The 288,358-nt window shown below is 35.0% G+C and overlaps 14 protein-coding genes and 6 long non-coding RNA genes across 34 annotated transcripts in view; 12 read left to right on the forward strand and 8 right to left on the reverse strand.

Annotated features, from left to right (window-relative positions):
• Positions 1-12,590: 12,590 nt before the first annotated feature.
• LOC139983777 (tyrosine-protein kinase CSK-like) lies at positions 12,591-19,389 on the reverse strand. Its single transcript, XM_071997554.1, has 7 exons — positions 19,287-19,389; positions 18,776-18,888; positions 18,212-18,331; positions 17,267-17,366; positions 16,400-16,496; positions 15,796-15,877; positions 12,591-15,604 (listed from the first exon to the last, which is right to left on the reverse strand). Exons 1-7 carry the CDS (start codon positions 19,387-19,389, stop codon positions 15,434-15,436), a joined length of 786 nt encoding a protein of 261 aa, XP_071853655.1. The 3' UTR covers positions 12,591-15,433.
• Positions 19,390-20,512: 1,123 nt separating this feature from the next.
• LOC139982690 (uncharacterized) lies at positions 20,513-21,302 on the reverse strand. Its single transcript, XR_011798243.1, has 3 exons — positions 20,992-21,302; positions 20,684-20,714; positions 20,513-20,565 (listed from the first exon to the last, which is right to left on the reverse strand). It is a non-coding gene; the product is annotated as an uncharacterized lncRNA (long non-coding RNA).
• Positions 21,303-30,676: 9,374 nt separating this feature from the next.
• On the forward strand, positions 30,677-35,318 carry LOC139983428 (uncharacterized). The gene is made up of 3 exons (XR_011798667.1): positions 30,677-31,274; positions 32,970-33,190; positions 33,901-35,318. It is a non-coding gene; the product is annotated as an uncharacterized lncRNA (long non-coding RNA).
• A 7,654-nt stretch (positions 35,319-42,972) lies between these two features.
• On the reverse strand, positions 42,973-48,648 carry LOC139983401 (uncharacterized). 2 transcript variants are annotated; one of them, XR_011798657.1, is made up of 4 exons: positions 47,983-48,648; positions 44,585-44,831; positions 43,820-44,009; positions 42,973-43,087 (listed from the first exon to the last, which is right to left on the reverse strand). It is a non-coding gene; the product is annotated as an uncharacterized lncRNA (long non-coding RNA). The 2 variants fall into 2 exon arrangements; XR_011798656.1 differs by having other exon boundaries at positions 44,585-44,836.
• Positions 48,649-55,293: 6,645 nt separating this feature from the next.
• On the forward strand, positions 55,294-72,898 carry LOC139982545 (uncharacterized). Its single transcript, XM_071995437.1, has 8 exons — positions 55,294-55,775; positions 56,960-58,476; positions 62,422-62,627; positions 62,913-62,989; positions 65,716-65,771; positions 66,207-66,326; positions 72,335-72,540; positions 72,859-72,898. Exons 1-8 carry the CDS (start codon positions 55,574-55,576, stop codon positions 72,896-72,898), a joined length of 2,424 nt encoding a protein of 807 aa, XP_071851538.1. The 5' UTR covers positions 55,294-55,573.
• A 12,372-nt stretch (positions 72,899-85,270) lies between these two features.
• On the forward strand, positions 85,271-100,541 carry LOC139982684 (uncharacterized). Its single transcript, XM_071995727.1, has 10 exons — positions 85,271-85,422; positions 88,803-89,012; positions 89,738-91,254; positions 93,573-93,778; positions 94,073-94,149; positions 96,432-96,487; positions 96,921-97,040; positions 97,985-98,190; positions 100,029-100,105; positions 100,443-100,541. The coding sequence occupies exons 2-10, from the start codon at positions 88,826-88,828 to the stop codon at positions 100,520-100,522; spliced, it is 2,526 nt and encodes an 841-aa protein (XP_071851828.1). The 5' UTR covers positions 85,271-85,422; positions 88,803-88,825; the 3' UTR covers positions 100,523-100,541.
• A 232-nt stretch (positions 100,542-100,773) lies between these two features.
• LOC139982689 (uncharacterized) lies at positions 100,774-107,924 on the forward strand. The gene is made up of 3 exons (XR_011798242.1): positions 100,774-102,551; positions 103,676-103,702; positions 104,338-107,924. It is a non-coding gene; the product is annotated as an uncharacterized lncRNA (long non-coding RNA).
• A 5-nt stretch (positions 107,925-107,929) lies between these two features.
• On the reverse strand, positions 107,930-123,285 carry LOC139982687 (uncharacterized). Of its 2 annotated transcripts, none has more exons than XM_071995733.1 (18): positions 123,120-123,285; positions 119,352-119,672; positions 118,376-118,702; positions 117,703-117,828; positions 117,396-117,420; positions 116,702-116,769; positions 115,886-115,910; positions 115,557-115,594; positions 115,006-115,036; positions 114,840-114,892; positions 114,481-114,648; positions 113,469-113,579; positions 112,934-113,103; positions 111,168-111,287; positions 110,474-110,573; positions 109,641-109,737; positions 109,037-109,118; positions 107,930-108,849 (listed from the first exon to the last, which is right to left on the reverse strand). In XM_071995733.1, the coding sequence occupies exons 2-18, from the start codon at positions 119,653-119,655 to the stop codon at positions 108,679-108,681; spliced, it is 2,016 nt and encodes a 671-aa protein (XP_071851834.1). In that variant the 5' UTR covers positions 119,656-119,672; positions 123,120-123,285; the 3' UTR covers positions 107,930-108,678. The 2 variants fall into 2 exon arrangements, with proteins under 2 accessions (XP_071851834.1, XP_071851833.1); XM_071995732.1 differs by having other exon boundaries at positions 115,886-115,913.
• Positions 120,213-132,117, forward strand: LOC139982546 (uncharacterized). The gene is made up of 8 exons (XM_071995438.1): positions 120,213-120,365; positions 125,149-125,354; positions 125,649-125,725; positions 128,008-128,063; positions 128,497-128,616; positions 129,561-129,766; positions 131,605-131,681; positions 132,019-132,117. Exons 1-8 carry the CDS (start codon positions 120,213-120,215, stop codon positions 132,096-132,098), a joined length of 975 nt encoding a protein of 324 aa, XP_071851539.1. The 3' UTR covers positions 132,099-132,117.
• Positions 132,118-132,349: 232 nt separating this feature from the next.
• On the forward strand, positions 132,350-139,500 carry LOC139982437 (uncharacterized). Its single transcript, XR_011798179.1, has 3 exons — positions 132,350-134,127; positions 135,252-135,278; positions 135,914-139,500. It is a non-coding gene; the product is annotated as an uncharacterized lncRNA (long non-coding RNA).
• A 5-nt stretch (positions 139,501-139,505) lies between these two features.
• On the reverse strand, positions 139,506-155,234 carry LOC139982435 (uncharacterized). Of its 2 annotated transcripts, none has more exons than XM_071995299.1 (18): positions 154,694-155,234; positions 150,926-151,246; positions 149,950-150,276; positions 149,277-149,402; positions 148,970-148,994; positions 148,276-148,343; positions 147,460-147,484; positions 147,131-147,168; positions 146,580-146,610; positions 146,414-146,466; positions 146,055-146,222; positions 145,045-145,155; positions 144,510-144,679; positions 142,744-142,863; positions 142,050-142,149; positions 141,217-141,313; positions 140,613-140,694; positions 139,506-140,425 (listed from the first exon to the last, which is right to left on the reverse strand). In XM_071995299.1, exons 1-18 carry the CDS (start codon positions 155,013-155,015, stop codon positions 140,255-140,257), a joined length of 2,355 nt encoding a protein of 784 aa, XP_071851400.1. In that variant the 5' UTR covers positions 155,016-155,234; the 3' UTR covers positions 139,506-140,254. The 2 variants fall into 2 exon arrangements, with proteins under 2 accessions (XP_071851400.1, XP_071851399.1); XM_071995298.1 differs by having other exon boundaries at positions 147,460-147,487.
• Positions 155,235-157,170: 1,936 nt separating this feature from the next.
• LOC139983603 (uncharacterized) lies at positions 157,171-160,563 on the forward strand. The gene is made up of 2 exons (XM_071997260.1): positions 157,171-157,431; positions 158,515-160,563. The coding sequence occupies exons 1-2, from the start codon at positions 157,230-157,232 to the stop codon at positions 160,134-160,136; spliced, it is 1,824 nt and encodes a 607-aa protein (XP_071853361.1). The 5' UTR covers positions 157,171-157,229; the 3' UTR covers positions 160,137-160,563.
• Positions 160,564-173,417: 12,854 nt separating this feature from the next.
• LOC139983524 (uncharacterized) lies at positions 173,418-181,263 on the forward strand. The gene is made up of 2 exons (XM_071997138.1): positions 173,418-173,862; positions 174,777-181,263. The coding sequence occupies exons 1-2, from the start codon at positions 173,667-173,669 to the stop codon at positions 176,393-176,395; spliced, it is 1,815 nt and encodes a 604-aa protein (XP_071853239.1). The 5' UTR covers positions 173,418-173,666; the 3' UTR covers positions 176,396-181,263.
• Positions 181,264-182,238: 975 nt separating this feature from the next.
• LOC139983086 (uncharacterized) lies at positions 182,239-194,351 on the forward strand. 2 transcript variants are annotated; one of them, XM_071996428.1, is made up of 13 exons: positions 182,239-182,486; positions 183,260-183,580; positions 184,057-184,704; positions 185,250-185,594; positions 185,909-186,049; positions 186,192-186,250; positions 186,452-186,476; positions 187,482-189,004; positions 189,571-189,779; positions 190,661-190,737; positions 191,182-191,240; positions 191,802-191,849; positions 192,362-194,351. In XM_071996428.1, the coding sequence occupies exons 1-13, from the start codon at positions 182,429-182,431 to the stop codon at positions 192,389-192,391; spliced, it is 3,543 nt and encodes a 1,180-aa protein (XP_071852529.1). In that variant the 5' UTR covers positions 182,239-182,428; the 3' UTR covers positions 192,392-194,351. The 2 variants fall into 2 exon arrangements, with proteins under 2 accessions (XP_071852529.1, XP_071852530.1); XM_071996429.1 differs by having other exon boundaries at positions 183,263-183,580.
• Positions 194,352-198,606: 4,255 nt separating this feature from the next.
• LOC139982433 (uncharacterized) lies at positions 198,607-231,509 on the reverse strand. Of its 10 annotated transcripts, XM_071995289.1 has the most exons (5): positions 230,945-231,509; positions 224,799-224,936; positions 207,454-208,694; positions 205,409-205,501; positions 198,607-202,270 (listed from the first exon to the last, which is right to left on the reverse strand). In XM_071995289.1, the coding sequence occupies exons 3-5, from the start codon at positions 208,676-208,678 to the stop codon at positions 200,820-200,822; spliced, it is 2,769 nt and encodes a 922-aa protein (XP_071851390.1). In that variant the 5' UTR covers positions 208,679-208,694; positions 224,799-224,936; positions 230,945-231,509; the 3' UTR covers positions 198,607-200,819. The 10 variants fall into 10 exon arrangements, with proteins under 10 accessions (XP_071851390.1, XP_071851394.1, XP_071851389.1 ...); XM_071995293.1 differs by lacking the exon at positions 224,799-224,936 and having other exon boundaries at positions 207,454-208,691; XM_071995288.1 differs by lacking the exon at positions 224,799-224,936.
• LOC139982547 (uncharacterized) lies at positions 217,138-222,738 on the forward strand. The gene is made up of 3 exons (XM_071995440.1): positions 217,138-218,711; positions 220,715-222,219; positions 222,526-222,738. Exons 1-3 carry the CDS (start codon positions 218,693-218,695, stop codon positions 222,736-222,738), a joined length of 1,737 nt encoding a protein of 578 aa, XP_071851541.1. The 5' UTR covers positions 217,138-218,692.
• On the forward strand, positions 223,833-227,187 carry LOC139982436 (uncharacterized). The gene is made up of 3 exons (XR_011798178.1): positions 223,833-223,928; positions 225,204-225,274; positions 226,492-227,187. It is a non-coding gene; the product is annotated as an uncharacterized lncRNA (long non-coding RNA).
• A 3,018-nt stretch (positions 231,510-234,527) lies between the features above and the next one.
• Positions 234,528-265,507, forward strand: LOC139982653 (uncharacterized). Its single transcript, XM_071995661.1, has 17 exons — positions 234,528-234,958; positions 251,754-251,811; positions 252,499-252,828; positions 253,219-253,872; positions 254,359-254,697; positions 254,969-255,436; positions 256,515-256,573; positions 257,156-257,207; positions 257,704-257,747; positions 258,282-258,330; positions 258,751-260,204; positions 260,715-260,929; positions 261,241-261,317; positions 261,978-262,039; positions 262,599-262,646; positions 263,378-263,427; positions 263,751-265,507. The coding sequence occupies exons 2-17, from the start codon at positions 251,760-251,762 to the stop codon at positions 263,767-263,769; spliced, it is 3,972 nt and encodes a 1,323-aa protein (XP_071851762.1). The 5' UTR covers positions 234,528-234,958; positions 251,754-251,759; the 3' UTR covers positions 263,770-265,507.
• On the reverse strand, positions 236,930-251,014 carry LOC139983625 (uncharacterized). The gene is made up of 16 exons (XM_071997295.1): positions 250,471-251,014; positions 246,888-247,226; positions 245,578-245,880; positions 244,867-245,022; positions 244,438-244,465; positions 243,618-243,643; positions 243,250-243,286; positions 242,879-242,961; positions 241,264-241,434; positions 240,667-240,777; positions 240,023-240,195; positions 239,704-239,823; positions 239,077-239,188; positions 238,568-238,658; positions 238,260-238,341; positions 236,930-237,232 (listed from the first exon to the last, which is right to left on the reverse strand). The coding sequence occupies exons 1-16, from the start codon at positions 250,802-250,804 to the stop codon at positions 237,113-237,115; spliced, it is 2,286 nt and encodes a 761-aa protein (XP_071853396.1). The 5' UTR covers positions 250,805-251,014; the 3' UTR covers positions 236,930-237,112.
• Positions 265,508-267,039: 1,532 nt separating the features above from the next.
• The window catches only part of LOC139982664 (uncharacterized), a 75,342-nt gene continuing 54,023 nt past the window's right edge, over positions 267,040-288,358 (reverse strand). For both annotated transcript variants that reach the window (XM_071995702.1, XM_071995701.1), the window contains exons 9-17: positions 287,647-287,766; positions 284,310-284,518; positions 283,575-283,651; positions 282,838-282,893; positions 281,932-282,051; positions 280,253-280,461; positions 273,606-273,682; positions 272,205-272,275; positions 267,040-269,536 (exon numbers count right to left, since the gene is read on the reverse strand). In XM_071995702.1, coding sequence (XP_071851803.1) covers positions 269,519-269,536; positions 272,205-272,275; positions 273,606-273,682; positions 280,253-280,461; positions 281,932-282,051; positions 282,838-282,893; positions 283,575-283,651; positions 284,310-284,518; positions 287,647-287,766 — 957 coding nt within the window. In that variant the 3' untranslated portion in view covers positions 267,040-269,518. The remainder of the gene's footprint in view (positions 269,537-272,204; positions 272,276-273,605; positions 273,683-280,252; positions 280,462-281,931; positions 282,052-282,837; positions 282,894-283,574; positions 283,652-284,309; positions 284,519-287,646; positions 287,767-288,358) is intronic.

The raw sequence follows: 288,358 nt of genomic DNA on the forward strand, positions 1-288,358 counted from the left end.
ATTATGTAAATAAGATGTGGATATAACACAAACATATATCCGTGTCCTTGTGCCTCTACCAAATAACCAGTCAATAAATATTACAGAGAAACAACTTTCATGTTATTGTGTGCGTTTTATGCTCTGTAAGTTATCTGTACAAGTAATATCATGAACCTCAGCTACCAATAATACTATAACATTATTGTTAGACAGTCATGGTATATGTATTGGTTGTTTACTTTAGGTGTCATTTACTGTCTTATAGATACCAGGAGCTATAATTAATCAATCATTAAACCGAAAACAGTTATTGATTATGCTTTCCTATTTATTATGATAATTTTGTTATATTATTTTTGTTATACCGAACATACAACACAACGTGACCTATAGGGGTTAACCAAATAACTAGAAAAGATATGATACTGATATAGTTTATGGTTGAGTTCTGAACGAGTGAAGTACGTTAAAAGTGTGCGAATTGTTTGTTAGGCAAAAGAAAAGCAATATTTTGTCGTCGCCGTATTTACGAAAAAGTCGGCTACAATATTACCCACATTCCCCCTAAATGAACAGCCTTAATTTTCATGAAAAAAGGCAATAATAGTACTATCATACAAAAGTGCCATAAAATGAAAAAAAAAAAAAAACTTATTAAATCTGAACTTTTATGATATATGTCAGTACTGCAGAATATATACATAATTAGTACAACATGTTACTTCTTCCCGTAGTGTATAAACTCAAAATCAATGACATTTAGCAGTTGAAACAGGGTTCAAGCAAAGTTAACAAACGGACAAACACAATCCCTTTTTTGATTTATCCCACACACATTGTAAACATAAAAGGATTGAAACTACGAAACCCATAGTCTAAGGTTTTATATATGCATAAGGACCTATACATGTCTGTAAAGGGATGCATTATATTGCATGATAATGTTCCACTTACTACACACTACATTCATAGGATACAGGAATTCATAATTGTTACTTTTACAGGCCTGAGGAATAGTTTGTTCGCCTCATTATTAAACCAAGTCACATGAGAATAACTTACGCAAGACCTTGGTTATTGGTACGAGTGAATTAATTAACACTGGAGGAGAAAGTATCCATATTTTGTAGCACTATCACACAAAATAGTTGAAATTTAGCAAAGTTGTACCAACACTTAAAACAAATAAAATAATAAATATGATTGAATTCGTTTACTTTCCCTGTTGTGTGATATGCATTGCTGTCATAGTTATCGCATTTGTTGATCATTTTTATTGAAGCTAGAATGTTCAGCTATATTCTGCATTTTAGAAGCAAGATCATTGGCGTCAGTGTCACTGGAGCTTTTATTTTTAGTAAACATTAATATATAATAATTATTAAACATTTTCTAACATGTATAGATCTAACTATCTCTCTTATACAGTCTTGTGGAAAAATTCTGACAGTTGCTTAGATCTCCATTCTGGGAAGTGGATTAAAGTAAGTGTACATGGCTATGATACACAGTGAAAGTACGAAAAAGTACCTAATGATGATGGTGATGTATCACTTGAGTTTCGTACTAGTTGTACATATTATTTACCAAACGTTACCTTTAAACTACTACATCTTCTCTGATACACTCTACCATTCATTTAATCAAACTCTGAGGTCATATTAGTGATACTAGTAAAACCATGAATATACAATGTGCTTTAGACATAATCAGTGTTCAATGTAGAAATTAACTTAAACAGATCTCAAGGTATTCAAGATTCATTCGTGGGAGTACGTGTACAAATTGTAACTTATTTATGGCTTGTTTTCATTTTAATTGTTAGGCTGATGACGTTGATACTATCTCTACGCTGTGTTCAAATTTCGTCACTATTGTTAAGAGCAGCAGTGTGTCACAACAGAGGTCAACCATAGAGCTCGTGGAGAAGGCATCGAGTCGTGACGTAAGTGTATGAAACAATTATATATACATGTACAAACAATTAAATAAACGTAAGTCAACTTTAACATAGAGCCACCACCATCTACGTGTATATAACTATGGTATTATTGAAAACTGATGACTGCAAACAGTTTCATATTTGCAACATATGAGCAATTGTAAACTTTATTTATTAATTTCAAGAAGACGACTTAACAGTGCCAAGTGAGTCATGGTACCTTATCTCAGGACTATCTCAACTCAACCAGTAGGCCTATTGCAAACGCAGTAAAACAGTTAAGGTCCTTCCCTTTGCTCAACAGGACAGATAACAGTTTCTTATCTGTCAAGAAACACAAACCCCGATCATAGTTGGTCAGCTTAATTTGCCTATTAACTATTACTATTACGAAGGCTATTTAGAAGTGAATTCCAAATAGCAGGGGTAGCAAATTTAAAAGAACGTTCACCGGCAGACTTCAAGGAACGAAAAACGCGTGATTGTAGGTAAGTGCACAAAAAAGACGACAGATATGTTGGAAGAGTTCCCGCAAAATAGCGCTAAACCAAAACAGACAGTTTATAGTGGATACTGAATTCGATAGGCAGCCAGTGAAGCTCAAAGAGGATGGGAGTTATATGCTCATGCTGGCTCTTCCTTGCAACAACCTTTTGGAGGTTACCAAATTGATCAGCAGTGACCACCAGTCAACGTGGAGTTGCAAAAAATCAAGACGCGAGAAAACAACAGCATTTATCACTTTTTCAGACGAGTAATTGCGAATAGAGCCAATACGCCTCAAAACTAAAATGGAGAAGCGACTTACATCACTGATGTGCTCAGACATATTTAATATCTGATCGATCCTCACACCAAAATACTTAACAGATCTATTGTGGTAGTCCAGAAATTAAAGTAATAATATTTCCCTACATCGGAAAAGAAGTAATTTTGCGTTACACCTCACAATTCAAGACGTCCATGGGTGATAATGATTCTGCCTTCGTGGTATGAACGCTAAGATTATTCAGTATGTAATTTGTGGCATAGTGTTAACGTCAATTTTAGCACCAAAATAAGCACCAAAATAAGCACCAAAATAAGCACCAAAATAACGCGAAAGATAGCACCAATGAATTATACATTGGAAATATCGTCGTAGCTTGTCATATTAGTGTTACTAAAACATGTTCATACGATAGAAAATGATCTCTTCAAGATTTTTTTTGTATGTGAATGATCATGAGATAACGAATTTGAATCATTTTTTTTACTTCAAATACTTTCGTCTTTACAACCAGTGCAGATCATATCCATGCAGTATGCATACTATATGCTCTGCACCAATGTCGCTACCTTAGAGTACGTTGTTGTTTGCAACGTTGGGGCAAGCTGAGACAATCTCTTCGCAGCGAAAACAAGTGCAACAAGTTATCTCTTTTTCCTTATAACTTGAGTCCTCCCTCCCTTAGAAAGTCCTGCAAAGCCTTAACAGTCCATAGCTTAATATCATCGATGGATATTTCATCCTACATTGCGAAAAAAAGTAGGAAATAATTCAGTACAAATACCGATCCATATTTGTAGTTGCAACGCTATAGTGTGCATACGTGTAAACAAGCTTTCGAGTGACGCTACTATTCACAGTCGAACCTTTGACCTGTTACGTTATCATAAGCTGCTGGTATCTCCAAACTGGCTTATTGACACGTACTGAATGCAGTTAATACAATCTTATGTAACCATCAACAAACTTAAAGTATTCTTGGTGAATAACTCCACATGGTGACATAAATTACTGATGCACTGTTTTGGCATTAGAAGCAACGATATATACTTTAAATGGTAGTGCAGTTAAGATAATATACTGTGTTTACAAAGCCGGATACAATGCAACTTCGCTGCTTTAGCCTTTAGACACTGCTTTTGTGTTAGATACTGTGTGAGATACTGCAATTATGTGCAATTTAAAAATCATAATTCATTTTAAACTTAGTACTAAATCTTTATACGTTTGTGATACCCATTTGTATGAATGTTTTACAGGTGGAGTAGTAATTGTCTTGTGTTAGAAATTCCCTAATATTGAAAACTGAACACAATTCAAGTTTTTATACTCCTTCCATCCGTTCTGATTAATTAAATAAATAAACAATATCGGCATCATTACAATTTTCTTTTCATCAGATTCCTATCAATAGCTTAACCCTGTCCGAATTATTTAGTCACGTCGATGAAGGTGCCGTCATCCTAAAAACAGGTCTACGACTATCAGGACTGTCATCAGTGCAAACAATGTGCATAGAAACAGAGGGCGGTAGAGAAATGACAAAACAAGAGATTGTTGATATATTGATGTATGTACAGCAGTCACACAGACTAGAAAGACTGACGTAAGTATATTAAAATATATCAACAACGTTGACTATTACAAGGAAATCCATTCATACTCGAACATTCTTTGTAACATATCATGACAGAACCGATTCATACAAAGTCAATAGTAGGGCATCCTCGAACACGTTGCTTCGATACAATCATTGGGCTCCGAATCAGATTCCAGTGTCAACACCATCTTGATCTAGATCGACTCACTCAGACAGCTTAAACCGATCACAGTTTAGACTTCAACACGTTGTTTCGAACCAAATTATGCTGCAAATGTAACACCACTTGAATAATCATAGGAACCCGTTTATTTACGTACAATATGTATATCAAAATCCGTGTTCCAGACATTTCTTCTAAATAAATAACAGCTGTCAATATTAAAAGTCCAAAACGGAAGTCTACGCAATTTTCGACTTTGTTTCCTTAGTGGTATTGCGGGAATCGAATCATTTAATGTCTTCAATAATATATAATAATTGCAGAATACGTTAAACATTTGGCCTACAATAATACATTTATTTGGACAACCATTCTCCAATACTTTACGTTATTTCAATTGTCAGTAAAGTGTAATTACCAAGTTAATTTATTGTGTAACCTAAATATATTTTAAGAGTGTGTTTGTATTCCTTTGAGTGGTGGATAATCTCTCTATAAAATCCAAGTTCAACTGTTTTATGTTTATGTGATATTAACTGAAAACAAAGACCTGCTACGGGGTTCGGCTTCCGACTTTAAACACTTCTGATTTTGTTTAAACTTAAAAAAAAACGCAACACCATATGTGTGTGAATGACTTATGAGTCTTTGGCGGAAATACTTGCCAAATGTGTGTGTGTGTGTTTTGTGTGCGGGGGTGGGGGGGGGGTGTTGAAGATAATGATGCTATATAGATACAATACTTTTTCATAGTCAGAGAATGGATTGTTCATTGTCTGAGTTTTCTTTAGTTCAATATCTTGAATTAAATCACATTTATTGCAATGGGCTAGTTTTAAACAAGGGTAGGGGTCAGAAAATGGGACAGGTTGACTAAGATAATACTATATGATAGTTAATGTCTTCAAAGAGACTACTTGAGATAAGTGAAGCAGCAGGCATCTACCAAACTGTTACCTTCATATGCAAAGAACGTGAATGGGATTCATATACCTGAAAGCGTTTATAAAGTAAAACAGAAACAACATTAAATCATCTTTGCTTTTTTTACATTTCCTATTAACCTCTTTTTCTAGTCTTAATATTTAGGTCATAAGTTAATCGATATACCAATCCATAATCTATTATTTTATTTAACGCCATAATTGTATCCTTCTGTTGTCTCGAAAACAAATTTATAATGCCATCTTCAAGATATTATAGTATTTCAACAAGGTTACTCAAAAATAGATGATGTCGCTAACACTTTATTTATAGAGTTTCGATATAAATTTAGTATATATATTTTTTTTAAATTGGTTCAATTGATCTATTTACATATCTTGTATATTGCTGTCTTTTCACATTATCCTGTAGTTTCTCCTACTGTCTACTACCTGTATCAATTCCAGTCGGATCCATTCCTTCGGCTTGGCTATCAAAGGATATCACAGGTATCACTCGTAAGACACATTTTATTTTTTGACCGATCGGTTTAAGTAATAATGTTATAGTTAAATCACAACAGTTCAACAGTTCAACAGATAATATGTTTAGTAAATGTTGCTGCAATTTATTTTCAGTAATGGCTTTATGCAATGAACATATTTAAATGATGGGAGTCGGCAACTTCTAAAACAATGTTTGTGATGAACGATTCTAAAGATGAATCTAAAACTGATACGTGGGTAATTATATAATTAAAATTCCTTAGTAGATGAATTGATGTTATAGGTAATTTGTTTTAGTTTGTCTCAGCTAGTTACATCTGTCATTGTACGGTGACTTAATTTTGCGGTATTAATGAGATACATTGATCCGTCGAGATGCTGAACGCGACAAATATATATATAAATATTTAGTTATTCATTCACTGGTGATATTCGTTTGAGCGTAGCATCATTCTTAGCATCAAGTATGTGATAACAGTGCATGGCTATTGTGGCAATGGTTTTTGGTTCACTTTCCAATGTAGTAATTGCGCTAGTGGAGCGTCGGGCTTCATCTTCGTTTGAAGAGTCAAGTATTAAAGTTTTAATTAAAGCGTTTTGCGATGTTTGGCCGAAACAAGGACTACTTTCTGGAAAACCACAATGTTTTTTAAGCGTTGGTAGGATTGCAGGTTTGTTGTATATTGAAAATGATATGAGGTTGATTTAATGTTTAAGTGACACAAATATGCTGGATTCCGAATCTAAGGTCGGGGCACAACAAATGGCTTACAAACGCTCTATGAAGGGATGTAAAGGAAAGGTTCACCTCTCCTGTGACTTAGAGGTACGGACTTACGTCTGTGAGAAGAAGGTCCGTGGTTCTATTCCAACATGTGCCCTATAAGTCCCAAAGGACCAAACCGGTCGTATTTTTTTCCTGGTGTGTTGATGTTTAATAGTTAGTATATCTATCAAACTACTTGCTGCAAATTCATTATATATAGTAATATGTTTATATTTATATTATCAGTTGATAACTTTTTCTTTCTCCTTGTTTGAAGTTGAGTGGTTTCCAAACGGACCAGCTAATCGCTGTTACAATCTTGATCTTAGAAACTATGTTTGGTTGGTGAGTATGTAAACAATCTCCTTCAATCGTTGGTTCATTCCTACTCGGAATAGCTGAATAAGACAACGCTGCAAATATAATGGCACTGCAACACTATTGATGAATTTAAACTATTAAACTTAAAATTCAACATTTAGTTCAATGAACATATTTAAGTGAGCATTAAGACTTCGTTGTCTTCTTAAATGGATTAGTTTTCAGGTCATTCGTCTAACTGAGTTCTATAACAGAGTAGGGTCAGGAAAAGATGGTAAAGTCGGCTTAAATCTAGAATACTGATGGATTAGAAAATCATGGAACATGGAAATTAAGCAATACATGTTCGGCATTCTAAAGTGATTCACTAACCCAATAGCTTATCTTTTGGGTGTTTTGAAACAGAAAACATATATTTTGCACCTTGTTTTTGTATGTCAGTAGTTGGGTAGTTTGAGATTTTGAAAGCAAGAGGTAGAAAACAACAAAACCTTTCTTGAAGAAGAGTGAGATACTGCATCCATATATTTAGACTAGTGGGATATATTTTAGATATTTGAGATTAATGGTTATCATTATGACTTATGATAAGGGGAAACTTTAATGAAATAACAATAAGCTTAGAGTCTCAGTGTGTGTTTACTGATGAATTTCAGAAAACAAACTTTAGAAGCAGATTCACTTTTTCTTGTTTTTCAATGCACACTGACCAGGTGGGTTTAGTAAAGAAAAGCTGACGCAATCTAAGGAAGAAAAGTATTTTCTGTGATGGCGCGAACGATTTACTGTAAACTTACGCCCATATAAGAATGTTAATCACATAACTGTAACTTACACATACTCGTATCGTCCACTTTTTTACCCACTTTCACGGAAGACGTGTGCAAACATCTATTCATTCCTGGCAATGGAAGAAAATGACACAAGTTTGCAAGCTACATCGGTCAGACTGAAAACGAGACACTGTTCATATATCGACGTACATGCTATCACACAGGCCAAACGGTCGTAAACAAAACAGAGAGATTCGATTGGCGCATGATCTGTTGGATGGGGCAACTTTTGATTGAAGTTTGTAGAATATACGGACTCGTTAACAAATCTGGCGAATCTTAGACAGCTCAAAATGTTTAACGACAGATAATTACAAAAATATAATGATTATTTATATGAAAATTGTATAGAACGTTGTTATTTTTACTGAGCTTTTATTGCAGTTAGCTGGAAAGGTCGAAATTAACATTTTGCAAACACACTTTGATTTTGATGCATTATCTCAGTGTTATTTAGGAACGAAGCATTGTTCATATAGGTATGTAGTATTTACATATATAAGTAAATTATTTTACGTGGAATTTGGGTTGCACCTAGATATTCACATATATTTAACCTATGAAGAGGCCTATGTTAGTTGCAAGTTAATATAATCATATTTATTCACTGTACCTCTTGTACACATGATTTTATTAGATATATACAATTACCTGATATGGGCTGTGTTAAGAATCATTAGTAATGGATATAAGTTGTTTAAAATGTTAGACAACATGTGCGTCGTTCAACACTCACAACCGGTTTATCTCTGATACGCTAAGTGTAATCCATCATTCACAAAACTGATTAAATATGTAAGTTTAACATATTGACTTTCCCCTTAGTTAATGATGAACTTATTAAGAACGATATGAAGGACGACGATGAGCATAGAATATCATAAGTTCATCCAATGCCATAACTGTATTGCTACAATTTCTCTTTAAACCAGGACAATGATGTAAGTTTGACCAATTCGGGGTACAAAGAAGAGGTAAGTATTACAACGTCACTCTAACGTCACTGTGAAGTGATACCAGTTTATATTAAGGTTAACGGTTTCACCACTCGAATCCAAACGAAAGACTGAAAGCACTTTACTGATTGAAGAACATTCAGAGCTCCCAGTTTCATGTTTCAAAAACGTATGTTCTACACGTTCAAACATATGTGGTTAGTATAATGAAACTCCAACTTGACGATATTATAACAGAACTGATGATTACAATTGTGGGTCAATCTCCCCCCCCCCCCCCCCAAAAAAAACAACACATTCTTTGAACTCTCAAATTATTGGGTTTGTTATAGGAACTTTGGCAATTTAATTGCTAGGCTTTTATTTTGTGAAAAGGATGTTTGCTTCCTAGTTCGAAATAACCAAACTTAACAGGTGAATGTATAAAGACATATAACCTAAGCTATCACAATATATATATATATATATATATATATATATATATATATATATATATATATATATATATATATATATATATATATATATATATATTTATACGTTATGCTCCATGAATATATAGGATCCTCGTCGGGGATTATAGAGTTGTTGGTGTATTGCTCTGCCGGTGTATTCTCTTTTGCGTCCGTTCTGTTGGTGGGTTTGTTAGACTTTCTTCGGTGTTCGGCTGTTGGTGTATTCTCTCTTTCGCCCGTTCTGTTGTTGGAGTTTTTTGCCTTCCTTCGGTGCTCGCTCCTTAGTTGTTCCCTTGGCGGTATTTGGTGGTTGGACTGGAGTTGTTTATGTAGAACTTGTTTTCATGGCGGCACTTCGATATGAGCTCTGGGCGTTTGTTCAGGAGGGTCCGTTTGTCTGCGTTGATAATGATGAGTTTTTCAGTGAGACAGAGGTTGCACCGCTTCGACTCGTTGTTGTAGGCTTTGGCTCTGCTGGCGATCGACCAATTGATAGTGAATGGCTGGTTGTTCTGTTTCAGCTGCCAGATGTGCTTCGAGAGTTCCATTGCGTTTTGGTGTTTTTCGTGGTTGAGCGACATCTATGTATACACATATATATATATATATATATATATATATATATATATATATATATATATATATTTATATATATATATTTATATATATATTCACATTATATATATATATATTTATATATACATATATACACATTATATATATATATATATATATATATATATATATATACACATAATATATATATACATATACACATAACATTCCGTTCGATCAAAAGTTTTCAAAAATTAATATTTATTTGCAAACGGAAACGATAAAAGGATGATGTTATAAAAGCGTGAACTACAAGTAAAAAGAACCGTAAACATGTACTGAAATATTAAGGAAAAAACACTGATAACCACAGTCCACGAAGACTAGTGGTTGTTTATCATAATATTAGATCGGGCAACATAATATAAACTTTCACCCCTACGGTGAATGTAAGGCAAACCCTGCAGTTATATACACTAGGCTAATTGGACAATTACATGTACTTCCGAGCACATTTCCATGTATATATCCATCTCACAACTATAACAAGTAATCTTACAACGGGAATTGCTTTTCATACGGTAATTTGTAATTTTTTATTTCAGGTGGAAAGATTCCAAAAATATTGGAGGTAGGCTTTCATTAAAGTAAAAACTGTAAATTCGTTAAATGTCAATCTCTGTAAACCAACATTGCATATAGCTTAAGACATGTCACTGTGGACTTTATTTCTATACTTAGCACTGCCTGACAATGCTTACATGCATTTGATCTCTCGTTATTCTAGTGTACTCCATCATAAACATTACGTCTTTTCGATACAAAAACTGATAAGTGTAGTTGTCGTAACCAACCCAATAGTTATTTGGACACACAAAGCTGCTTACTAGTGTTGCAAACTAACCTTTTGTGAATGTAAGCTTAATTCTCTTGGATTTCATATTTTTTCTAAAAAAAATGAAGATGATCAATGAGTAAGGTCTTATGAATTTGCTTTCATCTTTTACAGTGGTTCTGTGATTGGTTCATATACAACAAAACAATATTTCTGACGACGAATATTTGTTATTATCCGCAGGGAATCAGAATGGCAAAAGATCCGTACGGCATCGGAAAGGACGTGATGCACCGATACTATACCAAATATGCTAGCATCCTAGGATAGTGTCAAATGCCACTGCAAGGGGCCTTGCTCATTTCATGTATAATCCAGTCATATACATGCTGTTTAATACCAGCATTGAAAAATACTGAATTAAATATATTGTCTAAAATAAAATATAAATAAAAGTAAGAGCAAAATAAAAAATTATGTAAATTAAAATATTCCACGAAAATCAATTATTACAATAAATTACGCTCAATTGTTGTTTTATTGGATAAACAAAATCATCATGCAGCGCGAATTGTTTCAATTAACGTTACTTTTGCCTTCCTGTGTTACGCGACCCAGAAAGTCAGAAATTTATTGAATTTTGTTAATCTAACTCTTTCTTACTACTTTAATATCAATTGCCTTGCATAACTGTTTTGTTAATTTGAGACAGTTCCAAAACACTGGAAAGAGCCTGAATCCATGGTTTCTAAATACGAGAATCATGCTGTGTCCGACACTGTAGTTGAGTGTTTGTATATACTAATAACCTTTCACCTACAGTTCACCTACTCAGAGAAATAAGTTACACGATTTTTGCTCTTATGTTTCATGTTTTCGGTGATTGATTTTGATGACATCAAAGTCAATTCCATATTGTGTACACAATAAATGCTATATGAGTGCTCTTGCAATTTCATGAACGTTCTTATTTCTCACACCAAGATTAAAATTGATCAAGTTCAGAAATTCTCCTCTGTAATTTTGTTCAAATAACGTGAAGTTTTAATTACGAGTAATTGGTTGAATGAACTAGTTGAATAACTGGTGTCCGTTATGTTAATGAATTTGAAAATTCGAAACCTTTACTATTCCATATTATTATTGAAAGTCATACTTGGATAGCAAAAGCCAAAGCTAAGAACTGAATCTTCTTGGGATTTTCCTTATTTAATAGCATCAAAATGTTTCTCAGATTATCCTCAAACTAAATAAAACGTGATGCCAATCCCACATAATAGGTTTGACATTATTCTTTTGTTTTAGTCATGTTGTTGATAATTGGCTTCATGAGAACGTAATCTACCCTATTACTAAGCAGTTTCTAAGAATAACAAACTGTTGACTTCCAATCTGTGAACATTTTCTTCCCTCTGTTATTTCTGCTTTTATGTCCCCATGGTGGTGACAAACTTAGTTTGCTGTAACACATTTTGCACGAATTATTTAACAAAACAAGGAATTATATGTGTCAGATAGAACGTACTTGAAAATTCTTTTATGTTTCTGATTTTTCTTTAAAACTATTTGTCTTCATGTTTTACAAGCCTATAAACTCACAAAAGTACGTAATAATGCAGAAATCTGTACATTTGTAAAACATCGTAGCTTAAATGTTTTCCTTAGTTACCTGCAACTTTCATCTTGTAGATACGCAATGATACATTTATCAAAGTCAAGTCTTACTTGTTTTCTTTCATTGATATTGGTTTTGTTTGTAAGAAAACAACCAAAAAAGGTCTTGTCGTTAACTGAATGTTGCTGTATAGGTAAGTTTTGCCACGGATACGGTGTTTTTGATTTGCAGAAAATACTGCTAATTTCAGTTACATTACATATTCAAGCACTACATCTTTAGGGGCTTTAAAATTAATATAATATTATTGCCTTTGTGATAACCTTGTGGCCCTTTTCTAATTTTGATTTCAAAGAGTGCGCGTCGTCTTTTTTTTTTTTTTTTTGAAGCAAAATGTGATTGTTGTAAAACTTAAGAAGAAAGAGGAAACTGAGATATATTCAACTTAAGATGTATGTGATCTACTGTTACTGTTCTCTGCTGTTTGGTTCTAGAATATCTGATTTTAGGTATGTTATAGTGTACACAGTGGAATTATATGCACACAACGTACACATTTAGTCTGCATGGCTTAACCTTAACTTGTAATAGAGTGTTCAGACAGGAGCGATACTAACACAGGTTGGTCATCAATCTCCATGAACCAAGTCATAAAATGTTCTCCTTGTTTACAAAGATTGAGTTAATTTTACACTTCTGTCAAATTACAGGTTATAGACAGTTCAGCATATATCAAGAGTGTACTTTTCAAGATTCTTCTCTGATGAAACTTATGAATAAAATATGGAGATTTAAGTGTGTCCAAAATCAGATTTTCTAGGTTTTTAGTGCAAATAGTAACACGTTATAATCAAAGTCATTGAATTATTAGAAATAAAACAATAATAAAAAATGGAAATCACTGATTTCCCATAATTGATATCAGCAAAGGAATCGATTTCCTTTTAATGATAATACTTGATATTTAAGGAGACTTTCTAATAAGTTTGCTGTGTTAGTTATTACATTAATGCGTACGTATACATGTGTATTATATACTTATAATGCTTAATAAATTTTCCGAATCAGAATGCATTCAACATGTTTCTTTTATCATTGTAACCGATTTCATATTGTAACCGAACTTGCGAAGTTGTGTAACTTTTAATAGCTATTCGTTACCCTGTATTAACTATTTTAAGCTTGAAGTAATGTTGTAATTCTTTGCTTGGAGATCTCGGTTATCCTCCTTAGTTGTTTTCTATGACGTACGCAATCGTGCACCTGGCCTTTGTTCGAATAGTTGGGCTCCCGGTCTCCAGAAATGTGGTGACCGCAACTCAGTGGCGGTGTTCTTTGAAATAGTACATTCTCGGGCGCGCAAACTTAAGGTATTGTTCAGGAGTAGTACAAAAGGAGTTGAATATAACGTGCAACGTGGCGCTCTTCGTCAAAATATCATTCAAGACGTCCACGTCCACGTACGGTACGTTATCTTATTATTTTTATCAACCAAGTTGGTATGTTTGTAATACCACAGCATCGTGTCTAGCTGTTCGTATATATTGTAAGTGCCCAGAATATCATTTAATACATTTGTGAGTCGTATGAATTGTTAGCAAGCTGAGCTATTGTACTGAGGGAGATTACGTTCAGTTATTTAGGAGTAACTTTATTGGTCGATTGTTATCATTTACGTTATTTAGTAGCGCTCTGAACTGCGTTAAACTGTATGTACGTTCGTAAAGATCAGTGCTGTGCTGTGAATGGAAATATTTCAGTTTGTCCTTAGAAGCAACATTAGTGCAGTAGTCCTAGTTTAGCTAACAGAAAGGAAGCTACGTTAAATGATCCACATCACGCTCATTCTTCGTTTCTTTATGTAACTACATCGTTTAACGGCATTGTAGACACCTTTAAGTTAACTCTGTAGCCTTGAATCTGATTTTATAGTTGGTTGCTGCGTTTGGCGCTGCGTTGAGCACCGCGTTGTACGTTGCTTCATACGCTGCACGTGGGACCGTGTTGTACGCTGCGCTAAGACGGCGCTTGAGGAATTGCGTTAACAGTAACGTTCTGCGTAATATTTTATGACCCTTATATGATAAAGGAGGTTGAAATAAACGGTACCAATGTGCCACGGGCACTTGAATATCTTCTCCATTGCTATCTTTCTTGTCGAAACTCTCTTTGCCAACCCTACTTGAAATATTGCCCTACCAGACAGGGAAGTGATGTGACCATATTATTACAAAAATGCTTTATATGCCAACATGTAAGTAGGCACATCCCCTATAAGCACTTCTTTGGCACTTGCCCGATTGTTCATTCCCTGACACTCATTATTTAGTTATATGATTTATTTTTACAAGTCCTCGTGGTGTTATAAAATAAACAAGGTGGTAATCTTTGGACTTTGGTTCCTTTTAATTGACATTATCTTCCCTTTAATGTAATGTGATGTTTAAGAAATGCACATAGAATGTTCCACCACATTCACCCGATACTCATAGCTAATACAGTAACTAATGTACATGTTCCACAACAGTGCATGAGTAACTACTGCGCTGTGTTCGCGGTACAGTTGGCACAGTAATTACTGGAAAGCTGTTACACATTGATGTTACTTTAGCGATCCTTAGGCGTGGTTTCAGTCTGCTTGTTTAGCGTAGCCTGGGCATTCTTTTTAACGACAATTTTTAGAAACGAGAAGTTTATTTATTTTTCGTAACTTTGACCTTCAACTGCCTCGTTAGTATTTTAAACTGCGTTGGGCTTATAGAAAATTGCTTGAAGGAAATTGCTTTGGGCTTATAAGTCTCTAGCCCTTGCAACAACAGCCAAATGTTTCCACGGGGGTCTACCACACGGGAAATGACTTTGTTAGGAGAGTTGTTCCACTCTGACATCATCAATACAGAATTTCAAGTGTATTACGTAATCAATGGCGGCTAACCATGTATTATGGTGAGGCTTTAGGAGCAATTTTTAAAGCGAGCGGTTTCAGTCAATCAGAAAAGCGGTTAGCTTAAAAATCGTATATTAGAGAGTTTTGAGGTTACTGAATAATAAAAATTGTCTTTGATCCCTGCCTTTGTTATTCCTTTAATCTGCCTCTAATTAACTTAACGTAGACAACGGTTAATTGTTAATACCCTCGCCAAAGTCATTTAAGCTACACAAAAGACAATGCCCGGTAGTAACCAATATTTTTTAGAATGATATTATCGTATCAAGTGCTGTGCCTCTTCTCCACAATACTCAAAGTCCTTGCTACTCCACGTGTAGACTCATATGTGACCTCAGTATCTCTCTCTTGAGTATTCCCCTTCATCGGTACGTAAAGATCAAGTAGAGTGCTGTTTTGCATAGGAAATGTCTCTGGCATCTGTGAACCGGACACCTATGGATGGAATATAAGAGTTAAAAGTGAACTTCAAGACTGGTTTCTATACGCCAGGTTAAGACTGTCTTCATATACTTCCAACCTTCTATAACACCAACCCCCCCCCCCCCCCCTAACATAATACTTCATATCATATACGTCGTATGCTCAATGAGAAGAAACTAGTTAAAGCATCAGTTCCGTTTTACCTGTGTTAAGGAGGATTTTAAGGTGTGAATTGTTGGTCGCAAAGAAGGATTTGTTTCCCAACATGAAAGCAAGACATCATTCCTGATGATAGAAGTTTATATAAAAATATTGAAGATTCATCTGATATCAACTGTCTTTTACTATAAATACACGTTAAACAGGTTATTGACTTCATAGTCTATTGTCGCTAGCTTTTACGGGAAACCTTTTCTAATAAATTATTTTTTGATAGATTTCAAAGCTGAGACATATGTCAGGTTTCAGATTTTCAGCTACATATCAGAGGAAAACAAATATGCGGGCAGAAATTTCCCTTAAAAGAATAAAATACAAAATGGTCGCTGCGTACTGGAGACGGAAAGGTTTTTCATTTAAACAAATGTAGTCTGCTTCGCAATACACTGTGGACTGTAACAGAGATCGAAAAGCGTTAACATTAGGCGATGTAATCGCATGCCACCGGATACGGAAAATGATCCCATTCGGCTGTAGTGTGTCATATGATGTTAAGTCTCAACACCGTTGATTGATTGCTTCCAATGGAATTGCGTCGAGAAAAGTATCCGTACATTTACTTTCACTGGAATCATTTCAGTCACTCACCTCATGTGACAGTACTTTTGCGGCCATTCATTAGAAACCATATCTGTTTCTGTGACGTCATTAGTAGTATTATAATCAGAAGGAAAGGGGGATTTACCTGTGTGAAATAATCCACAAAGAATTTTTAAATGAATTTACGAGGTTGATACAGTACTACTATATATCTTACTCTGTTACGCAATATCAAAAACATATAAACTGAAGCAGTTATTATATTGTTATAGTAATATTTTTTTTTTATTCTTATACAGTAAAACTGTTCGCTCGATCCTTTATCCATGTCCGTTACTGCTGGGTTAACACTGGCATTTACCAACCGACCGGATATAGATACTACCTTCAAAGTTTTACGATATATGCCACAAAATATCTGGCACGACGTTCATACCGGTCGGGATAAAGAAATGCCTTCATGGATGAGGTTTTCAATTGGATAATCGACTTTCGTCGTTTTTTTTTTATTTAATGAAATATTACTGGGATCTACGCACTGATCTTGCCCTGTTGTCCTTACGTTGGTTAGGTATGAACATCTTTCAGAATTTTCTCCTTCAGTTGACAATAATAAATAACATTTAATTGAGGTATTTATTTACTTTTGAACGCCTACAAAACAAAGTACTCTATATTTCATGCCCATGCTAAAAATAATCAATTATGACCTTGTTTTAACTTTCAATCGTTCAAACAGCAAAGCGCCACTGTTTTTTTTTTCAATTAAGAGCAGGAACTTTAGAAGTATCTAGCGAGAACGAAAGACTGCCATCATCTTGATATATTCTAATTCTCAGTTAATCTATCATATTTCTCATTTTTATAGTCAATCTGCATTATTATGCTCCAGTTATAAGGAAGATTGTATCTCACCATCTGATAGAATTTCCCAAACTACAACAGCTACAGCCCAGATGTCACTAGCCCATGAATATTCATTACGATGTAACGTCTCTGGTGGTAGCGACTTGAGCTAAGACAATGTTTGGATACAAAGAAATAAATAATAAAGAAATATATGGAAAAGAAAATAAGTGATTGGAATATATTTACTGAGGTCATGAACTACTTCAAATTCCAACAAATTAAGAGGATTTTTGGAACATGAATTTATTAGCGGAGTGTATAGCCTAGTGGTTAACACCGGCGTCTCCCAGTCATGAGATCCCCGCTTCGATTCCCCGCCGACAGCAGTGTGTGTCGTCTGGCAAGGGTGTTGTTCAATAACAACTTCCCGACATGGACGTTAAATGGATGTGTGCCGAGAGATTGGCTTCGGTCAGCTTGCGAGTCTAAAAGCCTCCATGGCTTCTTTCGCGAGTTCCTGCTTGCGGGAAGATCATATATACATACATACATACATTAGTAACTAAGTACGTAGTTTGTAAACATTGTTCATGCTTAACTAAATCATAAATACATATATTCACATGTGAGTAACATGACTGTGCTTTAAAACCAAACTGGTGTTATAGAAATACTTTAAACGTCTCTCTCTATTTGTCTGCGCTTATTGGTGCAAACCTATCACATGATCTTTTATGGGATATTTATGTTTCCAGCAGGACAGGTAAATGTTGCTACAAAAGTAGTAGTGTCTACCACAAAACCCTAGCTTTTCGGTAAAAAAAAAAACGCTGTTTATTCTCATTCATCACGTAAGTAGAGTTTGAAAAAATGTATAACACTGCGCCGAATAGACTACACACTCAGTTCCCGCGCCTTAACCGCTTAGGGTCGTAGATATACGCGCGCTACATAAAGAAATTACAAGAAGAAGTAATATGACATAAGTCCACGGGTATATTAACGAAATACCTTTGATTTCTTCACATTGAGTCTTTTGGTAGCATCTTCTGTCAAACAGAAATCATAAAACTTGCTCACACCGTCTTTTGTTATAAGGATTTTTGATGCTGACAGTCCAGGGTGAAGAAACTTAATTTAGAAAAAAGAAAAGGAAAAAACGTCTAGGAAATTATATAACATTTACCTATCAATCAGAAGAGAGCGCATATACACATTCTTTCTTTTCCCTGTCACAATATTCGACTAAATATACACACACAAGACAATTGTTTGTAACCAAATTAGCCAATCTTAACTTGCTGATGATAAGAACAGTTGTTACATTTCAGTTTAAGGTCAGACTACAAGATGAAATAATTGACATGCTTATAAGTAGACAAATGTTTACAGACAAATGGTATTATAGTCTCTTAAAATCTCATAGCATTGCATTGCTGTGATTACAAACAATGGTATAATATATTAAAAGTATTACGGAGTCTGGGGATCTTTGTTTTATCAATTTCCTAGACTTACCACGTAAGAATGAATGAGTTCCATTCCCTCTAAAATATACATGATAAATCGTTTTACCTCAAATTCAGTAAAGGAATACTTGTCTTCGTTGTTTTCTGCATGATGTGGGCTACTTAATCGGGCACCCAATGTCTCACAGACGAAATGTTCTTGTACCAGATACAAATGTGCTATTAAGAAGATTCAAGCGAAACACGTACATAAACAATTATCAGTCATTCCAGGCTTCGTAAAGCTAAATTTACTTAAAAGTATTCAAAATGGGGTTCCAGTGTATAAGGAAGATTGCATCGTATTACTAATGAATGATAAGTTGATATTTCCTACATAGCTTGGTGACGGTTCTTTTTTTCTGACTTCTTTTTTTTTCTGTATACAACACATTGTGTACATCACCTTCAATATATGCTAGGAGAATGATTGGTTTCTTGCAATAACAAAGTTGGTGCAACTATAGCTTTCATGAAATCATTTGGTTATTCCAAGAAACGTACACATGCAATTACTAATTTACGAATATATAGTAAGGTCACTTGAACCTGGATACTGTGAAGCAGTAGCAACTTACCAGCATCAATACATATGCCCTCTGCAGCTGGAATATTTCTGCTATTAGGTAATTCAAGAACTCGTTTTACAAAGTCATCCCAGTAAACATCCTCCCTTTGCATTGCATTTTCTAGCAAAAATGATTGACATCATTCATAAGTGAGAATAATATGTAGTATAAACTGATTACATTTTTAACCAATAGTAAGTATTTGCAAACAACTCTCAGAATTACACGAGTTTTGCTTTCGCTGATGTAAGTAATGTTGTATATTAATGTACCATAAGCTCCATAAAACTTGTAGATTATATAGATGTCAGATAAGTAATAATTTCTTTTAAGTATGAAACAACAAGTTGGTATGGTGACTATTTCTTATAAACACTGTCTATGTGACTATGTAAAATGTCTAGCCGATGAATCGTTCGGGAAAAGCATATATTTATATATTTTATTCTACTCGTCAACTCTCATTTGCTTTTAAATCATTACAGAGCAGCTGCATATTAAATTATGTAATAAAATAGCTACGGAACTCAAGATGTTCTCCTGACTGATATTAGCACATTATACTCAAATATGACCAACATTTGAAATATAACCGCATTCCGATAATCAGCGTAGATGAATACATGCAATAAAATTAGCCTGTAATTTTTTCTTGTGGGTTGCGATATGAACGGTCGCTTCTTGCTCATGTAACGAAGCTAGGTAGTAATCTTTCTGTCGACATTAACATAACGCTCGTTGGAAAGAATTGGGAAGAAGAAGTAGAAGGGAAACAAATGCTGCACAAATTGACGCCAAATTGATAGTGTATATAGCTTCGCTGAGGGTTTAGTTAGAAATAGTCAAACCTTCCTTTTACATTAATGCGGTATTTTGCTCCTTTTCAAGAATATCCTTAGGATACATAACATTCACACCTCCAGTTCCGAACATGATCGGATCTTTGTTGTATCTGGCGGTTATAACTTTAGTGTAGTGCATACATCGGAGTACAAGATAGACGATGGTACAGAAATAAGAATGAAAAACATGTCACTGAAGGTGCATTTGATTGTACATTTAATTTAAAGAAGATTGAACGTGTCCATTAAAAATCAAGACCTATAAAACTGCTCTCCTCCTTATCTCCTTGCCACCTAGGACCGAGGTAGACGGTAAGAAAGGTTAGGACTGATTTCATTTGTTCAAATATAACAATGCAAATATTGAGAAGTAATATAGATGAAAACACTCACCGTTTTCATTTTCAATATCAGTTGTAGGTTCCGGAACTGCTGGTAGCTTTAGACTAAAAAACAAAGAGCACAAAATTAACAATTATTTTTTGTTGTTATGCTATCTATCATTAGTTATGTATCTTGTTGTTGAATAGTTTAGGTATGTATTTTGTTGTTGAATAGTATTACCTCGGTGGTTTGGGATATTTATCTTTAGGACCTAAAATGAAAGCAAGAAAATATGGTAATATTAACATGCTTGTGTTCTTGACTCTTTTCTTAAATTGCGGAAAATGAAAGAAAGAGAAATAAAACTAGACGATTGTTAGAGGAAGTTGTTACACGCCAGTGATGGATAAAATATGACGTTTGTCACAGATTCATACGTCTTTGCCGTCCTTCCACGACGATCTCAACGCATAGTGCACTTGGTAAACGACATATGTAAATCTTTTACTACCTTTACTTCCAAACAACTTCCCAAAACCATTACTTACCAAGTTCTTCATTTATTCGTGCATTATCCATGGTTGTTCTATGAAAGATTCGATATTAAACATAAATGAACATAACATATTAATCTCCAGTTTGAAATAATATAATTAGTTCTTTACTTGAAACACGATTCAGCTTTCCTGAGCAAGAAGTGAAACAATCTGGAATGACACATTATATATGTTTTAAGTACAGATTAAAAAAACAAAACAAACAAACATAATATTCATGTTGAAGGAATCATATTTGATATCCTAAATCTAAAGTAAAAGTGATGTTCTTGTCCTAAAATATTGTTTTATTAACGAAATTTAAAAATGCAGATACTCACGAAACCCTACCGCTCATTTCACATTCTTCTTCATATTGTAAAACAAGAACAAGAATAACAATTAAAATGTAAAATATTTATGATTGTTTTCATGATTCATATGGTACATATTTTCACAAATATCATATAGTGATGGATAAAATATGACGTTTGTCACAGATTCATACTGGTCTATATAGGATCTTGGTTATTAAGTGTTCAATCAAAACTAAAATCAGCTTATAATCCTCAACAACAATATATAATTCGCAATCGTCTCAATGTTCAGTTCTTTAAAACATGTATTAAGTAATCATGAGTAATATTTAGACGCAACTACAGGTAAGGCGAGGTAGGATGTTGTGTATCCTCCAACTTTTCAAAACAAATTCAACAATGCTTCTTCATGCACATTTTATTGGAGTGTCTTCGCCGTCTTTACACACCAATCTCAACGCATAGTGCACTTGGTAAACTACAGATGTGAATCTTTAACTAGCATTGCTTTCAAACAACTTCCCAAAACCATTACTTACCAAGTTCTTCATTTATTCGTGCATTATTCATTGATGTCCTATGAAAGATTTAATAATAAACATGATGAACATGAAATATTACTATCCAGTTTGAAATAAAAGATATTTAGTTCTTTACTTGTAAGAGGATACAGCTTTCGAGAGCAACAGGAGAGACAATTTGGAATTACATATTGTATAAGTTTCCAGTACAGATTAAAAAAACAAAAAAAACAAACATAAGATCCATGTTATAGGAATAATATTTGTTATCCTAAATCTAACGGAAAAGTGATGTTCTTGGCCTGAAATATTGTTTTATTTAACATATTAAAAAAAAAAACAGATACTCACGAAACCCTACCGCTCATTTCACATTCTTCTTCAAATTATAAAACAAAGAAAGAACAGCAATTAACATTTGAAACAATTAAAATTGTTTTCATGATTTATATGATATTTTAATTATTTATTTCCGTTGCACAAGCATTGTTTAACTTACACTTTGTCGTCCGGGCTGGATTTAATGATCTTCCTACATATTGTAAAATTGTCAAAATTTACTACATATTTCTGGGTGTTTGCCTCTCAACAAGGCATCACTGATCATTAAATTAAGCAATACGATGTCTCAGTTAAAAACTTAACACAAACTGTATTGTCAGTTACCGGTACTTAATACGATCGTGAAAGAGTTAACTTGCATAAGTGAGGCAATACTGATTAATTTCAATAACCCTCTGTGACCAAATATACGGATAAGTAAGTCTCAAAGTGAAATAAAGTGATGTATATTAGTGTAACCTGCTTGACGCACTCTTACATTAAATCCTCTGTTGGTTCTGAATATAAAAAAACATGATACATTTTGTGAGGTTTAGTCTGAATGGCATGCACCAAAACTTTGATGGCTTGTTTTATTATTATTTGTTTTACATGCCGAAAAGGGAACACGTAAGGGGACCAATTGAGCTGAATGGGTAGGTGTCTGGGGCCTCGGCCCCTTGTGGCCTCGATATGTGGTTGATTAAAAATATATTATATATTAATTATATTACTGATTTAAGGTGATCACCGTTACGTTATAATTTGGACCGGGTTTGTGTCAATTTTTTATCAAAAGGATTAATATTTAAAATTGTGTTTCTTCAGATGTGCATATTCTTTCTACACAAACGTTAAATTTGTAATTTGTTATCATCACATATGCACTTAACGGCTTCCGTACATTTTGTTAGAAAGCGAAAGTTGAGGGAATATATGAATTGAATCGATATTTGTCCGTTTGAAATTCAAAGCTACGCTTTCAGATAATTCTTAGCAAGAATTATTCCGTCAACCACAATGCCGAATATCTGATTTTACCATAGTATGTTTATTTCTCTACAGTGTTTTAATCGAAGAATCAACGCGTTTGAATATCTAAAAAAACATTAAGGTATCCTGAGTTCGTTGTACATCGTATTAAATATATTGATTTAAGTATGTAGCTTGTCATTACAATTCGCTGTCTTGTTGCCATAATGTACTGCATCCACTACAGTTTGGGTAATTACCTTATCGTGTCGGAAAGATCGGAACCCGTTTTATTAGAAAATTGTTGCGGTTCGAGGCAAACAAAAATCGGAAGTTTGAGAGCAAAGTTATGTTTTAATTTGATTCCAAGCATGAAAATTCCTATCAAAGGCACTGTTTCACTTGATTCTAGCAATTCACTACGTGATGATGACGTGTCTTTGATACATGAAGGAATTTATCATTGTATATGCGATAATCATAATGTGAAAAACTATTCATTGGAGATTAAAGGTTGGTGAAATTGTTCAGTATTCTTGCTAGGACATTTTTAATGTATATAATGCAATTCAGCTTTTAGTAGTAACTGGTCAATTACATCATAAATGACTGACTACAACATAACATGACCCAGTTGTCTTTTCACAACAGCAGTGTAACCCCCCCGCCCTTTCCAATGACACCAATTTATACGAGTAATCCTTTTATTATTTTACTTAATATGTTCGAATCAATTTGGCTATGAGGAGATCATTAACGGGAAACTGTTCATGCAATGTCACTTTACGTTCTAATGTTTCCAAACCATAAAAAGAAAAGCAAAAGTAAAAAATTACAGGGAACAACGATTTAAGACAAATTAACTTTTTAGACACAGTATTTTATGTTATTACCTGTCACCATGTTACCTGTTTGTAGAAGAGAAGTTTTTTTTTTATAGTTTTAGACGATGATATTACTAGGAGTTAGTGTCATCTTTAGAACACAAGGGTTGGCAGTCCGCGCATTGCCAACACGTTCACAATATTTACAGATCTAAGAAACAACAAATAGAGATTACAGTTGTATACTCTGTGTTGTCACAGGGCAAAGCTACGTACTTCAAAATAACTAAAAATTTACTAAATCGATTAAGGGAAATTATGTTGCGCAAAGCACAATTAATTTTGTCAAAATCAACATGAGTAAATGTGTATTTCACCAATATCACCAATCCTCCATCACTCCATACACGTCACATAATATTACATTGTAAAGAAACAATCATAGTGATTAACCTATATCAAAGTGCAACTTACTAATCGGTGTCGAAGAGTTTAGAAAGTAACTTTACTAGACATTTCTAAACCAAAGGAAGACGATAAGTTGAGATTATCAACCGTATAGTTCGATCTCATTCAACAATCGTCAGGATCTGAAAATAATTTTACCTCCATTTTGAACTTTTACCATTAACAAATTCTTGGATAGAATTGTATTAGTATTGGCGGTTATATTAAGATTTTCTGGCTTAAACCGATCGAAAAGAAATACACTTATAGTACGGATCGTCCTTTCTTATAGTGGTCGTTAACTCCATACAAACAAGAACGTATTTGGGGACTGCATGTGTGAACGGCAAATTCAAAACAATATATATCATTTTCAACATATCTTAGCTTAGTGTAGGTATACGAAAGTCTGGTTTTCATCGTAAGCCACGCCCACCGATTGACAGACAGTCAGAAATCAACAACCTATTCCTCCACTCCGCACATTCTCTCTCTCAAACTCACGTTTACGTTAAGAGATATATGTATGGCAGAGTGGTGATATGAACGCTCGTGGTGACTAAGAAGATATAAATTTATTGTATGCAAATGAAACGTGGAAAATAAATTGAATATGTCATCGGTTAAATGTCACTATACAAACAACTATATCAGTTATTTCAGATACGAGATATGTTGCAAAGTACTACATGCATGGATGGAGACATCCACATATTGTATGCAAATGAAGCGTGCAGTATAAACTTATCCTGTAACGGATTAATAGTCTAAGCAAACAACTAGTTAAGTCGTATCACGTACGAAGTACGTTGCAAAGTTCATCGTATATGAATTGTAGACAACACAAAGTCACAGGATCAACTGAGTTTACTTGTAACGTAAGGATACAATGCACTTGAGGGCAAAAATCAGTTTATGTGGTTAACAATATATATATATATATACATATATATATATATATATAAATATATATATATATATATATATATATATATATATATATATATATATAAACAAAAATCGTAATGAGTTGGAAAATCAAGAACAGTGAAAAAACTTTCAGCCTCCACCGGGATTCGAACCACGGGCCTTCCGCTCTGTACGCGGTCACCCTAACCACTAGGCTATGGACGCTGATTGTATGTCCAGAGTTTCGAAACCGGTAAGGAAGGTCGTAATTCTACTGTAGGCGTTTGTCACCTGTATCGAACAATACTAGTTCTGTTTTTGGTGACATATTTTGCCTTACTCTAAAGATCAAACATGATGCTAACCAACTCCAAATCATTTGTGATATATATATATATATATATATATATATATATATATATATATATATATATATATATATATATATATATATATATATCTCCTATGTCATTTATTAAAGGTAAACAGTTTTTTTTTTGTAATACGCCTTAAACAACAACAATGTCAAAGCGCGTTGAACAAGAAGATATAAACAAAGTAGGACAGAAGTTCTGTGAAAATAGAAAGTGAAAGTAATACCTGAAGCAGTTACAAAACGCAAAACAATATAGGAAACAAACGTAAGTATGGAATTGAAAACCTTTTAACTGCATAGCAGAGACATTAATTGCAATGAAAGTGGTTCTGTAATAAATGTTTCATAGCGAAAAAAAACTTCTAGTCTCAAGACAGAAACTCACTCCGACTGTGACCTACGCAACTGCGACGAAAAATCAGTCGGGTCGGTTCAGTTTGCTGAGAGTTTTGCTCCCGACCCGACCAAGATCCGACTGTCAGTCCAAATTGTAACTAAATTGGGCATATCATATATGTTTGATATTCGTCGGGGCGTCGAGGGCTGTCATATTGCAGTTGAGTAGGTTCGTGGCAGTTTGCGGCTATCAAAGACCCGACTCCGATTCTAATGGATATCCAATGAGGAAGAGAAATTAGTTCAGAAAGTAATCCATTCAATAATTATATTAAAGGTTGAGGTAAAGCTATTTCATTGAACATTCCAAAAAGCAAAAGTTCTTCATATTAAGCAAAGAAACCAAGAAACAATTTTTTTTTAAATTTTTTTTATTTCATGTTAATGAGCCAGCATTAATAATATTATATTCGAAATTTTAAGCTGGAGAATAAGAAAAAGATTTGCAGTTCATTTGTTAACTTACCCTTAAATAGTGTATTTTTAATCCACAAAAATCACATTCAATCAGTACTGATCTCTTCAATAATTCCATATTGTGAAGTCAAATATCGATAGTTTTGAATACTTCAGAGATAGTAAAGTAACATACTCTAAACAAGCGCTAAAAGTTTAGATTAAATTGCATGTAGGAAGGTCAATTTGCCTCTCACAGTTCAAAGCCATACATTTGATGATGTATATATCTGTAAAGATGAAATCCAAAAAAAATTGCCACCTATGTCTGGGGTAAGTGTAGTAATTTAGAATTAATTGAGGCCTTAGTATTAATTGGTAATGTTTGTAACTTTGAGGTTCGACAGCCAGAAATAGTCTCCATTTTTTCCACTATCATCAATCCCATATACAAGGCTGACAATTCTTAAGGAAGGAAGATTGGAAGGAACAGGTTATATTGATATTTCTGATCCATAACCCGGATCCTGCTCCCTCTTAACTGTGACGTACAATAGAACGATGTATCAATTGCCTTCAAAAAATAGGAATGTAAATCAAATGAAACTTGAAAGTGAAAAGTGAACAAGTTATGCTGATGTATCATGTGTGAGGGGAAGGGGAGTGTAAGGTAACAAAGGTGAGTAGTTTACTACTGCTAAACTAACATTATCTGGCACTATCTATCTGCAGAGCTTTACTAACCTCATAGATTATAGGTGACTTGTTATATAAAACTGATGCAGATGAAAATATTGACAATAATTTGTTCTAAGAGGAGACTAATTTACTTCATCATGTTTTTCGATAAATAAATGAGCATCATCGTGTCGTACAACGTTATTGAAGTCAGATATTAAAACATATTTGCATACACATTATTTAAGCTGAACACGATGTGTAACACAGATATAACACAATGACGTTAACAGTTTAAAATATTGTGTTTCTCAAATTTGGAACGCAATTCACGAAGGCGAACTAGCACCACAATCTATATAAGCAGAATTGATCATGCAGTGGCGGTTATGACAGTCTGTTGCTAATTGTAAGCTATTATATTGAAGCATATTTAATGAAAGATGACTTAATATTGATAACAGAGCTATGGAAAACTTTTGTTTTGATATTAAAACATCATGCGGGGCTTTTAGGGTGAATAACAGTCAGATAAGTGTCGGTAGCATGACGCCATCTCCATGCATCATACATTAACAACAAACAGAAAGTTCATTACGAGCCAATTAAGTCGGACCGATTAAACCACTTAGTATTATATTAAAGAACATTTAGCAAGGCCGTATGCCTCTTTTCCGTCATGCCAGACAAATCGGCAACCCCAGTCCTAAATCAGCCAGTTCCATGCCATACCTTTAATTTATGTTACGATTGTATTGAAAGCCCTACCCCTCCCCAAATAAAAATCTTGACCATGTGAAGTAATTGTGAAGTTAAGTGAGAGAGGCCTTAGTATCCATTGGTAATGCATGTGAATTTGAGGTTAATACGGCCAGTCTTAAATTTTCCCGCTATTGTCCATCCCTATATTGTAATATTGATGCCAGCCTGACAATACTTATACGGGGTGTGATAAAATGGGGATTTTGAGGAACCGCTTAGAGTAATATTTCTGATCCATAAACCGGGACAATTGAAATGGCCTGCTCAGGCGTTCCTGTGAATTACAATAGAATGATGTATCAATAGCTTAAAAAAATTATGAATGAAAATAAAATCAACCTTAAATGAACTTTTAGAAACCCACGTTATTTTGATGTATCATGTGTGAGGGGAAGGGGAGTTTGAGGGAAACTAATTATGAGTAGTTTACTACTGCGAAACTCTCATTATCTGGCATTATCTATCTGAAGAGTTTTAGTAACATACATATAGGCATATTGTCATACGAAACTGATGCAGATGAAAATATTGACAATAGTTTATTCAAAGAGGAAATTTAATTATATGTATTGTGATTCTTCGTGTCTTACAACGTTGTGGAGGTGAGCTATAATAACATTTTTGCGCACAGATTCTTTTAGTTGAACACGATCTGTAATACATAATTAACAAAATGCTGTTTATAGTTTAAAACATATTTCGCTTTTTCAAATTTGAACGCAATTGATGAAGGCGAACTAGCACCACATTCTATAAAGACAATGACGCAGTGGTGGTAGTGGCAGCTGATCATAATTGTTAACTAATATATTGAAAGCATATATAATGCAAACTGACTTTCCTTTTAAATAATGATTACATAGCTATGATAAACTTTTACTTTTATATATAAACATCATCATCCGTACAAGGTGAATAACATATATTTCAGCGCCAGAGGCATGACGCTATCCCCATGCACCCTAAACTAACATCTAACAGAAAGTTCATCACAAGTCAATTAATTCTGTCCAAATGACGATCATTTGGAGCAAAATTTTAATATATATAAGATAATGAAAAGTTCAGGTCTTATCAGTTTACCTAAGTATATTTACTTAATTGTTGAATACTCGGTCCTTGTGTTTCAAGTACAGGTCATGTGCAATTGTGAACGTCGCTGACGGTGGTTTGCAAGGATATTGCGTAGACTAGTGTACTAGTCACCATCTCTTTGATTTTTACATGAAACCACGTAGATTTTACACGATCCTACGTATGCGGACAGAACGGTTTAGGCGATCATTTTTACCTAGAAGTATTAAGACTTTGAATTGTATGATACATAGATAACTTGTTTAACCTATTTTTGAGACACTGTAGTTCATTTTATTATATTGTCATTTTATGATGAATATAATTTTACTTTACTTTACTTTTAGAGAACTTGGTAGCAAATGAGAGTGTTTGATTTAATCCAAAAAAGAGACGAGTTAAGAATGAACTTCGCGCCTTTCTTCTGTAAGATTCACATCTAATCATATAGTAAGAGTTAACTATTTGAATAGATATTCCAATGAACAATTGAAAATCACCTGGTAAATTATAAACAACGGGAAAGAGCAAAGCAATGTATGGCTAGAACGGTTAGCATCGAATCGATTTCTCTGCCCTTGTCCATTATTCGACAAGTTATTATAGGAGCAGACAGCACTGGAGACACACTTACATAATGCCCATGTAGCATTTGTGTGTAAAGATACATATCTAGCTTTTGAGAATGCTAACAGAACATTCCGGTTTACATGATTTATATAATCGAACTTAACTTAACTTACTGGTAATAAGAGCAATTGCCTTCGTATGTACTAACATTAATGATAAACAATGTTAAGGTAGACACAGGTGTATAGAAGAATGGAATAATACTCCTTGAAGTTACAATTTTAACGTACTGAATACTTGTCATGGCACACAATAATGCATAAATTTAAAAGTATCTCACAGAATGAGGTTCTTTTTGGATAACAATTTCCAAGACTTACAAGGTAAGAGTAAATCAGTTCCATTCCCTCTCATATATCCAACATGAATAATTTCAACGCAACCTCTGTGTAGAAATAATAATATTAGTTGGTTTCTCTAAGCTGGAAGTTATTTAATCTGGCATCCAATGTTTTGCAGACAACATTTTCTTGCACTCAATAGAAATGAACTGTTACGAAGATTGAAGTGTAAGACACACATACATATTTGATATATTTCCATACTTGTTGTAGCTAAGTTGACTTAAACGTATCCAAAACGTTTCAGATTGGAGTTTCCAGGGGATGAAGACGATTAAACCGCATTGCATATGAATCATAAAGTTTGAGAACAACCCACTTGTTGATAGTTCCTGATATTACACAGTATCTAAGATAATACCTTACATGAGGGAGTTTGATTATTCGCGAACAAATGTGCAAGTAGATATAACTACATACATATAATATATATATATATATATATATATATATATATATATATATATATATATATATATATATATATTTATATATATATATGTATACATATGTATATGTATATATGTATATATATGTATATGTGTTTATATATATGTTTATATATATATATATATATATATATATATATATATATATATATATATATGTATATATATATATATGTATATATATATATATATATATATATGTATATATATATATATATATATATATATATATATATATATATATATATATATATATATATATATATATATATATATATATATATATATATATATATATATATATATATATATATATAGCACTGGATTGGTATTTACGTTTACTTCTCCAAGTTGGTGCTTAGGTTTACCTGAGGTGAAATGATTGGATCAACTTGAAATTTTACATCAGTATACCTTATGGTACTAGGACTGCATATCAGTCGTTATAAGTTGCTACCTACTTTTTGGGTCGTTTGGCAAGGAAAAATCCAATTGGTCAAACCCTTACGGTAAACCTAAGTCTTGCTCTCAAAGTATATCCCCCAGTTGGTATATAAGTTGACCTGACGTACAGGCATCCGTAGTTTTCTTGACAGCGGCAGTAGCCTGTATTCAGTGTATACGCTCTACACTGTGTACACTGTATACGCCAGGGCTAACGCTAAAGCATACCCGTCGGCTGCATTGCATGCAACCCAATAACAGTTTCGGCTAATATAAGATGATGTGTAGTATCTGTTTCCTCTCGATGCAAGGGGACTGGGCTTGAGATCGGGTCAGTCGTTCGCCGGGTAGTTTGGTTTTCGTGCCCAGGTTCTTTCCTTGTTGACTTTTTCTTAAAAAAGTACCGTTAAAACGAAAACGTCTCACCAACAACTTCAGGTAAGGTCCATGAGATTAGTCAATAAAGTTTGGTGATATTAATAACGTTGATATTGTAACGTTGTTGCATACAGCTTCACGTTATTTGTTCATACCCATATTTCAATACTATAGTCTAGACTAGCTTCTAGCCTAAAACTTGTAAGGCCTAGCCTACGTTCGGCTGTAGCCTAGGGCCATAGTCCAAGTCCTAACACTACCTTAGCATTGGGTCAAGGGTAAACTGGTCTGTAGTTTGAGCTACAAATAAATACCAACTGCCAGAGAAATTAGATTTCAAGTAGGTCAGCTTAACTTCTTAGCCTACTGTGCATGTATGTATCATATATGGCCTTAGATTTTGCTGGACAATTATGCTACTGTACATTGCCCTAATCATGACCAGATACTGTAGCATGGTGGGCTTATAATTGACGCACTTAAGGATTTGATCAATGATATCTATCAAGGAAAAATCCAAATTACTCAACTGTATGTGTTTTTCATATGTGTAGTTCCTCAGAAATGTTCTGATCTCAAAATATTTAAGGTTCTGTGCTTATGCACCGTACAATTGAGCAGAATTTGACCACAAAATGTCTGCCGTGTCAAGTTCTTTCATACCCCTAAATTGACACATTCGTCGATAAGCTAACTGTAGTGTAGGCCTTAGTATACATCCATTGACTTTAGATGCTGTTTGCTATGCTCTGAGCCTCTAAGCTCTGACAGGTCATGTCCCAGAGAGTAGTGTTCTCATATTGAGGTAATGTTGGGTATTTTAAGGGTGTAAGATTTCCAAATGGCCAAAAAATGTGCAAAACTGGGGGGAGGGTGTTAAAAGCTTAAAAAATACCACAATTTGGTCAGCAAATACCTCAAATGGATTCAAACTCATGAAATATGTAATTCTGTTTGGCTGCAGAAAAGTTTAGGTGGCCTGCTGTATCGTTGCTAGTAATAATTTAAGGTGCGTCAATTACGGGGGTGCGTCAATTATGAAGCCTTTACTATACTGTACAGTAGCTATGCCTAGATTATTATAGACTGAAGTCACCATGCAAATGTAACTTACAAGTAGCCTGTATTGAATAAGAGATGCTATAACTGCTATAACTTTTCAAAAAGTTCTTGGAAGTCTTTACTCTCCAAAATATTCTCAGACATTCTAAACACCACTGTACTGTAAGATGTCTGAATATCCCAGTGAGGGTATCAATAAAAACAGTTAAAGGGTATAATACTAGAAAATCCAGCATTAAATTTGGGCCAATGCAGAATACCTTTAATCTAAGTCTCTCAAGTGATGCATTGTGTTTCAAGTGTCTTATTTATAACTAGCCAAAATTTGTACAAAATAACAATGCCATGCATCCAAAAGGTTATTGAGTCAGTACATTTCCATAATGTAACTATCACAAAAGCTGAGTGCACCTAATTAAAAGTTAACATCCTCCAAAAATATATATAACACAAAAATTTGATAAAGCCTTCTATCCCCTCCCTTGCATATACTGTAAGTCATTTTGTTAAGTCTATTTAGATCCATAAGTAATACCATGTTGACTAAATGTGCAATATTCAGTGTTAAAGATCTGAGCTCTGTATTGGCCCAAAATATATTGGAGAGAAGTGTACAATAAAAATTGAAATAATGCACATCTACACTCTGACCATTTGATATTTATTTGATTGGCACTGTTAATGTTTTCTCAGACAAATTTGATGATCAACATTCTCAATCTCAAGATGAATGACAACAGCACACTATCCAAGGGAATAACACTGTACGATGTAGCTGCCATGCAGTGAAAAAGTCAATGTTGGAACGGTTGCAATCATAGCTAGAGCACAGATGCCGTCTGGGACAGACTGATGTGGTGACCTACTGCATCATTGACAGCAAAATGGAAGATATTCTCTGAATTAACCAAAAAGTAAGTTAATATTCTGTAGGTTTGACATCGCATAAACTTGATACCATAGGACTCTATTATCTCAAATACGAGTAACATCTGAGGTAATTTATTCCAAAGTTATGGAATGAAGAAAGAAACAATCAGAAGGGATGGAAACTTTTGTATGATCTGGTTAATGTGGTGGTATCTTTTCCTCTATGTCCATAGTATTTAACTACACTAGAGCTATATCCACTCTCTGGTTTTTAATCTTAAAGGTCAATGCAAGACAACACCAAATTGTCAGGCTAGGTCCACATAAAATGTACATGCATATTTAAATTTTGAAATCTTTACAATTGGTAAAGCTTGAATGACTTGCAACTTTTAAAAGCACTTGCTATGGTAGGGAGCTGTTTCAGCTCCAATTGAATGCATGGCTGCATAAATAAAATGTGTAATGTTGTATACAAGGCAAGATGAATCAAGAATTAATGGGCCCAAAATGGGATGGATAAACGAATTGAAATTTACAGTGAAAATAGTATATATGAAAGGTTGTGAGATGATTAAAATATTGGCTGAATTACAGGAGATTTAGTTTTGTAAAGCAGTTCATTGTTTTCTTCATTTGTAGAGTGTGAGGTCTATTCGGTAATCGCAAAACATTCCAAGCTATATTGCGCGTGCTATATTTGGGACCAAATCAGCATATCTTTAAGAGAAAGCTTTTCTTTTTGTACCAACAGATGGATAGATCTACAGGCTAATACAGCAAAGGATATGCTCTAATTAGAAATGCCAGGCAAGATTATCACACAGTTTACAGTGGGGTGAATACAATCATCAACCAAGCTTTTCATCATGCTGTACACAGTGGTATACAGTAGCTCCTTGTTGGGCTTATCAATTAAAAGCTTGCACAGAAGCCGATGCCAAGCAAAGCAAAAGTATGTCCTGTAAATTGCGAAGTAGATTCACACATCTCATGTATATCCTCTGGGACACAGCACATCTTTCAATGGAGTTAGGAAGTTGCTGGGAATAGTTGTTGGATTGGCACAGTAATGTAGTAGCAGTAACAGAAAACTAACTAGTTCCAGGATATGTTACACTGTTACACCATATAAAAGATAGAGGAAATTAATATTATAAGCTTCAAGCAGACAGAACCAAGAGAATGCAGACCAGTCTTCATGGGAAGTCTTCTACATATTTAACTGTATAAATGGACTCATTCTTTTGCAATGTACTTCTTGAAATATTTTAGTTTGGTGACATTGTGGCACTACATGTTTTTGTAAGTATTAGGGAACATTTGCAGCTGCTTGTCAAGAACATGGAACTTGTTATACAACTGAAGTGGTCCTGATGCTTAAGTGTTGAGGTTACTGGATATTTTGCTGCCTTACCTTGCTTTAACTGTTCTTAAATGCATTTCTCATGTTTTAAGATGTTTTAATTTTGTATTCCAAGCAAGATCAGCAAGCCATAGTACAGTAATTTTCAACAACCACCACACAGATACTTGTGCAGGACTAAGGGTATTTGTTAAGCAGATTACTATTATAAAAATCTTTCAAACTTTTATCCCTCAAAATCTCCAAGGGTACACTGCATTGTTCCTGAACCTCAGTTTCACAATTCTACAAGTTGGGTTCAGGGGTTATGCTATGGGAAAAGTTTACAATGTTAGGCCTGACTTAATTACTGAAAGCTTGTGGTCTTTTATTACACCAAGAACCAGTTTATTCTTTAAACAAAATTAAATTATTTCCCCTCAAAATTGAGGGGAGTGAATACAGCAAAGGCACATGCAACTAGCACCAATGTCATGGAAACCTAGTGCAGCCCAATGAAACATACTGTAAAACCACAACATTTGTAACTATAGGTATGAAATTGTGCAATCCAGGGGTATTGTGTATAATTTTGTCCCTCCAAGCATGGAAACTCCATGATATTGTGGTAATTTGCATTGGTTACGGTATTGGATACATGTGCCTATACTGGTAAGTCTAGATAAATACTTGAGGTATAAGTTAGTTCCCAAAATGTTTCTCAAGTATGAGAGAGGTCAGTAAATTGAGGTAATGTAATAGTGCAAGTATCCTGGTTTATGTGAAATAAATCTTGTGGAAAATATAAACTGGGATTGAAAATACAATCAACTGCTTGAATATGATTGTACAATTTTTATTGTGTCTCGTCTTTTAATATCATGCTAATCTCCACTACTGTATGTGTTTGGTAATAAGCCAGATTTCTGGGTAGAAGTTTAAAAAAGCAAATCGTCAACAATTTTTGATGAATTTTAAGCAATCACATTCACTGCCTCTATCTCTGTTTATGTTTTGAGTCAGCAACACAGTATACTGTACAGTAGTGTACAGACAGGGACACTTTCTGTTGTATTCCTGATCAATTGAAAATTGTTTGTTGTTTGTAGCAGTATTCCTCTGAGGAGTGAAAAAAAATAAACATACAGTGAACAGTTGCAACTGCGCATGCATTTATACATTACTTAAATAATGTTCTGATGAAATTCATGTAATATTCACTGTCGATTTTAGTTCAAAACTGCCAGTATACCATTAGTTCCTGAGCCATATTTTTTTTGCTTTAAAAATCTGGCTTTGAGTGTATAGTATTTTGTCAAAAACATAAAAGTGGAGGGGCTGCTTATCTTCATTCCCTGAACAGGCTTACCCAATTTGTTAACTATAATGGTAACATATCAAAATGTCTGGGGACTTGCCACAGTGCTGACAATTTTCAAATATTTCCATGGTTCCACCAGGGATGTTAGAGATGGACAAACAACATTTGAGCTTTCTTTAACGTTTGTTTTGTGCCGACATTAATACTGTTTTTGGTCCAATACTAATACCTAAATAGGGTGACAGGACAAAATCCCCCAGACAAAGTCCCCCTAGGACAAAATCCCCCAGAGCCAAAATCCCCCTAGACAAAATCCCCCTAGGACAAAATCCACCCAAGCCAAAATCTCCCCAAGCTATAAATAATCCCATCAATTCTTTACAAAAATGCGTCATCCCGGTCGCCGGTATCGTCATCCAGTACCGTCATCCGGTACCCTCACCAGTATTTCCATTGGTACTCTCAGTGGTTCCCGGACCAGTACTCCGACCATACCCCGACCGGTACCTTAATAGTGAGCCTGACAGTTACCCCCACCGGTGCTCCTCCCTGACCAGTACCCTGGACTGTACCCCGGCCGGTACCTCGACCGGTATCCCAACTGGTATCCTGAAAGGCACCCTGACACATACTCTGACACGTACCCTTACTAGTACTGGTACAATAAACAGTAATTTGACCAGTACCTTGACCGGTCCCTTAAATGTCACAACATGGAGCTATATCCCATGGCCACACTAACAGGTAGCCTTGCAATTACCCTCAATGAACTCCGGACCAGTCCCCTGACCAGTACCCTAACCAGTACACTGAGTGGAACCCTGACTGGTAGAGTGACCAGTATGATGACCGGTACCCTGACCAGTCACATGACCAGTACCTTGACCGGTACCCTCACAGGTACCCTAACAGGAGCCCTCACAGTTACACTCGCCAGTACCCTCACTAGTACCCTGACCAATCCCCTGAACGATACCCTAACCATTGCAATGTCCCATGCCTTGACTGTCACACCTGGGCCATCGCTGGTTGTTGCAGGCAGGCTTTGTATGGGTCAGTGGGATATTGTCTGGGGGATTTTGTCCGGGGGATTTTGTCCTAGAACCCCTAAATATCACTCAAAACGGATAATGGTACCAGACGGTACCTGTACGTTGTCTGCTAGATTCATACGATGTCAAAAGGCTAGAACATGCACTATAATACTGTTATCAGTCGCCAGTAGGTATATACCACACTCATCTCATATCAGTATTTGTTTCTAATGTCATAACAGGCAGTGGCGGAGCGTCCATACAGTCAGGCGGGGGGGGGGCGGACTCAAATGGGAAGCTGGCGCCCTTTTCAGCTATTCAACACTTTTTACTTATTCGCGATGATTTACTTTTTTATTGCGCTCTCATCTACCTTTTGACATTTGTCACATTTTGTTGGCGATGACACCTATACCTAAAGGGTCATTTCCGGCGATATAGGGAGTATCTTTACTCAAAAGATTTCTGTACGCTCTGCGCCAACCTGTGGTGGCGCTCCGCTTAGATAAAGTCGAAAGCGCCCGTACAGACCTTTCGCCCCTCTGACCAATATCCCTAGCTCCGCCACTGGCTCCCAATCTTCTTCCCCGTCAATCCGTCTAGTACCCCCCCCCCCCATTTCCCAACCGAACCTCGTATGTTAAAGGAATATCTAATGATTAGAGACACTTATTCTAATGTTAAATCAGCAAAGAGCAAGCAATAATGGTTTTATCACTAAGATTTTTTTTAATTTCTCAGTTACACCGTCATTTAACTTCCCACTCAATCTTACACTCCCTGATACTCTTCCATCCCAATGTAGGAAACTTCATCGTTACACGCAGCACGCAACGATCCTTGTTCTACTTAATTGATCCTTATTGAGTCTTTCAACTTAAAAGCATATTTTTTTCCAAATAGATTAGTGAAAGTTACACAGTTTAATAAATTAGAAGCATCTCCTTGTTAAAGAATTGTATTATCGGCGTATAGTCTTGCGATAAGCGTAACTTAGGTTTGAAAGAAATCAATGGGAGCAGGCAGTAATGATATTAACTTACATATATATATATATATATATTTTCAAATCTCTTATTGAACGAATTATTAGCCCCCTGGTTACATCGTCATTTATCATCCCTCCCCCATCCTGCCCTACCCTTCTTCACCTCACACACTCCGCTCTATAGGGTTAAAAGAAATCAGCGAGAGCAGGCAGTAATGAAATTTACTTACATTAATGAATTTTTTAAATCTCATTTAGGACAAATTATTAGGTCCCCTGGTAACATCATTTACCCCCCCCCCCATTCTCCCCTTCCCTTCCTTACAATCACCGCTTCTCTTACACCTAATATATGAGATATCCTCGCAAAGCGTGATGAACTAGGTCCCTCATTTATCTAATGCGTGGAAGGAACTCGAAACTTTCTTTCTTATCCGCCTATTCCAAGCTTTCTCCAAGAAAGAGTTACAGTACCTATTACCCAGATTTTTAAAAATAGCCTCCCTCCTCATAAAACGTGATGATCTATGTCTCTCATTAATCTAAAGCATGGATGAACTACCAACTTTAAGCATATTACAAAGTTTTTCCACAAAAGAGCTACGGAACCTACTACACACAAATTATGTAAATATCACTAAACGGCATCCGTAGGGACATCGTTTTTTGGTCCACATTTGAGTTTCCATCATATCTTTGTTCTGCTTTTCATACATATCTTTTATTGTGATTGTTATGATAACCACATCTAAGGACTTTTGAGTCGTATTATTATATCCAGTGGAATTGTCTCGCTGAGATATAAAAGGATGAATTTTCCGTACGTTTTCACGGTAGGCCCCTCTGTTCAAGGTCAATGCACGACTATAACATTAGGTCCACTAAGTGCGGATATTGGTCTCCATTTGCCACTATTGCAGTAAACCCAAACGAGCAACGTGTCTACGGTGTCTCTTAAAAGACAATATTATTAACAAATTCGAAAAGAATTTTTAATCTCTTTGGTGTCATTTTAAAAGTATTTCTGATAACATTACATACAGAATTCTTTTATATGAGAAAGGTACATATGAGAAACATGACAATGACCGTGATAAAACCAATTTCAAGATTACTAGCGATCAATTCGCTCAATTTGTTTCAAAAAATGATTGAAAAGTGATATGAATTCCTCCTCATTCATTCTTTTTATTTGAGCATGTTGAACGCTTGTGATAACATGTCATTACGAATCATTGCAGACGCTCACCCAAACCGTTAAAAAATACCCTCCCTCTCCCCCCTTCTCTTCCTACACTGAGCTCCCAACAGTGGCGGAGCGTCAATACAGTCAGGGGGCGGATGCCCCCCCCCCCTCAACGGACTAATATGGACTGCTGGCGCCCTTTTCAGCTATTGATCACTTCTTTTACTTATTCGCGAGTATTGACTTTTTTATGGCGCTCTCATCTACCTATTGACATTTGTCACATTTTGTTGGCGATGACACCTATTTATTCTTCGTTTATCTGCAAATTAGCAAGGCCCGGAAAGGGTCATTTCCGGCCATATAGGGAGTATCTTTACTCAAAAGATTTCTGTACGCTCTGCGCCAACCTGTGGTGGCGCTCCGCTTAGATAAAGTCGAAAGCGCCCATACAGACCATTCTCACCCCCTCTTACCAATACCCCTAGCTCCGCCACGATAACAGGAGTGACTTTCCATATGTTATTGGTAGGAAATTGCAGGAATTATTGGAATCCTCAATGAAAACTATACGTAGGTAGTCTTGTTTGCGTGGGATTGAGTTGTGTAGGTGTTACACAAAAATGTAGATATGCTTTCTTTATTCTTGTGGAAAGCCGCTTTCACTTTGATATCAGATAAACCTGTGGTACATGCAGTGACGTAGCCAGGATTGTTCCAGTGGAGGGGGTGGGCGCTTGGGGGGGGGGCTTGAACAATTCCTGGGAGGGCGTCTTGTTACTACCTGAGTGGAGTGCCACCATATGGGTTGGCGCTCAGCATACGGGAAATTTTCAGCTATAAAGACCTCCTAGAACGTTGGAAATAACACTTCCCAGGCCTTGTAAGCTGCTCTAAAGTTTCACAGCATCCTTTATTTTGAGATCCCCATGTCTTGACATGGTTATCAAATAATTTAGAGAAATAGAAGAAAAAAGACAATCTGGTAAGTTGCTTTGAAATATCATGACATATCTCGGCCTATGCGCTATGTCACGTCAGGTTTTTCGGCAACTATAGCCTACTGCCGGTCCGCGGTCGAAGGGTCGTTCATGAGTGGTCATCATGGAGATTCGATACCATGCAGACCAATGAATGATATATTTTTCGCACAGTCTTGCAAGGTTTAAAGAAATGGCTCCTTACATAGTTGGCATGATTCAAACTCATCCAGTGCAAATTCATCCAGATGCAAATTCATCAATATAATTGGTCGAGAACTTGCTAGAACAGTAAGCTGTCTGAATTAGCATCTTCAGATCAAATATGGGTTTGCTGAGTTAGGGAGCAATATGTTCGAAGTACAAGGACCAACCAATGAACACATTTTTAACATAAGAGGCAGAGATAAGACACTTTAGCAGAAATCATTATGTCTTCTTTCTGTTTATTACTGATAAATGCAAATATTTTCATTAAAAATCAATATGAAATTTCATGTTACTTTCAGAAATATATAAACAAAGCAACTTCAACAACTTCAGCTCATTCACATTCATGCTATCAGCTAGAAAATTCACCATGAGGCACATTTTCTATGAGGCATTGATGTGAATACCACTGACATAACTTGTGCTATTCAAATGGATAAAGGGCTTGGTCAAGTCATGAATAAGGCTCTGCCCCATATATTGCACATGTACAAAAAGGGTTACTGCTGTACATGCAATACTTTTTTGATGGGGGGAGAGGGGGCGGGGAGATGTGGTAACATGTTGAAAAGACCACATCTTTTAATTTGTCATTTTTCTTTTGAACATATGCAAATGCTAGAAATGAAAGCACTTGGAAATTTCTTAAAGAGATAGGCAGCTGTTGCCCTTGCACTGCTTTGAAGTCTGCACCACTGTAAATATTGTTGAAGGAGTGGAGTTCTGCGAATCTTTTGATAGTCAAGTAATAAATTTTTCTTTCACTGTTTGTTAAACAGCTCCTAGCAGTAATATGCATTTGCACGACATTGTATCTGAGGTTCATTATGTAACCGGTGTTTTCTACATACAGTCCAATTAAAAACCAATGTTAAACTTGTTCACCTGCAATGGTCTAAATTCAGAAAGTACATCAATATCATAACTCTTTTGCATGTTGTATAACGGTACTGAATTTGAAGTGGATTATATTTATCAATGAATATAGCAATGTTTTGGGTAAAAGCAATTAAAGCATCCACTTGAACTTCATGTTTTCCTTGCATTGTTTGCTACTTCCTCCTATCTAGTTTCGAAAGGGACATATAGAAAAATGCTCAATACCTCAAACAACATTATTTAACCTTGTTTCCCACAAAAAATGTTCTGTCCCAGTTTCTGTAAACTACTCGGGATAAATGGAGGGGTGGGGGGGGGGGGAAGGTGTTGGACAGGTTGGGAAACTAAATATTTGACAGATGTTGTATTTGACAATAAAATTCACCTTCCAAGGAAGTAATACAGTTCTTTAAGTGGCATTTTATGAAGGACCTACAGTATGTAACGATAGCAGAATTGGTTATTGCCTCCTGCTGAAATGTCCAATAAAGACTTGCAGTATTGGAATGTTCATCAGATTCCTCATTTATAGAAACATCTGTGTTTATTGAAACTTTCCTAGGATGTTGCCAACAAGATGCAGTTGAAGTCTACTGTACCTTGTTGTCAAAGGTGGAGCTCACAAAAAGTCCTATCAACTAGTCTTATTCAAGCAGTGGCAACATATGGGAAAAAAAGAAAAGCAAAATATGGTACAATTTTGTTAATATTATTTTGAACTATTTATCCCAACACCCTATCCTCCTTTTAAGACTTTTGCAAGCTTGTAAACCAGTTACAGCACTCATGCAACATGATATGACAACGGTTCATTGCCAGAACATGAAACTAGCAATTTGGAGTAAATTTGTTAAAAGAATGATGAAGTTAATACACTGAAATATTGAATGGGGCTCAAAAGAGCTTAAGAAGTCTTTTGAGGTACATTACTTGTTCTGATAAATATATTAATTGCCCTAAGATTCAGCTATTAAAGCAGCTACTAGTCAGATACTAGATAGTATGGGATCATGAAGGTTTTCAGATTTTACCTATATTGGCCTCAAATAACCTTTGACTTGGCTAAGAGCTCAGCACATGATACACCTGCATACAAACTTCCATTCATCATTCCAATATTGAACTATCATGTTAACATGGCTTTCAGATTCAGATATCTAGTTATCTCACATGGGCTTCTGCTATACTGTTTATAGAATAGTACTCAATGTCAGAAACCTATATGCACTACATATGACTACCAACTTTTCCTTGTTGAGTTAGATGCTCTATGTTACTCTACTGACCTTGAGTAGCCTTGACCCTCAATGAAGCCAACACCTACTGAAAATTCCAGTATAAATATAAAATTAATGAAATGATTCAGAAAATACTTTAACAGAAAGGAAAACTATTATAAACACTTCTGTTCATACTGACCTCAGCGTAAACAATTTAGAGACCAAGAACATATGGTATAATAACTACTAGCTAACATTTCTTCCTTCTACTCTGCAATTTTGAGAGAACAATAAGCAAAATTGATACTGGCAAATGTAACATGGCAACAATCACAATAATTCACAAATGATGATGACATCAGAAAAAGTAGCAACCATGACAATGATGATGATTTGAAAATCTTAATGAGCAATCCTAAATGTAACTAGAAATTCACTTTTAGTAGAGCAGGGTTCTCTCAAGCACGTTCTAACCTGGCGGTGGTCGTGGTTTGAATATGATTTTACCTCTCCCTGCATGGTTTGAAAGTTGAGCACCCGGGCTGAACATTTATGAACCAGGAAAAGCTTGCTGCCACTTATCTGGTCCGAAAAAATTAAAGCATGAGGTAAATTTCCTCCTGGGTGCATAATTATCATAACAGTTCAAGAATTTTTACCACAGGTGATGATCTTTGGTATCTGGAGTCGGCTCGGACTTGAGGGGTCTTGTATTTGGCTCAGACAAGATGGACTCGGACTTGGATCGGGCTCTGGGTAATTGGACTCGACTACAGCTCTGCCATAAATATAAAGAGATAATGGATTGTTAATAATTTATGATATAGTGTTGTGAAGTTAGACACTTAGAGAGTACTCCTAAATGTAATGGATAGCATTAAACTCTTCGTTTCACTAACAAAAGGATTCTCAAATACAGTACTAGCAACATTACAACTAGAATAGTTGATTACCAATACGCTGCAGTGAAGTAAAGGAGTTTAATAAAGAGCATCCCTCAATGTAATGACTAGGATGAAACTCTTAGTTTCACTAACAAAAGTATACCACATGCAGTACCAACATGGGGGGAGGATGCCCATTACATTGAGGGTCCACTAGACTTAAGGTTTGCTAGACCCAACATCCCCATTGTGGGAAGCATTATTGAGCATCTAGTTAGCATTAATTGGGTAACTGAAGTATGAAAAGACCTTGGTGTCTCCCCTCCCAGCAGTATAACAACTGGAATAATGGATTGGTGAAACAATGTTTTATTTGATACAGTGAAGTAAGGGAGTTACATGAGTAATAGTTAATGCAATGAATATGATTAAAATCTTTGTTTTACTAACGAAAATTATTCTCAAATACAGCAACATAAGAATTTGTATAAATGGATTATTAATAATGAATTTTATGATGCTGTAAAGGAAGAAAATTCATTAACAAATTTTAATTTGTTTGCTGCATGTCATATACCTGTCCAGAAACTAAAAAGAAAAATTCAAACTCATAGAATGCACCGTACCTGGCTCCAAGCAATGACATATAAATCTAGTCCTCATTATATCTACAGAAGTTGTTTGTCCAATTTTAATCGAAAGCCTTTCCTTTCATTGAAAATTTTGATCTTCAGTAAAAATATTCTTCTGTCTGCAGATTTTATTGATGACAGTACTTCCTTCTCTTGTGGAGAAATTCCATCAGCTCTCGTTAACCTACAATGAACCAAAACAACATTTCAATCATATGTCAAAGTTTCACTGAAGTACATTCCATGTAAATATTTTTTTAAAGCCTCACATTTTGATATTGACATTGTTGCAAAAGGTACAAATAAACACATCACAATCAAGGTTAAAATGTGATGGTGTGTTAACACCTCAAGTCTTTGCTTCACAATCCTACCTACAATTCATTCCAGCCTGCCAGATGGCAGATTTACAGTACATTTGGTTTTCAAAGACTACACATAAAGTCATTTCAATTCGGATAACATTCTATGATGGTGGAAGTAGCAAAGTAAACCAAAAGGTTTGGCAGTGGACTTGGTGGGAAGTGGAAAGTCTTTCTTACATTACTTTGTTAGCCGTTGCCTTAGATCGTTTACAGTTTTTGAAAATAAACAGCAAATTTTCATCATCTTTGTTCGTGTTGAAACTTAGTACAGTAAATTTATATTATGTATAGTGTGTGTTGATCAGACTTAGATGATATTAAAGGGAAGACTTTAGAAAACTAACTTCAGGTCATAGGGATTTAAAATATATCTCACAGTCAATACAGTACTTACTGAATATTAAAGACAACTGGGATGTTTGCAATATATGCTTGTGGGAGCTCCTTATTTCCATATAAGCCATTTCTCTCTGCATCCCATGGTCAGCATGAACCAGCAGCTCAAAGTTACAGTATTTTGATATCCTGTGTCGACCTTGAAATTGCAGCCCTGTACTTCTTGCAATAAAGTGGAGCATATCTGCTGTGGTGTTCTCATTCTGCATTCATGCATTCATCAAATTGTGCCAAATTTGAGCCATCTTTTCTGACAAGAGAATGAACATAAATAAGTCCAGATAATTGTTTCATAAATTGCAAGTGGAAGTCTTGACAGTGCAGTTCTCTATTTGATGTCATTACTTAGTGTACATGTTGTCCAATATTCATGTCAGTTTAGTTAATTTAGCTATCACTTTTTTCATGGAAACCGCATATGCAACAATTGAGAAAAATGCCACACTACTAAGTTTGAATATTGATCTATTATTTGGTATGTAAGTTGTACCCAGGAATTTAGCATGCAATCACTTCAAGAGATTGACTGAGTATTCATGCATGGTTCAATGCCTCATCCCACATGCAGTTCATTTACTAAAAAAATGCATGCACCCTAGACTATGTATACCGGTACATTTAGTCCCTCAACGTATCATTTGGGGTTTAAGCTCAGGACTACTCGTGTACACAGACTTTGGCATTATGACTGAGTTAATTTTTAATGTTTGGTTTCAATGATGTTGAAACTTTCCACTCACGATGGCATATGTGTGCGTGTGCATTGGTAGGAGTACTGTGTTTGTGATCCTAGATTGTAAACACAGTTTCTCATGACAGTAAGCTTTATTGGACAGATCTCATAGTTGGTACAGTATGTATGTATAGATGCATCACAAGTACAAGAAGCCTATTGTTTTTGGTGAAGGTCAAAGGTAATTTAGGTAAAAATGGTCAAATTGTGAAAACTCAATTTGAAGCATGGATAGATCTATTTATTGGTATGTCTAGGCCAGTGATTTGGTCAACAGGGCAAACTTGTGAAAACCTTATTTAAACCATGCGTCTCAAAGCAGGGTACACTAGCTTGCAGAGATATATAATGTTTAGTATCATGTTATATCGCTACAGAAGGCTTTCAGTGGTCTTTTTAGATCCCCAACTGTCACTTTGAAAATGTTGTTTATCACAGTTCTCAATAGTTTTTTGCTGTATATTATTAAGATACAATAAGTTGTACATGCAGCCTACACATATACAGTAGCATACATGTCAGATTGACAAATTCATAAAATGAAACTTATTACATAATGGAAACCATGTGCAGTGCAGTTTGCATAATGGTGATCTATTTATACACCCAACCAGCTAGTATCGGATCATAGTAACATGTTACCACATGTATGCATAAAAAGTGTTTTGTCACACAGTACAGTTCTAACATCATACAAGGGAGTTTTATTTGTTCCATAACAACTCTGATCATAATAGCCTGTTCGTGCAGGGAGTTGTAATGGAACAACTCCCTGGTTTGTGCTATGGACATGAGAACTATCTAGTGCCTGTTGAACATTAGTCTTGTGCATTTTCATGTTACTTACTAACACCAAATTACTGCACACAAATGGTCATTTTTAAAAGTATGAAAACTGAATACAATCAAGAGCTTTTATTTGGACATGATACCCAATATGAAACTACTTTAGTTGCACATACTGTATGTATGCTGGTTTTTATCATGAATGATTTTTATAGGAGCCATGATTTATTTTTTATTTTTTATGAAGTAGGTCTGGATTCCCTTGGCATTATAACCTGATTGAAATTTAACCTCTGTGATTGCACTAATATGTGAGACCATTGATCAACCTAATTAATAGCTTTTAATGATGAAGACACTGATAACAATTTCATAACTCATTAGTGTGAACACAATGCAAGGTTCAATGAGGTACTGTTTATTTCCTTAAAATGCATAGCTGGTGGTTTTTCAACATACTCTAATCCTTTCAAATATGTTACATTGAATCTTTACACATTTCCATTGATATATCACAGACTGTGTTTTTTTGTTATGGGACTCCGTAAAACTGGATCAAACCTAGCAATTTTGGACAAGGACTTTGCTCTTTTTGCAAAAACTCCTAAGTGCTCAAGTGACTGTACAGTAGGTCACCCTGTGAAGGCATTGTGGGACTTTGAGGAAAAATTTTGATCAAGCTATTACTTCAGCACTATTAACACTACCCACATCATAACGTTAATATCAAAATGCCTAAATTACTTAGCCATGATTGCGTTGTTATTCTAAAATGAATACTCAATTGTTTACCTTCAGCCATGATTCATCCCATAGGTGCAGGGGGAAAAAACTCATGTTACAGTACAAAAAATTGTTGTACACTCAGTGCTACACTGAGGCCCTGTGTGACTTAGTTCTCTGAATCAGAACCAATGACACACCACTACTACTGTACGCACAGGGCTTAGTGATGCACACTAACACATATAGAGAATATTGTGGGGATGAATATTGTACTGAGACGGCAAACGTTTTCACATTTTTTACTTTTGTAACTCGTTTATGGAATCTGTCAGGCCCTTTCTTTTACTGTAGTGTTCCGTTTGCTTGTGTATCTGTTTTTGTGGAGTTGTGACTTTCTGACTGCCTTATTTTATGTCAGAGAGATTGAGACATACCCAAAGATTTATATTTCGTGAAATGGTTCAAAATTGCATCGCACGAATGCAAGTTCTTTCATACTCCTACATTGACACATCTGTCGATGAGCTTACTGTAGTGAAGGCCTAAGTAAACATCCATTATCTTTGGATGCTGTTTGCTATTGTCTGAGCCTCTAACTTCAGAAAGGTCAGGTCCCAAAGATTAGTGGTATTATATTGAGGTAATTTTGGTTATTTTTAGGGAGTAAGATTTCCAAATGCCCCAAAACATGCACAAAAACAATTTGATCAGCAAATACCTGAAATGGATTCAAACTCATGAAATATTTAACTCTGCTTGGCTGCAAAAAGTTATGGTTGCCTGCTGTATAGTTGCTAGTACTAGCTACAGTAGTAGTAGGCTAGTATATAGTAATAGTAGCCTAGGCCTAGTACTAGTAGGCCTAGTAATATTTGGAGGTGCGTCAATTATTAAGCCTTTACTTTAAAAGATCTGGAAGATCACCAGGCTGCAAAATGTGTAGGTTGACCAGTCTGTTACAAGTATATACTTTAATTTATGTATCACATTTATATTCCGAGTATCAGCAAAGGCAGTAGCAGGCAGCTGTGATTTACCATAGCCAGTAATACTGATAGGTCCAATTTAGGGCTAACGTTAGGCCTAGGCTAGTCTACTCTAACTCTAAATGTTATTAATATATCCGGAACACTTTTAAGGAATTTACTTACAATGCATATACTGCACCAAAGTCCAAAAGCCAACTTCAAATGGGCAACGTTTACGGTAACCTGCGGCACTTTCCTTTGTAGACTACATGGCTAGGCCACATAAAGTAACGTTGAATGTAGGCTATTGGGATAGCAACGATACGATCCGATCGACTGCCCTGCCACCGAACACAGAAAGAACTGCTTATGTGTGGGGGCGTTGTTTCGTTACGTGTAAATTTGCCAGTTAAAATAGAAACTCTTATTTTCTTAAATATCCCAAATTAATGGAAGAAAAAGTACAATTACGAAGATTTCAGTGTAATTAGAGGAACCTTTAAGTTTCGGAACTATATATAGCCGCATTTGGTCAAAATCGAGGTGTAAAGTTGGGATCAACATATATACCATGTTCGTAATTCTGTTATATACCCTTCGGAATTGCCTCCACTTTTGAGGGGAAATTTTACCCTTTAAATGAACGATTTTTTTTTGGTAACTTCGGAATTGAAAAGTTTATGAGGTTTTCTCTTAACTCGAAATAATCATTCCTCAAAGGAAGTGAAATTGATTGAACAAGAAGACCCTAGACTTAGGTTTACCTGGTGTCAGGTAAACCTATCCCCGAGGTAAACCTAAGTCCCAGCTATCATGCGTTGAAGTAAACAAATATACCAATGTATATATATATATATATATATATATATATATATATATATATATATATATATATATATATATATATATATATATATATATATATATATATAGGAATAACGGAAAAAAAAACTGTTAAACAACTATGCTGCATTTAGAGAAAGGCTGGATATCGAGTGAGATACAATAATTGAATTAGGTAAGTGATTGGAAGTAAAACAGCCAATGTTTGGTTTTTGCAGAGCTTTCGAGCAAAACTAGCTCTTCTTCAGTGCATGATCACCGAGAGTGACAAGGAGTAGCAGGAATTGAAACTATTTTATAGAGAAGATGTCGGCATGGTTGTAAAGGCAAAGCGACTTACTGATTTCTGCTGAATTGAGCAGAAGTTTTAGAAATTCGGATTATTTTAATCCGCGTCGGATTATTTTAATCCGATTCCGTCGTAATTGTAAAGGAATTGTTTTGGTTTATCTGGGACGGCCAATCGTTTCTGATGTTTAAACCAAATGGTGCCGTGGTCTTTAGGTTTAGTTCCCAGAAATTTTCTTTCGCTTTCCTAGATTTATCTGTCCAAGAATCGTTCTGGTCAATGGCAATAACACGCAAATTCTCAATTGAATGATTTTGGAGATTGAAGTGATTTGCAACAGGTTGGTAGATCTTTTTTGTTTTGATCGCCGATCTATGTTGTGTCATTCTCATTCTAAGAGTGTTTTTTGACTCTCCAATGTATTGTAAGTTACAAATATTGCAGTAGATGAGGTAAATGACATTTTTGGATAGGTAGTTAATTTTGTGCCGAATTTGGAACGTGCGTTTGGTTTGGTTGCTCTGAAAGGCCCCGGTCGAATCGACAAGTAAGCACGTTTTGCAATTTTGTGTACAAGGCGATGATCCTGTAGTTTCTGTTTTGCTTTCCCCTAATGGGGTGTCATCCCGAAAGGATGCCCGAACTAAGATATCCCGTAGGTTGCTGGGTCTTTTAAAAGCGATGACAGGTAATTCTGGGAAAACTGATTTCAGGCGTTCGGTGCCTTGAAGTAGGTGAAAATTCTTCTGAATGATATTAGCCAGTGGTGGGAGACCAGGGTGGTATTCAGTAACCAATGGTACCCTTTTGGAACTGGTTTGACGAGTTTTGTACGTCAATGTTTCGGTACGGGGTTTGCTTTAAGCCTTTTTGATGGCATTTTCAATAGGACCCCGAAAATACTGTCTGTTTAGGAGGTGTTGTGACAGTTCTTCAGTGCGTGAATCAAAATCGACTTCAGAGGAGCAAATGCGTCGAATCCGCAACGCTTGACTGTACGGAATATTTCTGGTACAGTGACGTGGATGGCAACTGCTTGGTAAGAGGTAGTTGTGCTTGTTCGTGGGTTTATTGAACAAGTCTGTTTTGAGTGAACCATTTTGTAGGGTCACAGTGGTGTCCAGGAAGTGAACGCCATGTCCAGAAAAATCAGCAGTGAATTTGATAGTGTGATGAAACGAGTTTATGTCATCAATGAAGAGTTTTAGATTTGCCTCACCATGGGTCCATATCATAAAGATATCGTCAATGTAACGTAACCACGTGTGTTGTTTCAAGTTTTGTCGAGATAGAAATTCTTTCTCGAGGTTTCCCATAAAGATGTTGGCAAAAGACGGTGCCATTTTGGTACCCATTGCGGTGCCATGAATTTGGAGGTAGTGTTTGTTGCCAAATACCAGATTATTGTTGGTCAAGATAAGTTGCATTAATTCGGCCAATTCTTTCTTCGTGGGGGTTTTGCCACGTTTCGGTTTGAATGCTTTTGTGCATATATATATATATATATATATATATATATATATATATATATATATATATATATATATATATATATATATATATATACATATATATATATATATATGTATGTATACACATATATAATATAAATAAATTCATTACAAACATATATATAATTACAAATATCATATGTAATTGCTTACAACGAATATTTATAAAAGCAATCAACTCCATGAGATGTTTCAGGTTTAGATTGTATTAGAAATATATGTTAACTGTTTACTGTACATATTGTTATCATGAACTTTAGCACAGACTGCAGTTTTACGAATTCGTAAGCACACACAGGTAATTTGCCCAAATATGAATACAGTACTAGACCGTAATTGATCGTCTAGGTAACCTAATGTAAACAACTCAATCTGAAATATCCATGATGGATTATATTTGCAAACAAAAATGAGCTGAATTGTTGACGAGTCACGTAGGCCATTTACCGTAGCACGTAAGCACTAAGTGTTACAATTTGTAAAGACGTCGCCATTTTGTCTGTAAATGCATCAAAACATGGTTAGAACTTCTTATATTGAAAAGAATGCCGACTTATGCCTACAGTAATGATTCCCTCATTGTAATGGTAATGAAAAACATTGCTGTACCATAATCTGACGAATGTTCTCACTGAGATTAGTTTAAGCTCATTAACTATGCCCATTGTCTTGGTCTGACATGCATGTATTGCTAGATACTTGCTTTGTAATGTAGCATTGCTTCCCAGTTTCCTAGGCTGACAAAACGATCTGATATAACGAATACATTAATCGCCTGTCCTCTTGATACTCGTGTGAGCCCATTGTATATGCCGAGTAGGGCGGTATAGAGTCAGACTGATATACATTGCTGTACCATATATATATATATATATATATATATATATATATATATATATATATATATATATATATATATATATATATATATATATATATATATATATATATATATATATATATATATATATATATATATATGTATATATGTATATATGTATATATGTATATATATATATATATATATATATATATATATATATATATATATATATATATATATATATATATATATATATATATATATATATATATATATATATATAGTATATTGACTATTGATTAACTCGATGGACATAGCCAAACTTGGTAAGAAATGGTCGTCTCGGTACACAAAATCGAACCAGACTCCAAAAGTTACCTTACCCCGCTACCTCATTGCTATAACTATGTATTACTAAATTACTAAATGTACATCAATTTGGTTTAATGGCATAAATACACAAGACGAGACGAAACTCTACTTTCCTGGACATTATTTATGACATGTATTTGATTACAGTTCATATCCATAGACTTTCAAACGAAATATTCAGTGTAAGATCATATATCTGAGCCGCCTTAATAACTGCCTGAAAAAAACTAAAAAGTTTAAATTATATGGTCATTATATGTTAATATTGTTAATCCTTGAACAATACGATTTTTTTCTGTAAATGATAGTGACGCTGATACAGTAATTCACAGCACTTTTTTCAAAGGAGGATAGTAATTTTATTCATCAAATTTATTTGTACAATTCCATTCTGAACAGCGATGTGTTGAAATGGTTCTATTGTTACATAAGTGAAGTGACAACAGTGCAACCTCATAGAAGTTAAGCACGATGTGTCATGTATAATTAACACCATGCTGTTTATGTTTCATAACACATTTTTAAGTTTGAAAATGTCAACGCAACTGAAAAGAAATTAACACTATGCAGAATTAAACACTCACACAGTGGTGATAATACAAGTTTCATCATAGACTGAACTTTGTATTTCATAGCATATTTACTTAACATTTAATTTAGTTTAAATACTTTCTATACTGATAGGATCATTACATTTTGCTCACATTATCGCACGGCCAAAAAAAGGGAGGCTTGCCTGCTGTCATAAACTTCAGAGTAATGTAAATGAACAAATTTACATTTATATATTGCTGAGATAAGAAAGTGGTTCAGTAATCCACTAGGCAGTAACTACTTCCCTTTATGTATATTTATGAGGAAATGTTTTCGACAACGTTGCAACCACATGACATGGCCAGTGAATTGACTTCATCTGACAGTGATTCAAAGGAGAGCATTCACAGAAAATATCAGCTCTGCATTGGGTTCAGTCAGTCCCCAACGAGCAAATTAATGTGCTCAGAGAGCAGTATCCTTGTAGCCCCGCCCTTAACCTTGGCAAAAAGTATGAAGATTTGCGAAACTGCTTGAGACCTATGCTTCTGGTTAAAGTGTTTTAATAATGCAAGAGAAGGCCTCGCTAGCCACCATGATGCAGTAAGTTTAATCCCACAACATTTATATTTTGTAATTAACAGTAACAATTTCTATTTTTGTAGTACTTTCTGATAAACACCATTGAATTTTGCGCCGTTTTTAATTGCTCCAAAAAGTGCCATTAGATTTGCCGTGATCTTGACTTCGTTAGAGGAGAAAAATGCACATTTGTTGGCAAAAATTAGACTATGCTTTTTCATTGATACCAAATTTGCGATTGATAATGTACTAGTCTGGTCAATAATCAACGCACTAACGTACGGCAAAACACAGCGTTATGTAATACAGTTGTTAGAACTTTGTATTGGCTCTGCGTGTACATGTAATGCTGTACATTGCTTTATTCCGTAATAAACGCCCATGTCAAACTATAGTATACAAAAATCATGCTTCATAGAAATTATATTTCTATAGACCTGAAATATAGGAGCAGAAAATGCTTATCTTTTTAACACATTATTCAAGCTCTAACTATGGCAAACTACCATCCTTTTTCCATGGTGGTAAGCTGTGGTATAATACCACAAGTTGACTGGGGTATTTTGGTCCTATGAATGCGATTTACCAACGTTTTTCCATTGTTTTATCACTTCCTATTTCATCTTCACCATTGTTTTATCTCAAATTTATCATATGAGGACTATTGCATTACCATGTTTTACTCCACTTGAACCTTGATTGTTTCTTAAATCTTAAATAGGGTAATATATTATTGTATTCATCAATGTACTTTTTCAGTGTTCGACCCAATTTTCCTGCCATTCCTGGACTTGCGGTCCTACTGCTTTACCTCAAGTCTTTTCATGGTGTTTAAAAGCCATGTTTTGTTGTCTTGCTACTATTTCCTAACATTTTTGCGTCTCAAAGTTTCATTTAATATGAACGAGATATAAATAGACCCAAAAAAAAAGGTGTTGTCATTGTTAAAAAAGACAGTTCTCTGACCAAAAGTCCCTTTTCAGTGGGTGAACTGCAGCTTTGTTTGGGCATTTATAAGCCAACATACCCTCTCATGAGTCATATTATATTGCTTGTTGTATATTCTGCATGTTTCCACAAAACTAGTTATGCTTGAAGATATACACAGTAAAAGGCAGCCTATTGATCCTTGGTGGTTTTGACCTCTCAACACCATCAAGGCTCCATAGGCTGATTACTAGGAACGCCATGCACACGTTCAGGTGGGTGAATTCGAAGGGGTACTGGCAGGGCTTGTACTATTTGCAGTGGCAGGGCTTGAACTCGGAAGAGCACTAGCATGGGTTCATCTTCATGAGAGTCTCGAAATAATATTATTGCTGGCGATGAATGAAAACCAGTGTTGAGTGTCTGCTTTCAGCGAGTAATACTAAATGTAGCGTTATTACGGTATGGCATTGCTTGCATGTATTGTTATGTGTGGATGTACCAAATCGATGTATTGGCAGTGAGTATTTTATGATCTCCATGTGTCCTTATGCTCCTATCCACACAGAATAGTCATTTCACGGCCGTAGATAGTTCCTCTTATCATACGATATAAGCATGGAGTTCCAAAATATAAGCAATTCTATTCTATTAGTTTTATCACGCTTAGTTATAGCTTTTCGCGCAAAACGTACCAACGTGGAACGGGACAGTCACCTCTTTACTCGTAACCTGTATTCGTAACCTGTATTCGTGTGCGTACTTGTTTGCCATGAATTGAATACTTTGTGAATTGTCAATTGGATACTATTGCTGAGAAATGGATATTTATTCGTGGTAAAGAAGTTTTGGCAGCCAATTTCCTTGTTTTAAAAATTGGAATTGATGATATTCATGCACAGTAAACGTTTTTCTAAACAGTTCGAAAGTGGTTAACTTACGTTTGGAAAATAAGGCCAAAATTCCCTGTCTACCCCTTGTTTGTGTCTTTTGCCATAACGATTGAATTAAACACCTTTCCTTCATCAACTTCAACAATTACCAGATATATAAATTAGTTAATGAATGAGAAATTGACCTTTAAAAATGATAATTTTACCTAATTAAATATTAATGAGGAGTGACGTTAAGAAACCCCGGGCATATTCTACAAGAAAAGAAAGCACTTTTCGCACCGCTGGGCACTCACTGGGTTGCAATTTTTGCTAATCTAGGTATTTTATATCAAAGGTCAATATTATGGTTCTCGGGTACACTGACTAGAAGAGCAGCAAAACGTTTTCATTCTAAGGTAATATTTCATAACCCCCAACTGTCGCCCCTCCTACATACACATAAGTAAAGAAATAATTATATTCACAGAGAATCAGAAAGTTCAACCACATCCTATTGTGTCAGTCCGAATGTCTACCTTTTTGTAAATAAAGATTGCTATAAATCAGATAAAAGTTTTAGTGGTCTGATAAAATATCTCTCTTTTATTGATGTTAGCTATAGTACAAACATTCTAAGTGGTCGCGTGTTAGCTACATGCGGAATGTTATAGGTTTTCTCCTGTTGTACATATAGTTCAACTTTATTTGAAATCTTTTAGTTTAACGTGGTGAGAGACATCTGGTTCCTAAGCAGCACTTGGTTGCATTAAACAAATTAAGCATTTTCCTATATATAGTTAGTTAACATCATCCAGATATCGTGTAAACGCCGAATAAAAAAGTTTTCGTTTTTTTCCGGATTACTTGCAGATTAGTTACCCCGTTTGCCAAACTGTATATGTAGCATATTTTTTGTTGCAGGGGGACAAAGGAAAAAGAACACTTGCATTAAAGCTTCTTACAGATCATCTATATGGTAACACATATGTATTCTTTCACAGTTCAGTGATGAAATTTCATGAGAATGGAAAACCTTAGGTCAAAGCTTGAAACATTAGAGGTGAATCCATCAGATCAACAAGCCAGTGGATATAAAGAACCGTCACTATTATCATCTGTTCAAGCCGCACAATCTTCTGCGACGTCATCGCATTCAACTGAAAGACCTAAGTTTGCTGTTATAATTGATTATGTGACGCCAACAGTAACCGATAATCAAGGTTTGTGTTATGTAATGCTGCGCTCAAATGACTATGTCGTGTCAAGGGAATACTTTCTATCCCTGTTACTATTACTTTCTCTTTCTTTTCACTCAAGTATATGTGAGAATTGTGGTGATTTCTTTAAATAAATTTTTGATATGTGATTGGTTTTCTAATTCAACCTTGTTTCCTAAATACTTCCTCAACATAGGAAAAGTCATTCATATGTAAAACGACGATTTATTTCCAAACCCTTTGATAGGCATTTTTCTTAATTAATTAAGTAGTTTGTGTTTATGGTTTGAAGAGTAAAGCTCAAAGAACTATGAACTTGTACTAGCTTGTTTTCATTATTATTATTTTTTAAATTTGCACTTAAAATATTAGTTTATTTAACTATTACGCTTTTCCTACGTTATTCATTTTCTTCTAATGTTATTCAACAATATATTGCACCATTGTATTTTCTTGCAACGGTTTTCTACGAAATCATTCACCATTGATGAACGACACTTATAGCGATATAATTGGAAATATTTTGCTCCTTCTTTTGGGAATCGAATCACATTTATTTGTAAAATGTTAGGTGGAGTTTGTGGGAAGTTTGAAAAATGTTTTCGGATTCCTAACACACACTTATTTATCGGTGTAGGCACTGCTATGTATATGTAGCGTCTTGATTTCACTTTTCTATTGATTATGTGTTGTGCGTTACAAGTTACAAAGTAACAAACAAAGATCTATAGTGTTACTACTTTACATCTCCCCCGGCATCCTCAAAAGAAGAAAACAAAAACTAAAACAGAATTGAAATACAGTATGAAATGGGATTTTAAAAGTTATTCAACCGAAATATAAGATTAGTTTAGTATATATGCAATAACCAGAATAGCTCCAAATATTTTGAATTTTGCTTATTCGTTAATCTCTAGGTTACTAACACATGCACTCTTCAATAATCAGAACAGTTGTACTAGGTTGCTTGCAAGAACTATAGTGGGCACAACAGTTTCATATCTGGTAGTGCTACTTAGAGAAATTTCTTCTCGATAAACTCGCCTAAGAATGTGGAATAAGCCTCATACATAGAACTTAAAAACAAATCTTATTCGATCTTGTTTCTGCGAGTATGTACATACATAACGTCATGATATGTAACTTTCCTCCGCCTCCGTTGAGTCGACTTTTGTATTTCTTCACAGATAAAAAGTTTATTTTACTAAATGCCTTGAAGAGGAGATATAGGATACAATACGACGCTATCCAACCAATACCGTACATAAAGGAGAGACTATACTGTGTAGATAAGGTATTTGTAGAAGGAGGTACAGAGTTCTATTCTGTTAGGGGAACGGCAGATACAGATGGATGGGTACGTGTGAATTCTTACAGAGATATCTTCACAGACACCCAAATTAAATCCACCCGTCGTATCATAGAAGCAGGGGCCGGCTATGGCAAGTCAACTGTAACCCTACAGCTTGCATACGATTGGTGCAACGGTGTAGAAGATTCACCTATGAAAGACGTAGAGATTCTTATTCTTCTCCGGTTAAGGCAGCTTGGAAATATCAAATCTATCTACAAAGCAATCAAACTTTTCTTGTTAGCAGACGAACCGAGAATCAAATCCAGTGATATTAAAAATATCATTGAAAGATGTTCTTCTGTTGAATTACTTCTGGACGCGTATGACGAGTATCCTGATAAGGACAGACGTACAGGAAGTTACGTAGACCGAATCATTACAAATGACCTTTTTGAGCATTTTGACGTATCCTTAACAACCAGATATCTTCCAAAGGACTATGATAGATATAATACTAAGCGAGTGAGATTAGTTGGATTTGACAAGAAAGCACGTGATCAGTACATTCGTAAGGCTATTGCTGGAGACAACGAAGACATTGTTGAGGAAATTAAGCGCGCTTTGAAAGATAACCCGATACTAGACGACTTATGTCAGGTTCCTCTCTTCTTTGTTATGTTTGCTCACATGACTCACGAAAGGGAATATTTTCAAACATTCAAATCGGTTACAGAATTCTTTCGCCACATGATCCAATGTTTCCATAATCACATGAGAAAGAAATCCCTGGATATGAATACAAAGAAACACATGAGTGAGTATGAAATTGAGCATACTGAACTGAGTAATGTAGCGTTTGAGGGCCTCAGTAACGAAAATCAACAACTATCATGGGGTAGGAAGGAACTCGGTAAACGACTGGGTCAAGGGTTTTATGACCACTATATTTCAGTTGGTATCTTGGTAGAGGAAAAAGTAGCTGACGTCACAAATGAAATGACTCCAGCCAAATACATACAGACGAAGACCAAAGCAAGGTTCTATCACAAGCTCTTCTGTGAATATTATGCATCTTTTGCATTGGTAATTAAGATTGCTGCTGCTAAAAATGCAACTAAAGTGAAGAAAATTCTTGATAAAATAGATCCATTCGATCTTCAATACCTCTTTCGATTCAGCTGTGGGATTGACGCTACAGTTGGGAGCAAGATAATAGAATACTTGAAAGGAAGGAAAGACGGTGATAAGTTTGCCATACTCTGCATCCTGGAACAAGCTGGAGAGATAGATGATGGCATCAAGAAAAGTATCAGTGATATCTGCTCGAAGGTTTTTTTTCTCTCCAATAGGGACAGCAAGCTGCTTCAAAGATCATCTATTCAGCTCTTGGATATTGCATCTAAATGTGATGTAAGTAAGACTTTCTTTATTTGTAAATTACATTAGCTGTTTATTACTGCTTCCTTCTAAGTGATAGCGATGCCAATGGGTGTGTATAGATTGTGTTCATAGATCAATTTCAAACGAACATTTTAATTTAATTTAAATATATTCCACTTTTTCTAGTTTATCAGTAGTATATTGTAGCGTAGCCACCAAACTGTTGAAACTTTAAACAGGAATGTTCAACCGTAATTTGTAGACATTTTAACGGAAATGTTTAATGTTCAGAAAATAACATAGTATCTGCAAAATAAGTCACGAAACACAGTTATTAAAGTTGGCTGCTATGTATTAATGCAAAACACTAACTTAAAAGGTTAAATAACAACAAGTTAACAAGAACTGACTTAACAATATCTAACACTGACAACTTATATGCAACCGACAAGCAACAACTGTATATACAGCTGGCTACTAACAACTGTACAAATGACAACTAACACTGTACAACTGGCAACCAACAAGTAACACGTGAACAACTGGCAACTGACATGAAACTAGCCTAGACCAGATCCCTTTTTAAACACAAACCATGTTCAGGTACTGACCACAAATCTTAAACTAATGCAGCTGTCTTAGCACCCATTACAAAGAACAGGATAAGTTAATGCATGCAATAAAACTTTCCCGTAACAAGGAATAAGATACGAACATGCAGTACAACTTTCCCAGAATTTTAAATCGAGATAAGCTACTAAGATGATACTTACGTATACGTATGGCTCATTAGGTTTTCAATTCATACTTATATTCTCAGGAGTATAATTACAAAGACTACATTTGGCTCTCTCATTACGGGCATCTAATAATACAATGTTTGTAAACAAATTTGTGTGAGAAAATCCACTTTCTCACCAACCAGAGATCACTACATTATGTTAAAACTGTGTTAATATAGTTATCTGTGATTAGCTGCATGCCATAAATCCGTCCCATCTACGATCCCATTTATTGCATAAATATCATTTATTGGCTGTTGTTTATGAACATTATGCTCTGTCGGATATTATGTAGTTAGTTAGCAAACAAGAACAATGGCAGTAATATATTTAACTAAATAAACCACAACAATTGGGATAGGTCTGGTACTCTTACATAGAAGTCTCTTCAGCGACAGCCTAATTTAATTGAAAATGAAGGAAACACTATATATCAATTCCCTCTCGTATTGAGATATGTATCTGTTTTAGTCATAACATGAAGGCTTCTTCATTCGATTTCGTTATAGTTAATAAATGTGAAACCATCACATTTTCTTTAAAGTTATCTATATTATTGAAGGCATAATTGAAGTGAAAATCTCAGGGACAGCTCCCTGTCGTTGCCTAAGAATAAAGCCACTATAAGTTGAGAAGGCTATTATGTTTAGAACTCTTCATGACAAAAACAAGGAAGTTAAAGTATGAAATGGAAATGCAAGGAGAAGATTCACCGTGACCCTGTCAAATATGAGCAGGATTCCAACCTCATCAGGGTTCCAGCACCATCCCTTACGACTGCCTCTGCATTTACTCATGCTTTTCAAGCATTACTTCTGTAGCATACTTCTCCGTGTCCTAACAAACCAATATAACCAAACCTAACAAACCAACATAATCAAAACCACAGTGATACATATTTGGTATGGCCTATAATTTAGGAATATTTTAGCCAGGTGATGTGTATTCGCACGTAGTTGTAATTCAATTGTTCTAGGCAGGGTTGCCAGTTTTTGCTTGACACAACCGATCAAATTAAAGATATTTTGCCAAATGGAGAATGGCACAATAGTGCTCCAGCCTACATATGGGCCTGGGTGCTTCCGTATAGTCGGAGATACTTCTTACGTGCATTAAACATGGCCATAATACCGTGAAGTTAGACAGACATAGGATAGACACAGATACCATTACGAATGAAGGTTAGGTTCATTGTAATTATGAGTGAAGACCGACATATGGGTGTGGATATGTTTTCAAAGTGGAGAGCCAGGAGGGTAAATGTGAGACGGTCGGTGGTTATTTACTGTGTGAAGTCAATGGTAACATCTTAAACAGTTGTTTCACCGGCTCTTTAAAATTTTAGCTGTAAAGGCAATTGAAAATAATCAAATGCTAAAATGTGTGTTTTACGGTCAAACTGGCAACCCTGTTTCTACGGTCAGTTATATACGAGATTTGCGACCAATTCCTTCCTCGGCTCAACCTGTTGTTTGAGAAGACTCAGTACATTACATATACGACGTATATGTTGGACAAATTATCTTCTCAATGCAATTGCGAAACAGTAGCGTAACAAGGGTATCTTTTGTTTTTCCCCCGTATAAAATGTCATAAATGTATGGAGACGATAACAAAAATTGCTTTAGCTCCTCGTATCGCTGTTTACATCTTACATATGCTATGGTATGATTAAACTTCCCTGCCCTCGTGTTGCTTTGTTGTGAACAGCTCAAAATATACCTAACCGCACCGCATTTAAATGTTTCTATATTTGTTCGGATAAATCAAATTGATGGATGCCATCTCCCCATTCCATCCTATCCTGCCCCTCCAACTCGGCCTCGACACACGCACACAAACTGTCAAACATACAAACTGTCAAACATTACTTATTATGATACAAGGGACAAGGTGCATAGTGCGTGAAGTAAATACCATACATTTACTGTATCTCAATCAGTGTTCTACACAAAGGCCTTATAGTTTAATCATTATTTGTTTACATTTACTATTCAATTTTCCTCACTGCGTCAGGTTGTACCAGAGAAAAAAGAAGTTTACTAAAATACATCTTCGTACTAACAAGATACGCTGAGTAGCAATTTTCATGATATGACGTAAATAAGTTTTAAAAAACCTGGTCGATTTGACATTGATGTAGATTAGTGTCAAGATAACAGAAGGCGCGATTCAATATCAATGATTGGCTGTCCAATATGGTTGAATACTGTACTAACAGGTAAAAGCTATTAATATCGAGAGGAAACAAATTTAATATCCATATAGCAAGGACGAGACAAAGCAAACATTTCAGGAACGAAAATCACTATTGGAGTGGCGGGGGCAAAGGCAAGGGGGGGGGGGGACAAGGGTGGATTCCCCATACCAACGACAGGAAGAAATGGTTCAACAGGGAAATTCAGCAGGGGACAATTCAACCATTGCTACCGGAGTAACCTCCCTCTTTTTGCAACTTGACACAAAATATGAATTACCCTGCCTTCAAAGGGTTACTGATATAGACCTGATTTATAGTCTAAATATGCCTCAAAATGCACCTTGGTCCTTTCAACATTAATCATTAATTTTCAGTTTACAATTTGCCCAAACACTATTTTTGTAATCATATGCAACGGTGCTGCACTATTTACACCATAATCAAACCTCCTCTGGAGTTTCATATTTCGCATCCCTTTCAAATATACATGATTTTACACTACCTTAACTACATTACTTGACACAACCTTAACTACATTATTTCACTCTACCTTAACTACTTACTCTGGTTAAAAATTATTATCAAGCTCTTAACTTTGAGTCTTGAAGAGTCCATCACTTTTCCTTAAAGTAGAGTACCTAGGCGTAAGTATTCACAGCCCTGGACAGAGGAAACAGTTTAAAACGGGATTATTGTGGAAATGTTTCTATTCAGTCAATATGTTACATGTTGGTGGTTACCGCAAAATAAATATTCAATAAACATATTAATGGTTTAAACTAAAAGAAAATGAGGAAATTATATATCGCGCGATCAATTCAACGATGTATCTTCAAATGTATCCATCAATCTTAAGTTCAATGTTGTTCATCAATTAATTTCTTTTCTTCAATTAACATTAACAATAACATCATAGTTAATATATCTTTATGCCATCTCGGTTTCATTAATTGCTTGTGTAATTGATTCATCTTTCCTTTGTTCTTCCCCCAGATCCCGATTGCTGATCTTTATCTGTTTAAATCTTTCAGCAAATCTGATCATGATAACATCGTCCTTCGTTCTGGTCTTTCTTTGGGCAATCTTTCTACAGTAGTCCAGATAAAAGTAACCACAGAGGAAGGAAGAGAACTGACAGAGGAAGATGTTATAGGATTATTACTCTATGCAGAACAATCAAAGGATTTACGTGAACTCTGGTAGGTATTACTAACACTGTTAGATACATAAAATGTCTATATTATTGTTATAAGAGATCTTTGACCTGGTACACGGATTGCACAATCGGCATTGCGATGCTATAATTAAACAGGCTGGATTATGAAAGCTATTCCGTGCCAACTCGGCTCCATTCCCATTCATTAAAACACTTAAAATGTCGTCGGAATACAGGTCTAGCTTTGCTGTAGGAGAATTATTGATATCATGAAAATTAAATTTCTATGAATGAAAAATGAACTAGAAATTCTTCTATTTCCTTTCAGGTTTCACAACTGTCCACTACCAGAATCAATCCATCCAAATTATATTCCAATCAGATTAAAGACATCGAATGTTAAGGGTAATTAAAAAACAATTGATATGTTTACTATGTTGCATATAACACAACTAGATTTCCGTGTCGGGCTTTCTCTAGCAATAAATCAGTCAATAAATATTAAAGAGAAACATTTTTCATTTTATTTGTATGCGTTTTATGCTCTGTCAGTTATCTGTACGACTACGAGTAATGTCATGAAAGCAATCTACCAGATACCAATAATACTATAACATTATTGTTAGACATTCATGATATAGGTATTGGTTTTATACTTTAGGTGTCATTTACTGTCTTATCGATACCAGGAGCTATAATTAATCAATCATTAAACCAACAATTGATAGATAATGCTTTCCTATATATTATGCTAAGGTTTATTTTATACCCGACGCACAACATAACATGTGCTATCTGGTTTAACAAAATAACTAGAAAGGGGAGAATGCTAACACAGTGTATGGTTGAGTTCTGAACGAATGAATAACACCAAGAAATGTGCAATTTGTTTGTAAGGCAAAAGAAAAAACTACATTTGGTCGTAGCCGTATTTACGTGAAAGCCGGCTTCTATATTACATGTTATTCTTAAATAAACAGCCCTACTTTTTACTAAAAATGCTATAATATGCTATCATGAAAATTAGTGCCATAAAATGAATTAACAACTAAGAAAATCTGAAATGTTATCATAGATGTCAGCCCGGCAGTATGTATACATAATTAATGCAACATGTTACTCCTGCCCTTAGTATATACGCTCAAAATCAATGGCATTCAGCAATAGAAACAGGGTTAAAGCAAGGTTAAAAGAAATACAAACACGATCCTTTTCTTGGTTTTCCCCACGTACTTTGTAACAATAGAACGATTAATACGACGAAATACTTAGTCTAAGTTTATTCTAGTTGCATAAGGAGCCATAAAATTGATGTAAAAAATGCAGTCTGTTGCAGAACAATGTTCCACTCACAAACCCTGTATTCATATGATACAGGAATTAAAATCGAGGCACAAATTCATGATTGTTATTTTTACAGGCTTAAGGTATCATTTGTAATTATTAAACCAAGTCATATGGGAATAACTTACACATGACTTATTTTACTGTGATTACTGACGCATGTGTATAACATTTTAAAATGGTGAAGTGAGTCGTAACGTCTAACATATTAGTTAGTTAACTTACTCTGACAATATTAAAATCCTAATTTGTAAGTCATAAAGATTCATAAAATCACACCTAACAGATATTCTTGCTACCAGGCCACCAAGCAATCAAGACTTTTTTCACAACATTTTCATATAGCATTTGGATGCTAATTTAATTGAGGTAGAAATTGAACTAATACTTACTACAATAATACCCATTCCAATAGTACCACATGTATACATTATATTTAGTTAACTGGTATTTAGAACAACGAAGGATAATTAGTGACTTAAACATCATGTCAATGGAGTTCGAAATAATGTGATTTTCACCTTGAAATACAAACACAGTGAAAATACACTTTGACTTTTTAATTTATTTTGGGCACAAGCCGATGGCTGTGTAACCATACGAGGAATCGTTTGTATTGAGGTAATAAAGCAGTGTCAAATAGAAGAGAGTTATGTGTTAAACCTCGAAGTCTGTAATTATTTGGAACATCATCTTGTCATGTCCTATAATGATACTTAAAAGTATCATTGTAATCAAATACAGTCAAACTCCTAACGTTAGGCTAATGAGTGCGTGCACCTATCCCCTTAGTTTGCACTACACAGTAGGTCTACTATATTATATGTATGTCTACGTATAGACAGGATACCGTTGGTTTATTCCTTTTGTATGGTCGATATGTTGCCATAAACATCAAACTTCTTTCACACAAGCCGAGGCATAGTACAGCCATATCCGTTAACGAGAGCTAACCAGGTCAATACAACTCCTTAGCCTATGCAGGGCAGACAAAACTTAGTTTAAGGCGTCTACTTTAAATTTGCTATTACATTTGTCTCTAAGATAGTTTTTCAAAGTCACATATGAAACTGTATACCGTTGCAACATTTCTGGCGAGTTATGAAGCGATTTGTGAAGTCAACTATTTCCGACCATGCAGTGGTTATTTTACCCGTAGGGACTTGTCGTGCAAAAAAAAAAAAAAGGCGGGGCAGTACAATTGGCATGATATAATTCTCCCCTCTGTGATTATTTAGCTAAACCACTATTATATAATAATATAATAGAGTAAAGTCATATTGTTTTTCTCTAATATTTATGACGTTAATTATTATGATCACGCTAGGTTCCTTTAGGCTCTGGTGGTATGTCACTTTAACAACAACTAATACTGTATCAAGAGTCATGTTGTGATAATATATTGTCACAGAATGATGAGATATGCAAATATGTTCGAACTTCATGACACAAGAGTTAAATAAAGTCAGATATCACTCTTTCCGTGTAACATCTGGAGAATTCTCATCTCCTTAGCAGGTCCGCTGATTGTTGTTTAGTTTAGCAAAGATTTTCCAACATTTAAAACAAATACAATTACAAAGATGACTTTTTTTGGATTACTTCTCTGTTTTGTGTGATGCATTGTTGTCATAGTTACCGCATTATTTTTACCATTTTGATCATAGCAAGATCATTAAAATTCTATCTTTGACCTTAGTGTCACTCCAGGTATTGTTTAGTATACATAAAGATATACATGAATATTAAATATACTCCAACATGTATAGATCTATTTTCCTATACAGTCGTCTCGCAAAATGATGGCAGTTGTTTGGATCTCCATTCTGGGCAGTGGATTAAGGTAAGTGAATATGGCTCTGATACACAGTGAAACCACGATAAAATACCTAATGATGAAGGTGATGTCTCACATGGGTTTTGTAATAGTTTTACATAATATTTAGCAAACTTTACTGCTAGACTACTACATCCTCTCTGACGCCCTCTACCAATTGTTTTATGTAAAATAAGCTACAGTCAAACTCTGAAGTCATAGAAGTGATAATAGTACAAACAGACAAATAATTCGTGATTCTTTAGTGAAGATAGTAACCATTAATATCCACGTGCTAATCATTAGCAGTGTTCAATGAAGAAATAAACTGAAACATTTCCCAATGTAGTATATTTATATTAACTTCATACAATCTTTTTCTAACGAGAATTTCAAGGTTAGTCGTGGGAGTACATGTATAATTTATATTTTATTTATTGTCTGTGTATCATTTATTGTTAGGCTGATGACGTCGATACTATCACTAAGCTGTGTTCAGAGCGCGTGAATATTGCTGAGAACGACAGTGAGTCACAACAGAGGTCAACCATAGAGCTCCTAAAGAAGGCATCAAATCGTGACGTAAGTCAGTTTACGATATAATTATATCTAACTGTACAATACGTATAGATACGTCAACTTAACCATAGAGCCAACGTCTACTTGTACCTAGCTAGGGTATTATTGAAATATAACAAAAAAATCGAATCTGAAAATAATTTGCTGGACATCAAACTGATGCATTAATATTTACTTTTAGATGCAATTATATTAAAGAAGGAAATTATAACTTTACCAAAGTTTTTTCTAATATTACTTTGTCGAATAGTTATATCTGCGTTTATCATGCATTCCGCTGCAAACATCGACTGACTACATAAATAACAAAAATGAGTGTAACATCAGAAATTTTCTTTTCACTGATCCCCGGTTTTAAAATAACATATATATATATATATATATATATATATATATATATATATATATATATATATATATATATATATATATATATATATATATATATATATATATATATATATATATATATATATATATATATATATATATATATATATATATATATATATATATATATATATTGCTAACTGTTAGACCGGCAGCCCAGTGCACTTTGATCAAACGAACGAGGTACCAATATCTGAGTATTGGAACATTTGTGGAAAAACCGAGTATATCCAAAAGTGGATGTCTGCCGTGGTCGCTCTGCTGCATGTGGCCCCTGGGGCCGGTTAAAGGGGGCCCAAAAATGCATCTGATCAAACGAACGAGGTACCACTTGAAACCAATGTCAACTTAATGCATGAATGCCACAAAGTACTGAATGGCCTATGCCAGACAAAATTTCTGCTGCTAAGGGTCCGCCAGACGCCCCCAAATATGGCCCAAATGCCCATTAGCGTAGCATTGACCCAGATTAAATATGCAAGGTACCACTCAAAACCGGTTTGGAATGTTCGGGTTGATCTTACAGACCATAGAAATCATCATGCCAGACAAATTTTCTGCTACAAAGGGCCCGCCAGACGCCCCAAAAGGGCCCATAAAAATGCATTTGATCAAACGAACGAGGTACCGCTTGAAACCAATGTCAACTTAATGCATGAATGCCACAAAGTACTGAATGGCCCATGCCAGACAAATTTTCTGCTGCTAAGGGCCCGCCAAACGCCCACAAATATGGCCCAAATGCCCGTTAGCGTAGCATTGACCCAGATTAAATATGCAAGGTACCACTCAAAATCGGTTTGGAATGTTCGGGTTGATCTTACAGACTATGGAAATCATCATACCAGACAAATTTTCTGCTACAAACGGGCTAACAGACACACTAAAAAAGGGCCCCCAAATGGGCCATGATCAATCATAGTTGGTACCACACAAAACCAATATTAAATGCAAAGGTACTTTCCACAGAGTAAAGAACTGCCAATGCAAGACAAATTTTCTTCTGCATAGGTCCCACCAGATAGAAAGTATAGGTGGCCCAATGCGGCCCTATATGGGCCTAATGAATTGTATATCGATGCAGACTATATGTGCCTTGTGACATGACATTTGTAGCATTCCACAGAGTAAAGAAATGCCAATACAAGACAAATTTTCTTCTGCAAAGTGCCCACCACATGTAAAAAAAATTATGCAGTTTAAATAGTTAAGATACCACAAAAAACCAATCTATAACAATCAAGAACATCCTGAATTATTCAAATTCCTTCCCGCTACATAGGCCAATGGAATAATAAGATTATATACTAGTAGGTGTATCAATTACTGAACATTTCATTGAGCAAAACAAAAATGACGCGAACTCAGTCTTTGAGGGAGATCCTGACAGTTATAATGCATTCTCAAATCCATTCTTTTTCCTTTTATCCATTCTTTTTCCTTTTATCCAGTCAGTACTTTGTATCGTGAGCAGTGTTTAACTTGGCAGTTACTTTGTTTCGCTGGAAACACTGGAGCAGATTAAAGTCAGTTTATGTATTGTAAACAAGAAACCCAAAATCATTTTGTATCTTAAAACAATGTGTTTACGTTAGCATTGTAAATCTACAAAGTTTAAATTCTTGAGAAAGAACGCTTAAGTGTCATCTTAAGACATACATGTAGTCGAACAAAAGAGATTGTTTTGTTTCAACAATTATCAAACAGTGGTGAAAATGCTTTATAACGTGTACTTAACGATAAAGGTTTGGGTTGAAACTGTCCAATATGGTTTTTAAAAGATACATAATTGAAGCATAGAAATGTATATGTACCTTTATGCTAGGTACACTCTTTAAAGGACTTAAAATGCTAAGATTGAACAAACAAATACTGATATCACCACGTATGACTCCATTCCTTGATACAAAATATAAAATGAGTAATCGGCCTATATTACTCCATCTTGGTCTTTTAGAACTTCCATCATTACACTAATTCAATTCGAATAGCTTGTAACAAGTCCGACAAATAGATGTGGCATCCATTTTTCAGAAATATGAATGCTAGATGAGGGTTTTTGTTTTCATCTATGAAGGAATCTTTTACCTTTCAAGAAAGTCATCTTGCTAGTTTAAAATGTACTAAAATCATAATTGGCAAAGATAGTAACAAAAGATCACTATGTGATTACTCTGAACATGACACATGTTAGGTTCGAAGTATAAGAACTGAGAATTCATGTCTCTTGACAGTGATTAAACACTGGAGTGTGTGCATTGTAAAAAGACACTGCATTTGCCATTCAGACAGATCTCAAAAGAATCATTAGTAAGTTTATGAAAATTAAGTATTCCCATGAACTTGATTCTAAAAAGACAATGGAAGCTCAAATCTATGTTTCATTGTCGGAGTCATCACTCCAAGATGGTTCAGTACTTGAATCATCGGCATCAAACTCGGAAGCCACGTCTGGTCGGCTACTTTGAAAATCTTCGCTCAGTTCCCCCTCTTGGAATAGATGATCTGGGAGAGCCGGTCCCTCAAACCAGTCAGGGCTGTAGCACCCATTCTTGCTCTTCCAACCGTAGTTCTGTGGATCCAAGCCAGGCAAGACTCTTCCTCAGAGTGTTAGAATTATAATGTGGGGAACTGTAAGTTTTGCCCAGGCCAGCAAATCCCAAAATATTTAGAGGCTTAGGTGAAAGTGTTATCTTTATTTTGCTTAGAGCAGCGAATAGCTAAATAACATAAAACACTGGTGTACAGTAACTCCAATTTATGCTGGAAACAATATAATCATGAGCTTGAAATGTCATGTTACAAGGCACATATATCCAATTCTTTAGACCCATATATAGGGCCACATTGGGCCACCTATTCTTTCTATCTGGTGGGAAGAAAATTTGTCTTGCATTGGCAGTTCTTTACTCTGTAGAAAGTACCTTTGCATTTAATATTGTTTTTGTGTGGTTCCAAACCGGTTTTGAGTGGTACCTTGCATATTTAATCTGGGTCAATGCTACGATAATGGGCATTTTGGGCCATATTTGGGGGCGTCTGCGGGCCCTTAGCAGTAGAAAATTTGTCTGGCATAGGCCATTCAGTACTTTGTGGCATTCATGCATTAAGTTGACATTGGTTTCAAGTGGTACCTCGTTCGTTTGATCAAATGCATTTTTATGGGCCCTTTTGGGGCGTCTGGCGGGCCCTTTGTAGCAGAAAATTTGTCTGGCATGATGATTTCCATAGTCTGTAAGATCAACCCGAACATTCCAAACCGATTGTGAGTGGTACCTTGCATATTTAATCTGGGTCAATGCTACGCAAACGGGCATTTGGGCCATATTTGGGGGCGTCTGGCGGGCCCTTAGCAGCAGAAAATTTGTCTGGCATGGGCCATTCAGTACTTTGTGGCATTCATGCATTAAGTTGACATTGGTTTCAAGCGGTACCTCGTTCGTTTGATCAAATGCATTTTTATGGGCCCTTTTGGGGCGTCTGGCGGGCCCTTTGTAGCAGAAAATTTGTCTGGCATGATGATTTCCATAGTCTGTAAGATCAACCCGAACATTCCAAACCGATTGTGAGTGGTACCTTGCATATTTAATCTGGGTCAATGCTACGCAAACGGGCATTTGGGCCATATTTGGGGGCGTCTGGCGGGCCCTTAGCAGCAGAAAATTTGTCTGGCATGGGCCATTCAGTACTTTGTGGCATTCATGCATTAAGTTGACATTGGTTTCAAGCGGTACCTCGTTCGTTTGATCAAATGCATTTTTATGGGCCCTTTTGGGGCGTCTGGCGGGCCCTTTGTAGCAGAAAATTTGTCTGGCATGATGATTTCCATAGTCTGTAAGATCAACCCGAACATTCCAAACCGGTTTTGAGTGGTACCTTGCATATTTAATCTGGGCCAATGCTACGCTAATGGGCATTTGGGCCATATTTGGGGGCGTCTGGCGGGCCCTTAGCAGCAGAAAATTTGTGTGGCATAGGCCATTCAGTACTTTGTGGCATTCATGCATTAAGTTGACATTGGTTTCAAGTGGTACCTCGTTCGTTTGATCAGATGCATTTTTTTAGGGGCCCTTCTTGGGCGTCTGGCGGGCCCTTTGCAGCAGAAAATTTGTCTGGCATGGGCCATTCAGTACTATGTGGCATTCATGCATTAAGTTGACATTGGTTTCAAGTGGTACCTCGTTCGTTTGATGAGATGCATTTTTGGGCTCCCTTTAACCGGCCCCAGGGGCCACATGCAGCAGAGCGACCACGGCAGACATCCACTTTTGGATATACTGGGTTTTTCCACAAATGTTCCAATACTCAGATATTGGTACCTCGTTCGTTTGATCAAAGTGCACTGGGCTGCCGGTCTATGTGTACAATAATATGACGACTGCTGAGAGTTCCATATTTGCAATATATGAGCAACTGTAAACTTTAATTATTAGTTTCTCGAAGACGTATTGCTCAAGGATTGCTCGAGTTTTTTCCGCGATTTTTGTATAACAGTGATAGATTAACAATGCTAAGCGAGTCGTGGTACCAAATCTTCATACGATCTCAACTAAACCAGTAGCCCTATTGCAAGCGCAATAACCAAATGAGGCCCTTCGCTTTGCTTAACAGGCCGAACAACAGTCTCTTGTATGTCAAGAAACACATACCCGATCAAAGTTGTTCAGCTTAATTTAATTATTAATTAACCAGTGATCATGATGTATTTTGTGTTTTTTCGTTAGTTTAATGTATATTATAATGGTATTCTGATTTCAAAAGTCATTTTCAGATGAGACGTTTTCAAACACTGACCTAGAAATGTACGAAAATATCGTTTTGTTAACTTATTTCAAGTATACTACTTAGCCAATGGAGAATGGTAATCGATGCTACAATAGTCAGACGTTGACCCCCCCCCACCCCCCCCTTGTATCTTATAACACGAAACGTCAGCTTAGCGCCAGTCACATTATTTATTAATTAACACAACAATAATAAAAAGAGAGCAGTTTAAAGTTAGTCTTTCGTTTCTGCAGATATGATACGTACTGCACCGTATAAAATATTTCAGTACATTTGTTGAGCTTAGTTAATACGATCCTATGTAACCATCAACCAAACTTAAAACATACCTGGTAACTAACTCCCGATTTATGACATAAATTACTTAGCAATGTCTTGGTATCCAGTATTGTAGCTATGACGTCATTGGAGTATGACATGGGGAACCATCGATATTAAGTTTAAATGGTTGGATAGTTAAGATGGTATACTGTACTCATTGTGTCGTGTCGGTTATATTGGTTATATTCATAGCTGGCAGTGTATTTCAAAAGCCAGATACAATAACGCTTAGCTGCTTAAGAAACGGCTATTATATTCACTTGTTACGTCATAAAATGTATTAAAAGTGAATTTAAAAAAAAAAATCATTTTGAACTTATTAAAAAATGTCTATATGTTTATGATACCCATTTGTATGAATGTTTCTTGTGTTGTGTTAGAAATTTAAAAATATTGATAACTGAACACAATTAATTGTTTATATTCTTTGTCTCACTCCATGTTATTCAATTGTAAAATTTCACACTAATTGTCAAATTTTATATTTTACTCATTAATGTCTTTCATTCCATCAGATTCCTATCTATGTCCTAGCCCTGTACGAGTCATTTAGCCACGTGGATAAATGTGACGTCATCCTAAGATCAGGTCTACGACTATCAGGACTGTCATCAGTACATAATGTGTACATATATACAGAGGACGGCAGAGAAGTGACACAACAAGAGATTGTTGATATATTGATGTATGTACAGCAGTCACACCGAATAAAAAGTATGAGGTAAGTATATTAAACATAGTTCACGTTTACAAGCGAACCCATTCAATACTTGAATATTCTTTTCATTTATTATTACGGAGAAACCGTAATATGTTGCTTCAAAGTCCTTAGTTAGGGCATCCTCGAACACGTTGCTGGATACAATCATCGGGCTCCGAATGAAATATTTATGTCAACACCATCATAGGTTAGCTTTACACGTGGTTTCGAACTAAAATATGATGCAAATATAACGCCACTGGAATAAGATTCAAAGTAACCCCTTTATTTACGTAAGATATGTATACAATATTCTTGTTTCATACGTTTCCTCTACAGTTCAAGTATCGAGGATGAAAGTCCAAAATGGAATTCTTGAAAATGTTCGACTTTATTTTCCTTATTGGAGTTGAGACCTAAAAAGAAGCTTTTAATGTGGTTTATTTATAATGCGAGTATAAAGTAGTAAATAACGGAAAATAACATCAACGCATAAGGCCTTTAAGAAATATATTAAGTATTGATCATCTCAGGTTTAAAGTACAGAGAAGGAATGTCAAGAAAATAATGAAGGTGAAGAGACGGTAAGGAAACACTGACATTAATCATGGTTGGTTCTTACTGATCAATACCCGTCGTTTAACTTATAAACTTTGATAATGATCAGAAATAAATTACAAAAGAATTGTTTAGGAAGTCTGGATATGAACTGTAATGTCAGAAGTACGGAACATTATGTCAGTTTGTATGTATTTATTCCAGAGGGAGATAAAGCACATCGACATATTCATACCCCCAACAAAAAAAAATGTTTTTTATATCACAGGCATATTATACTACTTAATATATCGTCTCTTTCAGTGTTACTTTCTTATTGTGTCATTTAATAACAATAATTTTTTCCAAATATCAATCGAAAGTTATTGATATGGATGCACCGGATTTGTATATACAACAGGGCATTCGTTCCTCTTTTGATATCTTCATCTCATAACCCCCCCCCCCAAAAAAAAAAAAAAAAAAAAAAAAAAACAGAAAACAGAAAACAAACAAAAACAAACAAATAAGGACAACAAGAAAAAAGTGTCAGTGCAAAGCGGATGCCACTGAATTAGTTTATTCATTAATATTTGCAGAATACATAAAACATTTGGCTTACCATTATACAATTATTTGGACAACCATTCTACAACAATACTTTATGATATCTCAATTGGTTGAAGTTCTCAGTAACTTGGAATTAACAAGCTCATTGTTTCAATAATGCATTGCATTCCTTTGAGCGGTAGATTACCTATCGATAAATCTACGTAGTACTGTACTATGTATATGGCATACTTCCTGAAAGACATATAACAATGACATGGGGTCCGGCTTCTAACTTTGAGCACAACTTATTTTTGTTACTTAAAAGAACGTAATACTATATGTGTGTACTTTTGTATGAGTCTTTGGCGGAAATAGCTTGCCAAATGCGTGTGCGTGGGTGCGTGTGTGTGTAGTGTGTAAGGCTGCGAGCTGCAGATAATGATGTTGCGCAGAAGAAGGTACGTTCATATTCAGACTATGTATGTTTCCATTGTCTGAGTTTACATTAGTTGAGTATCTTGAATTAAGTCTCGATGATTACGATGTCTACAGTAATCCATATTCAATGTGAATTTATTTAACGCCATGTTGAGGAATACATTTAAGTATAAATGTATTTTAAATTGTTTCAAAATATCAATTATCATAAATGATCTTACTGTCTTTCTCATTATCCTGTAGTTTCTTCTACTGTATTCTACCTGCATCAGTTCCAGTCGGATCCATTCCTTCGGATTGGCTGGCAGAGGATGTCACAGGTATCACTTATACAAAAAATTAAATTGATTGATCGATCGGTTTAAGTAAAACTGTCATAGAACAATCAAAACGATCCGGATTACAGGATAAAGTTCAACAGTTAATATATTTAGCACATTTGGTTGTTATTTATTTCTAGTATTAGCTTTAGGGGATGGACTTAATTAAATAACGAGGGTATTACAACAATGTTAATGATGAACAATGGTACAGATCAAACAGAAATGATTCTTAGATAATTAAAATAAAAAAATATAAAAAAATTGCAATATACATGAATCAATATTATAGTTCACTTGTTTTATCAGTCATTGGAAAGTAGATTGACTGACATCAGGGTATGAATTAGATTGATTGATCTATCGGGATAATGAAGGCGATATATATATATATATATATATATATATATATATATATATATATATTTATATTTATATATATATATATATTATTAATGAATTCAATGGAGATTTTCGCTTGAGCGTAGCATCAAACTTATCAACGGGACTTCAGCTTAGTGTTTTATAACAGTGGTAATTGTATCAGTGGATCATGGTTTATTTTATCCTGCACTAATTGTGCAAGTCATTTTTGGTAGGCGTGTCGGAAGCCTTCTTGGTTTTATCCCTATTTTAAGAGATATATATATCATGGCACCACATAGGCTCTACAATATATTACGAGTTTATATTTAAGGAAGGCGGTGTGGGTTGAGGGCGTTCGCTGCATGGCGCCCCAACTGACTGTAAACTGGTGCCATCATTATGCCACTTTGTGTATTCAACTTTATTTATCATTGATTATGCTACAAGTTGAAATAGTTACGTTCTTTATGGCATTCTGGTTTGTGGTTATTATATAAAAATTGACTCGTAAGAACTAGAATCAGAGAAAGTGTTATCAAACAATATTCACAGAACGGTTACGATTGTTATTACCTAATAGTGAAGTCAAAACTATTTTGATTTGCCATAACATAATAGTCGAACATGCACAATGATACACAACAAGATTATTTTATTCTGGTTATATCGTCAAGAGAAATCTTGCCAACGTTATACGAAAAAAAAAAAATTGATAACCAATATTTCGACGACTCTTTCAGTGAATCTTATATTTAAAAAGAAAATAACACATTTCGAGAATCTCCCTTCGTGACCAATGAATGGGGAATATAAAAAAGACTAGTTACAGAATCGTCTTTCTGATATGCATTGCCGATTATGAGATTATGGTAAAATGGCAAAACTAGGATCTTTCTAAATCCCTGCAAGATTTGTTTATACATTATTGTTTTGTATATTAGTACGCTGCCTTTTGAACGGTGGTTTAGTTGAGGTTTGTCAAAACGAGGATCTCGTTTTGGAAAAAAAAATGGATGTGACGAATAATGTTCTTTGTAATCGTTGGTAGGATTGCAGGTTACTTGTAAATTAATACAAAAGTTGCTTTAATGTTTAAATCACAGAGCATGCCCTTCGAACTAAACGGGCAGGGCACCATACGTGGCTGATATCCGCTCTCGTGAGGGGTTTAAGGTAGAGGATCAGCTCTACTTTGAATTTTTTGTTTTGTTTCGTATTACGTGCTAAGATGCAAATTGGTGATATAATTTTCACAATTTAAACTATATTTGAGAAATAATAAACCAGTTCGACTGAACGCGCGTGTGTTATACGTTGTTTTGTCACAAACCTTTTTTTTTTGGAAATTTATTATTGATTTGCAGTTTATTAATTGGAAATGGTTCTTAATGTTTAAGTCAGTAGAACAAGCATTCTAGGATCATCATGTTAAATTTCAAATTTGGTTTCTTAAGATGATGACTATGTTAACACTTTGAGTGTTATTTCTTTCGTTTGTGAGTGGACTGCATTTTTTAATTGGAAATTAATTGTAAAAATCTGTGTGAGATGGTGTAGGTTAGGGTTAGAAAATCCAACTAACAGCTACATTTAGCCGTTTTCTCAGCGTATATCACCAATTATATTTATGCTTATATGACATGAACTGTTTTGTTTATTGTTGGTTTATTCTAAGAATAATAGACGCATACACACCAGTACGGTCCCCGAGAGGAATCTCTGTGGTTCGATTCCTGCATGTGCCTGATGAGTTCCAAAAAGGACGAAACCGGAAGTAAAGTGGAAGTTTTCTGTTGTATTTATCTTTAATGATTTAGTATATCTGTCATACCACTTGCTGCACTCTCAATATAATATATATTTATATTTAAATCATCAGTTTAAACCCTTTCCTCCTCCTTGCTTGTAGTTGAGTGGTGTCCAAAAAGAATTGGTAATGACGGTTATAATCTTGATCTTCGAACAGGTGCTTGGTTGGTGAGTATCTTTAACAATCTCCTTCAAGCGTTGGTTCCTTCCCTTAAAATATGCATAATAATACAATCCGGTAGCTAACAACAAATATGGTGGCGCTGTAACATCATGCAAACAATGATGGTATTCGTTTCCATCAAATTCAGTAAACTATTGAGAGTTCCAAAATCCGTCAAAAATTAGCAAATCAAATGAATGCACCAATTGGTAAATATGTCATATTGAATGTTAGATGAACGACATGTTTATCTTACTAAAAATATTTTAACAAAAAGACGAAATGATACCCGAAACATATTTTCAGCTTCTTAGATTAACAGGTAAAGTATAAAATCACAATAGACCTTTTACTGGACTTGTCATCTTAAGTTTTTTACAATGAACAGTTTGTTATCATTTGTTCTGCTTCTGAAAGATAGAATGGCCAAATACATATTAGCACACTGTACTACAAGATATACATTGCGGAAATGATTTGGTTCGTTGTTTATTAAATATCAAATAACTTCATTACAATAAACTATTGATGAATTTAAAACTTGATACTTAATACTTGAATTCAGTGAAAATCTTTAACTGAATTATTAAGACTTTGTAAGCTATGCATTAAATGAAACGAATCAAGCCCTAGTTTAATACTTTCCGTTTGAAAGAAAGGTTGTCATATTAATGAAATTTTATTCAGGTCATTCGTCAGACTAAATTATATAACAGAGTAGAGTCAGGTAATAGGCGATTGAGAGTCGGTTTAAACCAGAGTACTGATGAATTTGCATCATTAACCATAAAAGTTAAACTATGCATGTTCTGCATTCTAAAATATTTGGCACTACCAATATCCTCATTTTTCGTGTTCAGTTTTTGCTTCTCAGTAGTTGGGTGGTTTGAGATGTTAGACAGAAAACAAGAAAACCGCTTTCGAAGAAGCGAGATGTTATAATACATACATAAATATTCAGTACGATTTATAGTTATCATTATGACAAGGAGGGATTAGGGGAAATTTAGGTGAAATAACAATAAGCTGAATACGTTTCCTAAAGAGGAAGATTTCGATACATTATCTCTGTGTTATTGAGGACAGCGAGGCGTGGTTCATATAGGTATTTAGTACTTACATACCGTACGTAAATCATGGTACGTGGAATGTTGGTTGCACTTGATATATACATATATTTAGACTACGAAGAGGCATATGTGGGAGGCATAGGTTGCATACATATAAATATATACAGTTTCCTGGTAGGTACGATGTAAGAATCATTTGTAGTGGGACATAAGTTGTATATACGCAAAAATTACAGCGACATGTGCGTCGTTCAACAATGCCCATGCTCATGCACAACCGGCTCATCTCTGATACGTTTAGTATAATGCATCATTTACAAAACTGTAAAGATTACACCTGTAAGTTAAACAAATTGACTATACCATTGGTTAATGATGAACTTTATAAAAAAAAAGCGAACTGAAGAACGACGTTGAGCATTAACATCATAGTAACCTAAAATATAATAAGTTCATCCAATGCCATAATATTAGAAGCGATCGATTGCTTCAATTTCTCTTTAAATCAGTACGATGGTTTCCGTTTGACCAAGTCAAGGCACAGAAAAGACGTAAGTATTGCAACGTCAGTGTGAAGTGATACCATTTCATTTTAAAGTTAGCGGATTCACTACTCGAATCCAAACGAAAGATTGGTAGCACTTTACTGATTGAAGAACATTCAGATCACCCAGTTTTATGTTTCAAAAGGTACCTTCTACACTTTAAAACCTCTACGGTTAGCATACTGAAACGCCAACTTTACGATATTGTAACAGAACTGATGCTTAAAATTGTGGTACAATCTGCCCCCCCCCCCCTACAAAAAAAAACTGAACATTCATTGAACTCTCAAATAATTGGGTTTGTTATAGGACCCCGGTCAATTTAATTGCTAGGCTTTCAGTTTGTAAATTATAGCTACTCGACTTGCAAATGGATGTTTGTTTCCTAGTTCGAAAATACCAAATTTAACAGGTGAATGTACAAAGACATAGAACCTAGGCTATCACAATACTTAGTATTTTGCGGATGACAGAGTTTACTTGTTTTTAAAACTAATCAAAATAAATACTACTAAAATTTAATGAATATTAACTATCACTTATTAATATTCTGCAGCAACACTTTGAGGATAATAAATGAGTATAGTTATTTCAATAAGTGGGTCTTATACATTACTCTCATCAAATAAATAATGATGTGATTGGTTCATAAGCAGCAACATGACGGATAGGAATCAATCGTAGCGTTCAGCTTACATTATCAGATATTCTTGTAATTCTCGCTTCACTAATTCAAATCACCTTCTTAACAATTCTTTTTTGTTCTTGCAAACAACGGATTGTATAATGAAACTCCGTGTATTAAAGTATTTGATCATGTTTGGAATACATTTGCTTTCGTTATGACCTTGCAGGATGTCCTTCCATAACATCCCGTTTGATAACAAGTTTTAAAAAATTAATATTTATTTGCAAAAGGAAACGAAAAAAAGGAGGATATTATAAGAGCGTGAACTACAATTAAAAAACACCTGAAACCTGTACTGAAATATTAAGGAAGAAACACTGATTACCACAGTCCACGAAGACTAGTGGTTGTTTAATGTAATTTCGATGTAATGACACTCAGAGGCGAGAACATTTGATGTGACAATCATCTTATTAGATCTTGCAATATAATGTAGCCTTTCACTCATACGGTGAATGTAAGGCAAACCCTGCAGTGATATACACTAGACTAATTGGACAATTGCATGTACTTCCGGGAACATTTCCATGTAAATATCAATCACACAACTATAATAAGTAATCTTACAATGCTGATGCTTTCCATACGGTAATTTGTAATTTCTTATTTCAGGTGGAAAGATTCCGAAAATATTGGAGGTAGGCTTTAATTAAAGTATATGATGTAACTTGGCGAAATGATTATTTCCGTAAACCAACTATCGAGTGGATTTTATTAAATATTTGGAGTTTTTTAATTCTGAACAGAATGAACGATATTCATACTTAATGTAAACCAACACCATTGCATATGCAAGATATCTTCGGACATGTCATTATGGAATTAAGTCCTATACTCAGCACCGCCTGACAATGCTTACATGCATTTGATCCCTCGTTATTTTTTTGTAGTACATCATAAACATTTCGTCTTCTCGGTAGTAAAACTGATAATTGTTGTTGTCGTAACCAACCCAGTGGTTATCTGGACACAAAAAGCTGCTTAATAGTGTTGCACACTAAACTTTTGTGAATGAAAGCTTAATTGTGTGTGACTTAATTTATCACTGAAAAATGTTAAGATGTTAACTGAGTAATGTTTCACCAATAAGCTTTTATTATGCATTCGCTTTCATCTTATGCAATGGTACTGTGATTGGCTCATATACTACAAAACGACTGATATAAATCAATCATGGCTCAAGCCTTAATAAAGTTAAGAAAAGTCTTATATTATTTGCTTCACTAGATCTATTCGCATTCTTAACCCGTCTCCCTTGTTCTTTATGTTATAAAGTTTTTTGATCATGTTTGCAATAAATTTGCGTTCGTTATGCCCTTACCGAATGTCATTGAAAATTAATATGTAATTAAATATAGGGGAAAAGGGGACATGATTAGAGTTTGAATTCCCTAATAATAAGAACCACTGACATACACTGAATATTTTAAGTTAGAAAGAATAGTTGCAACTGTTCATGATCACTAGTGATGTTTTAATGGAATCTTACCCATTCAGTGGATGTTAGTTAAACCCTGCAGTGTTATACACTATGCTTAATGGACAATAAATGTACTTAAAAGGACAGGCTTCAATTATTGCATATGTTCTTCTTTACTATGGTATTCTTCGCGTTTTACATAATCAAATGTTTAGCCTATGAATCAATTAACTGGGTATAAAATGGCTCACGAACGTAAAATATATAATATGTGATTGTTTGCTTAGCGATGCGAAATATTTCTGATGACGGATATATGTTATTATCCACAGGGAATCAGAATGGCAAAAGATCCGTACGGCATCAGAAGGGACGTGATGCACTGATACTATACCAATGATGTTAGCAGGATAGTGTCAAGAGCAACTGCAAAACACCTTGCTCATTCCATGTATAATATAATCAAATACATGCTGTTTTATCCAAGAATTGAAAAATACTGAATTAACTAAACTGTCTAAACTAAAATATTAATAAAAGTAAGAACTAAGTAGAATATTAAATAATTTGAAATATTCCACGAAAATAAATTATTACAATAAATTACTCTCTAATTGTTGTTTTTGTATATAAGCAATATCATCATGCTGCGTGACTTGTTTCAATACAAGTTTGTTTTTCACTTCCTGTGTTACGAGACCCAGATTGTTAGAATGTGTTTGTATCTAACTGACTTAAACGACTTTATTATTAATTGCCTTGCATAACTGTTTTAATTTGAGACAGTTTCAAAACACTCGAATCTTGTTGTGTCAGACACTGTAGTTGAGTGTTAGTATATAAATATAACCTATCACCTATAGTTCACCTACCCAGATAAATAGGTTATACGATTTGCTCTTATGTTTCTTGTTTTTGGTGATTGATTTTGATGACATCAAAGTCAACTTTATATTGTATACACGAGAATTGCTATATAAGTGCTCTTGCAATTTCATGGACCTTCTTATTTCTCAAACCTCAAATTAACTTGATCAAGTTAAGAAAATTTCCTCTGTAATTTTGTTCAAATAAAGTAAACATTTGATTCCGAGTAATTAATTGAATGAACTCTCCTCTAGGTGTCTCGATGTACTTACATTGATATTAATTAGTGTCCGTTACATTAAAGAACGGAAGGTTGACAAATTCGAAACCTTTTAATTTCCATATTATTATTTGAAACCATACTTGGATAGTCAAAGCCAAAGCTAATAACTGCATCTTCTTGGGATTTTCCTTATTAAATAGCATCAAAATGTTCTCAGATTCTCCTCAACCTGAATAAGATGTTATGCCAATCACACATTATGAATTGACATTTTTCTTCTGGCTTATTCATGTTGATGATAATTGGCTTAACGAGAACGTAATTTTTCCATATAACATAGTAGTATCTTCCTGCAAATCCGTACAGACTTGTCTTGGTCCTTGTAAAATTATAAATATAAAGAACTGCTGACTTCCAATTTGTGAACGTTTTTCTTTTCTCTGTGTGTTATGTTTTGCTTTTATGTCTTCAGTGGTGCTGACAAACTTCGTTTGCTTTCACACTTTTTTTTTCACGAATTATGTTACATTTAATTTGAACTTGCAACTTTAGCATACGATTAAATTATAGGCCTATGTGTCAGGAATCACGTACTTCAAAATATTGTTGTGTTTCTGAAACTACATGTCATCATCTTTTACAGGCCTTTTAATTAACACAATTATACATATTAATGCAGAAAACATGTACATTTGGAAAAGCATTGTACCTTAATTATTTTCATTAGCTTCTGGAACTGTAGAACATTTGTAAGATTAACACATGATACATTCATCAAAGTTAAGTCTTCTTGTTTTTTTTTCATTGTCATAATGTTTTTTTTTTCGGCAATCGATTAATTATTTGAACTAAACAAGAACAGACAAAAAAGTGTCGTGTCGTTTACTGAATGTTGCGATTAACGTATATTTTGCCACTGATCCTTTATCTCTGTTCTGATACGTATTATATAACATTTCGAATGGTAACAATTTATCATCAAACTAATTGATTAATCCCAAAAAGGAAAATATCTATCTCGCTGATTTCCCATTGTTTCGACAACAGCAACAAATCTTTTTCCTTTTCTATGATATTGATTGGTGGTGAAAAAAGCGTTGCCAATATCGTCCCCGTTTTTGGGTAGTGGCGATTTTGAACTTTTGGCCAAATGAGTTATATATATTATTCTTACATATTTTGAGGATGAGAAACGATTGAACCGGGCTAGAAGTCCTAATACTGTCTATTTTTTAGTTATATTTGACTGGTTTGTGACGAATGCCCACCTAAGGCCCCCTCTCGTTTTCACGTATTGACGAATACTTTCATCATTATAACAACTCAGTTGCACAATTTGCCTTATTTCCATGCGTTTTTTTTATAACGACGAATATTGCCCTTTGGAACAAGCCGAACATTACAACCACGTCATACTGATTTGAGAACCAAATAACTGCTACTTGAAAAAAATCCAGGACTATGGAAAGGTAATATTTTTAACCTCCAAAACGGGTACTGGTAGTATACATCGACGACAGTTTGACCTTTTTCTTGCAATATATTACCATTATTAAGCAGAGAATATTATATAACATCTAGTGTGGCTTACGTTGTGTCTCTCTTTCACCAAAATGCCAAGGATTTTTTCAATACTATTATTATACCACATATGATCTATGTAGTGCCTACCTGGTACTCATTTTATATTGCAAAAAGGCAAAAATACACATCGGCCTTATTTAATTTAGATTACCATATACTTTTAGAAAAAGTAAATGCTGCTGCTAGAACTGAGTTTACAAGAATGTGTAATACGATTTAACGTGATCAGAATCACGTTTTGTGTACTGTACTAAAAAGTCTCCTGCACAAATTGAACATAAATCTAAGAAATCCCCCAAAATACCGAACATAAGTTTACAGAAACTCTTTTATTTACCGTACTGCTTGATGCATTCCCTCCGAGCACTTAGAATGTTTGTTGTAGTCTGTTTGTTATATCGTTTTATGTATTAACTTTTGTAAGTGTAAATGTATTCGATATGATACCCTATCATCTTAACATTTTATCCCCTTTTATATTATTTATTCTTCTTGTTGAGGTATTATATGACTCTTCTCTATATATTTTATATGTATACAGGAAGGGAAACAAAAAAAGGGCAGCCAAATACTATAGTAAAACTTGAAAACACTTGAACAATGGCAGAGTTGTTGCCTACTCTAAATCCAATGATTCACACGAGGTTATACATTCCGTTTAAGGGGATAGTATAATGCAAAAACTTTCAAAACGTTTGAAGGATACTGAGAAACTATTGTCAGAGACATTCAAGTATTACACTAACTTAAAAATGAAAAATTGCACACAATTTTCCGTAGATGGTGTCCTTCATTAGAGTTCCGACTTAACAGATTACGCAACTGGAACTATTATGTTTGCAACTGCATGTGTTCACATTTTCATCAAACCGGAATAAAATATACCACGTGCATGCAAATACTTTGTCTAGTTGATACATTGTAGAAATTCTTGGGGGTTCTTTTTAAAATAAATACAATCAATGTACTACCCTTTCAGCTGCCGGCTCTCCTTGACCTTCCTACCCCAACATACCCCTATTAGACGCCATCCTTGTCACCCAAGAAAAACATACTAAAACACTTATATCCGCCTATTACTCATAAAAATTCCTCTATTTTATACATTGTAACCAAACGTGGGCGTTGTTTTTAAAAATTAATAAGACCAATATACCACCCCTTTAACATCATATCCCTCATCATATCCGACTCCATCATTGCCACCCAAGAAAAACAACCCAAGAAAAACATACTAAAACATGTATGTTGATACCTGCGTATAGCCCATGCAAATTCCTTGACTCTTTCATACATTGTAGTAAACTGTGGACATTTTTTTAACATCAATAAGACCAACGTATTACCGCTTCGATTACTTCTCTCTATCTTAAGGTTATTTCAACTAACATTCCCCCCCCCCCCTCCACCCCGCCTTTCCCCATTTGACAGTGAACTTTCACGGTGTAACCCTATGGCTACTTCACACAGTAAAGCGACGACAACTAGTCTGTGACAGGAAGAAACTTGAAAATTTAGTAACGAATGTGTGACGAATGTCTAACTTTAACTGAAAAACGACATGACAAAACGACGAATATGTTTACACTAAAGTTACTAATTTGTTTCGATGAGCAACAAATATGCCAACTCAAAGTTCTATTTGTTATATTGAATATATTGACAACTTTCGGTAAAAAAGATCCTTTTTAAATTACGATATACTAAAGTAAAAATGTAAAAATCTTTAGAGCAAGTTTAATCAAAACTCATTTTTTGCACATTCATCACTACTTGACGATATGCGGTCTGTGTGACTAATGACACGAATGTGTTCGTATAAATGTGTATTGTATATATTATAGTGCTTAAATAAATTTTCAGAATCACAATGCATTCAGCTTATTTTTTTTATCAATTCAACATCATTGCATATAACTAATAATATGATTTATATGTCAAAATGTAAGTAGGCATATCCCCTTTAAGTACTTGTTTGGTAGTTGCCGGATTTTTCGTTCCCATAAAATCCATATTTGGTTATATGATTTTATATTTACAAGTCTTCGTGGTGTAATAAAAGAAGCAAAGTGGTGTTCTCTGGACTTTAGATACTTTTAAATGACGTTTTCTTCCCGTGCAAATAATCTTATGTTTGAGAAATGCACATAGAATGTTTCACCACGTTAACATCTCAATCATGGAAAGAGCCAGTAACTATCAGACGTTCGATCATACGATGTAAGAAACTGAACCAGATCCTTTGAAATATTTAATATCGACCATGATTCAGCCTTGTTACCTCAAGTCATCAAGCCTTATGATATATCCTGGATCTTTAGGTAAGTAACATTGAGTATACACATTAATCTGCCTCAAATTAACCTAACGTAGACAAAGATTGAGTTTTAATGGCTCTACAAAAGTCATTTTACCACAAACAAAAGCCAATGCTTTGCCTAGAAGTATGTCATATTTTGTTGAATGAGATTATCATACCAAGTGATGTGCTCTTCTTTACACGTGCAGTCTCATATGTAACCTCTGTGCCTCTTTGTTTGAGTATTCCCCTTCATCGGTACGTAAAGATCAAGTTCAGTGATGTTTCTCATCGGAAATGTTTCTGTCATCTGTGAAGCGGACACCTACGAATGGAATATACGTGTTAAAAGTGAACTTCAAGACTGGTTTCTATACGCCAGGTTATTATTGTCTCCATATACTTCCACCCTTCTATAACACCATCTCATCCCCCCCCCCCTAACATAATACTTCACATCATATACTTGTATGCTCAAAGGACAAATTGTAAGAGCAGTAATTTTGTTTTACCTGTGTGAAGGAAGATTTAAAGATGTGAATTGTTGGTCGCTGAAAAAGGTTATTTCCCAACATGAAAGCAAGACATCATTCCTGATGATAGAAGTATTAAACTATTGAAAGTTTATCTGATATCAACTGTCTTTGATCATAAATACACATAAAACAGGACATTAACTTCATAATATATTGTCGCTAGCTTTGCCGGAAAACATTTTCTTATAAATTATTGTTTGACAGAAATCCAAATCAGATTTTCAGCTACATTATCAGAGGAAGTATATATGAGTGCAGAAAATTCCCTTTAAAATAATAAAATCCAAAAATGGTTGCTGCGAACTGGAGACGTAAATGTTTTTCATTTAAGCAAATGTAGTCTGCTTCGAAATATACAGTGGACTGTTACAGAGATCGAAGAGCTTTAACATTAAACGATGTAATCGCATGCCACAGAATACGGACAATGATCACATTCGGCTGTGGTGTGTCATATGATGTTAAGTGTCAATGAATTGCCTGTCTGCTACAGTTACTATGGGCGTCTTGTATACCTTATTCAGATAATATCAACTTGCCACCGCGCATCAGCTGTCTGGTTGATCAAATGTATGTAATGTTAACGGTTCCCTTTAATTTACATTACGGACGGAATTTTGAACGTATTTAATTTGATTCATATATCTTAATGGATAATTGTCATACGTATGCAGCAGGCCAATGGCTTGGGTACTTAATCGGATGAACGTGGTATGTCTTTTTAGGGATTAACAAGATTTATTACTTACAATGAATGAAGCATTTATCCTGTCATATATACAGTTGGTTAATTGTAGGAATTGATCTGACCATAATACATTTAAAAAACAGCTGGGGGAAATTTTAAAGTGAGAAGGAGCGACACAGGTTTTGATTCTGTTTGAACTTGATGTATGTTAGTATTCGTAGGAAAGGGACTTTCCCTTGCTCTCCCGTTCATGACTTCTTTTGTTACTGCTAATATTTAGTGTTAGTAAATATTTCTGAGTTGCCTTACATTAATATCAATCTGAAAACAGATAGTCCAACGGGTGTATTTTCCATTTATACTACTATTGTTTTCCAAAGAACTTGCTTAGCCTTGAACAAGACGACTTTCTCTGCAACAGATTTTGACGCAGATACTGTAATTCACAATCATTCAAACCAGGATAGTAGTTTTTTTTCCATCCATATAATTGCCGCAATTCCATTCTGAACACTGATGTGATAAAATGGTCCAATTGTTACATAAGTGATGTGACAAAAGTAAAACCTCATCAAGCATTTTGAAATCCATGCGGTTTTTGCTTCTTAAGACATTTTAATGTGTGAAATGCCAACCAGACTGAATATATCAACTATCACTAGGCAGCATTGACGAAACAGTGGTGATAATACCAGTTCCATCCAGGGAAGGGACTGCCCCCTGCTCTCCCGTTCATGATCTCTTTTGTTACTGTCTATATTTAGTGTTAGTTAAACAAAAACGCATGCAGCAGGATAATGACTTGACTTGACTGAAACACCTTATTTTGTAGCATATTTACTTAACATTTTATTGTAGTGTTAATACTTTCTATACTAATAAAATCATCTAATTTTGCATATAGATCATGTCAGCTTAATATTGCGCAATAAACCATATAATTCGTCTCATGTGTAGTTATGAGGGGTTAGAATGTTTGTTTAACGTTAGAACAATGTGTCTTCAGGTCTTAAATATCAAGCTTAAAACGTCATCCTCATTCAAAGAATTCGGTCCATAAGAAGTTCAGGACATACATTTTTGTATTGATTGTGAATCTGTTTGTTTGAACTAGGTATCATAATACAATACTTATCGGGATATCACTCGAGCCTGTTCTGTGATACAAAACTTAATTTAACCTCACATGATCTTTGCTAATTCCATTTTGTCAACTTTAATCGCAACAACATCAAATAAATGAAATGAACGAAAAACTTCATTTTACAAATGAACTAATTTCGTTTACATTTTTGGCCGGATTGAGGGGCTCCAAACAAAATGCTTGCAAAAACCTCAGAGTAATGTAATTGACAAAAAAAAAAACATTTATTGCTAGGATCAGAAAGTAGTTCAATATTTCACTTTATTATTAATGTATTTTCAACAACATTGTACCCACATACCATGACCAAATTGCCTTCATCTGACACTGATTCAAAGGAAACATTCACAGACAATGTAAACTTTGCATAAAAACACTGCATTGGGTTGCAAGTTTTCGGTAATCTTATCGGTCGTCGCCTAGCTTATGTCTTTCATGTGGTCAATATTGTGGTTTTAGTGAACATCGACCAGAAGAGCAACATAACTTTTCATTCGAAGGCAATAATTCATAAATCTCCCCCCCCCCCCTTCTACAACACTTAAGTGAAGAAATAGGTATATTCACAGAAATTCCGAAAGTTCAACCTTATCCTATCGTGTCAGTCCGAAGGTATCTCTTGTGTAAATAGAGATTCATATAAATCAGATAAAAGTTTTAGTGGTCTGATAATTTTTTATTGATATTAGTTATAGTACATGTATACTCAGTGGTCGCGTATTAGCTTCATGCGGACGGTTAAGGTTTCTGCTGTTGTGCATATGTAGTACCATTTGCACTTCCCGTAGTGTTAGACATTTGGTTCCTAAGCATCGCTTGGTTACATTAAACCAATTGAGTATTATCTCATATTATCTCATTATTTCCAAATTACATAATGTGTAGATTAGTTTCCCCGTTTGCCAAACTGTATATCTAGCATTATTTGTGTCATATTGGGACGAGCTTTGCAAATGAAACTAATAAAATAAAACACTTGCATCAAGGTTTTTGACGGAACATCTATGTGGTAACACATATGTATCCGTTCACAGATCGGTGATGACAGTTCGTGAGAATGGAAAACCTTAGGTCAAAGCTTGAAACATTAGATGTGGGTTCATCTGATGAACACGCCAGTGGATATGAAGAACCGTCACTATCATCATCTGCTCAAGCTGCTCAAGCTTTTGTGACGTCATCGCAGTCATTTGAAAGGCCCAAGTTTGTTGTTAGGACTGAAAATGTGAAGTCAACAGTTACAGGTGAACAAGGTTTTTTCCATGTGTTGTTTGACTCTAATGTCCATGTTCTGTCAATGGATTTATCTCTGTTACTTTTACATTCTGATTTTTGCGCACAAGTATGTTAGAATTATTTTGATTTCTTTGTTGGAAATTATTGTTATGCGATCGAATTTTGTTATTCAGCCTTGTTTCTTAAATACTTCCACATCATAGGAACTTTCATTCATATATCAACGACAATATATTGGATAACCTTCGATAAGGCCTCCTCAAAAGAATGAAAAAGAAACTAAATCAGAATTGAAATACAATATAAAAGGGGACATTCAATGTTATTCTACTGAATGATAAGATTAATATCTCGTTTTCACTGAACTATTAGTTTAGTATATATTCAACAAGTAGAATACCTCCAAATATTCCGAAGTTTGCATTGATCGTAAACCTCTCACTGATCGTAAACCTTTAGGTTTCCTACACAGTCATTATTCAATTACAGGAAGATTTGTATTTTGTCACTTGAAACCCTCTGGTAAGCACAGCAGTTTTATCTATGGTTGCACTTCTAAAGAGAGAGTTACGTTTTCCACCTTCTCGATAGACTCGCCTAAGGATTTGGATGAAGCTCCAGAACTTTAACACACGTCTTATTTGGATATTTATTTCTGCGAGCATGTACATACATGACATCATTAAATGTAACTTTCATCCGTTAATTCGATTTTTTTTTTATTTCTTCACAGACAAAAAGTCTCTTTTAATAGATGCCTTGAAAAGGCGATATAAAATACAATACGAAGCTATCAAACCAATACCGTACATTAAGGAGAGACTATATTGTGTAGATAAGGTATTTGTAGAAGGAGGTACAGAGTTCTATTCTGTTAGAGGAACAGCAGATAAAGGTGAATGGGTACGTGTGAATTCTTACAGAGATATTTTCACAGATTCCCGAATTAAATCACAGCGTCGTATCATAGAAGCAGGGGCCGGGTATGGCAAGTCAACTGTAACCCTACAGCTTGCATATGATTGGTGCAACTGTGTAGAAGGTTCACCTCTGAAAGACGTAGAAATTCTGATTCTTCTCCGGTTAAGACAGCTTGGAAATGTCAAATCTATCTACAAAGCAATCAAACTGTTCTTGGTACCAGACGAACCGCGAATCAAATCAAGTGATATTAAAAATATCATTGAAAGCTGTTCTTCTGTTGAGGTACTTCTGGACGGATATGACGAGTATCCTGGTAAGGACAAACGTACAGGAAGTGACGTAGACCGAATTATTACAAAATATTTGTTCGAGGATTTTGACGTATCCTTAACAACCAGATACCTTCCAAAGGAATATGACAGATATAATACTAAGCTAGTAAGATTAGTTGGATTTGACGAGAAAGCACGTGATCAGTACATTCGTAAGGCTATTGCTGGAGTTAACGAAGAGATTGTTGAGGAGATTAAACGCGCTTTGAAAGCTAACCCGATACTTGACGACTTATGTCAGGTTCCTATCTTCTTTGTTATGTTTGCTCACATGACTCACGAAAAGGAATATTTTCAAACACTCAAGTCGGTTACAGAATTATTTCGCTACATGATCAAATGTTTCCATAATCACATGAGAAAGAAATCCCTGGATATGAACACAAAGAAACACATGAGTGAGTATGACATTGAGCATACTGAACTGAGTAATGTAGCGTTTGAGGGCCTCAGTAACGAAAACCAACAACTATCATGGGGTAGGGACAAACTCGGTGAACGACTTGGTCAAGGGTTTTATGATCACTATATCTTAGTTGGTATCTTGGTAGAGGAAGAAGTAGCTGACGTCACAAATGTAATGACCTCAGTCAAATACATACAGACGAAGACCGAAGCAAGGTTCTATCACAAGCTGTTTTGTGAATATTTTGCATCTTTTGCATTGGTAGTTAAGGTTGCTGCTGCTAGAAATACAACTGAAGTGAAGAAAATTCTTGATAAATTAGATCCATTCGATCTTCAATACCTGTATCGATTCAGCTGTGGGGTTGACGCTACAGTTGGGAGCAAGATAATAGAATACTTGAAGGGAAGAAAAGACTGCGATAAGTTTGTCATACTCTGCATCCTGGAACAAACTGGAGAGATAGATGATGACATCAAGAAAAGTGTCAGAGAGATCTGCTCTAAGGTGTTTTTTCTCTCTGATAGCAACAGCAAGCTACTTCAAAGATTTTCTATTCAGCTGTTGGATATTGCGTCTAAATGTAATGTAAGTAAGACTTTATTGATGTATACGATATAAACTGCTGCTCCCTTAGAAATGAGAGCGATACCAGTGTTTGTGTTTTAATTGCTTTTATAGTTCATTTTAACTGAATGGAATATTCCACAACAACTGAAAATAATTAAGCTTTGTTTTCAGGCAAAAAACAAACAAACATTTATTCGACTTTCAAGTTAATCGGTAACATACGATATACACTAACATATAATAATAATGACGTTAATTAAACATTAATTTTTTGACACTTACATCTATTTAATGTAATATTCATTCATACTTTTTAGTTTTTAGTTATCGTACAACATATATTTAAACGTTTATTTGGCGACTTATCTAAAAAAAAGCAATACATTGTTTGTTTGTTGCTGATTGTAATGCTAAGTTTTTATAGCTGAATATGTACTTAATTAAAGATATGCTGAGCCCACACCAATATTACCAACATCTGTATATGATGTGTCTGTGAAGGTAGCCAAAGAATAAACTTTACTCATTTATGTGGTAACACACAATTGCCTTAGAGCTCTCTGTCTACAACCATTTAGGTTTTATTCAGAAGTCTACAGCTTATATATCAACTCTCTATGAATACAATCCACCATGGATATCAATGTTATATTTTGTTGACTCCCTCCAAACCAAAGTTATATTTTATATCCAAACACTTAACCTAAGTATCCTAACTGGTAAACAGTGTAACACATGAACGTTCCAGTGGTATAAATGGGGAGTGCCTTCTTATGGTGTTATACACAGTGATTGTCGAATTCGTGGGTGGGCGGCAGTTGAGGAACATCTAGATATTATACATGTCAAAATGTTAGATTGCGATGCTTTGCTGTGCGTATATAACATGGCCCTTTTAACACATTTTTAGTGGGTGGGCTATTTCTAAAAAGGGACCATCATGACAATATCTAGCGTAGCAAGACATTTTTGTTTGTCATAAATGCCTCCCAGATTGCCGGGAATAGAACTTCCCAGGCCCCGAAAGTTGCATTTAAACATTCTTCATTTTAAGATATCATGTATTAAAAATTACACTTCAAAAGCAAACATGAATTAGAACAAAAATACAAATGGTAAAATCACTTTGTAGGGGAAAACAAGATTCTACGTTAAACATGTCGCTAAAGCTAATTGAAATAACGCATACTGTCCAGGCGTTCACATTAACATAGGCCTATTTGAATTTCGGAAGTGGAAATCTCATGGACAGCTCCACCTGTCTTCGCAGGACACGGCCCTAGCCTTAGAATAAAGCCACTAAAAGCTGAGAAGGCTGTTTAGAACCCTTAGCGCTAACACGTTACTCCTTCAAACATACATATTAAGCACGATACGCATCAACACAACCATAGTGATATATATATACATTATCTTTAAGTATGGACTAAGTTAGGCTACATTAACTTAATATAACAGCCATGTGGTGCGTAGTACCACGTAGCTGTAACTCAATAGTTATACGCAGAGTAGCCATTTCGAACGTGACACAACCGGCCAAGTTAAATCACTATTTCAGTGGCGGGGGTGGGGGGGGGGATGTTCCCCTCACTGCGACCGGAAGAAATGGTTCAACCGGGGAATTAAGCAGGGGACAATAGAACCATTGCTACCGGAGTAACCTCCTTCTTTTTGTAACTTGACACAACATATTAATTACCTTGCCTTCATAGGGTTACTTATATAGACCTGATTTATATTTCTAAATATGCCTAAAAATGCATCTCGACCCTTTCTACATTAATCATACGTTTTCAGTTTTCAAATTGCCCCAACACGATTTTCGTAATAAATGTGCAACGGTGATGCACTATATACACCTTAACCAAACCTCTTCTGGGGTTTCATATTTCGCATGCCTTTAAAATATACATCATTTAACGCTATCTTAACAACATATTCTGGTTAACAATTATGATCAAGCTCTTAACTTTGAGTCTTGAAGAGTCCATGAGAGCCCTGGACAGAAGAAACAGTCAAAAACGTGTTTTTTTTTTAAATTGTGGAAATTGTTCTATTCAGTCAATATCTTACTGCAAAATAGATATTCAATAAACATACTTATGGTTTAAACTAAATTAAACTGTTAAACATTATATAATGCGTGATCGATTCAACGATGTATCTTCAAATGTATTCACCAATCTTTACTTCAATGTTATATTTTGTTCATCATTTAATTTATGTTTTTCCATTAACATTAACATCATAGTTATTTGATGCATACATCTTTATGCCATCTCGGTTTTATTAATTGCTTGTGTAATTGAATCATCTTTCTTTTGTTCTTCCCGCAGATCCCGATTGTTGATCTTTATCTGTTTAAATCTTTCAGCAAAGCTGATAAAGATAACATCGTCCTCCGTTCTGGTCTTTCTTTGGGTAATCTTCCTACAATATTCAAGATAAACGTAGATATAAAGGAAGGAAGAGAATTAACAGAGGAAGACGTCAAAGGTTTATTACTCTATGCAGAACAATCAAATGACTTACGTGAACTCTGGTAAGTATTACTAACAGTGTTAGATACATGAAATGTCTGCATTATTGTTATAAGAGATCTTTGACCTGGTACATGGATCGAACAATCCGCATGGCGATGCTATAATTAAACAGGCTGCATTATGGAAGCTATTCCGTACCCACTCGGCTCCATTCACATTCATTCAAAACACTTAACATGTCGTCGGAACACACGTCTAACTTTGCTGTAGGAGAATTATTTATTTCATGAACATTAAATATCTATGAAAGGAAAATGAACTAGAAATTTCTTCCTTTTCCTTTTCCTTTTCAGGTTCCTCAATTGTACACTACCAGAAACAGTCCATCCAAATTATATTCCAATCAGATTAAAGACATCGAATGTTAAGGGTAATTACAAAACAATCGATATGTTTAATATATTCATAAGGTGTGAGTATAACAAAAACTTATTTCCGTGTCCTTCTGTCTCTACCAAATAATCAGTCAATAATATTACAGCGAAACAAATTTCATGTTACCGTATCGTATATGCTCTGTAAGTTATCTGTACGAGTAATGTCATGAAAGCCATCTACCAGCTACCAATAATACGATAACATTACTGTTAGACATTCATGGTGTAGGTATAGGTTGTATACTTTAGGTGTCATTCACTGTATTATCGATACCAACAGCTATAATTGATCAATCATTAACCAAACAAATTTATAGATTATCCTTCCTATATATAATGATAAGGTTTATGTTATACCCGACGCACAACATAACATTACCAATCTGGTTTAAGAAAATAACTAGAAAGAGAAAATGATTACACAGTGTATGGTTGAGTTCTGAACGAGTAAGTTACATCAGAAAGCGTGCAATTTGTTTGTAAGGTAAAAGAAAAGCAATCTTTGGTCGTAGCCGTATTTACGGGAATGCCGCCTACAATATTACCATTTGTTTCTAAATAAACAGTCCTAATTTTTACTAAAAAGCTATCATGGGCTATCATGAAAAAAGTGCCATAACATGAATTAACAACTACGACAATCTGAAATGTTATAATATATGTCAGTACTGCACTATATATACATAATTAGTGCAATATTTTACTCCTGTCCTAAGTGTATAAACACAAAATCAATGACATTCAGCAGTTGAAACAGGGTTAAAAGAAGTACAAACCAAATCCCTTTCTTGGTTTTCCCCACGGACATTGCTACAATGGAACGATTAAAACTACGAAATATTTTTTCTAAGTTTTTCTAGTTGCATAAGGACATAAGGTTGCATAAATAGTTGTAAAAAACATGCAGTCTGTTCCATGACAATGCTTTACTTACAACACCCTGCATACATATGATACAGGAATTAATAGGAACATAAAGGCACACGTTCGTGATTGTTATTTATACAGGCTCAGTGAGGAATAATTTGTGTGACTTATTTTTAAACCAAGTCACATGAGAATAAATTACACAAGACGTGATTACTGGGGCATGTGAATAACATTTCAAAATGTTGAAGATAGTCGTAACGTATAACCTATTAGTTTATTCACTTACTCTGACAGTATTACAATCATAAATTGCAAGTTATAAAGATTGACACAATCACATCCAACATATATTGTCATTTTGTCATGTCCTATAATAATACTTGAACAGTATTATTGTAATCGAGCACAGTAAACGTTAGGCTAATGAGTGCGTGAAACTATCCCCTTAGTGTGTACTACACAGTAGGTCTACTTTCTTACATGTATGCCTATCGTAGGTATATTCATTTTGTATGGTCAATATGTTGCCTTACACATCAAACTTCATTCACACTAGCCGAGGCATAGTACACCAATATCCGTTAACGAGACCAAACCAGGTCAATACAACTCCGTAGCCTAGCCTATGCAGGGCATACAATACTTATTCAAGGAGCCTACTTTAGATTTGCTAGTCACATTTGTCTCTAATATGGTATTTTCAAAGTCACATATAACACTGTTTACCGTTGCAACATTTCTTGCGTGTTATGAAGTTGTAAATTCTATTATTTCCGACCATACAGTGGTTTTTTACCCATAGGGACTTGTCGTGGAGGCGGGGACAGTTCAATTGGAATGACATCATTCTCCTCTGATTATTTTGCTAAACCACTATTACATAACATAATAAAGAAATATTGTTATTCTTTGATATTTATGATGTTAATTATTATGATCACGTTATGTTTCTTTAGACTCTGCAGGTATGTAACTATTACAACAACTAATACTGTATCAACATTCATATTGTGATAATATCTTGTCACAGAATGATGATACATGCAAATATGTTCAAACTTAAATGACACAAGAGTTTAATTAGGCCATTAGTAACATTTCCTTATAACATCTGGAGAATTCTAATCTCCCTAGCTGGTCCGCTGATTGTTGTTTAGTTTAGCAAAGATTTACCAAAATTTATAACAAATAAAATAACAAAGATGATTAATTTCGTTTACTTCTCTGTTTTGTGTGATGCATGGTTGTCATAGTTACCGCATTTTTGATCATTTTGATCATAACACGTTCATTACAAATCTATCTTTGACCTCAGTGTCACTCCAGGATTTTGTTAAGTATACATAAACATATACATAAATATATAATATTCTCCAACATGTATAGACCTATCTCTCCTATACAGTCTTCTCGCAAAAGTCTGGCAGTTATTTGGATCTCCATTCTGGGCAGTGGATTAAGGTAAGTGTATATGGCTATGATACACAGTGAAACCACGGTAAAATACCTCATGATGAGTCAATATCTCATATGGGTTTCGTACTTGTTTGACATATTATTTTGCAAACTTCACAGTAAGACTATTACATCTTCTCTGATGCACTCTACCGTTCCTTTTATGTAAACTAAGCTACAGTCAAATTATGAAGTCATAGAAGTGATAACAATATAAACAGACACAAAATTCGTGATTCTTTAGTGAAGATCGTAACCATATATATCCATGTGTTAGTTCTTATCAGTGTTCATTATAGAAATTAACTGGAACAGATTGCAAGGTATTATATTTACATCTTCATACAATAATTACCTAACGGGAAGGTCAAGGTTCATCGTGGGAGTACATGTACAATTTATATCTTATTTATTGCCTGTGTGTAATATTAATTGTTAGGTTGATGGCGTCGATACTATCACTAAACTGTGTTCAAAAGACGTGACTATTGCTGAGAGTGACAGTCAGCCACAACAGAGGTCAACCATGCAGCTCCTGGAGAAGGCATCAAGTCATAACGTAAGTCAGTGTACAAACAGTTAAATATACAAACGTCAGCTTAACCATAGAGCCACCGTCTACTTGAACATACCTATGGTATTATTGAAATATAAAAAAAATCAACTTCCAATTCTGCAACTAATTTGCTGGATATCAAACTGATGCATTAACATTTACGTCTAGATGCAATTCTATTGACGAAGGGAAGTTTAGCTTTACTAAAGTTTTTTCTAATAAATCTTTGTCGCATAGTTTCATCTGCGTTTATCGTACATTCCGTTGCAAACACCGAATGACTACATAACTAACAACATAATTATGTGTCAATTCAGAAAAGGTGTGTTTCCTTAATTCCCGGTTTTCAAATTATATTAATATTACAAACTGTTTACAATAATATGATGACTGCTGACAGTTTCATATTTGCAATATATGAGCAATTGCAAACTTTAATTATTAATTTCATGTAGACAATTTCTCAAGAGATGTTCGAGTTTTTTTCGCGGTTTTTGTATAACAGTGATAGGTTAACAGTGCCAAACTAGTCGTGGAACCTTATCTTCATGTGATATCGACTCAACCATTATGCCCATTGAAAGCACAGTTAACAATTTAGGCCATTTCCTTTGTTTAACAGGCCGAACAACATTCTCTTATCTGTCAAGAAACACAAACCCTGGTCATAGTTGTTCAGCTTAATTTACCTATTATTTTACCAGCTATAATGAAGCATTTTGTGTTTTTTCGTATTTTAATGGTATTCTGTTTTCAAACTCGAAAGTCTTTTTCAGACAAGACATTTTCAAACACTGACCTAGAATTGTACGAAAATATCGTTTTGCTAACTTATTTCAAGTAGCCTACTTAGTCAATAAAGAATGGTAATTACTGCTGCAATAGTCTGTCTATTTAATTCATTGCATATATAACATCGGCATCATTAATATTTTTCATTCCATCAGATTCTTATCAGAAGCTTGTTCCTACACCACTCATTTAGTCACGTGGTTGAGGGTGACGTCATCCTACAATCAGGTCTACGGCTACCAAGACTGTCATCAGTATATATAATGTGCATAGAAACAGAGGGCGGCAGAGAAATGACACAACAAGAGATTGTTGATATAATGATGTATGTACAACAGTCACACACACTAGTAAGACTATCGTAAGTATACTAGTATATGTGTCATATATCATAACTGAACGAATACTTACAGAGAAACCGTACCATGTTGCTTCAAAGTCCTTTGTTAGGATATCCTCAAACTCATTCCTTCGATATAATAATTGGGCTACGAATCAATCATCCAGTGTTCACACCATCCTGATCTAGATCGAAATCAGGCAGCTTAAACCGAGCACAGGTCAGCCTTCAACACGTGGTTTCGAACCAAATTATGCTGCAAAGTAACGCCACTGGAATAAGACTTATAGGAACCTCAGTATTTGCGTACAATATGTATATCAACAGCGTCCAGAATGAAATTCTTCAAAAACTGTCCACTTTCTTTTCCTTATTGGAATGGTGACCTAAAATGTAAGCTCTTAATGTGTTTTATTATTATGCGAGTATAAAGTAGTAAATAACAGAAAATACCAAACTCAACGCAGAAAGCCTCGTTAATGGGGGAACAATACTGCTTTCTTAACTGTTCACATATTTGTAGTACACATATTTGTGCCTACAGTAATGACCTTTATCATGTCATTCATTTACGACTTCATTGAATAAAAATACCTTAAATTTCCCCGCCCTAATCCCGTTACATGTCGCCATATTAGAAGAGAGGGAGGCAGACAATTTGCGAAGTCATACATGCACCTGAGACAGTTTCTGAAAACGCGTTGCCAACTTAAATATTCATATACAAAATGATAAACACCTTCAAAATTCGAGTAAATGTAAAATATTTATCTAATTTCGAATGATAGATGCATACGTAGGCAAAATGTAATTTTTACATTACATTTTCGAAAAGCTGTATTTGCAAAATGACTCTCAACACATCCGAACAGTGAATTACATTGTATTCATTTGAATTCTAGACTTCGGCTTAATCACTTTCGTCTGAATATTACGTTTTTGGTTTATCCCACCTCATGTCGGGGTGATGCAGTTAATTCTAGGCAGTGATTGCCTGGGTTAATGTGTGCCTAAGTCATATTGAATTGCTCGAATGAACGTTACCTTTAACGACCTTTATACACAGTGTTACAGTATGTTGAGCAGTGTTACTATTACTAAGTTAATTACTTGTTACCGGTACTTCGGTTGTAACGGACATTGAACGATATTAAATATAAGCCTAGGTTACATCTCGTCTGTAAGCATAACTGAAAATCGAACGCATTTGGTCCGTAAGATGGGTCCATGATGACTTGAGGCAGTTTCTTAAGATTTCAGATTAATATTGTCCAATTCAACCGCTGTATTAGTTTAAAAATCCGTGATAGATTAGTAGTTTCATCATATACCGTAAATGAACTTTTTTGTGTGTGCAGCGGTACTACGAGGGAATCTGCATAGTGGTAAGTCTGACTCTGCCGAGGTGCATGTGCGAAGTCATAGAAACGTTGCACCGTGGGTAATTCACACAAACATGGCCTCTTGAAGAGAGTGTGGTTGGGATTTAATGGGAAACTCATTTACGGAATGACATATGTATAAAAAATGTCCAAAACAATATAAGCATGTCCACAATAATATGACCATGTCCAAATTTATATAAACAAGACGAAACTAATCCAAGAGTGTCCAAAAAAATAGGAGCGTGTCTAAAATAATATAAGACACGTTTTAAAAATACATTATGTCGGCATCAGTTTGTTGAGAGTGATTTTACTTGATTGTGAATAAACAGAAACAAATTCGAGTTTTCTTCTCACCATTAATTATTTACAGGGTTTAGGGATACATTTAGTATAAAGTTATATGAAATTGTTTAAATTTGTTCATTCTCACATCCTTTTGTTATCTTGCTGTATTTTCTCATTATCTTTTAGTTTCTACAACTGTCTACTACCTAGAACAATTCCAGTCCGATCTATTCCTTCGGCTTGGATTTCAAAGGATATCAAAGGTATCGCCCATAAAACAAACCTTAAATTGATTGATAGATCGGTTTAAATAATTCTACAGTATAGTACATGTCGTTGTTATTTTTTTTCCAGTATTGGCTTTATGCGATGAAAAGATTTATATTACGGGAGTCGTAATATAATATCGTAATATAATCGATCCGTCCCGTCCCGTCCTGTCCCGTCCGCCCGCCCGTCCTTCCATCCATCCATCCATATATGTAATTTATGTCAGTATATATGTCATACAACTTGTTAGACATATATTATCTATATACATATTTATATATTTATATTTAAATTATCAGTTTAAAGCTTCTCCCTTCTTCTTGTTTGTAGTTAAGTGGTCTCCATGTGGATTTGATGATAGCGAATACGTTCTTGATCTTCGAAAAGGTGCTTGGTTGGTGAGTTTCTGAACAATGTCATTCAATCGTTGGTTCCTTCCCACTAGGAATAGATGCATAATATAATCTAGTAGCTAGCAGCATATATACTGACGTAGTAACATGCAAATAATACTGGTATACGTTCCCTTCAAATTAAGTAAACTATTGAAAGTTCCAAAATCCGTCAGAAATTGAAATAAAAAAGATGAACCAATTGGTAACTTTTGATATTCAATGTTAAAAGAACGGCATGTTTATTTCACTTATAGAAATTCATTGCTTTTTTAGCTAAATTTACTTTGTAATTTAAAACATATTATAATATAAGTGCTAACAGCTCTTAACTGAACAATGTCACTGGTGTAACTAAATGTTTCAATGGTTGAAACCTTAATGTATTTTTTAGTCAGAATGAACATACTGACACAGAGCCACGAAAAGAAACAGAACTGATCAATTACATCTTGTGGAAATGAAATTGTCATTACTTACTGCTTTGACTTCATTCTAATTGTTTGATATGACTTCATTTCTTATATCATTTATTGCAGAAAGAAACCGTTGTTAATTTTGTTCTCTAATACGTCACGATGCGATAAACCCGAATAATAAATATGGCTCAAACTCAGTTTAGAATGACATCTGCTTAAACAGCTTCATAGAACACAAGACAGAACATTAAACACGTTGTTTATGAAAAAGACCAAATATCACCCGAAATAAGTACATTTAATTTCTAGGATTAATAAATGAAGTATAAAGTCACATCATTCCTCTTCTAGACTTATCATAGCAAGTTTCTTACAAGTAACAGTATGTTATCATTTATTCTGCTTCTGAATGATAGAATGACCAAATGCATATTAGCACAACGTATAACAAGGTAAACATTACGGATATTTTTTAGTCGGTTTGATATAGAATCAAATAACTCGATTACAATAAATTACAACTATTGGAGAAATTTAAACTATATTAATTAATACTCTATCACATTGAACATCTTTAACTGAGAAATTATACTTTATATTAAAACGGAACAAGCCCTAGTCTAATACTTTTGTTTGATTTTTTTAAATCTTTAATGAGTTGTTATTCGGAATTATTCGTAGAAATCACGTAATATATTGTATTCGGTTTAAACACAGAGTACCGATGGATTAGAAAATTATTGCCCATGAAGATTAAACAATGTTCTGCATTCTAAAATAATTGACTCTACCAATGTCCTAATTTTTCGTGTCCTGGAACAAAAACCATACTTTTTGCTCTTTGGTTTCGTTTGTCTGTAGTTGGTGGTTTTAAGATGTTAGGTAGAAAACAAGAACACCTCTTTCTAAGAAGAGTGAGAGACTTAATATTTATATTTTAGACCAGTGGCAGATATTTAGTAAGATTTATGGTTATAATAATGACTTATGATGACAAAAATGTAAGTGAAATAACAATAAGCTTAATACTTTTTGTAAGGATGGACATTTTTTCTTTAAACAGATGCATTATCTCAGCTTTGTTGAAAATAACAAAGCATAGTGGGATAAAGGTTGTACCAGATGGATATATTTAGACTATGAAGGAGCATATTTTTACAATGCAGGTTAATTGAACTATAATTTCAGTGTTCCTCATGTCCAGCTGGTCTTATTAAGTATATACGGTTTTGTACTGGGAAATTTCTATACGCAAAATGAGTCAAGACATGTACGTCCCTCAACATTGCCCATGGGCATGATCATGCACAAACGGCTCATCTCTAATTCTTTGAGTACAATCCATCTTTCATACAAGTGTAAAGATAACATATGTATGCTTTAAGAATTGACTAACACGTTGCTTTAATGATGGCATTTATCAATAATAACGAACGAACAGTAGGCCGCTACTAATTTTTCTTACTAGGCCTTGACCTGAAATCACTTAGAATATTATAATAGAATGTATAGTTCGTCAAATGCACACATTTTAAAGTACTTAATTTGTAAGTGATCAAAACGGCTGTCTTTTCTCTTTACATCAGCACAATGATGTCCATTTGACCGTTTTTGAGTACTACGTACAAGTAAGTATTACAAGTATATCACAGTATAGTGTTACCATTTCATACAAATCTCTTAAAGCTAACGGCTCGAATCCAAACGGAAGTGTAGCAGAACTTTTACTGAAGAATACACCAGTGCATGTCTGAATAACGTACCTACTAATGGTTAAATAACCATGTGCTAGTAATATGAAACTATACCTTCACTACCTTAGTCACAGAACTGATGATATATATTACGGTATAAATATTTAGAATGTTGTGTGGATGAAAGAGTTTACTTGTCTTTGAAACCAGATAAATATGTACCAATATTACAATTATTATTTTACAACATCAACTTGAAGATGAGTGCCGTTAGATCAAGGAGTTGGTCATACACAATACTCTCATCATATACAATGGTTCTGTGATTGGCTCATATGCAACAACATGACTGATAGGAATCAATCATAGTTCCAGCCTGGATTATCAGTTATTCTTGTAACCTTCGCTTACTGACTCAAATCACCTTCTTAACCCCTATTTCCTTGTGTTTTGCAGCAAAATTTAACCTAAACATCGTATTATTAAAGTTTCAAATCACGTTTATTTTTTTTCAGGATAACATAATTGTATAGCGTTTACTACTTTTAAATTGAAATGTATTTGCAAGCAAACATTTGCAAGGACAACTATTAGAGCATAACTTCAAGTACAAATAATCGAAAACATGTACTAAACATATAAAGGAAGACACTTTAATAACTACGGTTCACAAATGCTAGTAGATGTTCAATGGAATTGCGATGTATATTCACAACGACGGTAGCAGAAAGTGAATATAAATTTGTAATATGGAGGCTCTACGCAGAGGGTTAAAATTAAGAGGCGAGAAACATTCAAATTAACAACGACATTACCATATTTATCTGAGCTTTGATGTGAAAATCATATGATTATATCTGGCAACATAATTTAGTCTATCATCCTTACAGTGAATATAAGTCAATCCCTGCATCGATATACACTATGCTATATGAACAATCAAATGTAATTCAGCACATCTCTATCTAAATATTATCTCAAAAGTAACTAAGAAAGCTTTCACTATTATTAGCTTTCTATCCGGTAATTTGTAAAATGTCTATTCTATCTTGTTTCAGGTGAACAGATACCGAGACAAATATGCGGTAGGCTTCAAGTAATTTGTGCTTTCTTCTCTAATGAAGTAGTATTTTGCGTTTTAAATTTAATCAAATGATTAGAGCATGAACTGAAAGTTAAAAGAACTGCAAACATGCAGTTTACATTTGAGGGAAAAACTAATAATAACCACGACCAAAGAAGAGTAGTAGATGTTTAATGGAATTTTGATATACATTCACAACGACTGTAGCAGAGAACATAATTTAGTCTCTCATTCCATACAGTGAATATAATTCAAATTCTGTTTTGATATACACTAGGCTATATTAAAAATCACTTGTATTTAGGCACATCTCCATGTAAATACTATCTAACAAGTATTCTAAGAAATCTTAAAAGGCTAATATATTTCCATACGGTAAGTTGTAAGGTGTCTATTCTATCTTCTTTTAGATAATAATAATGCTAAGAAATGCTGAGGTAGGTTTCAAGTGCTTCCGATTTACTTCTTTAATGAAGTATTTTTTGCGTTTACATTTAATCAAAGCAAATAATTAACCATGGATGAAATTAAATGTGAATGAGAGGTCCCAATAACGTATAAGATATAAAAACTCAGTGAGTAATTGCTGAGCGATGCAAAATATTTATGATGACAAATATCTGACATTATCTACAGAGAGACCAAATGAACAAGAACCGTACGACATCGGAAGGGAAGTGATTTTCCGAAACTATACCAAGGATGTTGACAGGAAAATGCCAAAAACAACTGCAAACGGCCTTGCTTATTTCATGTTTTATTCAATCATATACATTCTGTTTCATCCTATCAATGAAAATATTATATATTATATATTATTATATATATATATATTAATGTACTATAATATCTAAACAAACAGTAAAGAAATAGGGTATTAAATGATATAGCTGAAAATAATCCACGAAATGTATTCTTACCATATGTTATGCTCTCGGATCAGATGTTGCACTAAATTAAAAAAAAAAGTTAGGGATCGCAACTTGGCTCGATTAACGATCTTTCTTGCCTTCCTGCGTGGCATGACATAATGTAACTATGTACTTTATAAACAATTGCAATGAGTAACTATTTCGTTTATTTGCGACGGTTTCAAACACCTTAAGGAACCTATATCTACAGTTTCTAAATACTCAAAGCTTCCCGAGTCAAACTCTGCCGTTGCGTGTGTATATAAGTATCACTAATCACCGATAGTTCACATACCCATAGGAACATGTAAGACGATTTGCATTTATGTTTCTTGTTTTCGGTGATTGATTATTAGGACATCAACATCAACTCCATATTTTATAAAAGAGAAATGTTATATAAGTGCTCTTGCAATATCATGGACCTTCGTATTCCACAATCTAAGATTAAAATTCAACTTAAGAAACATTCCGTTATGATTGTGTTTAAGAAACGTGAAGATTTAATAAGTAATTTAATGAGATTTAATGAGTAAGTAATGCATAGCGTTCCGTTGTAAAAAAAAAACTGCAGTTATTTGGTGTTAATCACATGAACGTAGAAGGTTGAACAGTTCGCAAACTTCCATATTATTATTTGAAATCATACTTGAATAGTCAAAGCCATAGCTAAGAACTGCACCTTCTTAGGATTTTCCTTATTTAATAGCATCAACATGTTCCTCAGATTCTCCTAAAACTAAATAACAAAAATGTTATGCCAATCATACAAAATAGGTGTTTGCATTAGTCTTCAGTTTTAATCATGTTGTCGGTAGTTGGCTCCCTGATAAGTTTTAATCTACGCTATCAGAATAGTATCTTCCTGCAATAAGTACAAAGACTTGTCTTGGTCCTTGTGTAATGATAGGTAAGTATAACAAACTGTTAACTGCCAATCTGTGAACGCCCCCCCCCCCCCCCGCCGCAAGCTTTGTTCTGCTTCTATGTCCTGCATGATGGCTACAATCTTAGTTAGCCATTACACTCTTTTCACGAAATTTGTCTCATTCAATTCATATTCGCAACGTTACCATAAAAATGAATTACATGTGTCAGTAAGCATGTATTTGAAACTTCTGTTATGTTTCTGAACTTTCAATTTTCTTGTACAGGACTTCAATACTAACAAATAATACATAATAATACAGAAAACAAATTTGTAAACCATCGTCGCTTGATTTGATTTCGTTAATTATCTGAAGCTTTAATCCTTTTTTAGATTCACAATGATGCATTTATCAAAATCAAGTCTTTCTATGTTTTCGTTGTTGTTTTACGTTTTCGAGAATCAAATAAGTCCCTATTTGAGTATTTTAAACTGTTAAGAAACAAACGTGTCTTGTCGTTTAATGAATGATGATGTTAAGGTATATTTAGCCATCGATACAGTGTCTTTGTTTTGCAGACAACACTGCTAACTTCAGTTATATAGTACATGCACAATCATTTTACCTTAAGGGGCTTTAAAATTATTATAATAATGTTGCATTTTGTAATTCTTTAGAGACCCCAAATAGGGACTTATTTTTTGTATTGCTCGTCGTTTGTTAAAAGTAATGAAGCAAAGTGTGATTGCTCTTGAAAATTAAGAAGAAACACAAAACTTTGAAATATTCTAATAGAGATGTATGTGATGTATTGTTACTGTTTCTCTGGTTTTAGAATACCTTATTTATGTATGTTATGTTTATTGTACACAGTGGAATGGTATACACATATTAGTCTGCATGGCTTAACCTTAACTTGTAATGGAATAACCGGGCAGAACAATCTACGTGATTCAAGTCGCAAACTGTTCTCTATGGTAACAAAGTTTATATTTACACTATACCGTCAAATTACAGGTTATATAGACAGTTCTGCACACACCAAGACTTCAAGAGTGTACTTTTCAAGATTCTTTTCTGATAGAATTTATAAGAGACAAATGGAGATTTGAGTGTGTTCAAAAACAGAATATCTAGGTTTTAATTATAATCAAAGTCATTGAATTATCAGCAAAGAAAGAAAGAAAAATAGTAGGGAATCACTGATTTCCCATAATTGATATCAGTAACAAAATCGATTTACTTTTGATGATATTACTTGATGGTTTAAGTATACTTTCCAATGAGTTGGCTGTGTGAGTAATTACAATAATGCGTACGTACTAATGAGAAATATACATTTTCATAATATGTATATACATTTTCAGAATCAGAATGCATTCAACTTGTTTCTTTTAGCAATGTAACATCATTTCATACTGTAACCGAAATTTACGTAGTAGTTTAACTTTACAGAGTTTTTTTGTACCATGTATTTACTGTTTTAAGCATAAAGTAATGTTGTAATTCTTTGCTGGGAGATCTCAGTTATCCTTCTAAGTTGCTAACTATGACGTTAGCAATCGTGCACCTGGCCTTTATTCGATTAGTGGGGCTTTCCGGTCTCCGGAATAGTGGTGACCGGAACTCAGAGGCGGTGTTCTTTGAAGTAGTACATTCTCGAACGCGTAAACATAGGCCATCGGCCATTCAGGCCAATACTGAAGGAGCTGATGTTAACGTGCAGCGTGGCGCTCTTTGTCAAAATATCGTACAAGAAGTTGGTATATTTCTAATACCACGGCATCGTGTCGTAACTGTTCGTAGACTTGTTAGTGCTCAAAATATTATTTAATATATTTGTGAGTCGTATGAATTGTTAGCCAACTGCGCTATTGTACTGAGGGAGATTACGCCCGGTTTTTTAGGAGTAACGTTATAGACCGATTGTCAACATTTACGTTACTCAGTAGCGCTCTGAACTGCGTAAAACTGTATGCACGTATGTAAAGATCAGTGCTTTGCTGTGAATGGTTTTATTTCAGTTAGTCCTAAGAAGCAACATTAGTGCAGTTGTCCTAGTTCAGCTTACATAAAGGAAGCTAGGTTAACTGATGCGCATTACGGCCATTTAGTCGGCCATTTACGCTGCGTTTGGCCCAGTGTTGGGGAATTGCGTTAACTGTAACGTTCTGCGTAATGCAATACTTTATGACCATTGCGTGCAAAAGAAGTCTTGAATAAACGGTACCACTGTTCCACGGGCACTTGAATATCTTCTCCATTGCTTTTTTTGTTGTTGTTGTCGAGTCTCTCTTTTGCCAACCCCAGCTTCAACAATTGCCACACTAGACAGGGAAGTGTCGTGACAATATTATGACCAAAATGGTTTATATGCCAAAATGTAAGTAGGCATATCCCCTTTAAGCACTTCTTTGGCAGTTGCCGGATTGTTCATTCCCATGACATTATCTTCCCTTTAAAGTAATATGATGTTTGAGAAATGCACATAGAATATTTCACCACATTAACATCTCAATCATCGGGTGAGCCAGTGACTATCAGACGTACGATAATACAATGTAATAACTGAACTATTTCCTTTGAAATCTTTAATATCGACCATGATTTTACTTTAGAGAACCTTAAACGTGGCTTCAGTGTGCTTGTTAAGCGTATCCTTGGCCTTCTTTTCAACGAAAGTGTTAAGAAAAGAGATCTCTTTGTTTCGTAACTTTGACCTTCAACTTGCCTTGTTAGTATTTTAAACTGCGTTGGGCTTATAGGAAATTGTTTGTAGGAAATTGCGTTGGGCTTATAAGTCTATAGTCCTTGCAACAACAGACAAACGTTTTCCACGGGGAGTCTACCACACGGAAAATGACTTTGTGACGAGAGTTGTTCCACTCTGACGTTATCAATACGGAATTTCAAGCATATTATGTAGTGGCTTACTGTGTATTTTGGTTACATTTTCCAAGCGAGCGGTTTCAGTCAAACAGAAAGCGGTTAGCTTAAAAATCGAATATTAGAGAGTTTTGAGGTTACTGAATGATAAAAATTGTCTTTGATCCATGCCTTCGTTATTCCTTTACTCTGCCTCTAATTAACCTAGCGTAGACAAAGGTTGATTTTTAAAGGCCTCACCAAAGTCATTTAAGCTACACACAAGACAATGCCCGGTATTAACCAATATTTTGTTGAATGAGATTATCGTATCAAGTGCTGTGCCTCTTCTCCACAATACTCAAAGTCCTTGCTACTCCACGTGTAGACTCATATGTGACCTCAGTATCTCTCTCTTGAGTATTCCCCTTCATCGGTACGTAAAGATCAAGTAGAGTGCTGTTTCGCATCGGAAATGTCTCTGTCATCTGTGCACCGGACACCTAAGGATGGAATATAAGTGTTTAAAAGTAAACTTCAAGACTGTCATCTATACGCCAGGTAAAGACTGTCTTCATATACTCCCAACCTTCTATAACACCACCCCCCCCCCCCTAACATAATACTTCATATCATATACGTCGTATGCTCAATGAGAAGAAACTAGTTAAAGAATCAATTTTGTTTTACCTGTGTTAAGGAGGATTTTAAGGTGTCAATTGTTGGTCGCAAAGAAGGATTTGTTTCCCAACATGAAAGCAAGACATCATTCCTGATGATAGAAGTATATATAAAACTATTGAAGATTCATCTGATATCAACTGTCTTTGTTTATAAATACACGTAAACAGATTATTGACTTCATAGTCTTTAGTCGCTAGCTTTTACGGAAAACCTTTTCTTATAAATTATTGTTTGACAGAAATCAAAGCTGAAACATATGTCAGGGTTACAGATTTTCAGCTACATATTAGAGGAAAACAAATATGAGGGCAGAAAGTTCCCTAAAAAGAATAAAATACAAAATGGTCGCTGCGTACTGGAGACGGAAATGTTTTTCATTTAAACAAATGTAGTCTGCTTCGCAATACACAGTGGACTGTAACAGAGATCGAAGAGCGTTAACATTAGGCGATGTAATCGCATGCCACCGGATACGGACAATGACCCCATTCGGCTGTAGTGTGTCATATGATGTTAAGTCTCAACACCGTTGATTGATTGCTTCCAATGGAATTGCGTCGAGAAAAGTATCCGTACATTTACATTCGCTGGAATCATTTCAGTCACTCACCTCATGTGACAGTACTTTTTCGGCCATTCATTAAGAACCATATCTGTTTCTATCACGTCATTAGTAGTATTATAATCAGAAGGAAAGGGGGATTTACCTGTGTGAAATAATCCACAAAGAATTTTTAAATGAATTTACGAGGTTGATACAGTACTACTATATATCTTACTCTGTTAGGCAATATCAAAAACACATAAACTGAAGCAGTTATTATATTGTTATAGTGATATTTTTATTCTTAAACAGTAAAACTGTTCGCTCGATCCTTTATCCATGTCCGTTAATGCTGGGTTAACACTGGCATTTTCCAACCGACCGGATATAAATACTACCTTGAATTTTTTACTATATATGCCACACAAAAGTCTGGCATGACGTTTATACCGGTCGGGATAAAGACATGTCTTCGTGGATGTGGTTTTCAATTGGATAATCGACTTTCGTTTTTAATTTATGAAATATTACTGGGATCTACGCACTGATCTTGCCCTGTTGTCCTTACGTTGATTGGGTATGAACATCTTTCAGAATATTTTCTCAGTTGACAATAATAGATAACATTACATTGAGGTATTTATTTACTTTTGAACGCCTACAAAACAAAGTACTATGTATTTCATGTCAATGTTTAAAAATCATCAATTTCTTTTCACCTTCAAACAACAAATTGCTACTGTATTCTTATTTAAGAGCAGAAACTAGAAGTATCTAGCGATAACAAAGGACTGCCATCATCTTGATATATTCTAATTCTCAGTTCATCTATCATATTTCTCATTTTTATAGTCAATCTGCATTATTATGCTCCAGTTATAAGGAAGATTGTATCTCACCATCTGATAGAATTTCCCAAACTACAACAGCTACGGACCAGATGTCACTAGCCCATGAATATTCCTTACGATGTAACGTCTCTGGTGGTAGCGACTTGAGCTAAGACAATGTTTGGATACAATCGAATTAATAATAAAAAAAATATATGGAAAAGAAAATAAGTGATTGGAATATATTAACTGAGGTCACGAACTACTTCAAATTCCAACAAATTAAAAGGATTCTTGGAACATGAATTTATTAGTAACCAAGTACGTAGTGGTTAAGCATTGTTCATGTTTAACTAAATAACAGATACCTATGTTCAAATGTAGATAAATTACTGTGCTTCTTAAAACCGAATTATAGAAAAACTTAAAAACTCTCTCTCTATTTGTCTGCTGCTTATTGGTGCAGACAAAGTGCATGATCTCCTATAGGATATTTATGTTTCCAGCAGGACGAGTAAGCGTTGTTACAGCAGTAGTAGTAACTACCCCAGAACTAATAGCATACCAGTTAAAAAAAAAGCGCCAGTGTTCATACACATTCATCATGTAAGTTGAGTCTGAAGAAAAGAACACTTCGCCGAACAGACTACATCCTCAGTCCCGCGCCTTAATCGTTTAGGTTCGTAGATATACGGGCGCAACATAAAGACAATTAATTAAAGAAATAATATGACATAAGTCCACGGGTATATCAATGAAATACCTTTGATTTCTTCACATTCAGTCTTTTAGTAGCATCTTCTGTCAAACAGAAATCATAAATCTTGCACACACCGTCTTGAGTTATAAGAATTTTTGATGTCGACAGTCCAGGGTGAAGAAACTTAATTGAGAAAAAAAGAAAAGAACGTCTGGGATATTATATAAAATTTACATATCAATAAGGAGTGGGCGTACACACACACTCTTTCCTTTTCCTGTCGCAATATTTGACTAAATGTACATACACAAGACAAACGTTTGTAACCAAATTAGCCAAACTTAAAAGGATTGTCTGGTGGCACAAAGAAGTTACCTTAAAAAATAGTAAATAATTTTCCAAAGATTTTGTCAAAGTATGAGAACGCTAATGTTGCGTTTGACAGAGAAACGATTTTTTAATCGTTAAGGATAGACATTTCAAAAATGATTTGAACAGTACAATACGTGACGTCAGCTCTCCCATAGCAGATTGCGTCATAACCCACCCTCCGCACAGTACCTATACGGTAATCACAACAAAAATCGCGTTTGTATACAGATAAATTTCTTCCTTAATTTCCGGTGAAATTTCTTAGAAATTAGATATGTTTTCAAAAACTCCTTAAAGCCGCCATGTACTAGATCGGTGGTTCCGTGGTCTTTGTGTAACACAAGGTAAATTTTAATAGCGGACTCTTCGTTGTTTAGGCTTTACATCGCGCTATCCAGCTCCAATGCGAAGAATGTTCGCATGTAGGCTATACTCAAACGTTGACAATCGGACAGTTCTGCGAAGCCTAAGCTTCTCAGTGCTACATTCTGCTCTGACAACGATTCCGATAAATTTCTTCCATAATTTCCGGTGAAATTTCTTATAAATCACATATGATTTCAAAAACTCCTTAAGCCACCATATATGTAGTAGATCGGTGGTTTCGTGGTCTTTGTGTAACAAAAGATAAGTTTTAACAGCAGACTCTTCGTTGTTTATGCATCGCGATATCCAGCTCCAGCGCGAAGAATGTTCGCGTGTATAGGCTACTCTAACGTTTACAATCGGACAGTTCTGCGAAGCCTAAGCTTCTCGGTGCTACATTCTGCTCTTTCGGTGTAACTAATACTTTTCAAGTTTCATTTTACTGTTTATTTGATCCGTGAATTTTATTTCAGCGATTTCGAAGAACAGTTTATGAACTGTGGTTTGAGTGTGAGTGTACTACGTGCAACGCTATACAAGTACACCAACTGGGCATCGTAGGATATACGTTCGCGAGTATGTACGTTATATATATTAGGCAATCCAATGTGTTACACGTGAGTTTATTTGCTGCGGAAATGGGAGTGCTAACTTCAAGTCGCCTGTTTTACCTATTTGCAAGCACTACATCAATCACCATATTGAAGCGTTCGAACAAACGGTACTTTTGGTGAGAAACTGGTGAAATTGAAAACCAGATTTCTACAAGAAGAAAACGTCGAATGGCGACAATTTTTACATGGTTTGAAAGAAAAAAATAATAACTACAAGGACAATGTATCAAATTCGTCCACCAGACAATTCCTTTAACTTGCCGGTGATAAGAACAGTTGTTACATTTCAGTTTAAGGTCAGACTACAAGATGAAATAATTGACATGCTTATAAAAAGACAAATGTTTAGAGACAAATGGTATTATAGTCTCATAAAATCTCATAGCATTGAATTGTTGTGATAACAAACAATGGTATAATATATTAAAAGTATTACGGAGTCTGGTGATCTTTGTTCTATCAATTTCCTAGACTTACCCCGTAAGAATGAATGAGTTCCATTCCCTCTAAAATATCCATGATAAATCGTTTCACCTCAAATTCAGTAAAGGAATAATTGTCGTCGTTGTTTTCTGCAAGCTGAGAGCTACCTAATCGGGCAACCAATGTCTCACAGACAAAATGTTCTTGTACCAGATACAAATGTGCTATTAAGGAGATTCAAGCGAAACACGTACATTAACAAGTATCAGTGTTCCATACTTGGTATAGCTAAATTGACTTAAAGGTATTCAAAATGAAGTTCCATTGTATAAGGAAGATTACATCGTATTACAATTGAATGATAAGTTGATATTTTCTACATAGCTTGGTGACGGTTCTGTCTTTTTTTGTCTGTATACAAGATATTGTATTCATCACCTTCAATATATATATATGCTAGGGGAATGATTGGTGTCTTGCAATAACAAAGTTGGTGCAACTATATATTTCATGAGATCATTTGGTTGTTCCCAGAGACGTATACATGCAATTACTTGAACCTGGATAATGCGAAGCAATAGTAACTTACCAGCATCAATACATATGCCCTCTGCAGCTGGAATACTTCTGCTATTCGGTAATTCAAGAACTCGTTTTACAAAGTCATCCCAGTGAACATCCTCCCTTTGCATTGCATTTTCTAGCAAAAAATGATTGACATCATTCATAAGTGAGAATAATATGTGGTATAAACTGGTTAATTTTTTTCAACGAATAGTAAGTATTGGCAAACAGCTCATAGCATCATACGAGTATCTGTATCTCCTGTACTCTCGGCTTTCATGTAATATACGGTTACGTCTCTAGAGACGTCTTGTTTAAAGGTTTTATGTTTGCTGCTGTAATTAATGTTTAATGTTAATGTATCATAAGCTTCATAAAACATGTAGATTATATAGATGTCAGATAATTAATAATTTATTTCAATTCATAAACAACAAGTTGGTAATTGTTACTATTTCTTATATACACCGTGTATGCGACTATGTAAAAATGTCTAGCCGATGAATCGTTCGGGAAAAGTATATATTTATATATATATATATATATATATATATATATATATATATATATATATATATATATATATATATGTATATATATATATATATAAATATATATATATATATATATATATATATATATATATATATATATATATATATATATATATATATATATATATATATATATATATTATTCTACTCGTCAACTCGCATTTGCTTTTAAATCATTACAGAGCAGCTGCATATTAAATTATTTAATGAAATAGCTACGGAACTCAAGATGTTCTCCTGACTGATATTAGCACATTATACTCAAATGCGACCAACATTTGAAATATAACCGCATTCCGATAATCAGTGTACATGAATAAATACAATAAAATAAGCCTGTAATTTCTTCTTGTGGGCTGCAATATGAATGGTCGTTTCTTGCTCATGTAACGAGGCTAGGTAGTAATCTTTCTGTCGACATTAACTTTAATATAATGATTCAGGACACATAACGTTTTCTTGGCAATGATGTAAACTACTAACCAGATACAGTGGTGATCAGAACACACTTTTTCTTGTTATTATATGTTTTTATAGTCCCCATCCATCGGTTATATACGTCGCTGGTTTTAATATTGAGAATCAATCTCATATCTTTGGCGTAAAATATTCTCCCCTGTGTGGCTGTCTCTTTCACTGAAGAGTAGTAAACTACAAATATAGATAAGAGTATCAAAATATTGATTCAATAAATGTAATTAAAACATATGAACTGCATACCCCCCTCCCAAAAAAAAAAAAAAAAAGAAGAAGCATGTTTGGTAAGAAAGGAAAGGACTGGTTGCAATTTTCGCATATAACAATGTAAAATATTAAGATGTCATATCATTGTAAACACTCACCGTTTTCATTTTCAATATCAATTGTAAGTTCCGGTACTTCTGGTAGCTTTAGACTATAAAAACAAGAGCACAAAATGAAAAATGTATTTTTGTTTCAATGTCATGTTAATTACGTATCTTTTTGTTGAAAAGTTTAAGTATATATCTTGTTTTCAAATAGTATTACCTCGGTGGTTTGGGATATTTTTCTTTAGGACCTAAGAAGAAAGCAAGAAAATATCGTAATATTAACATGCTTGTGTTCTTGACTCTTTTCTTAAATTGCGGAAAATGAAAGAAAGAGAAATAAAACTAGACGATTGTAAGAGGCAGTTGTTTCACAGCAGTGATGAATAAAGTATGACGTGTGTCACAAATTCATACTGATCTATAATGGATCTTGGTTATTAAGTGTTCAATCAAAACTACAATCAGCTTATAATCCTAAACAACAATATATAATTCACAATCGTCTCAATGTTCAGTTTTTTAAAACATGTATTAATTAATCTTGAGTAATATTTAGACGCAACTACAGGTATACGGCGGAGGCAGGATGTTGTGTATCCTCCAAATTTTCAAAACATATTCAACAATGCTTGTTCATACCTATTTTGTTGGGGTGTCTTTGCCGTCCTTTCAAACCGATGTCAACGCATAGTGCACTTGGTAAACGACATATGTAAATCTTTTACTACCTTTACTTCCAAACAACTTCCCAAAAAAATCAATACTCACCAAATTCTTCATTTATTCGTGCATTATCCATGGTTGTTCTATGAAAGATTCGATATTAAACATAAATGAACATAACATATTAATCTCCAGTTTGAAATAATATAATTAGTTCTTTACTTGAAACACGATTCAGCTTTCCTGAGCAAGAAGTGAAACAATCTGGAATGACACATTATATATGTTTTAAGTACAGATTAAAAAAACAAAACAAACAAACATAATATTCATGTTGAAGGAATCATATTTGATATCCTAAATCTAAAGTAAAAGTGATGTTCTTGTCCTAAAATATTGTTTTATTAACGAAATTTAAAAATGCAGATACTCACGAAACCCTACCGCTCATTTCACATTCTTCTTCATATTGTAAAACAAGAACAAGAACAGCAATTAAAATGTAAAATATTTATGATTGTTTTCATGATTTATATTATATTATATATTTATTATATTATATTATTATATTATATTATTATATATGGTATATATTTTCACAAATATCGTATAGCACGTTGTGAGACTTACGTTAATTCTCTTTGTTTTTTATTTTAATTATTTACTTCCGTTTCACAAGTTGTACTAAGTATAGTTTAACTTACACTTTGTCGTCCTGGCTGGATTTAATGATCTTACTACCTTTTGTAAATTGTCAACATTTACTTTAAATTTCTGGGTGTTCGCCTCTCCATTATACACCCAGTCATCAATACTCATTAAACCAAGCAATAATATGTCTCAGTTAGAAACTAACCACAAACCTTGTTGTCAGATACCGGTACTTAAAACGATCATTAACATCCATGACTGGCATAACTGATTAATTTCAATAACCCTATGTGACACAATATACGGATAAGTGTCAAAGTAAAATCAAATTATGCTTAACCCGCTTAACGTATTCTTGCATTACTTTCTCTGTTGGTTTCTGAATATATTGTACAACCATATAAATAAGTGGTACATTTTATAAGGTGGAATCTGAACGGCATCTATAAATTACGTGAATGCTACTACGTGGATATAGCCCATGATCTGATATATCTGTGTGATTCGAAATCCATGATATAACTTGTCATCTTTATTCTACTTGCAAATAATTTAAATCCCCCCCTCAAAAAAAAGAGATTATTTAAAACGGTACTTACCATCACCGTTTTCTTCATTAATCTTATATTTTCCTCCTTGTAAGTTTGTGTCTAATGTACCCGGATTCCTTCAACAAGGGAAAAAATGCAATATTTAAATTAAATTAACCGTACAATAGATAATCAAACAACGTCATAACTGTTATATTGACTCAATATTGACTGCGATGAACCAAGTAAGTTATTACACCAGGCGCTCTCAAAATGTTGTTATATTCTTTCTACCATATGATTAAAATGCAACGTGTCAGCGAAGTTAATCAACATCCCGTTTCTGAATCGCATCTTTGATGGATATGTGTTTTAACTCTTTAATAATCTTTATTCAGTCAGAGATTTCCAAATCAACGTTAAAATTTAATGCATTTAATCGGTACTTCGTTCCTAATAAAGTCGTGGTATGAATGGTTTCAAATCGAATTATACCCCTAATTTAATACATGGGACTAGTTTAACATACTTGGGCATATCCCAGTTACGGCGTTTAACTATAAAGTGAGAAAAAGTACTTTTGCAAACATTACTATACGGTAATGAAAGCAGAGATCATCACGTTAAATACGATATCCCACATAAAGGTACAAATCAATATTATGCAGCAATGCAAAAATTAGTGTCTCCTTATTTGGAAGTACAAAGATACAATGAAAATTTAAATTATTTTACGAAGTAATGTTATATTCGATTTACTCACATTTGTCGAAGAGATGTTCGGACACCTGTCACGGCAAAGATAATAAATCGTTACATATTGTACCCCGTTGATGGGATATACATCCATACATTCAGTTCAATAGAAGTAATGTCTAAATAAATATTTGTTTTGGTGGTAGCTAAAATTTAGAAAAAGTAGCACCACAGATGTAGATATATAGCGTGAAAAAACTGTAACTAGAATACAGTTAATACTTTTTGGTAATATGGACAATGTAATACAGTGGAGAACCTCACGGTTTGAAACAAGAATTATTTCATAGAAATGAGGGAACAATTTCACGTACCTCTAACTTTGTGAATGAAGAACGTGAATACTCCAATTAAGATGAAAAGAAAACACCCAGATATTGCAAATAGATATGATTTATCGCTATTCTGTGCAGGAGGTTGTAATGTTGGTACCATGTCATCTGCACAAGAGAGATGTGGATATTTGAGAAAGAAGTGGAGATTATGTGATGATAATTTAGTGGACAATTGTCTTAATATAAAATTCACATACCAAGTTTAGCCGTGAGCGGCGACGTGAATAACATAGGTTGCTAAGAAACACGTGTCATCCTTAATTAAACATTTAAACCATTCAATGACGTTATTCATTTTTTTTTTCGAGTCTAATTTAATGTTCATTTTTTTTTATTTGTTAATGTACCTTATAATCTGTATGGATTAAAGTAGCTGGTGTCCTTTTTGTAGGTTGTCAACTCTTATTTTCACAGTAATGATTTTCACGACAGAGCCCACTTACACTCTTGCCCTTACGAACATTTATGTAGTTTTATGATTGATCAGAATTGCTGTAGTTAGTTCCTGTAAATAGCAAGTCATATTTAGCCCCACCCCCCCCCGCCAACAATAAAATATTTACACTTATGAATATGTATTAATGATGGATATCAATTCTAGGCAAAACACGGGGTCAATCCATCAGTGTCAATGTATTAAAGGGAAACACACCGTCTGTCCTCTGTGTGTGTTTAAGCTGGTATCGTAGTACAGATGTGATTGGGTTACCGTAATGTCCCAGGGTAACACATGATATGTTCCCTTTAGGTACCGTGGCGTCTGGTTGAAACGTCATATAGCTTAATGTCTCAAAAGTTCCATTAGTGTTTGTTGTGTAAGAACTTGAGCTCATATCTGATTGGCCGTTAATTAACCACTCCAGTTCGGCCGCTGGTCTTGCATTGGCCGCTCGACAAGTTGCGTTCGCACCACCTGATTCGATGTAGATGACGTCACTGGACATATGGTCGTTAATGAAGAGCTGTACTGTAGGAAGAACTTCAAACGCAAATAGAAATTAAACATACAACTTTGTATTTATTTATTCATTCATTCCAGTATATATACATTCTATAAAGAGGAGTTATTACATACGTTAACAGGAAGAATGACCGATATGAAAGGAAAAGAAAAAGTTAAGATGATATGATATCATATTACAGATATCTACACATACAATTAACACAAACAACGCTATCATAAAACAAACTACAACAAACTTTTCTCATTTGCTCAGATGGAATATATACAGCAGCATGGTATATGAAAGATTTTCTGTAAACTTGTTTTCTGCATTTTTGCAAGATGTAGGGATTTCTTAGATTTTGCTCAATTTGTGCAGGAGGCTTTTCAGTACAGTATAACAATCGTCTATTCAGTATACGTTAGGGTTTTAAAGAGTAGCTTATAGTTATAGTCTGTAAACAATATGTCACGAGATGGGAAAAATTTTCGGATGCTAGAAGGGGGAGAAGAGGGGATACAAACTATACTAAACGTTTCTAAACTCATGGCTTCAACTTAATGTAGTCAAAGTCATCCAATTCCCTAATTGTCTTGGTAGATTTCGTTCAAGAAATAACTGCAAAAGAAAACAGAAAACACCATTTTCACGAGAGCAGCCTAACAGGGAGAGAGATATACGTACCATAGGTTATGTACTTTTTCTCGTCCTGTTGTGAAGGTGACGTCACCTGGGGGCTGCTTCGACATGTTATGTTTCCTGTCGGATGTGTAAGTGTGATCAAGAAGGAGGCCCTCGTGTTGTAATATCCACTGCTAGATGTAGGGAGTACAGCCATTGTTGTTGGCTGTAAGGATATCCCATCTATTACCAATGTTAGATTTACAGATGGTCTGCCTCCAATTGCGTAGCAGCTGAACGTTATGTTACAGCCATGCTCTACGACTATTTCGTTGTGTTCTGTAGACTTATCCGTCTCTGTACTCATACTAATCGTCGGTGGAACTGTCGGTAGATGGACGGTATATGATTTATTATATATACATACATATATATGTATATATATATATATATAAATATATATATAATATATATATATATATATACTATGCATATTTACATTACGATACATTTTTAATCTTAATGTAGCGTACTAGTGAGATAGTTGAAACAAGGACATTATTGATTATCGAAGTGTTTTATGTCACCTTTTATGGTCCTGTATGCAAATTCACTATTGAAACCAAGCAGTAAAGCATTATCCAGAACCATTTCAGCACGATGATGTATGAGGCTCAACCATAATTTCGTACTACGAGCACGGAGGAGGGGTATCAAGTCTAAGGTCTGATTTCGTCCAGTAGAAGGATTCTCAGGGGTCCCACTCTCCTTTAAGAAATGTTTGGAATCTTGGATGTTTCCAAACAATGTTGAGGAATGTCAATTGTTTGGATTGTACTGAACTTACATGATATATATCTATATACTTTGTAAGTTCGTCTGGGTGAGGCTTAGATTAACTGATTAACTATTAGGTGAACCAAGATGAAGTATAACATAGATGGGAGAAACAACGCCCGTTCAGATATAATGCCCTCTAACTATGTACTGGAGAGTTTATCAACACATGAAATGATTAGGAGGTTTATTCGGTGCCCCTTCAATCTACGTATGATTACACTAAAAAATGATGCTGAGGTATAAACAATTCAATATATGTGATGTACTGAGATGACGACCTTTATATAACTAAGCCTGACCTTTCTATGAAGGACAAGGAAATCAAATCGTTTTGTTAGTTCTTGGTTGAGGGTAAGTTGACCGTATGATTAAGTTTATAAATAATGTACCATCAAATTTTGAACAATTTCCAGCGGACAGTGAAAATAATTAAAGATGAAAGAAAATGTTATCGCCAATCCCTCTTGGATAGCAGTCAATATGGCGACTCGTGGTATCATATTTAATGGTATTAAAACATTGCAAAAAATGGATCCTTCATTCTAGTTTTGTATGATTTTAAGCGCTCAAGTTGCCGATCGATAGGTTTTCATAGTCACTTTTAAGTTGCTATCTAACAATCAATCAATGAATAGTTCGGAAAATATCAAGATAACAGGCGACAATGCACATAACTTCAAAGGATCCATACTTCCTTGTTTCTCCATGTCTACAATTTCTTAGTTTAGAATAAATGCAACTTTTTTCTAGTTTTTTAGAGAGCTCTATTCATTCCAATTCATGCCCTGAGAGTGAAAGTATTCAATTCGTGGCTGTATTGTAAACTTTAGTTAATATATTTATTGAGCTTTGTATAAGAGTGCTCTTTGTTTTATTTTCAATTAACATTCAATAATATCGAAACTATCACGTTTCATTCATTTATTGAATTTTACTAGTTGTTTGTAACGGTTTGAAGTAGAAAATTGTTAGGCAGAGAAAATGAAACAAATTCTTCGAAACTTGATCTCAGCTTAATTTGTGATAAACAATGGCAAACCGACACTCTGTATATGAATTCATTAGGTTTTATTATCTCAACCATAAATCTTTGAACTATAAATAAAACGATTATTGAAGTCTCTTTTGACAGTAGGTCTTTTTAATATGTTTAAACCTTGATATAACAATGACCACTGAGAATGAAACCAAATTCAAACTGACAACGTTGTTGTTGCTTTTTAGTTCAATCTATGAGAACTACGAAATCTTTGTTTCTTTCAGAAATATATGTCTCTGTATTGTTATATATACCGCTTTAACCTTACAAGTACACTAACCTAACGATTAAAGTGATCTGATTAATGATTTCAATGAAGTGAATTTAACGTGTATATTGTTTATACAATCTCTATAACATGTGCTATGAATATAACACTTTCGAATCTAGTTTACATAGACGGGTACATACCCGAGATAAATAGGTCAAGAGATATACCTCGGTTGTATAGTGAAGGTGTGACAGAAGTCACGAAAGGAAATCATGTTAAAAACTTAAGTTTCTTATGGTTTATTGCACTTGGGAACAGTTTACTCATATGCATGGTATGAAACATGACAAACCAGATATGATACCCTAATTATCAAAACCAAAATTAAAACATTTCAAAATCCTTCCTTAATGGAATCTCTCTGAAGTGCGTAATGTTTAAATATAGAAAGTATACATTACTGCAAGTTAAAATGTTATGCAATAAACTTAAACCTCAAACTGGTGTATGTACTAAAAACGTTGTTGGAAATATTTTAGAAAATACTTTAATATTAAATAATCTGGTCTAATACCAATCGTTTAATTCATGACTCATGTTGAAATTGATATTGAACTTAAAAAAATATATATATATAGTCCAATGGAAGTTAAGTCGCCCCAAGATTCCACAATACGATAGGTTCCTGAAACTTCACTTATTACTGTACAATGAATCAATCATTTTTAATTCTAACTTGGCAAATGCTGCTAAATAAATAGCTGTGTAGACATGATGTGATTTTTCTTTATTTACAAGTTCCAAGTAAACCAATTTACAATTTGGTTAAAAGCAAAATGCATTTGCATCTGTATTCTTGCGGTACCTATACAGTATTGTGTTAACGTCTTCTTGTAGCCCAGTATCCAATAGTTAATATCTTGCTTACTGTTAGAATCAGCAAACGGATTTTTATCTGAGTTTAATCAATTGTTTTCTTTTGGACTGAAATTTGAAGAAAAAAAAACATGATCACGGCTTATTTGTGGATAAGAAAACAAGGATTTCTGTCTTTTAAAATATGAAAATAACCCATAAAACGTAATTGAGTAAAGGCAAACATTACCATTATCCCCAGCATTTGAAAAAAAAATTAAACCGATTTTATAATTAGTGTAATTAAACCTACAGAAAAAAATGTCCTTAAAATTGTTTTTCATTTAATTTTGAGTAATGAATAATTGGTCGTGAATAAAGTATGTGGAAGTTAGATATATTCCATTCCACGTTATGCAAAATATTTCATCACAAACTTTCATTAACTGATCACATGTACTTGTTTTTAAGTTATATTTTTCTTTGCTGCTATAGATCCGTTACTGGCTTAAAATGAACGTCATTATGTTATTAAATTAAGTAAATAATCTTCTTATCATAAATAGCAAGATTTTTTATCAATCTACACATTATGTAAAATATTAAGCATAAACATAATTTTAACTTAATTTCTAAGTCAACCCCTTGAATAGATTGTAAAATCATTAAATGTGATCGTAATTTCAGTCAAGTTACAAAGAAGAAACATTTCGGTCGTTTCTTGTTTTTATCAACTGTCATTTCAGTACAATAGACAGTACCTGCTTTTCATTTTTGTGTGGATGATGAACCGTTAGTAATTTACTGGTGACAATTTATTACAACACAACACATATATCATAGAGAAAGAAAAGAAAAGAAATCAACAGAAATATATGTTACCCACCTTCTATCCGTAATGAATAATTTCTTATGTTGATTTCGTCGCAAATACACTGGTATATGCCTTCATGTACGAGAGACACAGAATCAATATACAGGGAACCATTATTATCAAGCAAAATTGTGAGTTTTATAGGACTTTTTAAAGGAACTTTATTAAAAAACAGATATCCATTCATATATGATGTGTCTGTGAAGGTAGCCAAAGAATAAACTTTACTCATTTATGTGGTAACACACAATTGCCTTAGAGCTCTCTGTCTACAACCATTTAGGTTTTATTCAGAAGTCTACAGCTTATATATCAACTCTCTATGAATACAATCCACCATGGATATCAATGTTATATTTTGTTGACTCCCTCCAAACCAAAGTTATATTTTATATCCAAACACTTAACCTAAGTATCCTAACTGGTAAACAGTGTAACACATGAACGTTCCAGTGGTATAAATGGGGAGTGCCTTCTTATGGTGTTATACACAGTGATTGTCGAATTCGTGGGTGGGCGGCAGTTGAGGAACATCTAGATATTATACATGTCAAAATGTTAGATTGCGATGCTTTGCTGTGCGTATATAACATGGCCCTTTTAACACATTTTTAGTGGGTGGGCTATTTCTAAAAAGGGACCATCATGACAATATCTAGCGTAGCAAGACATTTTTGTTTGTCATAAATGCCTCCCAGATTGCCGGGAATAGAACTTCCCAGGCCCCGAAAGTTGCATTTAAACATTCTTCATTTTAAGATATCATGTATTAAAAATTACACTTCAAAAGCAAACATGAATTAGAACAAAAATACAAATGGTAAAATCACTTTGTAGGGGAAAACAAGATTCTACGTTAAACATGTCGCTAAAGCTAATTGAAATAACGCATACTGTCCAGGCGTTCACATTAACATAGGCCTATTTGAATTTCGGAAGTGGAAATCTCATGGACAGCTCCACCTGTCTTCGCAGGACACGGCCCTAGCCTTAGAATAAAGCCACTAAAAGCTGAGAAGGCTGTTTAGAACCCTTAGCGCTAACACGTTACTCCTTCAAACATACATATTAAGCACGATACGCATCAACACAACCATAGTGATATATATATACATTATCTTTAAGTATGGACTAAGTTAGGCTACATTAACTTAATATAACAGCCATGTGGTGCGTAGTACCACGTAGCTGTAACTCAATAGTTATACGCAGAGTAGCCATTTCGAACGTGACACAACCGGCCAAGTTAAATCACTATTTCAGTGGCGGGGGTGGGGGGGGGGATGTTCCCCTCACTGCGACCGGAAGAAATGGTTCAACCGGGGAATTAAGCAGGGGACAATAGAACCATTGCTACCGGAGTAACCTCCTTCTTTTTGTAACTTGACACAACATATTAATTACCTTGCCTTCATAGGGTTACTTATATAGACCTGATTTATATTTCTAAATATGCCTAAAAATGCATCTCGACCCTTTCTACATTAATCATACGTTTTCAGTTTTCAAATTGCCCCAACACGATTTTCGTAATAAATGTGCAACGGTGATGCACTATATACACCTTAACCAAACCTCTTCTGGGGTTTCATATTTCGCATGCCTTTAAAATATACATCATTTAACGCTATCTTAACAACATATTCTGGTTAACAATTATGATCAAGCTCTTAACTTTGAGTCTTGAAGAGTCCATGAGAGCCCTGGACAGAAGAAACAGTCAAAAACGTGTTTTTTTTTTAAATTGTGGAAATTGTTCTATTCAGTCAATATCTTACTGCAAAATAGATATTCAATAAACATACTTATGGTTTAAACTAAATTAAACTGTTAAACATTATATAATGCGTGATCGATTCAACGATGTATCTTCAAATGTATTCACCAATCTTTACTTCAATGTTATATTTTGTTCATCATTTAATTTATGTTTTTCCATTAACATTAACATCATAGTTATTTGATGCATACATCTTTATGCCATCTCGGTTTTATTAATTGCTTGTGTAATTGAATCATCTTTCTTTTGTTCTTCCCGCAGATCCCGATTGTTGATCTTTATCTGTTTAAATCTTTCAGCAAAGCTGATAAAGATAACATCGTCCTCCGTTCTGGTCTTTCTTTGGGTAATCTTCCTACAATATTCAAGATAAACGTAGATATAAAGGAAGGAAGAGAATTAACAGAGGAAGACGTCAAAGGTTTATTACTCTATGCAGAACAATCAAATGACTTACGTGAACTCTGGTAAGTATTACTAACAGTGTTAGATACATGAAATGTCTGCATTATTGTTATAAGAGATCTTTGACCTGGTACATGGATCGAACAATCCGCATGGCGATGCTATAATTAAACAGGCTGCATTATGGAAGCTATTCCGTACCCACTCGGCTCCATTCACATTCATTCAAAACACTTAACATGTCGTCGGAACACACGTCTAACTTTGCTGTAGGAGAATTATTTATTTCATGAACATTAAATATCTATGAAAGGAAAATGAACTAGAAATTTCTTCCTTTTCCTTTTCCTTTTCAGGTTCCTCAATTGTACACTACCAGAAACAGTCCATCCAAATTATATTCCAATCAGATTAAAGACATCGAATGTTAAGGGTAATTACAAAACAATCGATATGTTTAATATATTCATAAGGTGTGAGTATAACAAAAACTTATTTCCGTGTCCTTCTGTCTCTACCAAATAATCAGTCAATAATATTACAGCGAAACAAATTTCATGTTACCGTATCGTATATGCTCTGTAAGTTATCTGTACGAGTAATGTCATGAAAGCCATCTACCAGCTACCAATAATACGATAACATTACTGTTAGACATTCATGGTGTAGGTATAGGTTGTATACTTTAGGTGTCATTCACTGTATTATCGATACCAACAGCTATAATTGATCAATCATTAACCAAACAAATTTATAGATTATCCTTCCTATATATAATGATAAGGTTTATGTTATACCCGACGCACAACATAACATTACCAATCTGGTTTAAGAAAATAACTAGAAAGAGAAAATGATTACACAGTGTATGGTTGAGTTCTGAACGAGTAAGTTACATCAGAAAGCGTGCAATTTGTTTGTAAGGTAAAAGAAAAGCAATCTTTGGTCGTAGCCGTATTTACGGGAATGCCGCCTACAATATTACCATTTGTTTCTAAATAAACAGTCCTAATTTTTACTAAAAAGCTATCATGGGCTATCATGAAAAAAGTGCCATAACATGAATTAACAACTACGACAATCTGAAATGTTATAATATATGTCAGTACTGCACTATATATACATAATTAGTGCAATATTTTACTCCTGTCCTAAGTGTATAAACACAAAATCAATGACATTCAGCAGTTGAAACAGGGTTAAAAGAAGTACAAACCAAATCCCTTTCTTGGTTTTCCCCACGGACATTGCTACAATGGAACGATTAAAACTACGAAATATTTTTTCTAAGTTTTTCTAGTTGCATAAGGACATAAGGTTGCATAAATAGTTGTAAAAAACATGCAGTCTGTTCCATGACAATGCTTTACTTACAACACCCTGCATACATATGATACAGGAATTAATAGGAACATAAAGGCACACGTTCGTGATTGTTATTTATACAGGCTCAGTGAGGAATAATTTGTGTGACTTATTTTTAAACCAAGTCACATGAGAATAAATTACACAAGACGTGATTACTGGGGCATGTGAATAACATTTCAAAATGTTGAAGATAGTCGTAACGTATAACCTATTAGTTTATTCACTTACTCTGACAGTATTACAATCATAAATTGCAAGTTATAAAGATTGACACAATCACATCCAACATATATTGTCATTTTGTCATGTCCTATAATAATACTTGAACAGTATTATTGTAATCGAGCACAGTAAACGTTAGGCTAATGAGTGCGTGAAACTATCCCCTTAGTGTGTACTACACAGTAGGTCTACTTTCTTACATGTATGCCTATCGTAGGTATATTCATTTTGTATGGTCAATATGTTGCCTTACACATCAAACTTCATTCACACTAGCCGAGGCATAGTACACCAATATCCGTTAACGAGACCAAACCAGGTCAATACAACTCCGTAGCCTAGCCTATGCAGGGCATACAATACTTATTCAAGGAGCCTACTTTAGATTTGCTAGTCACATTTGTCTCTAATATGGTATTTTCAAAGTCACATATAACACTGTTTACCGTTGCAACATTTCTTGCGTGTTATGAAGTTGTAAATTCTATTATTTCCGACCATACAGTGGTTTTTTACCCATAGGGACTTGTCGTGGAGGCGGGGACAGTTCAATTGGAATGACATCATTCTCCTCTGATTATTTTGCTAAACCACTATTACATAACATAATAAAGAAATATTGTTATTCTTTGATATTTATGATGTTAATTATTATGATCACGTTATGTTTCTTTAGACTCTGCAGGTATGTAACTATTACAACAACTAATACTGTATCAACATTCATATTGTGATAATATCTTGTCACAGAATGATGATACATGCAAATATGTTCAAACTTAAATGACACAAGAGTTTAATTAGGCCATTAGTAACATTTCCTTATAACATCTGGAGAATTCTAATCTCCCTAGCTGGTCCGCTGATTGTTGTTTAGTTTAGCAAAGATTTACCAAAATTTATAACAAATAAAATAACAAAGATGATTAATTTCGTTTACTTCTCTGTTTTGTGTGATGCATGGTTGTCATAGTTACCGCATTTTTGATCATTTTGATCATAACACGTTCATTACAAATCTATCTTTGACCTCAGTGTCACTCCAGGATTTTGTTAAGTATACATAAACATATACATAAATATATAATATTCTCCAACATGTATAGACCTATCTCTCCTATACAGTCTTCTCGCAAAAGTCTGGCAGTTATTTGGATCTCCATTCTGGGCAGTGGATTAAGGTAAGTGTATATGGCTATGATACACAGTGAAACCACGGTAAAATACCTCATGATGAGTCAATATCTCATATGGGTTTCGTACTTGTTTGACATATTATTTTGCAAACTTCACAGTAAGACTATTACATCTTCTCTGATGCACTCTACCGTTCCTTTTATGTAAACTAAGCTACAGTCAAATTATGAAGTCATAGAAGTGATAACAATATAAACAGACACAAAATTCGTGATTCTTTAGTGAAGATCGTAACCATATATATCCATGTGTTAGTTCTTATCAGTGTTCATTATAGAAATTAACTGGAACAGATTGCAAGGTATTATATTTACATCTTCATACAATAATTACCTAACGGGAAGGTCAAGGTTCATCGTGGGAGTACATGTACAATTTATATCTTATTTATTGCCTGTGTGTAATATTAATTGTTAGGTTGATGGCGTCGATACTATCACTAAACTGTGTTCAAAAGACGTGACTATTGCTGAGAGTGACAGTCAGCCACAACAGAGGTCAACCATGCAGCTCCTGGAGAAGGCATCAAGTCATAACGTAAGTCAGTGTACAAACAGTTAAATATACAAACGTCAGCTTAACCATAGAGCCACCGTCTACTTGAACATACCTATGGTATTATTGAAATATAAAAAAAATCAACTTCCAATTCTGCAACTAATTTGCTGGATATCAAACTGATGCATTAACATTTACGTCTAGATGCAATTCTATTGACGAAGGGAAGTTTAGCTTTACTAAAGTTTTTTCTAATAAATCTTTGTCGCATAGTTTCATCTGCGTTTATCGTACATTCCGTTGCAAACACCGAATGACTACATAACTAACAACATAATTATGTGTCAATTCAGAAAAGGTGTGTTTCCTTAATTCCCGGTTTTCAAATTATATTAATATTACAAACTGTTTACAATAATATGATGACTGCTGACAGTTTCATATTTGCAATATATGAGCAATTGCAAACTTTAATTATTAATTTCATGTAGACAATTTCTCAAGAGATGTTCGAGTTTTTTTCGCGGTTTTTGTATAACAGTGATAGGTTAACAGTGCCAAACTAGTCGTGGAACCTTATCTTCATGTGATATCGACTCAACCATTATGCCCATTGAAAGCACAGTTAACAATTTAGGCCATTTCCTTTGTTTAACAGGCCGAACAACATTCTCTTATCTGTCAAGAAACACAAACCCTGGTCATAGTTGTTCAGCTTAATTTACCTATTATTTTACCAGCTATAATGAAGCATTTTGTGTTTTTTCGTATTTTAATGGTATTCTGTTTTCAAACTCGAAAGTCTTTTTCAGACAAGACATTTTCAAACACTGACCTAGAATTGTACGAAAATATCGTTTTGCTAACTTATTTCAAGTAGCCTACTTAGTCAATAAAGAATGGTAATTACTGCTGCAATAGTCTGTCTATTTAATTCATTGCATATATAACATCGGCATCATTAATATTTTTCATTCCATCAGATTCTTATCAGAAGCTTGTTCCTACACCACTCATTTAGTCACGTGGTTGAGGGTGACGTCATCCTACAATCAGGTCTACGGCTACCAAGACTGTCATCAGTATATATAATGTGCATAGAAACAGAGGGCGGCAGAGAAATGACACAACAAGAGATTGTTGATATAATGATGTATGTACAACAGTCACACACACTAGTAAGACTATCGTAAGTATACTAGTATATGTGTCATATATCATAACTGAACGAATACTTACAGAGAAACCGTACCATGTTGCTTCAAAGTCCTTTGTTAGGATATCCTCAAACTCATTCCTTCGATATAATAATTGGGCTACGAATCAATCATCCAGTGTTCACACCATCCTGATCTAGATCGAAATCAGGCAGCTTAAACCGAGCACAGGTCAGCCTTCAACACGTGGTTTCGAACCAAATTATGCTGCAAAGTAACGCCACTGGAATAAGACTTATAGGAACCTCAGTATTTGCGTACAATATGTATATCAACAGCGTCCAGAATGAAATTCTTCAAAAACTGTCCACTTTCTTTTCCTTATTGGAATGGTGACCTAAAATGTAAGCTCTTAATGTGTTTTATTATTATGCGAGTATAAAGTAGTAAATAACAGAAAATACCAAACTCAACGCAGAAAGCCTCGTTAATGGGGGAACAATACTGCTTTCTTAACTGTTCACATATTTGTAGTACACATATTTGTGCCTACAGTAATGACCTTTATCATGTCATTCATTTACGACTTCATTGAATAAAAATACCTTAAATTTCCCCGCCCTAATCCCGTTACATGTCGCCATATTAGAAGAGAGGGAGGCAGACAATTTGCGAAGTCATACATGCACCTGAGACAGTTTCTGAAAACGCGTTGCCAACTTAAATATTCATATACAAAATGATAAACACCTTCAAAATTCGAGTAAATGTAAAATATTTATCTAATTTCGAATGATAGATGCATACGTAGGCAAAATGTAATTTTTACATTACATTTTCGAAAAGCTGTATTTGCAAAATGACTCTCAACACATCCGAACAGTGAATTACATTGTATTCATTTGAATTCTAGACTTCGGCTTAATCACTTTCGTCTGAATATTACGTTTTTGGTTTATCCCACCTCATGTCGGGGTGATGCAGTTAATTCTAGGCAGTGATTGCCTGGGTTAATGTGTGCCTAAGTCATATTGAATTGCTCGAATGAACGTTACCTTTAACGACCTTTATACACAGTGTTACAGTATGTTGAGCAGTGTTACTATTACTAAGTTAATTACTTGTTACCGGTACTTCGGTTGTAACGGACATTGAACGATATTAAATATAAGCCTAGGTTACATCTCGTCTGTAAGCATAACTGAAAATCGAACGCATTTGGTCCGTAAGATGGGTCCATGATGACTTGAGGCAGTTTCTTAAGATTTCAGATTAATATTGTCCAATTCAACCGCTGTATTAGTTTAAAAATCCGTGATAGATTAGTAGTTTCATCATATACCGTAAATGAACTTTTTTGTGTGTGCAGCGGTACTACGAGGGAATCTGCATAGTGGTAAGTCTGACTCTGCCGAGGTGCATGTGCGAAGTCATAGAAACGTTGCACCGTGGGTAATTCACACAAACATGGCCTCTTGAAGAGAGTGTGGTTGGGATTTAATGGGAAACTCATTTACGGAATGACATATGTATAAAAAATGTCCAAAACAATATAAGCATGTCCACAATAATATGACCATGTCCAAATTTATATAAACAAGACGAAACTAATCCAAGAGTGTCCAAAAAAATAGGAGCGTGTCTAAAATAATATAAGACACGTTTTAAAAATACATTATGTCGGCATCAGTTTGTTGAGAGTGATTTTACTTGATTGTGAATAAACAGAAACAAATTCGAGTTTTCTTCTCACCATTAATTATTTACAGGGTTTAGGGATACATTTAGTATAAAGTTATATGAAATTGTTTAAATTTGTTCATTCTCACATCCTTTTGTTATCTTGCTGTATTTTCTCATTATCTTTTAGTTTCTACAACTGTCTACTACCTAGAACAATTCCAGTCCGATCTATTCCTTCGGCTTGGATTTCAAAGGATATCAAAGGTATCGCCCATAAAACAAACCTTAAATTGATTGATAGATCGGTTTAAATAATTCTACAGTATAGTACATGTCGTTGTTATTTTTTTTCCAGTATTGGCTTTATGCGATGAAAAGATTTATATTACGGGAGTCGTAATATAATATCGTAATATAATCGATCCGTCCCGTCCCGTCCTGTCCCGTCCGCCCGCCCGTCCTTCCATCCATCCATCCATATATGTAATTTATGTCAGTATATATGTCATACAACTTGTTAGACATATATTATCTATATACATATTTATATATTTATATTTAAATTATCAGTTTAAAGCTTCTCCCTTCTTCTTGTTTGTAGTTAAGTGGTCTCCATGTGGATTTGATGATAGCGAATACGTTCTTGATCTTCGAAAAGGTGCTTGGTTGGTGAGTTTCTGAACAATGTCATTCAATCGTTGGTTCCTTCCCACTAGGAATAGATGCATAATATAATCTAGTAGCTAGCAGCATATATACTGACGTAGTAACATGCAAATAATACTGGTATACGTTCCCTTCAAATTAAGTAAACTATTGAAAGTTCCAAAATCCGTCAGAAATTGAAATAAAAAAGATGAACCAATTGGTAACTTTTGATATTCAATGTTAAAAGAACGGCATGTTTATTTCACTTATAGAAATTCATTGCTTTTTTAGCTAAATTTACTTTGTAATTTAAAACATATTATAATATAAGTGCTAACAGCTCTTAACTGAACAATGTCACTGGTGTAACTAAATGTTTCAATGGTTGAAACCTTAATGTATTTTTTAGTCAGAATGAACATACTGACACAGAGCCACGAAAAGAAACAGAACTGATCAATTACATCTTGTGGAAATGAAATTGTCATTACTTACTGCTTTGACTTCATTCTAATTGTTTGATATGACTTCATTTCTTATATCATTTATTGCAGAAAGAAACCGTTGTTAATTTTGTTCTCTAATACGTCACGATGCGATAAACCCGAATAATAAATATGGCTCAAACTCAGTTTAGAATGACATCTGCTTAAACAGCTTCATAGAACACAAGACAGAACATTAAACACGTTGTTTATGAAAAAGACCAAATATCACCCGAAATAAGTACATTTAATTTCTAGGATTAATAAATGAAGTATAAAGTCACATCATTCCTCTTCTAGACTTATCATAGCAAGTTTCTTACAAGTAACAGTATGTTATCATTTATTCTGCTTCTGAATGATAGAATGACCAAATGCATATTAGCACAACGTATAACAAGGTAAACATTACGGATATTTTTTAGTCGGTTTGATATAGAATCAAATAACTCGATTACAATAAATTACAACTATTGGAGAAATTTAAACTATATTAATTAATACTCTATCACATTGAACATCTTTAACTGAGAAATTATACTTTATATTAAAACGGAACAAGCCCTAGTCTAATACTTTTGTTTGATTTTTTTAAATCTTTAATGAGTTGTTATTCGGAATTATTCGTAGAAATCACGTAATATATTGTATTCGGTTTAAACACAGAGTACCGATGGATTAGAAAATTATTGCCCATGAAGATTAAACAATGTTCTGCATTCTAAAATAATTGACTCTACCAATGTCCTAATTTTTCGTGTCCTGGAACAAAAACCATACTTTTTGCTCTTTGGTTTCGTTTGTCTGTAGTTGGTGGTTTTAAGATGTTAGGTAGAAAACAAGAACACCTCTTTCTAAGAAGAGTGAGAGACTTAATATTTATATTTTAGACCAGTGGCAGATATTTAGTAAGATTTATGGTTATAATAATGACTTATGATGACAAAAATGTAAGTGAAATAACAATAAGCTTAATACTTTTTGTAAGGATGGACATTTTTTCTTTAAACAGATGCATTATCTCAGCTTTGTTGAAAATAACAAAGCATAGTGGGATAAAGGTTGTACCAGATGGATATATTTAGACTATGAAGGAGCATATTTTTACAATGCAGGTTAATTGAACTATAATTTCAGTGTTCCTCATGTCCAGCTGGTCTTATTAAGTATATACGGTTTTGTACTGGGAAATTTCTATACGCAAAATGAGTCAAGACATGTACGTCCCTCAACATTGCCCATGGGCATGATCATGCACAAACGGCTCATCTCTAATTCTTTGAGTACAATCCATCTTTCATACAAGTGTAAAGATAACATATGTATGCTTTAAGAATTGACTAACACGTTGCTTTAATGATGGCATTTATCAATAATAACGAACGAACAGTAGGCCGCTACTAATTTTTCTTACTAGGCCTTGACCTGAAATCACTTAGAATATTATAATAGAATGTATAGTTCGTCAAATGCACACATTTTAAAGTACTTAATTTGTAAGTGATCAAAACGGCTGTCTTTTCTCTTTACATCAGCACAATGATGTCCATTTGACCGTTTTTGAGTACTACGTACAAGTAAGTATTACAAGTATATCACAGTATAGTGTTACCATTTCATACAAATCTCTTAAAGCTAACGGCTCGAATCCAAACGGAAGTGTAGCAGAACTTTTACTGAAGAATACACCAGTGCATGTCTGAATAACGTACCTACTAATGGTTAAATAACCATGTGCTAGTAATATGAAACTATACCTTCACTACCTTAGTCACAGAACTGATGATATATATTACGGTATAAATATTTAGAATGTTGTGTGGATGAAAGAGTTTACTTGTCTTTGAAACCAGATAAATATGTACCAATATTACAATTATTATTTTACAACATCAACTTGAAGATGAGTGCCGTTAGATCAAGGAGTTGGTCATACACAATACTCTCATCATATACAATGGTTCTGTGATTGGCTCATATGCAACAACATGACTGATAGGAATCAATCATAGTTCCAGCCTGGATTATCAGTTATTCTTGTAACCTTCGCTTACTGACTCAAATCACCTTCTTAACCCCTATTTCCTTGTGTTTTGCAGCAAAATTTAACCTAAACATCGTATTATTAAAGTTTCAAATCACGTTTATTTTTTTTCAGGATAACATAATTGTATAGCGTTTACTACTTTTAAATTGAAATGTATTTGCAAGCAAACATTTGCAAGGACAACTATTAGAGCATAACTTCAAGTACAAATAATCGAAAACATGTACTAAACATATAAAGGAAGACACTTTAATAACTACGGTTCACAAATGCTAGTAGATGTTCAATGGAATTGCGATGTATATTCACAACGACGGTAGCAGAAAGTGAATATAAATTTGTAATATGGAGGCTCTACGCAGAGGGTTAAAATTAAGAGGCGAGAAACATTCAAATTAACAACGACATTACCATATTTATCTGAGCTTTGATGTGAAAATCATATGATTATATCTGGCAACATAATTTAGTCTATCATCCTTACAGTGAATATAAGTCAATCCCTGCATCGATATACACTATGCTATATGAACAATCAAATGTAATTCAGCACATCTCTATCTAAATATTATCTCAAAAGTAACTAAGAAAGCTTTCACTATTATTAGCTTTCTATCCGGTAATTTGTAAAATGTCTATTCTATCTTGTTTCAGGTGAACAGATACCGAGACAAATATGCGGTAGGCTTCAAGTAATTTGTGCTTTCTTCTCTAATGAAGTAGTATTTTGCGTTTTAAATTTAATCAAATGATTAGAGCATGAACTGAAAGTTAAAAGAACTGCAAACATGCAGTTTACATTTGAGGGAAAAACTAATAATAACCACGACCAAAGAAGAGTAGTAGATGTTTAATGGAATTTTGATATACATTCACAACGACTGTAGCAGAGAACATAATTTAGTCTCTCATTCCATACAGTGAATATAATTCAAATTCTGTTTTGATATACACTAGGCTATATTAAAAATCACTTGTATTTAGGCACATCTCCATGTAAATACTATCTAACAAGTATTCTAAGAAATCTTAAAAGGCTAATATATTTCCATACGGTAAGTTGTAAGGTGTCTATTCTATCTTCTTTTAGATAATAATAATGCTAAGAAATGCTGAGGTAGGTTTCAAGTGCTTCCGATTTACTTCTTTAATGAAGTATTTTTTGCGTTTACATTTAATCAAAGCAAATAATTAACCATGGATGAAATTAAATGTGAATGAGAGGTCCCAATAACGTATAAGATATAAAAACTCAGTGAGTAATTGCTGAGCGATGCAAAATATTTATGATGACAAATATCTGACATTATCTACAGAGAGACCAAATGAACAAGAACCGTACGACATCGGAAGGGAAGTGATTTTCCGAAACTATACCAAGGATGTTGACAGGAAAATGCCAAAAACAACTGCAAACGGCCTTGCTTATTTCATGTTTTATTCAATCATATACATTCTGTTTCATCCTATCAATGAAAATATTATATATTATATATTATTATATATATATATATTAATGTACTATAATATCTAAACAAACAGTAAAGAAATAGGGTATTAAATGATATAGCTGAAAATAATCCACGAAATGTATTCTTACCATATGTTATGCTCTCGGATCAGATGTTGCACTAAATTAAAAAAAAAAGTTAGGGATCGCAACTTGGCTCGATTAACGATCTTTCTTGCCTTCCTGCGTGGCATGACATAATGTAACTATGTACTTTATAAACAATTGCAATGAGTAACTATTTCGTTTATTTGCGACGGTTTCAAACACCTTAAGGAACCTATATCTACAGTTTCTAAATACTCAAAGCTTCCCGAGTCAAACTCTGCCGTTGCGTGTGTATATAAGTATCACTAATCACCGATAGTTCACATACCCATAGGAACATGTAAGACGATTTGCATTTATGTTTCTTGTTTTCGGTGATTGATTATTAGGACATCAACATCAACTCCATATTTTATAAAAGAGAAATGTTATATAAGTGCTCTTGCAATATCATGGACCTTCGTATTCCACAATCTAAGATTAAAATTCAACTTAAGAAACATTCCGTTATGATTGTGTTTAAGAAACGTGAAGATTTAATAAGTAATTTAATGAGATTTAATGAGTAAGTAATGCATAGCGTTCCGTTGTAAAAAAAAAACTGCAGTTATTTGGTGTTAATCACATGAACGTAGAAGGTTGAACAGTTCGCAAACTTCCATATTATTATTTGAAATCATACTTGAATAGTCAAAGCCATAGCTAAGAACTGCACCTTCTTAGGATTTTCCTTATTTAATAGCATCAACATGTTCCTCAGATTCTCCTAAAACTAAATAACAAAAATGTTATGCCAATCATACAAAATAGGTGTTTGCATTAGTCTTCAGTTTTAATCATGTTGTCGGTAGTTGGCTCCCTGATAAGTTTTAATCTACGCTATCAGAATAGTATCTTCCTGCAATAAGTACAAAGACTTGTCTTGGTCCTTGTGTAATGATAGGTAAGTATAACAAACTGTTAACTGCCAATCTGTGAACGCCCCCCCCCCCCCCCGCCGCAAGCTTTGTTCTGCTTCTATGTCCTGCATGATGGCTACAATCTTAGTTAGCCATTACACTCTTTTCACGAAATTTGTCTCATTCAATTCATATTCGCAACGTTACCATAAAAATGAATTACATGTGTCAGTAAGCATGTATTTGAAACTTCTGTTATGTTTCTGAACTTTCAATTTTCTTGTACAGGACTTCAATACTAACAAATAATACATAATAATACAGAAAACAAATTTGTAAACCATCGTCGCTTGATTTGATTTCGTTAATTATCTGAAGCTTTAATCCTTTTTTAGATTCACAATGATGCATTTATCAAAATCAAGTCTTTCTATGTTTTCGTTGTTGTTTTACGTTTTCGAGAATCAAATAAGTCCCTATTTGAGTATTTTAAACTGTTAAGAAACAAACGTGTCTTGTCGTTTAATGAATGATGATGTTAAGGTATATTTAGCCATCGATACAGTGTCTTTGTTTTGCAGACAACACTGCTAACTTCAGTTATATAGTACATGCACAATCATTTTACCTTAAGGGGCTTTAAAATTATTATAATAATGTTGCATTTTGTAATTCTTTAGAGACCCCAAATAGGGACTTATTTTTTGTATTGCTCGTCGTTTGTTAAAAGTAATGAAGCAAAGTGTGATTGCTCTTGAAAATTAAGAAGAAACACAAAACTTTGAAATATTCTAATAGAGATGTATGTGATGTATTGTTACTGTTTCTCTGGTTTTAGAATACCTTATTTATGTATGTTATGTTTATTGTACACAGTGGAATGGTATACACATATTAGTCTGCATGGCTTAACCTTAACTTGTAATGGAATAACCGGGCAGAACAATCTACGTGATTCAAGTCGCAAACTGTTCTCTATGGTAACAAAGTTTATATTTACACTATACCGTCAAATTACAGGTTATATAGACAGTTCTGCACACACCAAGACTTCAAGAGTGTACTTTTCAAGATTCTTTTCTGATAGAATTTATAAGAGACAAATGGAGATTTGAGTGTGTTCAAAAACAGAATATCTAGGTTTTAATTATAATCAAAGTCATTGAATTATCAGCAAAGAAAGAAAGAAAAATAGTAGGGAATCACTGATTTCCCATAATTGATATCAGTAACAAAATCGATTTACTTTTGATGATATTACTTGATGGTTTAAGTATACTTTCCAATGAGTTGGCTGTGTGAGTAATTACAATAATGCGTACGTACTAATGAGAAATATACATTTTCATAATATGTATATACATTTTCAGAATCAGAATGCATTCAACTTGTTTCTTTTAGCAATGTAACATCATTTCATACTGTAACCGAAATTTACGTAGTAGTTTAACTTTACAGAGTTTTTTTGTACCATGTATTTACTGTTTTAAGCATAAAGTAATGTTGTAATTCTTTGCTGGGAGATCTCAGTTATCCTTCTAAGTTGCTAACTATGACGTTAGCAATCGTGCACCTGGCCTTTATTCGATTAGTGGGGCTTTCCGGTCTCCGGAATAGTGGTGACCGGAACTCAGAGGCGGTGTTCTTTGAAGTAGTACATTCTCGAACGCGTAAACATAGGCCATCGGCCATTCAGGCCAATACTGAAGGAGCTGATGTTAACGTGCAGCGTGGCGCTCTTTGTCAAAATATCGTACAAGAAGTTGGTATATTTCTAATACCACGGCATCGTGTCGTAACTGTTCGTAGACTTGTTAGTGCTCAAAATATTATTTAATATATTTGTGAGTCGTATGAATTGTTAGCCAACTGCGCTATTGTACTGAGGGAGATTACGCCCGGTTTTTTAGGAGTAACGTTATAGACCGATTGTCAACATTTACGTTACTCAGTAGCGCTCTGAACTGCGTAAAACTGTATGCACGTATGTAAAGATCAGTGCTTTGCTGTGAATGGTTTTATTTCAGTTAGTCCTAAGAAGCAACATTAGTGCAGTTGTCCTAGTTCAGCTTACATAAAGGAAGCTAGGTTAACTGATGCGCATTACGGCCATTTAGTCGGCCATTTACGCTGCGTTTGGCCCAGTGTTGGGGAATTGCGTTAACTGTAACGTTCTGCGTAATGCAATACTTTATGACCATTGCGTGCAAAAGAAGTCTTGAATAAACGGTACCACTGTTCCACGGGCACTTGAATATCTTCTCCATTGCTTTTTTTGTTGTTGTTGTCGAGTCTCTCTTTTGCCAACCCCAGCTTCAACAATTGCCACACTAGACAGGGAAGTGTCGTGACAATATTATGACCAAAATGGTTTATATGCCAAAATGTAAGTAGGCATATCCCCTTTAAGCACTTCTTTGGCAGTTGCCGGATTGTTCATTCCCATGACATTATCTTCCCTTTAAAGTAATATGATGTTTGAGAAATGCACATAGAATATTTCACCACATTAACATCTCAATCATCGGGTGAGCCAGTGACTATCAGACGTACGATAATACAATGTAATAACTGAACTATTTCCTTTGAAATCTTTAATATCGACCATGATTTTACTTTAGAGAACCTTAAACGTGGCTTCAGTGTGCTTGTTAAGCGTATCCTTGGCCTTCTTTTCAACGAAAGTGTTAAGAAAAGAGATCTCTTTGTTTCGTAACTTTGACCTTCAACTTGCCTTGTTAGTATTTTAAACTGCGTTGGGCTTATAGGAAATTGTTTGTAGGAAATTGCGTTGGGCTTATAAGTCTATAGTCCTTGCAACAACAGACAAACGTTTTCCACGGGGAGTCTACCACACGGAAAATGACTTTGTGACGAGAGTTGTTCCACTCTGACGTTATCAATACGGAATTTCAAGCATATTATGTAGTGGCTTACTGTGTATTTTGGTTACATTTTCCAAGCGAGCGGTTTCAGTCAAACAGAAAGCGGTTAGCTTAAAAATCGAATATTAGAGAGTTTTGAGGTTACTGAATGATAAAAATTGTCTTTGATCCATGCCTTCGTTATTCCTTTACTCTGCCTCTAATTAACCTAGCGTAGACAAAGGTTGATTTTTAAAGGCCTCACCAAAGTCATTTAAGCTACACACAAGACAATGCCCGGTATTAACCAATATTTTGTTGAATGAGATTATCGTATCAAGTGCTGTGCCTCTTCTCCACAATACTCAAAGTCCTTGCTACTCCACGTGTAGACTCATATGTGACCTCAGTATCTCTCTCTTGAGTATTCCCCTTCATCGGTACGTAAAGATCAAGTAGAGTGCTGTTTCGCATCGGAAATGTCTCTGTCATCTGTGCACCGGACACCTAAGGATGGAATATAAGTGTTTAAAAGTAAACTTCAAGACTGTCATCTATACGCCAGGTAAAGACTGTCTTCATATACTCCCAACCTTCTATAACACCACCCCCCCCCCCCTAACATAATACTTCATATCATATACGTCGTATGCTCAATGAGAAGAAACTAGTTAAAGAATCAATTTTGTTTTACCTGTGTTAAGGAGGATTTTAAGGTGTCAATTGTTGGTCGCAAAGAAGGATTTGTTTCCCAACATGAAAGCAAGACATCATTCCTGATGATAGAAGTATATATAAAACTATTGAAGATTCATCTGATATCAACTGTCTTTGTTTATAAATACACGTAAACAGATTATTGACTTCATAGTCTTTAGTCGCTAGCTTTTACGGAAAACCTTTTCTTATAAATTATTGTTTGACAGAAATCAAAGCTGAAACATATGTCAGGGTTACAGATTTTCAGCTACATATTAGAGGAAAACAAATATGAGGGCAGAAAGTTCCCTAAAAAGAATAAAATACAAAATGGTCGCTGCGTACTGGAGACGGAAATGTTTTTCATTTAAACAAATGTAGTCTGCTTCGCAATACACAGTGGACTGTAACAGAGATCGAAGAGCGTTAACATTAGGCGATGTAATCGCATGCCACCGGATACGGACAATGACCCCATTCGGCTGTAGTGTGTCATATGATGTTAAGTCTCAACACCGTTGATTGATTGCTTCCAATGGAATTGCGTCGAGAAAAGTATCCGTACATTTACATTCGCTGGAATCATTTCAGTCACTCACCTCATGTGACAGTACTTTTTCGGCCATTCATTAAGAACCATATCTGTTTCTATCACGTCATTAGTAGTATTATAATCAGAAGGAAAGGGGGATTTACCTGTGTGAAATAATCCACAAAGAATTTTTAAATGAATTTACGAGGTTGATACAGTACTACTATATATCTTACTCTGTTAGGCAATATCAAAAACACATAAACTGAAGCAGTTATTATATTGTTATAGTGATATTTTTATTCTTAAACAGTAAAACTGTTCGCTCGATCCTTTATCCATGTCCGTTAATGCTGGGTTAACACTGGCATTTTCCAACCGACCGGATATAAATACTACCTTGAATTTTTTACTATATATGCCACACAAAAGTCTGGCATGACGTTTATACCGGTCGGGATAAAGACATGTCTTCGTGGATGTGGTTTTCAATTGGATAATCGACTTTCGTTTTTAATTTATGAAATATTACTGGGATCTACGCACTGATCTTGCCCTGTTGTCCTTACGTTGATTGGGTATGAACATCTTTCAGAATATTTTCTCAGTTGACAATAATAGATAACATTACATTGAGGTATTTATTTACTTTTGAACGCCTACAAAACAAAGTACTATGTATTTCATGTCAATGTTTAAAAATCATCAATTTCTTTTCACCTTCAAACAACAAATTGCTACTGTATTCTTATTTAAGAGCAGAAACTAGAAGTATCTAGCGATAACAAAGGACTGCCATCATCTTGATATATTCTAATTCTCAGTTCATCTATCATATTTCTCATTTTTATAGTCAATCTGCATTATTATGCTCCAGTTATAAGGAAGATTGTATCTCACCATCTGATAGAATTTCCCAAACTACAACAGCTACGGACCAGATGTCACTAGCCCATGAATATTCCTTACGATGTAACGTCTCTGGTGGTAGCGACTTGAGCTAAGACAATGTTTGGATACAATCGAATTAATAATAAAAAAAATATATGGAAAAGAAAATAAGTGATTGGAATATATTAACTGAGGTCACGAACTACTTCAAATTCCAACAAATTAAAAGGATTCTTGGAACATGAATTTATTAGTAACCAAGTACGTAGTGGTTAAGCATTGTTCATGTTTAACTAAATAACAGATACCTATGTTCAAATGTAGATAAATTACTGTGCTTCTTAAAACCGAATTATAGAAAAACTTAAAAACTCTCTCTCTATTTGTCTGCTGCTTATTGGTGCAGACAAAGTGCATGATCTCCTATAGGATATTTATGTTTCCAGCAGGACGAGTAAGCGTTGTTACAGCAGTAGTAGTAACTACCCCAGAACTAATAGCATACCAGTTAAAAAAAAAGCGCCAGTGTTCATACACATTCATCATGTAAGTTGAGTCTGAAGAAAAGAACACTTCGCCGAACAGACTACATCCTCAGTCCCGCGCCTTAATCGTTTAGGTTCGTAGATATACGGGCGCAACATAAAGACAATTAATTAAAGAAATAATATGACATAAGTCCACGGGTATATCAATGAAATACCTTTGATTTCTTCACATTCAGTCTTTTAGTAGCATCTTCTGTCAAACAGAAATCATAAATCTTGCACACACCGTCTTGAGTTATAAGAATTTTTGATGTCGACAGTCCAGGGTGAAGAAACTTAATTGAGAAAAAAAGAAAAGAACGTCTGGGATATTATATAAAATTTACATATCAATAAGGAGTGGGCGTACACACACACTCTTTCCTTTTCCTGTCGCAATATTTGACTAAATGTACATACACAAGACAAACGTTTGTAACCAAATTAGCCAAACTTAAAAGGATTGTCTGGTGGCACAAAGAAGTTACCTTAAAAAATAGTAAATAATTTTCCAAAGATTTTGTCAAAGTATGAGAACGCTAATGTTGCGTTTGACAGAGAAACGATTTTTTAATCGTTAAGGATAGACATTTCAAAAATGATTTGAACAGTACAATACGTGACGTCAGCTCTCCCATAGCAGATTGCGTCATAACCCACCCTCCGCACAGTACCTATACGGTAATCACAACAAAAATCGCGTTTGTATACAGATAAATTTCTTCCTTAATTTCCGGTGAAATTTCTTAGAAATTAGATATGTTTTCAAAAACTCCTTAAAGCCGCCATGTACTAGATCGGTGGTTCCGTGGTCTTTGTGTAACACAAGGTAAATTTTAATAGCGGACTCTTCGTTGTTTAGGCTTTACATCGCGCTATCCAGCTCCAATGCGAAGAATGTTCGCATGTAGGCTATACTCAAACGTTGACAATCGGACAGTTCTGCGAAGCCTAAGCTTCTCAGTGCTACATTCTGCTCTGACAACGATTCCGATAAATTTCTTCCATAATTTCCGGTGAAATTTCTTATAAATCACATATGATTTCAAAAACTCCTTAAGCCACCATATATGTAGTAGATCGGTGGTTTCGTGGTCTTTGTGTAACAAAAGATAAGTTTTAACAGCAGACTCTTCGTTGTTTATGCATCGCGATATCCAGCTCCAGCGCGAAGAATGTTCGCGTGTATAGGCTACTCTAACGTTTACAATCGGACAGTTCTGCGAAGCCTAAGCTTCTCGGTGCTACATTCTGCTCTTTCGGTGTAACTAATACTTTTCAAGTTTCATTTTACTGTTTATTTGATCCGTGAATTTTATTTCAGCGATTTCGAAGAACAGTTTATGAACTGTGGTTTGAGTGTGAGTGTACTACGTGCAACGCTATACAAGTACACCAACTGGGCATCGTAGGATATACGTTCGCGAGTATGTACGTTATATATATTAGGCAATCCAATGTGTTACACGTGAGTTTATTTGCTGCGGAAATGGGAGTGCTAACTTCAAGTCGCCTGTTTTACCTATTTGCAAGCACTACATCAATCACCATATTGAAGCGTTCGAACAAACGGTACTTTTGGTGAGAAACTGGTGAAATTGAAAACCAGATTTCTACAAGAAGAAAACGTCGAATGGCGACAATTTTTACATGGTTTGAAAGAAAAAAATAATAACTACAAGGACAATGTATCAAATTCGTCCACCAGACAATTCCTTTAACTTGCCGGTGATAAGAACAGTTGTTACATTTCAGTTTAAGGTCAGACTACAAGATGAAATAATTGACATGCTTATAAAAAGACAAATGTTTAGAGACAAATGGTATTATAGTCTCATAAAATCTCATAGCATTGAATTGTTGTGATAACAAACAATGGTATAATATATTAAAAGTATTACGGAGTCTGGTGATCTTTGTTCTATCAATTTCCTAGACTTACCCCGTAAGAATGAATGAGTTCCATTCCCTCTAAAATATCCATGATAAATCGTTTCACCTCAAATTCAGTAAAGGAATAATTGTCGTCGTTGTTTTCTGCAAGCTGAGAGCTACCTAATCGGGCAACCAATGTCTCACAGACAAAATGTTCTTGTACCAGATACAAATGTGCTATTAAGGAGATTCAAGCGAAACACGTACATTAACAAGTATCAGTGTTCCATACTTGGTATAGCTAAATTGACTTAAAGGTATTCAAAATGAAGTTCCATTGTATAAGGAAGATTACATCGTATTACAATTGAATGATAAGTTGATATTTTCTACATAGCTTGGTGACGGTTCTGTCTTTTTTTGTCTGTATACAAGATATTGTATTCATCACCTTCAATATATATATATGCTAGGGGAATGATTGGTGTCTTGCAATAACAAAGTTGGTGCAACTATATATTTCATGAGATCATTTGGTTGTTCCCAGAGACGTATACATGCAATTACTTGAACCTGGATAATGCGAAGCAATAGTAACTTACCAGCATCAATACATATGCCCTCTGCAGCTGGAATACTTCTGCTATTCGGTAATTCAAGAACTCGTTTTACAAAGTCATCCCAGTGAACATCCTCCCTTTGCATTGCATTTTCTAGCAAAAAATGATTGACATCATTCATAAGTGAGAATAATATGTGGTATAAACTGGTTAATTTTTTTCAACGAATAGTAAGTATTGGCAAACAGCTCATAGCATCATACGAGTATCTGTATCTCCTGTACTCTCGGCTTTCATGTAATATACGGTTACGTCTCTAGAGACGTCTTGTTTAAAGGTTTTATGTTTGCTGCTGTAATTAATGTTTAATGTTAATGTATCATAAGCTTCATAAAACATGTAGATTATATAGATGTCAGATAATTAATAATTTATTTCAATTCATAAACAACAAGTTGGTAATTGTTACTATTTCTTATATACACCGTGTATGCGACTATGTAAAAATGTCTAGCCGATGAATCGTTCGGGAAAAGTATATATTTATATATATATATATATATATATATATATATATATATATATATATATATATATATATATATGTATATATATATATATATAAATATATATATATATATATATATATATATATATATATATATATATATATATATATATATATATATATATATATATATATATATATTATTCTACTCGTCAACTCGCATTTGCTTTTAAATCATTACAGAGCAGCTGCATATTAAATTATTTAATGAAATAGCTACGGAACTCAAGATGTTCTCCTGACTGATATTAGCACATTATACTCAAATGCGACCAACATTTGAAATATAACCGCATTCCGATAATCAGTGTACATGAATAAATACAATAAAATAAGCCTGTAATTTCTTCTTGTGGGCTGCAATATGAATGGTCGTTTCTTGCTCATGTAACGAGGCTAGGTAGTAATCTTTCTGTCGACATTAACTTTAATATAATGATTCAGGACACATAACGTTTTCTTGGCAATGATGTAAACTACTAACCAGATACAGTGGTGATCAGAACACACTTTTTCTTGTTATTATATGTTTTTATAGTCCCCATCCATCGGTTATATACGTCGCTGGTTTTAATATTGAGAATCAATCTCATATCTTTGGCGTAAAATATTCTCCCCTGTGTGGCTGTCTCTTTCACTGAAGAGTAGTAAACTACAAATATAGATAAGAGTATCAAAATATTGATTCAATAAATGTAATTAAAACATATGAACTGCATACCCCCCTCCCAAAAAAAAAAAAAAAAAGAAGAAGCATGTTTGGTAAGAAAGGAAAGGACTGGTTGCAATTTTCGCATATAACAATGTAAAATATTAAGATGTCATATCATTGTAAACACTCACCGTTTTCATTTTCAATATCAATTGTAAGTTCCGGTACTTCTGGTAGCTTTAGACTATAAAAACAAGAGCACAAAATGAAAAATGTATTTTTGTTTCAATGTCATGTTAATTACGTATCTTTTTGTTGAAAAGTTTAAGTATATATCTTGTTTTCAAATAGTATTACCTCGGTGGTTTGGGATATTTTTCTTTAGGACCTAAGAAGAAAGCAAGAAAATATCGTAATATTAACATGCTTGTGTTCTTGACTCTTTTCTTAAATTGCGGAAAATGAAAGAAAGAGAAATAAAACTAGACGATTGTAAGAGGCAGTTGTTTCACAGCAGTGATGAATAAAGTATGACGTGTGTCACAAATTCATACTGATCTATAATGGATCTTGGTTATTAAGTGTTCAATCAAAACTACAATCAGCTTATAATCCTAAACAACAATATATAATTCACAATCGTCTCAATGTTCAGTTTTTTAAAACATGTATTAATTAATCTTGAGTAATATTTAGACGCAACTACAGGTATACGGCGGAGGCAGGATGTTGTGTATCCTCCAAATTTTCAAAACATATTCAACAATGCTTGTTCATACCTATTTTGTTGGGGTGTCTTTGCCGTCCTTTCAAACCGATGTCAACGCATAGTGCACTTGGTAAACGACATATGTAAATCTTTTACTACCTTTACTTCCAAACAACTTCCCAAAAAAATCAATACTCACCAAATTCTTCATTTATTCGTGCATTATCCATGGTTGTTCTATGAAAGATTCGATATTAAACATAAATGAACATAACATATTAATCTCCAGTTTGAAATAATATAATTAGTTCTTTACTTGAAACACGATTCAGCTTTCCTGAGCAAGAAGTGAAACAATCTGGAATGACACATTATATATGTTTTAAGTACAGATTAAAAAAACAAAACAAACAAACATAATATTCATGTTGAAGGAATCATATTTGATATCCTAAATCTAAAGTAAAAGTGATGTTCTTGTCCTAAAATATTGTTTTATTAACGAAATTTAAAAATGCAGATACTCACGAAACCCTACCGCTCATTTCACATTCTTCTTCATATTGTAAAACAAGAACAAGAACAGCAATTAAAATGTAAAATATTTATGATTGTTTTCATGATTTATATTATATTATATATTTATTATATTATATTATTATATTATATTATTATATATGGTATATATTTTCACAAATATCGTATAGCACGTTGTGAGACTTACGTTAATTCTCTTTGTTTTTTATTTTAATTATTTACTTCCGTTTCACAAGTTGTACTAAGTATAGTTTAACTTACACTTTGTCGTCCTGGCTGGATTTAATGATCTTACTACCTTTTGTAAATTGTCAACATTTACTTTAAATTTCTGGGTGTTCGCCTCTCCATTATACACCCAGTCATCAATACTCATTAAACCAAGCAATAATATGTCTCAGTTAGAAACTAACCACAAACCTTGTTGTCAGATACCGGTACTTAAAACGATCATTAACATCCATGACTGGCATAACTGATTAATTTCAATAACCCTATGTGACACAATATACGGATAAGTGTCAAAGTAAAATCAAATTATGCTTAACCCGCTTAACGTATTCTTGCATTACTTTCTCTGTTGGTTTCTGAATATATTGTACAACCATATAAATAAGTGGTACATTTTATAAGGTGGAATCTGAACGGCATCTATAAATTACGTGAATGCTACTACGTGGATATAGCCCATGATCTGATATATCTGTGTGATTCGAAATCCATGATATAACTTGTCATCTTTATTCTACTTGCAAATAATTTAAATCCCCCCCTCAAAAAAAAGAGATTATTTAAAACGGTACTTACCATCACCGTTTTCTTCATTAATCTTATATTTTCCTCCTTGTAAGTTTGTGTCTAATGTACCCGGATTCCTTCAACAAGGGAAAAAATGCAATATTTAAATTAAATTAACCGTACAATAGATAATCAAACAACGTCATAACTGTTATATTGACTCAATATTGACTGCGATGAACCAAGTAAGTTATTACACCAGGCGCTCTCAAAATGTTGTTATATTCTTTCTACCATATGATTAAAATGCAACGTGTCAGCGAAGTTAATCAACATCCCGTTTCTGAATCGCATCTTTGATGGATATGTGTTTTAACTCTTTAATAATCTTTATTCAGTCAGAGATTTCCAAATCAACGTTAAAATTTAATGCATTTAATCGGTACTTCGTTCCTAATAAAGTCGTGGTATGAATGGTTTCAAATCGAATTATACCCCTAATTTAATACATGGGACTAGTTTAACATACTTGGGCATATCCCAGTTACGGCGTTTAACTATAAAGTGAGAAAAAGTACTTTTGCAAACATTACTATACGGTAATGAAAGCAGAGATCATCACGTTAAATACGATATCCCACATAAAGGTACAAATCAATATTATGCAGCAATGCAAAAATTAGTGTCTCCTTATTTGGAAGTACAAAGATACAATGAAAATTTAAATTATTTTACGAAGTAATGTTATATTCGATTTACTCACATTTGTCGAAGAGATGTTCGGACACCTGTCACGGCAAAGATAATAAATCGTTACATATTGTACCCCGTTGATGGGATATACATCCATACATTCAGTTCAATAGAAGTAATGTCTAAATAAATATTTGTTTTGGTGGTAGCTAAAATTTAGAAAAAGTAGCACCACAGATGTAGATATATAGCGTGAAAAAACTGTAACTAGAATACAGTTAATACTTTTTGGTAATATGGACAATGTAATACAGTGGAGAACCTCACGGTTTGAAACAAGAATTATTTCATAGAAATGAGGGAACAATTTCACGTACCTCTAACTTTGTGAATGAAGAACGTGAATACTCCAATTAAGATGAAAAGAAAACACCCAGATATTGCAAATAGATATGATTTATCGCTATTCTGTGCAGGAGGTTGTAATGTTGGTACCATGTCATCTGCACAAGAGAGATGTGGATATTTGAGAAAGAAGTGGAGATTATGTGATGATAATTTAGTGGACAATTGTCTTAATATAAAATTCACATACCAAGTTTAGCCGTGAGCGGCGACGTGAATAACATAGGTTGCTAAGAAACACGTGTCATCCTTAATTAAACATTTAAACCATTCAATGACGTTATTCATTTTTTTTTTCGAGTCTAATTTAATGTTCATTTTTTTTTATTTGTTAATGTACCTTATAATCTGTATGGATTAAAGTAGCTGGTGTCCTTTTTGTAGGTTGTCAACTCTTATTTTCACAGTAATGATTTTCACGACAGAGCCCACTTACACTCTTGCCCTTACGAACATTTATGTAGTTTTATGATTGATCAGAATTGCTGTAGTTAGTTCCTGTAAATAGCAAGTCATATTTAGCCCCACCCCCCCCCGCCAACAATAAAATATTTACACTTATGAATATGTATTAATGATGGATATCAATTCTAGGCAAAACACGGGGTCAATCCATCAGTGTCAATGTATTAAAGGGAAACACACCGTCTGTCCTCTGTGTGTGTTTAAGCTGGTATCGTAGTACAGATGTGATTGGGTTACCGTAATGTCCCAGGGTAACACATGATATGTTCCCTTTAGGTACCGTGGCGTCTGGTTGAAACGTCATATAGCTTAATGTCTCAAAAGTTCCATTAGTGTTTGTTGTGTAAGAACTTGAGCTCATATCTGATTGGCCGTTAATTAACCACTCCAGTTCGGCCGCTGGTCTTGCATTGGCCGCTCGACAAGTTGCGTTCGCACCACCTGATTCGATGTAGATGACGTCACTGGACATATGGTCGTTAATGAAGAGCTGTACTGTAGGAAGAACTTCAAACGCAAATAGAAATTAAACATACAACTTTGTATTTATTTATTCATTCATTCCAGTATATATACATTCTATAAAGAGGAGTTATTACATACGTTAACAGGAAGAATGACCGATATGAAAGGAAAAGAAAAAGTTAAGATGATATGATATCATATTACAGATATCTACACATACAATTAACACAAACAACGCTATCATAAAACAAACTACAACAAACTTTTCTCATTTGCTCAGATGGAATATATACAGCAGCATGGTATATGAAAGATTTTCTGTAAACTTGTTTTCTGCATTTTTGCAAGATGTAGGGATTTCTTAGATTTTGCTCAATTTGTGCAGGAGGCTTTTCAGTACAGTATAACAATCGTCTATTCAGTATACGTTAGGGTTTTAAAGAGTAGCTTATAGTTATAGTCTGTAAACAATATGTCACGAGATGGGAAAAATTTTCGGATGCTAGAAGGGGGAGAAGAGGGGATACAAACTATACTAAACGTTTCTAAACTCATGGCTTCAACTTAATGTAGTCAAAGTCATCCAATTCCCTAATTGTCTTGGTAGATTTCGTTCAAGAAATAACTGCAAAAGAAAACAGAAAACACCATTTTCACGAGAGCAGCCTAACAGGGAGAGAGATATACGTACCATAGGTTATGTACTTTTTCTCGTCCTGTTGTGAAGGTGACGTCACCTGGGGGCTGCTTCGACATGTTATGTTTCCTGTCGGATGTGTAAGTGTGATCAAGAAGGAGGCCCTCGTGTTGTAATATCCACTGCTAGATGTAGGGAGTACAGCCATTGTTGTTGGCTGTAAGGATATCCCATCTATTACCAATGTTAGATTTACAGATGGTCTGCCTCCAATTGCGTAGCAGCTGAACGTTATGTTACAGCCATGCTCTACGACTATTTCGTTGTGTTCTGTAGACTTATCCGTCTCTGTACTCATACTAATCGTCGGTGGAACTGTCGGTAGATGGACGGTATATGATTTATTATATATACATACATATATATGTATATATATATATATATAAATATATATATAATATATATATATATATATACTATGCATATTTACATTACGATACATTTTTAATCTTAATGTAGCGTACTAGTGAGATAGTTGAAACAAGGACATTATTGATTATCGAAGTGTTTTATGTCACCTTTTATGGTCCTGTATGCAAATTCACTATTGAAACCAAGCAGTAAAGCATTATCCAGAACCATTTCAGCACGATGATGTATGAGGCTCAACCATAATTTCGTACTACGAGCACGGAGGAGGGGTATCAAGTCTAAGGTCTGATTTCGTCCAGTAGAAGGATTCTCAGGGGTCCCACTCTCCTTTAAGAAATGTTTGGAATCTTGGATGTTTCCAAACAATGTTGAGGAATGTCAATTGTTTGGATTGTACTGAACTTACATGATATATATCTATATACTTTGTAAGTTCGTCTGGGTGAGGCTTAGATTAACTGATTAACTATTAGGTGAACCAAGATGAAGTATAACATAGATGGGAGAAACAACGCCCGTTCAGATATAATGCCCTCTAACTATGTACTGGAGAGTTTATCAACACATGAAATGATTAGGAGGTTTATTCGGTGCCCCTTCAATCTACGTATGATTACACTAAAAAATGATGCTGAGGTATAAACAATTCAATATATGTGATGTACTGAGATGACGACCTTTATATAACTAAGCCTGACCTTTCTATGAAGGACAAGGAAATCAAATCGTTTTGTTAGTTCTTGGTTGAGGGTAAGTTGACCGTATGATTAAGTTTATAAATAATGTACCATCAAATTTTGAACAATTTCCAGCGGACAGTGAAAATAATTAAAGATGAAAGAAAATGTTATCGCCAATCCCTCTTGGATAGCAGTCAATATGGCGACTCGTGGTATCATATTTAATGGTATTAAAACATTGCAAAAAATGGATCCTTCATTCTAGTTTTGTATGATTTTAAGCGCTCAAGTTGCCGATCGATAGGTTTTCATAGTCACTTTTAAGTTGCTATCTAACAATCAATCAATGAATAGTTCGGAAAATATCAAGATAACAGGCGACAATGCACATAACTTCAAAGGATCCATACTTCCTTGTTTCTCCATGTCTACAATTTCTTAGTTTAGAATAAATGCAACTTTTTTCTAGTTTTTTAGAGAGCTCTATTCATTCCAATTCATGCCCTGAGAGTGAAAGTATTCAATTCGTGGCTGTATTGTAAACTTTAGTTAATATATTTATTGAGCTTTGTATAAGAGTGCTCTTTGTTTTATTTTCAATTAACATTCAATAATATCGAAACTATCACGTTTCATTCATTTATTGAATTTTACTAGTTGTTTGTAACGGTTTGAAGTAGAAAATTGTTAGGCAGAGAAAATGAAACAAATTCTTCGAAACTTGATCTCAGCTTAATTTGTGATAAACAATGGCAAACCGACACTCTGTATATGAATTCATTAGGTTTTATTATCTCAACCATAAATCTTTGAACTATAAATAAAACGATTATTGAAGTCTCTTTTGACAGTAGGTCTTTTTAATATGTTTAAACCTTGATATAACAATGACCACTGAGAATGAAACCAAATTCAAACTGACAACGTTGTTGTTGCTTTTTAGTTCAATCTATGAGAACTACGAAATCTTTGTTTCTTTCAGAAATATATGTCTCTGTATTGTTATATATACCGCTTTAACCTTACAAGTACACTAACCTAACGATTAAAGTGATCTGATTAATGATTTCAATGAAGTGAATTTAACGTGTATATTGTTTATACAATCTCTATAACATGTGCTATGAATATAACACTTTCGAATCTAGTTTACATAGACGGGTACATACCCGAGATAAATAGGTCAAGAGATATACCTCGGTTGTATAGTGAAGGTGTGACAGAAGTCACGAAAGGAAATCATGTTAAAAACTTAAGTTTCTTATGGTTTATTGCACTTGGGAACAGTTTACTCATATGCATGGTATGAAACATGACAAACCAGATATGATACCCTAATTATCAAAACCAAAATTAAAACATTTCAAAATCCTTCCTTAATGGAATCTCTCTGAAGTGCGTAATGTTTAAATATAGAAAGTATACATTACTGCAAGTTAAAATGTTATGCAATAAACTTAAACCTCAAACTGGTGTATGTACTAAAAACGTTGTTGGAAATATTTTAGAAAATACTTTAATATTAAATAATCTGGTCTAATACCAATCGTTTAATTCATGACTCATGTTGAAATTGATATTGAACTTAAAAAAATATATATATATAGTCCAATGGAAGTTAAGTCGCCCCAAGATTCCACAATACGATAGGTTCCTGAAACTTCACTTATTACTGTACAATGAATCAATCATTTTTAATTCTAACTTGGCAAATGCTGCTAAATAAATAGCTGTGTAGACATGATGTGATTTTTCTTTATTTACAAGTTCCAAGTAAACCAATTTACAATTTGGTTAAAAGCAAAATGCATTTGCATCTGTATTCTTGCGGTACCTATACAGTATTGTGTTAACGTCTTCTTGTAGCCCAGTATCCAATAGTTAATATCTTGCTTACTGTTAGAATCAGCAAACGGATTTTTATCTGAGTTTAATCAATTGTTTTCTTTTGGACTGAAATTTGAAGAAAAAAAAACATGATCACGGCTTATTTGTGGATAAGAAAACAAGGATTTCTGTCTTTTAAAATATGAAAATAACCCATAAAACGTAATTGAGTAAAGGCAAACATTACCATTATCCCCAGCATTTGAAAAAAAAATTAAACCGATTTTATAATTAGTGTAATTAAACCTACAGAAAAAAATGTCCTTAAAATTGTTTTTCATTTAATTTTGAGTAATGAATAATTGGTCGTGAATAAAGTATGTGGAAGTTAGATATATTCCATTCCACGTTATGCAAAATATTTCATCACAAACTTTCATTAACTGATCACATGTACTTGTTTTTAAGTTATATTTTTCTTTGCTGCTATAGATCCGTTACTGGCTTAAAATGAACGTCATTATGTTATTAAATTAAGTAAATAATCTTCTTATCATAAATAGCAAGATTTTTTATCAATCTACACATTATGTAAAATATTAAGCATAAACATAATTTTAACTTAATTTCTAAGTCAACCCCTTGAATAGATTGTAAAATCATTAAATGTGATCGTAATTTCAGTCAAGTTACAAAGAAGAAACATTTCGGTCGTTTCTTGTTTTTATCAACTGTCATTTCAGTACAATAGACAGTACCTGCTTTTCATTTTTGTGTGGATGATGAACCGTTAGTAATTTACTGGTGACAATTTATTACAACACAACACATATATCATAGAGAAAGAAAAGAAAAGAAATCAACAGAAATATATGTTACCCACCTTCTATCCGTAATGAATAATTTCTTATGTTGATTTCGTCGCAAATACACTGGTATATGCCTTCATGTACGAGAGACACAGAATCAATATACAGGGAACCATTATTATCAAGCAAAATTGTGAGTTTTATAGGACTTTTTAAAGGAACTTTATTAAAAAACAGATATCCATTCTGAAATTTCCAATTCTTATTTTGCATAGTCTCACAACTAGTTTCAAATAAAACGGAGTCTGATATTTTCTTCACTATCGGAAAACTTCCGAAAGTATACTGGATGAAAATGGTTAATACCAAGCAACGTAGTAGAATCGACGAAGACATTACGTAGAGTAAATGAAAACGTGTTACAAAAGTTATCCAAAGAAAAGCAGGACCGGGTAACTTCGTTCCTAAGGGAGATTCATTTAGCTCAAAATGCTCACGTATTTCTACGTCATTCCATGTACGGCACTTTTACTAAGATGTTGAAGCCACACCAGAGTTGGTTGTTCAGTGACATTCTATAACACTTATAGTTGAATCTATGACTTTGTAGCACAATGGAAACGTTCGCACTTACTTTGTTCCTCGGTCTCTCGACCTTTACTTTCGTTTTAGTAATGGTAAGGAAGCTAGTGCGTGACTGAAACATTGCATTAAATATTCTTCAATACGACATTTTGTTCTTTCCTAACAGTATTCTACTGAAGAAAGTCAAATGGCAACAACAGCAGCACAATTATCCGCGAAGAGGGACGCCTGGAAGTAAAATGGACAGGGGGATATGGTGAGAAGAATCTTGCGTAGCCCGTTCTGTGCAGTCTCTGGCTGCACTGCGTGCGGGCAGCGTGGAGTCCAGGTGCCGTGGCCCGGTAGGGGTCCTGGGGGCAGATTTCCCTGGAAGCTCTTGTAATTAGGAACTCGTGAGATATTATCTGGCCTTCTGGAACCGAAATAAAAATATATTTTGTTTTATTAGTTTACATGTTAATATTGATCCTAATCTGTTAGTACAAAATATGATCAATTGTAACCAGTATAGTAAAATGTTTAATCGACTTTATTTCAATTAAGATATTGACTTATGGTAAACAAATAAACTTTTAGCTAAAGTTATAAGAAGAAAGGCACTTCCTGTCACCCTAATTGTAGGCCAATTCCTACCCCTCCCCCGTTCCTTGTCCCTGTGCTATGAACTCAAGTGAATGGCAGAGCCGATCGACCCTTTGCCTCCATGCTGCATATATATGGCTTTCTGTGTACCTTAAATTGCTAGTGATATATTGCATAGGCCTACATTCACATATAACTTATCGTGTATGCGTAAGCTGACCTTGTGAAGCTTTGGACTGCATGTATTGTAAATTTATAGAAATATTATATATAACGTAAAATTGAATTTCGGGTGTAACTATCATCATCATTAATTGAGTCTGATTCAAAAACGCAAGAGAACATGTTAAGGGAGTGGAAAAGAAAAGAAACAGAACTATGATATATCTTATTGTTCTGGCTTAGAACACTGTGGCAGTTTTTTTTTTTTTTTTTTTGAGGGGATGGCAATTTACATATAAGCAATAAAGTATCTCTACGAAATTTGCGCTAATATTCAAACCAATGATTCCAAAGACTTAAATTTGCACAACTCTACAGTGATACCAGTGGTATGTTTTATCATCAGCATGTGAATTCTTAAAATGTATGTTATCGTCTTTAGTACTATAATCCTCTGTTACAATACAATTGCAAAGCTTACTTATCTCCTTTGAAATCATATAAAATTGTTATAACAAAGAGAAAATATTTTGATTGAAACATTTTGAGAGCGCTTCATATTGTCTCCGATATTCCCACGCTAAAATCACCTCTCCTATATTTACCCTCCAACGATTATTTTAGGCTACATGAAAAGAAAATATATGTGAAATACGAATGTGTATACCATTAAACTATTGTTATTTAAAGGACATCTTCGACTCGCCGACACCTCATCAGACAGAAGCTATAATCATCGACAACTGGAAGTATTTTTCTCGATCAATTAAAGCCCATTATGCATTCCATTATAAACTTGAACTAGCCAATCCCTCACTCTACAATCGTTTTATCATAAATAATCACACAATCCTGCATATTTTTTCATTTTCCCCTCAGTTTGTTGGCCTATTTGCAGGATCGAGAGGAACAAGAAATTAAAAATAAATGGAGTCCAGTTCGACACACGGGTTTAATTAATATTTCGATATTTTGTTTGAATATTATTGATTCTTCAGGCCGTCGAAATTGAACGCAAATTGCCGCGGTCTTAATTCAAAGCAAACAATTAGAATTTAAAGTATATTTACATGCCTACACACACGCCCATTGTATCCCGTAAGGAATGTGTATCCGATATGTCTGTCATTGTCTTGTACCGACCCTGTAAGTATGTAAACACAAGAGCATATTAGTTAGTTAGTGGGCTGCTTTAGGTAAACCCATTATACGTCCGGTAGCGAGGTGATTGCAATAGGCATACGGTGTGTAACATATAGCTATATCAGAATTCACACGGATATGACAATGGCAGATACTTTCGTGAGAAATTTGTTGAACTATTTCCAGTTAATTTTTGGTGTATTTTTCATAATTTCCTTTCTGCTTTATTTTGGTATAATTTTCGACAATGATTATGAAGCAAGACTGTCTATTCCCAAACCTCAACTGAGAAGAATATCGAAGACAGGAAGATTAAAGAACGTAGACGATACAACACATAGTATGTATATCTAGTATTATAATTATATTGATCATAATTATATCATTAAATATAGAATTATATGTAGTTATGTTCTATATTTTAAGCACTTTTAACTGCAAAAGTATGGATGAGAAATTCTATACGACGTTATATATGGTATTATGTACTTCTGTTTCATTTTCCTATGGTGGTCATTCCGTGGAAGTTAATATGTAATAAATTGTAGGGCTATATATGTTGCTCTCTGTATATAAGTATTTGTTAGAGAAGGCTATTGATTTGGACAATCAAAGAGGAAAGAAGATGAAATGAGTTTTGCTTTATAGTCACCATCTGTTTGTACCAAGCTTCATAAGGATATGAACGTAACATGTATCATTAATCTGATAAATTTTAAAACATAACTCATCAGCAAACAAAAAAGGAATCTAACAAATTAGGCCTTCAAAGGTATGCGCACGAAAATAGGTTGTATAAACGTTAGGTTCGAGACACTAACGGATTGACCGATCGAGGAGCCATCATCTGGATTCGAACGCAAAGATGTATAGATCAGTTCAAGACTGGTACTCGTGTGTGTATTATACATGACAAGGCCAAGTAGCATGCTGTCAAGCTACAATTTAACTTGGAAGGAGTGCTAATAGGAAGAACATGTACGTGGGTATCTGTGTGTGTTGGCGCAGATGTGTATATGTATGGTCGTTACTGTGAATATCTATTATCGATTTCTTAGTTCCTAGCCTGTCACTAAAAATTCGATTGCAAGCCCGTAACAGATGGTTCAGCTCAAAATGAAATATTTAATGGGCCTTATGCTCCCTAAAATGTCGTCATTACTGATTGCTCGACATTTTCGTAATTTTACCACATAACTAAAATTATCCTGGCTTCGTAATTGAAGATTATCATATATATATATATATATATATATATATATATATATATATATATGTATATATATATATATACTCAAGATATATATATATATATATATACTCATGATATATATATATATATATATATATATATACATATATATATATATATATATATATATATATATATATATACTTAGTCAATATCTTTGTTTTGTTTCAGAAATAGAAGCAATGAAACCTTCCACTAACATGTATGACGTTACCATTGATAATACTGGCCCTATTCTCCGTCATCGTCATTTCATCGAGTCAATGAGTTTGAGAAGTAACAGCTCTGTTTCTGATACTAATTGGAATAACACAAAAGTCGGCCAACTTACTACTCTGACCATCACAGTAGACATTCATACTTCTCCAACAACCATCTTTAGCGTGTTAGCAGTTGGCGATGATCATATCTTTGCTGCGAATCAATCGGGATATTCTTTTGGGAGCTTATCGATGATATTCACATTTACACCAAAGTTGCCCGGTGTGTATAAATTGTACGTAGAAGAGGTTCATAGCAACAATCAATTACAGCTTCCTGGAAGTCCGTTTCGTCTTGTAGTTTACGGTGATCCTGTTCACCTTCTTGACTTCGGTAGACTGGCTGATGAATTGCCGTCTTGTCAGTCCTTGTCCCAATCTACTCCATCGTGGCTTGATGGTGAATGGATAACTCGAAAGATAGCAGGAACAAAAAGAGGGGTCCTACGCAGCGGATGGGTTTTTCAACCAAGTTGGTGCAGTCTCGATATTTTCACCACAGAAGATCTGAAGCTGGCGGCGGAAACTCCTCCCCTAAAGACAATTGCCATTTTGGGTTCATCAATCGATCGCGGAATATTTTTCTCCCTTCTTGATTTATTACTTGCCAAAGACGAGAAATATAAATTAACAGACTCGGATTTTAGCAAATGTTGGGGTTTTGCTCAAGTGCAGGTTGGGAACTTAAAGATCATGTATCAGGACTTTCGCGTTGCGAGTTCTTTTAACATGAATGTGAGTAAAGATGGTAAATCAGAAGTTATTTGTCACGATGAAAAGGAAGCCAAATCAGGAAACTATGATCTATTTGGTGAAGGCATGCTATTTTTGAGTAATTATCTCTTTTCGAAAAAACCCTGGCCAGATGTGTTTCTCATAGCTATCAACAAAGCTGTTCAGTTAGAATTATTATTGAAGGCTATACCGTCATCATGGTCTGGTAGTATTTTTCCTCTCTATAACTTTATTGGTAAGGTGAGTGGGTTTTACACAAAAAATGGACTTGAGAAAAGTTATCGACTTGCGGAGAAATTGTTATCCTTAGACAACCGTATTCAATTGATCGATGGATTTGGAGTCGGCTCAGGAATGAGACACGACACCGAGTCGGGTCCGCTAATGATCAAGTCTAACCACTGGCATAAATGGTGCAACGAATTAGACGGTGAGATGAGAGTCTGTGGAAATCCAACGGAAATGATTGCTCAAGTATTATTAGGGAAGGTACTAGCACCAGTTGGAAAGGAAGCTTGGATGAAGACAGTTGGACCAAAGACAAAAATAACATATCCCAGAGAAATAACGGTCTGTCAGGACTGTCCGGCATCTTTAATTCCTTTTCATATCAAACCAAATCCAAATATAACATGTTACGTTACAACAGAGGGTATTCTTGAAAGTTCCAGTGACGAAAAGAGAGTTTGGGATGGCACATTGTGTCCAGCGGAATGTCTCAAGATGGAACCTGTTGATGTCATAAATACTGAATCTGGTCCTGTTAATGTCAGGAGATGCAATTTGAGTTTACTTTAAAGGAAACTTATTTCAGCAACTGCTGCAATGAAAGTAGGGTTAAAGCAAGTAATCTGGTTTTGCTAATAGAGAAACAAATGAACAAGCAAAGACAACTTTTGACACTGCTGTTTCACGTTTTAGCCTATAAAAATCTTAAAACAATTTAAACAAGGTTCATAATACAGATAACACTCCAAATGATTTGTTTTTGTAAATTACAGTATAGACATGTCCTTTTAAAAAAATGAGCAAAAATACATGATTATAAAAAATAATGATATTCAATTCAAGTTTGGAGAGTTTAGGTTACAAGAAAACGAGAAAAACCGCTTAAATTTATTTTGTTCTTGCTTCAATTTTGTATGTAACTGACAGAAAGTGTATCATTAATTAGTACTTAAAGTAAATAAATGAAATAAGAAATATATATATAAAGTTAAATATTAATCATATATATATATATATATATATATATATATATATATATATATATATATATATATATATATATATTGGTATATGATTTATTTGCTTATGTATCTGTATTGTCTGTTATATTTAATACCATTTATTTTGTTGATTACATTTTGTTTTCTGTTCTAGTATGGTGTAGATAAGTGTTTCTTAAACTGGTGAATGGTTCACTCAAGGATGGATGGATTTATTTCGGTGGATGAAACTATGAGTGGCAACTGAATGGTCAAGTCGTTTATGTCTCGTCAAGTCAAGTCCAATCAAATCAAGTCAAGTCAAGTCAGGACAACTTAAATCACAAGTCTTCAAAGTTTCATATCAAGTCAAGTCAATTTACAAAGTCTTGATTTGTTTCCAGTACAGGGCTCCTCTGGAAAGCAGTGCTTCTGCACTGAGCATGACTACCCTCATTAAAGATGACAATAATAAAAAGTACTTAAAAAAACGAAGTAAAATGCCAATTTCCTTCAAGTCAAATCACAAGACAAATATAACAAGGTATAAATCATACTATAGATGTACGCATAACCAAACCCATCGACTTGAATGACTACAATGCACATGAAACGAATACATTCTCCAACGGTAACCTTGTGAATTAAACCTTTCTTGTAAAATTGGTACTCCTTCCTCTTTCTGAATCAGAATATTGAAATCATGAAACATATGACATATAATATTCTTGAATCACCTAAGCTATTAACTTTACACAGCTGATAATAATTACATGAACCAAGTAATACATTACCATGTTTAAAATACCATCGATGAAACTGTCGCAAGCTTAAACAATACGCAGACGCAACTCCTCCCCCCTCCACCCCTCCCCCCACACACACATGCACCCCTGGTAGGCCTTCCCAAAAAAAGGAAACACAAAAAGGGTAATAAATTTGGTAATTGAATTTTCTTACGAAAAGTTGCTATGATAGCTTAAATTAAACCAGCTGCAAAATATCCTTGCAAAGAAATATGAAATATCGTAACAACATATTTATCATGCAATATCGTCTTCTGTCTAACTTCATTGGCTCACCGGAATATCACTTTAAGACTGTTGTATATATGTTTTCATCACTTAAATAACCATTTGTTTCTTATCAAAATCTGTTTTACAGAGTCAAATGTATCATCGACATATGATCTGATCGTATTGAAGGCGAGAGAAATGGGGAGTTCCACTATATCTGTCTAAAGGTGCGATATGGGCATGTTTGTTCTGGAGGGAGAGAACAAACGATAATCAAAGGGTATTTCAGTTGACCACAAGAAATAATAAATGGCACACCCTTATGTCAATTGTATACTGGGGCTAAAATTAGTTGATTCGAACGGTGTGCACACCCATTAACCGAACTTCAAGTTGATGAATAGACTACCGACAATAAGGTTTGACCCTATTCAAGTTGAATAATTGTCGTTGTGTTTACGCTCCGACTGTTGACGTTGAATGCAGTAAACACGCACTGATGGGTTTCAAATTGGACAATACTTTAAGTAAGTGTAAGTTTATCCCCACATTCATATCTAGTCTATTTGATGACCAAGTCACAATGGAAAACTAGCTGTTCTAGATAATAGTGTAAGATAATGGTAATTATGTTGAAGCAGAAACAGAAACCGCAGAAATCGTTAGTTAAGAAATTAAATAAGTACGATTTGTTTTTTAATTAGAAAGGTTTTCTCTTTATTTACATTTAAATACAAGTTTGTGCAAAATACACAGAGGGTCCATTTTTGTAGAGTGTCTAATAAAGTCAAAGAAATATGCCTGATTAATTTCTTCGAGTATAGGAATCTACCTTTTACTCGATCCTAGTCAGGCTTTATCAGTTAAAACTGGTCTACGTGATTAATCGTTAATCAGGTCAAACTAATATACGTTGTTATAATTTCTAAGCTTGTTTTTAAAACCAACAGTTCCTATTGAGAAGGATTTACAAATAACAAATAATAAGCACATAAACATATGCATAACGATCGACTGGACTACCAAGACTACTCTTAAGGTTCCGACAACGGCGCACACATGTTAACAGAATGAGAATATGACGCTTTACAGCAAAACGCGTAAATATTGCAAAGTAAGCCATCTCAACAAGGTATAATAACTAGTGAAACATACGGACAGTTGTAAATGTTAATGATTTAACATATTGTGACCGTATTACGAACATTGGTCGGTTCTAGCTAATTAACTGTTCATCACCAGCTTTAGCTGATAAAGCCATGAAACTCGTTTGGTACGAGGGACATCGCATACTGTGGACCTATTGCATATTTATCGTCGGGAGTACCGTATACATTATCGCGTTTCAACGTCGTTTGATGATCAATATTCCAGAAAGAGCAATAATTGATATTTGTTTGGGGAAAATTCATTATAGTATGAGAATAGAGACCGGTGATTTTATTTGCATATAATTAAGTGGATTTGATGGAGTGCATTGTATTATAGGTCTACAACGTAGTAAATAATTCGTGGTGAACGTATGACTCACAAATATATTCTAATTGTGTCAGATAGGCCAGTTAAGTGTATTTGCCTAAAGAGGCCAATTATTATAACGTTGTACAGTACAATTACGACAAGAGAACTAATGAAGTTATTTCATTTCATCAGTCATCCATGACAGCAACTATGTACATGACAGTTTGCATGACTTTGATAAAATTACATCAGAAGTAGTTTATAAAAAAAAAAATCGTCAAAAGATAGCCGTGAACTTAGTAAGGACAAACACTCATAAGCTTTCCCTCAAAAAAACTAACGAAAAAACCTGGCATGCTCAGTTTATATACGAAGTTTGATACAATAATGTTGAAATAATGTTGTGGAACATTATTTCCCCTTTTATTGTTTGTGAATATTGTCACTCTTCTTGAAAGTAATCGTAACTTAAAAACACACAAGAAGGACTGCCTGGTATGTATACCATAGAAAAACTATTACAACTGACACAGTCTGTTACCTTGTCTAATTATTGTTTGCTGATTATATATTTAGCCTTCTTCCATCCGTATTGAACGCTATCCAGCCGACTACGCATGTTTAAAGGTAACTGTGCATGTGTATTAGGTGACAACATATATTTACATAACTTAAATCCTGCACCTTAGGTGGCCTATTGCATTTAATTATGCATAAAGAGTGTCCTCTATTGTTAGTCTTGTACAGCGTTTGATACTCTTACAATATATTGACATTCTTTACCTTTATGTATATTTGCGTTGGATTGGTTTGGCAGTTGAGTTAAAAAATTAAAAGGGAGCACGTAAAGAAACAGCGGGAATAAAGAGCAGAAAGACATTCACCTCTTAATTTGTACTTTTTGTGTAATATATGTACAGGACCCCCATCACACAACCAGGTCAAGCGTTACAATAAGTATAATAAAAATATTGCTCAGCTAGTTGACAGATTTCATTCTCACACGCACACCCACTGATTATATACCATAACACAGGTTCGTTCAGGCAGTCCCAAGCTTGGAACGGCTATAAAATGGCGCAAGTTGGTTTACTCAACAAATAAATGAAAGGTTCTCATCTATACACTTGTTCTTTATGTTTCTTTCCATTTCTGGTGTAGTACTGTAGTTTACAACTCAGCGAAGACTATAACCATGCATTTGTCATTCCACAACCGCGAGGGTCACACACAACAGCATCGTTGACAAGAGTATACACATATTCAACCAAGAGTACGTATGATCGAGTCATTTTATTCTTGTATAAAATTTATTCCCACGGGGATGTGATACATTAGCTGTAATTGCGTCGTATAACGGCAAGCACTCATATTGACTGAATTTCTTCTTCTCTAAAGTCGTTTTCGAAAGAAGTTTCTAAACGGGGCGAATTATTGGCCATTATTAAAACATTACTCTGTAAAATATTGCTAATGCAGTCAGAAGGAATGCAATATCAAATTTTGAGATTACAGTTTTGTTTTTCACTGACGAATTACCATGGTCGTCACTTTTACGCTACTGTTAATGCCTGATTCTATAGTACATGGCTGTTACATTGTGAATACACTAATATTCCTAAAACATACTACAATTGATTCGTCATTGCCTAGACGTTACTTCGTTATTAACCTTTCAAGTTGTTTTATTGCAGGAAGACACTGAACTATATGTATGGCTGGAATTAGTTTGAGTTTGAGAGACTAACACCACTAAAAAGTGCTCGAATCCCTCATTAAATATATTTAATTTCTTGTGTTGCCCTCAGATATGAAAGTCATGAAGAGCTCCAACATTTATGACGTCCCCGTTGATGCTACTGGGCATATCCTACGTAATCACCGTTTGGTCGACAAATCTAGAAAACAAATTAAAAGCCGAGTTCATTCTAGTGCTTTGAATAACACACAAGTTAGTCAACTTGTTCATATAAGAATAGATTTATATACATTAATACGTATAGTACATCTTTCTTTAGTGTGCCGGCAAAAATCACATATTTGCTGCAAACCAATTGACTTTTTCTGTCAATAGCCCCTAGATGACATTTACATTTAGACCGATATTACCTGGTGTTAACAACCTTTAGGTAGTTGTTTTAAACGAGCAATTTCAGCTGCCGGGCAGTCCATTTCGTCTTCTGGTACATGGTGATCCTGTTTACGCTGTTGAGCTTGGCAGGCGTGCTGATGAAATGCCTTTTTGTCAGACCTTGTCCCAAACTCCACTGTCGTGATGGTGAATGGGTAACTCGTAAGATAGCACGAATAAAACGCGGAGTGCTGCGTAGTGGATGGGTTTTTCACCCGCCTTGGCGTAGTTTCGATATTTTCCCCAAAGAAGAGCTCGCAATGGCGGCAGAAAGTCATTCTCTAAAGACAATTACAATTCTTGGCTCATCTGTCGATCGCGGTTTATTCTTCTCCTGCGTTGATTTATTACTTACCACAGATGAAAAGTAGAACCCGACTGACTCTGATTTTAGTAAATGCTGGGCTTTAGCTCCAGTCCAGGTTGGAAATGTTAAGGTCCTTTATCAGGTCTTTCGAATTGCGGCTGGTTCCGATATGAATATCAATGATGAAGAAAAATCTGAAGTAATCTGTCACGATGAAAAGGAAGCCAAATCGGGAAGTTATGATTTAATGGGACAAGGGATTCAATTCTTCAGAGAGTACCTCTTTGGTAGCACACCCTGGACAGATGCTTTGGTAATAGCGATCAACAAAGCTACTCAGTTGGAATTAATATTAAAAGCCATCCTACCGTCGTGGTTCGGAACTGTATTGCCGTTATACAATTTTAAATGCAATGACAGGATGCTTTATACAAAGGATGGCATGGAAAGAAGTAATCGAATGGTGGGGGAACTTTTGTCCTTAGACAGCCGTATTCATTTAATCGATGGATTTGGAATAGGCTCAGGAATGAGACACAACACACAGTCAAGTCCAATAATGAAGTCTAACCACTGGCATAAATGGTGCAACGAATTAAACGGTGAGATGAGAGTCTGTGAAAATCCAACAGAAGTCATAGCTCAAATATTATCTTGAATAGTAATAGGGTGCCAGAGGGAAAGGACGCTTGGTGAAAGACAATTGGATAAAAAACAAATATAATATTTCTAAAAAAAATAAGAGTTTGTCAGGTGTCTTTGCTGCCTTTTCATGTAAAGCCTAGTCCAAGTTGAACATGTTACGTTTCAACAGAAGGTATTCGTGAAAGTTCCAGTGACGAAAAGAGAGTTTGGGATGGCACATTGTGCCCGGAGGAATGTCTCAAGATGGAACCTGTTGATGCCATAAAAATTATGAGTCTGGTCCTGTTAATGTCAGGAGATGCACTATGAACCTGTTATAGGCAGGCAGGAGCTTCCTTGTCAATTATTCTTTCATACTCAAACAATGATTACCTTGTTTATTATTGCTGTCTATGAATCATAACAAACTCACAATGATATCAGCATAACAGCATATTTCTTGATTTTATTTCAATCAATTTCAATCATTTTAATTGCACAAGAAAGCGATGTAATAACAATAGACTTTAAAACATCAAATATACAAACAGTTATATCAAAAGTAGAGCAGAAAAAAATATGACATGCATATTGACTTGTGAGAATTATTTGGAATATAAAAACAACAGACTCCCCTGAGAAACAAATATTCATTCATACTTAGTAAAGATTCCTAAATCCTATTGGTCCATTTAGGTCAGCTGACCGTGGTTAATCCTGTGAGTAACGCATGGTAAAATTACGGGCATCACTTTAATAAATCTTTGGTTATATGTAACCAAACTGTTTTGTTTTATGATTTTTTCCCCACACAAATGGTAGTGTATGAATGCACGGGGTTAATCAACGGTTTAGCGTGCGTTACTCACATGATTAATGCACTCCGTGTGTTAATGCTAACGCTGGATGCACTCGGGCTCCGCGATGCACTCGGGCTCCGCCCTCGTGCATCGCTTGCATTATCCCCCGATCGTGCATTAATCCTGTGAGTAACGCACGCTAGACCGTTGATTTACCCCTTATTCAAAAGTAGAGCAGAAAAAAAATATGACATGCATATTGATTTGTGAGAATTATTTGGAATATTAAAACAACAGACTCCCCTGAGAAAAAAAAAAGTATTTTAAATGAAAGGAAAGAAAATACGAAACCAGAGCAAACATAACAGTGAATAGTTGAAAGAAAAACGAATGAACACTGTCATTCTGCATCCACCACACAATGCAATTTACCAGCACAAACAAAATGACGAAGAAGATTTGTACGTTTTGAATATAAAAACTTGTCGTTAGTTGAAAACACTGTATTCATTTACCATATAAGAATACCCATAACGTTTAGAAAGGAGAGGAGAAGTAAATACATTCATGCTGATGAGAGGAGTTTAGACTATTTGCAGGAAATCCAAAGAGGGGTTGTTGAATGGATCTCATATTGTGTTTGTTTGCGCAATAACTATTGTAGAAATACACATGATAGTTCAATTTTCTATGGTGAGATTGTCGCAATTTGAATACGCCCGATGGCTAAAATAATGGGAAAATTGAGGTTAACAACAAACCAGGATTGTTGTAAGAGCAAGACGGCTGAATTGCTATAGTAAGTTTAAGCCTTAAATACTGGCTAGCGTTGCGTCCTATTAATTAAAACTGGTCACCTGGGTCAGTTTTTTTTAATGCCACATGACATCTTTGGTATTCTCGTTCAAGTTAATTGTATATTTCTCACTTGTAAAAACCAATGACAACTGATTACATATTTCATATTCTTGAACGGTCGTATATTGACGTGGAAGTTCTAATAATACCACAAGAATAGGATAGATAGGCCTGCAATTATAAAATATCTTATTTGACTTTGATAAACTTTGGTACTGACTTTGGTAAGTGGGTGATATACTTTATTTGATAATTATTTAAATACCCACTAAGGGAATTTGGTCGGATCCAAAGGCACCCCCATGTTGGAAATAGTTCGATCGTCCACGTACGGCTAGCTGACATCTACGACAGGGATATTATCATAAACCCAAGGCAAATGCTAAGAATATCACTACTGTTTGCATCAGGAAAATGCCTTAAGTGCTTGTTTAACTCGCTCCAGAACTTTAAATATTAATACGAATATTATTATCTCTGTTTGGCTCATGTAATGTAATGCCATGCATGTTTATGTTTGTTTTATTGCCAATAGCGCAGGAATATCCCATTAATTGTCCTAACAATTTACATCGCAAGTTGTACACATTTTCGTCATCTCATTTGTTCACTATCCTGCCAAAGTAACTTTAAAAGTTAAACAATTCAAAGATATAATCTGTACAAGTAGAACCATATAGGTTACACGGTTGAGAGTACAATACACTGTGACATTGTATGATGACAATCAATAGCTGGTACTCATGCAAATACTAAACGTGTTTTGAACCAGAAGCCGACAGAAGTGTGCGTTTAAATCTATAGGCTGAGTAAATATAAGTTATCGTCAATTTCTTTTCAGAGTCAGAATTTGTGTGTGAGCTTAATGAAAATTAACCTGTTCTGAAAGGGTCTGGAATTCTGGCTCTGTAAATAGACGATTATCTTTTATTCCCTGCAAAAAAAAAGTTATGTTGTAGTCAGATTGGTTACTAGTGAAAAGTTGATAATGAAACATTGAACAAGGGCATCCCAATGTCCAGGGGACAAAAGGGTTGCTTGTCAGCCAACGGATCACAACTGTAAGTCAAGTGTTTGCATACTGTAGATAAGTAGTTGAGTGCCAACAAGCCTTTACCCCTACCTGTTCTACATCATCAACCGTTGTAAATTTTTAGGCAGTTGAAAACCTTTAAAATATGTCAATTCTTTGAAACAAAATTGGGAGAAATACACGATAAAAGATCGAATATGGGATCAGCTGTTGTATGCATCTTGATACAGACAGTCAACTTGTTCCTAGGGGTTCACCTATGCATAGGAACACCCAGTTGGGACAATTCTTTCTATACTATCGTGTCATGTCCCGCTCAAGAGCACTCGTACTGTCAGTATGATCAGTATGAATAGCATGTTTCTATCAGATATAAAGGTTAACTGTTTTGATCTGTCAATACGAGTGCATTGAAGCATAATACGAGAGGAAAGTACATACTAGTATTAGCACAAGGAAATTATCCCAACTGGCTGGTTGACAAACATATTCACATGACAAACATATTCACTGCCTATAAAACTGATGTATCAAATATTGTAGATCTGTGTGATGGGAAGAATTTAAGACTCAATCCAAAGAAATCTAAGGAAATGGTTTTTGAGAATATAAATATTAAACATGAAGGTCTTGTATCATGTAAGTTAACTAAAATCTCAATTAAAGATGCGGAAGTAGAACGCACTCATCATACAGTATATCTAGGTGTTTGTATTGATGACAAACTAAGTTTCACTGCATGGTCATATAAGCAGAATACTTAAACGGGTGTACATCATAGTCTCAACTCTATCGTATATAGTTCCATATTTTCATGTTGATGTAAGGAAAAGAGTTTTACTGCCAATATCTTACCACACCTAATATATGCTGTTTCTGCTTGGTATCACTTTTTACTAATTAAAGATAATAAGAGAATTATTATTTTTTTAAAGTATTGTTCTAGAATTTTTAATATAGATTTTAACTTTCTTATGAGTACTGTAAACAATGCTGCTAAAAATGAGTTCATTAGAAGTGTAAATTACATACAGAAAAATGACAGACATTCTTTGCATACCGAACTTAACTCTCTACTTCGAGAAACTACTAGGTAAAACTTGAGAAACAAAGCAATAAAACCAAAATTCGGAATTAATGTGTATAGAAATAGTTTTATTTATCGTGCTGCTATTTATTTACAAAATTGTAATCTGAAAAATTTATTGTAGACAGCTGCACTTGTACGTTTTGTATATATATATATATATATATATATATATATATATATATATATATATATATATATATATATATATATATATATATATATATATATATATATATATATATATATATATATATATATATATATATATATATATATATATATATATATATATATATAAATGAAAATCGTAATGAGTTGGAAAATCAAGAACAGTGAAAAATATATATATATATATATATATATATATATATGTATATGTATGTATATGTGTATATGTATGTATGTGTATATATGTGTATGTGCATGTGCATGTGCATATATGTGTGTATATGTGTATATATATATGTATATATATATATATATATATATATATATATATATATATATATATATATATATATATTTTTATTTATTGTTTTTGTGTTTTGTACACTAACATTTTAAAATATTTTCTTGTTACATACTCACTTTTGATGTCCTTTTTATAAATATTTATATTTATACTGGAAATAAATAAATGAAAAAAAAAATATGGCTTTCCCACGCACATTGTAAATCCCGTACCTTGATAACTGTAGCATTACACTTCACACATTATGTGAATCAAATCGAGACAGCAGGAATTAAATTACTCCCAAACAACGTGTCTTCATGCCATGAAAGCAATAGACAATTAACAACATAAACAAAATAAAATTTAAACACTGGTTTTTCATTGGCAATACACTTTTTTTAACGCGCGTGCAAAGCGATCTGGCCACAGTGTGTGAGCTGTCACTTGCAGCTCTCTGTGCTGCTTCTGTTACAGTTCTGGTTCTGCTTATTTAGTTTTATTATCGTAGTTGTTCACTGCTAACTTGCTTCTTGTATGGCTTTGTTTGTATTCACTACTGTTTTATGTTAACTGTCGACGGGAAATTATTTTCCATAATTTTTGTTTCCTGAAATGGACAATAAAAGTTATCTATCTATCATTGCTGATTTCAAAATCCCTTGAAACTCCTGTCAGTGAATATTTGGAGTATTATGACAATGTCCTCTTGTTATACAATTTTCTATGGTTTGATATAGTGTAGCGCTATCCCGCAAGATACGCATTTGTATAGCGCTGCATTCGTTGTTCTCGAACTAGAATGATCACGTTATATCTATAGAACTAGCAGTTACTGAGAGCAGACAGTGAGGAAATATTATCAGCGTCATCTATACGTTTTAACCAAGTGTGATTACGAGGGAAGCGGAATCGGTTAGCCCAAGAAGAATGTAAGCGAATATAAAAAAGTGTGTAACAAGATGCAGCCGCCACGAACAGAAACTGAGGAAATATAAACAGCGCCATATAATAAGATATAAATGACATAATTATAACTTCTCTCCAGGAATCTTTTATATACGACTTTTACATGTTGTTCCATTTCTCAACATTTTGATTGTTTGGTACCTGTACTATATTAGCGAAGATTAAAAGCAGAAAAGAGGACTAGTCGCTAAACAGACTTTGAAGAAATATTAACCTCGCCATCTATTTCTACTGCCTTTCTAATCACCCCCCGGTAGTCACCAAACGTATTCCGGAGGGCATCGGCAACAGGATCTCCACTCTTTCATCTAATCAAGAGATCTTTGACAACGCTGCCCCCATATACAACGACGCGCTCCGAGATAGCGGCTACCCCGACCACCTAGAATACAACAATACTAAGGAGAGCAGCAATAAGCAACCCAGAAAGAAATCCCGCACCAGGAACATTACATGGTTCAACCCACCTTACGGCCGTAATGTTAAATCTAATATGGGTAAATTGTTTTTTAAACTTCTCGCCAAGCACTTCCCGAAAGAAATAGGCTCCACCAAATATTCAACAAAAACAACGTGAAATTGAGTTACAGTTGTATGGGTAACATGCGATCCATTATCAACAGCCACAATAACCGGCTTTTAACACAAAACGAGCATAGATCTCAGCAGTCGCAACGCACATGCAATTGTAGAGAAAAACACAATTGCCCCCTCAACAAGAATTGCTTGGTGAGCAGTGTAATATACAGGGCCGACGTCACAGCTGGCCATGACACCACATCATAACGCTAACGGGTGGCTCCTTTAAGCAAAGGCACAGTAACCAAAGTAAGTCCTTCCGCCATGAGCGTTACGAGAAAGAAGCAGAGCTTTCCAAACATATATGGGACCTGAAGCGCAGGGGTGATCCTAAGTCTGGACAAGGTTACCTTTGCATCGATGAGAAGCTCTGTATCCTCCTGTCTAAAAACCCGCATTTGCTCAATAAGAGATCTGAATTCATCTCATAGTGTCGCCACAACAGGCTCAAACCAATGAACCGTGCACGTAAGAAACAGGGTTCATGTACTTAGGATAATACCCGCGCAGCGAGTATTTGTTCAGTTGTCTGATGATCGCCACCCTAAGGGCGTGAACTGCGAGTAACAACTGTACTTACCAAGGCATATACTTATGTATATAGGCCATGCTATTATAGCATAGAGCACTCTCCTCGCAGTCCTGAATCTTTATCATGATATATATATATATTTTCTTCATTTATATATATATATATATATATATATATATATATATATATATATATATATATATATATATATATATATATATATATAGGTGGCCAATATTCACAAAGAGTGCTCTATGCCAAGGCAGAGTTAGAATATCACATAATATACTTAACTAAAATACCATCATACTGCAAATCATACTGCTACTGATCTACAGCCTGTATTGATTAGTTCAGTTGCCTGATGATCGGTACGCGAGCCTTACCCGCGAAACTCCGAGTAGCAGTATGATGGTATTTTAGTTAAGTATATTATGTGATATATATATATATATATATATATATATATATATATATATATATATATATATATATATATATATATATATATATGTCAAACACAATATATATATATTTAATTGTGAATATTGTGTTTGAATATCTCCAGCTTCAAGACAGCTTGTTGTTCTATCAATAATCAGGTTTGAATTTACTGTTTTCTACAAAGGCATAGACAAATACGCTGCACCACGCTACACCACGCTACAGCCAGACAACCTGATCATTAGCTATCTGACGATTGCGAAGAAGCATGAAACTCGAGTAATAGCGCAAACTCTGTAAGAGTGTACATTATTTATATCTATCCAGCTCTATACCCAGGTATATTAAGCACTCTTCACCTGGAATTAATGTCATTTATCATATATATATATATATTCCGCTCTGTCCAATGGACATAGAGCACTCTGCGCCAAGATAGACGCCAACCTACTCTATATATATATATATATATATATATATATATATATATATATATATATATATATATATATATATATAGTCAATGTGAACTCTTTATGTAGAAGTCTATATGTACTTTATTTACTCCAGGAACTAATCCTACGAAACACTTACTTAGCAGAATAAAAGTAAAAAAGAATTAGTTACACATAACACAAATACGATTCTCAACATAGTTTAAAGGATTGCTTGTAATTATCCAGACCTACTCAAGCGATAGGCTATTTATAGGCTTGGCAGGCACAAGCAGGGTCTGCTGATCAAGTAGGGAACACTAGTGTTATTGTGTTCATATCGACTACTATATATACCCACGTCTTGTGTTCACCTCGGAACGGCTACAAAATGACGTTTATTTCACGAAATAATTTCTTGAAGGATTTAAAGTTAATCAATATTTTTGCAGTTGTTCTCTTTTCCTACCTGGTTTACTGCGGAGTAAATATCGGTGAAGGATATGACCAAAGTTTAATTATTCCGCAACCGATGGGATCCTCGAAAAGCGCGGCGTTGGTAATACGATCACAGGATCCCACAAAAAGTATGTATTTTTAGAGTAATTATTTTAATTTACCTTCATAGACACCATGTTTATTAACAGTACTTTCTAAGAAACGAATAACGTTAATCTTCTAAAAAGTTTACTGTGTTTCATGTATGTTAAATACTTTCAAGCAGTGAAGCATTACAATTGAACTTAAAATGCAACGCCTTAACGTGTGTTTAGCTGGATATGGTTGCGCTCTACGTCAACCTCTAGCAAGCATTGGTCAGTTCTGAAGAAAAGAATCTCTGTAAGCCAATTGATTTTTTTTTTGGAGGAAGTAGTAAAATTTATAAATTAAAGATTAACTCCAGAACACCATTTCTGTTTTTGGTTAAAAAAAAGATATTGCTAACCTGCAGGAGCCGTGCCTCGATCAGGCTGACCACATTGACCCCTGTTTTGTACCTTTTTGTCAGAAAAACTGCTTCATTCCTGCTTGTACTTGCTAATCGTCGAATATCGTCTGCACCCTTTGCATCCCAAGGGTCTTGATCGTTAGCGCTCAGAGCATGCTGCTGCTCGCCCCGATACTTCGAATGGCTTATAAAATATACAGCTAATTAATGAATTACACTGGGACTATGATCTTGCCCATTCTGTGCCTGTGCTTTTTGAAACTTATCTATCTTAATAACTATTAAGTGTTTCGCCAACCAATGTTTGTAAAGTTTTACCGTACAATGTATTGGATCATAATCAATCTGCCCACTACATTTACCTTGATGTGCACTATACATGTGCGTCCCCCCCCCCCCCCCCGCAAGAAAAAAATAAAAATCAAGGTTTCAACAATGACAGACAGGCTAAATGGGTCTTGAAAGTAATCTTGTAATATGGCTACTTATACCAACTTACAACCTTTCGAAAATGCATTAAAGTTAATAAAACTATTTTTGTTCTGCTTCCAGTGATAGATATGAAACCTTCCAATTTTTATGACGTCACATTTGATGCTTCTGGCCCTATTCTCCATAATCGTCACTTGATCAAGTCAAGTATTTTAAAAAGTAACAGCTATGTTTGTGATGATGGCTGGAATAACACACAAGTTGGTCAACTGGTTACTCTTACCATTGATGTAAACGTAACCACTTCCAGAACGGTCCGCTTTTATAGCGTGTTAGCAGTTGGAGAAAATCACATATTTGCTGCAAATCAATCGATTTTGCCTGTTGACAGCTCACTTGTCAAATTCACATTCAGACCGAGATTGCCAGGTGTGTATAATTTGTATGTAGAGGAAGTACATCGTAATGAACAAGTACAGCTTCCTGGAAGTCCATTTCATCTTGTAGTTCACGGTGATCCTGTTCACGCTGTTGACTTAGGTAGACGTGCTGATAAATTGCCGTCTTGCCAGACCGTCTCACAGATTAGACGATCATGGCTTGATGGTGATTGGATAACGCGAAAAATAGCAGGAACTAAACGAGGAGTTCTACGCAGCGGATGGGTTTTTCAACCAAGTTGGTGCAGTTTCGATATTTTCACCACAGAAGACCTAGCAGCTGCGGCGGAAACTACTTCCCTAAAGACAATTGCCATATTGGGTTCATCAATCGAGCGCGGAATATTTTTCTCCCTTGTCGATTTATTGCTTGCCAAAGAGGAGAAATATAAACTAACCACATCGGATTTTAGTCAATGTTGGGGTTTTGCTCAAGTTCAGGTTGGAAGCTTAAAAGTCATGTATCAGGATTTTCGCGTTGAAAACGTATTCAAGGTGAATATAAGTGAGGATGGGAAATCTGAAATATTATGTCACGACGAAAAGGAAGCGAAATCTGGAAATTATGATTTATTTGGTGAAGCTATGCAATTTCTAACACAATACTTATTCGGAAAGAATCCGTGGCCAGATCTGGTCGTAATAGCAATTAAGGATGTTGAAATCTTTAAATTACTCTTAAAAGCCATCCCTTCAGAATGGTCTGGAACAATTTATCCTCTGTACAACTTCAAAGCCGAGGACGAAAGGTTGTACGCAATGGCTGGTCTTAATCGAAGTTATCAACTTGCAGAGAAAGTTGTATCTCTAGACAACCGTATTCAATTGATCGATGGATTTGGATTAGGCTCAGGAATGAGGCACAACACCCAGACAAGTCCACTAATGTTAAAATCTAACCACTGGCATAGATGGTGCAACGAATTAAACGGTGAGATGAGAGTCTGCGGAAATCCTACAGAAATGATTGCTCAGATATTATTAGGGAAGGTGATAGCACCAGTTGGAAAGGAAGCTTGGTTGAAGTCAATTGGATCAAGAACGAAAATTTCATTTCCCAGAGAAATAACGGTTTGTCAGGACTGTCCGACATCTTTGATTCCTTTTCATGTAAAACCAAATCCAAATTTAAAATGTTACGTTACAACAGAAGGTATTCTTGAAACGTCCAGTGCCAAACAAGAGGTGTGGGATGGTACATTGTGTCCGGAGGAATGTCTCAAGATGGAACCGGTTGACGTCATAAATACTGAATCTGGTCCTGTTAATGTCAGGAGGTGCATTGTGAATCTGTTATGAGCCGAGGCATCATTTAAGCAATCCCTTTGTTCTAGAGTTGTAGGTAACTTCGGGTTGGCTGCGTCACTTCACTTAATTTTCTAAGGAAATTAGAGTCAGAGGCAATATTCAGCGGTATTTTGATTTTCTCAGAATTACTGTTTATTAAAAGATAGATACCAATTAAATGGCATCTTACTGGATTAAATACAACATCATTTCATTATCATAGTTTGGAATATTATACATTTTCCTTTGCAGCTGTAACTATTTGCACATTAAAATCTTCACGGATAATCTTTTTTTTTTCTTTCTTAGAACAGTAATAATATAATAATTGGAGAATTTAATATTATTATAGAATGGACAACTGTGTTATTTTAAAACAAATAAAGCATATTTAAAACATTTTTTTATGTAAATGGACTCTGAATGCCGTCGTTCTTCATGCATTGAACTGTTTTTTGGGCTGAAGGATCTATATGATGTCTTTCGTGATGTGCTACGGTATTATTTCACTTTTACTGACAACTGTTTCTGATAAATGACTTTGATGATTAGCATTGAAAGCAACGTGCTTAAATATTCGTTTAATTTTTCGCTTGCATATTCAAAATGTTGTTGCTACACTCTATAAAGATACTTCGTGTTTTAATTAAATTGGAAAGTGAGTCTGCATTTGTTACTTACAAAGAAAAAAATATTTTAAGCATTTCGTATTCTATGGTATCATCAACGTCAGAGCATATGATTTAGATTATTACGTTATGAGATAAGTGATAAATTAGATCTCTAAAAACTTTTTTTTTAAAGATTTTCATCAACTGTTTGTAGATCTCCTGACAAATTGACCTTTCGTAGTTATAATATTCTCTTTTAGTTGCAAAAGATCGCACCATTTATCATTTAAGTATCCTTTATTACATAAAATGTTATTCTTAGACCCATAGGCTGCCAGTTCATGACTTCAACAAATCGAACGTATCCCCTATATAAATTGTACAGGCATGAAAATGTGCAATGTTTGAAAAAAAGAAATCATAGGAATGCATTATATCCATAGACTCTTAAATCCATCGACATATGTAAACCATTTTTATTAACTCCACGCAGATTAATTTTTACTACAGTTTTATCTGAAAATATGTGTTATAGTTACAGAGCATACAATCACAACACGTTGTCTCCAAATTCATTTCCCTTCACAGTTACCAATTACTACATTACAGAGGTGTACAGCCAGTTATAGCTAATTTTACAGGTGTTGTTGCACGGTAGTGGTTTAATATTATATATATATATATATATATATATATATATATATATATATATATATATATATATATATATATATATATATATATATGTTTCAGTTAGTTATATATCAATCTCAGACAATAGAACAACCATCAGACGCACCGCACCGATGAGCAATAGAACTCGGAGAGGGTTACTGGTTGTAAGCCGATATATACATATAATTAATATAACATTAGTTATTAGCCAACTGTTATGTTCGAGACTCACGCGAATGCACAGTTGGTTTATAGTGCTATTGTTGAAACCCACAATCTTGCATACTCCAATGAATATCAGTACCTTAATTGTCGTGTCTCTTGAATGTTGGACGGCATTCAAAGAAACGACAATTGTTTCACTCCATGGCCTTGACCTGCTGTTATGACTAAGCCTCGTGATCGATTATCTTATCTATGGACGGCAACCCCGAGCAAGAAATATATAGTTTGAGTATTCTAGTTACAATTATAACTGACGTGGGGAAGTATGGTACAAAAATTTAGCATGACAGACAATACGAATAGCCATTTTCTGTTTTAAAAATAATGGATGTAAATTGTTTTTGTAAGTGTTACCCCATGCTTTCACACAATAATTCAAGTAAGGAAGGAAAATAGCACAATATAAAGAATACAGAGCATGGGTATTAAGAAGATGGCTAGCTTTGTAAATAGCAACAATACTTTTGGAAAGTTTACTTGAAATATGGGAAATGTGATCTTTCCAGGAAAGTTTACAGTCAAGGAACACACCAAGAAACTTGACACAGTTAACTTGGTCAATTTCTAAACCATCTATGGTAATGTTGACATTGTTACATGTGGTATGGTTGGAGAAAATCATATAATTCGTTTCGTTTACATTCAATGATAATTTGTTAAGGGAAAACCATCTGCTTAACTTCTGAAGTTCGGTACTGACCAAATTACATAATGTTTTGATGTCACTATGACTGCCAAAAATGTTTGTGGTATCTGCGAAAAAAATAAAATTCAATATATTGGTAACATTGAAATATCAATCAAGTACAAAATGAATAGTTTAGGTCCAATGATTGATCCTTGCGGAACCCCACACAATACGTTAATTTGAACATATTGATTCCGGTTTGATAAATAGCTTGAGAGCCAATTATGGACAATACCACGACAACCTTAATGATTTAATTTTTAAGTAAGATATTATGATATTAATGTTTAAGTACACTTGGAGTCGGGGGCTAGACCCATTTAGAAAAAGGATTTTCTATTGGGATGAGGTTTTAAGTAACAGTATTGAATACAGAAAGGTTTTGGTTATTTGGGAAGTAAGTAAATGTTACATTGTATTTCAATATGAGTTTTTCGATCAATGGATCATTCTCTAGGTTGTTTTTATATAGTTTGGTGTTAAATTCTACGAGTAGGGTGAATACAGATTTTGTGTTTCCTGCGAGGAGAACGTGAGAGGTAGCTATAGATGAAGGGATTTTTAGGGCAAGTCGATAAGCTGTGGTGTGGATTCTATTTAAAATTTGTTTATTGGGATTTGAAATGGTAAGCAAGGAGATGCTTCCGTAACTGAGAATTGTTTTTTCTTGAAATTCAGTAAGAGGGAATATATATTAATGCGGTGCGGTTTCCAGGGTCCATGAGGGTGAGAGTAGGGCGAGAGTCGTTTCCTACTAATTTGAAACTTGACCCCTGCTCCCCTCCCCTCCCCTCCCACGTTTCCGCCTTCGATTCTTGAGGAAAGTTAACAGTTTCACTACCTGCCCCCTTTCCTTAAATCAGATAGTAGTTACCATCTGCTTGTTATTCGGAGATAACACGTTTGTTGTTAGTACAGGTATTTTCAAACCATCTGTGAACGCGTACTAATGCCCGCTGCCATTCACGCCGTATGTACATAATTACGTCATGTGTGTGTCAAGAGGGAGGGAATGCCGGATTATCTGGACTACGCGAGGTAGCATTGTGTAACCAGGGAGTTGTTCCATAACAACTCCCTGGTGTAACTTCAATTAACGTTCATTCAGTGTGTTTGGATGGAATGTTTGCCTGAGATGCTGAGGGCTAATATATAAAAAAAAGCAGAAGCGGCAATTGGGGCGTTGCCCATTATTATATTATGTCGGTGCGAGAGTGACCACGCACTCTTTCGTATACTGTGCAAGGCTTTCCCGGCCTTTTGGCTAAGATCATGTGTATTATATGTTCCCCTTTCGAGGGGAATGGTGATGCACACCCGACGATGATCACACAGTCACAGTCCCGATGCAAGGGGACTGGGGCTGAGAGCGGATCAGTCGTTTGGTAGTTTGGTTTCGTGCCCAGGTTTTTTCCTGGGCGACTTTTCCTTAAAATAAAAGTATACTGTGTGTTTCCTGTCAGAATTTAGTGAAAGGGTTTTCGTTTTAACCTATTAATAAACTAGAAACTCTACCACCGAGCCTAACTGTACTCATTTTCTGGCCGCCGCCTTAGTGAGCGGGACACCCGCGCTAATTGTGAGATAATCCGAACTCAATTGCCTGAATATTTGTGTCATGTACCCGTTTCACGAAATTTCAGACACGCTTAGACCTATATACAATGTTTACATGATTGTGTTGAAAAGTTACCTGGTTTTAATAAAATGAAGTTGAAACGGTTCTACGTTTGACTTTTAAGTTTTCCATGGTAACTTACTGAGATGTTATCATTTATGTCGAGTGATCATTACATTACCATGTACGAATTATGCGTATTTCACACTACTAGAAAATTACTACGACTTCCTTGGACCGAAGCATTTGAACTATAGAATCCCCAGTTGAAAACCACGAACGCTCCTGCAAAACGTGGCAAATTAATCCAATCGCATTGTACGTTATATTGCTACATGATGATTTATTAGCAGTTGCACATAAAAGAAAAATAACAAACTTCATTTGAGCAATTTGTGTCGTATATAGCCACCATATAGGATAAAACCACATGTTGATAAAGGATGAACTACGAATAAAGCTTTGGCCTTAAACTGCTTGTATTAAATTTATACGTGAAGAACTGAAGAAGGGCAACTCATCCGGCGATATGTTTGTCACATGCATTAAGTGGAAAAGTATACACAGCAGAGCTCTTGCATGTGTAATCAGACTGTAGGAAGTAATTTGCGATGAATAATGCGTAGTTTTGAAGTTCTATTTTGATTTATTTTTTTGCGTTTCAGCTACGTTATTGACCTACATTCCATTTGAATTAGCAACAAGACACAATTATTTTTCTCCCTCCGTTATCGACCAAGAAAATTGATGAGTATTGAGGAGAACAAAACAACGGAAGGTTAACAAAAATGAACCATCTTCCAAATACTCTAACTTCCCGAACATTTTTAGCCTAATTTTATTATTGCTAATTCTATTTGATGGAAGCCGATCAGGAAAAAACTACGGATTATTTTTGTTTTAAGTCAAGTAGGTTGCTTAAGTAGCATCACAATTTTGACTACAAGCTTGGATGATATCGATTATTTGGGTCACTGATGTTCTGTCTGGAAATTTTTGAAGATCTACGTAGGTACTTTAGCAGTTTGATACTACGATTGGTCAATATAGGGCGTTTGCAAATCTGTACCTCGTCCCCGCCGACACCGCCGACACCGCCGACACCGCCGTGAAAGAAACATCTTACAGTTCAAGCGGTTAAATGGTAGAAATGACAACCGCTGAGAGCAAGCAGTTTAAGTCATGTACCAAAGTGGTCACAGTTGGTGTGCTTAACTTGATAATATTTGTATTAATAGTTATCATAACAAATAAAAACTTTGAAAGTCCTAATTTGTAAAACGTAATCTTATATTCTCATGTCACGTTAACACCCGCCGTCAATCACCCAACTCAGGATCAAATAACTATCGTTAGTACAAACTGGTGGTTATGCAAAACAATGATGGTTGCGATAGTACTAGATTACAATTTGCATACCTTTGGAACGTATTCTTCATAAACCGAAAATTTCCTCATATGCATTGGGTCTTAATTCGTATTCGCACGATCTTAAAAAAAAAAGAAGACCTACGGTAGGAGTTACAATGTAAATCCACAGTGTAGACAGTCCATCAACCCCATACCCTTTGTACTGATTGTGTTATGGATTGCATATTTGTTATTATACCCCCACATTAATACAGTCAGACGGAATCTACTACAAGTTCTTCCAAATCCACCAACTCCCCCCCCCCCCTTCTCTCTCTCCCTTCCCTATTCCCGCCTTTTATATTTTCATTGATCAATCTTCCCCCACAGTTATCCATTTCCATCAGGGATTAGTTTAGTTATATCATAAACTAGTATAACACGAAGTACATCACATTTTAGTCTAATCGGACTTATCACGCAAGACGGTGGTATTTACTGACTATATACACGCCAAACCTTTCATGATTGTTACTTCAGTATTGAAGTCTACAACGGATTCTGCATTGCTTTATTTGAATGGAGTAACCGTTGCACTTTGGGATCGTGATATCGACGCTGTAAAGTGAAACAACAGCGTATGAGTGTCTACTGATATATAGGTTAGTAAATATTGAATTCCAAAGTACAATATCAAAACTGCCATACAGTTATAGGGGTTATTACATACGCCCTTGGTTGTAGCTATATGTGAATACTGGCATAACTACAATATCATATTACATGCCATGCCTGATAATAGGAGAGACAACGGAGTCCATTTTCTTTTTCATCGACTGACGTATTATTAACTATAATAACATATTTTCATCACAAATATGGCGCCGTTAGCAGTATTAGTAACAATAATTCTGCTTCTATCAACGTCCACCTGTGGTAAGTAACTTAAGGAGCCTCTTTTAAGGAAGCTTATTTTTCTTTAAAGCGGAATGTACAATGCCCTGGCATGTTAACTTCCATGACTGTAGACTTCTACTCATATGACCTTTATGTTAATTTACACATCTGTCTTAGATAAGTTTCGAGTAACGTCTCTCGACTACGGTGACAGTCAATTTCAAATCATAACAATCCTTATTGTTGAGAAATCTGGAATATTTAAAGAGAGATTGATTGAAAAGTTTGATATTTGATTTTAGACAAAAGGTGCACTGAACCGTTAAAGACACTCCACCCTTTGATTTCCAAATAGTTGAAAACAATTTAGGGACGGATAATGATAAATGTAAAATTGAATAACTTTATACATATGAAACAGGAAACAAGTGACAAACATTTCTGTGAAAGAAATAAAATGCACAGAAACGCGTTATTAAAGGGGAACAATTGTAAACTGAAAGCATAACCGATGAAATTGTAATACTTTGAAGTGGCTTGCAAATAGAAATATTTTGATAAGGATTTACTTACAAATAAGTCATGAGTAACATTATTATATGAAAGCTTGATGGATCCTATGTTATTTATCCTTAGATGTTTGTTTTAAGTTTGCTAGTAAAGCCCTTATAAAATATTTTATTTTATTAGAACTGGATTTGAACCAGTAGCATCGGGTCTATACAACTTATGTGAAGTACCAACTGCGTTGTATAGGCATTTGGTGTTGGCGATCCATACACCTTAGTTATGCATAATTTATTTAATTACAGCAGCTACAGAACGTGGGTGTAAGAGTCCACAATACCTTGAGATTGGGAAATCTGCAACGATCGTTTGCCATTTTGAGGACACTTTTTCTAGCATCTTTTGGTACTATAAGGCAGACGTAGAGTTAGATCAACCAACAGTGACCTATGAAGATGGACAGAGAGAGGGAGATGGGTATCTTTCAGGAGAATTTGACATTCGATCAGATGGATCATTGATAGTAAATAACGTATCGGTGGAACATGAAACTACATTCATTGTGATTGAGTTTGAAACGGTTGATAAACTACCTAACCGATATGACATCAACATTAAAACTATCAGTAAGTACTACCAGTAAGTCTTTAGATCAGTTTGAAGGATAGTCGCTTCAGAAAATTAATTTTAAACAACAACATATTCAACTCAACACGTAAATGAAACGTAACATCTTAAATATATACAGACCGTGTCGATATAGCATTGTTTCCCTAGAACATGGCCCATTGCTGGGCGCAATATTTTGAAGAAAGAATGGTATATTTATTTTATATGCAGTATATATTAATTTCCGTTTATCAATTGAATGATTTAGAAGAAACTCCAGCTTAACATACCTTAACGAACGTTCTTAGCTTTACTCTATTGTAACTAATACACATTCGTTCATATTACTTTGTTGTATTCTTCCATTTAAACCGATGTTTACCTTAATTCTTACTGAACAAATACCAGACAACACCATTCTATACCCAGTTGCGACATTTGACAAAACCACAATTGTCCTCTACATATTTGTTTCATTATCTTCTTCATCCAGTTCTTCCGAATCCAACGTACCCTATTGTTGATGATTGTACCGTTATCGGTGATGTCTGCTATGTGGAATGGCTCCAGCAAAGGTCAATAATATGTCGAATACAGCATGCTAGACCTAGCGTGGCGTTAACCTGGGTAGTTAGAACTGTAGGAGGTGATAAATCGGTAACCAACGAAACGACTTATTCAAGTCTAGCCAACGCATGGATAAGCTCCCTATCTGTGGACGATCCGTTTATACACTCATCATATCTAGCACTGCTTGTATGTAAAGCTAATGATCAATATAACTTGTTGGATCAAACCGAATCTCTGGTGTTGGTTCATAACAAAGACGACGACAGCCCTGTGTCAACGACGGTTGATTTACCTGTGGAACGACACACTAGGATAGAACTTCCATGTCCCGACGGTGAATATAAGCTACTAGTATGGGAGAAGATCGAACCAAATGGCAACGCTTCCAGTACATCCCTAGCTTTCGACATCAATTCTGCCGGTACAACATCGATTTTATCTAATGAGTTTGAGCTAAATGGGGGGAAGTTATCCATACGTGACGTGCAGTTACGTCATGGAGGTGTATATCGCTGCACCTACAGTGACGATCAGACGGAGAGAATCAACTTGGTCAATCTCATTGTATTTGGTATGCTTCTTATTTTAATTTTGAAAATAGAACTCGGTTTTGGAATTTGCACCAATTACGTATGCATATCTTTACAATAGTGCAGATATAGTATTTTTACGTCATTAGTCAGTTGTTTCGGATTGAAGTTTATATTATGTGTCTTTTCCGCTGCTATTCATGCAAAGTTTCCTTTGATGATTGATAGGAAGGCTGATGTCATTAGATAAATTCCATTTTGCGCCATATTTCATTTCCTTAAAGGACTAGCAAATACATTCATTGCATATTTTCGCAAAACCCCCACCCATAAATTCCGCAAATCAACTTCCTACTTAGATGGACGGGGCTTGTTTTTCCAAATAAAATTAATATGTCTCAGTTATTCAGATATATCAGATGCCATATAAAACAATAAACATATGTAAATATTATATATAATATATTAGGGTATTCCGTTGTAACCAGAAGAGTGTACTAGACTGAAATGTAAATGATAAACTAAAGCATACGTCGCAACATTCACATTTCTTAAACATTATTTTGTGTTTTGTTTCATAATGCAGTTACTCCAGTCCCTGAATACCCAATAATAGACAGATGTACTCACAAAGGATATTGTGTGCTTGACGTGAACTATGAGGGGACATTGTCCTGTACAGTGAAAGGCATAAGCCCGGAAGTCAATCTAGAATGGAAGGCATACTTCGAAGAATCACAAAAGCTGATATCATTCCATAATCAACAGTTGAACACAAAGTCCAATGGTGAAACGTCAGATGTCACCCTTACTACAGAGTACAGTGTGAAAGATCCAGTTGTTAAAAGGATAACTCTGGAATGCAAAGCTATAGGACCGAACGCTAATCTTTTTAGTCTCAGCTCCAAGCTTGATTTATTGTTGAAAGGAAGTAAGTAACAATTTGTGCCTTTTCTTGATATAAATGATGTCATAAATATTCCAGAACGTGACTGAATTTTCCATAAATTGATATAACCGCGTTGGCTAAGCATATATTGGTATTAATAAGATGGTGTTTTGCTTGAAAAAAATTGTCCTGAAAATATATTTGGCTTTATCTAGTAATGATAAAAACATTTTTTAATATTTTTTTTAAATTTCTTTTAAATACAAAGTATTCTTATTGGAAATTGTCAACTCTTTCTTTGATGTGTATATGAATATTTGTAACGCGTTCATACATTCTTTTTTACTTACCTTCAGATAACCAGTCCACCACCGAGAAAGCCGCCACAGAGGAAACCAGTAATCAACCATCAATAGCCACCACTATAGTCATTATCGTTATAATCGTTTTGATCATCATCATCATCATCGCTATTGCGGCTGTTTGCTTTTGGAAAGGTATTAAAAAAATAACACAAGCAAATTTTATATACAGTTAGAAAGAACATAGATTAAACATATTGATTTGATTTCAGTCGTATTCTTTACAAGCGTATATAATATGACATCGATTCATCAATTAATTTTTTTTTCTTCGAAGCGTACCTAAGGAGGAACAGGATCAGGAAGGATCTTTCATCAAAATCAGTCAATGGAGAGGTGATATTATATTATTTTTTATTTTGTAGTTTAAGGGCCATTAAAAGCACAAAAAATTATATCATAATTTAAGTACATTTTTGAGATAATACAATTTCCAGCATATAATATAATGCGAACTTTGGTAGACTCACCTTTTTTATATCAATCAGTCTGAATAATAGTTTCATGTTTGTTTTCCTTTCTCTTCTATGTCAACAGAACATCCCCATGCTACAGGACAAAGGTAGTATTTACATAAGACCCTATAGCACAGTGCTACAATATTGTATGACTTTTCGAGTGCCTGACAATGGTATAGACATAACGAGATAATGAGCCGATTTATGATGGGCTCCAAAATACGGTTGTTATTCTGTAAAGTTGCTGTAACGGTCATAGTGGAAAGGCACTTTTCGGAATTTGCATCATACTATATTTACACGCATCACATTAACCTGCAATTTATTTCAAGAAATAAACGTGTTTGTGCTTGAATGCATTGTCGCTTGGAGTTCATACGATGGCATCAAAAGATGGTTTATAACATATAAATTAAAGTATTTGCTACTTACGCTCAAATACGCTGAAAAAGGAGGTTGTCTTAACGCATTATCACTATCAATTGTGATATATTTGAAATAGTTACCAGAGAAGATTGCTCACTTTACCCAAATATGTTTTAAATGTGTGCTGTCTTTTTCACTTTTGATTGATCTGATAGAGCGAAGCAAAACATAGCTTACATTAGATCCCAATAATAAGCATCTGTTAATCCTGTCTGTAACATTCCAAGTAGGTTACGCTATTTGTACTGGGATTTTCATGGACGGGGGGGGGGGGGCGGTGTTCAAAGCGCATGCAGTCTCATTTGATATGCACAAACAGTCACTAGAGTGATTTTAAGAGAAGTGTGTCTTTTCTGTATTAGGTCTATTATGTTATATGGACACTTTCTGAAAGTAAAAACAATGTGTCGTGTAGCCGTTGTTATAACTTTACAACCAGTTCTTTATTATTTCCTCAAAAGAAAGCTAGAGTATTGTATTTTGGAATACCATGCCTGACATGAAAACTATAAAATGTAGAACAGAAACATGGAGATCTTAATTAGTAAAGCACTTTTTATACAATTCTCTGGGCAACATGCCTAAAATAAAATGCCTAAAGAAATGCATGTCAATCATATTTTTTAACTTAGGCATTTCCTCAAGAGATGTCTGACATGTGTTTTCTTTCTTATTTCCTTTAGAACTGGACAAGTTTATTTCCCAGCTTAAATCAACTTACGAGAACTTTTACAGCGCAGTTAAACCAATTCCGTTTTTTTCGAGCAACTGCACGGTACATGAACTATATGTCGAGGGTGGCATTGACTACTTAGCAAAAAGCAAACCTACTACTGAAACTTGGAACCCTTTGGACTCATACAAAAATATGTTTTCTCATCCCAGTATGACCGGTACTCGTTGGATGATCGAGGGTGGACCAGGGTACGGTAAATCTACACTCTCGCTACAACTTGCATATGAATGGTGTAATAACATTGAAGGGTCTTCTATGTGTGACGTGGAATTCTTTTTCCTTATCAGACTTAGGCAGCTGAAAGGAGTTTCTTCGATCTACGAAGCAATTAAGAAATTTATTTTACCAATAGATTCTACGTTTTCTACTGTTGATATCCAAAGGTTCATAACTAACAGTTCATCTGTGTTAATAATCTTAGATGGTTTTGATGAGTATCCCGATAGAGAAGTTCCCTCGAACTCTGATGTCTTCAATATCATCAAGCGAACTATGTTCCCTGAACACCGAGTTGTATTAACCACAAGATCATCACATCTTCCAGAGGACTACGCACCTCAAACTAATCGTATCAGGCTTACCGGGTTCAACAGCAAAGCCCAGGAAGAATACTTGCAAAAAGCTGTGACGATCAACGGATATAAATCTGCAGAGAGCACCATCCAGGAATGGCTACAAGAGAATCCTATCTTAAATGATCTCTGCGTGGTTCCTCTTTTCTTCGTGATGTATGCACATCTTAGTTTAGACAGTGATGCCCTAAGAAACTGTACTTCCGTGACGAGTTTCTTCCGCTACATGATCACGTGTCTGCATAGTCATTTGAAACTAAAATTCAAAGATGAAAACGTCGATTGTTTTGACCTGAATGAAAACGCTCATCAAAAACTGGATGAGTTATGTTTCAGTTATCTCAACGGTCACTCATATAACCCTGATATAGACAAACACGAATTAATTCAAAAGCTCGGAGAAAGAAATGTTGAGAAGTACTTGAAAATTGGGATACTGCGGGAAGAAGAAAGCACAGAGGTATCCGAGAAGCCTTCAATCCAGGCTTCAGATCATGTGAAGAATGTTTCAAAAGTTCGTTTTTACCACAGCCTGTTCTGTGAGTGGTACGCATCACACCATGTTGCTGATGAGTTGGAAAAGATTAGCAACAGTCCAGCACAGGGAAACATGGATGAGATCTTGGAGGACTTAGACCCTTCTCATCTTCAGTACGTTTATAGATTTGCATGCGGAATAAAAGCAGAAGCAGCAAAGCGCATCCTGAATTATCTACAGATAGCTGAAGGCAATTTCAAGTTTTCTATTTTGTGTATCCTTGAGCAGGGTGGAAACATAGATGCGATTATCGACAACGTACGTCACGTTTGTTCTGAGACATTACAGATTAGGACTCAGGATTCAAGAATAGTACAGAGGTCTGTGATACAATTGGCGGAAATCGCTGTCAGTAAGAAGGTAACGTATTACAATATATGTAGATGGAGTTGATCTCTGATAAGCTGATCAAATGTTAATTACATTGTTTATCATGGTAGATTAAAGATAAGTTTGACACATTTCATTTAGAATGAAACAGTTTGATATCTCAAATAATAGGTATGACTTATTCATCCCACTTCCTCCAATCTATTTGGCCCATTCATCTTACAAGCACCATTCCAACAATGTCCTCAATTGTTTGTGCCAACATGGAGTGTTGTTTAAATAGAAGAATATAGGCTATGCCCCTATCAAAAAAGGATCAGTCTTAGTAATAGTACTGGTATATTAATTCAAAACAACATTCGCATCCCACAAGCTTTAGAAACTTTGTAATCCACGAAACCATTGATCATGTTTTAAGGCTCCTGCCTGAGCATATCACTGTAAATTCTTTGAACATTGTTGTTTGAAATCAAGTGAATGGAATATAATAGCAGAACAGATAAAGAAAGCAACTTTTCACATATCGTCACTTGATATGATAGACAACAATTTACAGTTATGAAAGATTTCATTTTTAAATATATATTTACCTACAGATTCTGATATCTAAATTGCAACTAATAGAATGCTTCCAGCAAGTGGATCCCACAAAGAAAGAAATCATCTTGGATTCCAAAGTTCGTTTGCCACTACTGAATGGTATCAAGTCATTGTGGATAGAACAGACGGGCAAGAGGTTTAGCCAGGACGAAATGGTTGATATCTTCAATCACATCTCAGAGTGTGAACATCTGAGTGAAATCCGGTAAAGTTCTACTTCATTAATCTATTTGATAATATTCGTAGCCTTATACTTTGCCTTTCCCATTCGATACTAACTGTCTCCTTGGCGTCGTCGTTCAACTTTCCGTTATAATCGTCGTTGGTGTCATTTTCGTAATCGTTATCGTCGAGGTAAGCGATCATTGCCTTAATGATTATTACTGCAGTTGTCGGCGATGTCTTTGCCGCTGTCGTCTATGTAATCATCACCGTAATCGCTGACCTAGTTACTATCGTCGCTGTGGGCTATAGCTGTTCTTGTCGTTATCATTGCTGATGCCTCAGTTAATCTTTTTGGCCCTTGTCGTATATCGTTGCTGCTGACGCCGATCTGGTTCTCATTCTCGTCATCTCTGTACTATCGTTGTCATTACAACTGTCGTGTTGTTTTTAGTTTCGTTCTTGATGTACATACCAACATTGCTTGTATTAGAAAATAAGAGTCGCATTTGCGATATCTCTCACATTCTAACGAATGCTCCTTGTTCCAAGTGAACTTTTTAAATATTTAATATAAATCAGATGGATTTTGGTTAACGGGTGATTATAGCTAAAGATAGAAGAAATAGAATTCGTCCGAAAAAACAACATTGCAGGGGTGGTGTGTTGGTGTGGGACGGGTGGACCACTAACCCTATAGGTCTCCGGCGGAAAGGGTGCTTGAGTCGGGCTTGGCCAAGCTTGATCAGTTATTACACTGCACCACACACTGCTGCTAATAGCTATAATCCAATTTAACCGTTAACCCAATAAACAGAGTGATATATTTACAAATCACAGTACAAAAACCTAAATTAGGCAAATGTTTTCCAAATGTAAAACGGTAACAGATGAAACATTTTTCAAGTATACTTTTATTTTCAGAATTTCATACGCGTTGCTACCTTATAGTTTCAAAGATGATCGCTTACTGGAACCACTACGTGCTAACAGAATGCAAGGTAAAGATTATCTGGGAAATGTTTTTATGTTATTTCATATTTCACTGCTCTTTGTCGTGTGGGACATCTCCATGTTTCTCAGAGTTTGTATAGATGCAGCTATAATATTCTTTATGTGATTCCATAAGTTATGTTTAATATGCTATATTTTCACAAATTTAGTCAGCACGTCAAGTGAACGAAACAATTTATTTTATTTTAATAATACGACAATATTATAATACGACAAAAAATAATCAAAAGGCATTGTAAAAAAATGAACAGCCATGACTTGGAACTTAGTGATGTGTAATCTATGTTTCTGTGATTGAACAGATTTCCAAACTTTGATTATTTTGAGCATACATTTGCTGACGTTAGTGCCTATCATTGGAATGTACAATAACACAATGAGAATGAATTGTTAAATATAATTTTGCTTTCAAATTTTGTCTCATGATTCAGTTCTTTGGTACCCTTCAGAACAATGGTTCATTCTTGATCTACATTCTGGAAATTGGCAGGTATGAAAGCAACATTTCTTTAGTATGATTAATATGGGGAATACCTTCCCTAAATTACAGACAAAATACAGACGCAGTAGTTGCGTTGATGTTCCTGAGTAATAGTTTAGCTATTTTTACCAAGAAACTGTCAAATTGGCAATTCTTCTGTTTTTTATAGTGGTTTATCTTTTTCTCTTGAGTATACACAAATTCCTCACACCTTGTTTCTTTATTTCACTTCCATTTTTAAGAAACACATCCCTTCTGACCTTTTGTGCTAATTTGATTTTTTAATCATATAAACTCTGACTAATATATTGTTCTTTGGATAAACAGTAAGTCATTGGACGACATAAGTTTGCAGGAAGCTATCACAACTAACTGTTTTGCTTCCTTTGACGTTTTAAGTTGATTCCATGAGTTGCCTATGTTTTATATATGTTCTTTTACTACTATAACCAGAACTTCATATTAAGCGAAAACGCCGTAGAGCTATAACAAAACTGTTGTTTATTATTTGCAATATATTAAATCTCCTGTTTGTACACACATTTAGGTAATTTATTTGTTATTTCACAGCACAAGACAGGGCTTTTTTATCTGGCCGAGGATGATTACAAAAAAGTGGTAAACAATTAAGTTTAATACGGTATAAATCTGCGTGAATTCAATTCTGGTTCAATAATACCGCCCAGAAGTAACATTTGTCCATGTCTCCATTCCTGCAGTCAACGACGAGGAGGAGAACCTTATATGTTATTAATTCCTGAATAATGTATACTTAGTTGTTAAAAGAAGGATGCATTTTCTCTCAAGAGATTGTGATTCTTATCCTCGGCTTATGAATTGTTAGTTATAGATGTTACTTCAATACGATTTCCGCTGTTTAACTTTGAACATATACTGAGCCAATCCTACTGTAGATACGACATATTTGTAATAAATCGATATTTGATACACCTTTAAACAGCCGTTCACTTTGTTCAATGGGGTAACATGACCCTTCCCATCATCCCCTCTGCCTCCATCCTTACATTTCTACCTACTTGCCATAGTCTCCGTTGTCCATCACGTAACGTCGTAACTTAAGTGATTGTTTATTACGGCAAATTAACTGCTTTCTCTCGTTTTCTTTCCAGGTTGATGTCTTCCAAGATATTAACAACTAAGTCATTAGATTAATTCAACTTCAAGTTGTTGGATTATCCGCTGGACATGGTGAGCTTGCCGTCATAAAGGAAAGAATATCATGTCACAATCTAAAACGGTTTAACATTTCAACTTACGTTTTGTGGAGTCCACTCGCCAATGTCACCTTCGAAATGAACGTACAGTGATGGAACCAACTTTGGTCTTACCAAAGTGACACAAAGTTGTTTCACAGATTGGTAGAGACTTATTTTACATGTGTAAACAATCCATCTTATCACAATCTAATGCGGTTTAACATTTCAACCTTAGTTTTGTGGAGTCCACACGCCAATGTCACCTTCGACTTGAACGTACAGTGATGGAACTAACTTTGGTCATACCAAAGGGACACAAAAGTTGTTTCACAGATTGATAGAGACTTATTTTATATGTGTTAACATTCCATCTTATCAAACACCAATGGATATAATTCTGTGGGTAACAGTAATATTAAATGTAACGTTGAAATGGCATATGATGAATCGATACGAGGGTCGTCTCAACATACCGTTCTTGTGAATTCAAGAAAGAACAAGAGCATATTCTTCAATAGACAGAAGCTTATCCAGACTACTCAGGTACACTCACCAAAACGACCCTTCAGAGTAGCTTAGAGGTTATGTTTCATTCGAAATGCAGATGCTACCTTTGTGTTATTTTTCTATTCTAATTGTTGTTGTTAACTTTGCTGTATATTTCCTGTTCTAAGTTTTGATGTTACCTTCGTGTTATTTTTATTTCAGAACTAGTGAGAGAGAATATAGGTTACAGACTTATAATACTATAACCTGTATACAAATCCAATAAACAACGCACCAATAAAAACTAAAAAGAAAAGTTTGAATATTAAACCTTGATGAGCACTGAATGGTGAGGTGAAAAATAATGATAGCTGGCAGAATACTGACTATTATGGCAATACGTCTCTTCAAATGTGAAATGGTGGAACAATTCGGTACCTTTATTTGGCTGTCAAAGGAATGACATCTACTTGATTTTCATTGCATGCTTAATTGTTTGGTTGTTTTTGTGAAATCGATTGTATATATGCTATAGTTGTCTCGGACAATTCTATTACATTTAGCAAACCTGGTTAAACTGCAATTTTTATATAAATTTACATATTAGTGTGTTTTGTCTTAAATATGTAGAGCTTTCATCAATTAATATATGTGTAGTTAAATATATAAAACTACATACATTGCTAAAATCAAATGGAATTTACCAACCGCGTTTGTATTTTTCCGATTGAAATTTATTCTAACCAGGATTATTACTCCTTTTTAGGAGATTGTATATAAAGTAAACATACGAATTTGACACAGTCTTTTCTATCTGATACTTTCAAGTTCTGTTTCTTGGTTATCCATATTTTTTTGTAGTTATAAATTTGCACTTAGCCTCATTTTCTGTATGATTTTGCAGAAATATTTGTAGGTATAATAAAATAATATACCTAGACAACGATGCAAAACGAAAGTCTCCACATTTGAAATGATCCTTATTTCTATCACGGTACTTGACTTCAAATACATAATAATAATAATTGAATAGTCTATCTCTAACACTGAACAATTGTCCTTGAGCTAGAAGGACAAATCAAGATTGAGTTGAATGACTTTTCAAGAATTAAACAAAGAGACACTGGATTATTTATTTAAAAAAAAGGTGGAATGATAGACAACGAGAGATCTTCACAAATGATTGAACTTGGTTATTAGAATGAAAACGTGATGCACTGAAGTGGGTATGAAAGTAAAACAGAATATAAATTGACTGTAATCGAAAGAAAGTTTGACACACAAAGTACAACAGTCCATAGGAACCTTTGAAAAGTATGTTATGTAATCAATGAGTTAAGACTTACACTGGTTTATTTAACCTTTCGTACATCGGGTCCGCAAGCGTTCTTTCAAGACATAGAGGGCAAAATGGTGTACTGGTACTCATGCTTTAACCATTGTACTGGTACTCATACCCGCAACAAAGGAACTCTGCTTGGCAGCGGTACTCAAAATAGTACTTAGAACCCTTGTATATATATATATATATATATATATATATATATATATATATATATATATATATATATATATATATATATATATATATATATATATATATATATATATATATATATATATATATAACAGCAGTATATATATATTTCAGGCCACAAAAATTCTCTCGTTTTCCCATTAAGATTTGTGTGGCATCTGAATCACTGACCTAATGGCCTTATCTTACTTAGTAGTCCAACCACCTTGATTGATGAACCACAACAGTTTAAAGGGGCATTTCTTAATGTTCGAGAAATGCAACCTGGCGGACCGATAGCAGTCAGAAGTTTTAAAATAAAACTAAAATGGTGCCCAAAGGCTATCTTTTAATGAAATTGTGTTTCATAGGCAAATAGCAATCAGAATAATAAATTTGCGTTTGTTCGAATCTTTTATCAATCCCACACCAAAAACATCATCTGGTTCAACTCCCCATCCCCTCCCTCCCCTTCCCAACATTCAGAATAGACGTGAAACCAATGCAGGAGGTTAGCTAATAACAAAACACTTCCCTTGGGTCCACAGGCTTCACTAAATATTGAACAGAAACACCATGAAAGTCAGCTATACAGCTATACAAAAAATATGAAGTCAATCATTCAATGTTATGTTTCTAACATCACCAAGCAGACCAACAATTCGACCCCTACTTTTTAAACATTTTGCAGAAAAATGTCCAATTGCTCAGTTAATGTAACTGAGCAATCCAATTTTTTTCTGATTTTTGATAAGATTTTATCTTGTTATCATAACAATTTACTGAAAAATGTCAACTTATGGGGCAAAGTCTTTATGTCGATGGCACTTTTAAGCTTCCGTAAATTAGCATTGAGCGATTTATTGTATTCCGTGGAGTCAATAGGCCTATATATTAGTGTTTACACGGGTCCAAAAATCGGGAACCGGGTACCCGAGGGCCGTTTATCCTCGTGTATCACGATTTTCAAGAAATTACATATTGGATGCTGTAATAAATGCATTATATTCTCTACTGACAATGTTTTCATGTTCAAGTACGTAGGTGTAAGATAAGGTATAAAACCTCCCTCAATAATTTGCTTGTTTCTTTCATTAACTTGTTAATAAATTAATTATTTAATTATAATTAGCATTACTACTAACATCGCACTGCCGCCGCTGCTTATGCTAGCTCGTGCACGTCTATTGGATCAACCCATATAAATATCCAATTTAGCTCTTAAACAGTTGTTACTACTACTACTATCTATTATGCAGGCCAAGGGATCGCATTAGCCGCGAGATTGCGCGATTCGCGCAATTTGATCGCATTTGGAATAAACGATTAGTGAAAAGCTACTTGCGATTACTATTTTTTAGTTATCCCGTCTATAATCCATAAACATCGCGTAAAATTCCTTGTCAGCCTTTCCTTCTTTGAAATAAACGAATGAATAAATAATAATTTCTTCCACATGGTAGCCTAACACCACACTAAGTCAATGAGAAATCTAGCTAAGCCTAACCATCTGTTTATTTGCTGGAGTTGTGACGCAGTTATAAGACATCCATGGAATACTTTTGTTATTGCTGTTACGTTCGACCACATGGTTGCCTAACACCACACTAAGTCAATGGGGGTAGTCTAGCCTAGTCATCTGTTTATTAGCTGAAATTGTGACGCAGTTATAAGATATCTATGGGAAGCTTTCGTTATTGCTGTTATCTTCGAACACATGGTAGCCTAACAACACACTAAGTCAATGGGAAATCAGCCTAACCATCGGTTTGCATTTTTTTTTTTTTAACAATCACACTTTGCGTATGATTCGGGAAATAAATTAGGAACCGGGTAGTATCGCGTCGAACGGACTCCTTGGTTATTGCTGTTATCTTCGACCACATTGTAGTCTAACACCACAAAGTCAATGGGAAATCTGCTTAACCGTCGGTTTGCCATTTTTTTTTTTTTTAAATCACACTTTGCTTAGGATTCGGGTAATAAATAAGGAACCGGGTAGTATCACGTCGGGCGGGTACCCGGATAACCCGTGCAAACACTACTATATATCGTGAATTTACTTAACCTAGCGAACAGGGTCAACCCACCCAATAACAAAATTAGTACATAAATAAACCGAATTGAAGCTGGTGAACGTTGCATAATAGTTCTATTAGGCAATTTGTTTTAGAGTATTCAAAATTATACGAAGTTTAGTACGGTGGAGTATAAGGATCACGAAATACAATTTCTCAAAGTGGCACTGAAAACGTGATAAATATCACTGATTAAAGGTCAATTTTAACCGAAATTTTTAGGTCATTCACAATCACAAGGATATATGAATAGGCCTAGGTAAATTAGAGTACGACAGTCGGAAATTCCGACTGTCGCACTCAAATTTTCCAACTATCGTCAGTTTTACCAAAATTGGGGAGGGTGGGGAGACACCCCACACCCCTTCTAGCGACGTCCCTGCACGTAAGTACTACATGAGGTTGCTGGTGTACAAAAATAATTAGTTAAAGTAATTGTTAAGTGAAAAATGGGATCCAGTCCTTTCGGAATTGTTTATGTATTGATATTTTATATAGTATTTCTTATTCTTCTATCAGAGTTTACATTTTCTAATCTTTACTTAATTTGATGTTATTTCGTTGCTTGCAATAGGGAGTTGTTATGGAATCTCCCTGCTTGCAATTTATATGTTGAACGACGCGTTGAGATGTTTTTACATGTCATGCGCCTCTTGAGAATATATTTACATTACATTGGTCAGAATACAAAAGACCTTAAATCTAGGCTTGGCTTGATACAATACACAGGAATGCGTACAGACTTCGCGTACAGCTGTGATTCAACAAATCGCTCAAATAACAAATATCTGAACTACATATTATGAAGAAAACCGAGTTAAGGAATTCTTGAAAGTTTCAACTCTTCAAAAAAATGCTAACTTGCAACTTGACCGAGAAATTTCCATCTAAATCGCTAGTTTACTTTCTAAAATTTGAACTTTCCTCGCTAAAGTGTAGCTTGCTAATAATGCAGGCCGCGAAACGATGTACCGCGATGACGTCACAGCACTCATCGTTCTCCACGGTTAAAAATCTATTAGACTAAGTTTGGCGCGAGATTCAAAAATTCAATTCTCCTGAATCATAGGATGAACAAAATCCCCGAACTAGGACTGTGGCGATGACAATATTATGGAGTCTTTTTTCATATACCCAATAGAATGCCACTAAAAAAAGTATGTATAAAAGTAAGTTGGCCTGACGTTTCGATCCTAGCAGGATCTTCTTCAAAGGCTGAATGACAAGTAACAGTAACAGAAGGGACAAAAACACGCACAGAATACAGACAGGTTTATGAGCATGGTGAACACAAAGAGATATATGTAAGGGGAATGGTAGACAAGGGATGGAGAGAAGAGAGAAAGAAACAACAGGGGAAGAGGAGAGGTAGGAGATAAACAGTGGAGGGACAAAGAAAGGATTAAGGGAAAGGGGTAGGCAGAAATAGTAAGCAGAAATGTTCAATAATAAATTCAGGATATATATATACATATATAAATATATATTTCAGAAAGGGTTACATTTGGAATTCTATCTTTTTGGCTTCTGATTAAAAAAAGTAGCACTTGTAAATACTATAACGGAAAACAACATGATGAAGAAGAATTTCAGATGGACCAAAAGAGGACTACTCCAGTCACATCAGATAAAGCCTCCTGATATGTTCAGAACATAAATAAATAAAATAAGACAATCTTGAGAAACATGAAGGAAAGTACTCAAATGCATTGTAAACGATAAACGTTCAAGTTATGTATAAGGTCAGAAACACATTCTTCAAAGAGAAAATGAAAGAAACGTTCCCACTTGATAAAATTTGGATCGATAGCTTTAGAGCTGATGTCTGTTGAAGTATCCAGTCCTATCTCAGTACAGATAAGTGGTAAACCTCATTTAACAATGCAGTACTAACTGTTACAAACCATTACACAATATTAGTGGAATAATTCAGGACGTTAACTCCTAAGGCAATATACTTCATTCCTTTCTTTCACGGAAATAAAAGAAAAGTAACGGTAAAATAATCTTTTCGGTTTTTAAAAAAAACATAGTAAAAGTAAAAGAGAACTACAGAAAAATTGTCTAAAAGGATAATATAAGAATACATAAATTAAATATATTTTTTTGTGACTAATATCAGCACATTTTTGGAAATACACATTGACCAAGGCTACAAAAAATGGTGAGCACTTCATTCATTGACAATGGTCCCGAAAATCATAGTAGGAAAGTGTAGCTTTCAAAACTCAGGGAACTTTGGTCAACTTCAGTAAGGATGGCTTTGGCAGGTACAGATATTCAAGATTTGATCTCTCTACTCATTGTTGGTGCATTGCCTAAGTTTCCATTGTTTGTGATGTGGAAAAAGTTCAAATTCTGCTTAAACAGAATTTTAAAATTCTTATCACTATGCAAAGAAATTACCAGTTTTAGTAATGTTGTGGGAATTATCTGCATATAAATGACCTTGGAAGATGCTGTCACAATATTGTAAATAAAATCAAGATTTGTCAGATATTTGTATTAATTTTTGAGAAACATTTTACTTTTTGACACAACACTTGTGGCAAGTACAACACGACTGATTACACTTGCTTTGTTGGATGTAAAATTGAAGGAAGGCTGTACACATAGGCCAGTTCTAGGAACCAGATTTTGTAAAATATTGAGGCTTTATTAGGGTCCCACAGACCCACACATATAGTATTGTCCAGTATTGTTAAAGAAACTGGTGCTAAGTGTAACCCCTTACCCTAACTACATGGTAGAGTCTAAACAATGGCGTAGGAAAGTACTTTTGAGTGGGGGGGGGGGCTGAAGACCAATGGCCGGCCTGGGGGAGGGGTGTCCCCCTCCCCTTTGGAATTTTTTTGCATTTCCAGGTGGCCTCAGATGCAATTTGGTGCAATATAGCATACTTCAACACCCACTCCATTTTGTAAATAATTTTGCATTTTCACCTGGCCTTAGATGCAATTTGGTGCTCCAAATGAGATTTTTTTCTCATTTGGAAATGTAAAAGGGGTTTTCTGACTTGCGAAGCAGGGAGCGGAATGATACTTTCGCCCCTCCATATTTTTCACTGGGGGGCTAGCGCCCCCCAGTCCCCCGGTTCCTACGCCCTTGTGGTAGACAACATATATGTTTTGCTTTGTTGGACTGAAAGTGAATTAAAGTTGTACCCCACATAGTATTTTATAGGAACCTGTTGCTAAAGGGTAATCCTAACCCGGACTACATGGTAGGCAAAAAATCTGCATTAGCCGCTATTGGACCACATGTCCACAGGGATGTCCACATTAAATAAATGTCCTCATTAGGACAAGAATTAATGTCCTAGCAGAGAGGTACGGAACAGGAAGTAAAGGACTTGCCGGAGCTGGTGTAAAAAGGCTAAGAGCTGCTCTGTCTCAAGTCAGTCATACCTGGGCTGACCAATTCACCCCTGAAGGTCCATCAATTTGCAAAATTGGTGAACATATAGAGAGAGTTATGGAAGGAAATGAGTGTGCCAACCTCCAAGCAACACCAAAGTCCATACCCCAGACACCAAATAATGGTATTCTATAAGAAAATGACTTAATCCAGAAAAGTGAAACTATTTATGAATGTTTGACCTGTATCTTAGTCTTTGAAGATAGAAATTTACGACACATACAGTACTACAGGATTCTAATTCACCATGTCAGTGTCACTTACCATGGAATGGCTATAAATTAACAAACTTATTACAAACCTGCCAATGTTGCCCCAATATTCTCTAGTCAACTTCTCATTAAGATTTAACTTTAGGCATTGGCATGAACCACTATTATAGCTCTCATTGATATTTTGAAAACGTTTTGTAATTGTGTTTGTATGTGTTGTCACTACCTTACTTTTGTTTTCCCCATGGGCGTCCTTCTGACCAAAGACTACCATCCTACAATGACAACATCATGTCAGAGTTTCCTCTGATTTGAATTTCTCCAGTTTATAAGTACATTTTCCTGGAGGCTAATGAACCTGAACTTGTTAATGGTTGCTCATTATTGTCAAAATATTATTGTTCTTCTACTGTTATAGCATGCTCTGGACCTAGCTTGATAACATTCAGGTTATCTCCCAAATAACTCAATACATTTTCTATCACCTACATTTTAAGTATAATTTCTTACTATGAATCAATATCAGGCACTGAATACAAATGACCCCACTGCCCCCCCCCCCCAACCTCCCCAACCAATCTAAGTTAATGATCTGCAGTTTCTTGTAATCAAGCTTTGTTAAGTAGAGCCCCTCATCTATCATCTTACGTATCTCCAGTTTCTTAAACTGCGTGCCTTTTCTCATGTTTCTTCAACGAGTTGCTTTGATGGAATCCTTTCCCGCACACTCCACAGACGTACGGTCTATCCTCGCCGTGAATTCTCATATGTTTCGACAGATGGGGGAGCAATTTAAATCTCTTCTTACACAGACGACATGGATAAGGTCTTTCGTTCGTGTGCACCCTAACGTGCCTCTTCAGGTTGATGTGATAAGCGAACGTCTTATCGCAGTAGGTACAGCCATAGGGCTTTTCGGTAGAGTGAGATATTTCATGGCTTTTTAAGGTACTTCTCTGCCTGAATGTCTTCTTGCATGTTTGACACTGATAGGGTTTCTCTCCTGTGTGGACCCTCTGGTGAATGGTCAAGGTACATTGTCTCTTGAATCCTTTGTCGCATAACTCACACTGAAAGGGATTCTTACCGGTGTGGGTGACCTCGTGAGAGACACAGTGGCTCTTGAAATGGAAACTCATCTCGCAGTATTGACACCTGTACGGTTTTACATCCGTGTGTACTTTGATGTGACGTTTCAGGTTCTTCTCCTGGTTGTACGCCTTGTCACACTGCGTACATTTGTAGGGTCTCAGATGCTCGTGGCTGGCCAGGTGTAACTTCAACGCCTCGCCGCTGTCAAAGACCTTGTAACACAATTCGCAGGGGTGCGGGGTCTTGCCCGCGTGAATCTTCTCGTGCCGTTTATAGATCCCGTAGAGGTAGAATGTCTTCCCGCAGAAGCTACATTTGAAAAAGTTTTGTTGTGTGTGTGCCTTCTCGTGGATTGTGAGGTAGCTCTCCGTGGCGAAGGCCTTATCGCAATATTTGCATTGGTAAGGAAGATCGCCTTCGTGGATCTTCTCGTGGATTGCTAGGTTATGAGCCCTCACGAACAACCGACCGCAAAACTTGCAAGGAAACGGATCTTTGGGAATGTGGGTATTTTTGTGCCGTTTCAGCATACTGGAACAGTTGAAAGATTTGTCGCAGATGAGGCAAGAGTAGATCTTATCGTTCACGTGTTTCTGTTCATGGGCTTCCAATTCTTCCTTCGTCTGCCACGTTTCCCGGCAGAATTTACACTCCAGCAAACCCTCGGTCTCGTGAACTTTTAAGTGGTTCACTAGATCGTACTTTTTGTAGAATGGTTCATTGCACATGTGACATCTGAAATACTTGAGTTTCTTCTCTCCCCGATATTTAACTTTACCTTGCAGAGTTATACCATTGGTGATGCTAGAACTAGCTAATTGTGCCTTTGTGAGATTGGTCAGATGGGTACTTGAACGATTCTGGTGTAACATAGCAGGCACAGCATGAAGAAGTGGTCCATAGATTTCATCACATGCACCTTTTGAGATACCGAGGAAGGACTGAGGGAGTTTTCTCTGTTGATGAAGAGGCATCGCTGGGACAGTGCTCATCTGACTTAAATCCCCCTCGACAGGATAAACTGTAAGAAATAAGATGGAGATGATCTCATTAGTAAGGACATGTTAAAAGCTTTCATATTCAATAGACTTTAACAGTAGGTAGATGACACAGCACAGGCAATCCTAAACACACGCTAAGATATAAGGTTGAGGCTTAAATCCATAACACTGGTTTAATTCCATCCCCACTCCCCTCAACCCCCTTCTCCCCCACACCACCGCCCAGACCCCCTCTTCTACTGCAGGTCCCAACCCTCCCTAACTCAGCAAACTTGACCTAAGACATATCCATATCCTGATATATTACAGACAGTACTGACAGTTGACATCTGCATGCAGTACATGTCATTAGGATACAACATAAATGCATGACACATTTCCAACCCCTAAAACTACCAACCAATCCACCCCCCCCCCAAACCCTTCCTTCCTCTACCATTTACAGCCAATGGTTATGTTATCTAGACATTAAAGTCTCAGTCAGTAAACAGGTATTTAAGTGATTGCATCTTCATGTACTTGTACGTGTTGCATCTTTGATACAGCTATGAGCATTATACAGTACTTACAAGGCATTAAAACAGCTTGATAATTTTCTACACAAGAAGTTGGGAATTTCTCCATTGTACAGTATGTAGGTCCCAATTACAGTAACAGGCTTGCTGTGCCAAAAAAATTGATAGTGTGACTTCAATAGTGTACAATTACCATTGCTTTCTATTCAATGCTATTGTAACGATACTTCACTTATCAACCATCCCCTGGCTCAACAAAGACAACTGATCCTCGAAAGAAAAAAAACAAAAAAACAATGTGGTCTTTTCTTCGATAACAAATCTATTATCCCCCGCAGGACCTCTTGCGTGGTCGATCAGGGGTAAAACTTCTTCACTACTAGTAAACAATATGGATTCATCAGCTTAGGAATCTTGTTGGCAATCTAGCTGCAAAGATCACAGACACAAGACAAATATAGGAACATACTATACATCCCACTACTGTACCTGAGCTACCTGACATAAGGTTCATTGGAATACTGCCCTCTATGCACAAGGCACAGACAAGGCAAATATATATATATATATATATATATATATATATATATAAATATATAAATGAAAAACGTAATGAGTTGGAAAATCAAGAACAGTGAAAAAACTTTCAGCCTCCACCGGGATTCGAACCACGGGCCTCCCGCTCTGTACGCGGACACCCTAACCACTAGGCTATGGACGCTGATTGTATGTCCAGAGGTTCGAAACCGGTAAGGAAGATCGTAATTCCACTGTAGGCGTTTGTCACCAGTATCGAACAATACTAGTTCTGTTTTTGGAGACATATTTTGCCTTACTCTAGAGATCAAACATGATGCTAACCAACTCGAAAATCATTTGTGATTCCTAAAGCCGGATCTCGAAAGAGATACTTTGAACAGACTTTATGTTAATGCAATGGAGGTAAACGACAAAGGCAAATGAATATATATAAATGAAAATATATATATATATAAATATATATATATATATATATATATATATATATATACAGTACATCCTATACCTGACCTACCTGGCATAATGTTCATTAGTATCCGGTCTTCTATGCACAAGGTCAATGCATGCATACTGTAAATCCTAAATACTGTACCTGAGCTACCTGACAAGGTACATTGGCAAACTGTCCTCTATAAACAAGGCTAATACATGTTACTGTTGGTGTTGTGGTCAAGTGGTTAAGGCAGTGGACTTGTGATCTAAGGATTACAGGTTCGAGCCCTGGCCAAATCATTGCATTGTGTCCTTGGGCAAGGCACTTTATCCATTGCCTCTCTTCACCCAGGTGCATAAATGGGGACTTGCAAGGTGACTTGTAAATATAGTTGCCTGCGCCTGTTTGTGGCTGCACCCTATGAGAAGTCCCCCAGGGGACACGTGGCTGTGGTTCACTGTGGTGCCCCAGGAGAGATTGTTTGAATTGTGCACACTTTGGTGTGTACGTGTGACAAGTTACCAATGACCAGGGTTAAGTAAAGCGCGGACTTTATTTGTGCTATATAAGAACTGAGAATTATTATTTTATTATTACTGTAAATTCAATGTCTGTACTTGAGCTACTTGGCACAAGGTCATTGGTAAACTGCCCTCTATGAACAAAGAAAACAAATGTATACTGTACACCCTAACACTGTACCTGAGCTACCTGACAATAAGTTAACTGGTTTACTGTCCTCTATGAAAAAGGCATACATGTTAAAGTAAATTGTATTACTGTACCTGAGCTACCTGGCATTAGGTTCATTGGTAAACTTGTAGAGATCATAGTCTAGTTCTCTAGTTTCCACCATTCAACCCTTTCACATACAGGTGTTGCATGCCAGTACATTCCTGTCATAGTAATTAATTAGTGATATGTACAGTACTTACCTGTAACATATACATTGCATATATATTCTAGAATAGTGTCATTGTTACTTACCTGTAGGTAAATACCTTACAGTCCTGTATGAATGCCTTAGATATTGTTTTCTTTATAGTTGTTTCTATGGTGGACCTTCCTGCATTTAAAGGACTCATATGTTTTGATTGGTTAGTAATTTTGTATTATCAGTTTGCTTGGTTGAAACACAGATGACCAGCCTCTGTCAGACTGGTCATCAGGTTCTTGTAAATAGTGTGATAGAAAATACAGGAGAGTAGCACAGAACCCCAGAGTGTGAAGTTGTCTTTTTTGTTCTTTGAGTTTTTCTACTCGGTCTCTACAAACTGTCCTATATGCACAAAGCAAACACATTTATACTGAACACCCTAACACTACCTGAGCTATCTGACATTAAGTTAACTGGTGTACTGTCCTCTATGAAAAAGGCAAATACATGTATACTGCAAATCCTATTACTGTACCTGAGCTACCTGAAATTAGGTTCATTGGTTTACTGTCCTTTATACACAAGGTCAATACATGTATACTGCAAATCCTATTACTGTACCTGAGCTACCTGGCATTAGGTTCATTGGTTTACTATCCTCTATGCACAAGGAAAATACATGTATACTAAACACCCTAACACTGTACCTGAGCTACCTGGCATAAGATTCATTGGTTAACTGTCCTCTATACACAAAGCAAACACATGTATACTGTACAGCATACTATGGTACCTGAGCTACCTGTCATAATGTTCCTTGGTATACTGCCCTCTATTCCAGCACGAATCAAAGTTGGGTCACTAACAGAATCAAGCACCAAAGCTGCTGTCAATTGAATAAAAAGAAAACAGTACAATTATCTTCCAACAACTGCAGAATGTTCTTACTAATAATTAATTAATGATATCAATTAATTACTTAATTATTATCCTTCCACTTCAAACACTTTTAATAGCTGCATGGTGTCACTTTTAGACTTTTTAAAAGTTGTCACTCCTCATACATTTTTCTTTAATGTTGCATAGTGGATAGTAACTGACTAATGGTGTTCATCATGGTTCTAAGTGCATGGCGTGCCCAATTAGTGTAACAGAGTATGTTTAACATAATGTATGCTGAACATAATGTATGTCGAATATAAAGTGCAGTAATTTGAGCAGCGAACCAAACTTTGTTGTACGGAAGGCCTAACCCTATCTTAATCTTCACTCTAGCCTCAAACAAGATCTACACAGAGCGTATACTGAGGTGGCACTGAACATTTATCAAAATCAAATACACACGTAGATTGCTTCAAGTGTTAAAATTGTCTACACGATTTAAAAAGTCTACACTTTAAATACATGTATACACTTAAGTGAGAGAAGAGGGGCTTACTGTAGTCATTGAAAGTGGAAGAGATTTGAAAAGATGGAAATGGTTTGAGTGGAGGGTGGGGGGGGGGGTGGGGGAGGATGAAGAAGAGGAGGGGAAGGGGGAAACTAATTTAGCAAATGTTAGTTGATAGGAAAGTTGGTAAGTGGAAACAGGTCAACAGCCATGTAGTATGAGAGTATATACTGTATTCAAGAACACTGAACATGATGATTAGTGTGCAGTACTACTGTGCAGTACTAGGTAAACTGTAAGCAACCAACTAATTTATATGCATGTATGTCATTAGGCTACAACATAAATTCATCACACACTTCCAACCTAAAACTACCAACCAACTCACCCCCCCCCCCTGGAAGATGTAGACGGTGGGATTGGGGGCATGAAGAAGAGGTGAATGTGGAAACTAATTTGATAAGGAAGTGGGTCAGCAGACATTTAGTATGTACTGTAGTATTCAACAACACTGTTCATGATGATGAGTGTACAGTACTACTCAGCACATTGTAATCACATTGTAAGCTTACTGTGCACATTGTAAGCAACCAACTAATTTATACAATGGCTACATCAGACCTGTTGATTAGTACAAAGGTCATGTGACAGATAATCATTCTCTTCTAGAAAACTCATCTCTGAAACAGTTCTAGAGCACAATCAATATGGAATGACACACTGTCAAAGTTCTAACACTAATGTTTTAATGTGAAATTCACCTTTAACTGTACTATCAGTGAATCCCCTTTTTTATATTGGATTAATTTCAGAATTTTGTAAAGACCTGAACAGTTTAAGTGAGGTAATGGGAGGGGAATGTTTGAAATTAAACCCCTCCTCCTAGATTTGATCTTTTGGAGGAGTGCCATGTTTACTTTGACTTTCGGAAGGTAGAATGCCATGCCAAGAATTAAAACCCTAGATCAGCTGAAATGAACCATGTACCCTAGATCATGAGAGCTGTATTGTCTTAATGCTAATTACAAAATGCTTCTGTGCATCCTGCAGATAAATCAACTGATTTAAAGATGAAGGGCTAGGGGAAAGCGTTTTGGTCAAGTTGTTAAGGCAGTGGACTTGCGATCTAAGGATTACAGGTTCGAGTCCTGGCCAGATCATTGCGTTGTCCTTGGGAAAGGCGCTTTATCTCCACTGCCTCTCTTCACCCAGGTGTAAAAATGGGGACTTGCGAGGCAACTTGTAAATATAGTTGCGCGCCAGTTTGTGACTGCACCCTATGGGACGTCACCTGGGGGACACATGGCTGTGGTGTCCCAGGAGAGATTGATTGAAGTGTGCACACTTTGGTGTGACAAGTCACCAATGACCAGGGTTAAATTGTAAAGTCGTGTGAGTGGACCTTAGCCCTGAGCAAGACTGTTAACCTAACATAATAATTAACCAACCTTCATGTGTAGGTCTTGCTGGGTTACTGCCCTCTCCTTTAGATGATGCCTGCATCATCCAGCCTGCTCCTCCTGGGTAAGTTGAAGTTCTCTGACCATCAGGCATAACAGCCATCTGTTTATTCTGATCTGATCTGGGTGGTACCCTGGGTCTAGTTAGCTGTGCGTACAGTAAGCTGTTACCATTGGGAATGATTCCGCTCTGCTCCAAAAGATTTTTCCTCTTTACGGCAGGATGATGGCCCAGGAGACGACTGCCTATCAGTCGTTCTAGGTGAGCCTGTTTGTGAGCCAGAGTTTGTTGGTTACCATCCTTAACCAGCTTCTGTGTTTGAAGGTCAGGGTTCATAGCCAGCCTTACTATCTTTCCTTCTTGCTGATGCGTGTCGGAGGTTATTGCTATTGGAGAATTCTGGACATTGCTGTCCGAGCTTATTAAATACTCAGATTCCGAACATTTCTCTTTCTCAGCAGTTTTATATCTTCTACCACCCACCCCTCTATCCTCTGAAGTGACATCGTTCTCACCGTGAGAGGATGTAACCACAGCCTCAACATTCCTCATTTGTTCTGCTCTTTCTTCAAAGTCTTCCACTATGTCTTCATTATGCTTAACCATAATCACCTCATTCGTGACAATGCTCTGTTCTTCACTGCCATTTCCTTCACCAATATTACCATCGTTAGCCAGCAAGGCAACGTCATACCCTGGTCTAATAGATAAACCTTCTTCCAGAGTGGCTACAGGTGTAATCCATTCATTTACATATTTCCTAACTTGAGAACTCTGCTGTCCCGTGTCTTGATTTTCTTTAAATTGTTTTGGGCTCGACGATCCTGACCCGACAATGTTATCTCTTTGGCAAGTTTCATTAACATCCAGAATATCTGTTTCCCTTCCTAGTTCAAGCTGTATGGGATTTTTCGTTTCTGATTCACAAGCTCTATTTTGTTGGAAACAATTACCGATGCCCAGTGAATCTGTTTCTACGTATTCTTCACATTGCGTAGGTGTTGTATTTGACGGACAGATTCCTTTGGCTTGGCTCGGCATATCTACATCCTTCACTACCGTTTCTCGGCTATATTTGGGAACTGATTGAGAATCATCACTTCCTTGGCGAGTTTCCTTGACATCTGTTTGTTTAATCCAGATGGGATTGTGATTATCATCATTAGATTCAGCTGGTTTGTGAATTTCTTCAGAGTCCTTCTCTCCTTCCATATTGGCACCTCAGCTGCTGTATGCAGAAAACAAGAAAAGGAAATGAACGATAAATTACGTGAAGTACAGTATGTGAGTGGATGCAGTTGCAAGAATCCAAAATAAACCAGAGAGACTGACTTATATATACGGTCATAATTTGTAGGGTACATGAATGTAAATCATGCTATTGACTACTATATGCATACTGGGTAGGTGGGAAAGCCACTGGCAATGCCTTATGATCCAGATTAACCTATTGTTAGTTATAACTATACCTATGATACTGGGTAGATATTAGAAGTCACTATGTAAGTAATACTAAGAATAGCTAAGCCTAAGTATGTATCCTAAGTAATAATATGTACTTACATTGTACTCTATGTGTAATCTCTTACATGCAGGAATGCCATCTGTCTCTGTACAGACTGTAAGCCTATGTAATACTAAGTATATTGTACTCAATGTGTGATCTCTACATCCAGTAATGTCGATCTGTCTCTGTGAGCCTATGTAATCCTTAGTAATACTAAGTACAGTATATTGAACTCTATGTGTAATCTCTACATGCTGGAATGTCGATCTGTCTCTGTGAGCCTACTGTATGTATTCCTAAGTAATATGATGTATATTGTACTCTATGTGTGATCTCTATATCCAGTAATGTCGATCTGTCTCTGTGAGCCTCTGTAATCCTTAGTAATACTAAGTATAGTAAGATGGGGTAAAAAAAAATCCGTTTCCTTAAAGTTTAACATAAAACTCGTTAGGTAGATGCTTAGGTAGATATTTTAGCATTGTCAGTTGACAAATGGGAATACCTTCCTAAATAGCCATAATAAAAATTTCAATCACAATGAGTAAAGGAGAAATTCCAGAAAAGGGGTGGTTTTTTTTTACCCCGGCTGTTAGTCATTTTTGGGGTAAAAAAAAAACCCTGCTGGGGTAAAAAAAGTCCACACTGTTAAAACAACATACTACCAAAGAAAATGTGCAAAACCACCAGAAATATTTTCAGCACACTTTAGAAAAGCTTTATTTGGGCATTTTCAATCGAGTTCTGCATGAATTAACCTATTGCCAAACGATAAACTCCGGGAAACACACCTCACCTTCCGAGACTAAGCAAGATTCTATCAAGGCTGTTTAATACCCCCTAAAACATTATTGACCATGTTCTAAGAGTTTTATTCTATATATTAGTATCACATCCAGCTGTGGGGTTGGGACTTAGGGTAGAGATTAATTTAGGACTCTAAAAATAACAAGATAACCATATACAGCAGACATATATTGTGTTAGGCTATAACACTAGGCTAACATAGCAATAACTTAGGTTAAGAACAGGCAACAGTTAGTTATAAAAATGTAAATTATTATATTGGTAGAAATTAGAGGAGCATAGATGTACTCCCTGTGTCAATCATATAGCAATTCTAACATTCTGTGATAAATATAAACCATTTTGGGAGGAAATTAGGACTGGTCTTTTTTTTACCCCAAACGGACACTAAACCCTGGGGTAAAAAAAAACCACGTCATTCGAGAAAAATGTCAGATCGTGCAGGTAATTACAATACTGATACATGTAGGTACATCTCTTGTTATCATAACCAAGAAACAAAAACCTCTATATCAGTGCCAATATTTTTGCGGGATTAAGTTAAAGGACAGTGTTCAGAACTTAAATATTTGCTATTTTAGAGTATGGGAAAAATCGGCGCTAAAAGTATCGGTACGCCGATGGAAAAGAATAGTAACAATCAATAAAGTATGTCCGAATTGACTTGGGCACCATGGTTTTCACATACACCATACAAAAATGTGTTTCTATTTCTCACGACTTGTAGTGGGGGTGGGTTTTTTTTTACCCCAACTACCCTGTGGTTTTTTTTTACCCCGTTTTACTATACAGTATATTGAACTCTATGTGTAATCTCTACTTGCTGGACTGTTGATCTGTCTCTGTGAGCCTATGTAATCCTAAGTAATACTAAGTATATTGTACTCTATGTGTAATCTCTACTTGCTGGACTGTTGATCTGTCTCTGTGAGCCTATGTAATCCTTAGTAATACTAAGTACAGTATATTGTACTCTATGTGTAATCTCTACATGCTGGAAAGTTGATCTGTCTCTGTGAGCCTATGTAATCCTAAGTAATACTAAGTATTTTGTACTCTATGTGTAATCTCTACTTGCTGGAATGTTGATCTGTCTTTGTAAGCCTATGTAATCCTTAGTAATACTAAGTATATTGTACTCTATGTGTAATCTCTACTTGCTGGACTGTTGATCTGTCTCTGTGAGCCTATGTAATCCTTAGTAATACTAAGTACAGTATATTGTACTCTATGTGTAATCTCTACATGCTGGAAAGTTGATCTGTCTCTGTGAGCCTATGTAATCCTAAGTAATACTAAGTATATTGTACTCTATGTGTAATCTCTACTTGCTGGAATGTTGATCTGTCTTTGTAAGCCTATGTAATCCTTAGTAATACTAAGTATATTGTACTCTATGTGTAATCTCTACTTGCTGGAATGTTGATCTGTCTCTGTGAGCCTATGTAATCCTAAGTAATACTAAGTATATTGTACTCTATGTGTAATCTCTACTTGCTGGAATGTTGATCTGTCTTTGTAAGCCTATGTAATCCTTAGTAATACTAAGTATATTGTACTCTATGTGTAATCTCTACTTGCTGGAATGTTGATCTGTCTCTGTGAGCCTATGTAATCCTAAGTAATACTAAGTATATTGTACTCTATGTGTAATCTCTACATGCTGGACTGTTGATCTGTCTCTGTGAGCCTATGTAATCCTAAGTAATACTAAGTATATTGTACTCTATGTGTAATCTCTACTTGCTGGAATGTTGATCTGTCTTTGTAAGCCTATGTAATCCTTAGTAATACTAAGTATATTGTACACTATGTGTAATCTCCTACACGCAGGAATGTCAATCTGTCTCTGTAAACCTATGTAATCCTAAGCATATAATACTATGTATATTGTACTCTACAGTATGTGCAACCTATACATGCAGGAATGTCAATCTGTCTCTGTGAGCCTATGTAATCCTAAGTAATACTAAGTATATTGTACTCTATGCCTAGGAATGTCATCTGTCTCTGTAAGCCTATATCCTAAGTAATACTAAGTACATTGTACTCTATGTGTAATCTCTAACATGCAGGAATGTCAATCTGTCTGTGTGACAGATGAGAAGATGAGAGTAATAAATCAGTAGAAATATACACTGTGAATTTGTGTTTTACTCGAGTTGTCTCTAGAAATTGATTACTGTAGCAACAAGCTGCAGTTCATCTGCAACAATAGCCTGCATATATAGTACATGTATGTTTGCATTCTGCTGAGTTGTATATTGATTCTTGTGTGTACTTAAAGTCTGAAGTGTCATCTACTTTAAGGTTCACCAAGCCTAGCTAGGAATTGGCATGACATTTAGGAGCAAAGGAAACTTCAATATGTTATCTATTAAAGGTAGTCAGTATAGGCCCCAAATTATAGTGCCATGCTGTAATTGCTAGAAATTTTAAAAAAAACTTTCCTGGAGGTCTTTATTCCCCAAATTGTTCTCAAGCATTTTTAAGGTACACACAAGATGATTGAATGTCCCAGTGAGGAAAATTTCCTTGAAGGTTGTAATAAAACAGATTAAGAATTTTGACAAAAGGTGACCATATTTGAATATCTAGCATACTTGAATATCTAGCATATTTGGTGCCAATACAGCATACCTTTAAAGTGACACCAATTTTGAATTCTGCCAACGATTCTTTACCCAGCCTATAGAGCAATAAGCCAACAGAGAGGTCAGACTACTGTACCGCAAGAGTTTCTTCCACCATACAAGCAGTTTGTTAAAGGGTTTGAAGACTCGCACAAAAAGAAACGTCTAATGCCGGTAATCTGACCTAGTTTTGAATTAGGTGTAACAAAAGTGTTAGACACCACCATCGATCCGAGAAAATACGCACACAGCTTGCTACCTTCGGGAATTAGACACTAGTGTACAGTCGGTACATACAGGTACTGTACGGTCAATACCCACAGCACAGTGTATAAACGATACAGCGATTGACACCTCAGGTCCAGCTAAAGATAAAAAGGTATCACGTTTCATTACTGTCTGCATTTTGTAGCGACAAGCAGAAAACTTCACTTGCAAGCAACAGAAAGTTAACTTTTTTAGAGCGCGGCACACGGTTTGGGGCGAGACCTTTAATGCCTTTAATGTTTCGGTGATGTGAATTGGAATCGGTTACTCAAAGTATTGCTGCCCAGACATCTTTCATAACAACACTTTAAAGCACACGTCAAAAAGAAATTGTTTTAAATCTTATAAGGCTTTACATAATTTACCAAAGCAATGCAAACACCTATTTTACAACAGTGGCTCTCAATAGTTTTGAAATGAACATTAGGCTACTTGTTTCACAGTCTACAACAAACTAAGTCTTTCTAAGACCTTTTCTCACATTACAATTTATTCTTCCCAGACTTTCTTTAGCTTGCTATATTTGTAGATAGTATTTGCAACTCACTTGAGGTTCTCCAAGTATAATTTCAGATTATATCTTTTCCACTTTTCCTCAGGCTGCACCATAACAAGAATGGAAACAGGGATTGGATTTACCTTAATTCCATTAAAGAAATGACACATTCTGAGATTCCAGTCATGATTAGATTTACCCTAAGTGTTTTGGTTATGAGATTTGAAGAAAGAAAAGCGTGGTACATTATTTTAACAAACCCTTTGAAAATATTGTCTGAACATTCTCAAATTACACCAGCCAGCCAAAGATGTTGCAAAGACCACTTTTAACATTTTAATAAAATTATGCCCGACTGAAATTGTTAAATCAGTCAAACAAAATTTCTACATCCATGTAGGCCTCAACATTGTGGCTATCTGATAATAATTGGGTATGAACTTAGTTTTTGGTACTTCCACAATGGTAAGAGCATAAATGTTCTTTTAAATGCTAACAATAATGATAATCCCTGTGACTTTGCTATGTAAATTATGCCTCAATTTCATTCTTCGACTACTTGAGGCCACATAATTGTGATCAGATTACATCAGTATCAAATAGATTTACTTATTTGGTGGTATATTGTAACAGAGTCATAGTAATGTTGGATGTAGCTGCTCTGATGGACACGGTTTCAGTGTTCGTAAGTCAAAATGCGAGCACCTTCCCATCCGCGACATTAATCTACAAAGCGTAACTGTTAGTGTAACCATGCAAATGAAATCTACCTTCATTCCTACGTGAAATCCTATAATTGTTCTTAATGTAGGTCTAACTAACGGTACAATTATAGAATACAGGGCCATTCATTAACTCTTCCCAGCATCCGGATGCGCGGATGCGCGGTGTGTCTGTACATGTCCGTACACGTATGACTTCTATAATTACTCCTAACTAACGCTTGCTAGGCCTACAGAAGTAAACAATAACAACACAGACCTTACATACAGTACATACTCAGGTCTAGCCTAGGCTAGCGCCGCTGTAGCGTAACGTTATATTTATGCAGCTCATATACGCCATATTTACCGTTCGTTTAGGAACGACAGGTTTGAACTTAAGCTCAAACTAACTGTACAGGTTAAAAACGAGAGTGCAGTAGCTATTAATTCGTCAGTCGATGCTGAGTATCTTTGATTTACATGCTTTCCCATCAGGAGGCCTGGAGTTTTACTAAATGTTATGATCACGACGTGCCTGTACTGTGTAGGTTGTTTACTCTTTGAAGTATGGAACGCCAAAAGCTGTGTCAGCTGTGTTGTCAAATTGCTTACTCTTTGAAGTATGGAACGCCAAAATAATTTTTCCTACATTGTGAGTATGATGGATGCTTTTTTGGTAGGGTTGTGCCAAGAAAAAAAGAAAAAAAAAACGGAATTTCAGTGCATTGGCTTTGTCACAGTAGCATATACGAGTATCTGCGCGGCCGCGACACATATTCATAGAGCAAATTCCCTTACATCTGGAACAATGAATGTAAATGGAGGAATTTCAGGAGTTTTCTTATGAATATTGGTGACTTATTTCAAAGAAAATTGAAGCCGTATAGAAAATCAACAGTGCTTATAGGTCTGCCGTATAGACACCAACTATAGCACGTAATCATGGACAAGTTTTTAGATTACGTAACCGACCTGCCTTGGTCGTAATATGCCCTCCTTTTACTAACTAGTCAACAACGCCTGCCACATTTTTGTTCTTGTATAAGAGTCTGAGTGAACGCTGTATGGTTAACTGCACTGTAGACACGAACATATTCTCAAACCGTTTTTAAACTTAGAGCCTAATGATGTTAAGAAGCTATGCAGGCTAAATGTGGTCGATTTACGACCTTTTCATGTCGATTACGTAATCACAAAACTTTCCTAGCTATAGCGGCGTGTTATAATTGCAGCCAATACAAACAATACAAAACACATCAGACGGCGTGATTACAATGAAACTTTTTGTTTTTTAACAGAAACATCACGGGATATTCATGTGACTCGAAAAGCATATCCACTTGTTGTTGTGAAACTCTGCAATTTACGGTCCCGCCCAGAGTGGTCATGGGGTCGTTTCCACAGATTTTAATGATGGCGGTAGGTATATCGTTTCAGGCATATATATATATATATATATATATATATATATATATATATATATATATATATATATATATATATATATATATATATATCACATAATATACTTAACTAAACTATCATCATACTGCTACTCGGAGTTTCACGTGTGCGGCTCGCGCACCGATCATCAGGCAACTGAACAACATAGGCTATCTCGGCTTCAGGCGTGTGTGTTTACGGTTGCCATGGCGACAGTGCGATAACAGCTCGGTTCTTTTGTTGATGCATCTGTCATTCGATTGTATTATGGCCAGCTTCTCTTCCATGCATAGATTGCATGATCCTGATTCGCGTTGGTGTGTGTCGGATTTCTTCAATATGTTCCATTCAATAGTGTAGTCTCTCCCCTTGCTTTTCAGTGCCCAGATATGCTTGGATAGTTCTGTCTCCTTTTCATATTTTTTGTTGCGAAACGACTTCGTGTGGTTGCGGTACCTAGATTTGAAGTCACCCCCGTATATATATATATATATATATATATATATATATATATATATATATATATATATATATATATATATATATATATATATATATATATATATATATATATATATATATGTTGATACTAGATGAGACTAGTGGAACACTAGTAGTTGTTACTCGGAGTTTCACGCGTTATAGCGATCTTCAGACAACCTGAAGATCGCTATAACGCGAAGATCGCTATCATCGCTGAAGATCGCTATAACGCGTGAAACTCCGAGTAACAACTACTAGTGTTCCACTAGTCTCATCTAGTATCAACATATATTACGCTCTGTCCAATGGACATAGAGCACTCTGCGCCAAGATAGACGCCAACATACTCTATATATATCTATATATATATATATATATATACATATATTTATATATGTGTGTGTGTTAACGTCCAAATGTGCACTCTGAGGCATCTTGAGGTACTTCGTCATGTATATAATTAACAAGATCTAAACAAAAGATTGTGCTCTTTCCCAGCCTTATAGATACACGAAAAATTCTCCCGATAGCCATACAAATTAAAATCAAAATAATTCCCATCCTCAACACAGACTGCTCGAGATCGAGTGCCATACCCCAGGCATCTAGAGGTGTGGGTCAGTATTTGGGTGGGTCAGTCTCTTTTTCGTTGGGGGGGGGGGTAGTAGGCATTATAATAACTGCACCAATTTTGACGATTACAAGATTAGCTCTTACTTGTACACCGGTTAATTATTTTGGCAGTTAATGAGTTATTGAAAACCGACTATGTGAGCCTGTCCCCTTCTTGACTGTTGTTTTCTGCGGACGACCACGGTTACTTGTTATTAAATAACAATCATGTGACTTTATGATCGCAGAGGTTGATTTTTAGCAGATAATCATATCTAATGTCAATATAACCAACTTCGTACTGTTATCCTGTAGTCGTTATTTCAAAATCCAATTAAGCTTTAAATGCATTGTACTTTGGCCATTTCGTGGATGCAGCGTATTAACTATACGTTTGATAAAAGTTATTAATTAAACCGTAGAAATCTTAGTACTTATGTAAACAGTATATGCAGTGTCTATAAAGCAGAAATCGAATCTTCACAGAGATTTAAGAATGGTGATCAGTCTGTCGCAACTGTTCTATCACGGTAACGCAAACTATTTGGGCTATCTTGAAGTGAAATTGGGGGATTGTTACCAACAAGGTAAAGTATTACGTCACTTTAACAATTATGTAATGTAAATATATAAAAGATCGCACAAGTGTGTACCAGAACACACAATGCTCTGTAGTTTTAGCATCTTTAGCTTACATGATAATCACTCATATGGTATTGTTACGCCCTGGGTTGTTCGGGATGCGTGTACCCCGTATTTCGAACACGCCCAGGGCTACTAAGAATATGTTGTCCCGTTTTGTTTGAATAATTTACCCTGCGATTTGTTGTCCATTCATTCACCATTCCATTTACTTTTGTTTTATTATGCAGGTCTCTTTCGCTCTCCCCATCGTCTGCCATCACCAGCATTCCAGGGATTCGCTCTTTCATTACATGAGTTGTTCTGTGTACCGTTTATCTATTTACTTTCACTTGCTCTCTTAACCTTGTTTAATTAAGACGTTGTTTTTCTTATGTATTTTGTATTGTGGAAACTGAATTTATTTCGTTGAAGTTCGGGCAGAGAACTGGAGACCAGCGGTGAGCAGCACGGCAATTACAGTAAAGTATTATTTTAAAGTCAAGGTTGATTTATTTTAGAGAGCGGGTCCGGGAGTGAAGGCTGACTACGGGCGCAGTATTTGTTGTCTGCCGTTGGCGCCACGTGTCGGGTATTCACTCTCGTGATTCTTAAGAGCCGTGCTGCCCACGCCCTGGTATGTAGTGTATTTATTATTTATTTAAACTGAATCTCTGCCCGTTGTTTGCTTTTATATTTGTATACGGCAGAAAGTCACTGCCTTATTTTTGTTAAGTGTATGTTTAAAGTTAATTAAGCTATTAAATTGTTGATTTGAGACCCAGTTCTCTTTAACTATATTCTTCTCTCTTTTTTTGTGTTTTGGTTCAAGCCCTGCTAGCATAAGAATTTCCGCCCCCTTCCCCTGCCCTGACATCAGGTGGCCTCCAGCTGCCTGATTTCCCACGCTACCGCTCGGCCGGGGTACAGGGGTGTTACAGTATATACATTCGAACCACTTGGGATTAATGAGTTCATATACCCAGCCAACCTCATGGACTGCGATATAAGAAATGCTTTATGATTTTTGTTTTCAGTTTTTTAGCTATTTATGTCAGACTTCGTACTTTCTTTCGATTTTTTGTTGTTGTCATCCGAACTTAAAGGATGTGATTCAATCTTTTATCATAATATTATCCACAATTCCTCTTAATTTCTCATTCAAATGTTGCACGTTGTATCATACTTTAAAGAATACTGTGCATGTAGTTAAACAAGGTAGCATGCACGATTGCCACAAAAGTATTAACAACTTAGCTGTTTTTTTTTTTATCAACAACAATTCTTTCTCCACCACTATATAAGACTGGCTTTCATGACGAAGTATGTTAAGTGCTTATGTGCGACGTTGTTTAGAGGATGAGGTGGAAAGGGGCTTTGGAACATCTTGTAGTTTCATAGGCAAACTGGTCATCATCCATCCTCATGACTAATTATGAGCTAATTTGCCTTAAGCCATATTTTGTTTTACGCTCACTAAGACTATCTTTCTGGACAATGTCTAATGAGTGTATGTGTGTGACATTCATTAGAGGAGGAGAAGGTGAAGGGTTAGAACGTCCTGTATTCTCATCGAAAAACTGGTCATCGTTCACGCTCATGCACATTTATGAGTTAATTTTCTTACGCCATTTTCCAGATACAACATAGAACATGGCTTCATTTATGTCAGGTATGTATAACAGTTTAAAAAAATCGAAATAAAGTGACAAAGCATGTAACCATTACTGAATGTTTTCTGAATCACGACAACAAGTTTCTTGTCTCCGACGTGAGTTTAACTGAAACACAAAAATAGATTTCTGTTATATGCATTTATATGCAATACCTTGAAAGTGTGAATATCGGATTGACGAGATATTTGTAATCCGATCCAATATGCAAATATATATGAAATGTTTAGCATAAGCGTAGGAGCCTCATTTGATGGGGGGGGGGGGGGGGGCTGTAACGACTTGCCCGAAAAATATAACCAGCATTTTTCGCGCGTTAATGTTAATGTGCATATCATATAGGCATTCATCGCTTATTACATCACATGCCAATAACATAAAATCATTGTTCCGGTGTTATTACCCTTCCATATTGGTTATAATTATTGGGGAAGCCGTTACAACAATTATGATAATTATATTAGTTTAACTATTGAAAAACACATTGCAAATTCTTCTTCTTTCAGTAGGTGCCAGTGGCGGAGCTAAGTATTGGTCAGGGGGAGAGAATGGTCTGTAGGGGCGTTTTCGACACTATCTAAGCGGAGCGCCACCACTGGTTGGCGCGGAGCGTACAAAAACAAGTTTGCAGTAAAGATACTCCTAGATCGCCGGAAATGACCCTTTCCAGGCATAGCTAATTTGCAGATAAACGAAGATTAAATAGGTGTCATCGCCATCTGTCAGAAAATTGCACCAACAAAATGTGACAAATGTCAATAGGTCTTTGAGAGCGCAATAAAAAAGTCAATAATCGCGAATAAGTAGAAAGTGGTAAAAAGCTGAAAAAGGCGCTAGCAGTCCATTTGAGTCCGACAGGGGGGCATCAGCCCCCTCTGACTGTATGGACGCTCCGCCACTGGTAGGTGCCCAATGGCGTATAGGATGTTTTCCAAATTTGGGAGGGGCTTGAGAGAAGCAGAAACCTATCTTGGTTTGGCGATGTTATCCACATTACTTTTGAAAATTTTACGTAGAACTAATAAGACATTAAAATTAAAAGAAATATGCAATATTTCAAGTTATCTTAAGATCTAAACTATACTTATCTCGAAATTTCGATACTTTCGTACAAAAAGGTGAACATTCAGACGGAAAACTAGATTTGTGAATCTGATTGGACTCGTGGTCGTCTGACATTTATGCCCATTCAAAGGATCAAATAAATGTTATCAGTCACTCTGTGCATTTTCACAGTCAAAAACTAGAACAAGCCCGTTTGTTGACGTTATGCTAATGAATTGTAATTTGTCAACATATTTGTTAACAGATGTTAAGTCAAATATTTCGGGCAGATTTGAACAACAAAGTTGGCTATTACAGGTCTGGCGACCTTGTTGGATGCTATGACATAGTTAGCCTATAATAAATAAGAAACATAACTGTTAAAATCATGCAAACATATTTTGGTATACCATGTTTGATATAATATGTAAGTATGTTTAATACAGAGTTGAAATTTCTGACTTCACTTTTCTCTTCAAATGTCAAATGTTATGGATCAGTGTTCAGAAAGGATGCAAAATCATGAATCAAATTGTACAATGATGTCGTATATGTCTTCAGGCTGATCAAAGTTAAGTGGCGTGCCCCGAAGGGAGGGGTGGTTTGAATCCCACCTCATCGTTATTCTGGGCAAAATGGTTCAGTTAGAGGTTTTTCTTTTCAGTTGGCGAGAGTTTACTCCCACTTCTACGTCTAAGACAGAATACACAATATGACGTCTAACTCTTTTGTCTGGAGTAACCTCAACCCCCTCCCTCCTCCCGCCTTCATTGGAGTTGGCTTTAATGACCCCATAGTATAACAGCCCCACCTCTATAAAATCCTTTACTCGTTTTTGGTCCTTTCATAAAGGTTTACGGCCCTACCTAACTCAGTCGGGGAAATAATAATTTCCCTGGCTGCATCATGTTACGATCAGCGAAAACAGTAGTCATTTGATCAGGTTTTCCTTCCTCAGATGAGAAACATCCTTACCTTGCGTGCTTTTTGAAAACGAGTTATCAAATCCAGTATAAGACAATCCAGCCAGTTCCGTTGAAAGACTACCGGTATTATTCTATTGAAGAAGTCTTTGTCGATAGTAAAATAGAAATCATGGGCAGCAGAAACAACAAAGATGAGAATGAACATGACACTACATGGCTTTCCTCTTATAAAGACCTGTTCAATACTGATGTCGTCAACTCGAACCGAATTGTAATAGAGGGCGCTCCAGGTTTTGGTAAAACCACTTTGGCGTTAAAGATCGCTCACGACTGGTGTAGTTCTCAAGATTCATCGCCTTTGCAAAAGGAAGAAATTTTACTTCTATTGTCTTTGCGGAATGTTTTGGGATCAGTATCCATTTTTCAGGCAATAAAGACACAATTGTTGCCACCAGAATGTACTCTATCGGAAGAAGAGGTTAAGTCAACACTCTCCAAATGTCGTTGTTTAATCATTATTTTAGACAATTACGAAGCATATTTAGGTCGCGATGACAAATCTACTCAAGTCCATAAAATCTTAATCGGAAAGATGTTTGCCAATGCCAAAGTCATTTTATTGACTCAGCCGGATGTCCTTCCTTCTGATCTTGCACCTGACACTATGCTGTTGCGATTGGGTAGTTTTGATGCTAATGTGCGTCAAAGGTACCTCCAACAAATTGCTTCAAGGGAGGGAGCTGACACGGAAAAATACAAGAGACTCTCATCCCTACAGGACATTTTCAACCAGAACATCATACTAGCAGATATGTGTCAGGATCCCATGATCTGTGCGATGGTCGTCCATTTGACAAAGGACAATGAATTTGAAAGCACTAACACTATGTCATTGACAGGTTTGATAAGGCATATAATTGATTGTTTGTACCGTCACGTGTCTAAAAGTTCTAAAAGTGAAAGAAAGAATCCAGAAGATCATACCAAATTAAATGAACTAGTGTTTAAGGAACTTTGTGAGGATAAAAAGGAACAGTTACTTTTTGAAAAAGAAACGTTGATTCAAACGACTGGAGAGTCATTGATCGATGAGTTGATAGAAGTTGGTATTCTAGTACAATCAGATAAGCCAGTAGACAATTCTAACGAGAAAGGTAAAACAGTTCTACGATTTTATCATCCCATATTTGCTGCGTGGTACGCATCGCTCTATCTTGCATACTGGCTTAGTGGTCGATGGAACAGGTGGGTCAGTTATTACATACAGATGGCAGACCCATTCCGTTTCGAATTGGTTTACCGCTTTGTATGTGGAATCAACCATGAATCTGCAGACAGGATTGTAACTTATTTGAAGAGCATCACTGGAGGGAGGCAGCTTGAAACGTTGTGCATTCTTGAAAGAACTGAAAATCTGGATCAACTTTTCAACAACATTACCAGGGTCTGTCGTCCTCTGTATAAAATCCGAAATAGGGATGCCCAACTCGTGAGACAATCTAAAATAAAGTTCCTTCAATTTGCATCAGATGCGGAGGTTTGTTACATACGTTAACATGTTTTGGTAATATATCAGTATGTCCTAATTAACTGTTAGCTTCCCGTTACGAAAGAATTTATTCATTGTACAGGCCAATCAATGCTTGGCATTTCACAGGGCGATATGTTGGAATTTCCTGTTTAGTCTTGAAGATGTATGATGTGGTAAGTTTATGAGATCCCATCCTTTACGCACACATGTCTTGTAAGTATGAAATATAAAGTAACTCCATTATATCCCACATACGTACAAATTAAGTTAAATATTGCTAAAGATTTCTCTACACATTATATCCGTTTACAGATTCCTATTACTTGTTTGAGAATTATGGATAATTTCCAGAAAGTAAATAAATTTGGTGATAAACTCGTTCTTCAATCTGGTGAGAGCATCCCACCATTAACCTCTCTAAAATCTCTCGAGATCTGGAAAGTAGAGAAAATCATGACTGAAGACGACTTTATGTCTGTCTTTAAGTATTCGGCGAGGTGTCCACAATTGGAATCCATAAAGTAGGTATACACTCCCCAAGCACTCCCCACACATAAAAGCTTACTTTTTAACGTCGTTAATTATGATTTTCAAGTAAGTGGTTTAAAGCAACCTTAACAAAATAACATGTTATGCTAAAAGGAACTTAACATGGTAACCAAGTTGATTGAAATAATCATTATAAGTGGAAAAGTTTGGGAGGAATGAAAGAATTATCAATCTGTTTCGCCTGTCTTTTATTTGGAGAAAAAATGACGGTTTGTCTACTTTCGGTCCATTTCATATCTTGTCGAAGATGTTGGTGTATCCACTTTCATTTCCACTTATTTCACTAACCGTGGTTACTATGTTTAAGTCCCTTTTAACATAACATGTTATGTTTTTAAGGTTGCTTTAAACCACTAACTTGAAACTCATAAGTAACGACGTTAAAAAGTGAGCTTTTATGTGTGTTTAAAAGTAGAATCGAGCGAACTGTGCTATTTTGCGTTTAACGATCATACTTTGCATATGAAACAATAATGTAGTAAATGTATATGAAAAATGTCGTGATAACATGAACAATATATTGCTTTACAATTATCAACTCCCAATGTATAGCTTTTGTGTTGAATTCCAATATCTTATTGTGAAAATTTTTAAATAAGGATTGATTTAAGACTTGTTTGCTTCGTACTTTTAAGTCGTTTACTAATTGAGAAATGTGATGTAAAGATTCACGCTATCACTCTCAGGAATATGAAAGCCTAAAGCATGAAATAAATAAAAGGAAACTGTTTTGCAACATGCTTTTTTGACTTGACGTTTGTTCAGTTATTGCAAAATGTGACGTAAAGATATCCCATGCAGGTGAAAAATGATACATTTCTAATTTATTATCCCAATTCCTTACTTTTCGGAATCCGTTACCGGTTTATCATACTGCCATATCAATACACCAATTAATGGAATATGAAAGCTTTAAACATGGTATAACTCTGAAGAATATGAAACATCAAGTTTGTATTATAGAGTTACCTATGTTTTATAATAACATAGAGTTGCTTTTTAAGATCTTTTCTCCGTACACTAAAAATGTTATGTTATATTTATATTAGACGTTGTTTCTCACTACATGTTCTCTTTTCCCAACGATAGATTTACAAACTGCATGAAGTCAGACACATTCACACACTTTTCCGATATGTCACTGCTTAAAGACAGGAAAATAAAAGGTAGAGTCAATATACGGTACATCATTTTATATTGTAATATAACGTTTTCTATTAATATAAAGCTGTCCTTTTTTTTCCCATTTGTTAATCGCCAATTATGAAAACGATCTTAGACATTGCTATAGTAAGTACTTCTACCTTTTAAAACTGCCGTCAAAATTGGATGGCATCATATGCCAAGATAAGCATCACGTTAGTAGCATGTGATTTTACAGTTAAATTTTCAGTTCAGATTTCGCAGGCAGCAATCGAGTTGATATTGTTATGTAATTATCCACCGATTCACAATGGCTTGATCATTTTGTACTGTAAATAAGAGACAACTGTCAGACAGTCTAAACTGATATGTGTTATAACACCGTAACATAAGTTAGACCTGTCAGCAGGTGCTACTGTGTACTCAATGTGCAGGGCTCAATCAGTTTGTACTGTGAATCAGAGAAAACTGTCAATCAGTCTAATCTGATATGTGTTATAACACCGTAACACATGTTATATCTGTCAGCAGATGCTAATGTGGATAATTACTAACTAGACGAATTCACGACTCAAAGGCTGTTCATTTCTTTGACTAGGTAGGATACCCTTGTAGATGATCGTTGTAATTGCAGATTTTAGGCATTTTGCAGTAAAGTGTCATCCACTTTCTGCTAAAATATGGAGGAATTTATTGAGTAGTCTGGTTAGTCCAGTCAAAGTTCTTCTCAGTAGCAACTGGTTAGAAATGTAACACATGTTAAGGAATAAAAACCCACATCATTATGCCACGCCCACTCATTAATATTCATGACGTTACATTTTTAAGCAATAGGGTTCATGTACAGCCCATTGGCTATCAGTTCGTTATATCATACTAGAAAAGGTACATGCCTTAAAGTAAATGTGTCTTGACGAAGTCCACACTTCTACTTCCCGAAGAGAGCCAGTAGGTTCTCGTAGACAAGTGTCTCCGGGCCCCCTCAGAAAATAGCACCAAAAAGTAGCAGCACCCTCTTGTCGGTTCAGAAACTATTATCAATGGACATAAGAAAAAAACCTCAAATACATTGCTAACTGTAAAGTCATTTAACCAGCCAAAATGGTTAAGAACTCACACCAACCACACGAGCTGTTATAGCCTAGTTGGTAAACTGATAAACAATATAAATTAGTTTGGTTCAAAGCCCATGCTAGTAAAATAATTCCTTTCCACTTCCATGTTTCTATTTTTTTTAAACATTAAGTCACAAATCTTCATGTACATTACCTCGGGGATTCCTTTATCTTTTCTTCTAGTCAACTTGACTCCTGATAGCGAAACTGACGAACTGTCATATGAACTTGATCTTGATTCTGGACGTTGGTTGGTAGGTTTTTTTTTCTCTTCATTATTATTATTTTTTGATTGCAGTCTGATTTCCAATGATTGAGGCAAAATCTAACCTTCTGTTCATTATAAACGACTATCGTGAAAGTAGTCCTGCTAATCCTTTAGGTAGTCACAAAAATGCGTTCATGCTTTTACAATTGGAGCCAAGAGATTTATATGTCAGTTATATTAGTTTCAATTATCAACAGTGTGGTTAAAGGTCATCATTATTGGCCTCCAATATACCAGATAGTCAAAAAATAGTATCCGATGCTCAGACCCTATCCGGCATTTCAATGCTACCGTCAAGGTATTTTTGATAAACAAAAAATGTAATGTCTAATTTAGCAATTTTAGCATGCTAATATGTTGAAGACAGTAATGGTTACCTTTAATATATTCACTGCCCCAAAATTATCACAACTCTTGTGCTTTTCTGCGACGATTGATTCATTTGAGGAGTGACGGAACTCGGAACAAATGGAATTCTTTGGCTTATAGGTTTATTTGCTAGTCGCATATTTCAGATATCGAATGTTAAGTACAATACAATTTCATGAGACTCAAGTTTAATTTAGAATGGAATGAATTAATAAACCTAATTCAGTAAGAGGGTAGTTCATTTATTTACATTATTCATTCTTGATTTAAAGGTATTATGTTGCATGTTGTATTACGTCAAATATGACGTCACGTCTTATGTGTTTTTGTCTCATATATGAATAATGTCATCAGATGGTATTTTTTTTAAGTGCATTATGATGAAAATATGCATGTATATTATAGAAAAACTAGTCTATATAAGACTACCAGCCTAAATCACATTTACACTACACTCCACAGTATTATATTATATTACATACAGTACACTAGTCTACATTAGTCTGTTCCAGAAGTACGACGACGAAGTTCAATGTCATAGAATCAGTCAATGAATCCTCTACATGTTAAACCAACTATTAATAATCATATATGTAATTTGAAGTAAAAGGGATTAAAGCGTAACTACTAAGACGACATTTTACAATCAATGAGAGACAATATTGAATGACTATTTTAAAATACCTGTATTGCATCGATCGATATAGTAAGCTATTGCTTGTCTATAACTTTGTAACTGAAATAATGCAGAATAGTCCAACCTTTTACTGGTTTAATTGCCTTGACAGTTAAACCTTGAAACCATTTATCTTGCTTTAAACATTTAATTTACAGATCAACTCAAGTGGGTAAAGTCATCATCAGAAAATTCAAGATCAGCTCCTCAGAGATAGAAGCAGTCAGTGATGCTTTACCTGGTGATGTCATCGACAGGAAATTGAGAAAAGAAGACCTGGACAATGACCGTAACAGCTACTATATATCGCGAGTTCCTGCTTGCAAGAGGATCTAAAATACATACCTACAAATAACTATTCAAATGTCTTTGTTCCCGCAGCAGCTACAATATACACTAGTTATTTTATTTTCCTATGATAACGAGGATAACTTGCAGAATTGTATTCGTCTCCCTGATTATGTTTTAATCAAGTTAACGGGGTAAAAGCTTTAGAAGGGAGGTATGGAGCGTGTAGACGAATTGGTGTTATTAAGTTGAACATATCGTGCGATTACATGCCAATGTTTGTTAAATTTATAGTTTTGCGTCTGCGGGTGTAGGTAATGTGAAAGAGTGGGTGAAGTTGGATTGGGGGGGGGCGGGCGGGAGGTACTTCCTTGAGAACCACAGAGGATATTACACTATTAGGCATATTTTTCTTTATGGAAGAAAATGGAAGAAAGTTTTAATTATATATATTAATGTTCCTCACCACCTCCTCTTCTCTGAAAACCGAAGTTAAGCCCCCCTCCGCCCCGCTCAGTTTCTCCTCATCCGATCTCATATCATTGTTAAAGTCTTTTCTCACCCCCCCCCCCCCAGAAAAACCTAATATGTTAGTCGTTGTCACACATACAAGTACACAAGGAAATTGTAGTCTGTGTGACTTCCCCGCATAAGAAGCATTGCAGTTTGTGCGTATAGCCTAACAATTACGTTCATATAACGAATAATTGGATATACTAGTTCCATTTTACTAGGGGTAAATGACAATGTAATCATTAAATATATATGTATAGGTACAGAGTACTTATCGTAAACACATACAATTTAATTGGGTTTTTCGATATGTACTTTTCTTTTCATATCAAATGACAGGTTATACTAATATAATAAAAAATATGATAAGGAAATGAAAGTCTGCTGATCTATGTGTATGAAATTATCAGGATGAGTTTTACAATATGAATTGTTTATAAATATTTCTCTAGCAGCATTTAGGTGAAAGTTTATATTGAAGAAAAAAACTCTAAGAAACTTGAGTATCATTGAAACTGTACAATGAGACACGATTATAATATAAAATGTAAAACGAAATCTGCTCTATGTTTACCCATTAATCAATACAGAGAGTTTTGATTTAACAATTTGTAAATATTTTGGAATAGAATTTAAGTAAGCCTTCATAGTGACATTTTACTTTCAATGTCTCAGTTCCTTAAATTCGTGCAATTGATAATCGACAGTTATGTTTCGTGTTTCAATTTGATAGGTTTATGTTCCACAGTCCAAACAGACACCGATTTTACTAAATTTAATTAGCCTACTGGAACACTTTTTTCCTTTTTTTGAGTGAATATGGAGACTTGCTGCTCACGAAAGTAATACCAAAAATATTTCATTTGTTTTTTAGCTTTATTGTAAGAATTAACTACTAGTATTGTGTGGTTATGCGATGTATGTTAATGTTTTGTAAAACAATGTGTGTACTCGTCTGATTCATATCAATACATAACCCCCCTTTTCCAACTCCCCCTGCGGTAAATTTATTATTGTTTAACGCTATGTAAATTATGGAGAAAATCAAGTTACTTTAATGATACAAACAAACAGCAAAAACGACCACCATCCGAAGACGCTAATGTTTGTGAAAGTTTTTGACAGAAAAATCCAACAAAAAGTCTCAAATATCCAATAACGACCTGCATTCCTAGCGTCATGGATGCATTATCAACATTTCAACAACCAGGTAATCTTTTTTTCTCACATATTCCGTTGAAATATAAGATCGAGATATAAATATACAAACCGCTACTTGCTAGAAAATATCACATTGTCGAGATAAATTGTAAACTTCATAGATGAAATGTCAAAAGTTAAGCCGTCAAATTTTGAAATTACTCGTTAACATTTATAACAACACGTCACATTTTACAGATAACATATCGGACTTTAAGATAAAACATCAAAGGGTTACTCTAGGATAATGCAATGTCAAGATAAAACGACGATCTTCACACACAACACGTTCAAATTTAAAAAAAAAATGAAACTTCTAAATTTCGAGATGAATCGACATAAATCTTCAAAATGTTTTGAAAAAAAAATCAAAATTGTCAGATAAGACGTCAACATTTTTGCGAAGATTGTAATCATTTTCTAATGTAACGCCTTTTTGTTCTCGACAACCGTCGCTCTGGCCAAACAGAAAAAAAAAATCCCTGGTGAAACAGAAGAAACGTTCACCATAGCTGATACCTCTTGCTATGAACCATTTTTTTTTATCATGATTTATCTTGTTAATAAAAACGTACATAACCATAAAACAATGACAGGTAGTGTCTTACTGCATAGATTACTAATGACACCAGTTTTCCATTTTCCTGCTGATTAACACCAAACCCACATTTATTGTATCGCTGTTAATAAATTGTTCATAATTATTCCGATTGTCCGTCATTTTCTACAATATTAAATAACTCTACATCATGTATAAGTGTTGTTAATAAGTTGATTTCCCGTTGAAAAATTGTTTCGTCGGTTTTACGTTACTTAATGTGAAATGATGTTTTTATGCCGCCTTGAAGTAAAGTAATATTTAAATTTAGGTATTTGTTACTGATTCGCTGCGAAGTTCCGAAAATCATCCTTCAGTTTTTATTGCAGTAGTTCAAAGTTGATCTGGTTTGGGGATTTTATCAGTAGCATGATAAAAATTAAGGCAGACAAAAAGAACAGTCAAATGAAAGTCTCATTGCGATGAAAAAATGAAAAGAAAAAAAGATAGACTTACTGCTTTACCTTTTGTTGAACTGGGCCCACATACTTAATGACATTGCATAGGCTGACGCTTAAGTCAGTAAAACGTAAAATAAGTATATATATTTGATTTTTTGTTGTTTATGAACTGAATCTGTTAAATTTTATCTCTGTGCGTGACTAACATGATATTCACTAAAGAAGGAAATTTGGAACCTGTGATGCCAATTTTCAAGTATATGTATCTTAAATATGAGTTTATCAGTAATAAATATATTCTTAACAGCATTGCTTCTGGCCAATCTATTCGTATCATAACGATTTGCTTTACGGAGGGAAGTACTAAGATAAATTTGAACAAGTAACAAACCTTGCTGTAATCACAATGTAACGCTATCCCGTCCCTTACGTGAAAATAGAAATATAGAAAGCTTGTAAGGTCCTTATAATGGAATTTTTCAAGCAAACTGTCTCGCCAAAACAACAAAAGAAACGGCCTTCCCCTTTAACGGTTACTCCCAATTCCTGTCTTTGCATTTAAGCAAAATTATCAAAAGGTATTTCCTAGTTGTCTTAGTCTTTAAACAAAAGCACATTTTTCACCCATGCAAGCTGTCATTTGCATCCCTTTTCCTGATCTAAAGTCTTTACTAAATAAAGTTGATGTATATAAGGACAATAAATTGTGATGTTTGATGTCCCACGTTAATCGATTCGTAAGCTATTAATCCCCTTTTTATTATTACTCTTACATTCCATATTTTACCTGTATTTTTTTAACTCATATTTTGGTTTAAAAAGTTGTTTAAGTCCATTTTTCGTACAAAATGCTGGAAATAATGAAATCATGCCAGACAAATTTTAGAATGAGCTATGCGCTGAGATGAAGTTAATTCAACTGCTCTCCTCATATTATTTCACATTCACGTTTTATAACTGTCAGATAAAACAACACATGTAATTGATTTTTATCATCAACATGGACGTTTTTCTTGTATAATCCCATTAAAACTAAACTAAGTAAACGTGGCTTTGCTCTGGTAACGGCTATTTTCTCTGAAGTCAGTGATGGAAATAATGTTGCTACCGTCAATGTCAGCTACATGGTTCCTGTCATACGCTTGAACAAGAACAGTGATTATTTGGACAACGTTCTTCGTCTAAGCATCACATTACTAGAATTAAACTATACTATGAATCATCATTTGTCAAAGTTAATAATGTATTCAATCATTTGAATGATGTTCAAATTGCTTAATTTTGTTCTTTTCAAACATTCCATCATACCGTCATATTACGCGGCCATTCACAGTGTAAGGAATTTAGTCAAATGAAGCCGTATGGCAACCCAATATATACCATGTGATTTAAACCTTATAAGATATTTTTTTCTTTTAGCATTCGTAATCGTAGCTACAACGTCATTATGATGACTTGTATATTATTATGATATTAAGTAATCATATTTTGGAAAATAAACGAGTAGTTATTTCTTTGAGATTTTCTCTTAAAAGTTACTATGATCGTTAACGATCTTCTTGGTGAGTTGTTATAGGTTTAAGGTTTAAGTTGGTGTAAAGTGTTACTAACCTTGAACATGCAGATGGTGCTCCACTAAAACATTCTCTAACCGTTTACATCGGTAGATACCTTCGTGGAGCACTGAGATGTTTGATATAAGTAATGTCCTGTTCTCTTCTATAGAAATAGTCTCTTCGAATGTGGTATCAACACGAACATTACCAACGAACAATATCTTGTCCTGAAAGATCCAGTCGGCTTTCCAGTCTGTACACCCTTCCAGTGATAATGACTGAGACTGGATCACATGATGGATGAAAACATTCGTGCAAGTCACACATGGAAGGGAGAAAGTTAAAAATCCAACAACGAAAGGCAACAACGGGATGTGTTGAAACATATCTGTACCTAACCCCTGTTACTGAGGGATAGAAGTGAGGGAACGTACTTACCTATAACTGCATCCTGTAAGAGAAATAAATTATGATATAGGCGTTGTTTACGTCATGATCTTGTTATCAAACGAATTCAAAACGGAAATTAAAATCTTTGCTTGGCTTGAATTCTGTTATGCTCTGTTGATCTTTCTGTTTCAGTTACGATCTATTTTTGTTAAGCGGTACTTACATTATGTTTATATAAATATCGCAACAAGGAAAATGATTAGGATTGTGACTTTATTAAGGTCCCTGTAGCCGTGGTGTATAAAGATATAGATGAGAATGACAATAAGACTTCTATTGGATTATTTCATCTATTCAATCCGTGAAAACTACAAGATATATATATATATATATATAAATTATCTATTAACGTACAAATATATCACAAAATAATAAATAAATCGCAAGAAGCACAAAACATACAAGTAGCACATAAAGACTATATAGAAAATGCAACGCAAACCTCAAAAACGCAACTCAAATAGTTTCTACAAATTACACATTTAAAACTTCATAAACCGCAATAGTTAAAATGTACCTTTTTAGTATCCTTTACTCCTAACGCAAATCCCGTGACAATGAAAGGTCACAGAGTATTGGCATGGGTTGTACTGTCTGCCACACCCTGGCACAAGTAACATGTCTAATATGAAGTATATAGCAGAACTCCGATCACATAACTGACCCTACGCAGATCTAGAACGCCAGCGAGCTCCCTGATCTCTCCATGCCACATGAAGGAACGACCAAACAGAAGGCATGGCCTCACACAATGAATACACACGAGACACACTCTCTTACAGTCCCTCTCCCCCGTCCCGAAGCAGCTATTTCATTCATGAACTAGATGCACAGCATCTGATATCAAACAATACTATTATATAGAAAATTTATTACGGGCAAGTTTACAATTGTTTATTTAAGATATAGCATTCAAAGTTAAAACGAGAAGGTGTCACTATAGCTTCCTTGCTAACACCGAGACTTTGACTTCTTGTTTCGAAATTGTTGGATAAAAAGTGCTTTCATAAACAACGTCTTCATTATCATTTAACTTTTCTTACGGATGCATTTATATATGACTTGTATGTACGATGTCATCGTCATCGCCATCGCCATCGCCATCGCCATCGCCATCGCCATCGCCATCGCCATCGCCATCGTCATCGTCATCGTCATCGTCATCGTCATCGTCATCGTCATCGTCATCGTCATCGTCATCGTCATCGTCATCGTCATCGTCATCATCATCATCATCATCATCATCATCATCATCATCATCATCATCATCATCATCATCATCATCATCATCATCAATCCACAAGTTAATAAGCTAAATAAGCTTAATAAGCTTAATAATAAAACTAAATAAAGAATGAAAAAAGCAGTGCAAAACTGACCTCTTTTCATACCCTAAACTCTTTTAATTTGAAATTTAGTGACGGAAAATTCCCATATGAAAACTACTCCTTCTAATACGGTGCGATATATGCAAGCATATGTGAGTTAATCAAACAGGGGTGGAAGGTGCTGGAGACTTCATGTCATGTTTGTGTTCAAGAATCTTTGAATGTCCCCCCTTACCAACAATGAGCAAAGCGGGTAAGCATAATTCCCCCCCCCCAAAAAAAAATAGTGCTCACGTACGCAGGCACCTCGATACCCGGGGACATGTTATTGCAGTGATTGTGATGTTGGTTTACAGGCACGATCCTCGCTGTGTGTGCGCGAGTCCCGGGTTTGATTCATCGTCAACCTTTTTTTTTTCCTTTTCTTGTTTTTCTTGCGTAGAAAATATGTCGATTGGCACGATTGTTAAACATGCAGCATTTGAATCTGTTGCATTGTAACTACTAAATAGGTTAAATTCGTTTTCATGTCTTCAAAAGCTATTGACGATCGGCTATAGGCAATTGCTATGATTACGTCATCTATTTCTCGTGTGGTATACCGATAGCTATTACCTATTAGCTGGAGGTCAACGTGTCGAAACTACATAGGCTGTGCTACAGTTACAGCATATGTACGAGCGGCCTGTTGGTGTAGAGGTACGGTATTCGCTTTGTGTGCGCAAAGTCCCGTGTTCGATTCCCCGTCAACAGTTTTTTCTTTCATTGTTTTTTTTTCTTTTGCATTATAACACTCAATAGGTAAAGTTTGTTTTCATGTTTTCACGGTCAATACATAGCTATAACCGTCAGTATATAGGCAATTGCGGTGATTACGTGATCGATTCCTTATGTCGAAGCTATCTAGTCGCCGGAGAAGGTGTATTACATGAAGATGATGTCTCGAAGGTACGTGTTAGGGGTAAATGCCCCCGCCCCGTTAAACTGTTTCCCTTCAAGTCCTAGGAGGCTAGAGTGAGCATTAATACCTGTAGATTGCGTCTATAAGGGACGACTTAGATGCTGATTTCGGTGATAATATATAAATATGTATAATGGGTTGTTAATAGATACACTAGGGTAGCCATTTCTACGGTCAAAAAATCGCTATTACCGATCTGCTATAGGCAATTGCTGTGATTACGTCATATATTTCTCGTGTGGTATAACGATAGCTGTTACCTATAAGCTGGAGGCCAACGTGCCGAAGCTACATAGGCTATGCTACCTCAATAGCGTTTGTACAAGCGGCCTGTTGGTGTAGAGGTGCGGTCTTCGTTCTGTGTGCGCGAGGTCCCGGGTTCGATTTCCCGTCAAAATGTTTTCTTTTAATTGTTTTTCCTCGCGTAGAAAATATTCCGATTTGCAAGATTGTTAAACATGCAACATTTGTATCTATTGCATTTGAACTACTCAAATAGATCACATTTGATTTCATGTTTTCACGGTCAATACATAGCTATAACCGACAGACTATAGGCAATTGCAGTGATTACGTGATATATTCCTCGTGTCGAAGCTATCTAGTCGTTTCCACAATTTGGCGTCTGGTGACTCCAAATGACCTTTGACCTCCAAAAAAACAAACAATATGATCTTTGTACTAAAAGCGTCACAACTATATCACAAAATATGACATTCGTCCAAGCTTCCCTTCTTGAGATATCGTGTTTACATGCAAGGCGCCACACAAATACACACACACACACTCGGATACAGGCATACAAACGGAGACTTTACGTCAATTGACCCAAATTTGACTCCATCACCTTTTTTATACCCCCCCCCCTCCTCCCATTACAGACCAACTAGTACCCTTAAATTGTGTACATCATGTATTTTTATGTCGATCAGTGATTTGGTACCATATAGAGCACCATAAGCTGGTTACAATATTTCATTACATACATATAAGGTGGAGGGGTGTAGGATAATCATACATTAACAAACACCGAGATTCTAAATCGAGATGTTGATTGAACTTTGACCATATTTAATGATAAATCAAAACGTAAGTCTTACATACACGTGACATGCAATACAAAAACACAGAATCACACCAAACCCAATGTAAACAATTAAAGAAGTATGTAAATATGCCCCCTGTCATATTTACAAGAATATAGACCCAGCATTTGTATATTGTACCCTCCATTTTAAAAGCAGTCACAGTGGAACGGCTTGGCAACTGTTTTTTGTGATCTCTAACAAAAACACTTTTCATACTGCTTTGAAGAGAATACTGTACAAAGGTAAGTACACCTTAACGTTGTTGTAACGGATCAGCTTAATTTATTTACAATTACCATGCATATGATATGCAATGTTAAGGACTTGTTTGTTCCCAAATAGAAGAAGAAAATAAAAAAAAAATAAGTGATTAGCAGACTATCCTTTAAAAAGCTGAGGAAAGTAAGTATTGGGCACATGTTACATGATCTGTTTATGATCTCCCTACAAGCATTAATCAACATTGAATGGTAAGCAAGTATTAACTTTTCCTTTCACTTTGTTCTGGCTTTAATAACAGCGACACTGTTACTTTCGATTTATGTCATGATTAAAGCAGGAATTAGGATCATGTTGAACCAACAGGAATTGGGGGATTTGGGTGAGTGATTGAGCAGCAGTTGGCAGTGTGCATTAAGGATTTGTTGTTGCATAAGTTTAACGCTACAAACATTATTTTGTAATTCATTAATATCAATACTTATTAGAATTACGAGCGTTGGAAATGTGGAAAGTTGAGGGTGAGGGGAGTAGGTGGGGGGATGAAGTGAGGGGTTAGCAGGAAAAGTGTCTGCGTTTGCCTAAATATCATTGTCAATCCAACAATGACGAAACGTTTATGAATCACAATTATTTAGGCTTCCACCGTCAACGTCAAATATGGCTTTTTTATGACAAAAAAAGTATATAATATCATGAAACAATATTTACATATAAGTGAACAACTTCAAGCAAAGCACTCTTATCTTCAGTTAAAGGAAATCTTAATAAATGAAAAGTAAACTGCTTTTCATGAGTAACTGAAGAAAAATCAAACGAAATATTTACATTTACATCCAAGCTTTCAATGAGAGCCATTATTCGTTAACTGCTATAAACGATACATGGATAAGTTACACGGTTTAAAGCACGTCGATGTAATCTTCGTAATGTTGTTGGTTTTATTTCCCAAGCAAAGATGAAAGTAGTTTCTACAAGTTGTATTGAAATGCCAATGATAATGTCAAAATAAAATACTTCAACAGTTTAGTCAATTCACACTTAACTATTAGGAAAAACAGGCATGCATTTCAAAGCGACATATGTTTATTACGTTTAACCCTTTGAGTGGCACACGTGAACACGGATGTTGATGTTACGAGGATAAGGTTACCACTGCGTCTTCTACGTTTACTTTCATTTAACAAGCTAAGCGAAAGTAATACAAGGAATTGCATTTAAATGTCAACGTTAATGATATTCTCTTCATTCGTTGCATGATAGATTGTAGTTAATCTACGTATACGTTAAGAATGAAATTGAAAATGCGTAGATAACTACAATCAATCTTCTTGGCAATTAAAAATGAATAAAATAAGATCTTAGCAATGCATCCATTTAACACACATCCCAATCCTCGTACCTTTCTTTATCCCCTCCACACACACCTCACACACACACACACACACCAATCGTTTTTGTTTTTAATTCCCATCTACGATATTTTAGTCTTTGGCGTTAGACCATACACTGTAATCCTTTGCCTTAAAAGCACTCAACATGTTTAGATAACTTGTTGTTCACTGCTAACTGCTGTATGAAAAAGCTAAAGTAATAGCTGCGCCATTTCCCCACTATTGTGAGATTGTAGACTATACTATATGGTACAAATATCTTTTATATTAAAAGTAAATAAACTCTTCTGCGGTTAATACTGATTTATCTTTGGTTCCATTGTATTGCCTCGCGTCTTTAATTCCAAAGGTCAATTTGAAGATCATATCGTTTGTCCTCTATAAACCTCTTTTAACAGAACCAAGCAGTACAAAATAAACCAACAGCTTAAAGTTCGTCCAGTAATGCTGCATAGTGTTAGTGTGTGGTGCGTATTGTAAATATGTATATATATATATATATATATATATATATATATACATATTTACAATTATTTATATATATATATATATTGTATATATATATATATATATATATATATATATATATTCGATAACTACAATGTAACATCACAAGTGCAGGACGCGACAATATTAAGTTAACGAGCCATAGATTGATGGACGCCTATCGTGTCAGACACTTAAGTACAAAATTATAAAATGGAGACCAATCCATTAAGCTGTTTAAATGTTCGTTATTAAATTTTGCAGCAGGATTTAATTCCTCACTATGAGACCTATGAACTACACGCTTTCAGCCAATGCGTTAAGAGTTCTTTCGTATGGGTTGAGATCCTCCATTTTCTCGTAATCAGTGCCCATCTCGCAATGTGACACTTCCGATTGGATCATCGATCCACATGTCTGAAAAAGATTTAAAGATAAATAACAGTAAATTACTGATGTCAGTGACTCATATGAATTTAAGATTAAAAGAATAAAACAGTCACATCAGATCACATATTATGTAAATAGCGTGCGCTGCTATCTTACATAGGTTGCATCATGCATTATTTACACTTGAAAACAAAACACACGTCAGGTTACACTGAACTTGCGTTTGCTTAACTAGCCTGAAAGAATTAATTTGTTAATTTAAGGTTTATAAAGAAATACAAAAATGTGATATTGAGGACTTCGACTACATACTTCAATGTGTTTTTTTTCCAGTTTGAACCAGTATTGAGAAGTTTAAAAGTGTTAGACGGGATTTGCCGTTTTAAAGGACGTTACTCAGGGGTGACTTCTTTATTTTCTTGGACCGTTGAAAGCATGAATATTATTTAAGATGTACTCTATTCCACCCATGATGTGAGAAACGTTGGGTTTGTACCCATGATGAAGATTCAGAGAAGTTAAGCTTAAACAACACATGTACTGATATATCATATGCTATGACAATATCATATATGACATTAGCGTAAAGACTATTTATTCCAAATTCTAAATAAGGGGTGTTTAACAAAATTTCGCTGGCGTCCTTCTGGGAGGGGGAATTAATAAAATCTTGTTCCGGTAAGCATGCTTATGTGTAAAATTATGCTAGAATTTCCGTCATTTTAACTTCATTACGTGCGTGTATTATACAATTTAGGCTATTTGTGGGATTATATGGAGGAGGATAGTGGAAAGTAGGAGGCACCTGTTCCCATTCTCCTAGTGGATACAGACCTCTGTATATTACATGTGATTCTAGGTATACAGAGGTATTTACTATCTCATTACCCCATGTAGAGAAGTTGTGTGTTATATTTTAGTCGACATTCCAGTACCATACGACTCACAAAAGTTTCATTTACTGAATCAAAAGTAAATTGGGCATAGAAATATTGCTCAGACGAAGATCTTTTGCGATTCATATCCTTCAGAAGACTTTGAAAAAAATGCTCACCTCCAAGAAAGAAGACCTGATTTTACTCATCTTTGGTCTTGAGGAGCAGTCTGTTGTCCAACAATCGAACAAAATATCGTTCCTATAGAGAAGATATATTAGCAAAGCATTTATTACAATGGTAACGTTTACCAATGAACTGTTAATTACTTACTAGAGTAGTAGTTTCGTATGATATCAAATAATTTACCATGGGTGTGATCTTGAAATTTTGAATAGGTAATTCTTTTTATTAGCGCCCACCCCCCCCCCCCCCAAAAATAAAAACAGTTATTATAACAATGGCTACACTACAATGGAAACCTTACCGTATCTCTTCATATTTTCTGGGCCAGTTCTCAAAGACGGTCTTTTGTGTTGTTGTCGATGTAGTATTTCCAAATGCAAATGGTGATGAACCTATACAAATTCAGGAACAAAATATATGCAATTGACAAACGATGTCCATGAAAATAATAAATATTATGACCATACATTCCATAGTCAGGACAAAGTAATTGTCCAGTCGGTGCTATATAGACTAACTGTAACGTACTATGAAGAACTGTTTAACGAGAACAAAATTTATTCTTTACTTGCGTTATTTATTTCAATAATTTCCCTGCTAATGCAGAATGAACATTGTCCAAGTGATAGCCAGATAGTTTATATAACAATGGCTTCAGTGTAATTGTACCATGAGTGTAAACATCTCTGAACTAACCTAATTATTGCACAAGTCTTCACCACTTCTTGTTTCTGTGTGAATTATTTACTATTCATTATGAATTTGATGTTGACTAGTTGTGGCATTGAAGTGTTGTTCAACTTGTCTTACCCGGTTGAAGTATTTCCCAAATCACAAGAGCGGTGTACCACACGTCACTTTCACAATTGTATTCGCTACGCGTAACAACTTCCGGTGGTGCATTGTACTCCGATAACTCATTCTGATGAAAAAATAATCGCAAGTCTAAAACAGTTCTAGTGGAAGGCTGTTGTGTTAGCCTTACATAATTCTTTTTTATTTTTTCTTGTACCACATTTTCACCCGATACACACAGAGAACACAGTTAGTTATGTAAATCTTAAAGTTTCGTACCGCAGAAAAGAACTGGATCGTACTATAAATCGGTAGCATGTGCTATTATGATTACAGTAAGAACTTAGGATATGTGTTTTTCCGACAAGTCTAGTTGTAGGGATTTGTTGGGATTACACATATTTCAGTTCTTACTGTAAACCTAGTAGTACATGCTACCGATTTATCAGATTTGTCAGCACAATCCAGTATTTACTGTGGTACAAAACTTTAAAGATTTACATTAGTAACTGTAATCTCTGTGTGATTCGGCTGCCATTTTAGACAGTCTTAGCTATTTTAAGGAACTTCTTAATCCATTTGAACAATCTTTTACCATTGATATCGCTCTGTACATTATTTGTAATGACTTCTAGATCTCACCTCATTCTTTTTAGTAATGATTGTGTGCCTTGCATCTTCCTTCAGACAGAAATCATACAGTTTACAAGCTCCTTGGACCGTCACCAAAATCTTCTTTGTGGAAAGTCCCGGATGTAGGAACTTAAAAAAAGACCCAAATGTAAAGTGTATCTGATCATTAAGAATAATAAAGTAGATAGAAAATACATGTAATCAGAAATTTCCATTAAAATAAATTTCATTAAAATTGTATTACGTAACCAGATAAAGTTCCTGTCGGAAAGGCAGTAAACTTAATACTGGGTATTAATAAACATCAAATGAAATAAGCTTGCAGTACCCCATAGGAGTGTATCAGCTCCATGCCTTCTAGTATCTCTATTACGTACTTCGCCGTTTCTACCGTTGTCATGACAACCTTCACACGATTCTCGGGGTCATTTCCGACTGTCTTATGCAAATGTTTGTCAAGTGTGGTACAGTTTAAGTGCGTTTGGAGCAGACATATTTGACCTGTAAAGAAGAAAATAGTACCCGTCTTTTTTGATACAATTTGTGAGCAAAGAAGTCTTGCTTTTGTTAGGCTCGTTTTCAAAGGTTCTTATAACTTACCTTATGTTGAAGTAACCAAGCAATTTCCCATATGAGGTATATTTTAAAGATGTTACAATATGATCGTGATGTTCATATGAACTTCTTGTATATATGCAGCGGTCCTACCAAAGAGGTTCGGAAAGCATTGTAAACATTTGATTCGGGTTATTGTCATTGAATGCAAACTTATTTTGCCAGACATGATTAAATTGTGATATACTTTTTTTTTTAAATTTTAGTATTAAACTTAGAACAATATATGGAACAGATAATTTCTTTTGTAAGCAATATAGGCAGGCAAATATTACTCCAATGCGATACAATTTTAATTGTCATTTATGCTTATAATATTTATACGATCGTGTTAGTTCGTTCCTTATTGAGCAGCACCTTTATCGACACAGATGCCCTCCACAGGTACAATACATTTGTTTTCAGGTACATCTAATATTCTCTTCACAAAGTCGTCCCAATTTCTTTCTTTGAGTTGAGAGAGCTTATCTGAAAAATAAACACATGATTTTCTTGTTAAACCATAGCAAAACGTATTAATAGTTAAATGTTAATTTGAATACTATTGTATAATAACACTGCATCGTTGCAGACAGTTCTTGGAACAGCCTGTACGGATTCGAAACAGTATCGGCTTAAAAAAAAAAAACAGAGGTTCTTCGAGGTAACATTAGTGGTCAATGAAACGTCTGGAAGGTGAGAACATGTGTCCTGTTGTTTTATATAATCTTCTTCAAAACACCGATCGTTCAACAGTAGGCCCAACAATGAAAGATTGCATAATGTTCGAAAATTTGTGTGCAATGTCGAATGTTTGTTAATTTCTCGTGACCAAGTCGACCAACATTGTAGTATATTTAAGGAAAAAAATCCACGACATTAGCACTGCTCCAATCCTAAGTATATTGTTTAACAGTAGGAGGGACATTGTGTTAGTATGAATGAAAATTTGAAACATGAATGAAAACATTTTACCGCTTAATGTTGTAACCACGACACATGTTTTTGCTCCCGATGAGAGATTGATTGTTCCCATCCACCTGGTATATATCACTCCTATCTTTATTTGACATATCAGCCGCAGGTCCTCAGAATTGATCATTTTCCCTCGCATCATTGTATTTCGCACAGGTAAATCATATGTCTCTGTCAAATTATAACATAATATAGTACATGAATAATGTTCCAGGAGCTGCAGTTGACTTTTAGAGAAATCCATTGGAAGTCTGACTTGTGTCACTTAACACAGAAATACTGAAAGTGTGGTGGTCTAACTTTAAAAGCAATGTGGCCAGATTTGCATACTATGCTAGCTATCTCGCGATTTGTTGGCCACCATAAGACCAGTTTGTAAAATAAATACGATCATTTTCAACAATATTAATGCTACTTAAAGTTCATGAAAATGAATAAAGTGCATCTGTAATTGATATCTGCGTCTGTGGAGAGTCAATATGGTTTCAACATTATGGGTGAATCGTTCAATTTCGATCATTTGTGAAGTCATAGTCTTGCTTGTAACTTTTGAAGGTTAATTACAAACTATTTGAAAGAACAAAGCGGTTTAGCAAAGAAAAGAAAGAAAGAAAGAAAAATCATCCAATCGTTGCCTAAGTTTTGTCTTAATATTCTATATCTCTTTGAACTTCTCTTCTCAAACAACTTTAACCGGGGAGTTGTAGTTCCATAACAACTCCCTGCTTTAACCATTACCAATCTGCCAACGGCATCCTGGAATAAGCTCTCTACAATTATATGATTTCGGTAAGTAGTTTAAATTTACGACATGTGGAAACTTTCCACTTTCAACTACCGCAAAGTAATTTGCAAAAGTGAACATATCATGGCTTAAAAAGTAACATACTAAGTGTTTATTCTACGTTAGGCTGCGTAAAAGACATATTTATCTTTACGTTCAGATGGCATAAATAAGTGACCTCATGGGTTGAGGGGATAAGGCGCAGCAATTCAAAACGCGGCAATGGGCTAATAGAGTCAATGGCGATCAAGAAGAAAACCATGGATGCATTCGGTAACTCAATCTTGCGATTCATTAGTGCTGATTCATGAAACCAGTAGGACAATCCGCTCCGGAGTCTACTTTATACTTGCACATCGGTGAGTGCAAGACTTTTGTAAGCGTTGGTACAATATGTATTCAATATAAATAATAACGTATGAACTGCGCAAAGCATGTAGCACACAATGGTAACATAATGTTTACACTCTCTCTTTAACAAATTTACAGGCACTTCGATAATTGATATCATAAGCAATCAAACTACTTTAAACTAGAACTTATCTTGAAACATTTAGTTATTTATTAATTGACTACGTGCGTTTGCTGAACATTAGACCTGTTTCAACTTGTTGAACCCTTCAGCACTCGTTTCAAACCATATCAATATGTTACTGGTTACTATAACATTGAGTAGTTAATATTACTCTGTATTATAATTTATTTGACCTTAATGCACTATAGGAAACTGATTAATGTTCTACAGTCCTTGTACTAGTGTATAAAATATATTAATATGATATATTAGTGTCAACAAGTACTCAATAGCCGATATGATATAGCAGTAATTACCTTCAAACTGTGAATTTCCACCTTCATCGACAGACAAATAGTTATCGTCTTTGTCATTACAAGGCACATTTGGTAGCTGTAAACTGAATGACGAATATAACTTAACGTAAGACTAGAAATTGTAACCTTCACTAAACGTCATGTTACATGTTACAGACAAACTTTTGCAAAAATAACAAAGGCGTAGTTCCATAATATATGAATATGTACAAGCCTAGGGGTATGTATAGTAGGGTAGACCTACCACATCCCTATTTCATATTGTGTGTCACTTCGGTTAGAAGTGGACACATGTTTGGTGTTTATAAGTGGATACAGCCCCTCCCTTTACTATGCTTTAGCAGTTACACATTCATTCATCATCAACTTACCGATGGATACTGCGGTACCTTTCGGACATAGGCCTGCCTAAAGGAAAAGAATAACCCTTAAACTGTGACAGAAATACAGTTACAAGAAGAATTTTGCTGAAATGGTTGATCTGTTATAAAACAACCAGATACACAAGGATTATGTTGATTTTACAATAAGATTACTTTTACTGAAAGTAGAAAATCAACCGTGGTACCTTAAGACCATTATTTTAATGATATGTAAAATAATATTTTGTAAAATTAAGTGGGCCTGACGTTTCAATCCTAGCAGGATCGTCTTCAGCAACTGAATGGAATTCAGCAGTTTGCTAACGGTTTTCGTTTAATTTTGTAAAATAGTATGAACACATTTAACTCAAAGATACCTGTTTCAAACGACGAGTGTTGAATTCTGAAAATATGAACAGAAAATGGATTCAGCTATTACAATTTAGTTAATATGTGAGATATAGGAATGTACATTGTACTGTACTGTTATGTAAACATATGGTTGTCAAGTTTATTTTTAAACCATGTTGGACTCTGCAAGGTAAACAATATAGTCAGTTACGGTCACACCGCCACATTTCTGATGATAAAGGATTGAAGGAGGACAGTGCAAGTTTGACAACTTATGGACTTGAAAGGAGTTGCTGTTTAGGATTATTTTCAAAGCATTACTTTCCCACGAAAGTAATTCCATGAAAACATTGGTCGAACGCAGGCTCTGGCAGATATATTGACTTGTAAATTAGGTTTTATTCTGGTGTAAACATTTTACTATAGGAATCCGATTACGCAAAGTCTTTTGACAGAGCAAGACGTCGCATGACACATTTCGTAAATACCCTTTAGTCATTAATGTTGCTGTAAGAGGCTGTCGTGCGTCAAACAAAAGTTCCCTGTACGTGTAGACCACATTGATTCTCATTAGGCCCCCTATATGTGCCCATGCATGCGCTTGGGTAAAATATTGAACTGATTGTTGCACGTGTAAAGAAAGGATCTCCATAGTTGCAACATATGACGTCAGAGGTATTAAAGATACTAGTTCATTGCTTAACATTTTCCATTGTATTTGTATCAGAAGAGAAAAACATTACTTTTTATTTTTGTTTCTAAAATTTCTGGTAGTCCTAAATGCGTTAATATAACCTCCAAATTATCGCAATGATATGCGATACGTTCTGCAAATGACCAAATTACCGAAATATTGCCTCCTGTTTACGAGAACCTGAGAAAAATAGGAATAAAAGAGATTAAATATTGGGCACATGCTTAGTTGAGTATGGGATATAATGAACTTGACAGATCAATATACGGCATACTTATCATTGGCATTTAAACCAATGATGTTGCTCTCTTGCAGTTCGCACAGTACTATTTGTGAAGGAAATTGGAATGGGAAATAGGGAAGACTATTAAAGTGAGAACAACAAATATAAATATTTGAAATATGCCTGGTAGAATTATTAACAAACCCCAAAATGACATATTATCTTACATTCAAAATTATATTCTTATTGTGACGTTTCTATATAAAAGGCACACGACTAACTGTCAAGACAAATACATATGCATACATTTAATCAATATTTATGTATAAAATAAATGTATATATAAACATTTACTTACTATAACTTTTCCAGATAAGGAGAGCAGCAAAAATTGCAACAACTGCAACTATTACACTTGTCGTGGAAACCCCGATAATTAGAGAATGATTCAACTCTGTCGAGTTTTCAGAAGATGAGACTTCTTCATTGTCTTTCCATACTCGAGTCATTGGTTCTAAATAGAACAAAAGAGTTCAAAAGAAACATGAATTTAAGCAAGGAATTGACCCGTCCATAAGATAAAGATACATGTGGGATTCTACAGTTCGTAGAAATCCTTTTTACTGATGTTGCATAGCTTAACCAATGTCCTTGTCATGATCTCTGCCAGTGTTACAAAGTTTGGATTGTTGTTGCTTTTTATTCGAAGTGTTCATGTAGTGTTATCAGATAAATGAACTTGTCGTCAAACATATTCTTGACAATAAAAAAGGCTATAGTCTCATTAAATTGTTTCTTTCCATAAAGCAACGTAATTGCAGTATGATTACAAGCATCTCTTACCTATACATGTGAATACCAGGTGGTACTGCTAGGCCTGGGTCACAGTGTTGTTTCGAAAAAGGTAAACAAATACATTCCAGAATCGTAAGGGAAGTGAATCTTAAAAATTGCGTTACTTTGTGAGGCGAGACGAGCCATCACTTTCAGTTCTCTTGAAATGAAAGGAAACTGCAAATTTGACGTTAAACTAGCAAATATATTTATTTTAAAATGAATATACCACCACCTTCTTTTATAATCTCAAAAGTTGCATTGAGACGTTGATCCCGAAATCCGTTGACGACACACGTGACATTACCAACTTCTCTTTCATATCCGAATATCAATTTTGTCTTAAATGTGTATAAATTATCTCCAATGTTGATCCGTTTTGATAAAATCTTTGCTTTGACGAGATTAGTACTCTGATTATCTACGAGCCAGGTCATGTTGAGGTCAGGTCGCGTCCCGTTGACCTGACATACTGCCAACACAGTTGCGCTTTCATTTGTGATATTCAAGTCAATTGTCAAACCGGCAACAGTAACATCTGGTGACAAGAGATTATTAATACCTGATCATTCATATAGAGCACAAAGTAAAACCAAAATAAGGATACTAACCCTCACACTTGTAAGGTGAATTTGTGCAAAGGTTTCATACTCGTACTCATAGCAAAGTCTAATTCGGATCCTGTCCAGCTTTTCGCCGGTCGATATATTCCACTATTACGAGAGAGGTGTTTTGTATTTGTGTAGAAACCAGACAGTCATTTATTTTTCTTAAATCAGTTTGAGAAGGACACGTCACATCTCTAACCTATTTTAATTATTGAATTAATATAATTTACATTATTATTAACCCCTTACCCATGCCGACTTTTTACCATTGTTAAAGTTGACGCCAATAAAATAAATACTGGTATAGTCCAAGTATAACAGACCGTCGACGAGTGGAACTTGATCCACTTCTATCCTACTTCTATCCCATTCCTATCCTACTTCTATCCTATTTCTATCCTACTTCTATCCTACTTATATTCTATCCTACTTCTATCCTACTTCTATACTTGTAATCCATTTCCATACCATTTATACTCGTACTACAAATCTATTAAAATAAATGTAACCCAAGAACGATTTAACGAATCTAACAGTTATAATGATGGACATTGTAAATATGACTGGGCCGACCTTAATAATGTAGTGATAAATTAAAATTATAGTTTAATTTTTTCACCTTTATTATTGACAGATTATTGTTTAATTCTTCTCACCACAGTTCATTACCGTGACCTTGCTTGGGCAAGTTCACAACTTTGTCATGGTGTAATTGGAATTAAATCGTGAGAGTTGAGACCCATGCCGAATCATTTATACACACTTAGCCATTATCAAGAACACATTTGGCATCACATTTATGCGATCGTCATCAATGCAATTGTCATCAATCATCAATTGTGACTTTCAGGAGATAAATGGAAAGCATTCAGCATTTCCCTTCTGGAAAATACTAAATGATGTTTATTGTGAGTTTGAGTATTGACCCTAAACTTACAGTTTGTCCGATATTCTCTGACAATCGTCTGGTTCGGTTGTTTCTCTCCCCAAATACTATAACAACTAATGTTACCATGTGGTTTATCTGGATCAGGTCGGATGATTATGGATGAATTGGAATCATATGTCAAGTTGTCAGCTTTGAGAAAGACATCCTCACTTATGGTTGAACTATTGGACTTTATCGATGGATTGTCACCATTGATCAGCCACGTGAGTCTAGCTTGTGGTCTTGCGCCGCTTGCGAAGCACTGCGCGTCTATGACATCCCCAATTTCTATGTAGATAACATCTTGTGAGAAATCACCATCGATGGCCAAACCAAGCACTGGAACAACTGCAAGCAGGAAAAATTTTAAAGCAAAAAAGCTCATGAAACACATTCTGAAAAATCATTTATTATCAATATTCCATGAGAATGTAAACACTGCATGATGAGTGTGTTTTTTTTCTTCGAGAAAGCTTTCTTTTACACCCCCAAAGCCATGTCTGCTGTGCCTCAGCTTTCAACACCTTCCGAAACAGAAAGTAAAATAGGTCTGACAATGCAACCTTTGCATCAGATGGAATTTGGTATTATCAATGTTCATTTTAGAAGAAAAACAAACCGTGAAAATCCCTTAAGAAAAAAACTTGACGTTTGTCAGTAATCTGAGTGACTTTTGAAGGTGAGAAGTGATGGACATGGGTGTCTAGCTGCTTTACTCTGCTGGAATCAAATTGTTTCTGTCAGGCACACAGATGCAGGACGGTATCATCGTACACATTAGTAGTCTTTGGACCCTTTCTTTAAACTAATGTACTTCTCAAGGTTTTCCTCTGAACAACGAACTGTGCATACTAGGCGTTACTAGGCGGGTGTGGGCGGGCGGTGCGGGAGCCAGGTGCCTTGGCAACAGTAAGGTCTATTCACAAGCACCAAAAACAAATAAGCACTCAACTAACGATGTTGATATCGGCATGTGACGTTCATTCACTAGTAAACCATGGGATTCCCATATACTCTTAAAGGTCTTATAAACATCAAAGCCATATTGCATCTGCTGACGACAGTACAGTTTACAGCCATTTGAAGGTTGCTCGCGCCTTCTTAGTAAACCCCAAAACAATGACTCACAAAAGGGTGCCGACTTTATATATAGTATCGAGGTTTCGACGAAATCCTGATCTTATTGTCAAAATATCTTTCATTTTTAAATATAGAACACTTTATGCACTATATTACCTCGAATTTTGTGAAAAAAAGATATACTAGTTGAAACGCATTACAACTCTCGGGTATTTAACCGCTGCTCACAAATTGTTTTTACATTTTGATAAAAAAAAATCCTAGCGTGTTCAATTTTTTTTTACAATCTTACGTTAGGCCCTTAACTAAATACATAGGGCAAACGACCCAACCGCGGTCTATATCTTTCCTTATGTTTACTTTGATTAGACCGAAATGTTGGGGAGGTGCCTTTAAATAAATGTTTGAGCTCCATTTGGTTTCTATGGTACTCCCAGTTGGAAGGCCAAAGACACTTTATGGAGGGGCACCAATAGTTAAAGGAGGGGCACAATACTTATGTGATATTACTTGTAAAGCTTTTGGGTGGGGTGGATAACACAATTTCGAACGTAGAGGGGCATGTTCCCTTGGTCCAGTCTGGCTACCGGACTGTCGGGGAGCTGTTTATACTCAAATGGAGTCATATAGCCACATTAGACAAATGCTCAGTGAATGGTAAAGACTGATATACACTGCAAATCGACTTGATCATGTTGAGGTAAAACATTTTATCGAACATTTTTGAGGCAATTAAGTCTACAAAAGCTGAAGCTCAGTAAAAGATATTCGAAAATTACGGCATTTTTAAATTGAAAGGTACCCCACATTAATGAGACAATAATATGCCATTATTGCTGTGTATAAGTTAACAGTGCAGGTGCTTGGAAATAGAACTTCCAAAAATGTATTTCTCTGCATTCTTTCTGATTGTTTTCAATGGACGCATCAGATAGTCCAAGTATACATACTTACATACTTGTAAAATAAAAGTCAACATGTAAGAAGAAATATATTGCCTCTCTCAAAATATCCAACTTCAACCCACCCCCCCCCCCCCTCTCCCCAAATGAAATGGTCATTGGCTTTCAATGAAAGGATAGGCCTACATACTTATGTTGCTTTAATACAACGATGACTTCATATTTATACTACTTTTTAAGCAATTTCTTACAATCTGGAAAGTAAGAAGGGCATTTCATTTCCTAACTGTAATACTGTACGTAAACTCTACGTAGGTTAAAACTGTTGGGTGACCTGTTGATCTTCAATTTGCTGCAAGTGACAAGCAAGAAGTGGCTTCTATGTATACATTTTTGTGTCACCAGAGCCCGAAGCAAGGTTAGGCTTGGTCGTACGCGGATGTTCTACTTATTGCTAATTTCAATTGTTAAACCGGGGCACTCCTTGAAGCGGCCATGTTTCATCTCACCAGTTCCCATTGTAAAGTTACATTGTTTTTGGTTTCATTATACTTGATATGTCTGTTAAAATATACCGGTAAACTATTGTTCTAAAAACACTGTTTGCTTTGAAAGGTCAATTATGTTATTAAATAATGGATGAATGTGCTCTTGTGTTCGAAAAGTGCTTTACTTTCGATATAACAATATTACTATTGTTATTTCTTTGCCGTCATATTGTTTCAGTTCAATGGTATTTCATTCAACTTGGTTAAGTGTTTCAAAACTCGATAAATATTACGATCAACGGTGGTACTGTCAGGTGAACTTAAAGGGTATGATGGATTTTAAACATTGTATGCTGTTTGGGAGATCTGTAAAAATTGAACTCATTCAAACGTAGTCATGGTTTAGATTTGACTTTCTTTAAACAACATTTTGCGTCCTTTTCTATGGTTTTTCTCAACCTCACTGATTCCACGATGCCATAACGAAATACATAACTAGCTTATCTTTTCAAATCTTACTTCAAATGGTGGCATTAAAGTCGAAAAAGTTACAATTTTCAACTTTGTTTTCCTTGAAGATATTTTCCGTTGGGATCCAAATAAACCTCGCCCATCATATGAATATTTAAAAGCTTCGAACGTCGATGGCCAATACGTTATACAACACCATGCTTGATTTGGGTAGATTGTTTATGGCAGTTGTACCAGGGAGCTGTTAGAGTCCAGCTCGCTGGTTGTACCAAGTTACCAACTCGACGTTTTGAATCAGACTTTAGCAACGGCTCATAACTAAGCCTGCATCTTTGATTGGTTGAATTCAAACTAGTGGGTTGGGGAACTGTGTGCGATGAATATTAAATGTGTAATTTGTCGGAGGATACTTTTCTCATTATCTGCAAATGTCCTTAATTACTCGCCAATTAACGCTTTTGGAAAGAAAAAAAACTTGGATAATATCCTAGTTTGCTGTTGTGTGATTGATATATGTAAAAAACTCGATGGACTTGTCAAAAAAAGTGGAAAACGGCGACAAAACGCAAAATGCTGCTTTAAGTGAATGTGATGTTAAGTATATCATTCTTTCAACACTGTTAGGAGAGACATGTTGTAGATGTTACTAACCTTCAACTTCCAGTTGATGTACCACCGAAACGTTTCCCGACTGTTCGCACCTGTAGACTCCTTCGTGGATGACTGATACATTTCTTATCAATAGTGTGTTCGCTACTATTTCGATCGTTTCTTTGAATTTTCCGTTCAGTGGAACATTATGATATACCACCATGTTATCTTCAAACATCCAGTCGTTATTAACATTCGAGCCGTAAGAACATTCCAGCGATACTGAATGTCCCTTAATCACAGTATGATTGAATGTTTTCATGCTCGTCACGCATGAAACGGAGACACATACTATTCCCAAACGAACTATCATCCATGAGATTAAGCCCCACATGTTTGTATCATATATCTGTTAGTTTAGCGTCGAAAGTTTGCAAACCAGATTTAGAAGTAGAAAATCTATAACTGGATGTACGGATAACTTGAATGTTAATGTATGGATTGTTGACGAAAGGATATAATAGAACCAACTTATCAACAGAAAGTGAAAGACCTGGTTTTACCTTTGTGAACCATTACCTCGCAGAGCTATTGATTGACTTTAAACCTCTTTTTTTCTAATCCCTGTGCATATTCTGCGGGATTTCACTATTTAGTTATCTTTCCTCCAACAATGACATAACCCAAGGAAATTGAATATCTTTGGTCATAAGAATTCGACTTAAACAACGGTAAAGCAGAGCTAGTGTGCACATTGTTGCTTAACATATTTGGTTTAATAAATAACATTTTGATGGTATACACGAAATTAATGATTGCATGAAATTATTAAATATAAACTATCAAATATGCAAATTAAAAAGTGATTGAACTGCCCTCTAAATATGTTTAGAAAGATGTATATTAAAAGATATGACAAACTCAAAAAATTTACTAGTTGGATTCACCGCGTTGAGGTCACAAGAATTAAAAGAGAAAAATATCGCTGAATCCGTTTTATTGTATGATTTGAAGTTACTGCCTTTCTTTTCTTAATAAATCCACTAGCTTCCTGAAGATAATGATGGTGTATGCTTAACTGAGTGATCAAGGATAAAAAATAACTGACCTGAGATCAATGATCAACACATTTAAGGTACCTGTACTTAAACAGAGGTGACCGGTCTTACTTTCTATGAACAATGAGTTATTCGATGATCGCTTTATGTTAAGCTTCCTTTCAATTGTGGAGAAAGCAAATGTGAAATTGCTTTGAATCGTATAGTAAAAATAAGGGGTGTAAATCGAGATTGACCGAGTAAAGAAAATATTATGCTAATATTCTCCTATTTTTTGCATTTCAGACTATAATGAAGTTGACGAACATTGTAGCGGTCCTGACACTGTTTGCGGTGATCCTTGGTTAGTAATTTGATGTAGTTGTTCTTTATTCATGAACGACGTTAAGTAGTCAATGTTTATAAGATAGTTTCACTTAATGTTACTTAATTAAGACTAATGTAATACCATACATCGTGTTGAATAGTAAACGTCATTGTCATGTCAGACAAAACAACAAATTACATTTTCAAACCAAAATTATCAAACGAAAACTTGAACTTGGTGGATTAATATAATCATGTCATTCTGACATGTTATTTCTGATAATATCACTTATGTTTTAAAGTTTAACATAAAATAAAACTGTTGGCAAACTGCTTATTCAATAGAGAGACTGTGTAGAAGAATGTTTTAAAGTCGTAATATTATCAACAGTAATAAGTCATAGTGTTAAAATTTCTCCCATTCACTACATTTTTGTTCACACTCACAATATGATTGTATTAACTCCGGTATTACTTAATAAATCGTCTATATTTTGAGTCAACGAAATCTGAGATATAATTTATGGTGTTTATCGTTTAAGATAATGCTAAGTACAAGTACTGTAGAATTATAAGACAAATCGAAAGTATAATAATTATGAAGTAACAAGTAGTTACCATAACAATAAAGTAAGTCAACTAATCGTGGAACAATCCAGTCGTAATCGTAAATCTTTTTTTTTTTTCAATGTTGAAACCAGTAATCTTATTGTTTGTTTCACAGTCTCTGCGGAAACAGATAACGGATGCGAAGACCCACAGATTGTAGAAATTGGAAAATCAGCAATTCTGAATTGCACCTTTAGTAAAGGCTTCGTTGGAGTTTTCTGGTATAATTCGACAAATACAGACGACGATGCCCCGATTTTAGTTTTCCAAGACTCTGAGAAAAGTGGCAAAGGATACTCATCCGGGGAGTTTGACATTGACAATAATGGCTCATTGATTGTTAATAATGTATCGAGTACGCATGATGGTATTTTCACAGTTTCTCAGATTATCAGCTTGAAAGGACCAATAGTGGAAATGCATTCTATAACTGTCATAACATATGGTAAGTACTGTAGGACCGTACGGTGAGGGTTGTAAAAATATTAAAACAAGAATTCGCAGACTATTTATGGAATTAATGTGGACAACATGAACAACACAATTGAAAGAGATTATGTATAAAACAAATGAAAATGTCAATTTTACTGACATAAACCTTATTATTCATGATAATTAATCATTGTGATTAGCTTTTGTTCCCATGAAGTTGCTGCATTTCACCGACACAGCTATGTAATAGTATATATAATCATGCGTAGCGTCACCAGCAAATTAACCGTTTACTTCATTCTTCTGCAATAAGTATTGATGTATTCGATATTGTTTCACTTTCAAGTTTATACAAGTAAGTACGATTTCCTTTTATAGTCTGTATTTTTCTTCTCTTATGCAGTAAAGCCCTTACAACCGTATCCGTTTATTCCAGAGTGCCAAGGATATCAGCATTGTTTGCTAAGATCTAGTGAGATTTCTCCTTTGAGTTGTTACGTTAACAGTTCAAGACCAAAAGTTTCACTTGGCTGGACGGAACATTTTACCGAGGGTCGTATAAATATCACAACTGGACAAAAGGCTGACGAAAAAAGTGTTACGTTTTCTTCAATTGCTACCATATGGCACCCTCCATATCAAATATCCTATCTCTCATTGCTGACGTGCTCAGCATCTGACCCACTAATGCTACTACAAGAAGATCGATCTCTTGTTTTAATTCAAAACGAAGCTGCTGACTTCAGACACATTGAAACATCAAAGCATTATGTTGAGGTTGGAACAGTCGCAAACCTTTCTTGCTCTGGGTCTAGTTCCGGAGCAACCCTTTGGACGGTATCTCGCAATTTCGCTGAACATCAAGACATTTTGGCGTATGGAATATTCAATGTCGGTTCAGTTAACTTTACAAAAATGTATCAACATTCTGTAAGAATGCAGAGTAATGGAGCGTTGTCACTGCAAAACGTTAAGCCACGAGATGATGGATTGTACGTTTGCGTACATAGGAGTAGCAGAGACCATGATGCCCGTTTATATGATGTCAACTCTTATGGTATGAAAGAAAAGCCTTTAGTGTTTACATTTGTATTTTCCATTTATTCGGTAGTATCTGTCTGAGTAATGCGTATTGTCGATATAAATTTATAACCAACAATTCCAAAACCAGCAAAATACAAACAAAGTCAACAACAGTTATTGATGATTTGTATCCCATCAATGTCTCCATATCAAACACCTCAGCATCACATATGAGATACTATGACAATGCTTTAATATGAAACAACAGTTTACCTACAGCTTGGATCAGCGGTGTAGCCTATATCTCAAAGGCGCCCCCTTTTTGAATAATGCCTCCTTACGCCCATCTATGAATTGATACAATTTTACTCGATATGCCTTAAATAGCATTCGCCTTAAATTGATTAGAGGTTTATTGGTTTCCATGTGAATCGTCCAGGCCCGTTTCCTTAAACATAGGAATATGTCGGTATGAATTCCTCCGTAATGTAACAATAGCTATATATTAATTTTATTTCAGTGAAGCCAAATCCACCTTATGTTGTTGTAGATGGTTGTAATCAACCACTGTGTAAACTATATGTTAGCTACAGTGACCAGTTGACATGTAGACTGTCAGGAATCCGTCCCATCACACACCTTCAGTGGGTATCACCTTACGAATCGCATCAACGCATGCTTCACAATCAGTCGCTGGAAGTTATTCCCAAAGGAGATACTTCAGACGTATCTGCTACGGTTAGATTTCAAATAACCCAATCAGTAGAGGGAAACATGATGAAAATACGATGTCGAACGTCCGGTCCGAATTCTGACTTCTGGCGCATGGAAAAGGTTGTAGATCTAAAATTTGCCAAAGGTAACTATTTAAACGATATACCAAGCTCTGGTTGTAAAATCATCCTTTGTTTCCTTGAGTTTACGACTGATTTGTGATAAACATGATATATTTACACATTATGAAAACTTAACGTGCGAGTGGAAGATAATCAAGCTCTTTATCCAAAATATAAATTGATATAATTTAAGATCCTTCTTTTCCAGTTATTTTTTATGATCGTATTTTCTCTGACTACTCTTTCTCTCTTTAACTAATATAAATCTATATTTGTATATTTCCTTTTCCCCAGCAAACCCATCAATTTCAACCTATCCAACTGTATATGGTTGTGATCAGCAGTTTTGTATCTTATATGTTAAATACAAAGATCAATTGACATGCACACTTTCCGGAATCCGTCCACTACCTAACCTGGAATGGCTAGCAAACGACCCAGTCTACCAGAGCATGTTTCTCAATCAGTCTTTAGAGGTCACTTCCAAAGGAGATACTACAGAAGTCTCAGTGACGGTTCGGTTTTCCATAGAGCCAGAGGCTACGCACGACAGGATTACACTAACATGTCGACCTGTTGGACCTATATCAGAAGTGTGGAATATGGAAACGATCGTAGATCTCAGATTTCCCAGAGTGGATGCAATCAAAGGAGAAGATAAGTCTCCCAGTGAAAGCCAGCTCATCTTTGTGATTGTCTTTTCTTCCATCGTTGCAGTGCTTTTAGTTATTGTTGCCGCTATTATCTGTGTAAAACGTAAAAGTGAGTACTTCAGTTCCGAACTATAAATACGTGTACATAAATTGCCTAATGTAATGAAAGTAAACAAAGTAAATTAACAAAGGAAAGTAAAATAGTGTAGTATTTTAACACCCCTGTTGTTATATTCGTAAAATGAAATCCATAGTAAGAGACTGTTTGGTCTTAATGTATTTGTAGTAGCAACCACTAATATGTAATTTTGATTTCTGTCTACGTCCCACATAAACAATCAAACTCTCTTTGGTTTGGTTATATTCCACATCTACCATTATCTAAGCAAATTACTCACGGGACACATCGTGGGATGATCCATGCTTTATAATGGAGTGGGAGAGTAGTTGCCCTTAGGACGTTGAAACGGAGACTCGTGTAGGGGGTATGGATAGCCTTCTTACCACCCAAACAACCACTACACGAAATGTGCATTCTTACAAATATATAGGTCCTAAATGAGAGATGCAATTAGATCTAAACGTTATGTTCTGTCGAGAGCTGTATTCATTTTTCGTGCATTGAAAATAATGAGTGCACAGCCCCACCCCCCCCCCCCCCAGCCCCAAACACACACCACAAAATCAATCTGCACACTAAGTAAACTCTTATGAGGTGATTGCAACCACACGAAATGAAACCGCTGGAATGAAGACTATTCATTCCATAAAGTTCAACAGATCCATATACCTCAGCTCGCACTCATTCTGTACCTACAAGGGTCAGGACATTGTTGTCCCCCTCCCAACCAGAATACATTCAGAGTGGCTCGGTCTCTGCCTCCCATTGGTATACAAAATATTACAAAACACTTCTTGCGCACAGTACACAAATATATAACTTGTTCGTGGAGTACAAAAGTTGAAAACTATTCACTATTGCTCCAAAACTTGCAAAATAAATCACTATTTTGCATCTTAGCACCCACAATTTCATGACACATCCTCAGCTGGACGGCATTACACATTAACCCCAGTACAAGCATGGTAGTTACCATACAGTTCTTCAAAAGTAATATCGTTTTTCCCATTTGATACCACATATTATCAAAGTATAATCAAGGTAATGCTTTTTCCTTCTTACTTAGCTTCGAATTGTAAAAAGAAGGGTAAAGATAAACCAACTCACATCAGCGAAGGAGAAGAGGTAAAAGGAATATGATCTCATAATCAAATTTGACATTATATATCATATGTGGGTCGTCAACTTCCAGGTATTGCTTCCAGACTAACTCTTATCACATGTTTTGTAATTCTAAATGCAGTTTTTGTTGATAAGACGGTGGTGTATTTGATTCTCAATATAAGGAATGTTGACGATACATTAAATTTCTCTGACTGGCATTGTAAATGGATTGTTAGACATATTTGGAAGTTTGGGAAGAGTAAACAGAGATAGAAGCAATCTACCAGTAAACAGGCTCTGACTTCTGTGTTCGAATATCCAAGCCAGTGGTTTTCAAGAAATACATGAAATATTTACGTCGGTTCACTTTGTTTGTAAATATGTGTCTATTTGCGAATACTTAGTTTAATTTCCCTTTGGCTTGTTTCTCACAGCAAATGATGACATGCATTTATATAGTTAAATGTCAACAATAGAGAAACATTTTCAAAAATATATTGGACAAACGACTCTTTCGTCCATACACTTTTGGGATCCGGTGATATCACATATCACAAGATTTATATCGACAATGCACTATAATTGCGCATTCACTTATTTTAGAGTGCCGTGATGCTCCCAATAGTAGAAAGCGGTGTATCGAAGAGCAGCACTGGTAAGTATACTTCTGTAAATTATAGAAACAGAATTGTCTTAGCTTTGCTGTCTCTCAAGCTTGTCTTATCCACTTATTCTCATTTTTAAATCTTTGGTGTTTGGTTTTAAGAAAATATGTTTATTCTCATTATTCTTTTGCGCTATGTGTATTACGTATTATTTACAAACCCCAAGAGTAGCAACAGGCTGTATTCTGATTTTTGATATTGTAATACAAACAAAATGTCAAGATCGCAGGCCAATCGATACGACTTACGCAAAATAATATGTATGGCACGTTCTTAACTGCTCTGGTAAAATTATAAAAAGAATATTTTCGTTCATTTTTTCAAGTTTTAACGGATTCATGATCGATATTGACAATTATTGTGTCACTCTATCTGTCTCTATCTTGTAATTGTACCTTGTTAAGATCTTATGCATTCGCCTTATTACATGCTAAGTGTCACAACACAATATAATAACATTGATTAATATGATTTCATTGTACACAGACAGGAAAAAAATGAATGCAGAGGATAGTCCTGACGGTGTGACGGTAATAACAACGCTAATTATCTGGTTAATTCCATTGCCGTAATGAAAAGTATTGTTTATTAGAACATTCCACAATTTGTTCCCCATTTTCACATTCTTTTCCGTAATACAGTCCTTTAGCGATACTGATTGATTGATCAAAACTATTGGAGCGATGTAGATCAATGCTTACAATACAGAGCAGTCATCTTCAGTGTAAACATATTACGCGACATTGTATCTTATATTACAACAGGCTGTTGTTATAATCTCGACATGCATACCAATCTCAATAGCAATATATATATATATATATATATATATATATATGTATGTATATCTACTCTGCAAAGAGAGAGATGGGGGGGGGGGTGGAGAGAGGGGAGAGAGGTGAAGAGAGAGATAAAGACAGTGGGGAAAGAGATTGTTTGTAACACTCACCATGTTCTTTCCTGTATTCATTGAATATTGAATGTTGTCACGGTCCTTTAGTTAACTAGATTTATATATGTGATGTAATATGTTATCGCTGTTTTTGTTGTTGATGTTACTCTAGGAAGTTGCTATTACCGTCGATTCCAGCAGTACACCGAATAACAGCTCTGGTAAGAAACATTCAGGAAATCATAATAACAAAATTGCTTTCAGTTCGAACATTGTTTCTCTCTCCAAATATTGCAATTTGCGTTCTTCTGTTGTTACTTGTATTATAGTTTGGGGAAAAATAAGTTGGTTGCAATAAGGTAGTTTGATGTTTATGATAATCAGAAGTTCAGTAATTCCTTCACTTATCTGCCATTTTTGTAGGGTTGTCATAACGGTGTGGTAAAAGTTTTTATTCCATTTAAATTATCAGAGTCATCACAAACTGAACTATTGATTGTCTCTTTGTCAACCATAAACGTTTAATTTAACTCAGAGAAAGCTGGTGGATAGATTTTTGGAAAGAGTTTTGTTTCGTAATAACGATTTATTATGAGAAATTTACCAACAACATTTTATGAGTGTGCATTATTTCTTTGAAGGTAAACTAGACCAGGTTATCGAGGATTTAAGGGAGACTGCTACTGACAAAGCAGATGATGTTAATAACGTTTATGTGGATGTTGAAATAGAGTTACTGAGGCAAACCGATGAAGGTAATAAAACTGCGTCCTCTCCGTCAGACAACGCCCGCTTAACCTCATATCGTGATATTTTTGACCCTGAGGTTGTCAAATCGAAACGCATTTTCCTTATAGCAAATCCTGGTTTTGGTAAATCGATATTATTTCTCCAAGCCACTCTTGACTGGTTAAACAAGACGCCACCTCTAAATAATGTCCAGATTTTTGCCCTACTAAAACGTAGTGATGTGACCGGATGCGGTTCAATCTGTGAAGCAATAAGAAAACAGATGAAAGGTTCCTTTACCAGTGAAGATATCAATGATATTTTAAGCTCTCCTAATGTGAAGTCAGTGATAGTTTTGGAAGATTTTGATCAATATGATGATAAAAAAATTAGATCTGAAGTTTTAGAAATTATAAATGGTCGCATGTTTTCCGAAGTCAGACTGATCATTTCGTCGCGATCACTTTGTATACCAACTACTGCTGAGTATGCAAATATTGTTAGACTTCGTCTAAACGGATTTAGCGAAGAAACACAACACCGATACCTTGACAAAATCTGTCCAGGTGACAAAAGTACCGCAACAAAACTTAAAGACACAGTCAAAAAGACTATGTTATTGGACAAATTTTGTCGTATTCCACTTCTTTTTGTCAAGTACATCGACATTGCCAATGATCCGAGCAACAAGACAGTCACTGAATTTCATTCAATTACCGACCTCTTCACGTTTGTGTTAACGTGCTTCTACAACCACTATTGGAACAAGTTCCCTGGAGGTGGAAAGAAAGAAAGCAAAACCAAGTTTTCTGAACTACACAGATTGTGTTTTGAATCCCTTTATGACACAAGTATTAGGCAAGCTTGGGAAAAGAATAATTTTCTCTCTCGAGTCGACGGAGATTGTTACAAAGAACTAATTTCTGTTGGTATTCTACGTGAAAAGGAGAGTGCCAAGACAGTACATGATCTCAATGTGTGCCAAAAGGAGATCAAATTCTGTCACCACGGCATAGTGCAATGGTATGCTTCAAAATATATATCTGCTTATGCAGAAGACAAAACTAATTTTTCGTTGGGACCAGTAATGAAGAAAATTGATCCAGCAAAGTCTCAACTCTTCATTCGATTTTGCTGCGGACTGAGCACAATTGCTACAGTAAAGATGTTGAAGTATTTCCAGTCTGAGGGTAAAGTGTTTCAGATATTCCGTATTCTTGAACAGGATAAGGATTTTGAGAAGTTTATCAAAGAAGCTCAAACATTTTGTGGCCCTTTGGCTATCGTGCTAAAATCAGAAGAGAAAAGATCAGCGGATTTTCAACAGTCTTTATTACTACAGCTTCTGGATATAGTTTCAAATAGTGTAAGAAGTAATTTTTTTTTTTGAACAGTTAGTACCTCCCAATCATTATGTAAACAAATTCATGCCTGTTCTTCTTCAAATAAAAATGTTATATTGGCAACATAATTTTCGATACTCCAATTGAACTTTCATTAATCCATGAAGTTTGTAATATCGTTATGTAAACAATTTACATAGTTTCGACTATCTAGAAATAAATGAAGGAATACACAAACAATATCGTGTTCATAACATTGTTTACAATTCTTGGTAGACACGTATGTTTAGAACATTTTGACAATATTTAGCTCTATTTTGTAAATATTTTAAGTTTACTGGTGCCAATACAGCCCCGATGTCTTAAAAACGACCAGTCATTGCAGTCTAGTTATGTAATGGTGCAAAATTGCCGGAAATATAAAAAAAACGTCGATTGTATTACTAGCAGTTATAACGTCGTGACTCTTGGACTACAAAAGTTTATGTTTTTATAACAAACTAATTTTATGTCTTTCATTATTTTGTCGCCAGAAAATTGATCTGCGGCTGTGGCTTCGGCTTGAACACAACTTCAGTGCAATCGAAGAGAATACCTTCAAAATCATACTTAGATCTAATCTTCGTTTGAATATCATTAATAATCTCGAGAAACTAGAGGTGAAAGGAGATAAATCTGAGTTAACTACAGACAACTGTTCAGGCATCTTGGAGTATTGCACAAAATGTGCCACATTGAAGTCACTGGCGTGAGCATCTAGTATATATATATATATATATATATATATATATATATATATATATATATATATATATATATATATATATATATCCAATCGATTTCGTTTCGTTAACGTTCAGTTACATATCTAATGTTAGAACCAATTAAAATACATTTTGGGATTTGGGAGAATGTCTATAAAATTGAAATGTTGGGAAACGGGGACAACTGCAAAAAATCACGAATTGATTTTTTTATTATTACTAATACATAAGCGGAACTGCTGGTCTGTTTGCACATATCAGTCGTCTTCCATTAACCGTTTTATATGTTCTTTAGTTTTATAGAATACCGGATGCCACGTGAGGTTCAAAATGCTTCGACCCTTTCGAAACTCCAACAAAGGAATGTGACTGGTAGGAGGAACCATTTTTTTTAACTTGATATGTATTTTGTATAACTGAGCATTAGTAATTTACCAAGTAAAACAGAATGTATCTTACATGAATGTTATTACTTTATGAAATTTATAACGATGCTGCTCTTTACAGGATTCTAACATTTTCCGAACATTGAACTGGAATAATTTCATAATCACAGTTATCAAACGTTAGAAAGTTACACATAAAGTAGAAGCATGACCCAACGAATACGATATCATAAGTCGAAAGGCATAAAATTGTTCCCCTTCAATGACACCTGTTTCACTAATGAAACAACGATATGACTGTTAAAGTGATAATCAATAAGGACCGTGTGTTGCGTAATCGTTGTTCAACTTGTCTCATTGCATCAGTATATAGTAGTCTGGTTTTATAGGCTCTCGTTACACACTGTGTGGGCCTTATAAGGAAAAAAAAACAAAGAAAATCACATAATTGATTAAAGTGTCGTATTTAACTAAATACAGTTTAGATATTTATAATGAAAAGAACGCCAACTAGTTCGATCAGTCTAAATTATATAATTATAAAAAATATCAATTTAACATTAGTGTAGAACCATGCCAACATTATAAACGAATACATAATCATCATAAGTTACCGACGTATTTCAAACAATTTATTTGCTTTTAGTTTTGTGGAAAACAGAGAAATTCAATCATTCCAAACTGGATCTGAAAACTGGTAGATGGAAGGTTAGTCATTTAATCATTCAATTAAACAGTCTCTTCTGTGGTCTAAACGGGTGATAAAGATGGCATGAATTTTTGTCAGGAAAGCAGTATACTTCAGATATCCTAACTGCCGTTGTTCCGGTTTGGGTAACAATTCGTGCAGAATGTACTACCATTGGGTTTACTTTTTTAGGAAAGACGAGTCCTTAATTAATTACTTTTACATTGTACAACGCGTGTGCTCTACTGACGTAGACGTATACACTCGTCTTATTGAAACTAGAACAGGTTTCATTACATGAAATTCGTACTCAAACCTTACGCATTATATTTTTATGTGTTAAGCCATTATTACATCAAAGGTAACTCAGCGTTAGATTCTATAATTCCTTCACTCAAAATTGCCTGGTTATGGACATATATTTTAAGTACCTCGGTCACTTATTACCCATATTCTGTTTTTTTTTTCAAAATTGTTTTTACTTTAAGCATTTATAATTGCAGATAATTCTAACCTAAGTAAACTCCTTTAGATCACAATAATTCAGGTTAACTTTTTACTCATATTTTGGCATTTCAGAATATCCAAACTAATGAAGAATTACGCAAAAGCGATCATCACATGCTGGTGAGTGTTTGGTCTTTAGTGTTTCCGGGATGTGTTTGAAAACAAGATATGAGTTTTAAATTGGACGTGTAACAACACCAATCTATCAGAGAGACCACTTTTAAGAAGGAAATGTGAATAGCTCACCATTGAACTACGTCTTAGTTCAATTGGCACTGTTCATTTCCAATAAAATTATAAATGGTGTGCTTTATGATGAGATGCAACCGGTTGTTTGTATATGTGTTCGTTCAACAGACATATCTGAAGTTAATCATTACTCATTCGGGCTCAAGTCAGTTGAGAGGGGGTATTAATTATGTATGTTAAGTAGTTCCCATCAATGTGTTCTTGCTTCTGCCTTTATTTATTGATACATTAAGGGTTTCACTTCCTTCCTTGATTTCGTTATTCCTCGTGTATAACGTTAAATGGCCGGGGCCACATTTATTATAACCACCGTTCTACTATCAGAAACATGTCATATTTGAATATGTCATAGCTTTAAATCTAATTCTTAATTTACTTAGTAAATTTGGCGCATAATATATTAAATCCTAGAAAAATTGCTCCAACAGAGAATATTATCACTTACATAATCTCAAGTTAAAAGGTTATCTATGTTCAATCGAATACATACCATAATACAAATTCATATGCAAGTAGAAATGAATTGAAACTTAACGGAATGTAGTGTTCTTGAACTTCTTAGATTAGCCTTAGAACAAATTTATATTCTATATAATTATCAGATTGAATACTTGGACGGGATCATTTCTGAAGACGAGCTGAAGAGAAAATGGTCAGTTTTTTTGTTGTAAAACAGTGAATAAACATGACACTTACATTCAGAAAGTGATTCTTTAAAGTAGCTGTTTTTTACCTTTGTACATCTAGGAAAACTGAAGAAGTAAATGGATTGGAAGAAGGTGTTTGCATAATACTCAATGTTCTTTTATTATAAGTTGATAAGGTTTCCAACTTATTGCCATGTCGAAAATTCATCGATAATTCATCGGAAAATTTCATTAGGATGTCTTTGTTTTAAGTTCCATATCTTCATCATAAATAAGACTAACTAATAATTAATCTCATTGTATTTGTTTCATTTCTTTTGTTTTACAGGCCACGACGTATTGTGTGACATATTAACTTTGTATCTTGAAAGTGCTGCAGCGTATAATGCTATCCCATTTCTTTTCTGCCCAGTAGTTCAAGAACGACATAGTTATTCGTTTCTTACCTTTATTTTATATACTGTAAATTACTTTTATTATTAAATTTGCGCGAATCCAGTTTAACCAAGCAAAAAAAATGGCATATGTAATTAATTTGACTTTCTTATGTTGGAAATCTTCACTTATTGATTTTTGTGTGTGGATGTAGTGAAAATGCAGCCATATCTTAGTTACGTGATACACCCAACATTGCCTTATATCGTTAATGTTCTAATGTTTCTAATGTCCGCAAACCTGTACATTACCAAACTATAAACATGATATATTTCTTTATGGTGAGTCATATTGTTGTTATATTAGTTGTAATGTTTGAAGTGGAATCTTGTTCATTTTTAATAAAAAATCAAAATAATATTACAATTCAAATAAGAACTACTTTTGAATTATTTCCTGAATCCAACCCACGTTCTTGTAAACTACAATATTAACACGTGCGTAATACTCCCTGAATGACAGTTATAGAAAGCCTAAAATACACATTGACTCAAGTAGAATTACTGTAGTGGTCCGGACTTAGGTCTGTGACACGAAGGTATCGTTCTTACCTTCGTATGATGAGTTTTCAAAAAAGATACATTTGGTGTGAAGTGGATTTTTTTGTGGGAATATTGCTGTCAAAATACGCATGGAACCTAAAAAGAAGTTGAATTAGCCTCAATATAAGCTAGAAGACAAAAAAGGAACCGAATGGAATATTTCACAACCTCCACTTACGGGAGCTAATGCAACAATCACATGACAAGAAACATATCGACTAAATGATAACGTTCTCGACTCTGAGAATAGCATTACTCTGCGAATTGTTCAACGTTATAACATTGTATTTCCTTAACCAATCTTCAACTAACGTCGCAAAATGGTAAATAGAGATGATCAGACGGTCCACATCATTACACCATACTTCATCAAAATAAATACTGTCGTAAGTAATTAAGGGATTCAGCAAGGTCGTAGCCTACGGGGGATGGGGGAAGGGAGTGACAACAGCCCTGAGATTTTCACTTCAACAAAGAAAGTAGACGTATGATTATGTGAACGCGAAATGTACATATCATTTGTTCCGATTTATTAGTAAGTAGAGTGCAATTTCAAGATTCTAGGCACATACTTCAGGAATGGCGTTCAAAAGCAACAAGGTTAATTTTAACCGCTCATCACGTATCTGCAAGATCGCGGATGCCATTACCGTGTTTTTTTTTAAATAAATTTCTAATTTTTGGGATCTCAAAATAACAAATGTTAAGATGCAACTTTACAAGGCATTGGTTGTGCCATCTCCGGTAATCTGGGAGGTTTTCAAAATGTTTCCTGCTAAGCTACGCGCCAGCGATGTTGGCGCTCCGATTAGATAGTGTCATTGTGGTCCCTTTTTTTGAAAATGCCCACCCCCCTGCCCACACTCAAATATTTTTTAAAAAAGGCTCTGGTATATGCGCACATCAAAAAGTATCACTATATAACATTTTTTGTTTTCGATGTTCCTAAACTGCCCCTTCCCATCCCGGTAGGGTTTTTCGCAGGCTGCGGTCCTGAAACAACACAAGTATTGGGCAGTTCGACAAATGAGATCACGTCTTGAGAACTGTATACCGCTGTTTTTTAAATGAGTGACGTCAGATATAAAACACTTCTGATTTTATTTCCAATGTTACGGATTGCCGGCATAAAACTCTTGCAGATCATATCGATCGGCTTAGACATGGAAAGTGAAAAATCCATCTGGACACGAACATTCCTTACTTGCCCAGATGTATTGACAATAGAATGATCAATAGTGATGGCAGGAGCAGGAAGATAATCCTTTGCAAAGTTTTGAACAACAGTGTACAAATTCAGTCTTGGAGTCGTTTAGAGCAAGATTATTTGAGCGACACCAGGATTTAACATCTCTGAAGCATGGTTGCATTTTTTTCAATGACCAGCTGACAATCAGCCGGATGAAAGGTCAAGAGCAACTGTGTGTCATCTGCATCGACCATACAGCTAACACCAGGGGCAGCAATTATATAGCTTGCAAGGGGCGCTAAAAAGGGTAGAACGTGACAGACCCCTGGGGTACTCAAAGCTGGACTTGACATTTTTAATGACCACTGAATGTCTAGTGGGGTGGATGAGGAGGCGGGGAGGGGGAGGAGGGAACGACGAATCAATGGACTAGAAGGATATACGTTGCATAACGGTAGCACACCGCCTTCACCCCCATGAATGCTACACCTGTGAAACTATACAAAATGCTTTCATTGCATGACGTAAGGGTCAAGTTATTTGTGTGTTGACACGTGGTTTAGCTAGTTAAATGAACAAATTCACTGTCTCTCAAACGGTCACACATCTTAGTAACAACACTTATAGCAATATACTGTTTTACTGAACGACACGACTTTTACAACCAGTTAGGAAGCACACAGGTGAGATGAGCAGGGGGTGGGGAAAATACAAAATCTCTCCTTTTCTGAAGTAATGCACACATACTACACTAAATAAGAGAACGAACGAGGTAGGCCTAGTGAAGAAAGCCCCTTCACGTCACATGGGGGATTGGTGGAGGAGGGTTGTTTCATGTTCCCATTACAATTTTTAATGACATTTTACACTTCACATTTAACTTCTTAAAGACACATAACATAGGCTTAGGAATTTGGCTGGGAACACAGATATAACTTTAACCGCCCCCCCCCCCTCCAACAATAATTTGAGGATGAAAATGTGTCAACATGTTTATACATAGCCATAGATGTAATGGTATAGCCAAGTTATGTTTATTTTTGATATAGCACAATTTAATTTGTATCTAATCCCAAAGCCCAAAAAGAAAACTTTCACAAAGGGAGGGGAACCCCTTCCACTGAAACCTCTCCCCACACGACGACTATCCAATAAAGCTACATGTGTGATAAATATTGGATACGTCAATGCCCTCTCCCTCAAAATATTGATAACACTTTACGTTTGTACTAACAAACTAGTTCGTACCTCCACGTGCGACGATATGGAAGGTAAGTTACCATAGTTATTCTTACGTGTAAGATATGTATTGTCAGCTACGTCATAAGAGTGAATCATAATTCATGACTTATTAATATATATATATAACATCCCTTACCGATGAATGCCTTAAAAGCTCCCTCACGATATCGTGTCAACAAAGTGTTAATAAAATTAATAACAACTTCACAGATGATTTACTTTACTTTTATTCAAAGTTTGACGTACAATGAAACACTGTCGTTGGTGGAATAAAGTTTGCACATATAACCATCACATGTTCACTTTCCACCAATTAGAGTAGCATGATACTTAATTTTGGCTATCCCTAAATATGACAGCCGATCATATAATATCCTAAGAAGCGGTTCTAGGAAACCAGTTAAAGCCAAAGGTAAGTGAAATTTACAGGAAAGGCTATAATACAAATCACATGCAATCACATAGTAATATTTGTATCAATTGCTGTTAAATGTTACTACGCAACCAAGAATGGCTATGTTACAGAAGCGTTGATGTTCCCATAAACCCCACACAACAATTGCATTTCTTAATTTTAAGTATAAATATGCTTAATACATAAAAATATAAAAACAAAACTTTATGTTAAAGTCTCAATACCTGACTTGATGATGAATTTAGGAAAAAACACTTCCGAAGTAGATTCAATGTTGTTATTCTACATGCTCTCTAACTATTTAGCACATATTATCATGGCTAAATACTTCTAAGAGGCGTTAGACCTTCTCTTTATGGGCAATTTGACCATCCAGCCGTTGGAGAAGAATATTCTGACGATGAAATTCTGAAATTCTGATACGGTTAGCCGCATAGTTGCACACTATGTATTGTTTATGTAGAACAATTGGTATATATAGACTTACCGTTACGCGTGGCTACCATTGTATTACAGAATACATTTGTTTGTTTGGAGGGGGGAAAATCAGTCATATTCCTCACATTCAAACATCAAATTATATTTTACTTATGAAATAACATGTCTTGAACTCATCAAACTATCAAAAGTCCAGCAAATTTCATCAAAATAATTTCAAATGGGCAAAAAAAGTACATTGTTTGTATCATAACCTCATTTGCATATTTACATATCTAATTAGCTTAATTATAAAAAAAAATTAAAAAAATTAAAACCTCATTTCAATACCTATCTGTCAATACTAGGGTCCCTATTGACAAAAATGAAAAGATTTTAAGTAATTACAATGTGTAAATATTTTCCCACAGGGGTCAATGATATGGGGGGGGGGGGACATGGTATATAAGGAGTTAATAGAGAAAAGCTGTCGCAATCGAAAAAAAAGACATTTTTTGCTACCCTTATGGCGAGAACGATATACCGTAAACTCACTGCGACCGCCGATGTCAGCATGTTTATTACACTAGCCTAACTGTCGTGAACAAAACAGAGAGGTTTGACTTGCGCATGATCTGGTAACATTTTGATTGAAGTTTGTAAAATCTACAGACTCGTTAAAGGTCTGTCGAATGTTGTTCAGCTCAAAACTTGTAACTACAGATAACTCAATATAAAAAGGAAGAATATTGATATAAAACTTGCATATAACGGTATCATTTTCACTGCGCTTTTAGTACAGTAAGCTGGAAAGGTCGAATTTTAAATTTGGCAAACAAGTTATGATACTTTAACAATGCTTATTAATTTGTCCGAATTACAACATACTTCTAGTTTCCCAAGAGATGAGAAGACATGCGTCAGTGTGGACATTCGATGACACAATTAAATCTACATATCCTCTCTACCATATGCATTATCTCCATTCACTTACTCACACTATCCATAACCACTCACGCATCGATTCTTGTTATTGAATCACTGTATTTATGTACCTCTAAATTAATTACCACGGAGGTAAACTGCATAAAGACTGTTGGATCAGTGTTCATTCTTTCAATATTCCTGGTTTCATGATGGGTGGTGTTTGTACTTATGTGACACCAGCAGTTACACATTGGAAACGTGAAAGTACCGTCTTTCCAATACTACCACGTACCGTAGCTTTGTCTACAGTGATACGTAACCTTTTTTCAAACTATACCTATGTCACAATGTGAAATCTCAAAACCAAGGCAGACAAACTCATCAATATTCCATTTCTTTGTAATTACTCCATCAAGTACAATTTGATGAAAATGTTTTTTTGTTTTTTTCAAATAATATTTTCATCTTTCGGGGATAACTTATTGATAAGCATAAATGGTTCCTTCTTTATAATTGGCAGAAGACATATCCATGAAGTGATACAAGAAGAAATTGCTTAACAAAATAAATAAATTTGAAAATCTCAGCATAAAATCGAGTGAGTTAAAAACAAGTATGAAGATTTAAACTGAACTACATAACTAAAAGTCTCCTAAGCAAGAAATGTAAACAAATATGGACACATAGTATATGAAAACAGCGATGGTGTTTAAAGCAAAGTAAAAGATTTAAAGAGGACGATGGCCAATGTTGTAACAACGTCACAATTATATATAGAGACCCGAATTCCCTTTGAAGTTTCCCAGTACACTCCCAACTTGTTTTCTGTAAACCTCGGATAAGCAATTTTCGATGAACTGAGTGGTGTATAATTACTCCAGCGGGATCAGAACAGGTTGTCTTCAGGAACATGTACTTGCATAATTCCTCTACCACGATCCAGCCTTCTACATGACAAAGAAGAATAAAAATCATGCAAACAGAATGCTTGTTATTAGGCCTAGTCATTTACGTTATTTTTGTTTCATTTTCTTGTTCAGGGCGGGGATAATAATTTTTTTTTCAGAATTGTTTAAATATTATTATACTTTTTAAATATATGGATGTATAAGAGTGGAATTTTAATAAAACGGAATAATTTTTACTAATAAGTTACTGCTTTTTCTCCTCTAAACATTAAAACTTGTTCAATCAGAATGCGTGGATATTAGGCCTAGTAAGTTTACAATGTTTGTTTTGGCGATGCGGGAGGGGGACTTGGATAATCATTACTGTTAGGTATTTAGATGTATATGGGTGGGAATGATAATTAAAAGCATTCGATCCTTACCATAAATGATAAACATAATATTTAGTATGGAATGTATTAATTTAATGTGATATTTCTGCTGGATGATTAATTATTCTTGTTTGCTAAACTACTTTCAGTTGCTCATCAGATAATTATAGATATATGTGTTTATTTTAAATATAACTTAAGTAGCTGAATGCTTAATTGTCTGTTATAGATATATGATTGATTACTATCACTTTACCCCACTCATTGGATGATTATAAGTTCGTGTTCAGTTTGCCATTTAAACCAATATGTTAATAATTGTTTCGTTATGTTTGTTTCTCTTCATGACATTAAACCCCTCACTGTTAGGTATGTAATAAAAATTATACTAATACCTCATCACTTCACCACGGTGACTGTTACTATAGTACACTTTATAGTATATCCATTTAATGGCTTGTAACATACATTTACTACATTGGAACTTGAATGGGGCTTGTGGAATGAGTTACACTTTACTTTTCAAATATTTTTATACATATTATGTCAACCCAATCCATTTTATAGCATATTTAAAAATGATTGCTTACTACATACTTTAAACCAACCATTTCAATGTTAAGTAATATTTGATAAGTTCATTTTAATCAACCCACTGCAAATTTTGAAATATTTCTTGACTACATCACTCTCATCCAATCAGTGTATGTTTAGTAATATTTGTTGACTACATCACTTTAATCCACTCATTGATTGTTTAGTAATATTTGTTGACTACTTCCCTTTAAGCGATTCAGTGTATGTTTAGTAATATTTGTTTACTACATCACTCTAATCCACTCAGTGTTTATTTAGAAATATTTGTTGACTACATCCCTTTAATCCACTGAGTGTATATTTAGGAACATTTGTTGACTACTTCTCTTTAATCCACTCAGTGTATATGAGTATTATTTGTTGACTACATCCCTTTAATCCCCTCAGTGTATTTTTTAGTAATAGTTGTTAACTACATCGCTTTAATCAACTCAGTGTATTTTATTAGTACTATTTGTTGACTACATCACTCTAATCCACTCAGTGTATTTTTAAGTAGTATTTGTTGACTACATCCCTTTAATCCACTCATTGATTGTTTAGTAATATTTGTTGACTACATCCCTTTGATCCACTCAGTGTATGTTAAGTAATATTTGTTGACTACATCCCTTTAATCCAATCAGTGTATGTTTAGTAATATTTGTTGACTACACCCTTTAATCCAATCAGTGTATGTTTAGGAATGCTTGTTGACTACATCCCATCATTCCACTAAGTGTAGATTAGTAATATTTGTTGACTACATCGCTTTAATCCAATCAGTGCATGTTTAGTAATATTTGTTGACTACACCCTTTTCTCCAATCAGTGTATATTTAGGAATGTTTGTTGACTACATCCCATCATTCCACTCAGTGTAGATTAGTAATATTTGTTGACTACATCACTCTAATCAACCCATTGATTGTTTAGTAAAATTTGATGACTACATCAATTTAATCCACCCATTGCTTGTTAAGTAATATTTTTTGGCAACGTCACTTTAATCCACTCAGTGTATGGTAAGTAATATTTGTTGACTACATAACTCTAATCCACCCATTGATTGTTTAGTCATACTTGTTGACTACATATTTTTAACCCACTCAGTGTATATTTCATTATATTTGTTGACTACATCCCTTTAAACCACTCAGTGTATGTTTAGTGATATTTGTTGACTACATCCCTTTTATCCACTGAGAGTATGTTTTGTAATATTTGTTGACTACATCCCTTTAATCCACTCAGTGTATGTTACTAATATTTGTTGACCACATCCCTTTAATCCACCCGTTGCTTGTTTAGTAATATTTGACTACATCACTTGAATCCCCTCAGTGTGTGTTCAGTAATATTTGTAAATTATTATTTGTCAATTTTATTTTAATCAACCCATTGCATTTTTAGAAACATTTGTTACCATTAGTTTTGCTCACTTGTCTCTACTCACCCGATATGTCAGTACTTTCTTTATACTACTTCTCATTCAGAAACCATCAACTGATAACCGATATATGACTAAATTAAACAGTAATTGATATATCACAGTTGTAGTTAGTTCATCGGATGACGTCACTTTCTGTGTATTACTTTGACTAAGCCATGGTGTGGTCATTACAGTGACGTGCGGTGAATTACAAACGTCTGGGGATACTCAGTGGTATGATTATCTTGCTAGTAATTACATTATCGAAATTTTAATAAAACAAATATAAAAACATTATCATTATACATGAGATGTAATGATCACTTACTTCCCAACGGCCAGAGTCGAGATCAAGCTTATATTGCTCATCAAACTTAGCAGAATCAGGAATCCAGAAAACTGTAAGATTAATAAACAATATAAAGGGTTTAACGAATAAAAAATTATCAATGATGTATTAGTGAATGAAACATTTTGAACAATACACAATAGAAACACAGTAGATATTACGTTTTACTAAGATCTTTGTTGACGCTAGGGATGCATATTATTTATTTTCGCTAAAAATAGTTTCGGTTGTCATGGTGTCACATGTTCTTTAGAAAAGTAATTTTGGGGAGCATGGTGAAAACAGACATACTGAGAATGCATTTATAAACAAAAAAACTAAAGCTGTAGATAATCCCGATTAATCCCCCTCTCCGTTCCTGTCCTTAGTTAGCACACAGCTACCATGAAGTATTAAATAAACTATAAATCTGTTCGACGTTACACGATAAGATCATCACACATTTAAACAAATGTTATTTGTTGTTTTTTCTGCAATATTTGACCTATATTAAACAGCTGTTTAGAAGTGCGAGTGATTACCATTCCGTCTTTTCACAATTTTGACAGAATGTAGCAGTCTGACATAGAAGTCAAATTTAAATAGATGGGTCTATACAGTTTGTCATCAGTTTAACAATTTCAATAGTGAACATCAATAAAAAACGTATTTACGGTCGTAATAAACAACAAAAAACACCATTAACATTTCGATGAATTAGTTGACTTGTTGTGAAAGAAGTAGACATTTCACGGTTGCTACTTTATGATTAAACAGTTGAAAATTCGAGAAACTTAGCCGAAATTTTGAGATTTAAATTCTGAATTTTTGGTATAAAATAGCAACATTTCCAGTGTCCTACTTGGCCACCGTAGTACCGAAAAAAAAAAAAAAAAAAAAAACACCTCAGACCTGCAAATCCAATCGCTTTCTGTCTCCTTATGTTTAAATCGCTTCCTACGATACTGTTTTCATTACTATTTCTCATGACGTACGCAATCAGAAAGCCTTTTTAAATATATTCTAGTATTGTTATCTGTATGATGGGCTCGATACACAGTTATATGTACTTGCTTAAATAATGTAGGAGAGTGATGGCTTATGACAGTCTTTAATGCAGCAGATTGACTTTATCAAGAAAAATAATTTACTGAACTTGTTGCACAGTACAATCTACCCTGTACTGTACGACACCAACAAATAAATGATATCTGACAAATTTTCTGACTCATGAATATATGTCCATGTCTATTTCAACATGCAATGACGCCCGGTGATATAGCGCCCTCACTTTGACTGAACCTAAACCCCAATCAATACGCGACTACGGGAATGGTTTGAACTGTAAACAACATGATATACATGAAACGACACTAATTGATTAATCAATGAGTACTTTACCTTTCACTCCCCGAGATTTCAGTGTGGATAGAGATGGTCCGACGGGGATCGATGAGGGCAGCAGACAGTCCCTTAGGCTATAATCAGAGAAATAAATAGAATCAGTCATATGTCATTTCATACTTTTTAATTGTTACTATTTGGAGTACAGTGTAAATATTAGCCCATAGTATGCAATACATCAATAGTTGTTCCTTCCTCTGTTATACAACTTCACACATTAGTAGAGTGTTAAGGAGGGATCAGGAACACACCGGCTACGGAAAATATTAAAAACAGCTAAAACAGTACATTCAAAATGATGGAAGCTTTTTCTCAAATGCCAAAGGTTTAACTCCAAATCCAAAAGTCTCAAAACAGGTTCGATTATGACGTCAAGCCCTCAATTGGAAACTGATGATATATTATTACAGTGGGGCAGCAGTTAATATACAATAGAAGTAAGGCTCTATTGCATTCTTTTCAACTCCCCCTCTCTCTTTCCCACCCAGTCCGTTATGTTCATTGTCCAGTGCTCAAAACGGCACCACACTATTCCTGTCCAAATAATCAGATGTCGCTGATGTAACCTGACATGTTTTGCCAGTCGATCTGAAGGAAGAAAGTTCACAAATATAAATCATGCAATGATAAGCTCTTACGTTATCCATGCATATATTTGTGTGTATCAGTTATTGAAATTAACCGACCATTAAAACATAATATCAACATTAAGGAATGTCCGGCTTGTCAAGGGCGCTTCAAAGGATGTATAATATAGAAAGTGTCGGTGATATCTTTTTTCTAATACCCAAGGAGCTTCGATTACTAGTCAAAGAAAACTGATCACATCAGTGTTTCATTTCTAATTTCGTTTTCATATAACTGTAAGTTGCTGCGAATTTAGTTAATCTCATAACGCAGAAACAGACCCACGAATAAGAAAACAGACAAATAAATATGTAAATTCATTACGTCATCAATATCTCGTTAAGACATACACATGAAAAAGTTCGAGTATTTTTTTTTTTTTTTTCAGATATATAGGTAACATCGCAAATTAACATTACTTTCCGCAATATTGTCAGCTTACATAGATTGTGTCATCAAAGTTAAATGCTGTTGTTAGTGTTATTCGGACTGACCTAAATAGCATTTAAACATAATTGAAGACGCGATGATTTATCTCCTGATAATAGTTAAATAAACACGGTATGTTTTATGTCGCAAATTAAATGTGCAAATGTAATGTTCTCTAAATGAGCATATATGTCACAACCTTTCCGGTCGTTTCTACCCCCCCCCCACCCTCACCCCAACTACCGATCGTTAGATTTTTTTTAGTTCTCAGATATACACACCGTGCTAACTATTAAAAGCTCTGTTTCATTCTTTCCACCTCGTTTCTACCTCCCCACCCTCCTCAACCCCCACCCCAACTACCAATCGTTAGTTTTCTTTGCTGAGTACTCAGATACCTCACCGTGCTATTACCCTTTAAAAATGTAAATTTTTTAATTCTTTTCACCTCGAGTCTACCCCCCCCCCCCCCACCCCAACTACCAATCGTTAGTTTTCTTTGCTGAGTGCTCAGATACCTCACCGTGCTATTGCCCTTTAAAAATTGTAATTCTTTAATTCTTTTCACCTCGTGTCTACCCCCACCCCCACCCCTACCCCAACTACCGATCGTTAGTTTTTTTGTTGTTGAGTTCTCAGATACCACATCGTGCTAAGTATTAAAAGCTCTGTTTCATTCTTTCCATCTCTACCTGGCGGGAGAAAATGTTAAAACAGTACATGATGCAAAGATTTGCTCTGTCTTGATGTTTGTTTATCAGTAACTGAAAGTGCCGGCTTACTTTTAATAATTCCATTAAATAAAAACAGTGCCGCAGCCACACCCCCCCGCTGAGTTTTCACTTGCAACCCCCCCCCCCCCCCCCCCGCGGTGAGAGTTTTCACTTCCAAAAGGAAAATAGACATATGATAATGTGGACCTCTGTACATGTATTATGCGCTGTTTCAATTACTTTTTAGCGAAGTCACTCTTATCATTTCTTGTGATTTCATTAGTCAGTAGTGTACAACCTCAATATTCTAGGTACGTATAGGAATGGCATACCGAAAGAAAAAAACAAGGTTTAGTTTAACCTCTCATCACGTATATATGCACGAACGCGTATGCGGTGAGCCGATGACCGTGCGTTTTTTTTTTCTTTTTTTTTTAGTTTGAACTATTCATTCATAGAATAGCAAAAATAGGTAGCGGTCTCCTAACATCCTAATCGTGTGAACAGTGTTGTAGTCTTATGTGAAACTACGGTTCATAAATATATTGATTACGTACATGTTTTTAATGTAGGCCTATCAGTTTCATTGTTATTTCTGCATCAGTGCTCCAATCTTTTAACTAAGCATATTGAGGCACTGTGAATATACGTATATACAGAGGGCTATCATTAAGAGACGAGCGAGAGAGAGGGTGGGGGGGGGGGGGGGGGTTGAACTCCCCAGTCCGCTACACTGTCCACCCACTCAGCTCAGTTGCATTCGTTAACATTTGATAAACTAATTACAACATGCTATCATTTAATCACGAAACCCAGTGTAAAATGAGAATATTCAGACTGATTTAGGTAGTGACTTAAATGTTTATGGCTAGGCCAGGTGTGAATTAAATATTTTTATAACTGAGTGGGTGCTGTCGTAGCATCACTAAAGCTAACTCTCACATATAGTGGTCTAGGGTGCCCCCACCTCACCCCAGAATAAAAACAAAACAAAATAGAAGCCAAATGATGCATTCTGAGGTATGTTAAGACTATAATTTATGTTTTTATAAATTAGCTCTAAAAGAAGGTTGTGCTAGTTAATAATATTTGATAAGTTCAAAATTTCTCCGACTGATGAAAGTAGGGGCATGGACCTTTATAGGAGGGCCAGAGTAGTATTTATAATGGAGGGTATGTTGCCCTGGGGTCATTTAAACCAACGTAGGGCTTTGGGGTTCCTACCCGGAAATAAGAATGTTAGACGATAGATAGAGTGTGGTCCCTAAACGTAAGGTTTTGCTATACGAAATACGCTGTGTGACCTTTAAGAAAAACAGGGGATGGGAGAGGGGGCACCAGTAGTAGTGGTCCTATTCTTCCCTAGCAGAATCCCTAAATCCACCGACTGAACCATATTCCCCCAATGTGTTAAGATCCTTTTCGATATAATAATAGGCCTAATGAAAACGTATAAGATGTTAGTAGTTAGTATCGTTTTCTTCCAAACATCGTGTGGCTAACATTATAATTAAATAGAGACAGCTTTAGTACTTGTCAAAATGACCTTCAGAACAACAGATCATTGACGTATCCAGATACCGGAGCTGCAGTCGTTTAGTCACGTGACGCATTACCGCGCGATTGACAGGTCATGTGTAAAGAATACAATGAGCTTGATATATAGTGTACATCATTATATTAATAGAGATTATAATGAAAGGAAAGTTAACATTCACTAGTTGGTCTGTACACATATACCATATGTAATATATACACAGTGTGTGTAGAAAAAGCGTGATCACTGTACGGTAATATAATAGTAGCATATTGACTCCTAAAATGGATACACTATTCAGAGTATGGTGAGGCAGTCGTATCTGGATGAAATTAATGTGTGCGATTGTGCGTGTATTAGAGAGAGAAAGGCCTAGAATACTGTAGGTCACAGCTAAAAGACTTTGCTCTTTAAACTTTGTTTTGCTTTTCTCACTATAGACGCACGACGGGGCAGGGCGTGGGCGGGTGAGGGGGGGGGGAGTGCGGGTAGATGGTACTGAAAAAGATGAATACAAAAGTACGAACTATAAAGGACAATCGCAATACTGAAATATACTTCCTTTTGGTAACGAAGATCCGATACATAAGAAATGGGAATTAGATGATATAAATCAATGACGTTGAAGAAATGTTAACATATCAGCAGGAAGGGGAGGGGGGTTCACCACAAGTGGAACATGGTAGGCTTTGAGTAAGGTAGGGAGGGGGCTGTGGAAACAACTTACAGTGGGAAAGGAAAGAAGGGGTAAAGGAAGTAATATATTACAGGGTCTAGTGGTGGAGTAGTTACGGGGTGGAGGGAACAATGTTAGGTGCGGTAGATGTGTTCGTGTTGTATTAACGGATTGAGATTAAAACAGGTCTGAAAGATGAAGTAATGTTTTCTTCTTTTGCTATGTTGATCTTGGTTATAAGGACTTTGGTCTGATGTTATAACTTGCGTTGGAGGACTATGCTAGTTAATATGCAAATATTTATTTCCGTCTTAAATAAATAATTTATTGTCCAATCTAAAACCATTTGGAAGTTTTTTTTTTCATTAACTATCAATACTTGATTTGTTTATGTTTTACATATATTCTAATAATGCCATAGATGTAGACCGTCCAGGCCTGAAACCTTACGAACTCTCAGAAAGGACATGGTGCTTGGCAGGAAAGTTATCGAGCCCATTTTTCAAACAAACTTTGGATGTATTTTAGTTACAACGGTAGTTAAGTGGTATTGTCTATATTACAGGGTTGTCCAACCTTTTGCAATGGAGGGCCACATGGAATGATTATGATGAAGGAGGGGGCCGCATGAACCCAACGCTTGATTTTTCGCTCGAAGCCCAAGGCAACAAAATGTGGGCACTGCGCGTGGAGCGCACTGATTTATTTTTCGTCTTGATACAATAGATAAATAAAGTTCAGCCGCCCCCCCCCTCCGATGAGAGAGTGTCACACAAACTGACCTGTATGTAGTTTTTTTTTGTATATAGCTTCAAATTGTTATCAATAAGCTCACTAAATTTCGCACCGTAGATCATCTCTGGCGGGCCGGACGCAACCCTGCGGCGGACGGGACTGTGGCCTGCGGGCCGTAGGTTGGACAACCCTGGTCTATAATATATTCCAAATACTTATATCATCCCATCATACCCCCCCCCACCCGCCCCCATTCGTGATATCCATGAAAGCCAACAGTGTTTGTGATATCCATGAAAGCCAAAAATGTTCTATATATACACAGAATAAAATCAACATCAGGAAGGCCTCCCAACGATTTAAAACCAGACAGTGCCTAGACGTGACGTATCTATTGCAGTCCCCAGGTACTTGTTTGTCAGTAAATTCCAGGTGCTTTTTGTGCAGGACGCGCGCGTCTGCTTTATTGAATACAACTTCGTTTCATTGCAAGGCGCGTAAAACAACTTCTTTCCATTGGGCGTGGTACACGCGCGTCTCTTTTATTGAATACAACTTCTTTTCATTGTATTGTTCAAGTATTTGATTGACAGGTGATGAACAAAACAAAATGTTAAACTATTGAAAGTGTCAGTACAGTCAGTGTACATCTTTAGCAAGAAAAAAAAAAGGTTAATTAAGTTTAATAGACTTTTGCGATCAAACAAAATGTGTACTGAGTAGAAAAGAGTGGAAATTGTTAACGTAAAAATGTATGATATCAATGTGTACAGTATTGGGTATATATGGCAGGTTAGATTTGCAAATGGGAATATGCTGACACACAATGTAGAGTGTATAGAGATAATATAAGGGTTATTGGCCTGGTAGCTTTGAGATGGAGGGTCATGGATTGGGGAAGGGGTATGTGGTTGGGGAGGGGGGGGGGGAGGAGACAGGAGTATACTGCAATGTTAGCAAGGATCTACATTAAAATCTTAGAGATCATTCGTTGAACAGAAGAGACTGACAATAACAATATTACAGGAGACCTTGCTGTGTGAATTTGGGTGTTAGTGTGCTTGTGGGGGGTGGGGGTGGGCAAGGGGTGTTGGTTGTTAACAAATAAATTTCCAAATGTTATAAACAGATTAACGAAATGGGGTAAGCGGTCTAGCATAGTTTAGTTTAGGGGAGGGGCTGATTAGGTAGAGCGTAGGGTAGTATAGTTGAGAGGGGTGTCGTATTAATAGATGAGGCCAATAACGATATGTTTAATTTATCTCACTGCCTTGTTTTTACTTTAAAATAAATGTGCATTTAATTATCAGTTAATTTATAAACTAATTAAAGAAAATTTCCTCCTGAGAAAGAGGAAAATATTGAGCTTTGGTATAACAAATTGTTTTTTTTTTCTACTTTATCTCCTTTAACATTTTTTCTGTTAATCTAACTCATCAAAGTTTGTGTTTATTTAGTTTGGGAAGATTTTGGCCAAAGGTCTTTTTTCATACTCTATGATAATGATAACTTAACTTATTTATTCATCAAATCTTGGCCTAATTACATCTCACTTTTTTGTTATTGTTTCAGTGAGATATATTAATTTTAAGGCAAGGGACTCCTTTGTCCTTAATTCAATCAATTTCATTTTTCTTAAGAATTTATAGTTAAAATTATGTGTTTCTGTATCATTTTGTCTCTATTTTACTCCCCCATTAATCGTATTCCTTACCTGATGACTGTTTTATCATTGTTAGTTTATTTCTTGATTCAATTTCTTCTTCATTGGTTGTATTCTACTTCTACAATTATCTGAACCTATCAATAAACCTTCAATAAATATGAAATACAACTACATTAGTAATTCCTATATTGTTAACATCATTCATATTAATTAGTTATTAATATTACTAATATTATTTACATATTTATTAATTGTACTTACCGCAGTTGCTTGAATCTTTGAGAGTGTTGTACATATTTTAATATTCCTTTAACTTCATGTTTATTCATTTCTCTCCCTTTCTCTGTCTGTATGCTCATATCCTCCATTGATGTTATGATTGGTAGAGAGAGACCAGAGGAGAGGATAATGTTCCCATCTTCATCAATCTTACTAAAGGACCAGTTGAGACTCACCCAGTGTATGGGAATCTGAAGAAAGGAAAATAATAAATAGAATTAATATCATCATGTTTGTTTACAGGATAAATACTTGAAAATAATAACATCATCATTAATTTAGGAAGATTAAACTTTATTGTTGTTTTCATGTCAAATTAATCAAATAATAATTTGTTTATTTTAATCATTTTTTTTTATTGTTTTGTTGATGATTTAATAATTAGTGGTTTGAATTTATTAAAAAAAAAACATATTTGTAATTTCTTTTTATCTTCGCTTTTATCTTTGTTATTATTGAAAGCTGATAAAGGGTAAACAAGAGGATTAGGTTTATTACAGAGATCAGTCATTGTTATTTCTGTAAATTGAATTAAAGGTGTGTAAGAGGGGTGAGGGATGGACGAAAGAAGGGAAGTCAGGGGTGTAGGGAGGGGTGTGTGTTATGGTAAGGAAGGGTGTGCTAAGGTAAAGTGATATTTGGTCGGAGTATTAGTAGGGTGTTTTAGTGTGGGGGAGGGCGTGAATATGGTTTACCCTCATGAATGTTATGTTGTTATTGTCAATGGGTGTGCAAGGGGTGAGAGATAAATGGACCGATGGGTGTCATACTGGTAGGGATGGGTGTGGTAGGGGTAAGGAGGGGTGCTTTTAGGGTGGGGGAGCATACAGACGGCATAAACATATTTAATGTAATTTGTGTTTGATAGGGGGATGAGGTGGGAGGGGGGGGGGGGTTGTATGAGCCGGAACTGATATGTTCAAAATGAATTAGATTATTTTTAATTCATGTAATTTTTGATGGGAAGATCTGGTTGAGGTGGGGTTGGTTTTTCAGTGAACTGTTAATTATCATACATTTTATATTTAGGTATCAATTTGTTATTGATGTATTCTACAACTAAGGTATGTTTATCAAGCACTTCATCTATTTCTGTTTTAATTTAAATGTAAACTTAAAACAAAATCAAAATATTCGGCCAAATCCGTAAAACATGAAACAATTCATTGACCCTTTCTGTCTTAAATTATTATTTTATACTTCAGTTTCTGGGAAGATTTTGAAAGTTGAAATTAATTAAACTAAGATGAACAGGAAATATTGCTGAATAGAAACTTGGAAACAGAATTTTATAAATATTATTTATTTATTTGTTAACTACACACTCTACCCAGTAGTTTATTATTTTATTTATATTAATTGTTTGTGTCTACGATTCTGTTTTATCTTGAGCTTACAAATATATATCAATTTAAACCTGTATTTCCTTGTTCTTATTTAAACAATTTAATATTTAAGAACCAAACCGATATTATCTCTTATGAAGACATCCAACGGTTGTAAATAATGTTAAGTTGTATTTCATTATTCGTAATTAAACAGTTTAGTATTTAATAACTAAAGCGATCCAATCCCTCATTAAGACATTCAACAGTTTTATCTTATTTTAACTTGTATTAATTGATGTATTTATTCAATATATCCCTTTATGTTTTACTTACGTCATGATTGGATGCTTCCACCAGGAGCTCTATCACTGACCTCTGTACAGACTCACTGGTGTCTCTGTGGATGATCAAACCAACTGAACACATCTCTGTAATAGTCTGGATGTCATCGGGCTATTGAAATAAATAAACAGGAATTATTAAATAGAATAATATTAATGTAAAATTGAGGCGTTAAGGAGACAATGAACTCTGGTGTTAATAGCGGAGATTAATAAAATGATTAAATTAGCAGATATTTGAAATACAGTTTAAAATTAGTTAATGTTTACTGTTTCAATGTGTATGTTTGCCTCCCTTCACAGTGAAGCTCTCAAACTAGGTTGAATGGGTTAACGAATATTTTTTTTAAATATGTTAAACTTAATGAATGCATCTAGAAAGGTAAGATTATGTGACCTCATAATCTTAAATTATGATGAAAAAAAGAAGGTGCAAACATTTCCCACTGAGGAAAATAATAAATTTACTAATAAATGCATCTTTAATTCAAAATACAATAACAGTCGAGTGATTATTCTAATTTAATCAGATTAAATAAAAAATACAGCAAAACAAGGATTTTTAAAAACAGCTGGCATGATGACTTGTAAATTAATTAAATCCAAATAAATGTATCTATAGGTAAGAGCAAGATATTGAGAACTAGGAATGTGGAATATTGTTTACTTTCCTGTAAGAATTATATCGTCTGTCACCGGAATATTCCACACAGTGAGACAATATATATCTTAAGGATGCTGGCTTTTTATAAAAAAATTATTTTTTGAAAATTGATCGACCCCTCTACCCCTTCACTGTTATGCATGTTACTAATAATAACATTATCACAGGGAAATGTGAAAGCAAATAACATTATTAATGATTACAATGTACTTAAAAATACCAAATATTACAAACCTTCCTCCATTGACCGGATTTTAAATCCAGATATCTGGATTCACTTGATGATATGACTGTAAATATAATATAATATTATCAATAAATTATCTTAGTAATAAATGACATATTTTATACAATACATAAGATTAAATATTAATTTGTTTGACATACTTATAATGTTTACAGTAAGATTTAATGTACATGCACTAGAGGGGTCGAATATCAGTAAACTGAACCATTGAAATGATCTCTCTAATAATTAATTAGTAATAAAGTACTAAAAATTAACAGTCACTAGTAATCCAACCAATAATTGTATTTTATATGTTATGTTATACTTCTGGCTTACTTCACAGGGTATACTGTTCACTTTATAGGGTAATAAAAAAAATATATTAAATAACTGTTAACTCAAAACACTAAAATCTTTTAGATTTCATTGTAATATCGACCGATATAAAACTGGCTTAAGTCAGCTCAAGGAATTCCAAGGGAACACACGTGTTTAAGAAGTCCCCCCCCCCTTAAATCATATCCCCATACAGCACTAGTCTGTTTGTTATATGCAAGCACTACCGCACTACCTCTAGATCACCATTCTAGGTTCAATCTTGTCAACAATTATCTCATGATACAACCCCCCCCCCCCACACACACACCCTCCTCATCAACACTTCCCTCTCATGTCAGAAATATGTTAAACGTTGCAATAAAAGCAATCTACTTGATCAATAATTCTTATGTAAAAATCGTACCTTTAATATTCCTTGATCTTGATCCTTCTGGTATGATGTCTGGCCTGATCGATGACGGCAGTTTACAGTTATGAAGCCTTCAAAGGTAAATAAAGCAGGGAAAGTAAATATTTAATATTTATAAATTAAATGAATGTGTGATGTCATCTTTGTAATAAAATAAGATAGAGGTCAATGAATTTGCCTTTTTCTTTATTTCAGTAAAAGAGCTGTTGACAAGTTATAAGTATCAGCTATAGTTATGATTGCCAAACAACCATTTCACCACCCCTCCTTACGCCCTTCTATAAACATTTAGTTATTTGATATTTTAACTATATCTTAATACAATTTGCACAACACACACAATTTCATTTTATAACTAAAAAATTATTTAAAAATAAACAATAAATAATATAAGTTTTTGTTTCCATACACTTGAAATTTTCCCATCTTTCGATCAGTTTTTAAGTTATATTTATCTGTTTAATTGTTTCTTGTAGTTTTATTTCGTTCATAAGTTCTAAGGTTATTTGTTGTTCCTATTAAACTGAAATAGCAACCCCCCCCCCCACCCACCCACTCACCTGATTACATCCTACCGTGTGGAAAAGCCTTAAGATGTACTGTACACTACACAATATCATTACCGTATCCCCTCCTATATACCCCATACGCACACCCTCTGACCACCCACACCCTCCCGTCATAACCACATATTATCAGCCAATGCCTGTCACGATGTTTTCCCCTTACCATAGTTCCTTGAATCTTGGTGACTCTATTCCATAGTTTATTAATCCGGTCACTTCTTCCTCTGTAAATTCTTGTTTCTGTCTTCCTGCATTGATGGATATCTTCTCTACTGATGATAGGCTCGATAAACTAAGACCGGACTCAAGTCTGATATCTTTACCGTCAAATCCACTGAAGGACCATTCTAGTTTTAGATGAGATATTGGAATCTGAAGAATAGGAAAGAAATATCACAGTTAACTTATCTTATAGTTCATCCATGATGGATAAATACACAGGACGAATATCAAATGAATATGTAATAGAACACAACAATGAATAAAAAAGCTATACATTTAATCATCAATTTTAACAAAGAATTGTCTGTGATTTCTAATTATTTCAATATTCATAATATTAGGAACTTTATTGCATTTACATTATTAATAATAAACAGAAAGAAGATTGGTGACTTTTTCAAACTTGCTTGCCAAACGTACCAATAAAAAAAAGCATCATTTAATAATGATTTGATTAAAATAAAATTTGTAAGTTGACGAAATTCAGATACAATTAAAAATAACAGTGTCATAAGTATTTATATTTGGTCAGTAATATTATTTTTATCACATACATTAACTATTTCTGTAGTTTTCATAATCTATGTTATTGCTTTATTCCTGTAAGTCAGTGCATTAAAACATTCCTACAGCAACACTAGCGGAGTCTCGATAACGTTCCTGCCGTGAGTGACCCATTACAAATGAGTTTCCTTCCCGGGATATACAGCGCATCTCGATACGTCTATTTATCGTATAGGGGCCTAGGCCTATATCCTACTTGCAATCAATTCGTAATAATAAAATAAAATCATTTCCAATCATTAGAATTACACAAATATTATATAGGGCTATATTAATTTCGTGTTGTGCATATGTTAGACATTCCATTCGCCAGCAGACCGACAAACCAGTAGCGAAGCCAGATAGCCGGCCAGGTTTACAATAACCTAGCTTAATCCTACAAAGTATGAACGAAGCCACCGTCATATTTAACTATAAGTATAATGTACTTTTATAGACTAATTTGAGTTTAACTTTCCCATTCAATTTTCCCCAATTTTGATACAGTTTACCTATAATCTTTAGATCTCTCACTTTTGACCTACTGTATGCCTAAGTCTAGACTAGTTCCTCCGGTTGGAAACATCCATCCCTTACTGTTACCAACTTTACCTCATTTGTCTATTTAGGCCCACACTCCACAGTATATAATTTATTTAGGATAAAAGTTGGAACCTACTCTTATGACTGAGACAATAATTAAATCCAAATTTAAAAAGGCTGGCGGAGGATATACATATATAACTATATTCTAAGCTCTTAATTTTCCCGGAAAGAGAATCTTATACTAGCCGTAGCTCTCGGTTAAAGTCTAACGTTACGTTACGAAGGCTAACAAGTTGATAATGAAACACTTGACACCGTGAATCTAACGCGGACACTGTCCGGTGACGTGATTGAGACGTAGCCTAGCCCTACGCGTGTGAAATGTATTAGATCACAAACCTTTTGATTCTTTTTATTTTCTTTAAAAAGCTAACGTTATTTGTTATACCTACATATTTTTTTACAACTGACGTTGGGCTACCACGTCAACCAATAGGCCTAAGTATAACGCCAATACTGATTAACGCTCTCGGTACAAACGGGTAGAAATTTATACTGGCCACTAATAGGCCTACATATGTAAAGGTCTCAAATAAAACAGAAATACAAAAATGATAAATTAATTTGATGAGCTTGATACATGCTATTATTTTGTTCGGCTAGACGTTGTCTAAGTTGAACACATTGAAAGGAAGTTTACCGGCAACATATGACTTGATGTCTATATGTTTGAATATAGGCCCTACTTATGCTTTTGTGCGTTCAGCAAGCTCATTTTCGGGATCTAATTTCTGGTTTGTCATCTAACTGTTTCATGTAATTTCTACTCTGCTGACGTTTCTATATAGTTTTACTTCTTAAGGCTCCAATTTCAAGAAGAACAAACGTAACCTAGCCTATTAGTAATATTATAGTAGGCTGAAATAGTCATTCCAGAAAGGTAAGGTTACATAAAGAAGTAATACCTTTAAAATTCATGCAACGACTAATGTGACCGAAAAGACAAAATCTCTCAAGCATGCCTAGGCCTATAATCGTTGAATAGGCCTATAATTACCGTAAGTCAATATAATAACAGCAGCAAACCATACGCGGTGTAAGTCCATTATCAGTTTCACAGTACAATGATGAACACGTATGTATGTACGTGTAACTGAATCTCTACACAGAGTAAGTCTACACAGAGTTAAGTCACCCGTCCTGCGGGAATCTATACGTACGTCTACGTGCGCAAATGATCAACCTTCACTGTGCGGCTTTGTTTACATTTGAGAACAGGTGTTTTCTTGTTTGAGTGTACTCGTGAAAGGAAGCTTCCAAATATTTTAAATTGTTTAGGCTTTTGCTATTCTTCTTCAGTCGTTCCTTCTACTGTACCAAAATACATGAAACTTAATTATTAATAAGCCAATATTAGTAGGAGAAACCAAATAAATGTCCTTTCTCATCAATAAATAAAGAAGGTAAATGGTACTTTCGTAAAATATGCATATTTAAATTGGAATATAGCTATGGGTTGTGCAGAATGGAGGACGCACTTCCTAAATAAATGTTACAGGTGACGAGGGTGTTGGGTCAAGGCTAGAGATATAGGAACGATTACCTTGATACTAGATTTATATTTCCTTTCAGTCTGCAGGGTTCCAACTCTTTTTTTCTAAATAATGATACTTTTGAAACGTTTGGCGATAAATGAACGGTCCTATCGTGTTTGTTTCATTGTCTACCATACATTATTGACAGTGTCATCACTTACGTTAGTGCTATTATTTCTTAAACAAATAATGACGTCCCCTGTCATATCAAGGTGTATATTCTTTGTGTGTCGCGGGATGTTTAACTAGTAAAAACAGTTATACTCTGGGCTGCGTATAACGGAAAGTCTGATTACATCTGTGTTAACAAGGACTCATTCAGACACTGACACTCGGTGAATAAATAACAATTAATCATCTCGGTCAGATTTGTAGACTTAGATCAAGTATAATATCCGTTGCTTGTAATGGACACGTGATACTGCAATGTACCGTTATAAGAATGGTTAGGGTTGCATATACAGCCTATATGTATTTTATTTCTTTTGAAGTGACAACAAGTTTAACACATAAATAATATAAATCAATTGCAATGGTCTAATAAACTTGAAGTAGCGATATTTCTATGAAAGTGTTAACTTATAAGTGACTTACGTTGTGACTTGATGCAATTTCAAGTAGCAATATCGTAGACATCTGGAGTTGTTTAGAATCAGTTCTCCTTAGAAACACAACACTCGAACACAGAAGTCGTAAACTGTTTTGACCCTTGGTCTGGAAATAAAAATAGAAGCGTCTTCAAATGGACATAGGAAGAACTTCAAGTTATAACATTTTAAAATTGCTCCCTTGAGTATCACCATTTCACATAATATTAACGGTAGATGGAAGCTGTGAGGGGAGCTGATAACCCCCCATCCCTTCAATGTTGTATGAATAAGGGATATCAACTTAAATTAACGTTTTGACTTTTGACTTTCATAACATCATATAGACTCTGCTCTCTATTACGAATTCGATTTTAAGCAAGAGGGTGGGGGCAAATGTAATGTCCGTTCTGTGTAGGAGTCCAAGGAGAGAGAAAGATACCCTCCCCTTGAGGAAACTTTCGTTTAGTGGGATTGTATTTATAATGGTGCTACCCCCAGTCACGGAACTTAATTTTAATTATATATTGTATTTATATGACTCTTATTGGCATAACATAGTCTCTATATCCTATGTAACGTATTGACGATTTAGAGCTGTAGAAGGAGAGAGGACAGGGAAAGGGACAATGAATTATATAAATACTCCTTTTGTGTGAGAGTCTGACGGGAGAGGTTCTCATTTTCCATTTAGAAAATTATTTTTAGGATAGATGGCT

The sequence above is a fragment of the Apostichopus japonicus genome, chromosome 16 (assembly GCF_037975245.1).
Source record: "Apostichopus japonicus isolate 1M-3 chromosome 16, ASM3797524v1, whole genome shotgun sequence".
NCBI classification, from domain to species: domain Eukaryota; kingdom Metazoa; phylum Echinodermata; class Holothuroidea; order Aspidochirotida; family Stichopodidae; genus Apostichopus; species Apostichopus japonicus.

Coding starts and splice junctions, on each gene's coding strand:
- LOC139983777 (XM_071997554.1), bottom strand. CDS start 19,389: ATGCAAAGGGAGGATGTTTACTGGGATGACTTTGTAAAACGAGTTCTT. Junction 18,889..19,286: donor GGGCATATGTATTGATGCTG/GTAAGTTGCTAC, acceptor TCTTCTTAATAG/CACATTTGTATCTGGTACAA. Junction 15,878..16,399: donor CAAAAGTACTGTCACATGAG/GTGAGTGACTGA, acceptor TTCTATCATCAG/GAATGATGTCTTGCTTTCAT.
- LOC139982545 (XM_071995437.1), top strand. CDS start 55,574: ATGAGAATGGAAAACCTTAGGTCAAAGCTTGAAACATTAGAGGTGAAT. Junction 65,772..66,206: donor ATTCTGGGCAGTGGATTAAG/GTAAGTGAATAT, acceptor ATTTATTGTTAG/GCTGATGACGTCGATACTAT. Junction 72,541..72,858: donor CACCGAATAAAAAGTATGAG/GTAAGTATATTA, acceptor TTTCCTCTACAG/TTCAAGTATCGAGGATGAAA.
- LOC139982684 (XM_071995727.1), top strand. CDS start 88,826: ATGGAAAACCTTAGGTCAAAGCTTGAAACATTAGATGTGGGTTCATCT. Junction 93,779..94,072: donor AATGACTTACGTGAACTCTG/GTAAGTATTACT, acceptor TTTCCTTTTCAG/GTTCCTCAATTGTACACTAC. Junction 100,106..100,442: donor GATTTCAAAGGATATCAAAG/GTATCGCCCATA, acceptor TCTTGTTTGTAG/TTAAGTGGTCTCCATGTGGA.
- LOC139982687 (XM_071995732.1), bottom strand. CDS start 119,655: ATGAGTACAGAGACGGATAAGTCTACAGAACACAACGAAATAGTCGTA. Junction 115,595..115,885: donor GAAATGAGCGGTAGGGTTTC/GTGAGTATCTGC, acceptor AATCTTTCATAG/AACAACCATGGATAATGCAC. Junction 113,104..113,468: donor GGGCATATGTATTGATGCTG/GTAAGTTACTAT, acceptor TCTCCTTAATAG/CACATTTGTATCTGGTACAA.
- LOC139982546 (XM_071995438.1), top strand. CDS start 120,213: ATGAAGTATAACATAGATGGGAGAAACAACGCCCGTTCAGATATAATG. Junction 128,064..128,496: donor ATTCTGGGCAGTGGATTAAG/GTAAGTGTATAT, acceptor ATTAATTGTTAG/GTTGATGGCGTCGATACTAT. Junction 128,617..129,560: donor AGAAGGCATCAAGTCATAAC/GTAAGTCAGTGT, acceptor TCATTCCATCAG/ATTCTTATCAGAAGCTTGTT.
- LOC139982435 (XM_071995298.1), bottom strand. CDS start 155,015: ATGTCTTCGTCGATTCTACTACGTTGCTTGGTATTAACCATTTTCATC. Junction 150,277..150,925: donor GAAAAAGTACATAACCTATG/GTACGTATATCT, acceptor TTGCGTTTGAAG/TTCTTCCTACAGTACAGCTC. Junction 148,344..148,969: donor CGAACATCTCTTCGACAAAT/GTGAGTAAATCG, acceptor CCCTTGTTGAAG/GAATCCGGGTACATTAGACA.
- LOC139983603 (XM_071997260.1), top strand. CDS start 157,230: ATGACAATGGCAGATACTTTCGTGAGAAATTTGTTGAACTATTTCCAG. Junction 157,432..158,514: donor CGTAGACGATACAACACATA/GTATGTATATCT, acceptor GTTTTGTTTCAG/AAATAGAAGCAATGAAACCT.
- LOC139983524 (XM_071997138.1), top strand. CDS start 173,667: ATGACGTTTATTTCACGAAATAATTTCTTGAAGGATTTAAAGTTAATC. Junction 173,863..174,776: donor ATCACAGGATCCCACAAAAA/GTATGTATTTTT, acceptor TTCTGCTTCCAG/TGATAGATATGAAACCTTCC.
- LOC139983086 (XM_071996428.1), top strand. CDS start 182,429: ATGGCGCCGTTAGCAGTATTAGTAACAATAATTCTGCTTCTATCAACG. Junction 190,738..191,181: donor ACGTGCTAACAGAATGCAAG/GTAAAGATTATC, acceptor CTCATGATTCAG/TTCTTTGGTACCCTTCAGAA. Junction 191,241..191,801: donor TACATTCTGGAAATTGGCAG/GTATGAAAGCAA, acceptor GTTATTTCACAG/CACAAGACAGGGCTTTTTTA.
- LOC139982433 (XM_071995293.1), bottom strand. CDS start 208,678: ATGGAAGGAGAGAAGGACTCTGAAGAAATTCACAAACCAGCTGAATCT. Junction 205,502..207,453: donor AGCAAGACCTACACATGAAG/GTTGGTTAATTA, acceptor TTCAATTGACAG/CAGCTTTGGTGCTTGATTCT. Junction 202,271..205,408: donor CATTATGACAGGTAGCTCAG/GTACCATAGTAT, acceptor TATTTCTTACAG/TTTATCCTGTCGAGGGGGAT.
- LOC139982547 (XM_071995440.1), top strand. Junction 222,220..222,525: donor AATTTGCATCAGATGCGGAG/GTTTGTTACATA, acceptor ATCCGTTTACAG/ATTCCTATTACTTGTTTGAG.
- LOC139983625 (XM_071997295.1), bottom strand. CDS start 250,804: ATGTGGGGCTTAATCTCATGGATGATAGTTCGTTTGGGAATAGTATGT. Junction 243,287..243,617: donor ACACTCGTCGTTTGAAACAG/GTATCTTTGAGT, acceptor CTTTTCCTTTAG/GCAGGCCTATGTCCGAAAGG. Junction 241,435..242,878: donor TGGAAATTCACAGTTTGAAG/GTAATTACTGCT, acceptor ATAATTTGACAG/AGACATATGATTTACCTGTG.
- LOC139982653 (XM_071995661.1), top strand. CDS start 251,760: ATGAAGTTGACGAACATTGTAGCGGTCCTGACACTGTTTGCGGTGATC. Junction 253,873..254,358: donor ATATGATGTCAACTCTTATG/GTATGAAAGAAA, acceptor ATTTTATTTCAG/TGAAGCCAAATCCACCTTAT. Junction 262,647..263,377: donor AAAGCGATCATCACATGCTG/GTGAGTGTTTGG, acceptor TATAATTATCAG/ATTGAATACTTGGACGGGAT.